Source organism: Pristis pectinata, chromosome 21 (assembly GCF_009764475.1).
Source record: "Pristis pectinata isolate sPriPec2 chromosome 21, sPriPec2.1.pri, whole genome shotgun sequence".
In the NCBI taxonomy this organism is placed as follows: Eukaryota; Metazoa; Chordata; class Chondrichthyes; order Rhinopristiformes; family Pristidae; genus Pristis; species Pristis pectinata.
The window spans coordinates 31133986-31422343 of record NC_067425.1 but is presented as its reverse complement, the minus strand read 5'-3'; the positions used below and the strand labels follow the sequence as shown (position 1 = coordinate 31422343).

Genomic DNA, 288358 nt, shown 5'->3' with positions numbered 1-288358 from the left:
TCCTTTAATCTCCAAGTATTTAGGGCACGCTATGCATTTCATTTTTGTTTATACTTACAATAAGTGGATTTTAAGATGAGTCATCATTCAAAATCTGTTTTTTAAGATGTTTCCCTGTGGAGTGATGTTCCATTTTTAACCAGTTTGCTGCCTGAATGACCAAGTCTGGTTCAGTCCTCACACTGCCACGCCTCTGGCTGCCCAGGCACTGCTTGAACACCCAGGTCCTTTGTAAGTCCAGGACACAGCCTGAAACCCTAGGGTCCGGTTTGGATCTTAGTACTGCCTGAAACTCCTAAAGTGCCAAGTTCCACCATCACTGATGATGGTGATATTAAGGTCTAAACCGAACCCTAGACCTTCAGTGTCCTGGGTCAAAGGACCTGGGTGTTCTTGGAGTTTTCTTCTCGAGTTAGTTATTTAATTATGCACCAGTGTAGAAGTATGCATGCTCTGACCTCTTCACCGCCAACAAAGATCACTGCATAATGTACAGACTCATACACAAGGAACACAAGGAGCTCCAAAATAAAGTTTGTGTGTTTATTCAGGGGTTCTAAACAGACCATCTCAGGATGTTGTTCCAACTCACATATCAACAACCCCCCAGATCCCCTTTAAAACTCCTTCCTCTCACCTTAAACTTATGCCCTCTTGTTTTTGACACTCCTAATGTGGGGAAAGGATTCTGGCCATCTACTTTTCTATGCCGCTAATAATTTTACATACCTCAGCCTCCTTCGCTCCAGAGATTATAGGAAGGATGTGGAGGCGTTGGAGAGGGTGCAGAGGAGATTTACCAGGATGCTACCTGGATTAGAGAGTATTGAATATGAGGAGAGGCTTAAGGTGCTAGGGCTTTATTCACTGGAAAGGAGGAGGATGAGAGTAACATGATAGAGGTATATAAAATATTGAGAGGAATAGATAGAGTAGACAGTCAGCGCCTCCTTCCCAGGGCACCAATGCTCAAGACGAGAGGGCATGGCTTTAAGGTTATGGGTGGGAGGTTCAGGGGAGATGTCAGGGGGAGGTTTTTCACCCAGAGAGTGGTTGGTGCATGGAATGCACTGCCTGAGGTGGTGGTGGAGGCAGATACATTGGACAGGTTCAAGAGCTTGTTGGATAGGCATCTGGAGGAATGTGATATGGAGGGATATGCGGGAGGAAGGGGTTAGGTAGTGTGAGGGTGGTTTGATGGACGGCACAACATGGTGGGCCGAAGGGCCTGTTTTGTGCTGTATAGTTCTATGGTTCTATAGTTCTATAACTAATGTCCTCCAATCCAGGCAACATCCTGGTGAACCTCCTCTGCACTTTCTCCAGGGCAACCACATCCTTCTTACAGTGCAGTGACCAGAACTGTACCTGATACTCGTAACCAGTATTTTGTAAGGTTACGACATAATGCCTTAGCTTTTATATTCTATGCTCTGACCTATGAAGACAAGCACGTCATATCCTTTCTTCACCATCCTATCTACCTGTGAGGCCACTTTTTGGGAACTGTGGATTTGAACCCCAATTTCATCAACATTCATTAGTGCTTGACCATTTACTGTATAATTTCTACCCCTATTTGACTTACCAAAATACATCACCTGGTACTTGTTGGGATCAAATTCCATCTGCCAATGCTATGCACAGCTTTCCATCCAATCTATATCCTGCTGTAGCTTTAGACAACCTTTCTCGCTATCCACCACACCACTGATTTTCATGTCATCTGCAAACTTATGAATCATACCTCTTACATTCACATGCAAGTCGTTAATATATATCACAAGCAACAAAGGTCCCAGCACTGATCCCTGTGGTAAACCACTGGTCACAGGCTTCCATTCAAAAAAATATCCTTCTACCACTACTCCCTGCCTCCTGTCACCAAGACAAGTTGGCCAGCTTTCCTTGGATCCCACATGCCTTAACCTTCTGGACCAGTCTATCATGTGGGACCTTGTCAAATGCCTTTCCTTTTCTGAGTTACCTCCTCAAAAAATTCTATTAAGCTAGTGAGACACAATTTCCCTCATGAGCTAATGTGAAAGAACAGGCACATTTAATTCATTTATTCATTCAACAGACATTATTTATTCATTTATCAGGACCTGAGTGTCACAGGCAGGGCCAGTATTTATTGTCCATTCCCATTTGCCCTCCAAGGTAGTGGTAAGCTGCCAACTCGAACTTTGAGTTGGAGGGAAATAATTCTGCCGTCCATCTCCAGTCTAACTCAAATCTCTCTCCAGTACCATATCAAGGTGTTAGCCACCTGGTGACATGTTCAGTTCAGAGCAGCTAGGGCCGGTCAAAAAATGCCCACCCTACATTGGTGTCTATATTTCATGTTTGAATTAAAAGAAATGCTTTGAACTATCTCTGCAAATAGTTTGGCTGCTAAGGTTTGTGACTTAAGAACGTGAGCTGACCCTTCCCAAGAAGGACCTTCAGTAAGTAACCCTTTCCCCCGGACTTCATCATGAGCATCACTATATCCCAGTCACTCCCATACATTTCTTAGCCTTCTTCCTTTTAAATCTGCCCTTGACATCTATAGCATTAGCCTCCCACTATCAATATCCTGGTGGTTACCCCTGACTCATAAATACTGCAGCTGCAAGAGCAGATAAGAGGTTGGGTATCCTGTGGTGAGTGATTCACCTCCTGACACCTCAAGGCCTTTCAGCCATTTACAAGAGCCATCAGGAGTGTGGTGGAACGCTCTCCATTTGCCTGGTAGAGTGCAGCTCCACCATCACTCCAGAATCTCTACACAGTCTAGGACAGTGACTTGATTGGTGCCCCATCCACCACCCTGAACATCCATTCCCTCCAGCACCAGTATACACTGGCCGCAGTTTGCACCATCTACAAAGATGCACTGTAGTTACTTGGCTGGGTCACTCCGATAACACTTCTCAATTCTGAAACTGCCAGCGCATTTCTCCCTTCACCTAAAGGGCTCCAAAGTTCGAGTTGGCAGCTTACCACCACCTTGGAGGGCAAATGGGAATGGACAATAAATACTAGCCCTGCCTGTGACACTCAGGTCCTGATAAATGAATAAATAATGTCTGTTGAATGAATAAATGAATTAAATGTGCCTGTTCTTTCACATTAGGTCTACAGGTGGGTGTTAAGAAAATGAGAAGAAATATTTGATTTTATTGAGAATAAATACTGTCCATCACTGATTTGGCGATTACATTGAGTTCAACTTACTCTCCATTTTGCTTTTATCTATTTATAGATCACATCAATTTCCTTACACAGTTCAGCAATTCAGTCAGTAGGATTTTCTTGCCATTTGTAGGAATGATTAACATCCTGACGTAGCTTTGAAGTAATTACCTACATTAAATCACTATGGCTGATTATCTGACTGCACTAACCTCTGACCTATTATCTCTGAGTATCCAGGAGATTTTGCTGTTGAAATCAAAATTGCAATTCATTTCTAAGCATCATCCACCTGAGAATTTCACGGAAATGCTTCCCCTCCAACTGTTGCCCCTTCTCTTTTGAAGAGCTTCTTGGGTCTGTGGGTGGATCCAGGTGTCAGTTGTCACCCTCTACTACCTCATTGAGTTGGATATCTCTGAATGGGAGGCCAGATAGTGACTGTTGAAAGCTACCAGCTCTGGAGAAGATATCCTAGCAGACAGAAACAGTATGAATGTTGGGATAGTGAGTGCCGATTCACATCTTAATTCTTCCCATCCACCTTGGTCCCACAACCATTAAAAAAGTTGCCCAATAATTTTTTTCAGTCCATTTTGAAATATTTAGTTGTTTCTCTCACCTCAGCATCTTTTTGGGAGATGGTTCAAGATTTTCATTACCCTTTGGGTGAAGCAGGAAGTCCTGACATCTCTCTTGAATTGTTCAGGTCTAATTTTAAGGTCAGACTCCATTCTAGCCTTTCCAGAATACCTCACCTCCCCCACTAACAATACCCCAGGAAAGGGTTTCTCCAGTAGTTACCCTACCTGAACGTAGAGGAACCTGAAGAGTGTGACATTGTGGGAGGAAACTGTTCTTTGAAAGAGCAGTACAGACTTCCAGATTTGTGATTGGCCCTTGATTCTCAGACACCTTATCGGTCCTTGATTTCCAGATATGTGACAGGTCCTTGATTTTCCGATACCGGATTGGTCCTCGATTTCCAGGTATGTGTGTGGTCCTTGATTTTCGGATACCTGATTGGTCCTTGATTTCCAGATTTGTGATTGGTCATTGATTTTCAGATACCTGACTGGTCCTTGATTTCCAGAGATGTGACAGGTCCTTGATTTTCCAGTAGGTGATTGGGAGGTGAAAGGCGGTGGCAAAGAAAGTGCAGATCTCCTTTGTGGAACCTAAAGCTGCACTCCTGCTCCCTCTAAACCACATAAACACCACAGATAATGTGTAAGAGCTTGCCTCTTGGGCTTCTGCTGGCTTGCAATCCCTGGCAGATTTGTCCTGACAGGGAAGAAGTGACCAAAAAGACCCCAGCTCATGTCCTGGGCCTACCCATATAAAAATGACCTTAGCAGTTTGAGCTAATGTCCTGCTCACCAGCTTCAAAGAGAACAAGAGCTGCTGGATTTGGGTCAACAGTAAGGAAAGGGGTAAGGTGAAGGCATTTTACGCGCACTAACTTTTCACAAAGTGAAAGGGGTGGGGGCAGGCAGGGGCAGGAGTCGGGGTTAATGTCAGGTTCACAATGCTGCCTTCATGTGCCTTTTGTTGTTTTTTCTATTGCAAGATGAAAACAGAAGATGCTGGAAACACTCAGCAGGTCAGGCAGCATCTGCGGGAAGAGAAACAAAGCTAACATTTCCGGTCAAGGACTCTTTGTCAGAATTCGTGGTGATTTATTTGCCCTCTGAGATGATTCCCCTTTAAAAGCTACCTTTGCGCTCAAAAGGTCGACCCTCTGGACACACTGCGAAGACAGAACCCTCAACTAAACTTATCTGATGTCTAAAATAAATTCTTGCTGAGCTCTAAGGCGATGTGAAGAAAAATGTAATACAGACAGGAAACATGTATAAAAGTGCAGGCAATTCGCTGAAATGAATAGCCAGGGTAATAAAACCACTCAAAACGTCTTCAGCAGTTACTCATCCACGTTATCTGAAGGTGAATGAGGAATGAAGTCACTGTTAAGCAGGAGAATTACTGCACAGCCATTACTGTGTGAAGTGTTACAGAGCCAGGAGGCAGGCAACTGCAGGGGATGCTATTAAATCTGCATTCACTGTTCTATTGCTCAGAGCGCACTTAACAAAATTCCTCAGAGGAATACTTCAGAACTATGTTGCTATTGTGCACATGCTGCGTATCCAATTATTGGATAAAGATATTCATTGTATGAAAGAGCAGCCAAATAAAGGAACTGCACTGAGCTATAAATCTCCCAGTAGGCTGAAAGTATTTTTGCCTGCTGATGAAATGTAACATTACCTATTTATTTCTCCTTGTAGTATACACTCATGGTCATCTCCAAATTTCCACACAAACATGTTGTTTTCTCTGAATTACGTTAACATAACGCTGAGTACAACAACCACCGCAGACACATCTAGCAGTGTCACTGGAGAAGCTTCCCCAGAGAGCAGAGGTTTAAAGGGAGGGTCAGTAGGAATGTTGAAAACAATGAAAGGTTTTAAAATGAAACGGGTTGCACAGGAGGGAGGGTTGGTAAAGACACATGTACTTTAGATATCAAAAGTTCTCAGGTAATGAGGTTTGTTACGATGTGGGGTGGAAAAGCCAGAATTAATGAGAAGTAATTGTATGAAACGTGCAAAGGATCAGAAAGATTTATAAAAGATTATATCCACCAACGGGGATGCTTGCACCTTGACACTAGAGCTGGGCTATTCAGGATTGATATCAGGAGGCAGTTGTTCACACAGAGAATAATGGAAATGTGGAACTCTCCACACACATCTGCAGAGGTCAACTGAAATTTCCAAAATTGAGCTTGGAGGATTTCTGAGATTGGAGCAGTTAGGGAGTTAGGCAGATAACTGGAGTTAAGAGAAAAAAACTGCAGATAGAGTCATTGTGTCATACAGCATGGAAACAGGCCCCTTGGCCTAACTGGCCCACCCCATCCCATCTAAGCTAGTCCATTTGCCCACGTTTGGCCCATATCCCTCTAAACCTTTCCTATCCACATATCTGTCCACATACCTTTTAAATGTTGTTAATGTACCTGCCTCAACCACTTCCTCTGGCAGCTCGTTCCACATATGAACCACCCTCTGGGTGAAAAAGTTGTCCCTCACTTTCCTATGCTGGAATGTTGGAAATCTAAAATAAAAACAGAAAATGCTGGAAATATTCAGCAAGTCAAGGCCACATTTGTGGGGAGGGAGACAGAGTTAACGTTTCAGGTCGAAGAGCCTTCATCAAAACATTATCTTTGTTTCTCTTCCCACAGATGCAGCCTGACCTGCTGAATATTTTCAGCATTTTCTGTTTCTGTAACTGTAGTTACGATATAGGTGAGCTATGATCTAACTGAAACAATGATTATATTCTCATATTTTCCTCTGATATACAAGTCCATTTGGCCCATCAAATCCATGCCAGCTCTCAGAGCTGTCCCACTTAGTTCCCTGTAACCTATTCTCTCTTAAATGCCCATCAACTGATAGTCCTTCCACCCACCTACACTAGGGTTAACAGAGTAACCTAGCAATCAGCACATCTTTAGATGTGGGTGGAAACCGGAGCACCCGGGAGAAATCACATGGTCACAGGGAGAGCGTGTAAACTCCACACAGGTAGCTCCCAAGGTCAGATTCGAACCCAGTAAGGCAGAAGCACTAACTGCTGCACCACTGTACTACCTCATACTTGAGAGCAAACTGACTGTTCAAAATACGTCTGTTCCATCTTCCCCATTACAGGGCTATGGGGAAGGAGTGGAATTCAGACTGGAATTCAGTTTGATTGACAGGCCTAGTTCCCCACCAGTGCAGAATGCCACTGGAGAGTCAGGAAGCAGGAAGGCTCCTGCTCAGGGTTAGAGAGAGGGCTGTGGATGGGAAAGGTGTGCCTTGAACGTTCAGGAGGATTGCAAGGAATCGCAGAGGAAACCCTTTCGTCTGGTTGATGTGCACAAAATGAACCCCTGGTACATTCATCAGAGACTGTGCCTGCAATCTTAAACAATGTAGAGTAACCTGGCACCAACCTGGCACAAGGCATGAGCAGAGATTAGTACCCATCCCGGTCAGCTGGGTTTGGAGTCAGTAATGCCGATGATCCACGTTGTAGCTTCTGTTCTAGCAGCCACCTCACAAGCACAGGTGGCTGCTGTGCCAGCTCAGACTATTGCCAGGAATGCCCACGGGCGAAGTGTTTGGCCGGCTCACACTCTGAACCCTGATGGGTTTCTGGGTTTGTGGTCGTGCCAGTCCAGTGTCCAGACAATGCAGGCATACTGTCCTGCTCCAAGTAGCCTTGCCACCCTGCCTACGGCTTGGAATTGCTGGTCAGCTGGCCCTTCCATACTACTGCCACCCACGCTGAGAAAGAGCAGTGTGTGGCTGGCACCACACAGGTCCAGTTGCAGCCTCTGACACTGAAAACCAGCAGCCTGTCACCACCTACCCTGCACTGTAGCAGTAGACCGCACAAAGACACACATGCAACAGGTATTAATGGGTTGAACAAGGGTGATTAGCTGAGTTTGGTACAGAACAATGAATGATTTGGTTTGGAGTGTCTACTTTGTGGTTCTTCTTGCATTGTGGACACTGTGAGGGTCAGTGTAGGTGTGCTGACAAATGGGGAACCGGAGCATTGTTGCTGAAGTAGTGTATAGAGAAATTCTTCACTGGCAGCCAGGCAATAAGAGACTGTTCACGTCACCTTCTGCATCTTGTGCCTTCTCCAACTGGTGACAAGACCATGTACTCATGATGGCGAGGTTGCACAGCATACAAAGGGCTCTCCATCAAGCATGGCAGGGTTCTCTCGAGCATCAAGAGCAGCAGAAGCATTTCCATAGGCTGGTGATCTAATCTATAACACTTCATGAAGAGCATGGCGACACTTGCGGGCTGCCCCCAGAACACTCTACAAAAAGACGCACTTCACTGTGTGTTTCGATGTACATGTGACTAATAAGGAAATCTTATCTCATCTAGCATTTCTTTTACTGCCATTCCCAACCACATACACTTGACCCCATATCCAAATCATTGATGTGGATTGTGAACAGCCATGCCCCTAGCAGCAATCCCTGTGGAACCTGTAGGGGAGGTGGTGGAAGCAACATTTAAGAGGCATTTACTCAGGCACATGAACAGACAGGGAAAGGAGTGTTGGAATCCCACAGTCACACTGTCCCAAGCTGAAAGTGAAGCATTTCTCCTTACTCTTTGTTGTCCACCCATTAACCAATCCTCAGCTCCTACTGGCATGTTATCCTAAATTCCACGGGCTCAATTTTATTTAATAATGTCTTTTGAGGCACCTCTGAAATTTCAAACACACATTTGCTGCTTTGTACTTATCTGCCAGTTACAACTTGAAAATATTCCAGTACATTTATCAAACATGATCTCCCTTTCAAAAATTCACATTGTCTCTGCCCAATCCTATTGTTATTTTCAAAGTACCCTTTGTTACCACTTTGTTAATGATACATACCTATTCTCACTACTGATGTGAAGCTAGCTGTTTATACTCTCTCTCTCCCTCCCTCCTTTCTTAAATAGTTGGGTTACATCCACTGCCTTCCAATCTGTGGGAACTGTCCTAGAATGGTATTTTGGAAAGTGACAACCAGTGCATCGAACATTGTCAGGCTTCCCATGAACAGAGCATGTTGGTGATTCTTATCATCCATCCCACAGACTGGTTAAGCATCAGCCTGACAAAATTCTCCTCACAGGATCATTCATTGCAGATAATGTACCAGATTCCTCCATCACTATCCCAGGGTAGTCTTTCCCCACTGGGAAGGCAGACCTACCAGAGGTGGCTGCATAGTGGTAGGTTGGTGGGAGGGAATAGACCTTGGAGTCCTCAACATTGACCCATACCCCATGAAGTCTCGTGGGATCAGGTCAAGCATAGGCAAGGAAACTTCCTCCTCGAGAGTGGAAAAACCTTGGGTGTCAGTAGATGAGTCAATCACCGGGGCTTTTCCACCGGCTACTCTCCCACTTGCCTGATAATTGCAGAGTCGACAGCTCAGAAGAAGTTTGACACTATCCCGGACAGCCTGCTTGACTGGTACCACACCAATCTCCCTAAACAAGCATTCTCTCCACCAACAGCACACAGTGGTTGCAGTGTTCACTATTTGCAAAATACGCCGCAGTTAATTGCCCGGGTTACTCTGACAGCATATCCCAAACCGCTGACCTCTAGTACCGAGAGGGGAAGGGCAGCAGATTCATGAGAATACCACCATCTGCATGTTCCCTCCAAGTCACACATCATCCTGGCTTGGAAATACATCACCGGTCCTTCACTGGGTCTAGATCCTGGAACTCCCTGCCCACAGCACTGTGGGAGCACCTTCACCAGAAGTGGTTCAAGAAGGCAGCTCACCACCACCTTCTCAAGGGCAGTTAGAAAAGGGCAATAAATGCTCGTCTTGCCAGTGAAACCCAGATCCTTAAATAGATCTTTAAATAAATGGCAATTAAGGAATACCAATCCTGTAACAATATGCAGATTTTATCCCAGCCTGAGATACCCAGTCCTGATCCAGAGTTTCAACCCAAAACGTTGACAGTTCCTTTCCTTCCACATATGCTGCTTGACCCGCTGAGTTCCTCCAGCGGGTTGTCTGCTGCTGCAGATTTTATCACCAATTTCTACTTCTGTCTTCCCTCATCAACCAGCATTAAATTTCATAGCAAATCTCAATGGCATTGTCTATGTAGACATGCGACATACAGTATATACACATGCACAGTGGGGTTAGAGAGCTAAATAAACCATGTTCTCCCACCTCTCTGTGTCTCATTGTAATTTCCCTGTATGCTCTACATAATTTGAGTTCAAAGCTAGGAATGGGTCCACATATCTGTTACAGATGGAGCCACAAGTCAGGTGGAGACAAAATGGAAAAAGACACAGAGGCCACCAAATGGAAGGAGATTTAGCCCTGCTCTCTAATTTTGTCAAGGAGCCTACAGCATATGTGCCAGCCTGCAGGCTACCATGGAATCTGCTTCCCATCATAATTTCAAGCACTGCATTCTAGATTGTTGCATATTTTATATCAATTTTCATAAACCTCTGCCCTTTGGTTTTGATTCTCCCAACAGTGAAATAGTTTCTCCTTATTTGCTCCATCAAAACCCATAGTCACTTCCATTACTTCTATTACATCTCCTGTTGATCTTCCCTGCTCTAATGACAAATATCCCCGCTCCTCCATTGCTGAAATCAATCACCCTGGTACTATTCCAGTCAATCTCCTCCTCTCCAAGCACTGATGTTCTTCTTTACATATGGTGCCTAGAACAGGTCATAAATTTCCTGCTGTTTCTTCCATAAATCTGCTTCCTCTGATTATGGACCCTCCTGCCAGTGGAAACAATTACCGACAATTTCAATTGCAAAATATTTTTCTGTCCTGGGTCATAGAGGGATACAGAATGGAAACAGGCCCTTCAGCCCATCAAGTCCCACGCTGACCATCCATTTATGCTAATCCTACATTAACCTCACATTCTCATCAACTCCCCTTGGATTCTACCACTCACCGACACACTAGGGGCAACTTACAGTGAACAATTAACCTACCAACCTGCACGTCTTCAGGATGTGGGATGAAACCAGAGCAGGAGAAAACCTGCGCGGTCACTCAGAGAATGTGCAAACTCCACTTTTCAGCACCCAAGATCAGGATTGAACCCAGGTCTCTGGTGTGGTGAGGCAGAGGCTCTACTAGCAGAGCCACTGTGCTGCCCAATTGAAAATTGGCTTTTACTGGAGTGAAATTCAATAACAACCCTTCCCAGATCTTTTACTGTCTTTCCGGAAATTCGAGGGGGGTACAAGTCATGTGATTTCTGCAGCAGGGGTGTAGGGGGTGGAGCCTCTCCTGTGCACTTGTAGCACAAAAAGCAGTGGTCACCCTTGTTGGGCACTCCTAGGGAAACCTGGTGTTCTGAGCACAGTGCCAGACTGCCAGCTAAGTCAATGACTTACCTTTAATGTTAGGCTCCCGCCTCTGGGATTTCCCTCCCTTCCCGCCATTCTAAGATTGCTGATCTCCAGATTGTCCCCCACTCCTCACCACCTCTAATTCCACCACAGCAGAGGCCTAATGAAGACTGGGGCCACCAACCATCCTGAACCCAGCCTTTAAACAGAGTACTGCATGGAACATTTCAGGGCCAATAATGTCCAACATTAGGGATAGTTAATAAATGCTGGCGAGGCCCAGATCCCCAAACAAAAGTGAATTAAAAAAACTCCCAGCCTTGGGCCTTTGGCACAGCTGAAGCCTTCAGCAGGGAGACAATGTCTGAAACCCATTAAGGTGTACTAGAATATCTAAAGCAAAATTCTCCTTATTTACTCTATCAAATCCTCTCCTTGTGTTTCCAATGAGGAAATGCTCCAAGCTATGTATTGTAAAAGTTGGAGACCACTCAGAGGAAAGCCAAGTTCATTGCTTTGTAAATCAATAAAACCCACTACCTTTCTCTACCACTGCCCTTATATTTCCCTCCCCTCCAATACAGCTTTGTTGGGCTTCTGACAAACGTCAACCAACTACGCCAAACAAGTTTGGGTGCCAAGCATCCCTAGAGATTGATCTTAGCTCACTACCTTCTGAAATGGATATCAAACGCTCAAAACAAGTGAGCCTTTGGCTAAATGGGCCTTCAGTGGCTTCTGAATGTTTGCTGTGGATACAAGTTAATTATATCTGTCTATCCTCAAGATCACTTGCCTTCGTTGTCTCTCCTCCGTCACGTGGGGCATTTTATTTTTCTGCCTTGCTGAGGTCACTTAACTCAATGACAAGAGCCGTATAAGAGGATTTAGTGAGGTTAAAGCTGGGGTTTCCCGTTGTGTGGTTAGTTAGAGCTATAAATTCAGAAGAATAGCTTGGCAACAGCAACCTTAACGTTGTCAGACCATGAACAAAGGCAGCTGTGAGAGAACGCCATGAATCATGAGAGATCAAAGGAACCTGGAGAAAGGCACCCTCATTTTAAGAGAGAACTGGGCAGCCACTTAGAAGAAAATAATTAAATCCTGCATAAATCATTTACTCAACAAGCCCATCAATTATTGTTGCAATTAGTTGACTAGTCTGATACCTTAAAGGGAATGTCAGTCTAATTGTACAGTTTGTAAAGGTGATCTGTAATAATTATTTGTTACTGTGTCTAACTTGAAGGTTTTGCCGCCCAGGTCGTGTAATATGTTGTTGAAAGATGTTTCAGTCTCGGTCTGGTGGTGTTTTGTTGTGAAGTACCGCAGTAAATGAGAGCTTGCTTAAGCTCCATGCCTCTTGATGGAAGGAGTGAATTAGCCCAGCTTCTTAATTCAATGCACTGATCTCTTCTACAATGTGCAGGTATGAGAACTTTAAGGTTGGATGGCATTGGGTTTAGTTGTGATGTCCGTCAACACTCATTCTTATGAGGAGACTAAGCCCATCAGGTCCACGTCAGCTCCCTGGGAGCAATCTCATTGGTCCCATTCTCTCTCCTGTATCTCTGCAACTTATTCTTTCTCTCATGTGTCCATCAACTCCGCTTTGGTTCTTTTTGCCACTAACCTACATCAAGCAGCAATTCACAGCAGCCAAATAATCTCTCAATACCTCTTTGGAATGTGGGAAGAAACTGGAGCATCCAGGGGAAAAACACTTGGTCACAGGGAGAACATGCAAACTCCACACAGACAGCACACAAGGTCAGCATCGAACACTAACTGCTGTGTCACTGTATCACTATTACTTATGCTGTTGAAGTAATGGGCCCAGAGTTATAACTGAAGTATAACGGAGAACTGGGAGCGCACCAGTGCTGTAAATGATTTTTGAAGACCAGTCTGTTCCCTAAGTGAACTGACTGTGTTAATTGTTCAGATGGTGCATTAAGTGACTTGGTACATTCTTTTGTTGGAAGCAATGAAAATGTCCATGGGTACAGCGATATAGTGGTTTGGAATAACAGCCAGTGTTCTGGATCACTGACCCAGAGGCACAAATTAGAATCCCACCACACCAGCTGGGAAATTCAAGTCCTAAATCTGGATTTAAAGCTGGTCTAAGTAATCGTCATGAAATTACTTGACAGTCACAAAATCCCACTGGCTCAGAAAAGTCCCCAGAAGGAAATCAGCCAAACTCTCCAAGGTCTGGCTGACTTGTGAACCCAGTCCCACCAATGTGATTGACCCTTAACTGCCTCCTCAGTTCAGGATCATTTAGGGATGGACAATAAATGCTGGTATTAGCAGAACCAGTGAAACATAAAAGAAATTTCATTGCAAGGGCCCAGGTTAAAATGGCAGCTGGGATTTTACTGATCTGGTTTCTTCTTTGCACTCTCGCAGTTCAGCAGTATCACTGCTGGCTGGTATGCACCAATCCCTAACTATCCCCACATTTTCCTTCTGTTTGGCCTTATCCTGCAGTATATTTTGTGGGAACTAAGGTGCCCGACATTTAAATTGTTGTACTGTGTGAGACAGGATGGAGACGGCCAGCTCAAAGAATAAGATGGTGGCTACACCCACATCCACAAGGGCAAACTGGAAGAGGAAGACTGTCTTCATGGCGTGGGCTTCTTGGTAAAGGGTGAGCTAGTCTGCAGTCTCAGACACTCCCCCTCAATGTCTCATGACTCGCACTAACATGGAACCAGCACACTACTGTCATCAGCGCGTACATCTTAACCCTGGGATTTACAGCTGAGGCCAAGAACTTCGACTCAAAGCTTCACAGAGGGAGAGAAGCCGATCCCGCTGGGTGATTTCAACAGCAGGGTGGAAACTCTCAGCAAGGGGGGAGCGGGGAAGGCCAACTCCAATGCAGTTGTCCTCCTAAGCAAATTCTAGGAGCCCAGACTTGTCACAGCCAACACCTGGCTCCCCGCTTCTTCAATGTTTCACTGTGTTTCAGTCTTTTGAACATCCTGCGTGGCTGCAGCAACAACATGGACCTGCAGCTTCCAGAATCTTCCAAAGGTATAACAGCAGAGAATGAGATAACAAATCTAGTCAGTCAGACTGACTATTATTTGTTATAAATTCACATACATTCTGTAACTGCGTTTATTCCATAATTTAACTGTTCCTCTTGGGCAAGTAAGCAAGCATTCTCACATCTGTTCAAATGCGTGTACAAGGATACACCCACACATACAGCTAGGGACCAATGTGGACCCCGAACCACAGACCCCTTTGGATGCCTGTCCATGAAAAAGTCTAGACTTGATCCAGACCAGTCGAACCCGAACAGTCTAGACCCCAGCCTCCAGACCAGTCGGACCCCAGCTCCAGGCCAGTCAAACCCCAGTCTCTAGACCAGTCAGACCCCCGTCTCCAGACCAGTTGGACCCTAGTCTCCACACCAGTCAGACCCCAGTCTCTAGACCAGTCAGATCCCAACTCCAGACCAGTCAGATCCCAGCTCCAGACCAGTCAGACCCCAGCTCCAGACCAGACTGGATTCCAATCCCTGGATGTCTGTTCCCTGGTCCCAGAATCCAGCTTGGGATGACAGACAGATGTAAGGAAGAATTGCCCCCCCTACACTCTGTGGCCTCCACCGTGTTCCTTCCAGTCTCCATGTGCTTCTGCTGGATGACACCACGGGCCTCTTCTTGCATGGATGTGGCTTCCTGGGATTTCCAGGGACTGTTGACAATGTTACGGGTGGGGCACATGAGCAGATGGGACGGGTGGACCTCTTGGATTCCTGGGACAGTGTGCATGCGGACTGCCTGGACACTCGCCCTCAGCCAGTTCTAGCCGTGGCCTTAAACACACACTCCCCACATTGACTAGACAGCAGCAACACAGGCAGCGGCTGCTATGGAGGAGAGGGTGGAAAATCGGCGATTCTCCGGAAGAGACGTCAATGTCCTAGTGAGTGATGTGCACAGCAGGAGGGAGATTATGTCTGCGGAGATACCAGGAGACCCTCAAGGGTCCCCCATAAGGTGAGGCTGGCAGGAGAAGGCAGTAATGTTCTGACCATGCACACAACTGAACAACAGAGGAAAGTGATTCTCAAACCCACTGGATGTCAACTCTAGCACTGCTCCGAACCACAGCACAACACCATGCACCAGTCTGGTGTAACTGTTCACATCCAAATCAAAATAAGATGAAATTAATAAGCTGCACACTTAACTCCATGCTGCCAGATTGTTCCAATGTCCTGCTATCAAGGGGAGACACAAGAGACTGCAGATGCTGGAATCTGGAGCAACACACAATCTGCTGGAGGAACTCAATGGGTTGAGCAGCAATTGTGGGGGAAAGGAATTGTCCAAGTTTCATCCTGAAACCACGCATCAGGGTGTTTCAACCCGAAACATCGACAATTCCTTTCCCCCCGCAGATGCTGCTCAAACCGCTGAGTTCCTCCAGCAGATTGTTTGTTAGTCCTGCTATTAAGTGGCAGGTGAGATCTTGCTCTGCTCCTAGAAGACTGCAAGATCATAGTCATACAGTCACCCAGCACGGAAACAGGCCCCTTAGCCCACTCCCACTGAGTCTGCACTGACCGTCATTGCTAACCTGCTACGACTAGTACACTACAGCCTCAAAGGTATCCTGCTGAGCTGGCTAAGGGTTGGAATCATGCAGTAACACTTCCAGTGGCCAAAAGAATATGTGATTCCAGGTGTAAAAGCTGCCCCAAAAAAAGCACATATCTGTAGAGCCCACATAGGAATTAGCTGGCTTCAACCTGCACAGAAGCCCATGGGGTACGCCTTATAGCATTTGATCAAGGTGCAGCAGGTGCAGCCTTCTCTTTCATAAATGGAAAATGAAAGAATCGCCTGCAGCTAATGTGGTGAAGGGCAATCTGTTCATCACAAGTCTAACCACTGTATGGTGTACCTGAGCTGTGCATCAAGCAACTCCTTTGAACTTCACAGTTGGTCACAACATTTCGCAAAACATTTTGTCATTGCATTTCAAATGGCATATGAATAAATAAAGGATTGGCATGGAAAACATTAGCATGGAAAACATTAGCATAGAAAGCATTTGTGTAGAAAGGTTCAGGATAAGAAAGGTATAGAAATCTTTAATGTGAACTAATTAATCTAGATGGCTTTAGTATGAAAACCTTTAGCATGGAAAGATGTTTTAGAAAGGTATATTATCCATTAGTTTAGGAAAACAGGAGCACAGGAAACTTTAGTTTTATTGTAGAAATCAGTTTGGAAAATTTCTTAAGGAAACTTCCCAGGTTGAAGACCCTTCATCAGACAGCAGCAACATATATCCTTCTGATGATCACCCTGAAACATTAACTGTTTCTCTCTCCACAGATACTGCTTGACCAGCTGAGTATCCCCAGCATTTTCTGTTTTGATTTAAGATTTCCAGAACCTGCAGTTTGTCATCTTTCTTTTGGAAACATTAGCTTATAAAGCATAGGGTAGAAACTTTAATTACAGGAAGCATTAATGTAGAAAGTCGTAATTTAGGATGTTCCGGTTTAGAATACATACCACAAGAAGCTTTAGTGGAGAAAACATTCATAATTAGCTCTGAATCGGTTACTTTATATATATATTTTCAGTCAATTTTCCAGGCTGTTCATTTTGTTGGGGTCCAGCAGTACAGGCAAGAGATTTGGATGATGCATTGCATAAGGTTTTGTGCCTGGACAACAAATCTATCTGTGCCACATTCTTCTGGGCTATTATCTTGAAGCTTCCTGACAAATAGTGCACGCACTTTTCTCACAGGGGTGAAATGGCGGAACTGACTATCTGAAGAAGCAATTACTGTTGTGTCAAACTTCTTCATAAAAGAGCTGGATGACTGAATAAGGATTGGATCTGAATTGATAAGAAAAAGCATATATCAATTCTGTACCAAAGCACAATATTCCCTGTGTGGCTGGAGTGATGAACGACTCATGGGAATATGACTGGCTCGAGTTGAATAGTGTTGGTTGTAAAACCAGATTAATATCCCAGAGATTTATTGGATTATCTTTGAGGGTCAGGACCGTGTCTGTTTGGGTTGCCTCTGGTTGTGCAGTGTCTATGGAATGAATAGATAAGGTTCCCTGAAGATCCAGTCAATTTATCCCATTCCCCAGCCCAGCATCACAGACCTACAATTTTTTGTTTAGTTTCTATATTTTCCAATTGCCCTCTGTAATTTATTATTGAATCTCTTCCCACTAACCTTCATGTACATCATAAGAATGTTGACTGAAATAAAAGTTTCCTCATCTAACCTCTCCCAATTACTGTAGCCTGTGGTTCTGGCTATCAGTCCAGTAGAAACAGTATCTCAGTCATTATGCTATCCAAATCTCTTCCACCATGCCACTCTATCAGGGTTATGTGAACTTCCAAATCTCTCTGTTGCTAAAGCCCCTTCAAAATGTCATTGTGTGATTTGCTTGATCACCTTTCAAAGTGAAGTACAGACTTCATGGGAAAGTTATAAATTAAATTTTTTTAAAAAATTTTATTTACAGCGTGGTAACAGGCCCTTTCGGCCCAACGAGTCCGCGCCGCCCATTTTAGACCCCAAATTAACCTACCCGTATGTCTTTAGACTGTGGGAGGAAACCGGAGCACCCAGAGGAAACCCACGCAGATACGGGAGAACGTACAAACTCCTTACAGACAGCGACGGGGATCGAACCCCGATCGTTGGCGCTGTAATAGCGTCGCGCTAACCACTATGCTACCGTGCCACCCGTACCATACCTTGTATGTGTCTGCCATTTCACTACTCTGTGTCCTCCCGTAGTCAGTTGCCTTTCTACAATTGCTAGTTTTATACCACCTTGAAATTATGCTTGCTGTAGCTAAGTTCAGCTCATTTATAAATATCAATGATTTAGGCCCATTGGCTGGCTTCATTAATGGCACTGACTACTGCTCAAGGTACTTCAGTCACTATAAACCACTCCAGGATGTCCTGAAGATGTGAAGGGCTCCATGTAAACTCCAAAATTGTGGTTCTTTCACAAGGAATGCATAGAAAATCACTTTAGTTGCAATAACTTTCATGCTTGATATTAGCTCTGGTTGCGTGAACTGGGAACAGTAAGTCATAAGACTGGGTACAGTATCAAACCTTGCTTGTAAAGATGAACTTCCTGCACAGGACGACTATTAAGTCCAGGAATGGTTACTGCCAAACTCCAGACGACTGATCCCGAATATTACTTAAATCTATCAATGGTCTACTACAACATTGACCACACCTTACAAGGATTTCATTCATTGCAAGGTACTTTGAGACATCCTCAAATTAATTGCTTACAGGGCCACATATCTCTCTCTCCACTCTCCAATCATTTACACCTTTTCCTATTGGTGGAAGATTCATTCCGTACATTTCCTGTCCAATCAGAAGCTGAGGAGTTGGAGGCTTTGAGCATGACTGGCACAAGAGGAGGCTAGTGCTTTCTGGGAGCAAATACCCACAAGTGCCACTTCTACGGTCAGAGATTGCCAACTAAGTCAATATCATACTACAATTCCAAGAACAGGGAAATGTTAACTTTGGGGCAATGGTGGTTCCCTTCCGAGGCTGAAGCCTACAGGTTCTACACCTTTCTTCTGAGTTCAGTCTGAACCCATTCCCCTTAATTGGGGAAATTAGTCAAGGCTTGTAGAGCAACACAACCCTGTTAAAACCCGACCAATAGCCACAAATAAAATAATTTAAATACAAACACAACAAACAATATAATGTAAGATGTAGCATGATATTACTGAAGGTATGATGTAGAATTCTACAAACCACTGTACTCTGGGAGGACTTCTGTATTCTGTACCCTACACAGATTTAACTGAACTTCCTGGCATCTCTCTCTCTCTCTCTGGTTAATTCTGTTTGCAGTTTCCTTTTAAGCTGCCCTTTAAATATTTCTTATTTTTTTCATTTCTGATAAATTTAAACTGAACTCTCCACAGTGACCACTCAGGATGTCCTATCTATAAGCTTCTTGCAAGCTCCTCTCCTCTCTCTGAACCCTCTTTACTTATAATCCAAAGGTCACACCCACGCTGATTTGATTGACACAATCATCCCTTTGATTGTACCATCTCCATCCTGTTCGTCCAATGTAGGAATGCTCAATGTCCAAATGTTAGCACAACAAAGATGCTTTGATGTAGAAAAGTTTGAGTTTATCAGTATTCTAAAAGACGTTAACAAGTTTTTCCCTGATGTTCAAATCCCTATTGAGCGCTGACGCAGCCACAATGGAGCCACCTTACTTGTATGTGATGACTTCTAACTTTGGTAACGTTGTCACACAGCAGGGATCTAGAAGAGAAGCTTGCTTTTTGTATAAACAAATTCTCTAGGATTTCTTTCTCAGTTTAAGGCTTGTATAAAATGTTCAACACTGACATTGGGTTCGCACTATATCTTGGGAAAGGAATTACAGTCAATTTTCGGTCAGCTTTACTTCACCATGTGTTATGCATTCTTGCTGAAGATGGGACTACAAGCTGAGGGAGATGTATACTGCCTTTGGGCATTGTTGTAGCAGGCTGCCAATGCTGAATGGAGAACAATGTTCTGTTCCCACACTGACATCTCCCATTGTGATAATACAAACGTTTTCTTTAAAAAATCAATATGTAAGTAACACGAAAAAAATGAAGATTGCATTCTCCAGCTGAAAGCAAGACTGAGATGAACCAATTCTGTACAGAGCTTTGAGGAAACGTGGGGCTTTCATGCTTCATTCAGTATCTTAATGACGATGAAGAGGGGTTTAAAAGAGAGAGATAAAAATGACATCAACTATTGCAATGGTTGATTATCTAATTTATGTATATTGAATCAGAAACAGAAATTCTTGCCGTCTTCCAATTGATGAATTATCACTGCGTGTCTCAACTGCGGTAAAAGAGCAAATCCCCAGTGTGGTTTGTCACTGGCTGATTAAATGGGTCTTCCTTGAAAGATTAATGCTATGCCTGGTGCAAACACACTCGTCTCCATCCCCTTCCAAAAATAAACCTTTCCATGATTAGACAATAAGATAAATCGGACACATTAGCTTTCTCGGTACCTTGCATATCCCTGGCCCCATGCTCTTGCCAGTTGGTCAGGCAGAAAGGGATTGTGCTAAAATAGCATGGACTCCATTAGCCTTGGATCTCTCTCCATGTATCCAGTATTCTGGCCATGACTTCCTCCCCTTGACCTTACCTCAGGCCCTACAGCTACCTCCTCCATTAATCCATCCACTTCTATCACACCATCAAATATCTCCAATACCCTCCATCTAATTACTCCCAGGTGTCCTACATCATCAAATCCCTCAATTATTTCCAGTCTTTAATCATTCCCAACTATCCTTTGCTCTATATATAAACCATCGAGCTTCTCAATTAGATTCCAGCCAGCAACTCATCCTAGCTATCTCCTTTTCTATATACTAACCATGTGAACCTCCTTATTCACTTCCAACCTTAAGCCATTTCTATGTACCCTTGCCATACCTTGAGTTTAATTCCTAGAACAATATAGCACTGGACAGACCATTCAGCCCACAATGTTGTGCCGATCTTGATGCCAATTTATACTAAATGTCTTCCTCCTGGGTATCATCCACATCCCTCCATTCCCTTCATATTCATGTGTCTATCTAAAAGCCTCTTAAGCTCCACCAAACAACCTGCTACTACCCTGGCAGCCCATTCCAGGCATCTACCCCTCTCTGCGTAAAAAACTTGCCCCTCACGTCGCCTTCAAACTTCTCCCCTAACCTTAAAAGCATGTCCGCTAGTGTTTTACATTTCTAGCCTGGGGAAAAGATTCTGACTGTCTACCTTATCTATGCCTCCCATAATTTTAAAAACCTCTGTCGTGTCTCCCCTCAGCCTCCGACACTTGAGGGAGAACAACCCAAGTTTGTCCAACCTTTCCTTATATCATGGTACAACCCTCCCCACCATCGAGGACATCTTCAAGAGGCGGTGCCTCAAGAAAGTGGCATCCATCACTAAGGACCCTCACCATCCAGGACATGCCCTCTTCTCATCACTATCATCAAAGGGAGGAGGTACAGGAGCCTGAAGACCCACACTCAACGATTTAGGAACAGCTTCTTCCCCTCCGCCATCAGATTTTGGAACAGTCCATGAATCCATGAACATTATCTCTTTATTCTTTTTTTGCACTATTTATTTATTTTGTAATTTATAGTAATTTTATGGCTTTGCACTGTACTGCTGCCTCAAAACAACAAATTTCATGACATGGAGACACAAGAAATTCTGCAGATGCTGGAATCTGGAGCAATACACGAGAAGTGCTGGAAGAACTCAACAGGTCAGGCAGCATCCATGGAGGGAAATAAACAGTCGACGTTTCGAGCCAAGACCCTTCATCAGGACTGGAAAGGAAGAGGGTAGAAGCCAGAATAAGAAGGTGGGGGGAGGGGGAGGAGCATGCGCAGGCAGGGGACAGGTGAGTTCAGGTGATAAGTGAGACCAGGTGAGAGGGGGAAGGTAGGTGGGTGGGGGAGGGGGAGAAGATGTCATAAACTGAGAGATGATAGGTAGGAGAGGCAAAGGGCTGAAGAAGAGGAATAAGGAAAGACAAAGGAGTTGGGGGGGGGGAAAGGAGGGGTAGAGTTACCGGAATTTAGAGATATCGATGTTGAGGCCTTCAGGTTGGGACTCCTAAGGCGAAATATGAGGTGTTGTTCCTCCAACCTGTGTCTGGCCTCAACGTGGCAGTAGAGGAGGCCATGGATAGACACGTCAGTATGGGAGTGGGATGTGGAATTGAAGTGGGTGGCCACCGGGAGGTCCTGGCTGTTGCGGCAGACGGAGTAAAGGTGCTCGACGAAGCGATCACCCAATCTGTGTCAGGTCTCACAGATGTACATGAGGCCGCACCAGGAGCACCGGATGCAATAAATAACACCCTCAGACTCATGACATTTCATGACATATAAGTCAGTGATAATAAACCTGATTCTGATTCTAATCCAGGCAGCATCCTGATAAACCTCTTCAACATTCTTTCCACAGTTTCCACATCCTTTCCGTGATGGGGTGACCAGAACTGCACACTCAGGACAGAGAAGTTTTAGATCTCTCCCGTGCGATGTAGGTCAATGTAAACAACAGCAAATTCCCATTCACCTGGGACCAGGGGACTCAGATCATCACTGTAACTGTTAATCTGCCTGGCCATCACCTCCCATTAATTTTGGAATGTGGACCTTCAAATGGACCACTCTCCAGGTGACCTCATTTTCAATAAGATCTCAAAGTTGGCAACAGAGTAGTGGGATGCCTGATCACCTGTGTGTTCTGCCAGTGACTTGTAAGAATAGTTAAATTCAGTGATCATCTCTCCTTTAAGAGGAGTAGACATGACATTGAGCAACACTGGTTGGTGCTACAGGACGTCAATTGTTTACAATCTATGCTAATGACTCAAGCGAGGGAACTGACTTTCTGTGGACAAATTTAACGATGGTATAAAGGTAGGTGAGAAAGTAAGTTGTGAAGAAGATGCAAAGTGTCTATAAAAGAATAGAGATAACTTGAGAGGGAAGAATATTTGCAGAAAGAGTATAGTGCAAGAAAATGTGAGATTATCCACTTTGGTGAAAAGAATGGATATTATTTAGATGGAGGGAGATGACAGACATTCACAGGATTTGGGTGTCGCTGCACAGGAATGCAGAAAATTAACATGCATGCACAGGAAGTAATTAGGAAGGTATGGTATCTAAAGCTAGAGGGCATGCATTTGGGGTAAGGTGTACAAGGTGTACAGGGGATCTGAGGAAGAACTTTACGGGAAGGCGGTTGGAATCTGGAACACACTGCATGAGTGGGTGGTGGAGGCAGGGAATATCATGGCATTTATGAGCACTTGGATCACCAATGCAGAGAAGGCTATGAACCAAGTGCTAGTAAATGAAATTAGTATAGATGGGTACCAGGTGGTTGGCATGAACATGGTGGGCCGAAGGGCCTGTTGCAGTGCTGCATTACTCTTTGAATCCATGACAGTTGGAGTGTTTGGATGGTGTATAAAAGTAGGGAAGTCTTGTTACAACTGTACAGGGCACAGGTGAGAACACACCTCATGCGGTTTTGGTCTTCTAACTTAAGGAGTGATGTACTTGCATTGGAGGCATTTCAAAGAAGGTTCACGAGGTTGATTCTTGAGATGAAGGGATTGACTTGTGAGAAAGGTTGAGCAGTTTGGGCCTAACTCATTGGAGATTAGAGGAAGGAAAGGTGATCTTATTTAAAGAAAAGATTCAGAGGGTGCTTGACAATGTAGATGCTGAGAAGATGTTCTCCCTTGTGGGGGAATCTAGAACTAGCGGGCATAGTTTCAGAAAGAGATTAATTAAGATGGAGATCATTTGCTGGGGGGAGGGTCATGAACATCTGGAATTTTCTTCTCCAGAGAGCTGGGGAGGCTGAAACTGAATATATTCAGCGCTGAGGTAGACAGATTTTTCGTCTGTAAGAAAACCATGAGTTATGGGCAATAGGTAGGAAAGTGGAGCTGAGGCCAAGTTCAGGTCAGTCATGATTGTATTGGATGAAGGAGCAGGATAAATGGGTTAATGACCAACTCCTGCTCTCACTTCTTGTCTCCTTGGGCCGGTGGCACTCCTGAGTTCTTGGAGTTAACACGCACTGAGTGGAAAGAACTGCAAATGGTCACTCTTAAAAGCATGTCCTCTCACCAAACACTCGCAGCTCCATGGAGATGCAAGAGTCTACAGATGCTGGAATCTGGAGCAGCAAACAATCTGCTGGAGGAACTCAGTGGGTCAAGCAGCATCTGTGGGGGGAAAGGAATTGTTGAGGTTGTGGGTCAAAACCCTGCATCAGGATCAGCATCATGACAGACCGATGTTCTTCCCCCATCCAGCATCAGTTTAACGTAGCTTCCATGAGCAAATTAATTTCTAAGCCTATATGTCTGGCTCCATGTATTCAGTGTTTCCGAATCTCAGATCATGTGCAATTTCACCCTCCTCTGGTCCATAATTCCCAAAGGCCTATTTCCTGTATGTTGTCTAGGTCAATTAACATCACTAAGTCAAGAAAGCAATGCATTGCGTGGCTTCTCTGACCAAAGAATGTCATATATTACATTTACAAACTGAAGCTCTCAACCGTTGCATCTTGAACTGTTTATGCACCCAGCTAATGGAGACAATGACAAATTATATAATCTTGTGCAGTCAGTTGAACCAGAGGAAATGGCTGTGCCTCAAAGTGCAGTGGGAAAAAAAAATCCAGTGAGCAAGTGGCTAATCAATGGAAGAGCCTGCCTAGGATCAGTGGAAGCAGATAGGGGGCTCCTTTAGTGAAAAGGTGAGAGCTGATGCTAACACGCACAGAGACAAATGCATCTGAAAATCTGGTATTTCATTTGGGTTCCAACCACTGATTATTGCAGTTTGAAATTGTCTGAACACCCACAAAATTGGACAGCATTGTGTCAGTTTCATCAACCCTAAGGGGTGCTAATTTGTTTTCAATTTCGCCTGCAAATTGTAAGTGCATATTTTTAGAGTAATTCATGCTGGCCGGAAAATTGGATAACTCTGTAGCATGTCCATGCTGGTTGTACGCTGGGTAAGTGACTGGTGGTGTAAATCCTTTTGGAGCATTGAATTAACCCCAGTCCTGCCAAACTGGACCGCAATGATGTAGTCAACACGTACTGAAAAATTTGTGTTTAGCATTAGGAGGAAACCTCACAACCTGTTCTCCTTGGACAGAGACACAGAAGACTCCAGGTACTGGAACCTGAAGCAAAATACAAACTGCTGGAGGAACTCATACACCCTACCCACCCACCACACTCCAGTCCCTTATCACCCAGATTCCTTACCCTCATCCACCCACTCCATCTGCCCATCACCCACACATTCCTCCCACCGGGTTCCCTCCCCCACCGGTCCCACATGCCCACCCCACCTCCTTCTCTTTATTCCATCCTCCATCTTACATTCCTATCAGATTCCATCATCTGCAGCTCTTTGTTGCCTCCACCTATCACCTCCTGGCCTCTGTCACTATTTATGTTCTTCCCTCCTCCATCTGCCTGTAACCCCTCCTCCTTCATCTGCTTGCCATCTCTTGCCCTACGCCTGCCCCTCACCTCTTTATACTGGCGATCTCCCCTCTACTCTTTCAGTCCAGATGAAGGGTCTTGACCTGAAACGCCCAACTGTCCATTTCCCTCCACAGATGTTGCCTGACCCGCTGAGTTCCTCCAGTGTTTTTTTTGCTGCTTGGAGAGAACCCCAGAGGTTTGCAGGTCGGTTAGTGTTCGGAGACTCTGAGTCATACAGCATGTAAAAGGTCTGTGCTGACAATCAAGCACCCACTTACACCAGTCGTCCACTAACCCATTTCATTCTCCCCTCATTCACTGGAGCACACTCAGGTTGTGCGTCACCGTGAGCAGTTGAAGTTCTGTCAACTCTACAGAGGGCAGTGCTGCAGTTGAGCTTATCATCGGTTATAACACGAGCTATTTAACCTGCTGCCAGCAATGGTTGCATTGGTGGCTGTTAATCTGCATTTCCAACATGATAGGATTGAGCAGGTCAATCAGTTAGTACAGGCAGGAGAAGAAGGAGGAGAAGGGCTCTGAACAGAGGGAAATATCTAAAAAGGATGTTTAGGAGCTGAAGTTGAGGACTCTTTGCATCTCCTCACAACTTGCTTTCGCATCTACCCTTATGCTGTCAGTGAATTTGGCTATGTGCAATCAGTGCCTTTGCTCGAGTCATTGGTGCAGATAATAAACAATTACACTCTGTGGCACCGACTGACTGAAACTAACCAGCGTTACTTAATGCTACCTTAAAGAAGGAGATGATCACTGAATCAGTTCCTGCAAATCATTCTGCAGCTTAGGAACAATGACAACCTCAATTAGAGAGATACCATCAGGCATCGCTCTGTATTGCTGCCAACTTTGAGATCTTATTGGAAAAGGGAACACCAGACTGAGGAAGAATGGCTGCAGACAGACAGTGACTGAGAGGAAGGAAGCAGCCCACCTCTGAGTTAGGTGGCTTTCTGCACAGGGAGAGGCAAATTAATGCCCTTCTCCTCGGCTAGAAAGCAGTTGTCAGCACCATGCAGGGTGTTCAGAATCAGAATCAGGTTTATTATCACTGACATATGTTGTGAAATTTGTTGTTTTGCGGCAGCAGTACAGTGCAAGACGTAAAGACATAAAAATTACTATAAGTTACAAAAAAAATTAGTTGCAAAAGAGGAATAATGAGGTGGTGTTCATGGATTCATGGACCATTCAGAAATCTGATGGCGGAGGGGAAGAAGCTGTTCCTGAAATGTTAAGTGTGGGTCTTCAGGCTCCTGTACCTCCTCCCCGATGGTAGTAACGTGAAGAGGGCATGTCCTGGGTGATGAGGATCCTTAGTGATGAGTACCAGCTTCTTGAGGCACTGCCTCTTGAAGATGTCCTCAGTGCCTGTGATGGAGCTGGCTGAACTACAACCCTCTGCAGCTTCTTTCGATCGTGTGCATGTGAGCCTCCATACCAGGTGGTGATGCAACCAGTCAGAATGCTCTCCACCATACATCTATAGAAATTTACAAGAATCTTTGGTGACAATCCAAATCTCCTCAAACTCCTAATGAAGTAGAGCTGCTGGTGTGCCTTCTTTGTGATTGCATCAATGTGTTGCAGACATGGAGGCTTCTCAGTGGGGAAGGGTGCTTGTGAAGATGTTTTCATTAACCTTGACTCTGAGCGTGAGGTCATTTAAGTTCTTGCATTGCTGAATCCTGTTCCTCTGGGCTTGACTCCTGGAACTGCCTGAGCAACCTGCTCCCACTGCCTGCACAGGGATAGGTTACTGCCCTCCTGCTAGTACGGGAGATCTCCACTCCCTCTGCCTGCTACACCAAGAACTCCTGTGCAGCTCCATTCATAGAATCATAGGGTTTTACAGCACAGGAAAAAACCCAACTCATCCATGCTGACCAAGTGCTGACTGAAGCCAGTCCCATTTGCCCGTGTTTGGCCCACATCCCTCTAAACCCTTCCTATCCATGTACTTGTCCATGTGTCTTTTAAACATTATCATTGTACCCACCTCTACCACTTCCTCTGCCAGCTCGTTCCATATACCCACCACCTTCTGTGTGAAAAACTTGCCCCTCAGGTCTTCTTTAAATCTTTCCCCCCTCACCTTCACCCTCAGCCTAGTTTTAGACTCCCTTACCCTGGGAAAAAAACTGTGACCATCCACCTTATCTATGCCCCTCATGATTTTATAAACCTCTATCAGGTCACCCCTTGGCCTCCTATGATCCAGGGAAAAATATCCCAGCCTGTCATGTCTCTCCTTTTAACTCAAGCTGTCCAGTCCTGGTAACATCCTTGGAATCTTTTCTGCACCTTTTCTAGCTTCCCGTGTGGAACTTGGCATCTGTGAACATCTCCCAGCTTTACATCTGCCAGTGCCCGCCGCGGGCACATTTCATGCCCCTTTATGTTCAGACTGGCTGATTCATGAATTTGCCCACCTGTTGAAGTGAAAAGCCAAAGAACAGCTGGTTTAGTACAGGATGTACACAATCATGCTGTGAATGGATAGGGTGTGGTTTGCATCAAGAGCAATGGGTGCAGGTTAATCACAATATCCACACCTGGTGTTGGAGGTAGGAGAGAGCATAGGATTTACCTCTAATGGTTCCCAAAGCTCTCCACCACTGGAGTTTTATCTCAGGTCAGGTCTCCTCCAACCTGATTAATTACCAGAAATTGATCACTTTGACTGGTCTCTCTTTCCTTTGATGTGAAAAGCGTCACACTGCAATGGCCAGTCCTGAGAAGTGGAGAAATGAAGGGCCTCCAGCAAGAAACCCTAATAGACAGGTTGATGTGATGCGTTCCATAATTGTCAACCAATCACATTTTGGATCATCTAGTACCTCCCATTTGAGGAGTAGGTCCCTTACATGACAGATGTCTGTGGACGATGCAGGTCCTATCATGCCAGGGATCTCTTCTGTGGGGTCAACAATAATGATATTATTGATTGATATAGCAGGCTAAATTGGTCAAAGGTAATTCCTTCATCTATCTGAAGAGATCTCAGCAACAGGGAAACCAGTGCTTTGACTTCATATTTAAGTTGCAGTTCATGTGAACTACATATTGAGCTGCTCTAAAAAGAGCGCCATTAATAAAGGTTCCCCTACTTGGCTAAGGTGTTGTGTTGGATCAGTATTGATTCTGTCAAGTGGCTTATGCACCATCCAGCTACAGGATGCTGAAGCTGCATCACTGCACTGAATGCTATCACTTCCCTTTTATTGATCAGGTTGCATGTGAGAATTCCATTAGTGTCTTTGCATCAGTATGAAAGGTATTATTTTAATTTCACAGAACAATGATCTGGATTTTGCTTTAGGAATATGGTCATATTCAACAGGGCTCACTACTCAGAGAGCAACTGGAATCTGCAGGGGCACAGCTAATTGGAGATATCCAGAAGTTGCTGCCCGACTTCCCCTGCCCCTGCCAGTCTGTGCTGTACAGTAACTCACCAAGAAACGTTCCCTGCTGTTCCATAGTCTGTGTTGTACAGTATCTCACAGAGACTTGCCATTGAAATTAACACAAGGAGACAGAATTACCAGTTATCCAGTAAATACGGTACAAAAAGTTAGGGTGCTACATTTGCAATTAACTAAACTTTTAATGGGGTAATTAGTCATAATTAATGGAAACCAACCTCTCAGACCATGGAAATTTAATTTTATGTACAGATTCTCATTCTTTCAATATTTAATGTTGGAGGTTTTCAAAATAATATTTTTTTATTTATTAAATCTATTTTATCTTTTTCGTAATCCCATCCTTTTTTGCTGAACCTTTTTATCTGTTTATGTTAAAGATTTGTCTGTAATTTATACATTGGTTTATTCCTCTCTGTTTAAACTCTCCAGTGGCAAAATTCAGCTCCATGGCACCTGTTATTTGGTTCCAATTGATAGGATTAGTAAGGGCATTAGCACATGCAGTGCTAAAGCCCAGCATAAAAACTCAGAGGAGGCAAATACTGATATCACTCTCCATCCAGCACAGATCCCATCCGATACCAAGATGGAAATCAACAACCTCTCTCTCAACCTTGCAACAGTTAAACATGCAGACAGCAGCAAGTAGGCTTTCCCCTGCTAAAGGGATCAATGACTATTTTCCGGGTTAGTTGCCACTTCAAATTCTACAATGACCTGGTACTTTTCTGAGTTCATTGAAGGTGCACAAGTCTACAGGTAGCAGTGTGCCAGGCGATTTAGGACTTGGGCTGTGGAATAGCACATAGGGAACAACAATCACATTTCTGTTAAACTTAGTACAGGTATGGAAAAGGACAAGGAAAGAGAAATTGCCTGAATACATTTCATTCCCTCTTGCCCAAGAGCAATAGGCATAGAAATAGCAGATGTCACAATGGTGCAGGATGTCCTTGGTTGCTCTTATGTCGATTGGCAGTCACCACATTATAGCCTGCAGGTGTCCTGAACTGGAAGTGTTCCTATTCCCTCAAAACATGTGACCATGCACAGTGCACCATGCAGGTCCAAGCAGCAATCCTCTGGTTCACATGTAAATGACTCAGCAGAGTGTTCAGAATGAAACAGCTAATGGCTGTCCACATTACACTTGATAACACTCTTACCAACCTGGTGGCCATGGAACTCTCACTACAAATGTAATTCTCTACTTGGTACCAATTCAGCGTCAAAAGCAAAGGTCTGAATGTTGCAGTCCCAACCTTAATACCACAATTCTTGGCACTCCTCAGATGGGCAAGCAGACACCAGTCTGACTAGTTCATCCATTGCCTGGCACCATGGCTTGCTGTTTTTCATCATGCTGCTCAAATTACCTCCAAGTCATCCTTAGATCCCGCTGTTGTAAAACTGTTGAACAGTCCCTGAGTTCGATAAACTGGACTCTCAACCTCACAATCTACCTCGTTATGGCCTTGCACCTTATTGTCTACCTGCACTGCACCTTCTCTGTAACTGTAACACTTTATTCTGCTTTCTGTTATTGTTTTCCCTTGTACTACCTCAATGTACTGATGTAATGAAATGATCTGTATGGATGGAATGCAAAACAAAGTTTTTCACTGTACCTCCGTACATATGACAATAATAAACCAATTTACCAATCAACATGACACCACTTTACTGGTATTACAAGCATCTCACTATCTGTTCTTGGTGTAAGTAGTCCACACACTTCCTTCAGTGCTGTTCCTGTCCAGGAGCAGTCAACACTGAGCTACAGCACTATTGTGCTCTTCTTTGATCCAGACTAAAACATGCAGATGCCCTTGCGTTGAAAGATCTAAGAAGCAAGATATTGGAAGATTATCCAGGTTTAATGAACTTTACACTTGTCTGCTCAGGCAGTGAATAAAGTAGAGAATGTTGGAATAAATAAGACAGCTTTACATTAGAGTATCTGTATTCACTTGATACCATTGAAAGCAAACATAGGGATGGCCCTCAAGGCAATAAATGCATAGAACTTCATATCCTAAAGAAAAAACTTGTACTTATCTAGCACCTTGCACGGTCAGACTGTCAAAAATTGTTTCATAGCCAATAAGTTTATAGAAGCAATATTTCATTGCATAAGTTGTCAATCTGTGAATCAATCTCCTCAGGCAAATTGTGGAAAGTGACACGGCTAATTTATTCAAATAAAAATAAAATAGATTTCTTGCTAAAAGGAGTATTTTTGGATACAATATCCAGTAATTTCAAACCACAACAACTTGTATTTACAAAGCACCTTTAATATAGCAAAGCTCCCCAAGGCACTTCACAGCAAGGTTAACAAATAACATTTGACATCAAGCCTCATTATAAGATATTAGGGCAGAATAGCAAAAATTTGGATTGTGATTTTGAAGAGTATCTTAAGAGAAGAAAGAATAGAAAGGCAGGGACACTTTGGAAGGAAGAGCAGAGATTAGGGCCTTGGCAGCTGAAACAGAACCATTAATGTTGGAACAATTAAATTTGGAGTCGATCAAGAAGACAGAGCTAGGGGGATACAAAGATCCCAGGAGTTATAAGGCTAATGAGATGAAAGAAATATGAGGGGCGGACCTGTAGAGGGAAGTGAAAGCAAGGGTGAGAACTTTAAAACCAAAGTGCTACTTAAATGGGAGTCAGTGTAAGTCAGGAAGTGCAGGGATGGTGGATCAACTGGGTTTACTGTGAGGTGGGACAAGGGCACAGAGAGCAAAATGAAGATGTCACACAGCATTTTAATTGTAAATTCCAGGGGAAAAAAAACCTTCAATTAAGTCTCTCCTCAGCTCCCTCAAATCTAAAAAAGCTCCTTTCTTGCCTTCTTATGGTTTAAGAAGCCACAACATACCATTCAAAGAAGCATGTCATATCAGAACAAGATCTAATAATGAAAAGTATAATTAAAAGCCAAGCAATTTGCAATCAAAATCCAGAAAGCTTGGGGTCTGTTGCAAGATTGAAATTCATCGGTTAAGATTAGGCGGGATCTTGTGTCACTTAAGTTCTTGTCTGTACAGTCACACCCATAGGGAGAATGTAAATGTGGAAGCTTCATATTCTCTGATCTTTTGCGTGGGACTGGAGCTATGTTAATAAATATTGTGTGGATCTAATGGATGTAACTCAGAGGAACACACACCTGAAGACTTTTGTGGGAAACAAGATCTGTCATACAACTGACATGATCCACAAATTTACTGAGAAGACAAGGAAAATATTGCAGTTATATTGTCATTGCACAACGTACCCAAGGAAAATCCAGGCAAAAAATAGGATCCGTTAACCTTAGGGTTCTGAGACCATGAAATACAAGAAATAGATGCTAATTCTTTCTTTGAACCTTGTGCAATAAAAGAGTGTGAAAAGGTAAGGGTACTTCCATGTCAAGTGTCTGAGGGTATCGCTGTTCACTGTACATTTTATTAGCACCATATAACTCACATTGGTATTTCCAGGCAGCAGTGAGGGAATACTGCACTATCATAAGAACACCGAGGCAATTGTGAGAGAGGAAGTGTCTAAAAATATGATTGACATTGATCTGAGCACAAGTACACACATTTGTTTCATAGCATGAAGGAATCCTTCACATATCCCTCCAAAAGTTGTCAAATTTAAATTCAAGCCCATATCTCTGTAGAAACCAAGAACTGTTGTAGATCATTTAGCCCTTGGAGCAAGTTTTCCCAACTCTATGGCATAACTATGCAGACCGAATTTTTCAACCACGCCCCTGGTCCCGGACCCTAACCAAAGGAATATTTTCCCCTTAAAAATTTCAGTCAAATTAACCTTTAACCTTCCAATAGTTTGTGGAAGAGCAGAAGAGTTATATCCACTGTCTTGGTTAATATTTATACTTCAGTTAATCCCTCTGAAACAAATGTTCAGCTCATTAACTCATTGCGTTGTTTGCACAACTTGGCATTTGCCTGGTTACATTCGTGACTAAACTTCAAAAGTACTTCATTACCCGTTCCTTGATTGTGAATGGCTGATAAAGGTGTCAGTTCTTCTCTACTCTTACATCTTCTTTGCCCCATTAGTTGCATCTCAGACAAAGATGGGATATTTCCCCCACTTCCCCCCATAGATTTAGGATAGGGTGACTGTATCATTTGATATACTACCTTCATCCATCCAAAGTATACCTCAGCTCCTGCATGGATTAACTTTCCTTTACTGTACTCATTTCAATTGGTAGTCCGTGCAAATGAGAACAGGAGGATTACTCCACACAGCTTCATTTTGTGCAGTCAATAGTTTGTTTAATGCTTATCGAAAGTTTTGATCTTAAACAGACCTTCAGTGATTCAGAACTTTTGTTTTCAGTAATCCACTGCACAGGTTCAAATGGAGAGCACGAATGGAAGAAATCAACACACTATTGTATCACCTGGTGGGATCTGCACTCCAACCTGCACTCAACTCTTTTAACAATTCCACATGCAACCTTGAACTGACTACAGAGACTTATAATAATCTAGGGAGTGTGCTTTCTCACGATTTGTGCCTCTTGCCTTTCTAGGAGACTATATGGCTCAATAGCATTAGCAACGGAAGCTGTAAAACCTGAAGGCAAATTGCAAAATATTATGAAAACTTCCGACACTTCACCCACTGTATCCCCTCCTCTATCTGGTTCCACTCTCCAGTTTAACGGCTCCCATTATCACCTTCCTTACTTATCAGATTCCAGCACTTGTAGCCTTGGTGTCCCAATTTATCACCCTCCAGCCTCTGCCTCCACTTCACCCTGCCCTCCCCCCACCTGGTTCCACCTGCCTTTTTCCTTGTCTGCTTCCACCTCTCACCCACCTGCCTCTGTCTCCCACCTCCCCACCTAGCTCCTTCCATCCATCATCCTTCAACCTGCCTCCGTCCACCTATCACCTACTGGCCCCTGTCTCACCCCTTCCCCTCTCCTCTTCACATCGACTATCTTCCCTCTCCACTCTCAGTCCTATTACACGGTCTCAACCCAAAACGCCGACAATTCCTTTCCCCCCACAGAAGCTGCTCGACCTCCAGCAGTTTGTTTTTTGCTCCAGACCCGGCATCTGTAGTCTCTTGTGCCTCCTCTCTTCAGATTACTTTTTGAATGTTGTGCAAAGGCTGTGCATCATATTGATGGACTAGTTTGGTGACCAATAGTGAGAGTGGGAGGCGGGGTTAAGGCACAGAATGATCATAGCCAAGGGGTTTTCCAATGAAACCTCCAGAAATTTATCCATCCAGAGCTGGCAACCAAGCAGGTGGGTTGAGCTTTCACTCAGCTCACAGAGCTAAGCAATCTGCCATAGCCAATCCCACACATTGCAGGAATTCTTAACTCTACTTTCTTTTGAATGAGAAAATGCAAAGTTTGCAGGTGTGATACACTTTAAATTTGAGTTCGTGACTTTACAGAGCAGCTGTACTAAGTTTCACTCAAAGGCAACAGTTTAACATCTGTGCTTTAATAAAATGGTGGGGTTTCAGCACCAAGGCACGGGGAAATATTGTAACATGACAAATATTTCTGGAAATAAACAACATCTAGCATCTGAAAAGAGAAAAGGACAGGTTATTCCTTCAGAAGTACACTACATGAAACTGTTGCAAAAGAAAAAGAAAATCATGAACATACAAAAAGCAAAGTACTGTCTCTCTCCTTTGCACTGAGACTTACAAGAGTCTACAAAGCTGGCATTGCCAGTGTTCATTCCCATAATAACCCCTAAATGATGACCTGATTATCTGCTTACATTCCCATAGTAACCAGCAGCCTGACTAAGCATGGGAATGGACAGAGACCCTTCCCCCTACAACCCCTGCAACAATAGAGGGTGGAACTCACTTCCTACACCTGCTGGTGTACACAATACTGAACAGCACCACTCAACAAGTAAAGATATAATCTCCCACCGTGGTCCATCCCTGCCCCTGCAGTCCCCTTCTGTTAGGTCATTAATGATAGCAATAAGATTCTTTGAAGACAATAATGGACACCAACCTCTTCAGATATTTTGTCCAGTTCCTGAGATGTAAAATCATTTGCTTTATTTCTTCCTGTGTGAAATGAACCACAAAAATAAAAGTAAACTAGTAAACCATTGATCTTTCAGGAACAGATTTTGCTGCTTTACTTTCCATTATTCTGACTTGCCCTTTGTTAATTCCAGACACAACCATTCAGAAGCTTGCCTGGCTGGGCTCCTGTCTTCCATGATCCATAAACTTGAATTTATCCAAAATTCTGCTGTCTTTATCCTCACTCGCACCAAGTATCCATCACTCTCCTTTGCTGAACCACACTGTCCCTCATTTCTATCATTCCACTGGTGGCTGCCATGCCATTAGTCACTAAGCACCCTTCTCTGGAGTTCTGTCTCTACACCTCTCCACTTCTCTCTTCAGTTAAGTTAATCCTCATAACATACATTTATGAGCAATATGTTTGGTGGCCTGTCCCTTGTACTTTGTCAATCATTGCCTGATTACACTCCTGTGAAAGTTCCTTGGGAGATGTAACTATGGTGTATGTGATGTAGAAATGCAAGGGCCTGGACATTCCTTTGCATAGTGTGCTTTTCTTTTCTGTACCACACCAAAGAATTTAACCAAAATCCTGCTCAGATTTAGCAATTGGGAATGTGTTGCCTGGTTCCGATGGGCCAGAAACTTGATATGAAGCTCCTAGGCACGAAGTTGCCCTGACATGTACGATGGTGTCAAATGGCATTCAACACACATTTTGACACAACTCACAAAAATGCAAATTGCTCTCCGCTTGATGTGTGATTGACGCAGAGTACTCTTGCAGAAGCAGGCCTGCACAAGACAAATTGAGAGGACAAGTCATAACCTGCTCTGTTGCTGTTGAGTCTGATGCACACATCCTCCTGCAGGTAGGTCCTCTTAAAGTTTTCTACTTGCTTCTAAGCCCACTTGATGCTGGTTTCCTTCAGTACCTCCACCACTGGACTGTCATTCTAATTATCTTCCCAATGTCCACCTCCTCTCCAAGCAGACAATCACAACCCTAATGTGCCCGCAAACCAATAAGGATAGATGGCCCAGGCCAACATTCCAGATCTCGAGCCTCCACCAACAAGATCCAAATCACACTTCACTCCTAACCTCTGTCAAAAAAACCTTCCCCTCACCCCTGCTAGCCTCCCAATTCTATATGCTGGAAGTGGTGATCCTAATCCATCCATGATGTCGGGTGGGTGTGTGGAGGAAAGCTTTTCTTTAGCCATGCAACACCTGTCTTATGTGCAAAAAAACAAGAAGCTGGAGGAACTCAGTGGGTCAGGCCAGCGGGTGGACTCCAGATAAAGGGTTTCAACCCAAAACATTGACTGTCCATTTCCCTCCATAGATGCTGCTCAACCCACTGAGTTCCTCTAGCATCTTGCTTTTTTGCTCCAGATTCCAGCATCTGCAGTCTCTTGTGTCTCCTGTTTTATGTGCCTCTCACCTTGTGCTTTTTGCATATTGGAATATTACAGTGGGAGGCCCACTTATAAACATGCATTGGCCTTCCTGCACGTAGCAGGTTTAACATGACAGTTGAGGTGAAGGACAATCTTTAGACTAAGTTGTGGTTATTTTGAGTGCTACTAACTATATAACCTTGACCTATTCCCAGCTGAGTAGATGCTGCTTTTATATGTGGTTTTAACCACCAGCACCTGATCATGGGGCACATGCTGGTTCCCTCTCTCAGCACATTGGGATGCAACACTGGGACATCACAATGCAGTAATTAATACTTGAGAATAAGCCACTTTGTCAGTCACCCAATAATTATCCTGATATTGAATCTTACAATATATGTGTGATGCTGTTTGTCAGACATCAGTATATTCTGTTTTGTTGGATCACCTGAAGCTGATGGACTTTAACATTTACAGTATAGTGAGATAGCAGAAGGGGATTGGTTTGTCACCATCCACCCTGACAGCCTCCATGGTCACCGTTGAGGATGTAAGATTAGTCTTCTGGAAAGTGAACCCGAGGAAAGCATCTGGCCCGGATGGTGTCCCTGGCCGTGTCCTCAGATACTGTGTTGATCAGCTGGTGGGGGTATTTGCAGACATATTTAACCTCTCCCTGCTTCAATCGGAGGTTCCCACCTGTTTTAAGAAGACCACTATCATCCCAGTACCTAAGAAAAACAAGGTAACGTGCCTTAATGACTGCCGACCAGTGGCTCTGACATCCACCACCATGAAGTGCTTCAAGAGGCTGGTCATGGCACGCATCAACTCCAGCCTCCCGGAAAACCTCAACCCACTGCAATTCGCCCACTGCCGAAACAGGTCTAAAGTGGACACCATCTCCCTGGTCCTACACTCATCTCTGGAGCATCTGGACAGTAAAGGCACCTATGTTAGACTATTAATTATTGACTACAGATCCACCTTCATTACTATAATTCCAAGCAAACTCATCACCAAACTCTGAAACCTGGGACTCAACACCTCCCTCTGCAAATGAATCCTCAATTTTCTGACCAACAGACCACAATCAGTGAGGATAGGCAGCAATACCTCCAGCACGATTATTCTCAACACTGGTGTTGAGAACACCAACACCTGAGGCTGCGTCCTCAGCCCTCTACTCTACTCCCTATATACTCATGACTGCGTGGCGAGATTCTGGTCTAACTCCATCTACAAGTTTGCAGATGATACCACCATAGTGGGCTGTATTTCAAATAACAATGAGTCGAAGTACAGGAAGGAGATAGAGAGCTTAGTGACATGGTGTCATGACAACAACCTTTCCCTCAGTGTCAGCAAAACAAAAGAGCTGGTCATTGACTTCAGGAAAGGGGGCGGTGTACATGCACCTGTCTACATCAGCAGTGCTGAGGTAGAGAGGGTTGAGAGCTTCAAGTTCCTGGGGGTGAACATCAGCAATAGCCTGTCCTGGTCCAACCACATAGATGCCATGGCCAAGAAAGCTCACCAGCGCATCTACTTTCTTAGGAGGCTAAAGAAATTTGGCATGTCCCCTTTGACACTCACCAACTTTTATCAATGCACCATAGAAAGTATCCTATCTGGGTGTATCACGGATTGGTATGGCAATTGCTCTGCCCGGGATAGCAAGAAACTCCAGCGAGTTGTGGACACAGCCCAGCACATCATGGAACCTAGCCTCCCCTCCATGGACTCTGTCTATAACTCTCACAGCCTTGGTGAAGCAGCCAACATAATCAAAGACCCCACCCACCTGTGTTATTCTCTCTTCTCCCCTCTCCCATCAGGCAGGATCCTGAGGGTACGTACCACCAGGCTCAAGGACAGCTTCTAAGCCACTGTGATAAGACTATTGAATGGTTCCCTTATACGATGAGATGGACTCTTGACCTTACAATCTACCTTGTTTTGACTTTGCCCCTCATTGTCTACTTGCAATGCACTTCCTCTTTAGCTGTGACACTTTACTCTGTATTCTGTTATTGTTTTTATCCTGTACTACCTCAATACACTGTGTAATGAATTGATCTGTATGGACGGTATGCAAGACAAGTTTTTCACTGTACCTTGGTACAAGTGACAATAATAAACCAATACCAATACCAATAGAGTTGGCTCCATTATTCACCCATCGATTTGGGGAATTTAAGCCCTGCTCCGGGAAAGTGGGCACAAAATCCAGGCTGGCATTCCAATCGGTTAATGTCAGAAATCACTTCTTTCAGATGAGGTGCTAAGTCAAGCCCCGCCCCTCCCCTCACATCCTCTCACCTCTGACATCCCACAACATTATTTCATCAGTACTGTTTGCTCCCGTATTCTGACCAATAGTTATCCCTCTATCTCTTTATTGGCTTGGAGGATTTAAGTCTTTGGAACTCTCTCCCTCAAAGGTCTGTGGAAGTGGAGTCTTTGAATATTTTTAAGGCAGAAATAGATAGGTTCCCATTAAGTGGAAGGAGAAAGGTTACCATGGTTAAGCATTGAGGTTACAATTGGGTAAGCCATGATCTCACTGAATGGCAGAACAGCCTCACTAAGTCTAGTGACCTACTCCTGTTCCTAATTTGTATGTATGTTCTGCCAAAATAATGAAAAACAAATTATCAGGTCATTATCACATTGCTGTTTGTAAGACTTTACTCTGCTTAAAATTGATTGCTGCATTTTTTATGTTACAAAGCAACCACACTTCAGAAGTTTTACATGGGCTGTAAAACACTCTAGGTATCCTGAGGTCATGGATATCGCAATTTCTTTGTTTTAATATGTGTGAATGTGACCTCCATTGTGACACACGATTATTCTACAAAACCAATACAACTGAGACAGGTGGCGGCTTCAAAAGCCTTCAAGGAATTTTAGTACTTTGTAAAAATGTAACTGGAATTCTTTTATTAAATTAAACCAATCAACGTAAAGCAGGTGGTGAAAAAGTACCTTTGAAAATTAATACTGAACCATTAGGCCCCCACATTGGAATTGGTTTGCCTGACGTCCTGTTGCATGTTACAGGATAAAGCAAGAGTAGAACATTGCATTTCCCACACCTCAAAGCATTTCACAGCCCAGTCATAACTTCTGGTTTGTGAGTAGACAGGACTAAACAAACAACAAGACAAATGACAAGATAATGTGTGGAGATTGACAGCACAGCAGAGAACTGCCCTCAGATTGACTTGGTCCATCTTCAACACCTCTGTCCCCTTTCTAGATCTCTCTGTCTCCATCTCTGGAGACAGATTAACCATAGACATCTTCCACAAACCCACTGACTCCCACAGTTACCTTGACTTCACCTCTTCCCACTCTGTCACTTGTAAGGACACCCTCCCCTTCTCCCAGTTCCTCTGCCTCCGCCGCATCTGTTCCCATGATGAGGCTTTTCAGTAACCAGGGTTTCCCCTCCATCACCATCAATGCTGCCCTCACCCATATCTCCTCCACCATGCATGCCTGCCCTCACCCCTCCCCCCACCGACATAACAGGGACAGGAATCTCCTTGTCCTCACCTACCACCCCACGAGCCTCTGCATCCAACACATCATTCTCCACAACTTCCGCCACCTCCAACGGGATCCTACCACCAGGCACATCTTCCCCTCACCCCCTCTCTCTGCTTTCCGCAGGGACCCCTCTCTCCGCGACTCCCTTGTCCATTCGTCCTTCCCCTGGCACTTATGCTTGCAGCCACACCAAGTGCTACACCTGTCCCTACACCTCCTCCCTCACCACCATTCAGGGTCCCAGACAATCATTCCAGGTGAGGCAGCGCTTCACCTGTGAGTCTGAGGGTGCCATTTATTGCATCCAGTGCTCATGGTGAGGCCTCCTCTACATCGATGACACCCGATACAGACTGAGTGACTGCTTCATCGAGCATCTTCGCTCCGTCCGCTGCAACAGCCAGGACCTCCCGGTGGCCACCCACTTCAATTCCACATCCCACTCCCACACTGACATGTCTATCCATGGCCTCCTCTACTGCCACGTTGAGGCCAGATACAGGTTGGAGGAACACCACCTCATATTCCGCCTTGGGAGTCTCCAAGCTGATGGCTTCAACATCGATTTCTCTAACTTCTGGTAACCTCATCCTTCCCTTTTTTCCCCTATTCCTGTGGCTCCCCTCCCCCACCTTGATGACCTGCCCATCTCCTGTCCTCCCTTCCCCCATCCTTTATTCCATGTTCCACTGCCCTCTCCTACCGGATTCCTCCTTCTTCAGCCCTTTGCTCTATCTACCTATCACCTCTCAGCTTATTACATCTTCTACCTCCCCCCCCCCCCCAACTCTCACCTGGACTCACCTATCCTTGCCTGCGTGTGCTCCTCCTCCTCCCCCTACCTTCTTATTCTGGCTTCTGCCCTCTTCCTTTCCAGTCCTGATGAAGGGTCTCAGCCCGAAACGTCGACATTTTATTTCCCTCCATAGGTGCTGCCTTACCTGCTGAGTTACTCCAGCACTTTTTGTGTATTGCTCCAGATTCCAGCATCCGCAGAATTTCTTGTGTCACAGTAGAGAACTCTTTGGACTGGTACCAGAGGATCCCTTGCACACTGGAATGGCAGAACGACCCTTGGAACATCCCATCTGAACGACGGCACCTCAGGTACTGCAGCACTTCTTTGCTTCTTCGATGAAATATATCTCTAGGTTATGTGGTCGTGGCACAGGTGGGATTTGAGACCACAGCCTTTAGAGGTGAAACACAAGTGGAGAACGTAGCGGCCTTGATTTAGTGGCAACACTCTCACTTCTGCTTCAGGTGGTTGTAGGTTCAAGATCCACTTCAGACATGACTGCATAATGCATTTTAATGCAGTGCAGTAAAATTCCGAAAACCCAGCATCTTTTGGACTTTGGTTGTGCCAGAACTATTAATACTCAAAAATACTTTTACTTTTTTCATATTACACAACAGTATGATAAATGTTCTTGTGAACCCAGTGAGTTTGAAGGGAATGGGAAATGGACAAGCACACTGGACTTTGGCTCCTGATGCAACCCTATCCATGTTCCTGAACTGTTGTTCTGGACCCTAACCTTGGCTCTGGCTAGACTCTGGGGTCTCAGCTCTGGCCGTGCATCCTGCTTGCACTCTGGATCTCTGACTCACGTTCCAGAGCCAGATGCCAGACAACCAGGATTTCTGAACAATCAGATGCTGGATTATCACAGTTTAGTGTGCTGAGAACATGTTGCACTCTTCAGGGGAGACCAACAGAATTGTCCCAGTGCTCTAGTCAATAACTATCCCTCAACCACTAACCTGGAACAGGTTACTGCAGTTAGTGAGATCTTGTATGTTAAGTGGGTGCAACCTTCCCTACAGAAGTACTTTAGTGTTGGTAAATTGTCAGGTTGTGAAAGAAGGTAAATGAACAACATTGATAGTTAACTGCAGGGAAACGGTGCAGCACGTATACTTGATTGAAAATCACCTAGCAAATACAGCACAGTGCAAATTCTTGAGGAAAAAAGAGTGTGAATCTACTTAGCATATTTATGAAACGGAGCTAAGGGACTTTGTCAGGATTGACTTCAGGTTTGTACACTCAATACTATTCCTCTCATGAAAATTAGTCTTTGTGTCGGAGTAGACAACTATTTTGGAGATCTTGATTTAGCCTGGGATTGGGTTTAGCTCTTTAATCATCCATTTTGTTGTAGGTGCAACTGGCAGGATTGGATATATCTGACAACTGCAATTATGACGAGCCTCGTCAGCTTTAGACTTATTAAATGGTTGGATTATACAGAAAAGAAAAATGTGATTCTACCTGTCTTGCCTTGCAAGAACTGACAAGCAAGCTGCTGAAGAAATGAAATTCTGTGTACATTCACTTCCTATATCTGAAAACAAGGCACAAAATTGGCCCCAAATGCTGTCAGCTATGAATCATTAAGGTGGGGGTAATTGCCACTTGTTAGCCTACAGAAAGAGTAACCACAACTCTTCAAGATTGAATACAATTGAGTGACATGCAGAAGGCAAGAATGTCAATTCATTTTTACTTGGTACTGTGTGGCAGAACTGGCCAGGTAACGTTAGAGCAGTATGTTTCTCTATTCAAATGACTCACCTTACATTAAAGTGGCACATTTAATGTAATACAACTCACATATGTGCAATATATTTACACAAACTGTTATGGCATTTTACAGTGTCACCTCCCACACTCCATGCTTACAGACTGTATCTGAACATATATTTTAAAAGTAACTGTTGGCAGAGGGACTACAGATTGCTGAAAGATTAATAGCAAGCTGAATTAGCCCTTGTGCTGAAGATGTGTTGGAAAGAGCGCCATGATAAAGTGCTACGGACTAAGCGAAATAGATAAAGTTATCTGAGTAAGATGTAGACTTTCCTCCATTTCCCGCACTTCTGCTCTCACCCCCTATCCTCCATCCCAGAGGAAGGAGAGTATTCCCCTTCCCCTCACCTTCCATCCCACCAGCTTCCAATGGATCATCCTCTGCCACTCCTGCCACATGACCAGACACTTCATCCCCTCCCCTTTCAGCATTCCAAGGGAATGTTCTCTCTGCAGCTCCCTGCTTCATTCATTTATCTCCACCAGCGCCCACTCATCGTCCCATACAACCGCGAAAGATGCAACATCTGCCCTCTCACCTCTTCCCCTCCCAGCATCCAGGAATCCAAACACTCCTTCCGGGTGACAACAGTCCACCTTGAAAAGAATAATAGGATCAAACAAAGACAACACGGACTTATGAAAGGAAGGTCATGTTTGACTAATCCGCTGCAGTTTTTTGAAGATGTGATTAGTAAACAGGATAAGGAGGAACCAATGGATGTGGTGCATTTGGCTTTTGATGAGATTCCACATGGAAAGTCAGTTAATAAGGTGAGAGCACATGGAACTGGAGACAGTATACTGATGCAGATTGACATCTGATTACTTGACAGGAAGAGAGGGAATAAACAGATTCTTCTTGGGTTGGCAGTCGGTGACTAGTGGGTGCCACATGGATGGGTGCTTGGGCCCCAGCTATTCACAATTTAAGCTAACAATTCAGCCGTGGGGACCAAGCGTCATATTTCCAAGTTTGTTGGTGATACAAAGCAAAACGGGGTATTTCTGAGTAAGGAGGAAGATGTAACGAGGGATGTAAACAAATTGAGTGAGTGGGCAGATGAAATACAATGCAAAAAAATGTGAAGTTATCTGGGTTGCTGCACAAACAGAAGAGCACAGTAATTGTTAAATGGTGAGACATTCAGTAATTTGATGTTCAAAGGGATCTAGATGTGCTTGTACTCAAGTCACTGAAAACCAACATGCAGGTGCAACAAAGAGTTAAGAAAGTAAATGGTTTGTTAACCTTTATTATGAGAGGGTTTGAGTGCAGGAGTAACAAAGTCTTACTACAATTACCAAGGGACATAGTGAGACCACACATGGAATATTGTGCACAGTTTTAGTCTCCTTACCTAAAAATGGGTGTACTTGCCATAAGGGAGTGCAGCACAAATTCAGTAGACTGGTTCCAGTGATGGCAGGTTTGTTGTATGAGGAGGGACTGAGTGCACTAGGCCTGTATTTTCTAGAGTTTAGATAAATGTGAGGTGATTTCATTAAAACTTACAACATTCTTACAGGGCTCAACAGGGTGGATGCAGGGAGGGAGGATGTGTCTCTTAGGGCCATTCCCCAGAGGGCTGTGGAGGCTCAGGCATTGACTTCATTCAAATGACAGGTCAATATCTTTCTGGGTATTAAAGGAATCAAGCCATATGGAGTGAGAACGTAAGAAAATAGTTACAGGAGTAGACCAATCAGCCCCTCAAATCTACAGCTCTTCAGCAGATGCAGCAGTCCATGGATGCAGCAAGACCTAGGCAACATTTACTCATGGGTTGACAAGTAGCAAGTAACATTCATGGCATAAAATTGACAGGCAATGGCCACTCCAACAACAGAAAGTCAAACCACCTACACTTGACATTCAATGGCATCGTTATCATTACTGAGTCTCCCGCCAGATATTCAACTGGTCCAGCCATATAAATACCATAGGTACAAAAGCAGGTCAGAGGTAGGGCACCATGCAGTGTTTGGCTCACTTCCTGACACTCCTAGACCTTCCACCCACCTACAAGGCACAAATCAGTAGTGTGAGCAGTGCAGCTCAAAGAACTCTCAAGAAGATTCACCCCTTCCAGAACAAAGCAGCAGATGACTCAGGAGTGATTTTATTGAAACATACATATCTTAAGAGACATGGCAAGGTAAAATTGAGATATTTCCAATTGTAGGAGACTCTTGAACAAGAGGACATAGTCACAAGATAAGAAGGCAATCATTTAAAATTGGGGTGCATAGGAATTTCTCAGATGGTGATGAATTTCTGAAATGCTCTATCTTTAAGGTTGTGAAGGCTACATTATTGCAGGTATTTAAAGAGGAAGATACATTTTTGAAAGAACAGGGAATTGAGGGGTATATGGAACTGGCAGAGAAGAGGAGTTGAGACCTGGAGAAGATTAGCCATAATCATATTGAATGGAGGAGCAGACTTGAGGGGCCAGGTGGCCCACTGTTGCTCCTGTTTTCTTATGTGTTCTTGTATAGATGGAGTGTTCTGGTAGAGCTAGATCCAAGATATAAGAACAAGGGAAGACACAAGAGACCACAGATGCTGGAATTTAGAGCAACAAATAAGATGCCGGAGGAACTCAGTGGGTCAGGCAGCATCTGTGGAGGGAAATTGACAGCTGACGTTTTGGGTTGAGACCCTTCACCTGGACTGCAGTCTGGGTGAAGCATCTTGATGTGAAACGCTGACTGTCCACTTCCCTCCACCGATGCTGTCTGACCCGCTGATCTCCTCCAGCATGTTACAAGAACAAGGGAGAGTAGTGGATGGATACATAGCTAAGGCCAAAAAGGGAAACAAATCAGGAAAGATGCACAGTTTAGGAACTAAACGAGAAGGAAAGTCAGGATCCAAGGCAGTGAGAGGAAAGCCATGAAGGTGGAAAGCGCTGAAAAGCAACCAATACAGAGACTAATACCACTGAGTCCGTGAGATTTTTAATAGCGTGCCAAGTATACTGTATAACTAGCACAGTTAGATAATTTTATGAAAGTTTATGTAAACTTTTGGCATACGTTTTGTTCAAAGTTATGGAGATAATTATGTTATTGCAACAATTACAGAGAAGGTTGCCAGACCAAATGAGAATGAGACCCAAATAAGGAGTGGTCTTCCGGGAGTATCAGAGCCTGAAGCAGGCATTTCAGAGATGTTCAGAGATGAAGTGAAGAAGTATATTGATGGAAACTAAGAAAATTTGTGTTTTGTTAAAATTTATCACTGTATAAATAATTAATTTACTCTGTATTTCATATATGTAAGCAGTTATCTGATGCAATTATTTATCATGTAGATAGTTAATGCTTACATGGGTTTATTATTTCTTTTTAAAAGGAAAGCTGTATTATGAGTGTGAGGGTGCCTCTAAGAACTGAGTGTACTAATGGTATGATCCTGATATGTTGTTGTGCCTGAAACTACTGTTTAATTTTTAAATGGCTGCCCTTAATAATGTTAGTACTAGTCACAAGTCTGAAGCCTGCAGAAGCAAATGTACAAAAGGCAAAGACAAAGGTGTGAAGCTTGCATGGACAAGCATCCAGCAACAGAGGCTAAAGTTTTACCAGACCTAACTACCCATACTAATGGAGGACTAAGGGAAAGGCTTCTTTCATCCCCATTAATATTATGTCCTTTATCAATTGTAACCTGCTCATTCTGGCTTTACAAACTGTTTCAATGCTCTTGGCTTCCTTCATATCAGCTGAAATATAGGATGGAGATAAAGCTGTATATTGTAAATAGTACTTTTGGAATTCGAACCCCCAAATATAACCATTGACCTGCAATCTTCCTTTTTTGGAGCCTGGCTTGAAACAGCATTTCTGTCCTGCTCTAATCAAATACCAAAACACTGCAGATGCTGGAAGTCTAAACGAAAAACAGAAAGTTGTGGGATTACTCAACAGTTCATGCAGCATCTGTGAAGAGAGTAACATGGACCTGAATCATGAATTCTGTTCATCTGTCCACATTTGCATCCTGATATGCTGAGCGATTCCAGAATTTTCTTTCTCGATTTCTGTTCCGCTCCGTTGGGAAGATTCAGTTGTAATAAACCCAACTTCATTTGCAATCATCTTTTCAAGAGAAGTTTTGTTCGCTTGCACTTTGTTGCTCTGTGTGGAGTACTTCATTGTTTTTACAGGAAATTTGTCAATCAGTGCTTCATACCGAAGAAGGAAATCCTGGTAGTACTTGTTTCCTTAGGTACCTTTGACAATTCTGACAAATCATTCAGTTATTCCATTGGATACCAGATGACAGAAGGATACTAAGGTATGTTTGATATTATGCCTTCTCACAAAATCATTCAACTGCCATGAATGACACCGTGGTGTGTTGTCAGAGACCATTTCTTCTGATAGACGTGACACACAAAAATTCTTCTTAGCTCATGTAAGGAATGCTCCGGGTACTTAGAATAGCTCAGAAAAGGTCCCAACGTTTTTCACAAAAATCAGCGTACACTCATTCAAAGGATTTCTTTGACCATACCCATATTTGTTTTCCTGGAATTTGTTCTGCACTGCTGACAGATAATACATTGATTTGTCAGCTCCACTAGATCTCAATCCAACCCCAGACACTACCTAAATCGCCAGCAATTGTCTTTGTTTCTTCAAGTCCAGTTTGTTCCACATATAAGTTGACCAATACAATTGGTCCTAAAATAGGAGGAATTACCACAAGAGGCCATATTTTAAACACCCTCGATCTACCAACAACTCACTTCAGCAGAAATAAAATGCCTCTAGTTCTGCATTTGCACACTCTTCTAACTCCATTCAGCCTCTGAGATTGTGTTTATAAACACGACTCACAACTCAGTTTTTCCATGTTTGTTTTCAACTTCTCAAGCTGTCACCTCACTTGAATTAGGTGTAAGTGGCATTTTCACATTCCATATTCAAGATCTCATTCTTGTATTATCTCTTGCAGTCATACTGACATAAGAGGATTGCCACTGTTGCATTTGTAATGCTGCCATTGGCTCTTTAACCAATTCTGGTCCCAAAATTAACTTTAAAAAAAGACTCCTTAAAACTTTATTTATACAGTGTGGTAACAGGCCCTTCCAGCCCAATGAGCCTGTGCCGCCCAATTAACCCGTATGTCTTTGGAATGTGGGATGGAAACAGAGCACCCGGAGGAAAGCCACACAGTCACGGGGAGAACATACAAACTCCTTACAGACAGAGGCAGGAATTGAACCCCTATCACTGGCCCTGTAATAGCGTCACGCTAACCACTACACTACAGTGCTGCCCTATAATGGTTTGGGGTAAGGGAAACAGAGCTAATGTCTCAGGTTGATGATCCTTAGTCAGAACTGGAGAAGAGAGAAAACAAGTCCTCTCTAAATCATTTACCCTTCACTTTAAACCTATGCCATCTACTTTTAGACACCTGGGCATTGGACAGTTTGGACACAATTTTGTTTGTTTTTTGTCAAAGTGCAGGAGGCAAAAGCAATTGTGTTTTTCCTGGCCATGGTCCATTACATGGCTGATTAATTCACAAACACATCTTTAAGGACAAATTCTTTACTTCCTGACTGTATCTAACACATGTTGTAAGCAGTTTGTTGCTTTTTGCGTGGGACATTCTTCAAAAAATGATGGGGCAAGAGTACTGTGCCAAATTCAATAGAAAGTCACGTGTAATACTGCATTGTTTACAACAACAATCTCAGTTCAGGTACGTACATTAACAGGTTTCAGAGTGTTTATAATGGCTTGTACATTTTCCTTTATAGACTGCAAATTATTTGCATCCATTCATAAGCAAGATGAACCACTTCCCAATGCAGCAAAGTACACTTGCTTCTCTTTAATTTCACATTATGCCTGTGTAATTGCTTCACTATCTTTGCTGGTCTTTGAATATGTTCTTCTTCAGTGCACAGTGATCAGAACATCTTGTTGATTACACAAACAGTGATTTATTCTTTGCAAAATTGTGTCCATAGTGGTCTCAGTTAACAATGATTTAATACCATATGGGATTCTTGTTCCAACAGTTGTCACTTGTGTGGAATGGTTCAATATTGTTATCTATCCTGATTCACACTTAGCTGTATATATGCAATCGACAAATCTAATTTTGTAAATACATTGCTTCAACCAGCTCAGCATTAAGTTCTTGTGATATAGGTCATGGGTAGAGTACATTATCAACCATTTGATTGGGTGAGACTTTCTAGTCACTAAAGAGCCTGACTGTTTAATGTGCAATCAGCATGAACCTATCACTATTGATCAAGTCAAGTTTATTGTCATATGCACAAGTACATGTGTGCACAGGTGCAATGAAAAACTTATTTGCAGCAGCATCACAGGCACATAGCATCATATAAGCAGCAGTCACAAGAAAAACATAAATTAAAAATAAATTATACACAAATTTTACAAGAAAGAACACAATTAGAACAAAGAAATGTCCATAAGTGATCAAAGTGGTCAGTGCTTATTAAAACTCCTGCTTCTACAATTAATCAAATTCCTGTTCAACATGGCCTTTCCATGTGTAAGCATATGGCCACAGCTTGCAATAAACAGGTTTCATACCTGGTCGAATGTGGATGTGCACTTTATGGCCTTTAATACCATCACCATTAAACAAGACTTCATACTTGTTCAGTCGGGTGACCAGAAAGGATCTTGCCATGTCCAAACTGTAAACCTCATTTGGACTGTGCTTTTCCTTAAAGGGATATTGCTGGAATTTTATAAATGAGCATCCCAGCTCATAACTGAGCAGCCTTAGAGGTGCCAACCTTCAAATCAACATACAAAAAACCAACTGCTGGAGGGACTTAGCTGGTCGGGCAGCATTTGTAGAGGGAAATGGACACTTGTTGTTTTGAGTCGATCATCTGGACTGAAAGAGTTGAGGGAAGATAGCCAGTATAAAGAGGTGAGAGGAAGGGGTGAGGCAAGAGCTGGCAAACAATAGGTGGATCCAGGTGAGGAAGGGTGATAGGCAGATGGAGGAGGAAAAGGTGGAAATGGAGACAGAGGCTGGAGAGTCAAAGGTGGAGGAAACAATTAGACACAAAAGACTGCATCTACAGTCTCTTGTGTTTTCAAATCAATATGCTTGTTATTGATCAAAACTGATATCTCAAAATCTTGATTCACCTAGTTTCCATTTTGCCGACTCATATCATTTACACTATGTAGTCTGATTCTTCATCAGTCTTGTCAATTTCCACACATGAAGTTTAACGTGATCATTCGAACAGTTGGAGTATTTGGGCACACTTGAAGTATTGTGTGCACTTCTGGTTGCCACACTATAGGAAGGATGTGATTGTGCTGGAGACAGTGCAGAGGAGATTCACTAGGATGTTGCTTGGATTGGAGGACTTTAGTTATTGGGAAAGATTGGATAGGCTGGGCTTGTTTTCCCAGAAAGGAGGAGGAGGCTGAGGGGTGACCAGATAGAAGTATATAAGATTATGAGAGGCAGAGAAAGAGTAGATAGTCAAAATCTTTCTCCCATGATGGGGTATCAGAAACAAGAGGGCATAAGCGAGAGGAAAGAGTTTTAAAGGATTTACGGAGAAATTTATTTTACACAGAGACTGGTAGATATCTGGAAAGTACTACGAGAGCAGCTGGTAGAATCAGATACATTTACTATATTTAAGAGGCATTCAGACAGACACTTAAATAGCCAAAGCATAGAAGGATATGGACCTAATGCAGGCAAATGGCATTAGTGTAGACAGGCAAAAAGGTTGGCATGGACATTGTGGGTTGAAGGACCTGTTTCTGTGCTATGTGGCTCTCTGATTCTGAGCCTAACTTTGTCTTCAATTTGGGCTGTAAGCAGCAAACTGCTGCAATATAATACTTATGCTGGGATCTACAACAGTTGGCTGTTTTGAATTTGCATCACTGTTCTGGGTTATTGCCATAGCATCTCCCACTAATAGATCATCGTCTAGGCATACTCGTTTCTCTACGGCTCTGATTAAATCCAGTTGTCTGGCTCTATAGCATTATGACTACATGCAGCTTGAGCCATTTGGGATACATGAAGAGTGGAAACAATCAATCAGTGCCTTCAAAAGGGAATTGGATAAGTACTGGAGGTGCCTAATTTGTAGTGCTATTGGGAAAGAGCAGGGGAATGGGACTTATGGGATTGATCTACCAGGAGTTGGCATAGACGGTGATGGGCTGAACAGCCTCCTTTTGTGTTAGTACAATGCTGTGACTCTATTCCATGAAATATTGAGCTGGTACTGACAACTTATCAGGCAAACTTTATAATTGAAGCCAAGTTTCCTTCACAAAGTAATAGATATCAGAATGGTTCACAATTATCTTGGATCAACATAACATGAAGTGTATTAGTTGCTCATGGTAGAATTGGTAAATAGCTATGAAACCTGACTTAAGCAATCAATGTAAATTGATTTAAAGGAAGGGGTTACAATTAATTGTCTATTTGATTTTCTCAGTTTCTCTCCACTTTCCCTAAAGGCAGTGATTTATTCTTGGTTTGATTTCATGGACACTGGCTATCCTCCAATATTTCTCATATGGAGCAGACATTGGCAGGCTATTTCATCATTCGTTGAATCTATCCCATCTTCCCCTAACATTCCGACATTTACAATCAGGAATGCTAACTTACAATTATCACTGAGGACTGGGATTAATATTTTTCCCTTTATCCCCAGGCCACTGAAGTCGACCAGAGCTTACTTGCAAATCTAACCTGGGATGACTGTAAACTCACTTATTTTCATTTTAGACCAATAGCGATGATCACTTCTTCAATTTATTTCCCTTTCATGCAGAGACACTACTATGAATTGCTTGTTCAGAAGGTTTGAAGGATGTTTATCACAGTAAATTAAAAACCTGACTTTTCTAAAGTTGAGACACAAGAGACTGCAGATGCTGGAATGTGGGGCAATAAACAATCTGCTGGAGAAACTCAGCAGTCGAGCAGCATCTGTGGTCAAAAAGGAATTATCGAGGTTTCGGGTCAAAACTCTGCATCAGGACTTTCTAAAGTTGTCTGATGTGATTCCACTGGAGAGAGTGCAAAGGAGATTCACCAGGATGTTGCTTGAATTGGAGGACTTTCGTTATGGGGAGAGATTGAGTAGGCTGGGTTTGTTTTCCCTGGAGCAAAGAAGACTGAGAGGGGTGACCTGATAGAAGTATATAATATGAGAGGCATAGATAGAATGAATCATCAAAATCTTTTTCCCATGGTAGGGGTATCAAAAACAGAGGGCATGTGTTTAAGGTGAGAGTTTTAAAGGGGAATTGAGGGGAAAGTTTTTTTTTTACAGAGTGGTCGATACCTCGAATGTGCTGCCAGAGGAAGTAGTGGAATCAGATACAATTACAATTCAAGGGACATTTAGACACCTAAATAGGCTAGGAAGGATATGGATTTTGTGCAGACAAATGAGCAAAAAGGTTGGCATGGTCACAGAATCATACATGATATGCAAAGAGCTAGACTCCTCCATCACTACCCCTGAATACAGGCCAGCCCATCATCAGGACAGACCCAACAGAGGGAGTGGCATGTATACAGGCCAGAGGGAGTAGCCTCATGAATCTTCGACATTGCTTGCAGACCAAATAAAGTCTGTGGCATCTAGGCCAATAAGGGCAAGGATAACCACCTTCCCTCAACTGATGAATCAGTGCTCCTCCATGTTGAAGAACACTTGGAGGAAGTACTGAAAGCAGCAAGGTCACAGAATGGGGGACTTCAATGTCCATCACCAACAGTGGTTGGTAGTGCCACCACTGTCTGAGCTGCCTGAGTCCTGAAGGTCATATCTCCCAGACTGGTTCTGCAACATTATTGAGTGGACCATCACAAAGATTAGTTGACACAGATTCAATGGGCCAAAATGAACTCTTCTACACTGTAACGATTTCATGATTTTACATGAGTTAACCAGATCTCTGATAGATTGTTTACCCACTCCAACTCAAGGTTGCTGAAGGCTATAGAACAATGCCTTGAGATTTTTTGGATGAATGTGCTGAATAAAGGATCTGAATATGCAGATGACACAGAACTTGGAGGTGTCCTAAACTGTGAGGGGATAGCAATGGAGTGAAGAAAGATATAGAAAGCCTGTCAGATTGGGCAGACAAATAGCTGACGAAATTCAGTGCAGAGAAGTGTGAACAAGTGAACAAGATGTATTAGTAAAGCACATGGGAATTTGGGCTTTCTAAATAGTGGCATGGAAGATAAAAGCAGCAAGGTTACAAAACAATAATGATGCTTTGACTGGAGTATTGTTTCAATTCTGTTCACTTCACTTTAGGAAGATACGAAGGCCCTAAGAGGTTGCAGAAGATTCATTGAAATATTTCCTGTGACAATGGATTTCAGTACAATATTGGTTTGGATAAGATGAGACTGCTCTCCTTGAATCAAAGAACGTTGAGGAGAGATTTGCTGGAACTTTACAAGATCATGACAGGCTTGGAGAGGATAATGGAGAGAAGCCTTTCCCATTGGTGACTAGAGAAAACATCAGAGGACACAGATTCAAAGTGATGTGAAGAAAATATTTTACACCAAGTGATTGTGATCTGGAACTCACTACTGGTAAGGATGGTATGAGCAATCAAGAAGAGTTTTCAAAATAGAACTGGATGGGCACTGGAGAGCTATGGAGAAGGCATAGTAGAGAGACTGACCAATTTGTTCTACAGATAGTCGGCACAAATTTAATGGGCCAAATGGATTTCTTCTACACTGTAACAATTCTATGACTCTACATGAATTAACTGGGTAGAAATTTGGAGCCAGATCATAGATAGGTTGTTTACCCTCTCCAGCCCAGGGTTGCTGAAGCCTATTGAACACCTATGAGCTCACTGAAATTTAATTGCAAGACTTTGTCTCTGCTACTGTAATCTGATAGTTCGCCAAATGTTCAATTTTTGGATGTGGTGTGACAGCTGTTATCACTCGGATAAAACGATATACAGACAGATGGGTGAAGCCATTGGGATAATGAGTCATTCCTGGCCTCACAAATTAAAAAAAGATAGAAATTTATTATAGAGCATTTCATTCACACTCCAGCAAGGCACAGCTTTGGCTGAAAAGGTCACCTAGAAAGAAACCAAATAAAGTCCTTAATAGGGGATCATAAAGGGAAGAGGAATGAGACAATTGTGATGCACTGTCTCGTTCAGTAAGGGAAGTGAACAAAGGTTATGAAAAGAGCACAGTTAATTAGTGCAATTCATGTGTTGAGGGATAATTGGTTCTGCGAATGTTTCCTCCAGGATTGGTTGCTTGATTTAAAATGGGATCCTTTGATAGCCTTGATGGGGCTCAGTATCCCTTTGAATTGCTGGTTGTTAAACTGTAATACAATTTGAATGTCAACATAAGAGTGTTCTCTGATGTAGCTGAATGTTTTAACATTACATTACTTAATGCTTTGTGTTGCCAAATATCACAGATAATTAGGATTTAACAAAAGGTAGCAGCTTGCATTGATATTTTCCTATTCTACCACTAGTTTAAGACGAAGTTGTCTGCTTTTGGTTTGTCAGGTGTTATGCTCTTTTGGGCATTGAATAAAGGATTATGGGGTGGTTTGTAGGAGCTGCATCAGTGTTGTTAGGGGTTTCCCTCACTTCACCTGCAGACCACCCAGGTGGTATGGTATACCTCAGCTCAGAACAGGTACAGTGTGAGATGCTTTGACAGGTGAAGGACCTTCCTATTGTTTGGCAGAGACCAGATTCCAATCTGGTCTCTTGGCTAGTCACAGGACAATGAAAGTATAAATTTGTGAAAAGCAACTCACCCTTTAAGATGATATCAATCTCAACAATAATAATATCTCGGTCACAGATAATAAAATAACTCAAAACACTTTACAGGACCGCTACAAACAAAATTTCTCACTAAGCCGCATAAAGAAATGTGGGAACAGGTGAAATATATTTTACGTGTCATTATAAGGGGGGGAGGAAGAGGGAGGATTAGTGAGGTGTCAGCTTCTGAGTTGGCAACCTTTGAGTCTTGATTCAAATCTGACTCCAGATTTCAGCACTTATCTGGACTAGAATTTCAGTGCAGTGCCAAGAGAATGCTGCCCTGTTAGAGTTGCCATTTTTCAGTTAAACCAAACTCTCTCAGATGAACATAAAAGATTTCAAGGTGCTATTTCCCAGTAAAACAGATGTGTTATCCCAGCTGTCCTTACTGATGCATATCCTCCAACCAACTTGCAAAAAAAAAGGATTATTTGATCTTTATTACAATGCTGTTTGTAAGAAACTGTTTTATTTAAATTGACTGCTGCATCTCCTATATTACAGCAGTGACTGCACTTCAAAAGTACTTCAGTGATTGGGGACTGAAACTCTTTACTTTAGGGAGACTCCTCACTTTAGGAGACTGTGTAAAGCATTTAGATGCAAGACTTATTTTCTCTTTTTACTTAGTGCCTAATTTGCTGAAGCCACAAGTGGCAGTGGCTCAAACAAAATAGGGGGAGCATGTGGCCAGCAGTGGAGAAATGCAGTGTTGTTGAAGGTGCAGAGAGTGGGAGGTACGGGGCCACAGAGGGCTTTCAAGGCAAAGGTGAATACTTAAAACTCAGCCATTGCTGGGCTGGGAGACAGATGTCCAGTGAGTACAGATGTAATGGGGGATATTTATAGAATCTTGTCACTCACAGCTTCATAATCGCAGGATCATTCCAAGATGCTACTGCTGACCTCTGCCACATCTCACAGTGAGGCCACCCAAACAAGAGAGGGAACTCATCTACTTTCCCTGCAGCTCACAGGAGCAGGCAAACAAGCACTGCTGGCTTCCCCACATTTCAGGCATTTATGGACTGTATTCCTGTCCTTACAGAGCAACCACTTTCTGGGAGGAACTGGCTATTGTCCTGAACAGTCCCCATGGGTACCCATGTGCTAAGAACATGTCTCCTATAGGCATTGTTCTTCTCCAGCCTTTCCATGTGTCTCTGTCCCTTTGGGAATAGTCTAGTGAGACTTGTATTGCAAGGTAGACAAAACCACATAGTCTGATTTCCCCCTGTCAGCTTCAGAGTGGTGTTCCCTTTAGGTGTGTTGCAACTCCACCAGCAGTCAGGATATAGCTCTTAAAGGGACACTCCATAACTTTCCAGCTCTAGCATTCAGGTGTCCTGTTATTCTGCCACATTCCAAAGACAAAAAGAAAACACGGTGATTCATGATAAATTTAGAAGCTAAAATAAATTGAAGGAGTTCCTTGTTCAATCGTGGGTGTATCTTAAAGTTTCCTAAACACCTGGGAAAGTAGAAACACTTTGCGGGTAATAGCGATCACTAGAAAATTTAGAGTGTTCCCCAGAAAGGGACGAAAGGTGCGCTAGTAGAGGTACAAAATTCATGAAGATGTTTGAAAGGGTAGAGGAAGAGAATTATAACCATGGGGTGTTATTAACTAATCTAACAAGGAATTCAGGAGAAATTCCTTTACCCATTCGCTATCATAATTGCCTTTAAGGGGAAACTAAATAAACACATGGGAGAGAAAAAATTCGAAGCACTCTTGCTTTAGTGAATAAAAAAAATAGTAAGTTTAATATTTTTTAAACTTCTAATAATGGGGCATATGTTTGGAAACCTGTCTTAGTCGATCTTTGAATCAAATTCTTGAATATGCAATTTATTGATGTAATCAGCTAAGTCATTAGATTGTATTGTGTAAAATGAGCAAAATATTTCTTCTTAATCAGGAAGAGAAGCTGAGGCGACCACATGATAATACCTTCACTTAATCCATTCTGGCAGAACACCATCATGGTTGGGGAGACATCTGTTGCCCAGATGGCCAAACTATCTCATTCTTCAAGGTTAAGGAGATGGTATAAATAGCTTAAAGAAATGAAAATTCTCTGACTAAAAATTTATCTTTAGGAGATCTATGTTATCAGCATTTTAAATAGAAATAAAATGATGAAGGAAATCTGTCTAAAATTTAATCTACTAGATTCTGACGATTGAAATAAAATTACTTCTAATAGTGTATTGTTTAGTATTAAGTGATAATTAACTAACTTTGTATAAGCTTGACCTCATTCCTGCTTAGGTAAAACTAAAGGGCAAACTTGCTAACAGTGCATTGTGGGAATTGAGAAATAAAATTAAAAGGAAACTATTTATAAGGCTAATGTCTGATTTATATATCAAGTCAGTGTCGATGGATATGGATGGGGGAGGGTGAGTGGAAGGGCTGGGTGGCAGTTCTGGAGAAATTAAGGTAGTGGGGATGGGGGATGGGTTGCATTAAACACTGGCCTTTCATTGTTGGGTCCTTTCAAATCCAGGCTAGGCTGCAAAGATCAAACTCTCTTTTGTGTATCTATACTATAAGGGTCCTATGTTACAAGTAATCTTAACCAGGTTCCTGCTAGGTAGGGAGCCCATAACTGCAAAACACGACCTGTATTACAGTAGGATGCATCAATTTATCGGTTATGTGTTGGAATAATAATCAGCAGCTGTCATATTGCTACAAACACTCAATATTCAATAATAACATTATAAATAGACCCTGGCATCCTTACCCTTTCTGGTCCATACCCGACTAAAGTATCAAACCTATGTAGTTGACCATTGAGTGAATTCAGTTGTAAGGGCTGCCAAAGATGGGGAATAAATGCTGGACTTTCTGGTGACAGTCAAAACCTGAGAATGAATAAAAAACATTAACTGGTACTTTCACTGGAGAGGTTATGAAAAAAGGCAGACAGCTATAGCGATAATGGCACATGATTAAGGACAAGTACACAGGAGCATACTGGAGATCTCTGCATTGAAACATACTGGATTGGGACTAAGATGTTCATTCATTTCTCAGAATCTAGGTGTCACTGACAAAGTCAGCATTTTATTGTCCTTCCCTAATTGCCCCTGAGCTTGAACTGAGTGGGCGGCACGGTAGCGTAGCGGTTAGCGCAATGCTATTACAGCGCCAGCGATCGGGGTTCGATTCCCGACGCTGTCTGTAAGGAGTCTGTGCGTTCTCCCGTGTCTGCGTGGGTTTCCTCCGGGAGCTCCAGTTTCCTCCCACATTCTAAAGACGTACGGGTAGGTTAATTTGGGGGTTTAAAATGGGCGGCGTGGACTCGTTGGGCCAGAAGGGCCTGTTACCACACTGTAAATAAAATTTTAAAAAATTTTAAAAAAGAGATGGATGTTGCATGCTCTCCAGCAATTTTCTCTTTGTTAGCCTGATAACAAGGTCCCTCCAAGCTTTGAGTTTATATATGCTGCATTCCCCAAAAAGCAAACTTTCAAGTCACAGCCAAATTCTGAATTTGAACAAAACAACTTGTGAACTTATAGAGGTAGGGATTTCCATCAGGAAAGGTGCCCCTCAAACAGTAAGAACCACACCGTATCCAATATCAACCCATCTTTCATCAACAATAACACCTGTCCAGCTACAGCATCTCTTCCAACACCAATGCTCTAAGAGTAACCTTTCTTCCAATAGCTTCTGCAATATCAACAACTCTTCCAACAATCACCTCCTCCAACAGCAATGTCTTTGAGAACACTAAAAATCTCCAAGAACAACAACATCAATATTCCCTCCTTTAGTAACATAAACCAGAAGTGCTGAAAATCATCACTAAACTCCAATGGGCACAGAAACTGATAAATATATTCCTATTCTGTGTTCCTTTGTTGTTTGTTTCCACATATTTGTCCAATCGATGTGTCATAGAGAAAATGTTAAAAAGCAAAAAAAAACTGCAGACGATGGAAATCTAAAGTTAAAAAAAAGGACAGTGATAGTAAAACTTAACAGGACAGTGGAGAGAGAAACAGAGTCAACATTTCAGGTTTATGACCCTTCAGCAGAACCAGAGAAGAGAGAAAACAAGTGTGTTCTAAATTGGGGAGAAGAGGATAATGGAGAAAACAGAGGAAGCGTCTGTGGTGAGGTGACAGGATACAGACCAAGACTGTCCAGGTGACTATGCTTCTGGTCCAATGCATGAACGGGGGCCGTTGGAAAAAGAGAGAGCCAAAAACAGAAGAACATGCTGAAACTGTGAGAGGCAGACACTACAGTTGTGGGAATCTGAAACAAAAGATAATATTAGAAATGCCCAGTAGATCAGGCAGCAAGGTGAGGGAAAAACTGAGTTAGTATTCTAGATGGATGGGTTTCACTAGAACAGTGTAGGAGACCAAAGACAGAGAGGTCAGAGTGGGAGTGGGATGGAGAGTGAAAGTGACAGATGATTGAAAGATTGTGGACTGAAGAAAGAAAATCTTTCTATTTGAACATGAAGCCGGTATCATGGGAGCTGTTGGTGTCGTGTGGCTTTTATCCTGCTAACATTGCTGAATTAGCACGCTATTTACAAGGGAGGGTATTATCTACACTAGAGAGCAGGGATCTCACATGATCTACCATTAATTTTTTTGACAATTATGAATTTATTGTTGATTCTGGGCACATTAACTTCTTTAAGCACCAAGAAAGTAGATGTTAGGAGATTCAGTCTGCTTATGGAAACCACTTTATTTTAATCACAATATTGCAGAGGGAAAACCAAACCAATCAGAGATGGCTCTCCAATACTACTTAACAAGTAGCTATTCCATCATATAAAGTAGGAGTAAGCTTCTTAATGGCTAACAGAAAATAGGGTGTCAGGATAAATGGGTCATTTTCAGATCAGCAAGCAGAGGAGGAATTTCGTCTCTCAAAAGGCTGTGAATCTTTTGGAATTCTCCACCCAGAGAGCTGTGGAGTCTCAGTCATTACATATATTCCAGGTGGAGATTGACAGAGACTTAAAATACAAGGAGGTCAATGGGGAGAGATTGAGAAAGTGCTGTTGAGGCCAAGACTAGATCATCTTCAATCTTATTGAATGGCAGAGCTGGCTCAAGGGGCCCATAACGTGCATGACATCTGAGTCCATTCCTTCCTCAGCTGAACCCTGTATGTGGGTCCCAGCAAGAGTCATTGGTTAGTGTACAGGAACACAAACCCTGATTGATATTGTTCCCACTTCTTATTTCCAGAATGCTGGGACCAATTGCAGTGCCAGTAATGCTGTGCTGGATGAACCCAGTTAACTCAGCACAGATGAGACCCAGATGCAGACTCAGTATTAAAATATTTGGGCCTTTTTCCTGTTAAGCTGATTGGACCACAGAGTCGTGTGCCAACCCATTAATGACAAGTGATATCAGAATTATGTCAGAACAATGCTTATTGTTGAGATTGTATTATGCTGTGATTCTATCCTAATATGAAACAAATCCTGACTTAGATTTCTTTATCCAGGGCATTGGTATTGCAGTATCCATTACTCATAGCTAGAGGATAGATTAAGGCTAGATAACAGGTACATGTTGCCTTCTAATTTGCTGTTGTGCCCTGTTTGGACAAACTGGTGAAGCTCTGACTTTTCAAACCTACATTGTGAAGTGGACATACTGACACATGTGCATTCTCTGATCTGTAGGCTCTGACACATCACTGGACCTTCATAATAATTAAGGAAAACTTCAGTCCAGCTACCAGGGACAACTGTGATTGCCCCACCAATAATAGTCCTTACACTTAGAAAAATCCAAAAGCTGAACATGCAACCTGAAATTACTGGTTTTCAGAACTGACCACAGTTCTGGCAACTAACATTTGATCAACCAACATTATTGAATGGGAAATGACCAAGTGCAGTGGGACTAATTCTATTATTAATTGTATTAATTTTGCATTGAGTTAGCACGGGTATGATGGATCAAATCTTATATTGTATGATTTTCTACTCTTTGTAATGGCTTCTGGCAAAGACGTATATATACAAAAAGGCAATTATGATGCAGTTATCTGCTACAGAAACTCAGATCATATATGATAAATAGATACTAATAAATAGATACAGAAGTAATTGAATTGAAGAACTTGTGTTTTGAATGTTGAGAATTATTTTTAATGTCATCAGAAACCTGAGATTCAATTACTGTCTGTGCCACTTTTTATGTGTTCTGCAATCAATATACTGTAGTGTTCACATTCACAGCTAAAGAGTTGCTGTCAGCCATCTTTCACAGGGTTATTACTCTTCAGTTTTAAGGAATGACATTTGTGAATTAGCCAGTGATAGAATGATAAAATAAACAGTGATCTGTCATCAGTGCCTTTCTATCACTGGGAAGTACCCACACAGTAAGGTTGACTTTCCAAGTTTGCAATGTTAATGGTAGAAGAATGTGGGGAAGTATGGAATGCGAGGGAGTGGAGGAGGGCTCATCTATCAGCCATGCATATTAAGAAATCCCAGTGGCACTGCCCACAGTACCCCAAGAGGTGGAGCCCACAAGCAGGGCAATGCACTGGCAGTTCAAACTCTGAGAACTATTTCATTGATTTTATCAGGAAACCTCTTCCTTTTTCATGTTGTCAGTGAAGTGATGCATGACAGCAATCTTATCAGAGATTCATTTGTAATAAATTCTAGGAAATTATATCACTGATACCCCAATATTAATTTCAATTCAATTTCTAAAATTATACATACATGATAGTTTACAATACATTCACCCAGCATCAGTACCCTAACTTTAATCCAAACATCCTGATCCATAACCATACACATTAAGTCAGTGCAATGGAGAACTTATGAATTACACTATATAGTTACTATTCTGCTACAAGCATCTTATGCTGCAGCTTGATTGAGGGGTTGTGTCAGACATTAACAAGTGAAATAATTGTTATAATATTTTTCAAAGTAGGTACAAAGTATTATTTGTATATCAAAATATATTAAAATTATATGTAATATAAGCAACTAGTGTTAGATCAGCAAGGGGTCATTCAAAACTATTTTGACAATATTTCAAAAGAAGTTTTTTGATGATGAGCTTTAGTCATGATTTTCCAGATTTTTCTTGAATCAGGAATTGTCTTTGGTTGGAAAGACCACATTTACCTAGCCTTGACCAGCTAGGAAAATGAGCTAAAAAATGGCTGATGGAATTTAATGCAGACAAGTATGAGGTGTTGCACTTTGGGAGGACAAATCAAGGTAGGACTTGCACAGTGAATGGCAGGGATTTGAGGTGTGCGGTAGAACAGAGGGACCTGGGAATACAGGTCCATAGTTCCTTGAAAGTGGTGTCACAGGCAGATAGGGTCATAAAGAGAGCTTTTGGCACTTAGGCCTTCATAAATCAGGGCACTGAGTACAGGAGTTGGGATGTTATGTTGAAGTTGTACAAGACATTGGTGAGGCTGAATTTAGAGTTTTGTGTGCAATTCTGGTCACCTACCTACACGAAATATATCAATAATCTTGAAAGAATGCAGATAAAATTTACAAGGATGTTGCTGGGACTTGAAGACCTGAGTTATAGGGAAAGGTTGACTAGGTTAGGTCTTTATTCCCTGGAGTGCAGGAGAACGAGGGGAGATCTTATAGAGGTATACAAAATTATGAGGGGTATCGATAGGGTGAATGCATGCAGGCTTTTTCCCTTAATGTTGGGTGAGACTAGAACTAGAGGACATAGGTTTAGTGTGAAAGGTGAAATATATAAGGGGAATCTGAGGGGAAACTTCTTCACTCAGAGGGTGGTGCGAGGGTGAAACAAGCTGCCAGCGGAAGTGGTAGATGCAGGTTCAGTTGTAACACTTAAGAGAAGTTTGGATAGGTACATGGATGGGAGGGGTTTGGAGGGATATGGTCCGGGTGCAGGTAGATGGTACTAGGCAGAAGATGAGGTCGGCATGGACTGGATGGGCCGAAGGGCCTGTTTCTGTGCTGTAGTGCTCTATGACTCTATGGAAGTTTCCAATGTTATTTCATTACTTTATCAGGTTGGGAGAGAAAATTATTGACTTATTGGAGTAACATGTTGTGGGAAAATGGAATCTGCAACTAGACACCGAGTAAAACTAAGCACTTGGACAAATATGAATCAAAGGGGGATAGCGTGGATTTGTAAAGGATAAGTAGATCATGTCCAACTAAGCTAGCTGAATTTAATGAGAAGGCTGTTACTGTAAAAACAGAAAATGCTGGAAACATTCAGCAGGTCAGGCAGCATCTGTGGAAAGACAAACAGTTAATGTTTCAGGGTTGGAAACCTTCATCAGGACCAAGAAAGAGAGAAACAAGTTAGTCTAGGTAGATGACACGATGGGGAAGGGTGAAGGGTGGAACAAAGGGAATTTTTCCTGATAGACTGAAATAATGGAGCAGTTAATATCAGATTAAACTTCTTTGACTGCATAATGTGTTGCTGGTGTTATATAGTCTGTGTAATGTTGTATAGTCTAATTATACAAAAAAGGAAAAGAAAACATGAAAAGAAAAAATAAAATTAAAAGAAAAAGGAAAAGAAATGATACCATGGAACAGCAGGGGAAAAGAATCCGATTTTCTTCTTAAATTAGCACATTATCCTGGATTTAGTCCTGGAAGAGGGTTTATGAAAGGAAAAAAACTGCAAGTCACATGAATCTTCACCACCACCTCTCCTCCTCCCTCCTTGTTCATACATTTCTCCACAAAGTTCAAGAATACCTACATTCAGATAAAATTTTCAGTTCAAGCCCCAAGCTTGAAAGAGAAAGACAAGCCAATGCAAAAGATTGCAAATGTTGAAAATCTGAAATTAAAATAGAAAACGCTGGAAATACTAAAGGGTCAGGCAGCATCTGTGCAGATAGAAAAACAGTGTAATGTTTCAGGTCAATGCCGTTTCCAGAACTGGATAAGGTTACAAATATAACATGTTTTATGTTGTAAGGAAATTGGGGAGGTGTGAACAAAAGAGAGGGTCTATAATAAGGTGGGGACAAAGAGAGACTGAATGACATCGGTGGCGATTCCAGCTGCAAAAAGATGTTTAGTAGAGAGGAAAACTGGAATATGAGATACTGAAAAGGCTGATTATCTGAAATCAATGAATTCAATGCTGAGTCAGAGTGAGAGTGGGATGGAGGATTAAAGTGACAGGCAACTGGAAGCTCAGGTCACCCATGTGGATTGAACACAGATGCTCCACAAAATATTCCACTAAGCAGATCATGAGCAGTGAGTGCAGTACATTAAATTGGAAGAAGTACAGGTGAACAGTTGCTTCATGTGAAAGGACTGCTTGGGTTCCTGGACAATGGGAGAGAGGTGGTAAAAGTATAGGTGGTGCATCTCCTGTAGTAGCATGGAAAGCTTCCACTAAAAGCGAAGTGGGTATTGGTGAAGATCAAACAGCAGAACTGGCTTTGGGGTGGTACCGGTCCCTGTGAAATGCTGAAAATGGAGGGCAGGGAAAGACATGCCTTGTGGTGAAAGCATGTCAGAGGTGTTGTAAATAATGGAGGATGAACTGTTGATCATCCAGTTTGGATAGATTCTTAAAATGTTTTCAAAATTGTGCAATTTTTTTTGTAATTAATGTTATTCTTAGCTACATGCACAATCCTGAGAAAAGAAGGAAGTTAATGGCTGAAAAATCCATGTATATGAGTTATCTGATTGGTCTCTTCTGCAGTATTATTGAAAGTTTATTGTTAGCTCTGAAAAAGAGAAGTTTAATCAGTTCACTTTCTGTTTCTCATTGGAGAGTTATGACTTTTTCATAGTTCACCAATCCAATGTTTGATTGTCAGTGATGCTGAAGCCTACTTACGTCTTACTTCAGGAGGTGTGTGCCAATTTACCTGCTCTGAATGAAAAACTGGAAAGGGTAACAGGTTATAAAATATATGGGAGTCACCAAAACAGAAGACTTAATGTCTGATAAGGAAATCAAGATCAGAGTAACCATTGCCATTATCTAACCAAAAAAACTAACGGAAATCTGTTTAAGCAGAAAAATATACACCAAAGATAATGTGACATCTGCTACATGTGATTATTTCCATAATGCTTTATGACCGTGGCATGAACCCTAACAAAAAGCTAGAGAAGTGAAAGATCTGATGTGCACTACTTTAGGAAATTAGTCACATGAGTTAAGAGCAGGAGTTGACCACTCGGCCCTTCAAGCCTGAAAACTTAACTCCATGTCCTGTCAATCCGGGGTACCCTTTCACTCCTTTGCATCTCAACCTATCTCAGCCTTAAAATATTCAAAGACTCTGTTTCCATTGCCCTTTGAGGAAGGAAGTTCCAAAGATTCACAAGCCTCTGAGAGAAAATAAAAGTTGCCACATCTCTGACTTAAAGGTACAACCCCTTATTTTTTAAATAGTGATCCCTAGTTCTGTATTCTCCTATAAGAGGAAAGATGCCCTCCCCACCTAAACTTTCACAATCTGTTGGGATCTTTTATGGTTCAATCAGTTCCCCTCTCACCATTCTAAATTCCAACACATACAAGCCTAGATACAATCTGCCAGTTCCAGGTATTTAGTAATTTTTTTCTGAACTACTTCCAATATATCAATCTCCTTTAATAAGGAGAACAATATTGTGCACAACATGCCAGACGTGGTCTCATCAATGCCCTATGCAACCGAAGCATGAGCTCCCTTTTGTATTTAATTTCCCTAGCGATGAACACTAACATTCTGTTAGCTTTGCTAATTACTTGCTGGACCTTACTTGCACTCAGAGACCCAGATCCCCCTGCATTTCAGAGTACTTCAATTTCTCACCATTTAGATTATGTTTTTTTATTTTTTCTACCAAAATGGACAACTTTACATTTTCCCACACTATACTCCATTCAGCAGATCTTTGCCCACTAATCTAAGCCAGGTTTTTCTCTTTCAGCCTCTTTATTTTCTATTCACAGCTTACCTTCCTACTTATCATTATAACATTAGCAAACTTAGCTGCTGCCGTTATCCTAGTCATTTATACTCCATTCATTACATCTTACAACCAGAAAAAGACCCATTTCTGCTAATCTCTATTTCCTGTTAGCCAGGCAACATTCCATCCATGCCAATACGTTACCTCCTGGACCATGAGCTTTTATATTCTACAATGACCTTAGATCTGGCACCTTATTAAATCTAAATACATCCACCAGTTCCCTTTATCTACCGCATATGTTACATCTTCAAAGAACTTCAATAAATTGGTCAAACATGATTTCCCTTTCACAAAACCATGCAGACTTTGCCTAATTATCATGAATTTTCCGAGTGCTCCACAATAATATCTTTAATAATAACTTGTAATATTTCCTTATGATGGCTTTTAAGATAACTGGCCTGTAGTTTCCTGCCATCTGTTTCCTTCTCTTTTTGATTAAAGGAGTGCATTTGCTATTTTTCAATCTAATTCAATCTTCCCCAAATCTAGGGAACTTTGGATAAATTAAAACCAACACATGAACTATTCTAATAGCCAGGTTTTTAAGATCCTACTTTGAAGTCCATCAGAAATTGCTGAATGTCTCATTTTCTGAACACTAAACCAATACCAATGTGTCAGTCAAGCAACAAATCATTCACCTGGAACCTAGGAGTCATTCTTAGAGGCTGTGTGGTGAAGGAAATGGCAATGGTTTAGAAAGATTACAAGAAGCCCAGATACTTTTAGCAATATCGCAGTATAAAGTACAATGGAGGGAAAGAGAAAATGAGTTAGATCAGAGGAGAGGTAGGAACCCAGCTTCAAGCATTGGACAGGAATTCAACTGACAGTGTGGACAAAGCCAGTCAAGAGGGGCCATTGCAACATTATGAAGCCCAATGGTTTCAGCAGCCTGTGTGTAAGATGTATCATTAAATTCAGCCATTCACCTATCTTTGCCTGTAGCATTTTGTGATTTGCTCAAATACATATCATCTAGCATGATGAGATGCAATGCCTCTGATGGACATTAAACGCAAGAATTTTAGTTCCAGTGTTGACAGTAATATTTTTAACAAGTTGATAAACATTCTATTTGACTTTGAAAGGAACTATTAGTTATAAACATGCATATCTCTGCTACATTTATGGGGGGGGGGAGGGGGGAGAGTTGGATATTGTATAGAAATCTACACCCATTAACCTATAATTCAATACTACTACCAAGTTTAAGCTGACATTGCTTTGCTTTGAATTGTATTTATTACACTTAAAACTATCAAGAACAATTTATTATTTAGTCTGAATTGTCTATTGGTATGGTGCTTTCTATCAAACAATGTAAAGAATACAATGAGCAAAAATACTATGTCTACTACAAATCCCAGTGGCTGAGCTAAGCTGGGGTTGTCCCTTTGACCTTTCTCTCTTGTCTCTGAGCTGGTGGTCTATGTACTTTGTCAGAATTCTTTATTTCAAAATAGAACCCAATGCCTAGTTTTCCATCTACTATTTTCTTCCCTTTCCTCAGCTGTCCCAAGCAATTCTTTCTCTTTAATACTTTTCCATTAATTGACTGAGACAATGTGGTATATTAAGAAGTACTCCACAAGAAGCTCTCTCTCAAAGTTTGCTCATTCAACCCTTCCTCTCTCATCCTTTCTCTGATGCCACCAGTATAATTGTTCATCTTTTATTTCCCTGAAGTAGAGAATGAGCCCAAATTCCTGACAGGATGTCTTCTCCATTGATGCTGATAAACATTCATTCCCTCCACCAATGGCACAGTAACCATAGTGCATACCATGATCAAAATGGACTGCAGTTACTTGCCCAGGCCACTCCAACAGCACCTTCCAAACTTGTGATGTCTACCACCAAGAAGGACAAGGGCAGAATATGCATAGGAACATCACCACATGCTGGTTCCCCTCTAAATCACATACCCTCCTGACATGGAAATACATTACTGTTTTTTCATTGTCGATGGATCTAAATCCTAAAGCTCTTTGCCAAAATGACTGCAGAATGGCGGGAATGTAGATCACACTCACTCTCTGGAGGGCAGTTGGGATGGGTAATTTATCCTGGAATTGGCAGCGACACCCTCAAAGATAGACAAGTAAGAAAAATAAATCTATGGAGCTCACATATAGAGACGTATGACACAGAAACTGGCCCCTTGACCCAATGAGTCCATGCTGACCATCAAGCATCTATTTAGACCAACTCCTCATTATTCTCCCCACGTTCCCTTCAACTCTCCCCCCTCATTTTCTACCACTCACCTATATATTAGAAGCAATATACAGTGTCCTATCAACTTGCATAACTTTAAGGGTTCTTTGGGAAACCGGAGCATCGATAGGAAACTTACACAGCTACAGAATGTGCAAATTCCATACAGACAGCACTGAAGGTCAGGATGGAATCCAGTCCCTGGAGCTGTGAACAGCAGCCTTAACTGTACGACTGTGCTACCCTCTCTCTTTTATATTGTGCTAGACAGCCTGGTGGAAAACAAGGGCGATCTCTTTACTTCAGGCTGTTCATTCCAATTAGAACCACAAGAATAACAGCAAAATCTCTCACAATGAGGAAATTTGCAGCCACATGGAACTTAGTGGGGACTACATAGGGTTACTGAAGCATTGGCCCAGACCTTCTTGATTAATCACACCTGTATTTGCCCTTAGTGTCTGTCTTCTATACTTTTTTGCCAGTCCTACTGCTCCTACGTGATAGAGGAAATAAATGCTTAGGGTGGTTGACATTGCACTCAAGCTTCTTGAGAGTTGTTGATACAGTACTCATCCAAGCAAGTGGAGAGTATTCCATTATGATTTATGTCTTGTAGAAGGTGGGGAAGGCTTTGGGATGTCAGCAGGTAGTCACTCATGTGATTAATACAGATTATCATTAGTTTAGTGACAGGCTGCATTACATAGAGCAGTGTGTGAGGATGGTATTGCTGTTTGTAGAAGCTGGGATTTGCCTTTAGTGAGCTTGACCATGTATGTGAGGTGATAAGAACTTTTTACAGATCTATATCTAGTTCCTTGCTGCATTGCTCCTAGTATTCACTTTAAGGAAGAATTCTCCCATTACCACTTCAGTGCAGACCGGAAAGGCTTTTATATCTCTTCAAATACGGGGCCCATTTCTTCTCCTCCAGCTTTTTCATCAAGGCATTCACATTCAAACTGGAAAATCAAGGTGCATGCTCTCACCTGTGCTCCATTGTGGCTTCTCAGATGTGTGAAGTGATTTCTAAAGTACTTACATATAAAGAGCATGCCCTCTCTCTGAGATTTGGGCATGGTTTGGTTATCAGTATTTTATTTCATATGGTAGCCTGTCACACAATTGGATCGCATGCATAAGCAACAGGAGTTGTTAATGTATGTTGGATACTCCAGGCATGATAATGTAACGGGAGCATGAATATGTCAAATGAATGCAAATTAGTCATGCATCATGATCACAACACACATTTCCCAATGCTATCCAATTTCTTCCCAAGACCCGATCCAACAAAGAAAATTTCTATCCATCCTAGCAATTCCACTTGAAAATTTTGATGAAATCACTGAATATCCTTCAAAATTCCAGTGTGTTATACAGCTATCATTCTAATAAATCCATGCTCCATTCTTTCCATGCACAACACCCAGAACTGTACAAAACAGAGTTACTCCAGGTGTGGCTGAAACAGGGCTTCATATAACTGTGGTATAAAATCTACTTCCCAGAAACCAGTGTATAGGACCACCATTCTTTGATTATTTTCTGTATCTGTCCTTGACACCTAAACAATCTGTGCATATAAATTCTCAAATGTCTTTGGACTAACTGTTTCTAGCTCATTTTTCTAGGATCATTTTGGTCCTATGTACTGGGTTTCATGTTTGGTGACATTCAACTCCATTTTCTATTGGATTGCCTTCTAACAACCTATTAATACCAATGTAATTTAATGCTTCCATCTACAGTATGTCTATCTGTGAATCAGTGGAAAACTTGAACATATGGACTTCTATTTCTTTGTCTAAGTTGTTAATAAATACAGTAAATAATAAAGGCCCAACACAGGTCTTTGAACGACATCATGAGTCACACCCTGCCAATTTGAATAGCTGTCTGTTATTCCTATTTTCCGCCTTGTCGTTTGGTGGATTTCCAGGCCAAGTCAATGATTTGCCTTCAATTTCATTAGCTTCAACTTTAGCTATATTTGTTTTGAAGGCTTCTGTAAGTCCATATGAATTCTATGTCTACTACTTTGATCATCTCTTCAGAACATTCAGTTTGTTAGATAAGATCTATCCTTTGCAAATCCACACTGAATCTCTCTAATCAGATGAACATTTTCAGCCTGTTCAGTCACTCTCTCCTGACAATAGATGTTGGGCTCAATGGTCGAATGGCATGCATGATGCACTTATCTGAAGGATTCCTGACTCTCACCTGTCTAATTACAAGTATTCACCCAACTCTTGACCATGGCTAAAGCAAAACCTACTCACCTAAAGAGAAACAATGTCATTTTTAAGCAGTCGTTGGATGTTTTGTGGCACAATAGGCTTCTCCTTCTTCCCCAGGATTTACATGAATTGGTACAGTACAGAAGCTTCTGGGAAAACAGGAGACCTACCACCAATGTGTAAGAATTTTAAAAAGGAAGCCTTCCAGGTATGTAACACTTTTCACTATTTCAGTTTATTTCAAAGGACTTTATAGTCAAATATTTTTGAAATGTAATCAGAGTTGTTATATAGGAACCATTCTTTCACTACTGCACTGAAATATTAGGTTAGATTCTATGCTTAATTCTCTGGAATGGGACTTGAACTTACAACCTCCTGGTACTGCACAAAGGACTCAATTAGTAGTTGAAGCACCCAGTGTGCAAACAGAATCACAGATGTCAGCATCAAGGTAAGGCTCACCCTTATTCATTTATGATTTCTTTGAAGAAGCTTAAAATAAATACTTCGCAACAGTCATGAACAAATGTTTCTTTACAGTTAGGGCAAATTTGTTCACTGTGGTTTTGCTTGTATCTAATCACCACAGGAATGACAGAAAATAGGAGGAAAGCAGTATTTTTGTTTGTTCAAAATTCTTGAGTTTTGTCATGCTGGCTCCTGTCTCCTGTCATGTTCTTGCTGTGATGCTCAAACTGCGGGAGTACGTCAAAGGTAATAGTTATAAGCTGACTCAGAGTAGCTAAAAATGTGTGGTACTGATACATTACTCCCACATACCTTCAACCTTCAGTATCTACAATTAAAATTAAACCAGTTGATCTCTCATTGCATTGTTCATGGACAAATATATACTCTAAATGCACCATTGTCTGTCTGTCTCCCACTCTCTTTCTGTGTTGTTCTAGTTGCCTTCCCACTTATCCTTTCTCTTTGTTTCATTTAGATATAATGGAGATGTTGTCAGAGCATCAGAAGGATCATTACACCATAGTTTGCCTATGATATTATGAGAGCCTTTCTTTTATTTTTCAGTGACTGGGCATCACTGGCAAAGTGAACATTTATTGCCAAACCCTAATTGCCCTTGAGAAGCTGGTGCTGAGCTGCCTTCTTGAACAGCTACAGTCTTTCCAGTGAAGACATTCCCACAGTGCTGTTAGGGAGTTCCAGGACTTTGATCCAGTGATAATCAGGGAATGATGACCATTCCAAGTCAGGATGGTGTGCCACATGGAGAGGAACATGCTTGTGGTAGTGTTCCCATGCTTCTGAAGCCCTTGAACTTCATGGGTTGGGGGCTACTGTTCAAGTAGCCTAGGCAAGTAACAGCAGTGCATTTTAATACAGTGCAGCCACTATGCACCAAGGGTGCTTTGGGTGGTGAATTAGGTGCCATTCCAGTGGGCTGCTTTCTCCTGGATAGTATTGTGAATCTTGGATGTTGTTGGAGCTGCACTCATCCTAGCAAGTATCCTATCACACTGCTTGTAGGTGGTAGAAAGGCTCTGTGGTGGCAGGAGGTGAAACACTTGCCACAAAATGCCTAACCTCTAATTGTACTTATAGCCGCAGTAGTTATGTGGCTGGTCCAGGAGGTTCTGGACAATGGTGAGCTTCTGGGTAATGTGGGACTTGGTGATGTGTGAAAAACTTGCTCCTCAGATCCCCTTTAAATTTTTCCCCCTCACCTTAAACCTATGCCCTCTAGTTTTAGACCCCCCCCCCCGTAAAAAAGACTGTGACTTTCTACTCTATCCATGCTCCTCATAATTTTATAAACCTCTATAAGGTCACCCCTTAACCTCCTTCACTCCAGGGAAAACAGTGCCAGCCTATCCAATCTCTTCTTATAATTCAAGCCCTCCAGTCCAGGCAACATTCCTGTGAATCTTATTTGTATCCTCTCTAGTTTAATCACATCCTTCCTATAATGTGGTGACAAGAACTGCGCACAATACTCCAAGTGCAGTCTAACCAATGTACAGATTTGTACAGTTGTAACATGACGTCCCAACTCCCATGCTCAGTGCCTCGGCTGATGAAGGCAAGCATACCACATGCCTAATTCACCACTCTGCCTACCCGTGTCACCACTTTCAGGGAACTATGTACAACTATAAACTGTGTAACTAGCAGCAGGAGGAGGCCATTCAGCCCTCTGAGCCTGCCCCACCATTCAAAAATTCAACAAGGTCATGGCTGATCTGTTGTATGTATCAAGCCTCCCCTTAAGTGCCACTATGCTACTTGCTACCGATCAGCCCATGCCTGAACATTGCTGCATGCAGGTAATGGATTGCTTTATTATCTGAGGAGTTAAAAATGGAAGCAAACTCATGAAGAAAGGACTTAAGTAGACCAAAATTACAGGAGATTGCAGTTAATAAATATTAAGTATCATGGTACCCACAACTGACAGGTCGAATGGACTGAGACAGCCAATAAAATTTCTTGGGCCAAGGCCTTTTAAATTCTGTTATACAAATGTTATAGCAGTATACAAGGATTAACAGCTAAAACTAAATGTTGCCACTGATGAAATGCTTACTGTACAGTCAAAAACAGAGCCAGTAGCCTACAGCAAAGGAAATTCCTTATTTTATTGAGGGATGTGCAGAAGTGAGAAAGTAAGCAGCCGCACAAACATAATCATGTACCTTCATTAAATCAATGAACCTGTCGGTTGTGGGTACCATGATACTTAATATTTATTAACGGCAATCTCCTGTAATTTTGGTCTACTTAAGTCCTTTCTTCATGAGTTTGCTTCCATTTTTAACTCCTCAGATAATAAAGCAATCCATTACCTGCATGCAGCAATGTTCAGGCATGGGCTGATCGGTAGCAAGTACCATAGTGGCACTTAAGGGGAGGCTTGATACATACAACAGATCAGCCATAACCTTGTTGAAGTTTTGAATGGTGGGGCAGGCTCGGAGGGCTGAATGGCTTCCTCCTGCTGCTAGTTACAGCTGAAGTAAACTGAAGTCTGCAATGGACCTTGAGAAAGCAAATGTCCTGCTCGGACATTAGAAAAGATAAATGACATTATTGCTTATTTCACAGAAAAGCAACAGATCCCGAGGCATGGCTTATGGAAAGCAAGTTTGAAATCACCACTCTCCATTACTAGCATGATTTGAAGCAGGCACCAACTCAGGTGCATGTTTCAAATGGTCAGACCAGTGCATATTGCCCTTCCCTGGTTGCTTTGAGTTTGGATCCACTGGTTGCTGGGTTACTTCAACCATAAACATGTGACTAAAGTCACATTTTGGCCAGATCAACCATGGTCAACAGACTTTCCTCTAAAGAAAGTACTCAATGAGTTGAGCTGGTAAGAGAACCCAGCAGTTTCATGATTAATTTTACTATTAAGTGTGTTTTATTACAAGACTTTCAAAACCATTGCATGAGATCTTAACTCACAGTCTCTAGATTATTAGTCCAGATCTCTATAAAACTTTGGTTAAAGGGATATGTTTTAAAGGACTGTCTTAGTCTTAGAGCAAAGTTAGGGACAGAGAGGTTCGAAGAGGGAAATTCAAGGCATTAAGCTTTAGATAGCTGAAGGCACCTGAGACACTGGAAGATAGAATTGGAGGAATGGGGAGATTTTAAAGGTTATGTGAAGCATACAGATGATGGGTTTAAGCCAAAGAAAAATAGGAAAATTAGTAATGATACTGAATCCACATAACCCAATACTTAATATCAAGTTTAATTGCTTTGTTTATAAACACCATTGACATCCTGCAGGGTTAACCTGCTAGATATACCAAATTCTCTCATGGAATGTGGGCAATGCTGACAAGAGACTGGAACCTTATGTATATTCATGATCAATTTAGGATATAAACAGCAGTTCAATTTATGAAGAATACAAAAGAGGCAGGAGGGCATTAGAATAGGGTGCAGGTGTCAAAAGTATGAATGGGCTGAGACAGGGGCAAAGATGGGACTCCAATATGTTAATCAAATTGAGACTTGTTTCTTCAGTGCCAATGATGCTATGTGACCTGAAATGGGCTAGTCACCATGTTCTTGCACTCTGTGTTGACCCCTAATGGTTCTTGCCATGGCTAGAATGCAACATTTAAATGGGCACCATGGCATGATGTACACATGAAATGAAGCAATTTTGAGTGAATTTGGTTAACTGTGGCTTAGTAATGGCACAAGATTAATTCCAGGTCTGTATATTAATGTCTAGGATGAATGCTTTCAGAGACGTTCAAGAAGGTCATGTAAAATACATTGTAAATCCTGGTCCAATGTCCATCATACAGTTACACATATTTTTGGTAACCCACAGATAGACTTTAACCCTGTCTGGTTCTCTATGTGGGCGTAATCAGAGAGAAAAAAAAGAGAAAATTCTTCCAAAGTAAAATGAGATCAGAAATTCCTCTTACAAAATACACAATGGTAAGTCATGGACCTGTAATAATGAAATCGGAATCCTGAAGAGACTAAAGTTATATCTGAGTGTTGACTTTGGATTGCATACTTCTTGGTTTAGTAGTTAATTCTCTTATGTATCAGCCCTGTGCTTGATAACCTGCATTGGCCATTCCATGCTTTTAAAATTCTCACCCTAGTTTAAAAAAGAACAGAAGGAACAGGGGTGGCCAGACAGCCCTTGAGTCTGTATTGCTATTTAATAAGATCATGCTTGATCTGGGTCATTGGTTCCAATACCTCTTTCCTAATCCCCATAATCCTTCATTCTCCTATACCCCAAAAAAGTGACTGATCTCAGCTTTGAACTTACTTCCATACCTAGGCTGTCACCAGGATTGAGGATTATTTGTTTTTACTCTCTTTCTGCAGGATCCCAGTTAACCAGTGAGGCCAAAACAAGAACTGTAGACTCTTCCACAGATGGGCAAGGAAGTGCCTGAGGGTATGGGCAACTAGGTAATTTGTGAGGAGGCGTACGCCTTCTGCTATTTGCTCTGAGTTTCTGTGCATTCCCAATGCTTGGACATGAGGTTCTCAGTGCCATTCCAAACAATCTTCTCCACTTTGAGCAGGTTTGGGCCAATGATTCCTAGGAGTTGATGGGAAATGTGCAATTTTTCTTTGAGAATATTCACAAATGTTTTTTTTTGTCCCCCTGTTAATCTCTTCCCATGATGATTCTTGGGATAAAGTGTTAAGGGAATCGGGTGTTGGGCATGTGAAAGACATGGCCTGCCCATGAAGATAAATAAGTATAATTAGGGCCTCAGTGCAGGTCTGGGAGAGGATGCTGACACTGGTTGACTTAGTTTGTTTTTTATTCCGTTTTTGGTGCATGGCCATCACTGACAGGCCAGTATTTATTGCCCATCTTAATTGTCTTTGTGAAGGTGGTGGTAATGTACCTTCATAAACCACCGCAGCTTCTGGTGAAGGTAATCCCACAGCGCTCCAGGACTTAGACCTAGTGATGATAAAGGACCATGATATGTTTCCAAATCAATATAGTGTGCGACTTGGAAGTGAACCAGTGAATGGTGATGTTCCCCTGCACTTGCTGCCTCATTCTTTTTGGTGGTAGAGGTTATGGGTTTGAGAGGTGCTTTCAGCGTAGCCTAGGTGATTAACTGTGCATTTTGTAGATGGTAAAACACTGCAGCCACTGTGTGCCGGTGGTGAAGAAAAGTAATATTTAGGGTTTTTGATGGAGTGGAAATCAAGGCAGTTGCCTTGTCCTGGATGTTGTCAAATTTCTCATGAGTTGCTGTTTAAATAAATGAGTTGCACATTTATAACCTGATCCATTTGTTCTGATATTGCTTAACTCTAGAGTACATTTTGAGCTCTTGCTACTTTCAGTGCATCTTCCAAGTGGAGTAGTGATTCATCATCTGAGGGACGACAGTAACTACTAATCAGGAGGTGGTTTCCTTGCTTTTGTTTGATCTGATGCCATGAGATTTCATGAGGTCTGGAGTCAAGGGCTACTTCTTCTCATTGTGTACTACTGTGCTGCCCTTTCCGGTAGGTCTGTCCTGCCAGTGTGACAGGACATAACCAAGAACTATGAAGGAGGACTCTGCCGCATTGTCTGTAGGATATGATACTGTGAGTACACTTATGTTAGGCTGCTGCTTGACTACTTTGTGCACACCTCCCCCAGTCTGGGCATCAGTTCCAAGATATTCGTGAGGAAGCTTTACAAGGTCAACTATGCTTGGAGTAACTCTGCCGTGTTGAATGTAGGGCCCAGGTTGATGCCAGATGGTTCACATGGTTTTATTCTTTCTCTGAATGCAGCAATAGTGGTAAACTGAGTGGTTTACTAAGCTTTCTCACAGGGTATTTAAGAGTTAACAACATTGACCAAGTTTGGAGACAGATATAGCTCAGACGAGGTAGGATAGCAGATTTCTTCCCATGTAAGACATTAGTCGACCAGATGGGTTTTTACAGCAATCGGTAATTTTGTGGTCACCATTCCTCTTGCCTGTGGATTGGAGGAGTTTACAGATACAGCTTTGGCATCTTTCCATTGCCTTACGGTGCCTGCTGTAGGTGGTTGAGCTGCTGTATGTTGGTGATATATGCATTTGCACCTGTTCAGTGGCTGAGCTCCAAACATCTTCAACTTATTCACTGAAGTAGGCAAGAGGATGGGCCTCTACTAGCTCCCGTTAAACAACACCAGCCACTGATGATTAAGTTTCATAGAAAGGCCCTGGAAAATATAGATCCTTTCCTGTGCAACCTCTCAGCAAAAGACATTCATGAAGAAATGTACCATTGCTTTCAGTGCAGCAGCACAGCCTTTGGCTGACTGAGGAAAAGGGCTTTTGAAGATCAAGGCTTCAAACCTGAGCAGAAACTCATGGTCTACTGAGTAGCAGTGACCCCTATGCTTCTGAAATGTTATCATTGGAGGGGGATGTTGTTCACTGAAGACCGCTAGAGGCCCATCCTCTTGTATGCTTGAATGAACAAATCAATGACGTTTGGGGCCCAGCCTCTTATTTCCATTTGTTTTAATTGGTCTGCACCACAATTTTGGCCTTTGAGCTTTGTCATGACTCTGTCTGGTCTGAATTTCAGTCCTTGTACCTACCCCTAAGATCTATGGGTTTCTTTTTGGTGTTTTTTTCCCCTATTTTTTTCATTTCATTCTGTGAATCAACTTTTGCCTTAATTTAGAAATCATTTTTAATCTAACAGTTCACCTGCTGAGGTTATGATGGCCTTGGTTCTGGCATATAGGCATTATAGGTTGCACAATCCCCTGAAAGTCCTGTAGATTAGCTTCCTGCAGTAGGAAGCTTGTTGGAAGTGAGCTCCAGCATTGTGGTGAGAAAGACTGGATAAAGCATTGAGGAAATAATGCAGCCTTATTTGGTACCAGTCTTCACTGAGATTGCCTGTTGTGGGCACATTTGATATGATCATGGCTTGCATGCCATCATAAAACAAACATAAGATGGAGATCATTTTCTACAGGCAGCTAAACTTGAGGAGGGTGCTCTATTGTGCCTCCTGCTTGATGAAGCCAAAGGTTGAATGAGGTCAATAAAGGCCATTTAAAATGGTTGATGCTGCTTTCTGCATTTTTCTTTAAGCTGGTTTACAGTGAATACTCTTAATGACTCAGCATCCACAGCTCTCTGGGATAGAGAATCCTCTGAAACACAAATTTTTTTTTTAATTTTTAAATTTTATTTACAGTGTGGTAACAGGCCCTTCCGGCCCAACGAGTCCGCGCTGCCCATTTTAAACCCCCAAATTAACCTACCCGTACGTCTTCAGAATGTGGGAGGAAACCAGAGCACCCGGAGGAAACCCACGCAGACACGAGAGAACACACAAACTCCTTACAGACAGCGACGGGAATCGAACCCCGATCGCTGGTGCTGTCATAGTGTTGCGCTAACCACTACACTACCGTGCCATCTTTAATCTTACATGGGCGACCCCTTGGCCTAAGATTATGTCCCGGGTTTAGATTCCCAAGCAGGAGAAACAGTCTCAACAGCATCTACCCAGTAAAGCTATTCAGAATCATACATGTTTCAATAAAACGGTATATAACCGATCTAATCAATCTTTCTTCAGAAGATAATCCCTTCACCTGAACATTCAGTCTGGTGACTGCAGATGCCGGAAATCTAAAATAAAAACTTAAAAAATGTCAGAAATACATGCTTGTTTTCTAATGTCCTAGTTCCTATACCATGAAAAATTATCTCTATTTTTCTCTCCAAAGATGCTGCCTGACCTGCTAAGCTGTTTAAGCATTTTCTGCTTTTTTATTTCAATCTACTAAATCTTTTTTGGGATCCCTCCAAATAAGGAGCCAAAAGTATTTGGAGTGTTCCAGAGCTGGACTCAACAGTTGCAGTAAGGCTTTAGCAACACACACCAAAGGCTGGAGGAACTCAGCAGGTCAGGCAGCATTTATGGAGGGAAATGAACAGTCGAAGTTTCAGGCCGAGACCCTTCCTCAGGACTGGAGTAAGGCTTTCTTACTTTTATACTCAGTCCCTCTTGCAACAACATCTTTCCATGACCTCTCACTCCCAATCTTTGTGATCTTTTATAATCTTTTAAATCTCCAAGATATCTGTACTAGTCGAATTTAATCAACATGTGTAATCACACGACCACTGCGGGCTGTGCCTTCATCTGAAAGTGCAACATTTGGAAATTCGCTCCCTGCCTCATCAACTTGGTTTCTTCCTTAAGACACTATTTGAAACCTGCAGTTGAAGGGAAGCTACACTTCCTGAAAAAGGCCATTTCAGATGCCCTGGAATGGAAAGCCTCATCTTGAGAGCAGATGTGGTGGAGACGGAGAAAATGGGAGAAAGGGATGGCATCCTTACAAGAGACAGGGTGGCAAGAGGTGTAGTGTAGGTAGCTGTGGGAGTCAGTGGGTTTATAATAAATGTCAGTGGATAGTTTGTCTCCTGATATGGAGAGAGATTGAGAAAGGGGAGAGTTGGTGGAGAGGGGGGGGGGGGGGGATGTAGGAAATCAATGTCTCATCATGAAAAGCAAGGGGCATATGTCAGGTTTAGGCAGCTGCGATCAAGCGAGTCCCTTGAAGAGATGTAGTACACATAAACAGGAAAATAGGGATGTAGTACACATAAGAAGGAAAATGGGAAGGTGAAAAGTGGCCATGAAATATCCCTGGCAGATAAGATAAAGGAGAACTTGGAAGATTCCCTAAGTATATTAAGAATGCTAGCCTTTTACTTGATATCTTCTCCATCTTGCATCCTCATGTGCAATCATGATAGGCAAAAAAAAAGACACGGGGCCAATTAAAAAAAAACTCACTCAGGTGATTACATTAGTCCAGGAGATCAATATGAACATGACCACATGGGATAAGGATTGCCAATTAATCTATTTTTCATCAGTAAAATGTGATAAGCAGTTCAGTCAAGAATCATTCCAGCTACCTCCAGAAGAGAGTCAAAATCTGCCATGCCTATTGGCAAGGCATTTCAGAGACTCACAACTATATGGGAAAGAAGAGTAGCCTAACCTTGTCTATTCCTACTTTTGCACTATTTAAATTGATGTCTGTTAGTGTTCCCCAACTGGTAAACTAGGATAATCTATCAGATTATAATTTTACTGAAGTAATCCATATTCATGTTGTTAACATGCCTTTACTTTATCAAAACGTAAACCATTCAATGCATGTTATTACCAAAACAAAACTATCCACATACAAGAAGAATCCAGTTCAATGTAGCAGTAAAATCAATGAGAATTTCTTTTTAATTTTGAGCACATCAAAAAATATTCTCAGAGTTTACTCTCTTGTCTGTGACTGTGGGCTTCAGTCAACAGCAAAAGTCAACACCCTTTCTAATCTTTGTCACTGATCAGGGTTAGTTATCATATAGCTAAACTGATGTGCTATCCACTTCACTTACTTGCTGAACTGCAACTGAAATACAGGAAGCAATCTGTTTTCCAAAGTTAGGAGATATCATCAAAACAGACATCAACATGTTCAGGTGCAAGGTATGCAAGTCCTTATTACTAATTCTAAAATGAATTTATGTAACCTTTACTTGACCATCTTTAATGTACTGTGGGTCACTACAGGTTAATTGAGTATTGCTTAAAAGCCTTCCATAAACACTGGGTTCAGCAAAGAGGTTAAGCAGTTTGTCTGGGGTCAAGAACTCTTCTGTGAGCTATGCTCAGTTGTTGAGTTGAGAATGAAGTTACTGAAGGAAGTTGTCAAAACCCAGTCATTATGCAAAGATTTGGCTCTATTTTTTGGTTTAGCACACCATATGTACACTGACTTGCTCTTGTATTTATAGTTTGATTTTGTCATTGAAAGAAAACAGTGCAAGGTAGATTTACAAATGTATTGTGGCACATTGCACCTTATCTTTATTTCTGTACTCTTATAGGCTTCTATACTCTGTGCTACTGCTTCAGAACTCCTTATACATACAATCCAAGTGGATACTTCAGTGTAACACAAAAGTGAGGGAGTGCTGCACTGGCAGAGATACTATCTTTCGGGTAAGATGTTAAACTGAGTACCCATATGCCTGTTCAAGTGATTACAAAATAAATATCTCATGGCACTATTTTAAAAGAGACCTGAATGGTTCCTGGGCACTATTTATCTCAAAGACCAGAAGGAACCAAACGGATAATTATAATTATCTAATATTTTTAGCCTTGTTGTGACTCCTTATATTGCATTAGCAACCATGCTTTAAAAGTATTTGAAAATCAAAAAACAATTGCAGATGCTGGAAAGCTGAAACAAAAAAACCCAGAAAATGTTAGAAATACTCAGCAGGTCAGGCCATATCTATGGGGAGAGAAACAGAGGCAGCGTTTCAGGTTGGAGACCCTTTGTTATAACAGTTCGTCTCAGAACTGAAACATTGACTCTGTGGGAAGTTGTGGTCTGACCTACTGAGAATTTCCAACATTTTCTTTAAAAGTACTTAATTGGTTGCAAACTACTTTGGGGTATCCTTAGGATAGGAACACCACAATTCTTCCTTTATGAATAATACAAAATAAATTTGTTAGTGACAAGCAATTTACTAAATCATTCACAAAAACATTTACAAAAGTTTATTAAGCAAATACTTTGAAATCACTGAATGCTTGGTTAGGAGCACGTAAATAAGGAAGAACAATAATGATTGTGCTGGAAAATTATTGAGACAATGGTGATGCTGGGAGAAGGACTAATCAAGTAACAACATCTAAAAACATTGAATTACAAAGATTGCCTGATGATACTATCAACCAGTCAGCTGGTTCTCAAGTGAAATTTTACAATCTGGTTAGAGCAATAAAATGAAATAATTTTATTAATTAACAAGAAATTCTACCTCAATGCTAAGTGTGAATTCAGGTTTAAAAGTTGAAATAGCTTATTTACCCAAGGCTCTCAATATGAGTGGTTCCAGTAGATTTCTAGGGAAAGTTGAGCTGGTATTTTTGTACTAGCACTTGGTGTCTGTCTAACAGGGTACAGGGATTAAGCTTCCATCTTCTTCTGGGGCAAGTACCAGTAAGTTCAGGATGGAGAGGAGGTGGAGATCCAAACTGTCATTTATTTCAAACACAAAATTCCAGTATTATAAATGGAATCCTTCCTAGTCTTTGAGTTACAATTTTCACTTTCAATCATAAAGCAGGCGTTTTTAAATTAAATACCAGGTATATATTACACAAAGCTCTATAAACTGTCTTCCATACCTAACATGTTGCTTTTCAGTAATGGTGGGGCCCACTGAGGGTAGAAATGTAATGTACATTGCAAGTGATCTGATGTTAAATGAAGCAGCCATGTAACAATATACTGAACATCTGGTCTTAGTTTCCTTGGTAGTGGTTATAAGTATTCAAGAGGATGAGGAGGTGTCCTGGCTTAAGTTGAACGATATATTCTTACAAAAAGGGTCAAAGATTAGAAAGGAAATACATCAAGTAAAGAAGTAAAGAAATATAACCAAAGAGAGATAAAGGGAGTAATTTTAATCCCAATGTGTGGTCTGCTTGGGAGTAGATGGTGGGGGGTGGTGGTGGGGAATGGTGCTTGCTTAAATCTTCAGAAGTTGATCAGAAAACCACTCGAGAGAGGCAACTTGGTATTCAACCGTACACTTTACAGGTCTAAGAAAGTCTGTCCACTGGCTGCTGGGGGTGTTCCCTGGCATGGAACGATTGTACGGCATTGTCAACATAGAGCAGCTCACTGATGTGGACCCGATGCACTGCTGTCTTGGCTTTCACGCACGCAAGACTTAATAACTTTCCACTGGTTCTGCTGTGTAAGCGGACCCCTCTGTGGATGAGCAGAAAGAAAAATGTCTGGTGCAGCAGCAAAGAAATCTGCTAAATGCTGTTAAAAAATCCCAGTTGTACTGGGCACCCTTGCAGGGATGGTGGAAAAGTCCTTCTCGATCCAGAGAGTCACCATGCTGCAGGTCTTCATGATGATTTTTTTGCTCATGGAAAGGGCAGCTATTTGCTTGGGCACTAAATACAGCATACATACACAGGCCCAACCAAGGGCTTGCACAGTGTGAACACCACCTTCAATAGGATGATGGTGAAAGTCACCCTGGATTATCAGCACTCCACTTACCTACAGCAGAGTGCTGAGCAGCTCAGTGAATAAAGACTTCAGCAGCTGTCACAAACTTGCAGGTGGCCAGGGGGAATGGTATATCTGGGAGAATTTGAACAGACTCTCTAAGTTCAGGTTTATGTCAAAGTTTGCTCTGGGTTAAACATATCTAATGATCTGGCCTCCACCATATTCGGGGACAGAGAATTTCAGAGGTCATCCAGGATCGGGCCTCATTTTCCCTGCTCTGCACTCCAACAGTCTGCTTCTGCAGCCCCATGTGTCTAATGTCCAGCACAGATATCAGCACTCCCTGATAGATTCTGGTAACAATGCAACTATTGCTAGCAGTGAGGTGCTACAGAGCCATGAGAGGAAAGCTGCTGCCTGGGGTCATGGGGCTCTAAGCAAAGCACATTCCCTTCTCAATGGCTGTTCCCCACCTGTCATTACTCCACAGGCGGATTAGTGTGCTGATTCTCAATGGTCAAGTCTGCCTCTACACAAGTGCAGGTGAAGCAGTCCATAGCAGAGCTCTCCAGGGCTTTGTTGATGTCAGGCTGGAGCATCTTAGCTATCATAGCATAGTTCTGAGCAGTCTGTCTCTACCTCTGCTGAAGCCAAAGGGGTTGCACCAAGTGTAGAAAGGAGACAGTCAAGATATGCAATTGCAGAAGAACATAAACATTACAGCTCCAGGATTCTACTGAGATGAACAATTTCATATAATCTGTAATTCTAAACCTGGTGTCTAATATTTCCAGCATTCATTGTTTTTCCTCTTGATGCCGAAAATCTCATTAAACTATTAATAATCTCCCATTCACACCTCCTCCTGACCTATTTTCTATTATTCCCTATTGCCTCTACCCCTCTATATTTCACCCTGAGCTATCGTCACTTTGTCATTTAACCTCTCCTGCTTTCCACCCTTTCAGAGACCTTTCTTTGTGTTCTAACTGTCCCTTCCCCATTTCCTTCCAACTCAAAACTTGTTTGATCTCAGACTACTCCCATTTCTGATGAAAGGTCCACGCTTTCTGTTTATATTACAATACTAAAGTTCCATTCTTGAGTCTCACACAAAAATTGCTTCTTGATGCTATTATTTTGTTTGAAATATTTATGGTAATTGAATGGCAAATGGCTTCTCAGTTTATGTGGCATGGGAAGATATTAGATTGATCCCATGCAAAGGAGGTGGTGAAGGTACATGGGATTAGTTTGTGTTGTGGAAAGGTTTGAGCCAAACAGGCACTGTCAGCTGGATACAGCTGGTAGAATCCAACTGAGGAAGAACAACAAGTTGTACCAACCTCCTTACTCTAGTAACTGAAGTCAGAAGTCCTTCATCCCAGCCTTCTGCACTACGTGGAATGATGACACAAAGAAAGAGGATGGTGAAGACCTCACAGACTGAATTTCCCTGAAAGGCCTGTGCCTGTTCAATCCCAGACGGTAAACAACTTCCAATCGGCTTGCTGGCAACATGACTACAACTCTGATCTCATCATAGGCTCTGAAGAGCTAAGTGGAAGCATGCTTCCCCAAAGCAAAACACCTCACCAAAGTTCTTCAACAATCTTCAACAACTCTTTATACATAAATGTGGATATGCAGATGACCCTGTCTTGGTAATGCAAGCAACCAACTTTAGTCATGTCAAGGCCTCCATAAACAGAGACCTAAACATCATGAAGGATTATTTTTGGAAATGGAGACTCAATCCAGACTCCAGAAGACAGAGTCGTTGCTTTCCAACTTAATAACAGAAGCACAAAAAGCATTCCAGAAATGAACTTCTGCTGCAACAACTTGAGGTAGCAACCCCACACTAACCCATGTAGTGTTCAACCTCAAACTGCCTTCAAGGGCATTCAAATCAAATAGTTGGGAAAATGAAAACAAGGGTAAACCTTATCCATAAGGTAGCAAGCATAAGATGGGGAGCATCTGCATTAGTGTGATACACATCAGTGATAGCCCTTGTGTATCTAGTTGCTGAGTACTGTACAAGCCACATTTAACTTGATGATGTTCAAACTGTCACCTGTAATCAACTCTAATACCCTGGCTGCCTGTGCTCTTTCCATACACTGCAACAGCTAGTCAAGGCTTCCAAAACTGCAGATATAGATGAATGGCCATTTTCCCAAGTGGCTGCAGGGAGAGATGTGCTGGAGTTAAGTGGGCAGAATGAGTGGATAGGGGCAACCGCCACATCAGGATGCAGGTGAATGTCGCATCATGGTAATTCTTCCTAACCTGGTGATAATTAAGGTGCTTCCAGCATTGTGTCCAGAAATGGGAGCTTAACTCCTGCTGCTTGGTCCTGCTTCTTATCTCTAGCCTTGCCTTGCCTTCTTGGTGTCACCTACAGGCTTCTTTCTAACACTAAAGATAAAAATCACAGTCCTGCAGCTCTGATGCCCCCAGGTATGGCATTAAACAATGAATCTTAGAGCAAGTTTTCAATGCATTCTAGGCCTATTCTTTTCTTCTCCTCTGTTGTTTAATGTTTGCATGTTGCTCTTAATTGTTGATCTGAAACAGAAGCATGTGCGCCATCTTGTACTTGGACAGCTTGAACAGTTCTTACAAATCCACTGCAGACAATATTGTATCCCCCCGCTTGGAGATGGTCTCATCCACTCCCAGCACTTTGTGAGGTTAGTCCAGCCCAAAACATCTGCAAACGAAAAAGCAAGTAAGCAAATGGGAAAAGGTAAAAGACTGTAAAAAAAAATGCTGGAATAAATTCTGGAAGTAAATTGGTGAAAAAAGCAGATGACTAAGACGGATCAGTGAGATGGTGGATTTGCAAAGCCTAGGAAGGAAAGGTAAAAAACCGTGCCTTCATTGTACCAAGCAACTTTTTCACACCTATTACTGGTGCAATTGTGTATCTGCATTAATCATTTTACTCATCTTCCTCCTCAAGGTAGAGTTATTTTTCAGTTCATCTCCTTGGCCTTGACACACAAGAGGCTGCAGATGTTGAAATCTGGAGCAACACAAGATGCTGGATGAACTCAGCGGGTCAGGCAGCATCTATGGAGGGAAATGGACAGTCGATGTTGCGGGTCGAGACCCTTCATCTGGACAGCATTATATCTAAAAGCAATTATCTCAATGAATTTGTCTGAAGTTATATTCTCAAATAACTATGAGTCGGAGTACAGGAAGGATATAGAGAGCCTAGTGTCATGGTGTCATGACAACAACCTTTCCGTCAATGTCAGCAATACAAGAGAGCTGGTAATTGACTTCAGGAAGCAGGGCAGTGCGCACGCTCCTGTTTACATCAATGGTGCTGAGGTCAAGAAAGTTGAGAGCTTCAAGTTCCTAGGTGAAAACATCATCAATCGCCTGTCCTGGTCCAGCCACATAGATGCCATGGCCAGAAAGTGCACTACTTCCTCAGGAGAAATTCAGCATGTCCCCATGGACCCCCACCAATTTTTACAGATGCACCGTAGAAAGCATCCTATCCGGATGCATCACGGCTTGGTATGGCAACTGCTCTGCCCAGGACCGCAAGAAACTGCAGAGAGTTGTGGACACATTTCAGCAGATCACGAAAAACAGCCTCCCCTCCACGGACTCACTTCTTGTTGCCTCAGTAAAGCAGCCAACATAAGCAAAGACCCGTCCCACCCCGGACATTCTCTCTTCTACCCTCTCCCATCAGGCAGAAATTACAAAAGCCTGAAAGCACGTACCACCAGGCTCAGGGACAGCTTCTATCCCGCTGTTATAAGACTATTCAACGGACCTCGTGTACGATAAGATTGATCTTGATCTCACAATCTACCTCATCATGGCCTTGCACCTTATTGTCTTCCTGCACTGTACTTTCTCTGTAACTGTAACACTATATTCTGCATTCTATTATTGCCTTTCCCTTGTACTACCTCAATGTACTGATGTAAAGAAATGATCTATATGGATGGCATACAAAGCAAAGTTTTTCACTGTACCTTGGTACATGTGACAATAATAAACCAATTTACCAATTTAATATTTGCTTTAAGCAGATCGACATTCCACATAAAAGAGAGAAATTTACTTAATGCTGTATAGTACTATATATTTATAATTTTGCAGTTTTGCATTTAAAAAATCCAATAACCCAGCATATCAGAAATTTAATAACTGTATTCAAATATCAGATAATTCAAATTAAGCTCACCTTAATTAAAAGGTGTAGACAGTAACCCTCTGTATCTGTCAAGAGAGAAATTGAGTTAACATTTCAGGTCAAGTTGAACAGGGTTTAGAAATAAAATATGTTTTAAATTGCAGAGAAAGAGCAGGGGTGGAGAAAACAAAGGGAATGCCTGTGATAGAACATAAGAAATAGGAGCAGGAGGAGGCCATCTGGCCTGTCAAGCCTGCTCCGCCATTCAATAAGATCACAGCTGATCTGGCCGTGGACTCAGATACACCTACCTGCCTTTTCCCCATAACCCTTCATTCCCCTACTATGCAAAAATCTATCTAACTGTGTCTTAAATATATTTAATGAGGTAGCCTCCACTGCTCCCTGGGCAGTGAATTTTACAGATTCGCTACTGTCTGGGAAAAGCAGTTTCTCCTAATCTCCGTCCTAAATCTATTCCCCCGAATCTTGAGGCTATGTCCCCTAGTTCTAGTCTCACCTACCAGTGGAAACAACCTTCCTGCCTCTATCTTATCTATCCTTTTCATAATTTTATATGATTCTATAACACCACCTCTTATTCTCCTGAATTCCAACAAGTATAGTCCTAGGCAATTCAATCTCTCCTCATAGGCCAACCCCCTCAACTCTGGAATCAACCTGGTGAATCTCCTCTGCACTGCCTCCAAAGCCAGTATATCCTTCCATAGGATGGAGACAAAGTGATAAGGTGGCAGCATATAGTTTTGATCTGCACTATTAATCCAGAGCATGGACTAATGATCTGGAGATAAAGGTTCAATTATCTACCATGCCAACTAAAAGAATTCAATTAATTAAATAAATCAGTAATGAAAAGTTAGTATTGATAAAGAGATGAAATGTATCGAATTGTTATTAAAAGAGCCATCTAGTTCATACTTATTGCAAACCTGGTCTGGCCTTTGTTTGATTCTATTCCCACATCCAAGCAGCAGACTTTTAATTGCTCTCTGGGATGGTTAAGCAAACCTTTCAGTTTACGAGCAATCAGGATGAGAAATAAACTTTGGCTTTGCCAGTGACAGTAAGATCTCAGGAATGAACAAATAAAAACAATCCCTGGTAAAATGGAAACAAGAAAGGGAAAATTGAGATGGGGGTGGGGGAAGTGTGGCTTCAAAGGAAGATTTGAAAATTCAGACGGAAATTGACAGAAAGCCTAGACAGATTAGCGGTAACACACACAAAATGCTGGAGGAATTCAGCAGGTTAAGTAGCATCAGTGGAGGGAAATAAACAGTTGGCGTTTCAGGCCGAGACCCTTCATCTGTCCTGATGAAGGGTCTCGACCAAAAGCGTTGACTGTTCATTTCCCTCCAATAGATGTTGCCTGACCTGCTGAGTTCCTCCAGCATTTTGCGTGTGTTGCTCCAGATTTCCAACATTTGCAGTCTCTCTTGTGTCAACAGATTAGTAGTGAATTCTTGCTCCTACAAGCCCCAAAACAATGATGAAAAAGCAGTTACCTGCCATCTCCTCACCTCATTTTAATTGCTGGGTTTCCTGAGGTTGGAAAATGTGAACAGCTATTAATGCTGAAACAGAGAAAAATATCTGAAGCATATCACCTCATCAACTTAGCTAAATGTGAAACTCACCCCCCCTGTGCAAATTGATTGCCCATTCTCAGTACTTTATGTTAAAATTGGAAGTGGATGGAAAAAATAAGGGAGGAAAGTGTAGAAACTCTGACCCTCACTTTTCAATCTCCCCTGGCTACAACGGGGTAGTGTCCTAAAATCCCCATCCCACCTCCTGCACTCTCCCCACTTCAATCCTTAAAAACATACCGCCTAAAACAGGGAGGAAATGCGTCAGGCCAAAGGCTCCAGTCAGGCCTATGGATAGCCTCAAAATCAGGGGCTCTTGGATCACTCTGGTGGTGGTGGGGAAGGAAGGACATGTTCCAGACATGTCTGCCTGTGATGAAGGCCTGACTAACATGGCATCAGTCATTGCTGATACCAACAGCTCGTCCATAAACCTGCCCAGTCATTAGGGGTGCATTTCATGTTCAAGGGACACTGTCGGGGGGGGGGGGGGGAGAACAGTCTCCCATGAAGCACACATGATAACCCCTAGGTTTGGGCCACTGCACCCAGGGCGACTGAACATGGTCAAACAATTGGCCTGACGTTGAAATGTCGACGCATTCAATGCATGAGTGTTGGTAATTCAGTAGGCGTGGGGCTGCAGATGATGTCATTGCCCAATCCTCTCATGTATGCAGGTTGTAATATGCCTTTAAAATATCCGAGCACACAAAAGGAAAACTAAACCTCACGTACTGCAGGCCAGAATTTTCCTCCAACCCTGGACCCAGACCAACCTCCACAACAATCGTCACCGCGCCGGGGCGCGTCTTTCCAGCGGACGAAAGGCGTTGGTGATTGACGTCTAGGACAGCCAATACTGGCCGCGGATTCCCGACGTTGACGTCACGCGCACGGGATGGAAGGCGGGGTTTCGGTCCCCCCCACCAACCACCTCCGGCAGTTACGGTTGGAGTTGGGAGGGGAGCCGCTGGACGGGGAATGTTTGTCCGTCACCGCGTGCACCCCTCCGCGCGTGCTCACTTTTGAATAATTAACGCACCGCCCACGCGCAGTGATTGACGCCGCGAAAACACCGCCTCGGTCGAGTGGTGCAACGCAGGTTCCGCCCATCTCTCCTCGTGATTGGCGGTCGTGAGCACGGAGGGCGGGCAATCCTGTGAGATCTGAGTGCTGATTAGACAATACCCGTGTCAATTAGTCAGATCCGGAGGCTTTTTTCATTGTGAAGTTAGGTTGAGCAGCAGTTAGATGGAGGAAGCTTCTTAGTGAATGTTGAGTGTATTCTGTTAGAGTCTGCTAATAGAGCCATGACTGGATTTCTTTGGCTGGGCAGTATGAATTGTGAAAGGTCATGGCACTGAGTCCTGATGATGAAGACTATGACACCTCTCAGGTCAGCCTTTAAGAATCATTTTGCTACTTTGCTTAAAGGCTTGATGTGCCTGCGTGTGTTGTGTGGTAATATGAGGAGAAAGTCTCAGTTAGTAGTGTCTGCTGTTGCTACTGGGCAAGGCCTTTTCATACCACTCTTACAAAACACACAGCACTGGGAAATAATGGTATCCTTTTCATAGACAAGTGAAAGGTTCAGGCAAGTGGGATAGTTTGTAGCTCAAGGTGTCAATCTCTCCATTTGGGGGGGGGGTGGGTGGGTGGGTGGGTGGGGGGGGGGGGGGAAAGTGACCTAATTGATTGTTCAAGCTAACCGTGTAGGAATTTGCTTTAATGAGTCATAAATCTTTACAGAGATTACATGAGATAGCAGGATATCGCCTTGTTGTGCATCATCTGTACATAAAGATGGTGTACATATAGATTGAGTGTAACTGATCTTTCTTTTATGGTGCTATTAAAAAAAATAGTTGTAACTCTAGATGGGTTCCCATGTGCTTCAGTATCATTTTGAATGTATTTTGTAAGATGATGAAATTTGGTGTTTAAACCTATAAATATTTGTAGTGCAAACCAATGTTAGATCTTGTTGGAGAACCTCCTTTTCACATTACCAATTAACCAGTCATTATTTTAGTTAATTTTATGGTTTGTTATATAATCAATATATTAAATATCCACATCAGCAGTGTCCCTATGATAGAATTAATTTTTAAAGCATTACTGTCTAAATATGTCATGTTCATTGCAAATTTTTAATGACTGTTTTTAATATGTCTGTTATGTTTTTTTCCTGATTTGGTTATTGGAGTAATTTCATTAGCAAGGGAATTTCATTATTATCCTGACAACATAAAGGAAATAAAATAATCTTTGAGCCTACAAAATTAACCTTTAGATTTAATGAGCTAATGTTTTACCAAAAGTCCATTGTTCTGCAATGCAATAACTTAAGGGGCTAAGGGTTACAGGGTTTTTGTATGTTTCTAACTTTACTGAAGGATCAATATATAGATGTTGAGATGCATTTTTGTAAGCTAATAATTATCTTGCACAAGTATTCTGAAGTGTTAAGATGGCTCTTGTGGAAGTTTTGTTGTATTGACTTGTTTGCTATATTGTGTGGATGGTGAAGGACAGTCTGTTCTCTGTATTTTTACAGAAAAGGTCAGTTTCATTTTCTTGCTATTATTATGAAGTATTCTCACTTCCTTTTAAATTTTAAAGAAACTTGATTGTATAAGTCTGACTTCTGAAATGCATGTTCTTGGGTTAAAGCTTGCACTGGAAAATCCAGTTTAATTTGTGATCTGTTGTTGTCCCCTGGACAAATTGTTCTCTCAAGTTGGCAGCCATTAAGCCCTCCGAAGCTAATTTTGTAACCTGTCCCAAGTTCTGAATGTTTTTAGTTTAATCTTCAAATGCTAAAATGTGGATCTCAATATCAAACACATCCAAGCTATCCCATGTCAATGTTAAATGGAAATGACAGCATAGAAATAGGTAATTTAACTGAAATAGAAATGTGTAACAGCTATTATGTAAGGAAAAATTAAAAATACTGAGTTTTAAGCTACAGTTTTTGTGGCTATTGATATTGAACCCTCAAGTACCATCTTGTTTGTCCTGGAGCATCACAATGATGTACAATACTATCACTTACCATATTGATAATTAATACAATCTTGTCTAGAAGTGGGGCCCATCGATAAAGTCAAATATTTTTATGTTGTGAAAACAAGAGCCTTAATTGGATAATTATACAGTACATACTTCAAGCTGTTCTTTTTTTCAATGTTTTGTTGTGTTTTTTGTTGTATTTCATTTACTTTAAGTGAGGTACTTGTTTACTTTGGTTTTAGTATGGCTACGCACTAAAGTGAAGGCTTCTCTTCGCCAGTGTAGTTAACTCAATAAGTTTCTTTGTGGCCAGCTGACAGTATTTTTGGTCAGTAAATGTTTTGATTGCTTTCCTATGGTTTAGTTTATCATGCTAAGATTTGAGAAGTAGCTCGAGCACATTTTATGTGCCTAAGCTACCATACTGTGTTGTCCAGCTGCAATGCTCCAATCTTAGCTGCTATCTTGTCAGTGCCTGCAGAATTTCTGTGGTTGTTATATTGGTGAGTGTTTTCTTTGTCAGCTTGGTACTGTAACTGAGGAAATAGTTCACAATTTATAGTGGGAGTTGGACAATAAATTCTTCTTTGCATGTCACTTATTCAAGTTTCTGCACTTTAATGTTTCCAATTTTAACATGGAGATTGTTTTATAGAGCAAGTTGTTTTAATCTGGCTTTCTGCCTGAAAGGAAGATGGAGGCAGATTTGATAATATTCAAGAAGGAAATTTGATAATTTCAAATTTCTGGGGCTATGGGAAAGAGCTGATAAATTAAACCAGTTCATCTCTTGTCTCCCCTCCAAGGTGTCAGATAAGAGTTGCACTGTGCTACCTCACTGAAATGATAGTAGGTCATTTGTTAGCTTTTGATGTAATAAACCTGATTGTCTGGATACTAAATATACATCCATGCATTTGTGTCACGGATTCCTGCATTGTATCCCATCCTATTCAGAAAAATGACACTTGGATTTAGGATTTTCTTTGCTGTATGACTTGCCTTTATGTCTACGGAGTAGAAAACCATTTCTTTTAGTGTGTTCATTGCCAGAGGAGTTATTGCATCTGTGTTTTTTGACTTGCAATGGCAGGAAATATTAATATTCTAGCTGACTGTCAAAGATTAGTAACTTCTAGTTTACAACAAAAAAATTTATTGTGAAGTTGCTTGTGGGTCACAGTGCTTCAAAACAATATGTGATGGACAAAACAGGAAAATAGAAATTAAAGGATATGGAGTTAATGCAAGAAGGTGATGTTGAGGTGAAAGATAAGCCACGATCTTACTAAATGGCAGAGCAGGCACAAGGAGCCAAATGGCCTACTCCTGTTTTTCTTTTTTTCCCCTGTTGAAAAGACAGGTTTAAATTGCAGGGAGCAAGGCAGGAAAATGTGAGGTGAACACTGTCAGTGGTTGAAGGAGAAGTAAGGAGTGGATATGGGAGAGTGGGACTTGAAGCATATTTCAGGGTATAAAGAGTACATCAACAGTGCAAGGAGAATACTAAGTTAGGCAGGGCGAGGCTAAGGAGTTTTGTATTGAGTACAAGAATTTTGAAATCAACTGTCTGCAGTGTGGGAAGACACCGCAATTTATGTAGCTGTGAGGGTTGTTCCTTTTTGAAATGCAATTCTATGGAACTGCAGTGCTATATGATTGTTATAATGTTAACATTTAAAAGTGACAAACTCTAATTCTGAACAATTTCAGTTACTTTTTGGCAGACTTAAAAAAAATTTAAAGCAAATGCTTTCTTCATTCCTCTAGAACTTTGTATCAATTTTGGTTTCTTCCTCTTTGAGTACATGTTGAGCCTTGCCTTTGCAACACCAAAGTTTTGTTTGTGAGAATGTTGCTATACTTGAAATTACAGTCTTTGCACTTCAGTGATGTTTCTTTTACAGTATCTGTCAGTATTATAGTATTTTTAAAAAAAGACGAGTCTCTTTCCAGCTGCACCTTTGTGGTCCCCAAATGTTTAAGTTTGCAGAATATTGAAAGTAATTACATTCAGAAATGGAGTAGTTTGGGTTTTGACATTTATACTCTGGTATCAATTACAGTAAAACTCCTCCAATAATTTCACATCTGATTGTTCAGAAATCTTGATTGTCTGGCTTCAGACTTGCTCATTTGTCCAGAGTGTGATCTGGGGGTCCAGAGTGCAAGCAGGATGTACAGCCAAAGCCAGGGGTCTGGAGTGCAATTGGCATTGAAGTTGCAGTCCAGAACAAGTGTCCAAAGGCCAGGAGCATAGGTAGGTTTGTGGCAGAAGTACTTGTATACTTTCCGCTCCCTCTAAACTCACTGGGTTCATGGAAAGTTTATTATACTACCATGTAACAAGTTTTTCAAAGAAAAAGTATGTTTGGATATTAATTCTATTTTAAACTTTATTTATACAGCACGGTAACAGGCCCTTCTATTCCCAACAAGCCCGTGCCACCCAATTACACCCATGTTAACCTACTAACATGTACTACTTTGGAATGTGGGAGGAAACCAGCACACTCAGAGGAAATCCATGCAGTCGCAGGGAGAACGTACAAACTCCTTACAGATAGCGGCAAGAATTGAACCCTGATCACTGGCACTATAATAGCGTTATGCTAACCGCTACATTACCATGCTGCCAATTATTGGACGAAATTCGTATTACTAGGAGTATCATCCAATAATTCAGAAAATCTGTTAGTCCAGCACTATCAAAGTCCCAAGGGTGCTGGATTAACGGAGTTTTACCGTAAATAGATTTCAAATGATCTGAGCTGAGTTGGGACTTAATTCAGTGTTGATCAACCTAGTGTGAATGATTTTTACTTTTTTTTGGAGCTTTTATCTTAAGGGAACATAGGAGTGGCAACCTGTTTTATAACTGAGTTGCTGTTTAGAGTAGTTTGTTATTAACTGATGCTTATCCTAAAAGATTAGTGACTTGTGACTGAAGAATTTGATTGTGATGAACTGTCAGTTAAGGGAAATAAAGTAATTCATTTGTATATCTCATTAAATTTGTAGAGCGTTAGCCCTGCAAAACCTGCAGCTTTCTCAGTAAAACTGAGTTGATGAACTTTATCTAATTGCCAATACAGAATCTGTGCTATTCCATAAACTAGATTTTTGTCTAGCTGGGAAATTTGTGCATTTTGATAGTTTGGTCTTGTATGTTTTTCAACTCTCTGGGGGGGGGGGGGGGAATGTTGAGAAACTTGCTGGGTTTAAGGTTCTGTAACTCCTTAATCTCCTTTCTTTTAATCATCCAAGGTCATGTTTGTTCAGTCTTCAAGACAGAACTACTTTCCAGCACTTCCTTGATCATACTTTTCTCTTTGCTTATCCTTTCCAAGGAGATGTTTATCTCTGCTACTTGCATTGCATGTAATGAGATAAGAAATCCAGCACGTGGGATTCCTCATCAAATTGCCTCTGCCTCCGTGTATTCATGGGACCAGAGCCCTTTGTTATCTTGCATTATGCTTGTTTGTAACTCTATGACCAAGAGAAATTCCTCCAGTATAATGCTCAGAAAATTCTTTGATTATTTCAATATTGCAGGAATAAATGCCTTTTAAATAAGCTTCAAATTATTATTAATATTCTCCCAATGCCTTCAATACCATAATTCCAAACAAATTCATCTCAACTCTTAGACCTAGGATTCAACACCTCCCTCTGCAACTGGATCCTTGACTTCCTGACCAACAGACTGTAATCAGCAAGGGTCAGCAACATTGATGCCCCATAAGGCCTCGTACTCAGCCCCTTACTTTACTCCTTATACACTCACGACTGTGTGTCCAGTTTCTGGTCTAACTCCATCTACAAGTTTGCAAATGACACCACCATAGTGGGCCAGATTTCAAACAACGACGAGACAGAGTACAGGAAGGAGATAGAGGGTTTAGTGGCATGGTGACCTTTCCCTTAATGTCAGCAAAACAAAAGAGCTGGTCTGTGACATGTATTTATCAATGGTGTTGAGGTGGAGATGGAACTTGAAGTTCTCAACCTAGGTGTAAATACCACCAATAGCTTGTCCTAGTCCAACCTTAGCTATGGTTAAGAAAGCACACCAATGCCTCTTCATCCTCAGAAGGCTAAGGAAATTCAGCATGTCCCCAATGACCCTCACCAACTTTTATGTGTGTATCATCGAGAGCCTTCTATCCAGATGCATCACAGCTTGGTATGGCAACTGCTTTGCCCAAGACCGCAAGAAATTGCAGAGAGTTGTGAACACAGCCCAGTCTATCATGGAAACCAGCCTCCCCTCCATTGATTCTGTCTATACTTCCCTCTTCCTTGGGGAGAGCAGCCAACATGATCAAAGACCCCTCCCATCCAGGTCATTCTTTTCTCCTCTCCCCTTTCTCCCCCTCTTTCCACCACCCCCCAATCCTTTCCATCAGGCAGAAGATAGAAAAGCTTGAAAATGTGCCCCACCAGGCTCAAGGACAGCTTCTATGCCATTTTTATAAGACTCTTGAATGGACCTCTTGTATGATAAAGATGAACTCTTGATCTCTCAATCTACCTCATCGTGGCCCTTGCATCTTCTTTGTCTTCCTGCACGGTACTTTCTTTGTAACTGTAACACTTTCCCTTTGGCGAAGTTTCCCTTTGTACTACCTTGATGTACTTGTGTTTGGAATGATCTGTCTGGATCAGAATCAGATTATTATCACTGACTTGTATATCATGAAATTTGTTGTTTTGTGGCAGCAGTACAGTGCAAAGGCACAAAACTCTATAAATTACAAAAATAATTAGTGCCAAAAAAAGAATAATGAGGTAGTGTTCGTGGATTGTTCAGAAATCTGTTGGCTGAGGGGAAGAAGCTGTTCCTGAATTGTTCAGTGTGGGTCTTCAGGCTCCTGTAAAAAAAAGTTTTTCACTGTATCTCTGTGCACGTGACAATAATAAATCAATTACTAATTAAGGGATGAGGGGACTACTGGAAAGGCCTTCATTTATTGTCTATCCTTAATTGTTGTTTCAAAGATGGTGCTGATCCAACATCTTGAAGCACTGCAGTCCATAAGATGTTGGTACAGTGGTGTTATTGAGAAAAAGGTTACTTGATTTTGATTCGGACACAATGAAAGGATGTTATATTTCCAAATGTGACCGAGGGAAACTTATAGAAGATGGGGTTCCCATTCCCCTGCTGCACTAGGCTTTCTAAGAGGTGAAGGTTAGAGATTTGGGAGATGCTGCTGCTGAAGTCTTGCCAAATAATTGCACTGTAGTCATAGTGTTGATGACGGAGAGCGTGAATGTTTAGGGTGCTTGATGTGCTTCTTTGTTGTGGATGTAGTTAGTTTCTTAACGTTTTCATCCAAGCAAGTGGAATTTATTCAGTCATACTCCTGATTTGTGTCTTGCAGATGGTGGAAGGGCTTTTGGTATTTGGAGAGCAATGTGGAATGTGCAGCAACTGACTTGTTCTTATTAGGCTCAGTACTCGCGTGACTTGTTTGGAAATTTCTGGTCAGTAGTGACCCTGGTGATGTTAATCTCACTGACTATCATAGTTGGGTGGTTTGCCTGTTATGTGGAAGATGTCCATTGCCACATTTTTGTGGCTCAAATGTTACTTCATTTCCTACAAATGGGATTCAACATTGTCCAATCATCATTGAATATTCCTCCTTTGTCATCATGCAAAGCTGAAGAAGATTGGGGCTTGAGCACTACTCTGAAGGATTCCTGGAATTGTGATTACTGACCTACAGCAATCATGACCAGCTGCTTTTGTGCAAAGTATGATACTGCCAATGGAAAATGTTCTCCCCTGATTCCTATTAACCAATTTTACCAGGAATCCTAGATGCCTCAATTGACCTATTGCAGCCTGATGTCGAGGATGGTCATTTCCACTTCACCTTTGGAATTTAGCTATCTTTTTCAATACTTGGAGCAAGGTTGTAAGGTCTGGAGCCAAATAATCCTGGACTAATACAAGCTGAGCTTTAGAGTAGTCATTTGGAGAGTAAGTGTTGCTTGATTGCACTGTCGATAACACCACGCATCATTTTGCTGATGATTGAGAGGAATTTAATTTTACTGCGAACTGGATATAGGGAAGTTTTAAATGTTAAGTACCTGTTGTTACGCCTGCTGTAGTAATCAAGTATTTTTGAACCCAGTATGAAATAGTTGTTACAAAAAAACACAATGCTAAAAATAGCAAGACAGGCAGCATTTGTGGAGAGTAAAGAGTTAACATTTCAGGTCGATGACCTTTCATCAGCACAATTATTGCTTTTCAATGAAATGGTTGCATTGCATTTGTGTTTCAGTGACATTGATCCATGCAGATTGTTTCATATTCCATTGGATACAGCTCTTTTTTTTTTCTAAACTCCTTTTTATAAATTACATAAATACCCAGAAATTGTGTTTCAATGTTTCAGCAGTTAAATTACTGAACTAGTAATCCAGAGGCCTGAAATCCTACCGCAGTCATTGTGGAATTTAAATTCTGTTACTAATTTGGAACTTAAAAGAAAATTACTATTAATTAAACTACAGATTGTTGTAAAATCCTACATGGTTCTCATATTTGTCCCCTTCTTCGTGACTCTCCCACTAGTGAAAATATCTCCAACATCTATCCTGTCAAGCCCTCTTAGGATCTTTGTATGTTTGAATGAGATCATTCCTAAACTCTAATGAATACACACTCAAACTCCCTACCTTCTCTTGGTAGGAGACCCCCCTTATCCAGGAATTAGTCTGGAAAATCTCCTTTGGATTGCCTCCAATGCTACAATATCCTTTTAGATAAGGGGACCAGAGCTGTGCATGGAATTCCAGGTGTCGTCTCACCAACACCCTGTACAACTGTATATTTAAAAAAAACACCCTATTCTTAAACTCCAACCCCTTTGCAGTAAAGGCCAAAATGCCATTTACCACCCTAACTACTTTTTGGAACAGCCTGCTAGCATTTTGTGATTCATGCACAAGAGCACCTCAATCCCTCTAAACTTCACTCATTTACAGTCTCTCTACATTTAGACAATCTGCCTTTTGATTCATCGCACTGAAGTGCGTGACCTCACACTTCACATTAAACTCCGTTTGCCAAGTTTTTGCCCAATCACTCGATCTATCCATATCCTGTTGCAGAATCACAATGTCCTCATTACATCATGCCCTTCCACCTATTTTCCTATCATCAGCAAAGTTTGAAATCTTGCATTTTGTTCCCTCCTCCGTGTCATCTGATATAAATAAACAATTGAGGGCCAAGAAGCAATCCCTGGAGTACTCCACTAGTTACATCCTTCCAGTCTGATGAAGACCCATTTATTCCAACCCTTTTGTGTTTGTTTTCTATGTGATAGCCAGTTTTCAATCTGAGCCAATTCACTACCTTGGGCACTTAGTTTGTGCACCAGCCTCTTGTGTGGCAACTTGTCAAATGCCTTTTGGAAATCTGAATACACTACATCTACCAGTTTCCCTCTATCAACTCTCCCCATCATGTTCATTTGTTTACCTACCTTCAGTGCAGGAAAGCTGCCGTCCTTGTCCATTTTGGCCCATGTGTGACTCTAGACCCACCAGTGTTGTCTGGAAATGGCCTAGCAAGCTATCTGTTCAACATCAATTAGGGATGGGCAATACATGACTCTGGTCATTTTACCAGTCAAGATTTTGTAGCAGGCAATCCATTGGCAGACCCAATGAATCTTTCTGTTAATGTAGATTATGGTTTGTGAGGGCAGAAACTAACCATTTCCTTTGGAATTGCCTTGATACCTGTAAGGTAATGCATGTGAATTGTACAAATAATTATGTCTTATTGCTTAACTTAATCTTATCCTGCCAGTTTCTTCAGTTTTTGAGTTATTCAAAATGAAACTCAATTTTCTCTGAATCCAGGCTGGCTTCGGGCTCCAGTTCCTCTGAACTGATTTATTTTCTTGTTTTTTTTTAAATTGCTAAAAATAAAAGCCGCAAAACAACCAGAGGGAAAATGTTTTTAAAAGTCAGTAATGAAAATTGATTTAAAAGATTCTAAGCTATACCAAAACACTATAAAGATGAAGATATTTCCTCCAGTTTCTTTAATATTTTTAAGACATAAAAATACATAATTACTAAATTACAGTTGTGGTATTCAGACATTTCTTTTGGGGCTAAAGAATTAAGGATTACTTTGTAGATTTTCTTTGATTTGGGTAGTCATTACTCAGTGAAGGACTATTTATCTTCGACAATATATATGACTACTTGTGTATAACATGCTGGTTCTGCTGTTCTTCTTGGGTAGAGACTTGCTCTGGAAAGTATATCTATACATCTATGGATGTTGAGTGACAACAGAATTGAGCTGACTCACCAGTAATTAGCACTTTAAGTGTTAGGGTGCTAAGTGGGTTGTGTGGGGTGGAATTAACATGGAAAGGGAAGAATATACGGAGTAAATTTTGGTTCAATTTATTTAAATTCAACTTCTGTTAGGAGGATCATATTTGCTTATGTCTACTGCAGGGTTAAGTTATTTCAAAATGTCATAAAGCTGAGTGAACAGTGCTGTCCTTTTGAGCTAGAGACAAGAGTGATAAAATTGCAATAATTAGTGCCCCAAAGGGAACTTGAATTGCTATTTAAGGCAATATGCTGAAAGAAAATTGCTTTGGAATCCATCTGCCTTTTCCATCCAGAATTTTTTTGTATTTGGGAATAATTGCATCTGTTGTTTCATTTTAATGAATGCAAGATCCGTCACTCTGCAAAAAATATTAAACTGCATCACTTAAAATTGTGAATTGACCCAAAGTTATGAACAATTTGTATGTCCACAATATTTTAGGATTTTTTAAATAAAATGTTTCTATTTTGTATTATTCATTGACACTTTTTTGGATTTTGTATGATTAGCTAGCTTATGTCATTATCATTTCTATCTTTCACTGCAGTCAAATGCTTTGGCCGTGACCTGTACTTGCATCATCAAGGAAATAATATGCATGAGAAAAGAGGGGGAAGGAATTGATTGGTTGCATTTGGTATGCTGTTTAAAGAAGGAGGATAGGTGTTCAATTGTACAGTTCACAAATTTCAGACCTCTATATAGTTTAGCACCATGAAACAGGGCATTGCAATGCATATTTAAACTACCCCCACTATGCCTAATACAACAGTTTAGAACTGCATGAACAGCACTGCCATCTTTTGATATTATGATCAACTTGCTGCTCCACATGAGTTGGAATGTGTGCATTCTTCCAAACGAGTTTCTGAATTGTAATCCAAACATTACAGTTAGTCAGTGTTTTTCAAAGCAGAGCTCATTGGATTTTACTCACTTTTTTCTGCTTTATACCATCAAGAATCTTTGACATTTCAAACCTTTTATTTGGGGGGAAACATAAAATTTCTTTTTTGTGCAAGCTATTTCATTTATACTTTTGAAATCATTTGACATTTGGTTATGTGCCAAAACTAGCAAAAGAAGTATTTGGAACCATGTTTTTTGCATTCTTTGTTCTCTGGCGTGTAGAAAATTAAGCAGACTATTTTTGGATAGCCAAGTTCGACAAAAGCAATGAAATACATTTTCTTAGTGTTAGTTAAGGGATAAATATTGGACAGGAAGAATGGCCTTAGTCTTTAATTCGTCTGAGATAGAAGGGGCTTTCTTAACATCTCCTTCAGCAGTGCAGTTATACTTTGGGAGTGACGCAGTTCAAACCTAGATTGTTTCTTCTTGACCTTGATCCCAAGGGACTGCTGAACTTGTGTTCACTGTAGTTCTGGGTGGCTGTTAAGCCCAAAATAGGATCCACTGGTAGGGTGGCAGGTGGGTGGGCAGTTTGGGAAGTGCTGTCACATTTTTTGTTGGTGCTTTGTCTGTTCCCAAAGAAGAGATCTTGAGGTTCCTGTGCCTTTCTGGATGTCACTCATCCATTTTGAGTTGTAGGCAGGGGATTCTTACAAGTGACTGAGGATGTTACTTTTTTCCCCAAAGATGCTTTAAATGCATGTCCTTCTGGTAATCTCTCACCTTGAAGGAACTCTGAGTAGAATGGTTGTTTCAGGAGTCTGGTGTCGGGCGTGTGAGGAGTGTAGCACACACACTAAAGCTGATTGAATGTATTCAGAACCTCAGTGCTGAGAGCATTGGTTTCAGAAAGGAGGCTATTTTGCTTGTTCTGCCAGTGAATTTGGTGGATTTTGTGGATGCAGTGTTAGTAGTACCTATCCAATATGCACAGATATCCTATCTACCTGCTGTAGATAGTCCACTTCCCTCTGATGCATATAGGAAAATGGTAATCCCTACTGCCCAATGAATCATGAGCTTGGTGCCATGTTTAAGGTCAAGATCTTCAGATATTCTTTTCCTTGGACCTCTGAAGGTCATGCTGGCATTACTGGAGGTGATGGTGAATTTCATCATTTGATGTCTGTCTTTGCTGAGATGGCTCGTATATGGAATGTGTTCAATGTTTTCTATAGTCTCATCAACCTTTTTCTTTCAAAATATCTAGTGTAAGACTTGTATTCAGTGAGCTTGATCCATGAATGTGCACAAAAGCAAGTGGCCTTTGTCTTAAGTTGGAATGACTTTGGTTCTGAAGTCAAGGTGATAAATATTGAATAGTTTGCTACTTGTCCTGAATATTAGCTGCACTCCAGTGGGCAGCTTGTTAGTTGTGAGGTGCAATATTGTGGCAAAAAAGGTTTGCATTAAAGTATGTGTAGGTTCGGGTTGATGGAGAGGGGAATCAGTAGGTTTTTTAAGCACGTCTTTTCCAATACTTCTGGCCTGAAGTAATTCTGAATTTGCACCGTGGGTAGGTCTATGCAACAAATTGAGCAATAAAACCCAAACCAACTGAGTTATTGAATAATTCTAAGCCTTGTCTCTGACCTCACCCTTGGTCTATTACACCAATTACTATTTCACTTATAGTGTCTGAAAATAATTTTGTGTGATGGATTATGATAAGTGAAATGACTGCTATAATTAAAAGACTATCTTTTGTATATTATCTTTTTGATGAAGCGTCCTTCAACCGAAATGTCAACTTTTCTATCTGCTGATCCTGTGTAACTTGCTGAGTGATTCCAACATTCTCCATTTGTGTGTTGTATGTCTTGCATCTGCATTTCTTTTTGCTCCAACTCTTGTTGGGCATTGTTAGCCCTATAAACCTTTTAAAGAAACCTGATACACATTTTTACTCAAATGTTAAGACTTGGGTTGCTTTCTCTCTCTCACTTGGATTTTGGGAGAATGTTAACTTGTACAGTGGATTTAAAGGACACATTGTAAAGAGAAATTTTAATTGAAGTGGCTTTTGCAGTTAGCTCTGCTTAGTTCAGTTTGGTTGAATAGCTTTGGATATCTGAAGTATGGGATTTTGCATGAAACTTGAAATAAAACCTGAAGAACGCAATAAGGATAAGGAACTTCTATTTGTGTCACATATCAGAAATGCATCAGTAAGAGGATCTGTTGTAGTTTACTGCTGTATTTGGGAGTTTCAGCCATCCCTGGCCATGGGGATGTTGCTGGGGAGACTGGGGGAAGTTAATGGTGTACCATTGTTTAAAAAAAGGAGAGAGAAACCAAGTAATTGTAGAGCAGTTAGTTTTTCTTATGGGGTGGGCAAAATATTGGAATCAGTTAAGAGGGGTAATATAAATCTTCATTTAGAAAAACACAGGTTAATCAAAGACAGTCGACATGGATATAACATGTTTGACTAACTTGATTTTTGTTTTGACAAAGTAACAAGGAGTGTCAAGGAAGGTGGTGTATGTGATGTGGTCCACATAGATTTCACCAAGGCTTTTGGCATGGCTGATCAGTGGATGGGATGGAAAGGAGGGTGACAAATTAGATCCAAAATTGGCTCAGCAGCAGGCAGCAGAAGTTAATGATTGATGGGTGTTTTTTGTGGCTGGAAGGCTGTTACCAATTCCATTCCATTAGGCTCATGACCTGGTCAGTTTGGTTGCATTTTTGATATAGACTGGGTGGGGGGGGGGGGGGGGGAGGGGGAAATCATTTACATTTGATAGAAAATTGGCCACATGGTTGATACAGAGGTCCAGCTACAGGAGGATATAGGTGGTCTGGTCATTTGGATGGAAACAGAATTTATTCCAGAGCAGCATAAGATGATGCATTTTGGAGGTTTAACAAGGCAAAAGAATATGCAATAAGTAGGAGGATATTTCAGAAGTGTGGTAGTTGTGGGATTAGGTTAAGTAGCTCTCTTGACTGGTACAGACATGGGATGAATGGCCTTCTGTGTCATAAATTTTCATGATTCAATGATAATACAGCAGGCTTCAAATTTCTGTGACAAGAATGCTGCATTAACCAGCAGCTTTCAAGAGTCCAAAAATGTACTTCCAACTGAAGGGGTAAGGCTATTAAAAATGCATTGTTCTAGTCTAAAGAAAAGAAATTTTACTCCTGAATTATCTTGTGACCAGTTACTTGCCAGCTTCAAGTACTATAGCACAGTGATCAAAGCCAATGGAATGCTGTATCCCATAGCTGTATAAATAGATCAGGTTGTGTAATGGTTCAGAGAAGCATTCTAGCTGAAAACAAAGTGCTGAAGATATTCACAAAGTCAGGTAGCACTTATGGAGAGAGAAACAGTTGATTTTTAAAAAAAATTATTTTTGAGTGTTAAGGGCAGCAATGAACCCAGATGGAAGACAAGCTACCCCTTTTTTGAGCTTACATTGGGCTTCTTGGAAACTCTATCTTGGCCTTCTTCGGTGAGATTGGAGCAGGATGGGAGAATTACAGTCCCAAACAATTGAAAGGCCAGAGTCACCCTTGCATTCTGAGCAGAGGTGTTCTGGAGAGCAGCCACCCATTCTAGGTTGTTTTTTTTTCCCCCCAATGTAGAGGAGACCACCTTGTGAGCACAGATGCAGTATACTAAATTGGAAGAAGTGAAAATGAATCGCTGCATCATCTGGAAGGATTGTTTGAACTTTGATTGGAAGGATGGAAAGAGGTGAAAGGGCAGGTATTGAACTATCTGCAGTTCCATTGGAACCACAGGAGATACATTCTGGATGCTTGTGACATAATTCATGAGTCTGGCAACATTATTAACAACCACATATTAATATAGTTAAAGTCTGAAATTCTTGGGCTCCTTTAATTCCTTTTATTTTCACTCCAGACTCTACTTTGCCTCTCCTCTTCTTCACAATTTTGGCTGTTCCTTTTCACCTTCACCACCACTCCCTTCCTTCCTGGTTTGTCTCCTTTTTTTCACTGGACCACGTGTGCAAAGGATTTCTAGATAGGGTAGTTCTTAACAATGTGTTATAATGAAATGATCTGTATGGATGACATACTGTACCTCGGTACATGTGACAATAATAAACCAACTTACCAATGCTGATGGAGGCCATTTAGCCCAGCAGCACCATGCCAGTTTGCAGGGGAACAATCTCATTAACCCTATTTTCCCCTCTCCTTTCCCTGTACCCCAGATCACTTACTACAGCTGATTGCAGTGAATAAGCTAACATTTTCTGGATGGATGCACTAAAACGAGATAGATGAACTGCCTCATTTGTTTAGTGCTTTGCAAAGTACACAGCAGCTATCAAGTATATTGAATTACTACTGATTTTAAGAAAAACATGTGTTTGCATTATCATTTTAAGAGAAGAGACTGTATCAAATATTTATAAAATAGGATTCTGTACTGTGCTAATCATGGATTGAACATAAATTGAGACAGCATTTTAAGATCTGCGAATTCTTTTCTTGAAATTATCGAATAGTTTAGCATTAGCACCATTGAAGTTAGCACTATTATCCAATTTATCTCCTTGCACACCAAAACCTTGATGATTTTATACATTTGACACTGACCACTGTTCTGAGAGATTGTTTATGCATAAATATCATTCCATTAGCCTTTTGATGATCTATAGGTGACAATGTAAGTGGCCTTTGGTAATAGATGCCCAGAAATTCTTTAACAGTCAAAAAAAACTACAGGTGGTGGAAATCTGAAATAGAGGCAGAAAATGCTAGAAATCTTCAGATCAAGCAGCATCTGTTGGGATAGAAACAGTTTGTTTCAGGTTAATAACTATTCTGATCGACCTAAAACATTTTTTCTTTCTATAGATGCTACCTGAGCTGAGTCTTTGAAACATTTTCCCTATTTTAACCCAAAATCTTTAACTAGTATCCCACATTTAAAAGAAAATTACTGTCCTCCATTGCACTTTGTGTAAGTAGTATTTCATTCTTTCTAACCTAATGTCATCTACGGTCTTGAATGTACATTCTAGTATTTCTTCCAAGTCATTGATTTTTGTATGAAGAGCGGAGACCCCATTATTTTAACTTCGAAAATTTGAACAAAGTAAGCCAGTGCCTCTTTCCCAGGGTACCAATGCTTAATACAAGAGGGCATGGCTTTAAAGTAATGGGTGGGAAGTTCAAGGGAGATATCAGAGGAAGGTTTTTTTTTACCCAGAGAGTGGTTGGGGCATGGAATGCACTGCCTAGGGAGGTGGTGGAGGCAGGTACATTGGACAAATTCAAGAGATTGCTAGATAAGCATATGGAGGAATTTAAAATAGAGGGATACGTGGGAGGAAGGGGTTAGATGGTCTTAGGCGGGGTTTAAAGGTCAGCACAACATGGTGGGCCGAAGGGCCTGTATTGTGCTGTACTGTTCTATGATTCTATGAACCCTTGGCTTTGAATGCGAAAGTTGCACATTGAAGATCATATTAAGTGCATAGTATTTTCCTGTGGGCATTATTATGTTTAAATTTAAATGTTTTGACGGTTCTGAAAATTGGTTTACGGGGGGAGGTGTTAATGAAAGAAATATTTAATATGATTTTTAGACCATGGCCAAGAAATTCTATTGCATCTAAACTAATATACAATGTTGGTGAGGCAGAGTGCTATTGACCATTTTGGAAAATGTCAGTTGATCAGATGTGCTGCAGGAAACTGTGGCTGGTTGTGGGGTGGAGATGGAATGGTGATTGGAAGATGAGGATCATGACCTGAGACCAGGTCACTGAGGAAAGTGACTACTGGAGCAGAGGAGTATGCGTAGGTAAAAATTCCAGAAGCCTAAGGGCATAAAGAGAGGGGTGGGAGTTGGGTGAGAACTGGGATTGCCGGATTGAGAGTGTGGGCCAATCAGAAGGTTGATTGAGAAGAGATGTGGCTTTGGACTGGAGAGTTTGGCTGAGAACTCAACGTCTTGGGAGGATAGATTAGAGTGGCCTTGGATCAAAGGTTTGAGCCATCAATGGATTGAAACAGTTGATGGGAGGAGTGATGGCTGGATTGTGTGCACAGTTAGGGAGAGAGATCCGTTGCAGTAGGATCAAAGATATGTGAGGGACTTGCTATGCAGGGGTTCCAAACTATCATCATAATAATACAAACATTGTTGTCCCATGAATGATTTACGACTGGGACAGCTTGGCCCAAGTACCTTGATGCTCCAACAGACTGTTACATGGGAATGATATGATCTCTGCTATGACTGTCATGGAAATTGACGGACAAAGGTGGCTAAAATTGGGAAGTATTTGGAGTGATGTGAGGCATCTTGGAAATAATTGTTAAAATGTTTTATTCCAGGTAAGGTTGGAGATGTTTTTTCTCCCCCTGCCCTCTTTTTGTTTTAAATTTCTCAACCTAAATGACAATTCCTCCAGAGTTGAGGATCTTCCCTATTCAATCAAGATGGATCACCATATAACTGCTCTGACAGTATTTCAATAAAGATAAGCACATCCATTCTTGAACTTGAATCCAGATATATTGCATGGATAAAGGAGAAGTGTACCGTTTCCAATCTTGAAGGACGAGCACTGCAAAATTAGTTTCAGGGAAAATGCTTTTGAGGAAATGAAGAACTGAAGCTTTTACCAAGTTGTCATCTTTTATGATTTGGAATGAATATTTTGTGTGGAATTCCCCTCCCCTCCAATATCTCCTAGCCCAATTTTAGCTAAAATTGCTCCAGGGAATTTTGGGGCTATTGATTGACTCTTTTGCTTAAGTACTACCCGCTACTTGAATAAACAGGAAATGTTTATGGTCTGTAACATTAAAGGTTTAAACCAGCTGCAATTCTTGTGGTGAGTGAAATAGTCATAGAATAAAACAAAATTCTCGTACTGTAGGCAGCTGTTTTGAAGTTGGATGTCAAAAGTAAGTGTAGTTGTCATAGTAAGACCAGCAATTGTCCACCTCTTGCTGAGGAGGCAGTGAAAAGTCACAATGAAAGTCTGATGTTTTCAATAGGCTTGACAGAGTAAGGATGGCATTTTGCCTCCGAGGATTGTTGATGAACCAGATGGTTCGACACATGACAATCTGTAGTTTCATGACCATTACTAATGCCCACTTTTCATTCCAGATTTATTTAATTATATGAAGTTAAATTCCCCAGTTACTGTATTGGGATTCAGACTGTGCATTGAATCAGTAGTCTTGGTCTCTGGATATTATTAGTACAATAATTTAAGCTCCCTGTTACTGTATCCTGTTCTCCTGTATGGCCAAACTTTCAGTGATATTACAACAGACAGTTATTTTAATGCATTCAGCATTAGTTACAAATGAAAAATATTTGACTTTTGGGAAGTGTTTTGACCAGACATAAAAGATAGGGGTTTTAAATATGTTTTTATTGATTAGCTTGTCTGCTGTATGTGAATTTAAAAGTGAACTTCCCAGCTTTGGCTTTGCTCGCTCAGCATTTCCTGACCGTCTGCTAAACCTGATTGCTGTTGGGGGAGAAAAAGTGTAGCAATTTAATTTTTGTGGAATCTGAAGAAATTGTGCACAAATTAAATGGCTTGCATTAGTAATGACATTTAACATTTAGGCAGCTATTAAAATCTAACAAGATTTAATATTTGGAAAAACAATATTTTATATTCCATGAAATGTTAGGTGTCCCTAATTAAAATCTCTTTGTACATGCAGTTTTTCTGACAGTGAGCCAGGCAAAATCACAGGCAGTCCATTAATATGTTTGCTGCAGAGTATCCCAGAGCTCTCTGTTGTGCTTTTGCCTGTAGTTGTAATGAACCCAGAAAACAAAATACTGCTTTATTTTTAGTTTCCCCAAGTGCAATGCTCTTCATTTTAAAGTAAACTAGGAACCATTGCACTAAATTTAAAAATATATTTTGGAATTGAATAGTCTTAATGCTGTCAATGCTCTCCTCTGTACCTGCTATCCCTCCATCTTTATTCTGTTTATCACAGAAAGATTTTTTAATGTGGAATTTTGTTTGCAGTGAATGGTTAAATTTCAGTATGATAATATAACCCATCAATGCCATTTTCACTGAGATTTTGACACATCTGTACAGGGTGAAATTTTGCATTCAATATCTGGTTCTAGCCAGTGTCCAGTTACTGGTTTAGGAATTGAGATTCCTTATAACAACAGTAGCACAGACACCATGTTATGATGCCACTGGAGGAAGTATCTGCCCTTAACAGGATCTTTGGTCAACACTGACATTTGGCTGTTAAAACTTTTGACAATGCTGAGCCAGTTGTACAGGCAGTATTATGCTTCCACTATTGCAACTCTGTGTGGGCTACCTTCTGTTACTGGGTCAAGTCCTTGCAATCACTTCCTTTAAAGTGGCTTTTATCTGTTTTGATGCAAGCAAATGGTATTCCACACTTTCCCCCATCCTTTTATTCTACTTTGGCAACTCCTGCCCAATTTCCAACTGATGTACTTGGTCAACTATGTAACAGCAGTATAAGGGGGGGAAGAAAAACCTGTAATTTCTTCAGGGTCTTTTAAAGGCTTGATTCATCCCAACGTTATTTCAAGTCAATGTATTTTAAAATTTAGATGCTGTTTACAGTGTGGAAAGTGCAGCTGCTGATTTGTTCACAGTAAACTCCCTTAAAGTGATAACGTACCAAGGGTAACTCCCGTGGTCTTTATGGAGATAATAAATTGGGGTCCTTTATGTGTATTTAAGGACAAAAAAAAAGCCTTTGGTTTAAAAAAAAGTCATCTTTTCCAGCACAGCCCTTCTGCAATACTGTGCTGTACTGACAGCCTAGATTTTTGTCCTTGTATCTGGGTCTTGGGAATTTCTGGCCTATGAGCACTCTGAATTGTGCCACGTGTCACCACTGACACGTTTAAATATTTGTAGATAGTAGTGGAAATAACAGGCTATTTAATTCTATAGAAAAGCAAATTGGATTATAACTTGGGACCAATCATGACTCCAATTTGATATTTTGATCTCTGCATCTGCTTTCAAAGTATACACAGTTGTATAGAAATCATCTAGTTCATTTATTGCTTCTATTTTAACCAGACTGCATAATGTTTTAGTTACAAGAGATTTATTGCTTGATCCCTTTAGTGAATCAGATATTGTGGAAAGCTTATTGGAAGTGTGGTACAACACTTCCAACAAACTCTGCATATACAAGAAAGATTGAAAAAGGGATAATGATGCAGTCTTGTCTGGCACCAGTATTCAATGACATTGGTGAGGTTATGGCTCACATGTCATCACAAAGCAAATATAAATTGGAGTCACATTTCTGTGGGCCACTGAGTTTAAGGAGGGCGCTCCACAGTCAAAGATTTTAACAATGTCAAAAAGGCCACTTGTAATAGCTGCCTCTGCTCCCCAATTTCTCTTTGAATTTGTCACATGGTGCTGGTCATGTCCTCTGTGCCTCCTAGATGGCTGAAGAGCACACTGCATTTCGGGGAGAAGCTATTTGACCACTGAGGAGACATTTGAGAAGGACCCTGGCAATAACTTTTTCCAATGGCCAACAGCAGGGAGAACTCTCTAATTACCACAGTTGGACTTATTTCTTGACGATAATCTCAACTATGGAATTTCTGGGGTACTGATTATACCTTCTCTTCTCGGGGCACATGATAAGGTTGTAGAATTGTGACTTGAAGCTCTTCACCGCCAGGTTTTAGAACTTCTGTAGGTATACTATCTATTCCCAAGGCTGTATTGTATTATTTTATTTAGTTGGGATATGGCCTGTTCAACCACTTGTCAGTCCAAGATGTCTGCATCGCCTATTCCGCTTTGTTATCTTCATCAAAACATCAGCATCAACAGAAGTATTGTTGCAAGAAAATCAAAGGTAGCTCTTCTCAATAGCGCCTCAGAGGCAACCTGTTGTGTCCCAGCCAGCATGAGCTGCATTTTGTACACAGCTAGTGGGATGCCATGAAAGCCACCATAATTGTTATGTGGGCATAGATTCTTGGCTTTTCCAGCAAGAAGAACCAGAACTGACTTGATGAGAGTGACTGAGACATCAAGGAACTAATTGCCTCCAAAATGTTGATGGATGTAGCATTAATACCAGCATTTCCTTTTGACATTTGAACATTCTAAGAAAGTTGGGTTTATTTTAATAAGTTTCTATGTACCTGTCTTTGGTTACCCAGAAAGCTTTGCAGGATTTGGCCAATATTGTACAAAGGATGTTTGATCTCCTGCATGCCACCACACCTCAGCGATTAATGCACAAAAGCAAGCTGGGTTGTATACTGGAGTGTATTTTGAGCAGATTTATTTGACACTGATTAAGTGCACTTTACCCAGGATAATAGAATTTTGTTTCTATAGCATTCTATCAATATTTCTTACTAGTGATTTTTTTTTTGAAAGATTCTCCAAACTGAATTTGCCTTGCCCAGTGAGGGGGGGGGGGGGAACCTTGAAACCAACAGCTTCCTCTTCCTGGAACTTGTAATATTTATACTTCAATGTTGGCCCTGATTACTTGTCAGGAGCTTTGCTAACACAGTAGCCTGAAATTTCTGCAAAAAAAAAAGTCCCACATGGAACAGCCAGCATTTATCTCGGTGGCTGAATGAACATTCATGCAGCTGATTTGCTGCTGACAAGTCTACAGCATTGCTAATCTGGACTCCTCGTGGAGTGCAGCAACTGTGCATGAACTTTCTGCAGTTTTCTTAATTTATGCTGGGAAATCTGTTTGCTAATCTTAGTTCAATTCCATTTCATTTCAGTGGAGCAGCACAGTTAAGAGATATTTTGCATGTCTTATGTTTTTAATTGTATTTTAGTGTGCTTGTTTTGTTTTTAATTTAATTTACAATGTATCGTAATCATTTTTGAATGTCAGAGACATTTAATAAACAGGCGAGTTGTTTGAGATCTTTGATAGCCAGTACAGCCTAGGGGTGGCTTGGCTCTCAAAGTTTTACTGTGGGATATACATCTACCATTTGGCTTGAAACCAGCTCCCTTGAGGAAGTTCTTGCCAGGCAATGTGGTCTAGCTGAGTAGGTTAATGGTTGGGATCTGATGATGTGCAGGTGGGGAGTCACTACCAGGAAATTCAAGTTGTTGTTAGTTTGTCACAGGATCTGTAAGACTTGCTCTTCATAAGTTGATGTGGGTGAGCTATGCACCAAGACAGTGGAATTTAAAGACAATGCCAAGATTGCAGATGCATTTGTTATTTTCTGCTCTAACAAATACTGAACATCACTCAAATGAGAGTGCCAAAGAAACAGACTTTTTTTTTTGCAATGGGAGGGGTAAGGACAAGTTGTGATGTGAAATGGAAAAGAAAAATGTAACTCAACTATATGGGATGAAATCTGTTTATTGTTGTCGATCTCCTCTTGCTAAAATTTTGGTCACAAGGCCTGTTTCTGTTCCAAGTCTGCACCCAACCATCAAGTACCCATTTACACTAATATTTAATTTCCCATTTTCATCAATGCCCTCCCAGATTCTACCACTTATCTGCACACTTGGGCAATTTGCACTAGCCAGTTAACCGACCAATCTGCATGTCTTTGGGATGTGGGAGGAAATTGGAGCACCCAGGGTTAGGGTGGGGGGAGGGGTGTGGTGGAGAACCCACATGGTCAAAAGGAGAACATGTGAACCCCATACAGGCTGCACTGCAGTTCAGCATTAAACACCTGTTGCTGATTTTTGATAGCCCTAATTGAGGATTGTTGATTTGGGTTAGAGAAAAAAAAATGAATCTGAAGAATTGTGGTATGTATAAGATTTTTGTTTACCAAGAATCAATGTAGCAATGAAAATCCTTAAACATAAGTGGGCCTTGTGTTTTAAGATTTTTGTATTTCTAAGAGGTATATTTGGAAATGTGTAATTGCCCAGGCCTGAGAGTCCTGCAGTGGGAATCCAGTTCTCTAACTTTCAGTTGCTCATTTGTGGAGTATTGACACTAAAGAATTATTTTGTTTGGGTGGGAAGCAAGCCAAATGAGTAACTTTTCCCTGCATTACAAGTAAATTCTATGATAGAGACTTTACCATGGGAACATTTTAAACCAACCACAGCTACACAGTTCCATTACTGTTGAATTTTGCACTTTCTGAATCTGTTGAGATACTTCACTACACAGGGGTTGCATGAACCATCAGCAATCTACACCTACCTATATAATGAGATATCCCGGAGCTTCCAAACTTTCAATTCTTGCCCCTATTTCAACACTGATGAATGAAATAAAACCAATACCAAAAACTCTCTTTTGAACAAGGAAATTATTCAAATCCATTTGCAAGTTAACTGGGTTTTACCAACCTTGAAGTGGTTCTAAACAGGATTTGAATGGGACTTTTGAAGCATTGTGGTCCCAATGCCAGTGGAGTCAAAATCTCTCCAACCCTCTGTAGTAATTCAATGGCAATATCTTTGAGATAACCCCTTTTTTTTACAGAAAGGCCATCCAGTGGCTTATAAACCATGAACTCAATTTATAAACTTGCTCCAGCCATATGCAAGTAGGTACTGACTGTACTTTAGAAGTAGTTCATTGACTATAACATGTTTTGAGACATCCTGAAAGAGGTGTGAAAAATGCTGTTTAAATGCAAGTTTGCTTTTCCTTTGTGAATGAAAAATACTATAGTTGTAGGAGTCCACTTGTGCAATAAAATCTATTCTGCATTAGAAACTAGACAGGTAGTGAAAAGCGTTGAAGTTACTTTACAGCAGAACTTTGAATTTGATAAATGAATGATATTTTGCACCCATTCCATACTTAATCCAGATAGAGTGTGCTGCTTTGATGCAGATTGTTAATACAATCTTTGGTTGGGTATGAAGTTTACCAATTTAAAGAGCAGTATGAGGAAGAGCTGTGGATAACTGCTGGTGTTGTTTTCGCCAACAGTTAACATTCAGTCAACATCACCATAGTCATTTATTTCATCATTGTTTGAAGGATTTTGTGTGTGTACATTGGCTTCCATGTGTTCATACATTTAGTAATTGAAGATTAAACCACATATTCCAGGCAACAACCATCTCTTGTTAGAGAGTTGAACAAACACTCCTTGACATTTCCATTGTTGAATTCCTTAACAACTTGGGACTGCCATTGACCAGAAATCTAAATGTTCTACTCACAGAAGCACAGAGACTAGGAAGAGTAGGTTGAAAGCTGAGCATTCTGCAGTGAGTGACATGCCTTTTTGACTTTCCGAAGCATTTTCACTCTACAAAGTACAAGTCGGGAGTGTGATAGAATTCCTTCTACTTAACTGGAGAGAGTGACTGTCCAACATGAAGCTTAATACGATCCAGGACACAGTATTTTGCTTTGCAACCCACCATCATTCCTTTCTCCATGGACATAATGTGGATAATCTACAAAGTAAAGTACAGCACAGCAACTCTACAAAACTCAATGTTACCCCAAAAAGGACAAGCAGGAGGATTGGTGACCTGCAGTTTCATTTCAAATTGTATAATTTGCTGTTTAGAAAATATATTTACATTCCTTTCTGTTGCTGATTCAAAATGTTGGAACTCCATACCAAACAGCATTTAGCAGTGCCATCACTACACAATTACGATAGTTAAAAACACATTTCGCCACCACTACCTTGTCGAGGGGAAATAAGGACGGGCATTAAATGCTGGATTTTCTGTTGATGCCCATATTCAGTACATGAATTATAAAGTCAGCATTTCTGAAGATTTTTTTTAGTATTATTCATGTACTGCTGTATTCATTGCACATGTCAAGGAATGCACTCTGGAGACTCTCTGTACTGCACCTTCATTATTCATTGGCTTTTCTTTTTCTTGGAAAGGTGTGCTATCGTTTGAATAATGGAAGCAAAATGGGAGTCTGGTTACATCAGTGCCTTTTGAAATGTGTGTGCTTGGGCCTCTGACTCTAATATCTTTTTCCTCCAGAGCCATTTATTTCTGTCTTCAAATCTCCCTGAAACATGCCAAAGCTACTGTTGCAGTGCACCATGTTGACAATAGATTGTTTTTGAATTAGTCGATGGACCTGTTTATTTTCCAATATGCATTTTGTGGTTATATTCGTGGCAACAGGGTGTGTGAGATCTATATACGATGATTGGTGGTCTGCTCATTTGCTTTGTCTCTTTGTTGATAACTGCAAATTGCATAGTTAAATGGGGGTATAATCATGTGGGCAGTGTTGTCCTTAATGGTGTCGAATTTCTTGAGTTTCTAGAATGCATTTGTTCAGCCAAGTTGAGAGTATTCCGTCAACTCCTACCTTGTACCTTGTAGATGGTGGAAAGACTTTGAAGTATCAGGAGGTAAATCACTCACTGTAGGATACCTAGCCTCTGACCTGTTCTTGTAGCCCTGTTATTTATGTTTCTGGTCAATGGAGAACACTGCCCCCACCACCTGCTGCAGCATTCTCTGTTGTTACTGGTCATTGTCTAGCATTTGGTTGGAAGACCTGCTTGGTTCCTGATGTGAGTTGTCTCCTAGCTTGTAAGCAAGATCATCACTCCCACTTTCCTGGGGCTGGAGTGCATTGTGTGCTGACTGCAGTACTTCAGTTTCCTGTAGTAAGTTGCTTTGCAACTCTGCTCCCAGTTTCCTGGAAGCACCTTGGTTCTTGTCTTGGCATTATTGGCAGTATTATTTCTTCCCCACCACTATGCTTTGCTATTTCTTTTGCCAGTTTCCTTGATCCTCAGCAGGCAAGATCTCACTAATATCTGAAGGGGAGTTTGGGCATCTTCTTCTCCTTGAACTTTGGCACTGCGAGCTTTTCTCTTTCCATGGATGATTGCAGCCTTCCCCAGCTGCTGGGTTACTTTGCATCTCTTCTGTAGCCTCTGGTCTAGGCTCTCTATTAGTTGTCAGGAATTCATTACATTCCCCCTCAATGCTGTCCTGTTCCTATGTTCTCCTCTTACTGTATGCCACATGGGATGTGTCATCGAATCCTGCTCTTTAATTTATTTTTGCCCAGCCATTCCAAGTCTGTCACAGCACACCCACAAACAATTTACTTTCCACAGACAAAGCTGAAAGTAACTTTTTTTTTCTTACAGCCATGTGATCAGTTATGTTCTTGGGCAAACCTTAGTATGTGCTTAAAAGCACTTGCATATGAAATCTAGGTTAATAATTTTAATATTTATACATGACTAAACAGAATAAAATTGAGGCCCTAACATTTGTTTTCCACAAAAAATTGTAATGGCATTTTAAAGACTCCTGGGTGTATATTTAAGTAAAACTGATGCTATTTGCTGCCTGTACTTCTGTACTTTTCTGACTTCCTGACCTTAGACTCAAAACTGACATAAACATACAAGCTTTCATGCATTTGTGGCCTGGCTTTGAGGTTTTAGTAACCGGAAGATGAGGTTATAAAATATGAAGGCTGTTCAAAGGCAAATGCAGCATAAATGATAAGTAAAGAGTGAAAATCTATCTATTCTCATGATTAGGAATGCACCCAGTAATTAATTCATAAAAGTATCTGAATCTTGCACTGCAGATTTGAAGAAATTTCAGTCATGCTTTAGAGATGAGTTTTTCTCTCACCTTGTGCAGTTGCTATAATCCTGATTTCTTTATTAATTGCAACATAGCTTTGATGAAAAATTGACCAATCATGTGTAAAGTAACCCACAGTACTGTTCAAAATTAGCTAAATAGAGTATTTAGAATGTGCAAAAAGGCAAAACTATGCAATTCATTTTAATTAAATTGTTGATGATATCAAAAAAAATGCCCACAGGCAATAAAACAAGTAGTTTGTGTGATCTAATTAGACTGTTACCACAGGTACATTAGGACTGAACAGTTACTAGCTGGACTAATATTATCCTGAGCATAATATTCAAAATCAGGATTAGTATTCCTTCAAGCACAATTTTGCCATTTGGGTCACTTACTTTTTGGTATGCTTTAGTATACTGGATTACTCCTCACAGCCAAGATGTTATGAATAATAAAAAAAACAAGAATAAATCTTTTTGTTTTTAAATAGTTAAGTGCTTGATTCTGTCACACATCTCTGACATTGTGGCTGGATCTTGTTAGACCTTGCCAGCCGTATGGGACTTGTTGCCTGCAGTCCCCTGTGCTCTTCCCACCTCCACTCTTTTCACCCCACTCCCCCCCACCCCAACCACCCCTCTACAACTCACCAGGGCTAGATGCACAGGTGTAATTTCACTTGGTCTCCATAGCGTTAAGTTGGCAGCAATGACGAGCCCTCAGACCATGTATACAAAGTCAAAGTTGAGTTTATTGTCATATGCACAAGTACAATGAAAGACTCTCTTGCAGCAGCATCTCGAGGGCACCTAACATCAGATAAGCAGCATTCACAAGAAAAACATAATTTGCATATAAATTATACACTTTTTTTAACAGGAAAAAACACAATCAGAACAAGAAGAAACAGTCCATTTTAGTGCAAAGTAGGCATAGTGTTTGGGTTGCGCAGGTTGGTTCAAGAACCAAATGGTTGAAGAGATATAGCTGTTCTTGAAGCTGGTGGCCTGGGACTTCACACTTCTGTACCTCCTGCCCAATGGTAGCTGCAAGAAGATGGCATGGCCTGGATGGTGGGGATCTTTGATAGATGTTGCCGCCTCAAGGCAGCGCCTCATGTAGATACTAACGATGGTGGGGAGGGATGTACTTGTGATGTATTGGGCAGAGTCCATTACTCTCTGCAGCTTCTTGTGGTTCTGTGCATTAGAATTGCTGTACCAGACCATGATGCAACCAGTCAGGATACTTTCAATAGTATATTTGTAGAAGTTTGTATAGAAAGCAAAGCTGGAGCTTTTGTTTCTGTCAAAGTGATCCAAGGGTTTAACTGTCTCCAAAAACCAAACAAAATTGAAGTTAATGGTTAAAATGTTAATTAAATGACTTAAATTATTTCAGTTTTTGTTTAATTTTTTTAAAAAGAACTTGCATTGCCTTTGCTTTTAACCAGCAGTCCTAAAATCCCCATTTGAAATCTGTAGGATTTGAGCTACACCAGGTTTGACCTGGTATTGAATCTCTGTAGTTTCCCCTGCACAGCGATTTGGGATCCACGAGATTAGACTCCTTGTGGAGTTCAGTGATAAAGTGTAGTGATTGATGCGGCCCTCTCTCTAAATAAATCTAGGGAAAGTTGATGGGAATGTGGGGAAAATAAAGGATTAATGTAGGGTTAGGTAATTGGATGATAGCATAGATATGATGGGCTGAAGGGCATATTTCAATGCTGTATGTTGGACTTATTGTTCACCAGCACATGCACTGAAGTCCACGATTCGCTGATATTTCAATGACTAAAGCAGGCATTTCTGATCAGACAAGAGCCTTACTGGGCAAAGGAAACTAGTTAGTTTTGAGTGATTTGGTTCTAGAGAAGAAAATGGCGCTATTCCAGTGTCACAAAACCCTTGATGGTAGATTGCTGCTGCATCAACAGTCTGTCTTTTGTAAAGCATTTGATAATGTCACAGATGATCCAACTAGGGTTTTGATATTTTTTTTCCCCTTGTACTTGGGGCAAATCTGATAATGGACCTAGCCATTTGACTTGATTTTGCTCTTGAAGGTTACTTATTACCATTCTAGCTGAATTACGTGAAAGGAATAGGTAATGCATTTCTTTGTGTCTTGTACCATTGGCAATCTGAAATAGGATGGGCTAAATTTCAGCATTTTTTTATTTCCCCACCTTTTTAAAGTGGTAACTTTTGCAGGTAGCAGTAGTACATTAAAGTTGAGGGTAGGAGGAGAACTTGCCTTGGAAATGTGAACAGTTTCATTTGGCAGATTTTAGATAATTTTAATTTTGCTTCTATTGCAGATCCTGGAGATTGAGGATGAATTGCTTCCACTCTGGCTTTGTGGGTTCTGAGATGGTTAAGGCCAATGTGGGAACTGCAGACACTTCTACAGAAGGGGGCCATGAGAGAGTACACTTCTTCCGTCATTTGCTCTAGACCTCTGTGCTCCAATTCATGGCCTTGTTTCTCAATACTGTTCCAAATGATGTTCTGTTCCTGTGTAGTCATGAGCCAAAAATTCCCATGAGTCGGTGAAGATGTTGTATTTCTTCAAGGTGGCTTTGAGCAAATCCTTGAATCTTTCCCTCTGTCCAAGAGGAATCTCTCCATAATAGAGTTTGGAATAGTGCTTATTTTGAGTGGTGTCAAGCAGTGAGGGTGAAAGACTGTAACAAGGGCCTCAAAATGGATGATTAAAGAGATATCACCAATGCTGAAACATAGGAGGGCAAAGATCACTAACTGTTGCCCAGTAGATCATGAATTTTGTGCCAAGTATGACATCTTGATTTTTTTTTCCAAATAGCGTTTGGTCAATTGAGGAAAAGGCTATGCTGACGCATTGAAGGTGGTGGTCAATTTTATCATTGAATGCTTTCACTGAGTAGTGACTCTTGAGGAAAAGGCTATTTGCAAAAAATCAAGATGTCATGCTTGGTGCAAAATTCATGATCTGTCGGGCAACATTTAGTGATCTTTGCAGGATTTTGGCATGAACCTTTATTGTTGGAGGGCAGTGTGGCACAGCAGAAGGAGGTTAGTAGAAGATCTTTGTCTTATGGCTGTTGAGTGTGAGGCCCATCTTCTTGGGTTTGGGTAACCTTGGTTCTGGAATATAATTGATGTAGGTTGAACAACTCCCCATTTGTTCTAAAGATTAGATCAAATCCTATGGGAAGTTTGTTGGAGGTGAGGTGCAAGTTTGCAGTAAGGAAAATTTGGGAACAGGCAGCAGTGAAGCAGCCTTGTTTGACATCAATCTTCGCCTGGGAATGGTTCCATTGTAGACCCGTTCGTTAATGTCACAGCTTCCATGCGATGATGGAGCAAATGTAAGATGGAGGCAAAATTCTGTCAACAGCTGAACTTCTGAACAGTGCTCAATTATCCCTTCTGACTAATAGAGTCAAAGTCTTTGTGCAATCAAGAAATGGTGGCTGGTGCTGCTCTGCAGTTTTTGAGTTGTCATTAGGTGACCATCTTGTCCATTGTGCCTCTGGATGGATAGAATCCACACTGCATTTGGGACCAGTTATTTGACCATTGGGAGGAGAATATTGAGGACCCTGATGATGATGATGATGATAGTCACGATCTCTGTAACATTTCTGAGGTCCCTTGGGATATCCTCCTATTCTTAGATATGGATAACGAGGTTGTAGATTTGTGACTGAAGTGTTTATTTTGGTAGGCATGTCTGTTCCTGAGGCCTTGTTACCTTTTGAGTTGAGATATGATATTTTCAACTTTTTGTTGGTTAGCAGTGGTGGCAAGGCTGGCCTGGATAGGCTGCTTGGGGATGAAATCAAATATTCTTACATAAAAAACAGAGTCTCAGTTAAGGAGGCCTTCAAAGTGCTCCTTCCGGTGATGATTGACTGCCTCTGTCCCTAATGAATTCATCCCTGTTCTTGATTCTGTCGGGTCAGTATTGGAACATAGATCCTGCGGATGTCATGGCTGTTGGTGACTTGCTGAGCCTCCTTCGCTCTCTCTCCTTGCATCCTTTGTTCTTTAAGTGCTGGACATCTATGAAGAGACTTTTGGCTTCTCTAACAAGAGGAACCAGGTATGGTTTGATGAGAATGATCAGGAAATTGAGAAGCTAATTAACTGCAAATGTAAGGTATTCCTGGATTCCACATTTCCTCATGAAAAAGAAACAAGTTTTTACAGGCACCCAGGCAGAGGTCCAGCAGAAATCTTTATTAGTATATGTCACTGGTAAAACTGATTTTTATTTTCCCCCTCATCCCCAATATGAATGACTTGGTAATTAATAGAACCAGTGTGGAGACCACCTAAGAATAGTGGAAGAGGAGTAGCTAGTTGATTTTTTTTTAATGACAATTGATAGCTTTATAGTTTTCTTTAATTGCCAGCTTTCTTAATCCAGGTTTCAAATTATCAAAGCGCCATGAAGCATGATGCTTCCTAATCTAGCAACGGCATTGTTTTTTTTTGATGTTATTCTGTCTGAAATCAGAAACATTCAATATAGTGCTCAAGTTTTTTGGATCAGTATAATTTGAGTGGGCATAAGGTTGAAACTATCATTTGAAAAATCGAAGAACTCATTTATTGATCATGAGAAAGAATAATAATTGGGTTCCTATTCGAGATTTAACCTGACTGTTCTTGGGATTTAATATTCATAATTGTTCAGATTTATGTACTAGTTAATGCTGGCTAATGACAAAGGAATTAAAATCTTTCAAATTACTTAAATTATGAAGGTGTCAAATTCTCAGAGTTGTGCAGAAATGAACTGTCACATTTACATCGTGTGGCTTGTGAAACTAGACCAATGCTTTATAGCTAAGTGTAGTAACAAATAACTTTCCAACCCAATGATACATTCTAAATTTCTGCACCGTGAGAACAATAATCTGAGCATGTGTAGAAGCTGAAACACCTCACATCGTGCTTGGAGGGTTTGCAGTAATTATGATCATCGAATGGCCTCTAGTAATTTTACTTCTTTCTTCAAACCCTCACAGAAGCCACAGAATCAGTATTTGGTTAGATATGTGTTCTTTGAATTTTGAAGCATTGTGTGCTATTTTCCCTTTTCCTTCACCATCGATGGTGATTGTATTTTCAGCCTTGGATAAAAGACAACAAAAGGTATATCTGATATCTGCTTAGGCTGTTTGAGTCGTACTGTTGGATCAGTTTCAAAGATCACAGGATGTCCTGCACATAAAAAGGAAAAGTTCTGTGCCATTGTTTCTATAATTTATTTCTTGGTGGAATCCTCCTACAGTTTTTTTTAACATGTTGCTTAATTAAAATCTTTTATCAGTTAATGGTTTATGCCATTTAATTTTGCATTTTTGATCATTGCCTCATGTAGTAAGGCATTGAACAATGTCTGCTGTGCCACATTTTTTTTTAAATGTCTGCTTCCAGTGATGTCAAAGTCATTGGTTTGCATGTGGTAGCGTTTCATTCACCATGAACAGCCACAGCAAAAACTGCATGTCTGTCCTTCAAAATCATGGCAGCATTATCAACTCTGCCCTTGTTTTGAAACTTTCCTTCTGGGTTTATCTGAAAATGTAGAATAATGTGGGGAAATAAAAGGATGAAAGGTCTTGCTGTTTCCATTATTTCATTAACTTGACAGGTATCATTGTCTGAAATTGTCAGCATTGATACCTGCCTAGAAACTGGTTCAGACCACGTTTGGCACATAGGAGTAAAATATTTCAGCTGGCTGAGTAGTGTCGCAGCAACAGCCTCGCACTCAACATCAGCAAGACCAAGGAATTGAGTGTGGGCTTCAGGAAGGGGAAGTTGGGAGAACACACACCAGTCCTCATTGAGGGGTTAGCGACGAAAAGGGTGAGCAGCTTCAAGTTCCTGGGCGTCAATATCTCTGAGGATCTATCCTGGGTCCAGGACATTGGTGCAATCACGAAGAAGGCATGCCAGCGGCTTTACCTCATTAGGAGTTTGAGGAGGTTTGGTATGTCACCAAAGATTCTTGCAAATTTCTATAGATGTACGGTGGAGAGCATTCTGACTGGTTGCATCACAGCCCGGTATGGAGACTCCAATGCACAGGATCGCAAGAGGCTGCAGAGGGTTGTAGACTCGACCAGCACAACCCTCCCCACCATAGAGGACCTCTTCAAGAGGCAGTGCTTCAAGAAGGTGGCATCCATCCCTAGGGTCCTTCACCTGTCCGGGACATGCCCACTTCTCATTACTACCACCAGGGGGACAGGAGCCTGAAGACCCACACTCAATGATTTAGGAACAGCTTCTTCCCCTCCGCCATCAGATTTCTGAATGGTCTATGAACACTATGTCATTACTCTTTTTTTTTGGCACCATCTATTTACTTTGTAATTTATAGTAATTTTTGTGTCTTTGCACTGTATTGCTGCCATCAAACAATGTTTCACATCATATAAATCTCTAATAAAATCCTTGATTCTGGTGTGCCCAAACATGGCTGTGCTTAATGCAAATGCCCAAATCAGTATCCTTGCAAAAGATCATGAAATTGGCCAAAATCAGTTTGAAATGACATTAAGCTGGTTTACTTCTGAAAACAAGCACAGAAACAGGACCTACATCTTTTCCCACGGGACCTTGCCTAATTTAGCATATATCCCTACACTGTTGTGCAATATTCAGAAAAGCATTCCCTTGAAGGCCATTTTTTCATGGCAGCTGCACAAGAGCAATGCATAACTCTGACTAACACAGAGTAAACTGAGATCAGAGGAAAAGGAGGCAGCTCCTACAATCACTCAATGGGACACGGAAGTCTGGATCAATGAGAACCATGATGGGAGGCAGGTCCTTAGTGTTGGGGAGGCTAGGAAACTTACTGAGCCTACTAAAGGAGAAGTCTGGCAGGATGTGGCTATAGTAGTCTGCCTGAGTGAGAATCTCTCCAGAAAGGAGCAATACTGAGAGAATCTTCATGTCATCTTCTACGCTGAGGTAATCACTGTTTACACATGCAGGGCAGAGATCCTCATTGAAGATGTATTTTGTGCAGAGATCTGAGTTCTCTAAGTGAGGAGTCACTAATCAAGAAATGTTGGTAATTGAAGCCAGGGTTTATTTATTCATAAGTTATAATTAATGCTTGGCATAAACTTTAGGGTGCCACGGACAGATTGGCAACAATCTTTTTCTGCTGCTATTGTGGTTCTTATGTTGCTCCAGTTCTATTTGCATGAAATTGCCTTGATTGGAGCATGCACTGTTGTGAAGAGTTCAGGAAGAAGAGGGGTCCATCCCTCTGGGCAGTATTGGCTGTTGAAAATGCTAACTCTGCAGAATCAGGGTGAAGGAGTTGTGTTTATTCCCAGAAACCTTGCATTCATTATGAAGAAATTCTGCTCGTGTTTCATAAAGAGCTGCACCTTGAAGGAGTGAAAATCTTTCCTGTTCCTTATAAGGTCTGGTTATGTTGGCAAATCCTAATGCCTGAGATGCCTCCTGTTCCTCACTGAAATCAAAGTAGCTGAAGTCCATGTTTTTGCAAATGCAGTGCCTGGATGACCTCTCTAATGCAGTGGTGAGCAGCAAATTGAAGGAGCCATCAGAGATCTGTGTACACTTTGATAGATCCTATTAAGTTTGAGGGTTGATCTTCATGGACAGAGTTATCTTGCAATAAGAGCATGACTGAAGGTCTTTCTGCAAATATCACGTTTTAGTAGTGACAGTCTTAAAATCTATGAATACAGTGTTTGTCGGAGATCCCTATGTGGGATATTGTGATTCTGAAGACTCCATGGGTGTCAGCACTTTGCTGATGGGCATGCCTTTTGCCTCCTGCTGCAATGTCCCTGACCAGCCATGTATGTAACAGCAGCCCCAGCATTTGTGTTGCCAGTGGTGTCACCGCTGAGGCATTCATTGAATATGCATCTCAACAGTCAAATGCAGCAAATTGCTCTCTGTTCTTCAAAGGTGTTTGAATAGCTTTCATTAAGTTCCCTGAATCAGGATACTCAACATCTGTCAAGTGTAGATTAGATTTAGATTTCTTTATTATTCACATACACCGCAACACACAGTGAAATGCATCTTTGCGTAGAATGTTCTGGGGCCAGCCTGCAAGTGTCGCCAAGCTTCCGGCACCAACATAGCATACCCACAACTTCCTAACCCATACGTCTTTGGAATGTGGGAGGAAATTCACGCAGACATGGAGAGAACATACAAACTCCTGACAGACAGTGGCCGGAATTGAACCTGGGTCACTGGTGCTGTAATAGTGTTATGCTAACCACTACACTACCGTGCCTGCCCTTTTTAATTAGTCTTTTTAATTAGTGAGAAAAGTAACAAACTAGTACAATAAGTTCCTAGTTGTTCTGAGTTTGTTCTGTGGTCATAATTATGGAGCTTCCTGCACCAATTTAAGATGTGGATGGAAATAGGAATTTTGCAAATGATATATAATTTGCTGTGTGCCTGATGATGAGAGAATGTCGTGTGATTAATAGAATAGTAGGTGGAAATACCTTGTCCAGTTTTGCACTTGGCTCAATTTTTTTTTCACCTGGAAACTATCACCTACTCTGACTAAAGTTGAAATTGGGCAATATAGTGCAGAAAAAAAAGGGTGCTGTGTGATCCAATTTTCAGGCTTCTGACTCTGTTGCCAGGTTGGACTCTTTAGAGCTCTGCCACAATGATGACTTTCATGCTTTAGACATTATTAAGCTATGACAATGTATGTTGACTTTAACCATAATTCTGCATAACAATGCATAGAACTGATCTAGTCTATGATAGCACAATTTATTTTTCCCAATTACTTGCATTTGCTCTGCTACTTTCCCTACAAGTATGTAGTCTATGAAAGAAGCCTTGCAAGCATTAGCTCAGAATGCTTGAGGTCTACTTAGATGAGTGTTCTTCCACTATGGTGCTCATGTGGATAGTTCAAGAAGGTAGCTCACTACCATCTTTTATTGGCAGTTAAAGGTGGGCAATAAATACTAGCTCTGTTAATGATATGCACATTCAAAAAGGTAAATAGTAAATAATGAGTTTTGACATTTCATTTTAACTTGGTTTTTATCTGCAGGCAGACCATTACCCCCTCACATCTGACCTTTGTATCAAGAAACTATTTCTCAACTCTCTGGCACCATGTGGGGTTGTACTTTCAACCACGTAGCCTGTTGGGAGAAGATCTTGGAAAAAGCTGGAGTCTTGTCGACCTTCAGCATGGTGAAGCAGTGGTTAGCATTTCTGCCTTTCAACTCCATGCTCTTGAGTTTGATCTTGACCTTGAAGTGTCTGTTTAGAGTTTGCATGTTCTTAACATGACCACATGGGTTTCTGCCAGGTGTTCTTGTTTCCTCCCACATCCTAAAAACCCAGTGGTAGATTAATTGGCTGCTGTAAATTTGCCCTCAGTGGATGTAAGTGGCAAGAATCAAGGGTTTGATAGAAAATTCATGTTGTAGGGCCACAAGGAAAATAAGAGAGGATGTTGGGAGCTGGCATGGACCCTATTAGAGGATTAGCCTCCTGTGTCAAACACTATGGATGCTATTTAGTTTCGGAAAGAACTTCTGTTTTGCAAAGTAATCTAACAAGGATAATTGAGTATTTTTAGCTGGTGAATGTATTAGGCAAACGTGACTTTCTTTTAAAATGTCATATACAAGTGAATTTATTTATCTCCAGAAACGCACATTTGTTTGAACTACTTTGTGGCTGCAAACAATTCAGGAAGGTAATTTCCTCTAGAGGACCTGTTCAAATACCTGTTGGATTGTCCTGGATGAAGGTGTAGCTTGGTTCGGGGTTGGCAGTACCATTGTTGCTTTCAGGTAGTTGTGCTTCTAAAGGGATTCCTAGACTACCCACTATGTAGGATCTTTGCTCAAAACTTTTGACATCTGTAAAAGTTGTTGTCTTGTATATTTTTATCTGGTAATTGTGCTTTAGTCAAAGTGCATTAGTAATTAGTAACAAACTTTCCTTATTATTGTGAGGACTTGTCAAAAGCTTGGTGGATTTTGAGCTAAAATAGTGGCAATTCGGAAGCTGGCTCCTTACTAAAACATAATGGAAATAATCTCATTAGCAGCTGTTTATTGGGATTGACTGTTGGTTATTTGTTTGCCAGAAAAAGCTTCACTATTGTTTTTAATCTTTGTTCACTGCCAGTCTTCATGTAACACTTTTATTAGGTGTTTAGGTCACCCAAAAGCAATTCCAAATCAATGGATTATTGTGAATTATTATGTTATACAGACAAATATCATAGTGCATTTGCATACACCTAAGAAAGTAGGGTGAAAAGCAAGGTTACAGTTCTGCTTGAGGGTAGTGATTGAATAACTATGGCAACAGAATCTCAGCTGACCATATTGTCTGAAAGGATATAATTTGAACAATAGTGTGTTCCTGCTGTCATGCATAGGGGTGCTCATTATTTGCCAAGACATGGAGCAGTACTTGAATGTGTAATGTTTTGATACTGTGTGCCAAACTGATTCATCTAAGATTAAGTCACAAGTAGAAAGGCACTGTGAGCAATACAGTTTTGAAAGTAATGAAGGAATCTATCCCCAGTGGGCCAAAATATCATCTTTCTTGGACAATCTGCATGGGGCTTAGAGAAAATATTTCTTCAAGGATTATGTAATGCAATGTTTACATGATGAATAAGAGGATATTCCTATCCACCACAAGAACCAAGCATCAACTCGGAATGAAACTGAACTAAGTTTGAGGAACAAAGCAACTTTTTTTTTCATCAAACAAAGCCTATCATGTTCTTTGCAATAAGAGGTATTTTTCTCTCAAACATATCCTTTTTAAGCAGCCATTCAAGGAACTAGCTTGCCTATTTTTGCCTGTCTTCAGATATGCATCAAAGAAATTTTTTATCGTGCTTTGAATGGCACTAACAGGAAAGACAAGCAGCCTATTTTTTTTTAAAAAAGAATGAATCGGCATAGTTTTATGAATTGGCCACTTCCTGATGGAAGTAGCTGAAGAGTTCACCTTTACCCTTTCAATTGACAAGACAATACAACAGAACTCATAATTTTCATGAAATGTGTAGTCATTAGTCAAGTGCAAATCCATGTTTTCTGGCTCCTAATTAGCCCCTATAGTTGGCAGTGATGACACCATTCAACATTGTAATTTTTTTGTTCATTACGATTCAATTATCTATTGTTACCTGTCTTGTGCATCCCCATTTGGTTTTGAGCAGGTATATAGTATTTGTTGTCCTTCATTTCTTTGTATTTTTCCAGAACATTTTGTAACATTGTTAGTACTTCATTCAGTATTCTGATTGTGAGTTATTAAACTTTAAGTTCGTATATCCACTTCCATAACAGATTTTATTTCAACTGAATATCTGAGGTTGCTTCCGTTATCATCCCATTTACTAATCCTGCAGTCCTTTCTTCACTTTATTTGTGAATAATTACTACCAAACATGAAACCTCCTGTTAATACTGGCAGTTTAGGATCCAACTACCCTGCCCAATTTTAAAATAGAAAATAATCCAAACAGTGGATTACAACCTTTTGTAATTAAATACATTTCACTATCCTGAAAATGTTTCTATTAGAAAAGCAGCTAATTTCATGTTGAGTGAAATTGATTTTAACTGTCTCAAGCTCTTTTCAAATATAAATTTGTTCTTGTGGATGGTATCTGTAGATCCGTTTTAAGGAAATGATGACATCCTGGTGCTTTTAATGGCTAACAGCTGGCCCAGTGGTAAAGCAATTTCAGTCTTCCCACTCAAGAAAATATCATCGAATTATATAATCATTGTAGCTCAGAAGGAGGCCATTTAGCCCATCAAATTTTTATGCTGGCTTCTGGTAGAGCAGTCCTGTCATCTCAGACTCCTACATGGCCTGCAAATTATTCTCTCATGTCTTTGCAATTTACTTGGAAAGCACTAATTTGATTGTCTTTCAACCAGCCTTGTATGCAGTGAATTTTTGCATGAAAGGGATTTTTCACACTCCCCTGTATCTTTTGCCCAAAGTTTTAAATAAGTGTCCCTGGTCCTTTAACTGTTTGTTTGCTAATGGGAATATCTTCCTGCTGTTTGCCCTATCCATATTAGTCATCATTTTATATAGCTCTATTAAATCTCCTCTCCACCTCGTGTGTCCAAGGAGAACAGTCCTAAGCATCTTCATTCTAACCTGGTAGCTGAAGTCCCTCATCTCTGGAAATAATCTGGTAAATTTCATGTACTCTCTCCAGGATATTCATATCCTTCCTAAAGTTAAGTGACCAAAAATGGATGCAGTACTTTTATTTGTGACTGAACCGATTTGTTTATATATGTTCAGCATTACGTCCCTACTTTTGAACTTTATGCCTATGTATATGAATCCCAGGATCTTAGCTGCTTTACTAACTGCTCCCTGCTAATAGCTGCCACTTTCAAGTATTTATACACACATACACCCAAGTTTCTCTGTTCCTGCATAACCTTAAAAACTTTGCCATCCATCTTTATTGTTTGTTTTATTCCTTTTTACCAAGGTGCATCATCTATTACATTTCATCTGTCACATCTGCTATTCAGCCAGCCTCTGTGTCTTAGTTTGCTTACCATACTTGGGAGCTTCATATCATTCACAAATGTGGAACTGCTAAAGTGTGAGTATTTCTGTCTCTACCACCCTTTTCAGACAGCGAGTTCTGGACCTTAACCATACCCTATCTTCTTTTTCCTCATTTTACTTCTAATTGTTCTACCAATTACTTCAACTCTGTGCCTCCTGGGTTTTTGACCTCTGCTAAGGGAAATGGATCCTTCATACTTTCTTGCTCCAAGCTCATTATTTTATTCACTTGAATTAATTCTCCCCTCGTACTCATCTTTTCCAAAGTAAACAATGTTAGCTTATTCAATTTTTCATCACAGCTACAGTATTGCAGCCTTGATAACATTGCTGTAAATCACCTCTGCACCCTCTCCAGTGCAATCACATTTTCTGTAATAGAGTCACAGCATCATACAGCACCAAAACAGGCCCTTTGGCCCACCATGTCCATACAGACTATCAATTATGTATCTTTACTCTCCCTGTTTATCAGTACTTGGCCTGTAGCCTCCTAAGCCTCGGTGATTCAGGTGCTCATTTAGATACTTAAACATCATGAGAGTATCTTTCCCCGTCACCTGCTTGGACAGTGTGTTCCAGATTCCAACTGCCGGCTGGGTGGAAAAAATCTTCATTGGATACTGTAAACCTCTTGTCTCTTACCCTTGAACTATGTCTAGCTTTGGACACCTCTGCTATGGGGAAAAGTTCTTACTATGTACCCTATCTGTGTTCCTCATACTTTTGTGAACCTCTATCAGGAACAGTCCCTCAATTTTGTTTGCTCCAAGGAAAGCAACCCATCCTATCCAGTCTCTGCTCACAGCTTAAGTGCTCTATCTCAGGCTGTACTGCACGAGTTCTACCCCTATTAGTTCTCCCAAACTGCATCACCTCTTATCAGGATTAAATTCATCTGCCTTGCTCAACTCCTAACTTATCAATTGATCAATGTCATCCTGTGGCCCAAGACTATCCTCCTCACTATCAACAACACCACCAATTTTCATGTCATCTGCAAATGTACTAATACCTCCAGCGTTCACGTCCAATGTGGTGACTAGAATTGGACACAGTACCCGAACTCTGTCCAATAATAAACCCAATCAGAATCTGGTTTATTATCACTATCTTATGATGTAAAATTTGTTGTTTTATGGCAGCAGTACAGTGCAAAGACACAATTACCGTAAATTACAAAATAATGCAAAAAAAGGAACAATGAGGTAGTGTTCATGGACCGGTCAGAAATGTGATGATAGAGGGGAAGCTGCTCCTGTACCCCCTCCCTAACAGTAGTAATGAGAAGAGGGCATGTCCTGGATGGTGAGGGTCTTGTATTGTAACTATATCAGTTCAAACTTTGTGTCAATTAATATTTTTCTGATTTTTGTTTTGGTTTTCTAAAGCTTCCCCCACAAAATGTTAAATTTATTGGCCTATAGTTGCCAAACAAGTCCTTGTCCTTGTATCTCATTTTGTTTTTTTAAAAACGTGTTACATTTGCTCATTTCTACTTGTCTGTGTCCCCACCTGTATCTGGGGAGGATTATGTTAAGGTTGGCCTAGACATGGTGGACCAAAGGATTGGTTTCTCTGCTATACTGTTCTATGTCTGTCCCTTCCTAACCACCACTCCCACCTCTAGTTCCTGTAGGATGCAGGTACAAGTGACAATAATAAACCAATACCAATATACTTTGACTGCTCTGAGAGCTAGCGGAGACTCATTGGCTGTTCAGCTACCTCCCATTTTATTGATTTTTTTTTTAATCCCATGCATTATTTCTGCTGCTGCCCCTTCAACTAGAATTTTTGGCAACACCCATTTCCTTAGTAAAGACCACTTCAAAGTATTGAATTAGCACTCCAGGTATGCCGCCTTATGCATAGATTGAATACTTTATCATTTAAATCACCCTTTTACTACCTGCTTTGTATTATGACAAGTGACAATGACGTTTAAGAGCAACTTGCATTTTATTTCTCATTTTCTTGCAATGAAGGAGGAGGCCATTAAGCCAAATTGAGTCTATACCTGTTCTCAGAACAATCCCCTTGATCCTATCCCCTATTTATTTCCCTGCAGCCCATTTTCTTACACATGGTCATCAACTTCCACCCAGATTCTTCTGCCATCCACCTACACTAAGTGTAATTTGCATTTGCTAATTAACCAGCTTGATTTTAGGATGCAAGGGAGAACTCTCACGGTCACAAGGAGAATGTACAAATTCCATGTAGACAGCATCAGGGGTCAGGATCGAACTAAGTTGCTGGAGTTGAGAGGCATCAGCAATGCCTGCTGTACCACTACACTAAAAAGCTGTTGCATAAAAATGCCGGAAACCTTTGGAGCATTAACGCACAAAAACTGTAATATTAAATATTGCAAATGTTGAAAGGTTTGATTGGAGGTAGGTTTAAGGAAGAGTAAAATGGAGAAGCAGAAATTCTGGGAATGTATTCCAGAGCTTGGGGTTTTGGCAGCTGAAAACATGCAGGCAATGGAGGTGTAATTTAAGGATATTTTACAGCAAAATTGGAGGAATGCCGGATAGTTATGGACTGGAGGATGTTGAGGATAGTAATGGGGTTGACCGTAGAGGGATTTAAAATGGATGTTTTTTTTTTACTTGTTGCTTGATCGCAAGTCAATGGACATTTGGGATGATGGGACATAGTCATACAGCATGGAAACAGGCCCTGCGACCCATCTTGTCCATGCTGACTCTGTTGCCCAGCGAGCTAGTCCCTGACGTCCCTTTGTAAATCTCTTGCCTCTGATCTTAAACCTATGGCCTCTTGTTTTTAGCAATCTTTCCCTGGGGGAGCAAAAACCTATGCGCTTTCACCCTGTCTATGCCCCTTATGATCTTGTATACCTCTATCAAGTCACCCCTCAAATCTCCTACATTCCAAGGAATAAAGTCTGAGTCTATGCAAGCTCTCCTTGTAACTCAAACCAACTCCACCCACACCCCCCTCCCCACACCAAAGTCCAGGCAATGTCCTGATAAATCTTTTCTGCACTCTTTCTAGTTTAATAACACGTTTCCAATAACCAGGTGACCAAAACTATGCACAATACTCCGTGCAGTCTCACCAGTGTCTTGTATAACTGCAACATAATTTACCAACTCCTATATTCAATGCCCTGACTGAAGGCCGGCTTGCCAAATATCGCCTTCACCACCTTGTCTACCTGTGAAACCGCTTTCAGCGAGCTATGCACTTGCACTCCTAGGTTCCTCTGTTCCATAACACTCTGCAGAGCCCTACATTCACTGTACAAGTCCTACCTTGTGAATGAAGGTGTGAAGATGCTGGCAACAAGAGTTTTTGTCTTTAGGTTTACAGAGACCAGCTAGCAGACCCTCAATAGTTGGATCAGAAGAGTTACAAAGATGTGGATGAAGGTTTCAGCTGCAGATAAGCTGAGTAAATTGTCTGTAATGACACTGTTATTTGGACTGAGCCTTGGCTCTGATTAAATCAATAAATATATACTGCCCCTTGAGCTTGCTCCACCAATAAATAAAATCTGTGCCTCAAATCCACTCCCCACCAGATCCCCATAATCATCTGATTCCCTTGGGGTTTAAAAGAGCTCAACTTTGGGTTTTAATTTTCAACCAATACATAAAATGCCTCTGAAAGCCTGCTTGAAACAACAACAACTGTTCTGTTCACAGCTAAAACTCACTGCTAGCATAAATTTTGCATAGTTTACATTTGCATCCTTTTTGCTTTAAAAGTGCTGCCTATAACTTTTAAAATGTGAGTATACACCACTGGCCAATCTCATTTCTTTGTGGGGTGTTGTGGTCAGAAGTGTGACAATGGTGGAAAAAATGAAGACTAAAAACAAAAAGTATAAATAAAATGAGAAATTTAAAGTATGTAAAAGAAAATGATCTTGTTGTGGAAATAATTATGAAAAATTCTGGACATGCCTGAAATTACTAAAGTATTGTCATTTTTATGGCTAACAGTGGTTGTCATTGATGTGAAAAGAAAGCATAATGAAGGGGAGGATATCAATCATGAATTTATTTGGACAGTGAGGCAATAAGGGACCACATTGAATTAAGCGCATGAACTACACTGAGCTCTTTCCCTCGAGCTCCTGCAGTGAAACTTTTGTCACGTATGCCAGCTTACCAGCAAATGTTTGCCAGAAATTTATGAAAATGATTTGCACCATGTTACATGTCTACTGGGTAAACTAATACTTGAGGAAAACTAAGATTTCACAATGATGGAGTTGTAAAAGTACTATTTGTATATAAAGATGACTAGCTTAAAAATGGAAGGAACACAGTATGACTGATATGAAATTTGTGCAAAAATTCATTTGCTTTTCTCTAGTAACGTTTCTTGGAAATGTTTTCCAGATATTCAAAATCATAGGCTAGTAATAATAAGTTTGTGCACTGATTCTGCAAGCTATGTGAAACTGTTCCATGTCATGAAACTTGCTTACCCTGATTTTAGAGGGACCATTGCCACCTGTTAGACACGATAAACAGGCTTTTTAAGGAGAGAATGGATTTTGCCATTCATTGCTTTATTCAAATATGCAAGGTAGTTGAAGCAAGCATACATTGCAATATGCAAGGAAATGGGCTTAACATAGAAAGTGATTCTAACACTTGCAATATCTTGGTTTTCTTTTGCAGCAGCTGGCTTCTGCATAATTGTATGCTGAAGACTTAACATTTCTGCTAGGTGACATCCTCTATAGTAAAATCCCTCAAACTGAAGAACCTGATAAATTCTGAGGGAAAAAATGCATAGTTGTTTTTATACCTTGCTAATTTAGGTCTATCCACAGGGATTTGAATTATTTGGTAATGATTGCTAGGTCAGGTAGAGTAAATGGCAGGGACGTTAGGAGTGTTGAAGTACAGAGAGACCTTGAGGTACAAGTCCATAGCTCCCTGAAACTGATGACACGATGGATAGGGTAGTGAAAAGGGCACTTGATATGTTTGTCCTCATAGGCTGAGGCATTGAGTATATACAGTTGTTCAAAATGTGGGTTAGATTGCAGTTAAAGTGTTGTGTACGGTTCTGATCACCATACTACAGGAAGGATGTGGTAGTAACAGATTCACCAGAATGTTGCCTGGAATGGAGTGCTGTAATCATAATGGGGAGATTGGATGAGCTGCTTTTGTCCTCACTGGAACATAGTAGGCTAAGAGGTGACCTTAAGGTTTTTATAAAATTTTACAAGGGGCATAGATAAGATAAATAGTCGGGATCTTTTTTCCCAGTGCAGGGGAGTCCAGAACTAGAGGGCATGTTTTAAGATGAGAGGGGAGAAATTTAAAGAAGATCTGTGGGAAAGGTTTACAAGGAGATGCTGTATTTAAGGAAGGATATACTAGCATTGGAGGCATTCCAGAAGAGATTCACTAGACTAATTCCTAGGATGAAATGATTATGACACATGGCTGAAAGAGTTTGGGTTTGCATTCTTTGGCAGAATGAGAGGTGATCTTATTGAAACATATAAAATTTTTAAGTGGGTGTGACAGGGTAGAAATTGAGTTGTCTCCACTAGTGGAAGAGTCTCAGATGAGGGAAATAGCTTAAAGAGGAGTTTAAAACTGAGTTGTGTAGGAATTTCCTCTCAGAGGCTGGAGGATCACTGGAATTCTCTACCCCAGTGGGATGTGGAGGTCAGATGACTGGAGATTTTTAAAGATGAGATAATAAAATCTTTGAAAAATCAGGGAATTGAGGGCTGTGGAATGGACACAGAAGAGGAGTTGAGGCCTTGGAGAGATTAGCTATAATTGTATTGAATGGTGAGGTAGGCTTGAGGGGCCATGTGACTCACTCCTCCTATTTTTCTTGTGTTGCAGTAATATGCTGATCAAAGGTGTATGCAGCACTCACCATGGACTAACTAGGATTGTATACAGTTCCAACATAACTTCCTGCGTTAACATTCTATGTCTTGGCTAATAAAGGAAAGCATCCTAAACATCACTATGTCCTTATTGGCCTGTCCTGATGCCTTTTTAAAGTTCTGTGTTCAGTCTAAAAGGTCACTTTCTTCCTCTGTATTGCTCTAAGAAACCAAGTTCGAACCCCGTGCGACATCATTTGAAACTGTCTTTAATTTCCAAAATAATGACCAAGCATTACCCTTGGCGTCCTGCTACTGACCTAGTTTTGGATCTAATTTGCCATTCTCCCTTGGACCTTGAGTCTTGTTTTGACCAGCTACCACGTGGCACCTTGCATATAGACTACATCCAATGCACTGAACTTATTGATGTCAAACAATTGAGTCATTAGTCAGATATAACCTTCCCTCCCCTAGCTGATCCACGCTGAGTCATTGATTCATCTGTGCCTTTCTCAATTCTCTCGTTTCCTCCCTTTCCTCCACCACAACCCATGATGATTCTACTTTCTCTTCTTTTGGCAAGATTAGGCTTTGCTACTGTCCTTCTGTTCTTCAATATTAGGATATCACCCATCTCCAACTTCCTTTTCTATTTTGTTTGCTCCTCCTAAACATCAAGTCCCCTGGAAAGTTTAATTCCTAACCGAGGTCTCTGAGGTATCTATAGGTCAAAACCTTCTCAATTTTTTTTTTACCACTTAATTCATCTTTTGTTTAGCTCCTTTGCCGAGGTTGCGTACAGTTGGAGACACAGGAGTGACGTAGGGTTTTGAGCTGGAACCTCGACAATTCCGCGGGCACACACGGAGGCACGCACACCTGCTGAGTTTGCCTGCAGATTGTTTGTTGCTGCATACGCGTGGGTTGCATGCAATGGCCAGGGAGAGAAAGATGAAGATAGAAAGCATTAGCTTTGATCTTCCTGATTTTGACTTGGAGAAGATTTCTGCCCATACAGTCCTGACTGTCAGACAGACTTTTGAGGGATTCTGAGAGGTGGTGTTGGTGAGATAAAGTTGGGTGTCATCAGTCCTTACGAAGCCATATTTTTATTTTGGATTGATGTTGCCAAGGGACAGGATGTAATTGGTTGTGAGAAGGGGGCCAGGGATTGACTCTTGTGCTCCAAAGAATCTATGGTGTGGGCACAGAGTGAGATTATTGCTGATTCTCTGGTTACAGCTGGATAGGTGAGTCAAAGCATTCTAGCAATCTCTTTGGCAAGAACTTGCTATTCCCTGCTCTCGATCCTCTTGTTTAGTTATTTCCTGGTGTCTAGAAACTGTGATGTCGTCAGGCTGGCTGAGCTAAGCACGTTAAATAATTGGCAGACTAATGAAACTAGAGGGAAAAGAACAAAAGGGGGAAAAATTATGCTGGAACTGTAACGTTCACACTGGATAAAAATGTTTGTAATTAACTTTTCAAATAACATACTGTGATTAAATAAAGAACAGAACACAAATGAAACTGAAATACCACAAGTAGACTGCAAAATTTTACAAAAACAAGATGTATCACTGGTGGGTAATTTGAAATAAAAACTAAATGCTGAGAGAGGAACAGTTCTGCTTGCCGCCTGCAATGCCTGCACTCACTTAGTCTGGGTGTGAAGAGCTGGCCTTCTACATTCTTTGAGTTATCTAGCAGAGCCCTCCTTCCACCCCCTCTGCCAGGAATAATACCCCTTGCAGTTTATGATGAGGCATATCTGGAGGAGGAGCTTCTTAAAGCTGTTAAGAATTTTAACTTTTTTAAAAATATTACTGATATCCAGAGTACTTAAAATTTAAAAATCAAATGAAAAATGATTATTAAATACTTAGAGATTTACATTAAATTAATTAAAATTATTTGCTTTCCTTTTACCTCCTAATCAGCAGGCCTGGAGATGTGCAAGCTGGCATTGGAATGCATGCATATTTTTTTAAGGCCAGATGGTTTGCTGAGAAGCAATTAAGGCTTAGCATATCATTAAAAACTCAATCCGACTTTATGTAGTCAAACTTGAAATTGGAGAAATAATTTGTAAAAACCTAAATTCATGCCATTTTTAGCTTGATCACATGATCCTAAAAAATGGAAGAGGAGTAGGCCATTCAGCCCTTTGTTCCTGTTCTGCCATTTAATAAATTCATGCCTGATCTTTTACCACAGTGTCACTCTCTTGCAGTAATCCTTTATCTCTTTCCTTCATTTCCAAAAGTCTGTTGTTCCATCTTGTGTATATTGAAGGACAGAGTCTTCATGTGGCTCTTGGGTAGAGAATTCCAAAGGTTTATAAGTTTTGGTTGGAAAAACTTCTTCTCATCTCATTTCTAAATGGCTCCTCTCTTTGAGACTGTGACCCTTAACTTTAGAGATCTCAGTTGGGGGGGGGGGGGGTGGTGGTGGGTGGGTGGGAAATAATTGAAATAATTCCTGCATCTACTCTGTCATTCCTTGTAAGAATTCTGTATGTTTCAATGAGATCCTCTCAGTAAATTCATGAGAATAGACCCGGTCTGCTTAATGTCTCCTTGTACAACAAACCAGAAATCAATGAGAATAGACTGGCAAGAAACTTTAAAATAGAATGTAAGAGCTTGTGTAGATATGTAAAGAGTAAAAGACCGGCAAGGGCAAATGTGGGTTCCTCACAAACAGACGGGAGCATTTGTAATGGAGAATAAGGACATGGTAGGGCAATTAAACAACAATTTTGTGTCTGAATTGATAAAAGAAAACAAATTTGCCAGAAAGCCAAGTTTCTACCGAGAATGAGGAACTGCAGGAAATGAGTATTAGTCAAAAAGTAGTACATGATAAATTGATGAGACTAAGAGCTAATAAATTGCAAGGACCCAATGATCTACTTGCCAGAGTTTTGAAAGAGGCGATTGTGTTTGCTCCGGCTAACATCTTCCCTATTTGTATAGATTATGGAATTGTTTCTGTGGATTGGAGGGTAACAAGTGTGACTGCACTATTTAAGAATGGAGGGAGAAAGGAAATGGGTAACTACTGGCTGTTAGCCTAACATTATTAGGCTAACGGGAATTAAGAATTTAAGTTAGAGGGATATGTGGGAGGAAGGGGTTAGATGGTCTTTGGTGTGGTTTGAAGGGCGGCACAACATGGGCTGAAGGGCCTGTATTGTGCTGTGTTGTTCTATGGTTCTATTAGTGAAAGCAATAAGGTAGTAACAGAATGCCTTGAAAAGAATCATGATTGAGCAGAATTGACGTGGATTTACGAAAAGAATTAGACTTTGATTAAGATACTGCAGTTGTTTTGAGGATGTGATCAATAGAACAGGTAAGGGAGAACAAGTAAATGTGGTATGTCTGGATTTTTAGGTTTTTGATAAGGTCCTGCACGGGTTAGTCAACAAGGTTTAAACACACAAATGGTGGGAAGATACTGACATGGATTGAAAATTGATTATTGAATAGAAAGCAAAGAGCTGTGAATAAACAGATCTTTCACAAGTTGGTGAGTTGTGATTAGTGGAGTACCACAAAGATTGGTGCTTGGGACCCTGGTTATTCATAAATTGTATCAACAATTTGGTTGAAAGGACCAAATGTTGTATATCCAAGTTTGCCAATGGTACAAACTAAGTGGGATATAGATGTTGAGTGAATGAGCAAGAATGTGTCAGATGCTATATAATGTGGTGAAAAGGAGAAGTTATTCACTTGGTGCACCTAACTGTAACTGTAGAGCATTGTTTTAAATTGTGAGAAATTGAGTAACGTTCATGTTCAAAAGAACCTAAGTGGCCTTGTACTCAAGTCACTGAAATACAGCATGTCATAAGGAAAGCAAATGTATGTTAGCCTTTATTACAAGAGGAATTGAGTATAGGAGTTAAGATGTCTTACTGCGATAGTACGGAGTGTTGGAGAGACCATACCTGGAATATTGTGTATAAGTTTTGGTTCCTTCCTTAAATGATATACTTGGTATGGAGGGAGTGCATTGAAGATTTGCTGGACTGGTTTCAGGATGTTTCATACGAGGAGAGATTTGAGTAGACTAGGCCAGTGTTCTCTGGAGTTTGTAAGAATGAGAGGAGATAAAAATTATGAAATTCTTGCAGGATTTTTCTGAATAAATGCAGAAAGGATGTTTCCCCTACCTGAGGAATTGGGATCCAGGGACCACATTCTTGGAATAAAGGGTAGGCTTATTATATAGGACTGAGATCAAGAGAAATATCTTCACACTACCCACCTGGGGCATTCTCTCTCTTTCCCCTCTCCCATCAGGCAGAAGATACAAAAGCCTGAAAGCATGTACCACCAGGCTCAAGGACAGCTTCTACCCCACTGTTATAAGACTATTGAATGGTTTCCTAATATGATAAAATGGACTCTTGACCTTGCAATCTACCTCGTTATGATCTTGCACCTTATTGTCTGCCTGCACTGCACTCTCTCTGTAGCTGTGACACTTTGCATTCTGCATTGTTTTACTTTGTACTACCTCAATGCACTGTATAATGAATTGATCTGTATGAACAGTATGCAAGACAAGTTTTTTCTTACTGTACCTCGGAACAAGTGACAATAATAAACCAATTCCAAAAAAAACCACTAATACTGGGGATAGTGCAGGAAAATGACATACTGATAGAAGATGAGCCATTATCTTGATGAATGGCTGGGCATGCTGGAAGGCCCCCTCCTGCTATTTCTTATGTTTTTGATTTGGTGAAGCTTCTCTGTACTCCCTCTATTGCAAATATGTCCTTAAATTAGCATACCAGACCTGTACATAATATTCCAGGTGCAGTTATACTAAGGCCCTATGTAATTACAGTAAGATGCCTTTACTCAATATACCTTAGTTAACTTGTGCCTCATACTTTATTGTAGTTTACTTTCATTTAGGACCCTGATTGTAGATTGAACTAAAATAGTTTTTTATCATATCAAATATATTATGATTACTCTTCCCAGTTAGATTATTAATTAACTGTAAATTAGCCAAAGCAGACTGGGGAATAGGCTCTGGCTCAAGAAGGATGTGTTCAGGAGAAGGCTAATGGGGAGCACAGTGAAATGCTTGGTGCCTTGTCCAGCTGAATGTACAAAATGATGAAGCATGGAGGAGTCTGCCTGAAGTTAATGCCCTAAGGAAGAGCTCTCACATGATGAACCTGAGAGTGCTCCACCTTTATGCGTTGATATGCAGCAAATGTGCAAAACCTCAGCCTGTAATGTGGAGGCAAGTTAGTGAGTTAGACATTAATGAATATGGTTCCCTTAAGTGTTTTACATGTTTAAGTGTAGGATTAAGGGTGCTGGTGGGTTGTGGGGTAGAACGAGGGGCTATGTCCCAATGTCTAGCTTTCAGTAAATATGAATGGGGAGGGAGAGCATGGCTGAGTGGTTATTGTGCTGTGGCAAAAAGCAGTACTGTTGTAGGATACAGAGATTTCACCTTCACATAGCTAATGAGATCATAATACTACTTCCTAAACTGCTGTATTTTTGCTGAGGTGTCACTGTAGAGCTGGGCTCCACTGCCACCTCTTGTCAGGCTTGATGACCATTCACTCGGCAACCTCCCCCATCTAGCCAGTGCAAAAGATGCCCTTCGTATTTTTCACAGCCAATGATTACACATTGCAACGTGTCTGTTTCTTTGCAGGACATTTACTGTATAATGCAATATTTGTAAAAGAAAAAGCAGCATGCACTGTTGCATGAGGATGGTGACTGAAAATGGTACAGAAAAGCTCTGATAATCCAGCAACCTTGGGATTTTGGTGCTGGACAGGCAGGTACTCCAGACTGTTGGGTCTTCCTCCTGTTAATGCCGAAACGTACCTTTGTTTCACTTTCTTTTGCATGTTACACAGCAGTATGCAGTCATCCCTGGGTAATAAATGGGTTCAGTTTTTACAGACATCCATGCTGATTTTTGTCCACAAGTCAGAAAATACAAAATAATTACTTGAAAATATTGGTAACCATACCTCCATAATATTGTAATATCAGACTGATGATTAAAGAGCAATTACTAACAGTGGAGAGAGAGGAAACTAGTTCTGCCGTTTGTAGGAACAAATGTGTACATAAGTCAAACTTCTGAATTTAATAATATGGGAGCTTGTGGATATATAGGGGTCATCCATAAATTGGGCATTCTTAACCAGGGGTGGCCTGTAATGAACTTTCCAGTGAACCCAATAAGTTTAAAGGGTGCGAGAAATACATAAAGCACTCCAAACTCAAGACTCCAGCTGCAAACCTACCCATGTTCCTGAACCCCGGTGTTCCTGACCCTCGAGCCCAGCGCTGGCTGCACACCCGGACCATACTTCAGACCTCTGCCCAGCTGCATTCTGAATCCCTGGCTCTATTCGCACACTGTATGCTCACTGAACCCCCGGCTCACACTCTGGACTATTAGTGAGCACAATGCCAAACCATCAGGATTTCCAAGCAATTGGATGCAGAATTATCAGAGTTTTATTATAATCCTTTGGCAACTTTTTAAAACTAGTAGTAGTGGTAAACTTAATGCTGGAATAATTTTGTGGTTTCCCAGTTGTTTTTTTGTTATTGTTCACTCTTCAGCAACGTAGGATGTGTCTGTGCTTGTCACAAATCCACAACTGCACATTTTGCATCTGTAATTTGACTTGTGGAAAATCTTGATTCCAAGTTTGCAAATTAGCCCGGAATGTCATAGTACATTGAAGCACTAGTTTGGTCAATCACTCAAATAATTTAAATCCTTTTTCGAAAGATTTTGATTATCTTGTGTTTGGAAGGTGTCACCCAATTTGTTTTATCTGACAGAGTAATCCATTGAACAACTCTAATGTATCCACTGAGTCTATCCCTTAAAACGCTCTCCATTTGTAAAACTCTTCCGTTGTTTTTCACCAGAATAACTAGTCAGATGAGGCTTGGGAACTTTACATATCAAGTCATCAAGTTCTGAATGGACTAAACAAAACCATAGTACTTGTGGGTGGTTTAACTCTGACAAAGTTTGTTTTCTGGTTGGATTACTTGTTAAAATGGTTTACAAGTTTCTTATTTATGTCATCTGCTAAATTTTAATTAACTGAAGCTTGTTGGGAAATTGTATACTGCACTTGATGTAGAGAATGGCCAACTTGTTTTCTTTTAAAAACAGCGCACTCTTTTTATATGAACTAATGATTAAGGTTTCTGTCTGTGAATAGATGGGAAAATGTGACAATTTTATAGTCTTAATTGTTTCTTTTGAATGTTGGATGTTTTTGTAAAGATTTTATTACTTTCTTACAGTCCAGGGCCTCAGCAAGACTAAAACCTCGGCCAGCCCCTTCATCAGGACCCAAAATCCTTCCTCACAAGTCAACCAGTGGTGCGCGCAGACGCAGAACACGATGTCGCAAATGCGAAGCCTGCTTGCGGACGGAGTGTGGAGAATGCCACTTCTGCAAAGACATGAAGAAGTTTGGAGGCCCTGGCAGAATGAAGCAGTCCTGTATCAAGAGGCAATGTATTGCTGTAAGTGCAAAGACACAATGGTTTGATTATTCTGGCTAGTATCAACATGGAAACCAATCTCAGTGGGGATGAGGATATTCAGTGCTTAATTTTGAGATTGCTGTAACCAATCAGAATTTCTCAAGATTAATCTAAGGAGTAAAAATCATAGTACCATGCACAATTGCAAATATGTTAGTTGAAATCATACACAAATTTCTTTGAAAATACAATTAGAGAATGCACTATTACATGCATGTGTATGTGCATGCACATTCACTTTTTTTTGCACCCAGTTTCTTTCTCATAACTGCTATTTTAAGCAGTTTTATTTACTGTGGATTTTGTTCTTGTAATCTAATAACAAATCCCAACGATAATACTCGTCTGAATGCCAGTCATTTTTTTTTAAGAGGATATATTTGGGAAGACAATTATTTAGTCAGAGGATGCTTTTTTTTTGAAGTTTTATAAAATGGAGGAGCAAGTTGGTGCTTTTGCAAAATGAAAGAGATGGAGAAAGGCAAATTTGTGTTTGTAAAATTGAACAATAATTCAAAAACAATACTGCAGTTGCTGAAAATGTCCCAGAGTTCTTCACAGCCAAATACTTTTAAGTGTAATTTAACTCTTGTAATTTTGGAGGATGCATTGGAGATGAACTATAAACCTGAATAAGTGGTGGGGGTAGATGTGCACCTTTTGAATCACCGATAATAAGGCTGATGGTGTTTATCCTTGCATTGGTGCAGGTGCTAACTAAAGTCATGACATGAATGAATAGTTGCTTTCTAATCGGTTTACAACAGACACAATAAACAAGCTAACTTGTATGATTTAATCCGTGAGCTACGTACGCAAGTTCAAGATGAACTGAGATGCTGGATCTCAGATATACTCTCCTTAACTAGAGACCTTACTCGTATCTCCCAGTTGTAGTCCTCAAAGATTAGTTATCATTTAAATAGAATTATCAAGTGCTGTGATGCCACGTTATTTCTACCAGCAGGAACTTTCCAAGAGACTAAGGCTGCTGAAACTTGTTAAATCATAAGCTCATTTGACTTGAGTAAGTTTGTCTGTATTTCACACAAGTAATATAATGAGCCTTTTCAACATCAATTTTACATTTCTTCAAAGAGATGCTTAAGGAATTTGTTTGTATAACTTTAAATATGAGATTGTCCAGTTATTTTAACCGCTTTTATAAGATCTCTTGTGGACAGTTTTTTTAATTTGGCACCATATTTGCCGAATGAAGTTTTGAATCTTTGCCAGTAATTCTAAAAATAATTACACAAAATCTAATTTAAACAACTAATCAGAATGGAATCTGCTTGTTAACCTCCACAAATGTTCTGCAAGCAGCTCCCAGTGGGTGTATGAAAACAATTTAGGAATGAGTACTTCAGGTTTTTATTCTGCTTAATACAAAGGCACTAGGGAAATTGATAATGTCTCACTTTTTTTTTGAGGCAGAGATTGAGTTCGCCCCTTCGGTACAGCACCAAATGTGTAATGTGGGCCAGTGTATGAAAATATGGAGGTATTGCTGCACTGTCAGAAGTGCAGTCTATCTAGTTGTGAGATATTTAAACCAAGATCCTATCCATTTTGGTGAATGTAATAGAATTTAAAGAAATGCAGTGCTATTCAACCAAAAGTACAGTTATTCTCCTGTTCCAGCCAGCATTTTGCACTCAAACAATATGATCAAAAACAAACAACTGGCCATTCTTTTCACTTAGTGTTGGTAGGCCTTGCTGAAGGCAATCTCCATTTCTTCAAAATGACAATAGTCACAATTCGGTAGTAATTCCATTCATTGTGAAGTGCTTTAGGAGGCTCTTAATACGTGAGAGGCATTTTTCATGCAAGCTTTTTTTTCTTTAATTATTGTCATGAAATCTTATTTTGCAGCTGGACATTAATGAGAGTTATTTTTTGCTTTTGGAGGTGGGTAAATATTGTTGAATATTAACATGATTAAATAGCTAGTTATGTAGCTTTCAAAAGAAGACAAAGTGATAATAAATTCTGTCAATGCTCTGTGTGCTTTAGGATGTTCTGTAATATGGGGCTTGTTTTATGCTGAGCAATTATAGATCATCCTGGAGTCAGTCTTAGTCATTCCAGCATTGGAGAAGGACATTCAACCCATTGATTCCATGCCAGCTCTCTATAGGCCAATCTAATTCTCCTATTGCTCAATCTATCCTAGTAGTCCTGCAAGTTTATTTTCCTTGAGTACCTGTCCAATTTCCTTTTAAAATCATTGATTTATCTTTAGGCAGCAACTTCCAGGCTCTCTTCAACAGATGTTCCTTCTCTCTAGGTTTAGTAATTCCATGTGGAATCTTGTAACAATCAAATGAAATTTCAGAAGACAGTACTCTAGTGTACCCTGACATGGAGACTCAATCCAGTTTTCTTCCCTCTCTGTGGAGGTTTGTGGCCCCTGTTCAATAGGTAACCAAGCTTGTGTTTTCTGAGATTGGAACTCCGTGGGTATCAAACTTGAACATTGCAGCACAGTATTGATGTTGCCACAAGCACTGCCATCACCAAATTTACCATTTCCAAAATATAGTAAGCAAAGACTATGAACGGTGGTTTTATGAATATTTTATGCAGAGTTTTATTTTGGACCAGACTATGTTGACCTCTGTTACTTTATTGCAGCCTGTGCTACCACACACTGCAGTATGCAAGATCTGCGGTGAGGCAGGAAAGGAAGACAATGTGGTGGATGAAGCGGAGAAATTTAATGCTAGCTTAATGGAATGCTCCATCTGCAATGAAATAATACACCCAGGTTGTTTAAAGGTATGCTTGACCTAATTGACCTGATGGATTATAACTTGGAAAAATTCTGGTCTTGCATCTTTCTTATTTGATATAATTTTATCGAATTCAAACAATAAAGGATCGACAGAATATTTTTTTGTGAATAATTGAATGTCAGGTGAAAACATTAATATGCATTGCATATACAACAGTTGATAAAATAAGGAAACTGATGATTTGCAAGAAAGTGCTGATCATTCTGGCTTTATTGACTAAAGCTCTGCAAAATAACTTCTATTACTAAAATTAACATCTGATTTGTATAATTCCATAAATAGAACACTTGGACTTTCATGCTAATTTTTATTGTCAGTGTCTTTGTCACAATTTCAATCAAACAATTGTCATGCATCTTGCGCTACCACCGAAATTGTGAAAGTGTGCCATATAGACATAAGGATGTCAATCATTGTGTAAATCCATATAGTTAATGCAGCATATAAGTTATGAACTGAAAGCTGGGTCCTACCAACAGGAAGAATACCCTACCCCTACCACCTGGTCTATTTAATGGGATCTTCAGTTACTTGTAAGCTTGTTGTCAAAGCAGAGGTTTGTTGGAATCGTGCTCTAAGATTTTAGTGTGACGATAAACGTGGAAAGATACCTTTCCTGTCCCCAAAAATGGGAGCTTTGCTGTGCTAGTGAGGGTAGAAATAGAAAGGTAGCTCAGATGAATGCGTGGCTGAGGAGCTGGGGCAGGGATTCAAGTTCTCGGATCATTGGGATCTCTTCTGGAGTATAGGTGACCTGTACAAGAGAGAGGTTGCCCCTGAACTGGAAGGGGACCAATATACTGGCTGGGAGATTTGCTAGTGCTACTCTGAAGGGTTTAAACTAGAGTGGCAGGGGGTTGGGGCCCTGAGCAGTAAAGTGGCTGATGAGAAATTAAAGAATACTACGGTAGCCAATGAGTGCAAATTTAGTCATTGGGATAGACAGGAGCAGAGAGGAAAGACCATTGGTTTAAACTGCATTTATTTCAGTGCAAGAGGCTTGACAGCTAAGGTGGATGAACTCGGTGTGGATTGGCTCTGGGAACTGGAATATCATTGCCATGACAGAAACGTGGCTGAGGGAAGGGCAGGACTAGCAGCTCAATGTTCAAGGATACAGATGCTACAGGCATGATAGCTGCAGCTAAGAGAAGAGAAGGAGTTGCCCTCTTGATGAAAGAGGACATAATGGTCATTAGAGAGGATATTCTTGAGGGATCATCCAGTGAGGCCACGTGGGTAGAATCTGCAAACAAGAAGGGATTAGTCACTCTGATGCGATTGTATTATAGGCCCCTCAGTAGTCTACGGGAATTGGAGGAGCAGATATGCAGAGAGATTGCAGCTAGTTATAAACATGATAGGGTAGAATTAGTGGGAGATTTTAACTTCCCTAATATTGATTGGGCAACCATAGTGTAAGAGGTTTGGACAGAGTGGAATTTGTGAAATGTGTCTGAGGAAGCTTCCTTTATCAATATATGGAGGGAACTACTGGAGAGGGTGCAACACTGGACCTCCTCCTGGGAAATGAGGTAGGGCAAGTGGCAGAAGTGTCTGTTGGTGAGCACTTTGGGTCCAGTGACCATAATTCTATCAGTTTTAAAATGGTTATGGTGAAGGATTGGCTCAGTGGTAGGAAGCAGAGGGTGATGGTTGAGAGTTGTTTCTCAAACTGGAGGCCTGTGTCTAGTGGTGTGCCATAGGGGTCAGTGCTGGGACCTTTGTTTGTAATTTACATAAACCATTCGGATGTGAATGTACAAGGCATGGTTAATAAGTTTGCAGATGATACTAAAATAGGTGGTGTTGTAGACTGTAGAAGATCATGAAAATTTACAGCTAGGTATGTGGGCTGAGGATTGGCAAATAGCCTTTAATCCAGAGAAATGTGAGGGATTGCATTTTGGGAAATCAAACCAGGGTAGGACTTGTACAGTGAATGGTAGGGCCCTCGGGAGGGTTATGGAACAGAGACTGAGGAGTGCAAGTGCATAGTTCGCTGAAAGCGGCATCATGGATAGATAGGGTGGTGAAGAAGGTGTTTGGCACACTGGGCTTCATCAGTCAGGGCATTGAATATAGGAATTGAGACATTATGTTGCAGTTATACAATTTGTTGGTGAGGCCGCACTTGGAATACTGTGTTCCGTTATGGTCACCCTGTTATAGGAGAGATGATATTAAACTAGAAAGAATGCAGAAAAGATTTACCAGGATGTTGCCTGGACTTGGGCATCTGAGTTGCAGGGAGAGGTTGCGTAGACTAGGATTTTATTCCCTGGAATATAGGAGTGACCTGATAGAGGTACACAAGATCACGAGGAGCATGGACAGGGTGAAAGCACATCGTCTTTTCCCCAGGGAGAAGTTTCTAAAAACAAGAAGATATAGGTTTGAGATCAGAGGCGAGAGATTGTAAATGGACATCAGGGACGGCAGCTTCACGCAAAGGGTGATGTGTATTTGGAATGAGCTGCCAGAAATGGTGGTTGAGGCAGGTGCATTAGCAGCATTTAAAAGCCATCTAGAGAAGTACATTGATAGCAGATCTAACGGCCAAATGCTGGCAGATGGGACTAGCTCGCTGGGCATAGACAAGCTGGGCCAAAGGGCCTGTTTCCATTGCTGTATGACTCTGACTCTATACACTGGGCTTCCAGACTAGACCAGAGGGGGCTGACCAAGAGTCTGATCCAACATGTCTTTTCGGGTCACTGGTCACATGACCATCTCGTGAAGGAGCAGTGAAACCAGAGACGAAGATTCTCCGAGGAGTGGTAAATAAGGTCTGCCACGTATTGCAAGCAGAGCTTGCACCACAGATCTGTCATTCAGCAGCCTTGCTCGTTGCAGTGAAGTCATGATGGTCTGCAACCTCTTGGCCACCCAAGTTTCAGTGGACATCTGTCATGCCAGTTTGCAGACTAGTTTAGCATTTGGAACTTCCTGGAGCTGCTCTACTCATGGGGGGGGGGGGGAATTTCTTGTAGAGAGCAGCAGCAGTACAATCGTGCAGACTTGCAGTGAGAGCCAGCTTTCCCCGTGGTTCAGGAAGTATTACATTGCCCCACAAGGACAACCCAACCTGTTTAGGATCCAAGGGCCTTTTCCACCCTACACTACAAATAGCCTGGTAGAAATTAATGAATGTGGTGCCCTCTGAGTATCACACATGGCTCATTATTCTCAGGTATTCTCTGCCATCATCCCTGATTCCTTGTCTCCATACCACCTTGCCCAGCTCAAGTAGAGCTGATCATTAAGTGCTGGCCTGTAATCAACTTCCATGTTCTCCTACTGAATAAAAATAAAGAAGCATAGCCTCCATTGCATCATAATTGTCATTGCCCCCAGTCAACAATCTTTAAATTCTGCCCTTTTATTACAAGAGGATCTGAATATAGGAATAGAGATGTCTTGCTGCATTTATACAAGCCTTGGTGAGAACCCACCAGGAGTATTGTGTACAAAGAATGTATTTGCCATAAAGAGTGCAATGAAGATTTATTAGACTGGTTCTAGATTGCCATTTGAGATGGGAGGGGAATAAGTAGAAGAGGCCTGTGATCTCTAGAGTTTGGAAGAATGAGAGGAGATCTCATTGAAACAATTCTTACAGGCCTCAACATGTTGGATGCAGGGAGGATGTTTCCCCAGATTAAGGAGGCTAGAAATAGGGTTATGGTCTTAGAATTAGGGGTAGGCCATTTAAGACTGAGTTATGTTAAATTTTCTACTCCCCCCCCCCCCCCCCCCCCCCCCCCCCCAGGGCCATGAAAGCTGATTGAGTTCAAAGTGGAGAGCAGTAGATTTCTGGATATTAAGGATATGAGGTTTGTGCAGGAAACCATTCCTATCCATGTACCTATCCAAATGTTTTTCAGTCATTGTAATTGTACCTGCCTTTATCACTTCCTCTGGCAGCTCTTTCTATATGCCCACCACCCTCTGTGTGAAAACTTTTCCCTCAGGTCCCCTTTGACTTTCCCCTCTCACCTTAAACCTGTAACCTCTAGTTTTAGACTCCCCTACCCTGTAACCATCCACCTATTCTATGCTCCTCATGATTTTATAAACCTCCTACAAGGCCACCCCTCAGTCTCCTTCACTTCAGGGGAAAAAAACCCTTGTCTATCCAGTATCTCCTTGTATCTCAAGCCCTCCAGTCCTGGCAACATCCTTGTGAATCTTTTTTCTGTATCCTCTCTAACTTAATCACATCCTTCCTTAGAATGGCAACCAGAGCTGCGCACACTTTTCTTGGTGCAGTCTCACCAACATCTAGTACAGCTGCAGCATGATGTCCCAACACTTGTACTCAATGTCCCATCTGATAAAAGGTGATGACATATTTGTGGATGATCTTGCCTCCTTGGGATCTGTTACCTGAACTTCTTTTTCCCTGGACAGAGTCCAGTCATGCTTGCTGACTTGCCACATGTAAATTTTCTATCCAACCTAACCTTTATGCAGAGTGCCATTTTCGAGCCACTGTCTGTGAGTGTCAGATCTTGTAATCTGCAATTTCTTTTGGCTTAGTAGCTGGTGACTGCACTGACAGGAGTTTCTGGCTGTCCAAAAGCAGAAAGGCACAACGGTCATGGGAAAGGGAAGAGGCCAGTAAGGAGTACGTGATCATGCCATCCACATCTTGTAAACCGGGATAAATTCCAGGATGTTTGAGTATTAGGTGGCATCTTGATAGCTTCAATAATCAGTGTCCATCGGCTGGACACAGTATCTGACATGGTTTTTCCACTAAAGGCCACACACCCTCTCCTCCAGACCACTTGATCTGATGGACTTGGTATTGGCTGCTGCCAGCCTGTTGGTCATTGGTAGTAGTTGTGTGGCATCTTATCCTCCAAGAGAAGGAAACATTTGTGTTGCAATGTTGAATACCTGGTAAATGACTCAATTTCAAAAGTTGTTATTAAGTAAGTGAAAGGGGTGTTTAGCATTGAACATTTGTTGGAATTGATGTATTCAACAGATTGACCATACATTTGAGGTTATTAACCTTCTGACACAGTTTCAGGGTTCCGGCTATGACATTCCTTAATTGCCGGTCGTGTGAGATTAGTGTTGTTCTGGTTAACAACCTTCTCTTATTGGCTTCCACCAGGAAAATCTTGAGTTTCCACCTCTTTAAGGAAAAGTGGTGTCTGCTTTCACTGCAACTTTATACATTCTATGCTGTAGAATATTTTCCAAACGTGAATGGAGACAGTGAACATCTCCCCTTTTGAGGTGCTGTCATTTCTTCAATTGGATCCCCAGCTAGAATTGTAACCCATGAAGTTGCACTTAATGATAGTGTTGATGCTATTTGTTTGCTGCAATCATTATAATGAGTTGGGTGAATGCATTTCAGGTATAACTAGCACTGAAACAGACTAGCAAGGGTTGTTTGCACAGTACATTTCCAGTACAATGTTGCTAAACCTCAGTTGTTGATGATGCTTTGGTTTACTTAAGGCTTTGATATGTAACTTGAAGCTGTCAAATATTATATAGCTACAATTAGACATTTTACACATGAAAGTAGTATTCACAGACCTTTTATGCTGATTTGTTTCCCAAGGCATTTCCATAAAACCATAAGACTAGAAGACACGGGAGCAGAAGTCGGCCATTCGGCCCATCGAGTTTGCTCTGCCATTCTATCATGAGCTGATCCATTCTCCCATTTCATTGCAACTTCTTTAAAAGAACAAAGGGAAGTAGAGAGATGGCAAGTTTTGAGAGTGAATTCTGGAGCGTAGGTCCTTTTGCAGGTGAAGCCACAACTGATAACAGGAGAGTGCCTAAAATTGTAAATGGTGAAGTGAATTTCCTTTTCTTGCAATTATGGTTTTGGAGTTGAGGACATGTTTTGTGATACCACCTTGTGGCTTGATGGCATAAGATGCAGGAAAGTTTTGTTTAGAACCTCTTGCTGCCGCACAGCTGCAGTGCTGCAAATTCACTCCAGACCTTCAGTGCCATCTGTGTGGAGATTGCACATTCTCCCTTTGACCGCATGGGTTTTCCCCAGGTGCTCCGGTTTCCTACCACGTCCCAAAACCTTGCAGGTTGGTAGGTTAATTAGCAATTGTTGATGAGCTTGTGTGAAAGAATAATTTACTGGATATGTAATTCCATCAATCCTTATGTGAGCTGGCATAGACCTAATGGGCTGACTGTCCTTCTATGTCATAAGGAAATATGAGAATTTAAAGCAGTCAAAAACAATGAAAATGCAGCGTGCATACATTGTGAAAGGACTTGCTTTTTTTTTATATTCTTTTTGACGTGTTTTGTTTCTTCTATAAATCCTCTCATTTCCTTGTACTGACTCAAATTAAAAGCTGTTTTTGAACTTGTAGAATTGCCTTATCTATTGAAATGCCATTGGCACCCTAAAACCAGAGGATGAAAAATTCCAAAGATTACAAATAAGTAGGACTGTCTACATCTGTGGTGTACATCAAGGAGATCTACAGATGCTCCTAGAGCTACACAGGAGATGGGGGATGAGTGAAAGAGAAGAGAGGAGCAGTGGGTGGAGATGTCCTTCATCAGCAGAGAGTCCTGGAACTTTGCCATTTCCCGTGTCCAGCTTATGATAAGTCATTCTACTCTAAACATGTGCAGCTGTCCCTTTATCCCTTTTGCAATGCACTGATGTGAACCTAACCTCGCATGTTTTGCTAATATCTGGATATATTTTGATTTCTGCCATGTGTCCCTTACCTTAAGATATTACCAAAAGCTTAGATTTCTGAATGTTTCACCTGATCTAGAAAGATCAGAGTTCTTTGTGACAATCGTAATCTTCCCACTTGATGAAAGTAAAATTACCAAGCTGTATAAATTGAAAAGCATGCCGCAGATCATGTCAAGCTTTGTAGCAGCCGAGCTATTACTTTGTGTATTATTAAAGTAGAATATTTTGTATTCTACTTTAAAATTGATCTGATTTATTGTTGCTGTTCAGCAGCTTCCTTCAAACCACACTTTTCCTTTTAAAATCATTAATGTGGCCAATTAACTTTTCAGTGCTTTACATCCCTAAACTATCATTTAATACTATTAATGTAGATATTTTTGATTTGCATTTGAACTGCTATTATTGCAGGTATATCAAGTATGGAGTAATATACATTTTTGTTTTAATCAGGTGGAAGATTCTGAAGGGCTTATAAATGATGAGTTACCTAATTGTTGGGAATGTCCAAAGTGTAACCAGGAGGGAAAAACTGGCAAAGTAAGTACTGATGGAATTTTAAATATAATGTGCACACCTACATCCAGAACTTTTTTGATCAGATATCACTTGAAGCTAAACCTAAAGGTAAAATAAGTTCTACTTGTATAATATGACACGGATATATTTATAAGTTAACGGTATTGCATAATTCCCAATATTTCCCTCAATCAAAATCTTCCATTTTCCACCACCCTCTTTATTTCTTTCTCCTCGCTTTATAAATATTAGAAAGAGCAAAATATATTCTTATTTGCCATACCTCAAAGGGATTTGAGTATATATGCACACAAATAATTAGTGCACGGGTACAAAATGTAGTCAAAAGGTTAATAGAAGATTCGCCTTTATCTCAAGGTGGGGCAGGGAAAAATGTTTGGAGGACACGTGAGGAAGTGGTGCTTCAGAGTTGTTTTTTGTGTTCTTTGACTGCAAGTGCTACTTCCGAACACACACACACTTGTAGTTGATTTGGTGACTTGTCTCTTGATAGAAATTTCTATCAAAAATATTTGTACCCACTGTCAAGTCTACCCACTGAAAGATTATGGCAAGCTAATGCCCAAATTGAACAAGTTTACAAAATTCCATGACACAAATGATTGATGAACAAGGTTAGAACCTAAAAGGATAGCCTCCTTCATGAAGGTGAGATTTTTTTCTCTCACTGGTCTATGGGTAACCCTAAATTGAATAACGTGACGAAGACATGACTAGCTTTGAGTAGTCAGTTTTATTGTTTTATTGTAGCTTTTTATATATTTGGGAGAAAGATTAGAAAGTGTGCAGGCATTATTAGGCTAAAATAAATTCTGCTGGTATTTCAGTAGGTTCAGTTGGGTGATCATCAATGTCAAGATCGATGTATATGCATGTCAATTGTCTGACTGATGCACATCTTCCCACTTTTTTTTTGCACAACCCAAGCTAATTAAAATAAGCAAGTGTTCTAATTTGAAGCATAAAAGAGAGCAAACAAGAGTTTGAGACCCATATTAAATGTTATATACTTGTGATCAGTGAATATATGAGACTGCTCACGTACTAGATTTCAGCAGCACTAATATTGGATGCACATAATTAATCTTTCTGTTGGCATGATAATATTTATAGATCTGTTTGTGGATCATTACAGAAATACTTTGAAAAGTGGAAGCAATGTAAAGCTGTACAGAACAGTTGCAGTACACTTTTTAAGATTAGTTTTGGGGAAGTAAGATTATTGTTCAGTACTAATTTTTTTAATCTTCTGGATGAAGTCAAATCCATGTATAGTGTATGCTAATATGGGACTTTTTCTCTAGAATGTATCACCTTGATTTAAATGTAATTACTACATATATGGCTTTGTAGTTATAAACAAAACACAGGGAAAATGGATTAAAGTAAAATACATGTAGACCACATACCACACCAGGCAGCGCAGCGCAAGCTTCTCTGCAACAGCGGGTGGTAATGTGCGTTTATTCCCATTTCCGATCTTCATGCAGAAGAGAGGCCCTGGGTTTAAATTCGCCTCCAATCTTCCTGGGTCTCTCTTAAAGGAGTTTAAAGAAGGTGAAGATGGAGGGAGACGGAAATCTGAAGATCTTGGACGTCCAAGAATGGAGGAATATCATTCCAACAGGCGGAAATCTGATGATGGACTAGGACTCAAACGAAGAAAAGACAAAGATCTTCCAACAGATTTGGGTCCAAGGAAAAAGGTATTACATTTCTAAAAGAAGTTTGTGTTTAAAGCCATGTGGGTTAAAATGGTTTTGGCAGCTTTTAAAGATTTCATCCAGATTCAAACTTAAACACTACCCATATGCGAATCTCTTTAACAAAAAATATTTGCACATCCGCAATCTCTTTCAAAGACTGTGTGAAGTTTTCGGGGGAAGAGAGGTATTTAGTGGCAGTAGTGACTTGTAATGACCTTGGATCATTTGATGTATTGGAGTATTTGAAATTCATTAGTTGACACAGGAAATGAGCAACAGAAATATCTGATTTGTCTTCATTAATGTCCAGATCAAAGAATAACTTAATTTTGTGAGCTGCAGTTACTAACTACCAATTTGATGAATATGAAGAGTTGTGGTTATTAGAATGTGCAAGACCCTGTATGAAATAAAAGCCCCAGTGTTGATAAAGGAACATGGGAATAGCATGAGGCCATTTTGCCTTTTGTAGCTTGTGCCACCATTTAAAGAGATATGACTGAAACATAATCTAACTCTGTATACCTACCTTTTTATCCCCAATCCTCTCACCCCAACAATATTTGTTAATGCCTTTGGTTATCAAAAATATAGCAATCTCAATCTTAAACATTAGCTGCTATTTGTAGAAGAGTTTCAAAGTTCTACCATCCTACAAATGAAATGCTTTTTAACTGAAAGATTTAAGCTGAAAGATCTAGGGATACAGTTTAAAAATTAATAATTCAACCAAGAGAAATAGTTTTTCCTTCCCTGAATAGCTTGGTAATTCTTATTTATTAATTTTCAAGTATAGATGTTATCAATAAGACCAGCATTTGTAGCCCATACACAATTGCCTTGAGAAATTCAGTGATGAGCCACCTTTTTTGCATTACTGCAATCGTTCTGGTAAAGATACTCTGATAGGGAATTTGGGTATTTAAACCCAGCAACTACAAAGAGATGACGATGGTAATGTATTTTCAAGTTAAGATAATACATGATTTTGAAGGAAACTTGCAGATAATGGTTTCCCTTTTGCTTGCTGCCCTTGACTTTCCTGATGGTAAAAAAAAAGTGAATTTGGGAGGTGCCACTGAAGTAGTGTAGGTGAGTAATTGCAGTGCATTTTGCATATATTGCAGCCACAGATCTGTAGTGGGAGAGGGAGTGAATGATTATGCACGAAGTGCTAGTCAGGTGGGCAGCCTTGTCCTAGATGGTGTTGAGCTTATTGAATGTTTTTGAAACTGCATTTATCAGAAAAGTAGAGAGCATTCCATGTCACTCCTGGTGTCAGCAGGTAAGTGACTTGCCACAGGGTACCCAGCATCCGACCTGCCCTTGTAGCCACAAAATTTACATGGCTTGTCCATTAGAGTTGCTAGTCAGTGTTGCCCCTTGAACCTCTCAGAATCATATTGGTGAGGTCACAGTGATGGTAATGTCAAGGGTGGGTGGTTTGATTCTCTTCTTAGATATGGTCATTGCCTGGCACTTCTGTGGCATGGATGTTACTTGCTACCTGTCATCCCAAGCCGGAATGTTGTCTAGCTTTTTCTGGATGCAGGTGTAGATCTCTTTATACTTATATTGAGTAGTAAATGGAATTGAGCATTGCATCATTATCAGTGAACATCCCCACTTCTGATGGAATGACGTTTAATGAAGCAATTGGAAATGCTTACGTGTAGATCACTGCCCTGAGGAACTCCTGCACTGATCTCCTAGAGCTGAGGTGAATGACCTCCAACAACCACAATTACCTTTCTTTGAGTGAGGTACGACTCTAGTCATTGAAGTAGTTTCCCATTTCCCTTTGTCCACTGAGATCAATTGTGTTAGGAACTCTTCAAGTGCTGCCTTCATGTCAAAGGCATCAATAAAATTTGTTAAAGAAACTTAATTCCTGAGAATACAAACCCTGGTTTCTGTCATCTTTCCTTGTAATTTAATCCTTCTCTGGGTAAATTTCATTAAAATATGCTAAAAGTATAGTGCACAGAATGGTGCTCTGGCTATTGCCTATACACGACTTTGTAGAGCTAAGAGATTAAGATTTCTTTATTAGTCACATGTACATCGAAACACACAGTGAAATGCATCTTTTGCGTAGTGTTCTGGGGGCAGGCCGCAATGTTGCCACGCTTCTGGCTCCAACATAGCATGCCCACAACTTCCTAACCCGTACGTCTTTGGAATGTGGGAGGAAACACGGAGACAGACAGACTGTCCAGAATTGAACCCGGATCGCTGGCGCTGTAATAGCATTACGCTAACTGCTACACTACCGTGCCTGCCCACGTAACCTATCTCGCCTCTCCTTGTTTCATACTCCTCAGATATGTAAGTCAATAATCCATTAACCATTTTGATTATCTGTTCCTGAACATAACACTAAAATGTTTCTTGTACATTTAACCCCAACTCTGTTTCAAACTCCAACACCTCGTATTCTGACTAGGTGGTCTACAACCCAATGGTATTGAATATTCCAACTTCAGGTAACTTGTACTCCTGGTGCTCCTTTCCTTTCTCTCTCCTGATCCACCCAGATTCTCCCCTTCCCCACTTGATCCCATCTGCTTTTCACCCACACACCATACCTACTGGGTTTCCTATCCCCTCCCCCAACTCGTACCTTCTGCCCATCATCCCTCCCTTTTCTGGTTCTACTAATCAAGATTCCAGCATCTGCAGCCTCGTGTCTCCACATCACCTTACAGCCTCTGCCTCTACTTCCATCCTCCCCACTCCCCACCTGTCTCCATCTGCCACCTTGATTTTTCTCTCTTATCTGCCCCTACCTCTCCCACCAGCTGCCAACTCTACCTGGCTCCATCTGCCCATCATCCTCCACCTCAACTCATTCTACCTGTTGCCTGCCAGCCCCTGCCTTGCTCTTCCATCTCATCTCTTTATACTGGCCATCTCCCCTCTACACTCTGGGTCTCGATCCAAAACATTGACTACCCTTTTGATTTCACAGATGCTGCTCAACCCCTTGAGTTCTGCCAGCAGTTTGGTTTTTTTTGGCTCTTTCCAGCTCCTTTGTTCTAACCTTTAATCATTTAATAAGTACTCTTTTTAAATTCAAAGCGGATGACCTCACATTTGCTTACATCGATATTCATTTGCCAGTGTTTTGGTTATTTCCTTAATTTTTGTAATTTAATTCTGCCATCTATACTGCTTACAATGTGACTTACCTTTGTCATCAGCGAATCTTTATGCGTGTGCCAAGAAACTGGATCATTTAGCATTCGGGATTTTTTTAAAACACATTTTCCAATGTCTGTGAGAGATACTTTAAATAAAGAACTTCAGATAGGAACTCCTTAGTGTTTGTTCTGGGGCCTCAGTGTCTTATGCACTAGAGTACACAGGACTATGCAGTCACGTTCAAAAGCATTCAATGATGTTTGATCCTCATCTGGATGTCAATTCAGTGACACTTTTTTTCCTTTTTTCCTCTTTTCCCCCTCCCCCCATGGTGGCATGCCCTATGCTGTCCATGGGTAACTTGTGTAGAAGCAGGCTTCACAGTCTTTTGCAAAGCTGCCTTCAACGTGACTTAAGAGGAAGCCGCAGGCTGTCTCCTATATGTTCCTGGCTGTCGCTGTAACCCAGACTCAAGTATGTCCCCTTCGTCTGCTTGGCTAGCTCTCCTCTTGGGACACTCCAGATTGCATGAATCACAGCAACCACCCCCATTTCTGAATCTCTCAACCCTCACCAAACTCCATCCCCACCTGCCCTTTCATGACCAGATACTTTTCTCCCTGACCAAATACCACCCTCTATGGCCCTCTCTACTGATTCTCCAACCAGTTCTCCCTCCCAACTCTCAATCCTCTGCAGCAGACCCTTGCTCCCTCAGAATATTAAGTCAAAAAGCAAATGCCGGAACTCTGAAATACAAACAGAAAATGCTTGAAGCAATCAGCAGGTCAGCCTGCATCTGTGGAAGGAGAAACGGAGTTAATGTTTCAGGTCCCAGACCCTTTGATAGAAATGGGCAAAAGAGAAAATGTTTACAGCAGTTGTGAAGTTGGGGGAGGGAAGAGCAGAACAAACAATATCTTTGATAGGCTGAGACCTAATAACTTGATGTGGCAGTTAGAAACCTGTTCTGCTGCTTTGTCTGTGTTATGTGTTGCTAATAGCAAGTCCAGACTAATAGAGAGGAAAAAAACAAGTTCAGGAAGAGGCTCCAAGGTAATTGATGTACCAGAAGAGTTGAGGCCTAAGTAGGACTGCAACAAAGACTGTTCCACATATCCCACCAGTAGACAGGTATGGCTTGGGCCCATGTGAATGCCCAGAGCTATAACTTTGGTCTAGACAAAGTGAGTGGGGTTGAAGGAGAAGTTTGTTTTTCTTTTTAAAAAAAAGCTTGAGGAGCATCCCCCATTTGAGCACATTCCAGACTTGATATTGAGTCTCCCAGCTTTAAGTAACTTGATCTTTCTTTATTTATTTATTTCTGTCAGCATTGGAACTGGCCATTTCTGCCTGTCATTATTTGGCTCAGTTTTTCTCACTCTCTTAGTACAGTCTGCCCTGCTGGACTTTTTCCACAGCCTGGTTATTAGCAACACACAATAGACAAATGAGCATAATGGGCTTCACTGCCACATTGTCATTGGTCTTGCCCTATCAGAAATGTTCTCTTTGTTCTACTCATCCCTACCTTGCCTTCGCAGCTAACTTGTTTTCTGCCTTTTCTAGTTCTGATAAAGGATATAGAATCTGCTGAGTGTCCCCTCAGAATCTTGTATGTGTCACAAGGATCACCCCTTACTCTTCAGAATTCCAGTGAGCATAGGTACAATCTTCATTCCAGGAATCAAGCTAGTAAACCAACTATGAATTGTCTTCAGTGCAAATATGTCCCCTGACTTAGGTCACCAAAAATTTTTTGCGATGCTGTGTCTCACCATCTAAACTCTGAACAATTATAGCAACATTTCCCTACTTTTATGTTCCATCACCTTTTACAATAAAGATTAACATTTCATTTCACCTCCAAATTATTTGCTGTAGTAATTTGATGCATATTAACTTTCTATCCTTCATTCATGAGGATACTCAGATATCACAACACAGCAGCATTCTGTAGTCTCTCCATTCAAAAATAAATATTCTGCTGTTCACTTGCTGCCAATTTGCTTCTCATTATTCATACACTCTATATATAATAGTGCACCTAAAAGAACCTATGAACACTACCTCATTATTTCTCTTTTGAACTATTTATTTATTTATTTTGTGATTTATAGTAATTTTTTGTCCTGCACTGTACTGCTCCCTCAAAACAACAAATTTCACGACATAATACAATGATAATAAACCTGATTCTGAACGTATTAGAATAAATTGAAGCTAAAGCTATTTTAGCAAATTAGGCATTCCTATTATTTTTGCTTATGCATTTCTGTAGCTAATCCTTTAATTACTGCTTATTTTAATTTGGATGTTGTATACATTGTACAAAGGTGGGTCAAATCTAACTTAAAAAAATTTAAGCATTGAATCAGTGAATTCAATCTGGTGAAATTAAGTCTTAGGAAAATTTAAGGGTCTGTCATATTTTGCGGTTCAGAATAATACACAGAATTTGGTCTCGGGTTTCAAAAAGATTTGTTGCGTTAATAATGATCTTCATTGTTGCTAACATTCCTTTTTGCAAAGATGTTTGTTGTCTTGTGCTCCTTCTGACAAACTTGGAAAATGCACATCTCCTGGCGTCTTGCAGTGTTGATGTTACTTCTGTCATCGCTTGCGTCTTGCAATTCTCTTTGTGGAGACAAAATTTTAAAGGGAGAAGTCTCCTAAACAACCTTTCCAAAAGAAAGTGCTCGCAAACTACCAGAGCATAGTCCATTTGGTTGTTGGCTGTTTTGATGCATAAACATCTTTTGTATTTTTATTGCCATGCATACTATATATGAACGTATTGATATTAAGGGCTCCAGCTCTAAGAGGTATTAATAAGGAGCAGAACATTTCTGTTCCTTAATATGAGGCAGAACATGTTCTATTCTGCTTGCTAGTGGTTAAAATAATTCAGTGGAAAAATTAATGCATAGCTTAATACCAGTGGATTGTTTGATTTAGGTGAGGAGGAGTGGCCAGAAGTGTCTATCCAGGGATTTACCCTTGTGTACTGTTGTGAATTTTAATCTTCATACATTAGAATAAAGCTTGGGGAGATGTTGTGCTTTCTCTTTTTCTTAAATAAGGCCAGTCCCCAAAATGTATTAATACACACTTGGATGCCACTTACATTCTATTCTGTCTGTTCAATCCAGTATTCTTTAGTGTGCTGGCAGAATGAGATTTATTTTTAGGTGCTGTGGTTGCAGACTGTTTTGTATCTGAGCCTGTTTTTTTTGTTAAACCTTGAATCACATCAATTTTATCTGATTTGTCAGCCAAACAGTATTAAACATTTAGCAATTTGTAAGGTGAAATGGAATTTAAAAGCAAAAAGTGATCCAACATCAAGAAAATAATACTAAAGTGCAGTTAAAAGGATGAAATGAAAGCAAGGCAGTGTAGATTTCAGAAGACCACTTGGAAGTGTGCCTCTTTTTGTAAAAGACTGTTGAACTGTTTTTGTTTTAGAATCATAGAACAATGTAGCACAGAAGGAGGTGTTTGCTAGTATTTTCACCATTTCTGTTTTCTATTCCTAACCCAGCTTTGTATCCACACTGCCACTTTTTTAAAAATTCCATAAACCCACTTTATTATGTGGTAATTTATTAAAGAACTTCCCAAGTCCCTATTTAACATCCACCACACTATCCTCATTCTCACCATTACATCGTCAAAACAGTCAACCAAGTTAAACTGCTAGCTTGCAAGGAAAATTATTAACCCATAATATACCAAATGCCAATTAACTTCTCCCCAAATGCTTTCTGTAGACTGACTTTGAATTGACGTGTCTGAAATTGCCTGCTCTGACCTTCTCTTGTATTTAAAAATAGTGTAACGTTTATTGCTTAACTGTATTTTAGCTCTTCCAGTACCTCAAATTCAAACAAGATTAAAGATAATATGGCCAAAGTCTCAGCTTTATTTCTTTCACAAGTTTCAACCTTTTCGTTATTGTCTGTTCTGTTACTACATTGTCAGTGTCCCCTACTACTGAAGACATGCCAAGCACATTTAATATTCAATTCCTGCCCTTTTATCTCCATAAGATCTCCTTCCTTTGACTCCACCTATCCCCGTCAAAAGATCTTTGGGTTCTGTATTTTCAGCAGCTTTTCTATTTTCATGCCATTTTTTGCCCATTTCTCATATTTATTGCATTCAACTTGGTTACCTTATTGTCTACGGTATTGGCAACCTTAAAATTGTAATAAGCTTTTTCTAGTCATTGAAGCATTCTTGCTTTGAAAGTCCTTTTTTAACTGTGAGAATGTCTACTCAACCTCAAATATTGCCTATTTAAAAGCTTTCTAATATTCAGTTGCAATTTTGGCTAAACAATTTTTAAGTACCATTCATCTGGGTCATATCTAATTTCAATGAGTTGTAAAGATGCCTTTTTAGTTGAGTATTTTTACACTTGATTGGTCTTGAAATTCAGTTGCATATTTTCTGCAGGGAAATGTGATAATGAGCATTTCTGGACCATTTAAAGTCACAGTGGCAATTCAACCAGGTGCTTTTTGGGCATGGCTGCTCCTGGTATACTGAAGTAATTTTGCTTAGATTATCATGCACGTGATTGCTGTTGATAGGCAGAATGTATATCTGTAGTTTGAAATATTGATTACATGGCTTAGCTGGATGTCAAAGAATCTCTATTGGCATGGCTTGCCACTTACTGCCAGAAGACCCTGCATTGTGCAGGGTTTTGTTGCCCACTTTAGATGTTTTTTTTTCAGAACATTGCTCCTAGATAATTTGTCAGAAATGCAAACCCAGAGTGAATGGCTCACTGCGGATGTTGAATTCTGTTTCCTTTTGTTAGCCTTTGTCAGAGTTTTATCCAATGCCTCTGCTTAAAATAAATTTTGAATCAAACAAAATCGCCATTTAAATTAGAATAGGTGATTGGGGGGGAGAAAAAGAAATGTATTAAGTGGTAGCATCCACTGATTAATTATGCAATCAAGTTTGAAGTACTACTTTAAAACAAATTGTAACAATCAATGCCCTGCAGATTTAACACAAGTGGATGTGGGTAACTGAGGTGGAATGTTAAACCATCTTGGTAAGTGAGTGCTAAAGCTATTGATGCTATAATTAGAAATAGCAACTTGGTGTAAATTCAAATCAATTCCTTGCAAATTACCAAAATTTGTGTTTGTCTTTAAGTTAAGTGTTTAAACAAATTAGTACATGTTCTTATTCACTTATGAAGGAATTGGTTTATTTGTTTCAAAAAATAACTTCTCTCCATTTTTATATACCATTGCCGACATCTGACTTAATTTTATCACCACCACAATTTTAAAGATATAAATTATTATTTGGCATAGATTTATATCATGTGTAGCCTGCTAGATCTACAAAATTACATATGTAGTGGGGAAGTGCAATATTTTTTAATAAAATTCTGTGTCATATAAATGAGAAATTAGTTATGCAATCTATTTAAGATGCAGTCCAGAATTGTTTTGTTCAGTTTTCTGTTGTCCTGAATTTATATACGTATCCAGAAAATGTATTTTTTAAAACTATAGTGGGATTTCCGTAGCCAGAATTGCATATTATTTGAAAAACATACAAAAATATTAATTACAAAGCCTGCCCTTGATTTTTAATATTTTGATCTGTTTGAATACTTGTCAATATATATCCAACTCGATAGTTCACATATTACCACGTGATCTTTTTGATGCACTTGGGCAAGTAGACCCCTGACAGTTTAACAACTGAACCAAAAGTGATGTCTCCTATAATTTAAAAAAAACAGATGGTGTAAATAGTCAGCAGACCAGGCAGCATTTGTGACAAAAGAAACAATTGCAAATGTTTTCAGGTTGATGACTTTTCATCAGGGAATCTGGCATAATAGTCATTTCTGAATAATATCCTGACCTGCCAAATGCTCAATTCAAGGAGTGGCCTTAATCCAGTCACTGTGTGAAGCAGATGTATGAAAACTCAGGATGTAATTTGATTTAAACATTGCTAGGTAAATACATTCAATTTTCTATTATTGGTCATTCATAAACATGTCATACCAACCAAATATGGAAACTTAACATATATGTAACTGGTATTTTTTTAAGCCAGTTCAGATTGCATACTAGTGTCTCAATATTTTCCAGGCAAAGCATATGTAGAATAATCCCGCATTCAAGCAGCAACTGCTGTGATAATTCCAGCACTACTTCTCCCCTTGTTCTCCATTCTTTCTTTTTTTAAATACACTCATCATTTTACCCTTCTCATCACCTTCCCTAAACCCTTACTTGCCAGAAACTTTGCCACTGCTTTTGGGATAGGAGTGAGAGCTCTGAAGCTTGGCCAAAACCTGGTATCTCGTTCATTGAAGGTAGATGAGTTTGACATTCATGAATGTGGGTCCTTAAAATGTATCCACAGAGGCAAAAAGGCTAGTATAATAATAGACCTTTAGCTTACAGAATTAGAATACAAAAGGTACAAACTTTGATGCAGCTGTACTGTGAATGGTTCTGCATATCATATCCAATGAAGGAAAGAATGTCTTCGGAAGAGTTCGGCGGGAATTTATTAGAATGAAAACTGGTATTGAATGGTTGAATTATGAATGTTGCACAAGCTTGAGCTGTATTCCCTGGAATTAAAAAAAAATCAAAGGTGATTAGATCAAACTGATGAGGGTGGTAGAACTTTAAAACTGACAAACTCAGCATTCACTGATAATGGTTCCAAAGTTAAGTTTGATAGATTTTTATGAATACATTCAATTAAGCAAAGGCACTTTTATTGAGTAAGGTCACAAACCAGTCATGATCTTGCTGAATGGCAAAAAAAGTTCAAGGGATGAAATGCCTTCTATGTTCCCAGATTCCATTATTTAGCATCAAGAATGAAATTCATAATGCATCTGATTCGGTTTTAACTTTCTGAAGCTTTCAGTCTACTATCCAAAATTTTCTAATTACTGATCTCTGACTAATCGTGTGATGTGTAATTTATTTTAGTGAAAGCACTGATGCATAATTTAGCAAAGTGAAAAGTTGCAAGAAAATTTCTAATTAGTACTTTCATGGATGTGCTTTTTTTAGCTGAGAGGAGGAAAAGATGACAAACTTCAAAAGAGGAAGGTAGGCAATGTTGTTGTCTTTAAAATAAAATAATACATGCATGTTGTTTTATTGCCTCCGTTTAAACTAACAAACATCTTTGTGAAACATTTATGTACCAGTGGAAAATTGCCATTAAAATAGACGGGTAACCTTTTAGAACCATTTTTATTTCCACATTGGGAAACTTCTTCAGTTTTCAAGGAGTTTGGATTACTTTTTCAGTTTTTGTTTAAACAACTGTGGCCAGTTGCTGAACTAATTCCAGATTGAACAACTGTTTATGCCAGTTACTCTTCAAGCTCCTTGTACTAGTGACTGTTTAATACAGCTAGTGTTCAGGTGGTCAAATAACTTAATAATCTATATCAACACACACATCTTGTTTGATACTTCGTAAAATCCCAAGGCACAGAGCTTCGGGCCTTTTGTGCAGTGATTGGTTTAGCAATTCCCCAAATTGTCTGATAACTTGGAATGCTAAATTATATCATCATCATCATCATCCTTGTGGTAGAGGGGATTATCTGAAAATATTTCTGGGTGCCATTTATTAATGTTTATCTTTCCTCCTATTTCGTGCCCTCCCCTCCTTTAATTATATTATTGTAACTGTGTTACTAGAATAGGATTTATTGAGGAGCTATGAAGATCACAAAATAGCCAATTATCTTGCGTGCATTTGATCAGATGCTGATGTGCAGACAGGTGTTCTGTTTGTTGGTGTTTATAGGAGCAGGTCAGTTTCTTTGTTCATGAACCTTAAACCTTGTCACTAGTTTTGGGTGCATTGGTTAATTGATGCTTGTGCTAAACATAATATTCCTTTTGCTATCCTGTTTGGATCCATCTGCCATTACTTGAGCATGAAATTTGTATTAGATATAGTGACTATGGTTTATACCTCCTTTTTGTTTTGGATCACTTACCTGAGTTGCTAGAAAGAATTTTTGCTTCATAGAATTTGCAAATTCCATGGGATATTAACAAAACCGGTTGGATTGAAATCAGGAGAAGTTTAGTGATTGATCTATCAGTGCAGATAGGTCAAACTGTTCCATCACGCTAATCTTTTAGATTATTTAAAATCCTTCACAAACGTGTATATTTCAGGTTAGTGCCATGCTGGGATATTTTAACAGCTTAGCAGCTGCTAGGATCTTGCTCACTCTCTTATCTGTGCAAAGTTGCAATAAAGTAAAATTTCTTAATGCACAGACAAATCAGCCTTCTAGAAGATGAGGGAGTAGTTTCTGATGTTGTTAACTGTACCTAAATTGGGTCACCATGTCCACAGGAAAAGTACAAATACTTCTGGATTAAATATAATGGATTAGACTTGTAGGTCCTAATAGATCCCTGTGGATCACAGCATGCAACTTAGTTCCATGTATGTTTTGATTTTTTTTAATGGAACATAACACAGATTGCAGCAGTGTGCTCCAGGGACACGTAGCCAGTGAACTGTAGGTTGACTAACTAATCTAACAATAGAATGTTCTTCCGGAATTGTAATTTTTTTGTACAGTGTTTCTAGCAAATACAGTTCCATCTTTTTTAGATTCCTATATCTTATTTCTGGCAACTTTATTATGTATTTGGAGAAGGACCTTGACGAAGCTACTCTAACCATAACAATTTCAACAGGACATTGGGAGTTTTTAAATGAGACTTTCTACTTTATTTTCATCCAACAGCAAGGCACTCCAACGTGTGATATCACATTCTATAATGCTATTATGTTCCATTCTTGCATGACTTATTCACGTATTATACATAAATGCACTATACCACTGACCCAAATAAATGTTTCCACAGCCTATATAGTGATAATGGTAGCATGATGTACTAACATTCAAACCTTTTTCTGAACTATGCAGTATGCAATTGTGTTAATATTTATGTCTGAATCTTAAGCAACAATTAAAGTGATGCCACAATTTTTCCATTGTTGGCTTAGTTCTTGAGTTCAGATGCATATTTCGAGAATGGGTATCTACCGTGCCTCACTCTGAATTGTTTATAGACAGTTTTGTTATTTTGTGGTGTCCACAAATTGTAGAGGTAACCAATCTTTTTATCAATTTGGAAATAATCCAAGGAAGAGGAAGTTTATGGCTAGAGAATCCAAATATCACTAAGTAGAACTGTACAAAATCCACAGTGGTAAATGTCGTTATCGGCACAGGTAGATAAGGTGGGAATAAAGGATGCTTGCCCTCGTAAATTGGGGCATAGAATATAAGACGATAGAAGTCATGGTACAACTAGATAAAACTGCTTCAGCTGCAGATATTATGTGCAGTTCTGGTTGCAACACTAGGAGGAGGATGTAATGGCTCTAGAGAGGGTGCGGAGGAGATTTACCAGGTTGTCTGAGATGGAATGTTTCAGTTATGAAGTGAGACTGGATATATTGGGTTTGATGTCCTTGAAGCTGAGGAGGCTGAGGGGCATTTCTGATAGAGGTAGAAAGTACAAAACTTTTGCCCATAGCAGAGGGATAGGTTTAGGTTAAGGAGTAAGGAATTAGAAGGGATCGGAGGAAGAATTTTTTTTCGACTAAAGGGTGGGTGGAATTTGGAACACACTGCTTAAGTGGGTGATGGAGGCAGATGTGTCTCACAATTTAAATATCTGGGCAAGCTTTTGAATTGCCAAGGCATAGAAGGCTGTGGACCAAAAGCTGGTCAATGAAATTAGTATAGATGAGTACTTGATAGTTGGCATGGACCTGGTAGGACAAAGGGCATGTTTCTATGGAAAAATCATTAGTTTATTAATCTATGGCTGCTATTAATTAGCTGAATAATGATTGTTAAGCTTTTTCTCTATACTGCTCTACTTTTAAATAATATGTATATCATGATGCCTTTTTTATAAAACATTCTTAATGGCACCTAATGAGGAAAAAAAGATATCTTTTAAATGTCATCTATTTTGAAGTAATCTAAGAGCAACTTCCAATTGAGATTCAGCCTAGTTTATTGTCAGATTCCTTGCTTGTGTGAAGCTCACAGAGTAAACAGTATACATGGTAATAATAAATTATAGATTGAAATCTGTGCATTTTCTATAGTGTATGGAACATTTGATGTCTGACTAATCATTCTAAAGATGTTCAAAAGTATTTTAAATAATCTATAGGTCACGTATTGTTCTTCATGCCCTTGTATTCTTGAGGTAAACATTACATTTATAAATATAACCCTGCACTGAGTCATAAATGCTGTCCTTTGCTTTATTTGCATTTTGTTTTGTATTAATTATTCTTATTTCATTTTTGTTTGCACACTATAAGCAGGCTCTACTTCCTTTGCAAAAGATGAACTTTAATCAATGGTAGTTTTTTTTTTCCTATTCTTATGATAGCTAAATTTAAAATAATTTGTGAGGAAAGCGGTAAGTATTTCATAAAGGCATAAGAAATGGTGGACAGGTTAAACTATTAGTTGACACTTCAGTTTGATGTCCTACCATGAGAAAAATAGACTTGCATTCATATACCAACAACCTCAGCCTCAGAACTTCACAGATGTGGCATATGATGTTCTTCTGTTGTTATTGTAGGAAATGTGATTGCTAATTTGGGCATGACCTTGAAATTGCAAACATCAGTGTGCTAATGACTGGATAATCGTTTTCTATTGGAAGTTGAGAGATAAATATTAACAAAGACATCATGGCGAACTCTCCTATTCTTTGAAATGATGCCATGAGATCATTCATAAACCATCTGAAAGGTTAGATGAGGCTTTGATTTAATATTTCATCCAAAAGATGGCACTGGCAATAGTGCAACTATTCCACTGTGCAAAACCTCCATGTTATTCCTACTGCACTGAAGTTGGCTGAGATTTCTGCTGAAACCCTTTGAATGGAAATTGTAACCTTGACACACAGCCAAGAATGTCACTACTGAGCCTCCATTATCCCAAGTTAATTGATCTGAAACAGTAATCTGACCACCTCTTCGTGCTGCTGCCTGAGCCACGGAATGATTACTGTTTTTTTTTCTGGTTTTATTTCATATTTCCCTAATCTGCAGTATTTTTAATTAATTATGTATTAATATCACTTTGGTTAAAGTGTCACTTTATTCTGCTGATAATAATCAGTTGAGCAAAATATTAATACTGCAATCTGACGATCATACTTTTGAATGAAAAAGCAAAGTATCTTGGCTCTTATTTTTGTTTCATATTCATTATGCTATTCTTTGATGTCTGTGGGCTAATATTGTTGAATAGAATCCCAATTGATTTGTATCTCAGGCTACTATTATGTTGATGCCTTAATTAAGTAGATTCTACTTGATTATCCTATAAACCCAGGGTAAAGTGGTTTGTAAATTGTTTTCCAACTCTCTACCACATTCCCACCCACCTTCATCTAATCTCCAAGCCTGAATTTTAGGCTTATCTGTTTTTATCATATTAACTGCAATTGGTAAAACTATACTAATTTGTAAAAAAAAAAGAGCAATAGTTTTACCAATATAAAGCAGGAGATCATGGTCTTTTTATTTCTATCATGCTTGGACTTGCTTACAGAATGAGAGAGTACATAAACTACTTTATTCATTTTCACTTTCTTTGTCAAGGGGCCAATGTAAACAAGATCCTATTGAAACTGCCTCAGTTGGCTCCATTGCTGTAATTCAAGGTTAATGTCAAAACAAATGTTCCAGTCCTATAAACTGATACTGTAATGTGCTGTATTAGTGATCACCACATTGTTGTAAGGCCTGTACTTCGGGTGAGATGTTAACAATTGCATGGCTTCCTCGTCACTATTCATTCCTCAATGGGCACAACCAAAAATATAGCATTGGTGATTGCAAAATGGCCACTGTATATAGTATGAAGTAAAAAAAATTTTGAGACACATTATAACTGTAATACACTCTATTTCACTGAAATAACATAAGGAAGGAAGTAATATCTTTGGCTCGCATGTTGATTGACATTTGTCAGCATTTACTTTGGCAGGAATTTCACATTTTTAAAATGCACGTTTTAAAAAAAACACTATGAACTTCTATTGGGTTGGAAGTGGGACTTGCATCCTCAAGCCTACCTTTTATTGAGTACAGTAAAGAAAAATTAAGTGGAAGATTTTTGTACATGTTGTCATTTAGAGAACTATTACATTTTTGACAGGATTATGAAGTTTTGAATTTGAAAGTTGTGTTTTACTTTTAACTGTGTGGTTTTTTTTATTCAATAGAAAAGGAAAGTGACTCCAGACTCTGAAGAATCCAACAAAGTAAACCACCTGGAAAGATCAGAGCATGCAGACAGGATAGAACGGATACGACAAATGATGAAACGTGTCAACCGAAATGAAGCCAGCAGCTCCAGCTCTAGTTCGGATTCTGACTCCGATTCTAGCTCTGGTTCAGAATCGAGCCTCCAGAGATCAGAAGGAAGCAGTGGAGAATCTAGTCCAAGGTCTATTGCAAAGACAGATAGCCAAAGGTCAAAGCTCAGAAGATTTTCCAATGACATTTTTAGTGAGGAGGATGATGAAGAGGAGGAGGATGAAGATGAAGAGAATGCAAGGAATACAAAATCCAGTTTGCTTTCTTTGGCTTCAAAAGTTGCGGAAAATAACTATTATTCCTTAAGAGGGGAAAATATTCAAAAAAACTCCTTCAGGACAGTGGAGGTTTCATTGAAGAAGAAAAATGGACCATCCAGTCAGCTTTGTCACAAGGTTCTAGGAAATATATCTCGACCTCGGATACTAAGCAAACTCCCAGTGCAGTCTCCTCCCAAGCCATTTCAAATGGAGAGACATGTGGTTCGTCCTCCACCTGATAGCCCTGAACCTGATTCTCTACCACTTACTAGTGGATCGGAACATGTGGTGCAAAGAGAAGTGTGGCTGGCAATATTCAGTTACCTGAGCCATAGGGACCTATGCATCTGTATGAGAGTATGCAAGACATGGAATAAATGGTAAGTGTCAGTAATGCCAGAAGTGTATTGTAATTCATGTGATTGTGAATGCTAAAGTTTTAAGAGGCAAATGTGAATTTATCCAGATTTGGCCATTTGGATTTGCCGAAAATTGGCAATTATATTTTTCCTCCAGCTATATAGTCTAAGAAATCATGGTTTTTAAAATAGAAAATGATCTGTTAGTATGATTTTAGGAATTTATTGCAATAACAATTTCCATATTTGTAGCTTGCAGTAAAACCTGATTTGTACCATTTATGATAAACTGAACATTGAAATTAGGTTAGAGACACTGCAGATTCTGGGAACTGGAGTAAAATGCAAATCATTGTATCAGGACTGAGAATGCAGAAGGGAGATGGCCAGTAAAAATGGGCGAGAGGGAAGGGCAAGGCAGAGGTTGGAAATTAAGATAACTTGTAATGGTTTATTTAATCTATAAGCTCACTGTTCATAAATGCACTCACTGTACTTAAACTTTCAGTTGTAATACTGACTTTTGTGATGCAGAAATAGATATAATTTACATATTGCCAATCAAAACCGTGTTTAAAAGTAAGATACAAGCAGAAAATACTGGAAATAGACAACAGCTCTGTGGAAGGAGAGAAAAGGAATAAGCATGACCTTTCCATCAGAACTGGCTAATTGAAACTGGAAAACCTGGTTATTGGAAACTGTCGAACTCAGTGAGTTCAAAGAGCTGTAGCATGCCTAGCTGCTAGGTCGTTTGCTGTCCTTTGAGCTTGCACTGGAGTTTATTGAAACATTGTAAGAGGCTAAAGCCGGAGAGGTCAGAATAGGAATGGGATGGAGAATTAAAATAACAAGTAGCTGGAAGTTCAGGGTAACCCTTTGGGACTAAATGGAGGTAAACTATAAAATGGTGACTCAATCTACATTTAGTTTCCAGTGTGGAGGAGACCACACCATGAGTGCTGAATGCAGTACACTAAATTGCAAGAAGTACAATTGAATGCTGCTTTATCTAAAAGGAGTATTTGGGCTGCTGGATAAAGGGAAGAGTAGAAAGGACAAGTGGGCTATTACAATATAGTTCACACAGTTATCTCTGTCAACTTTTTATGTAGGTCATCTATGAATTAGGCCACCACCAGCAAGATGTTAGACAAGGAATGGAAATGTTTTTTTTAAAAGAATTAAAATAACAAAAAGAAGGCACTAAAACAGAGAGCCACCCACCAGAGGCACTGAGCCAGGAAAGGCCATCCTAATTAGTTATTTTAGTGTGTGCTGATGTTAAAAGAAGATACTAAGTATGAGGAAACTGTAATACAAGGTTTAAAACATTATAAAAGCAGAAAAATTGCATGCAAACAGCCACCACAACCACTGAATCAAACAGTGAAAAATGTGCTTCATTTCCATTTTAAAAACAATGTAAAATTTCAGTTGTCCCAGCAGGTGCCACCCTTGAAACTTGGAAGGAGATGCCCTTAAATTTTTTGATCCTGATGAAGCTCAGTAAAGAGTCATTCTCAAGGGACTGTTTACCCTGGCACCAATGACAAAACCATAAAAGCCAACAAACTCTGCTGAGCAATGCTCCATAATCAAATCTTCTAAATGTTTATAGGTGTGTGTCTGCTCATGAAGGCCTTGCCCAAAGAGTTGTTGTTACCTTCAAACTGAGCTGTAACATCAATAACCACAGTAGTATGGTGCCAGAAATCAATCCTTTTCCATCTGCATCAACATAGAGGTTCTTTTAAAAACAACCCATCCATTTTAGATAATCTTACTGCACAACAACTCTAAAGTTCTGGGGCATTTTTACTGCCTGGCAGGATCCAGAAATGTAGCCCAAGGTTTTGTTTGCCAACCGACAGTAACAAGACTATTTCATTGGGTTTGTTAGTCCTAATTAAAAATGCTTTAAAATTTGACTGGCTGAAAGAATTAATCTCCTTGATCCATTCATTAAAATTATAGTCATTTATAAAACACTTTTTATCTCAACCCTTTGAGTTATACTTGCCCAAAAATCAAACTTTTTACCTCTCTAGTTAAAGTCCCTATGATTAGAAACACAAACAATAGGACCTCCAGCTAAAACGCTTACTGAATTCATAATATTTCTAATCCCATATACTTCCTAATTTTATCCAATAAATCAGTTGCAGCACACGTAAACCATATTGGGACCAGTTTATCGGTAGCTTTGTTTAAAAAAAATCTTCAAGTTCCCTTTAATGGAGGTGGAAATCCGTGTTTCCAATTTTGAAATTCCCAGGCCTGCATCACGGACTCTTGAATACAACAGCCCATTGTTAACACAGAATGGTAAGTTAAAATGATTTCTTGACAGAACGTCAAATAACTTCATCCACTCTAATCAGTGTGTTTTGTGATGCCTCATTTAAAATTAACAAATGATATAAACAAGGGATCATGTATATTAAAAAAAATCCCCATCCTCTGAGTGGGCTTGAGCCTAGCTTTATCTAAACTGGCCAACCACTTAACTAATTTACAAATTAAAATCTGCACTAAAACCTCCAATCCATGGGTCAAACCTTATTCCCAGGCTTTTCTCGTATGACCTCGGAGCAATAATATTAAGCTGTATGTTGTTAATCTTCCATTTCCTGATATTAGAAATAAAAATCTTATTTTTGACCATCATGGAAGCCAGTTGCCATAGGATTAATTTCTAAAAGACATTTGGATATGTAAATGAATAGGAGAGGCTTAGAGGGATATGGACCAAACGCAGGCAAATGGAACTAGCTTAGTGGGCACCATGGTCAGCATGAATGAGCAGTGCCAAAGGACTCGTTTCCATGCTGTATTACTTTGTGACTCTACTACAAAATTTCTCCACAATTTTAAGGTTTCTAGCCATGCTGTCATGAGACTCACTAATTCAACATCAAGTGCTGAACATGATGTGTCAAAACCATCGAGATAAAAACCATTCCCGTTTTGCTCTAATGAACATAATATGCAGATAGGGGAAGGAAAATGCTGTCTGGTGGTGGCAGAACAATGAAGATAGTGAAACGTATGCAGGATAATCTGTTGAACACAAGTTGGTGGGAAATGAGGACATAAGGAACTCCTATCCTTGCTATGGATGGGAGAGCAAAAGTGCAGGAAATGGAACATTTGCAACTGAGGTAGAAGGAAAACCATAGCTAAAAAGGAAGGTGGCTTAGGAGCGATGAAGTGAAAGGTGTCATCAATGGAACAGATAGCTAGAGAAACTGAGATTGGAATGGAATCCTTGTAGGAAGCAGGAGGTGTTGAAATAATCATGGGTTTATAATGGTCACTAATAAGTCAGAGGTGAAGCAGGTGAAAGTCAGAACAGGGTAAAGCTTGGCAGCAATGGCAGCAAAAAATAACACATTATTTTGAAGGAGCTTTAAGTGCCATTAAATTTTCCTCCATAAACCGAGCAAAAAGTGTTCTCATCTGCTGATATATCACATAATGGCATTTAAGCAGGACAGGCATATTACTTCTGAACATTGCCTGTGCTCTGGCTACACTGTGCCAAAGGATCACAGACTTCTCTTTAGTATTGCTTAAGCTCAAAGTTATAGAAAAATGCTATTGGAATCGAGATTCTCACTGATTCTTTGATTCAATTAGCAGCATACATGAATATTGAACTTTTAATCACTTGTCTTTCTGGAGTTAAAAGCTTCAAAGCTTTCAAATTTAGTCAGAACTTGCTGCTTGCCAGTTCTTAACTAATGAAATCAGTTGTGCCCATAAATGGAAGATAATACTGTGCAGATAGTCCTAGTTCCCTGGTACCTTCCTGTGAGTGAGTAGGACATTCAAATCTAGAAGGATGGGTGATTGTTTAAAAAGTTATTTGAGTACACTGGTGGGCACTCTCACAGCCGTGGATATAGAGAGGTTTAAAGGAAGCCAGGTACACACTGTTCCTGGACAATGGGTTCCATTTTTACAGATTTCCTCCATGTCGGAAAATACACAAAAATCACTCAACATGGTAACCACACGCATAAAGTCGAAGTTGATGTTACGTACCAGCAACAAAAGAAACACACCAAGTCATGTATAAATGTTAGAAACTATTTTATTAATAACTACTTATGATAATAAGAAAAATACAAATGTTAGAATGTTAAAAGTAAAACTGTTAGATATTAAACATTAACCCCCAAAACTAAACTCAAAGTGTGTGTGTATGTGTGTGGTAAATTCCCAAACTCCAAGTCCAGGAACAGTTCTCAAAGTTCAGTTCAGCAAGCCATAAGGTGAAACGTGAGCAAAGGCTTTTGCAAAACCGCCGTTGACTGAAGAGAAAATGTAGAGAGAGAATAGAGACATTACAAAATCTAAATGTTCCGCGATGGAACCTATATGACACCTCAGTCACTGATGATCTCCACTGCTTTGTTCCGAAGTATCTGACACCCCAAAAGGCATTCGAGATGTGGCTGTCCACACAAATACCTGTTTCCTTCTACAGGTTAACGACAAAGTGGACTCCACTGGACTATTCCAAATTAGTTCTGGAATTTGATAAACAGGGCATGCACTAGCTCTACACCGCCATCAAACCCAAGGATGCAGGCCATCTGGTCCTGGGGATTTATCACCTTTCAGTCCCATTAGTCTAATGCACATTGCAGAAATTAATTTTAATTTCCATAGAACCATACAGGCCCTTCGGCCTGCCATGTTGAGCCAACCTTCAAACCACTCCTAAGACTATCTAACCCCTTCCTCCCACATATCCCTCTATCTTAAACTTCTCCATATGCTTATCTAACAATCTCTCTTGAACTTGACCAATGTACCTGCCTCCACCACTGCCCCAGGCAGTGCATTCCATGCCCCAACCACTCTCTGGGTGAAAAACCTCCCTCTGATATCTCCCTTGAACTTCCCACCCATTACCTTAAAGCCATGCCCTCTTGTATTGACCATTGGTGCCCTGGGAAAGAGGCGCTGGCTGTCTATCTATTCCTCTTAATATTTTGTATATCTCTATCATGTCTCCCCTCATCCTCCTCTCTAAAGAGTAAAGCCCTAGCTCCCTTAGTCTCTCCTCATAATGCATACTCTCTAAACCTGGTAAATCTCCTCTGCACCTTTTCCAACACTTCCACATCCTTCCTATAATGAGGTGAGCAGAACGGGACACAGAACTCTAAGTGTGGTCTAACCAGAGTTTTGTAGAGCTGCATCATTACCTCGTGGCTCTTAAACTCGATCCCACGACTTATGAAAGCTAACATCCCATAAGCTTTCTTAACTACCCTACCGACCTGTGAGGCAACTTTCAGTGATCTGTGGATATGAACCCCCAGATCCCTCTGCTCCTCCACACTACCCAGAATCCTGCCACTAACTTTGTACTCCGCTTTGGAGTTTATCCTTCCAAAGTGTACCACCTCACACTTCTCCAGATTGAACTCCATCTGCCACTTCTCAGCCCAGCTCTGCACCCTATCAATGTCTCTCTGCAAACCTTCAACAATCCTCCACACTATCCACAACACCACCAACCTTTGTGTCATCTGCAAACTTACCAACCCACCCTTCTACCCCCTCATCCAAGTCATTAATAAAAATCACAAAGTAGAGGTCCCAGAACCGATCCTTGTGGGACACCACTAGTCACAGCCCTCCAATCTGAATGCACTCCCTCCACCACAACCCTCTGCTTTCTATAGGCAAGCCAATTCTGAATCCACACAGCCAAGCCTCCCTGGATCCCTTGCTCTCTTACCTTCTGAAGAAGCCTACCATGTGAAACCTTGTCAAATGCCTTATTAAAATCCATGTAGACCACATCTACTGCACTACCCTCATCAATCTACCTGGTCACCTCCTCAAAGAACCCTATCTCACTGGTCTGTAATTCCCTGGACTATCCCTACTACCTTTTTTGAATAAGGGGACAACATTTGCCACTCTGCAATCCTCCGGTACCATTCCCGTGGACAACAAGGACTCAGATCCTAGCCAACGGTTCAGCAATCTCCTCCCTCGCCTCGTGGAGCAGCTTGGGGAACATTTCATCAGACCCTAGGGACTTATCTGTCCTAATGTTTTTTAACAGCTCCAACACATCCTCCCTCTTGATATCTACATGCTCCAGAACATTAACCTTACCAACACTGTCCTCAGCGTCATCAAGGCCCCTCTCCTTGGTGTATACTGAAGAGAAGTATTCATTGAGGATCTCACCCACTTCCACAGCTTCCAGGCACATCTTCCCACCTTTGTCTCTAATCGGTCCTACCTTTGCTCTTGTCATCCTTCTGCACTTCACATAAGTGGGAAAAAAGCCTCGATTTTCCTTAACCCTACTCGCCAAGGCCTTTTCATGTCCCCTTCTTGCTCTCCTCAGCCCCTTCTTAAGTTCCTTCCTTGCTACCCTATATTCCTCAAGAGACCTATCTGATCCTTGCTTCCTAAACCTATGTATGCTGCCGCCTTCCTCCTAACTCCTCCTGGGGTGGTGGTGGAGGCAGGTACATTGGTCGAATTCAAGAGATTGCGAGATAAGCATATGGAGGAATTTAAAATAGAGGGATATGGGGAAGTAGAGGTTAGATAGTCTAAGGTGAGGTTTAAAGGTCGGCACAACATTGGGCCAAAGGGCCTGTATTGTGCTGTACTGTTCTATGATTCTATGAGATTGAAAAGCAAACTAATAATATATTGCTCAGTAGCAGTAGATTCAGCTAGGTTCAACTGTTTATTTGCTAATCAATGGCATTAGCAGTACTCAGACAACCCTTTATTTAATGAGGAAACACCTGATTATCTGAGACCTCATCTTAAAAGATATGGAGAAATAAAGGACTGCAGATGCTGGAATCTAGATGAAAAACACGATGCTGGAGGAACTCAGCAGGCCAGGCAGCATCCGTGGAAAAGCAGGCGGTCAATTTTTCGGGTCAGAACTGAACATAGGAAAAGGGGAAGCCCAATATATCGGAGGAAAAAGCAGAGCAGTGATAGGTGGACAAAAGAGTGGAGGCGGGGTGGGCACAAGGGTGGTGATAGGTGATGCAGGTAAGAGATAGTGATAGGCAGGTGCGGGGGAGGAGGGGAGAGCAGATCCACTGGGGAATGGGTCAAAGGTAAGGAGAGAAAGGGAAGAAGAGAAGAAGCATGGTGGGGGCAGGGGGGGATGTTGTGGGGAAGGGAGGTGGGGATTACCTAAAGTGGGAGAATTTAATATTCATGCTGCTTAAACTGCAAGGTTCCAAAACACAAAATGAGGTGCTGTTCCTCCAGTTTGCGCTTGGAATTCTCCTGTCAGTGGAGGAGGCCAAGGACCAACATAAGTGATCGTGTGGGAGGGGGTGTTGAAGTGACTGGCAACGGGGAGATGCAGATATCTTAAAAGATATGTTAGATAGCAGGGAGCAATGGAAAATAACTCAAGTATCAATTCCTTTGTTAATAATCACGAGGTTTTGTAGGCTAAGGAATTAGCACAGAGCACAGGTTGGCTAGAGCAGGCATGAATTGAAGAGTGGGGCCTCTTCATGGTAAATATCACTATCCAGCTGTCTATTGTTTAAGTTGATTGCACTCGTGCATCTCCTTGGGGCACTTGGACTAGAATGTAACATTTACTATGAAGGGGATGAAAGTTACTACAAGACTCATACACCTGTGTAATTGGTTGCACTTTCCTGTTTGATGACTTAAAATTACTCATCCATCATTTTTCTGTCTCTAAAGGGCCTGAAATGTACTCCTCTCCCTAATTCAAATGCATTTGAGACCCTGTGACTTTAATGGAAGTATAAAAATATATAACTGATGGAACAGGATTATTGAGCTTTTTTTTAATGTTTAGTTCTCAGCATTCAAAATAGATTTGATCTAAAGGACAATCTCGCTGTTTAACATCACAAAGTTGTAAGATCTGCTACAGGGCATTAGACTAATAATCATGAAGATTAAAAGAAAAAGATCAAGGATGGAGTGCTGAAATTACTTTCAGTATTTCCTATCCCCAAATGTCCATCAAGTCCACATCAGCTCCCAGCAGAGCAATCCCATCAGTCCTGTTTTCCCTCACCGCCCCCCCCCCCCCCAACTCTGTAGCCAAGTAATTTATTCTATCTCCCATACCCATGAACTACTTTGACTCTTTTTGCCACTTACTAGAGGTTAATTTATAGTAGCCAATAAACCTTTCAGCACATGTTTGGGAGGTGAGAGGAAACCTGAGTACCCAATGGAAAGCTGCACAGTCATGGGGAAAACACACAGATTTCACCAAAGTCCCTGTAGCTATGAGACAGCAGTGCCAACTGCTACATCACCATGCTGCCCATGCCCAGCAGAAATAGGGGTAAAAAGAGTCACACAGCATGGGAGACACAGTCTGGAATTAGGAGAGATCAATCCAGCATGGGGAAAAAGGACTAGGTTCATAGATTGTAGAAAACCTACAACTCAGGGATGCCATTCGGCCTGTTGCGTCTGTGCATACTACATAACCCAATCCTGCCTTCAAGCACTAGATCCATAGCCCTGCAAATCACAGCTTTTCAAGTTCCCATCCAAGTACTGTTTAAGTGCAGCAAGGGTTTCTGCCCCGCCACGCTTTCACAAATGACTTCCAGACTCCCACCACTTCCAGCTGTAAAAGCTTCTCTCCTCCTGAATTCCTTAATTTTAACCTCCTGTGTTTTGACCCCTTTGTTCAGGGAAATGGGTCTTTCCTACTTACTCGCTCCAGACCCCTCAATTTTGTCCACCTCAGTTAAATTGCACCTTGGTCTCTTCTGTTCCAAAGAAAATAATTTTAGCTTATCGGATCTTTCCTACAATTGTCCAATTCTGGCAACATCCTTGTAAATCTGTTCTGCACCATCTCCAGTGCAATTATATCTTTCTTGCAATGTGGTAAGAAGAACAGTACACTCCGGTGGTCTAACCAGTGTTGTAGATATTTCTAGCATAACCTCCCTGCTCATCTAATCTGTGCTTCAGCTGAGTAATGGAAGGATTCTGCATGCTGTTTTAACCATCTGATTCATCTGTTTCCTTTATATTCCTTAAATATCATGTCATTTATTGTATAGCCCCTTGCCTTGTTGCACCTTCCCAAATGTGTTACCTCACACTTCTCTGGGTTAAATTCCATTTGCCATATTTTTGACTAACTAACCAGATATCTATATCTTCTTGCTGTCTAATGTTTTCAACCACTTGTCATCTGCAAACTGCTTTATTACACTTTCTACATTTGGGTCTAAATGTTGAGTGTGATAGTGTATTACAAAATGCAAGGGGTTGAGCACTGAGCTCTAAAATGACTGGTAACAGCCTTCCATTGCAAAAACGCATATCAAACATTACCCTTGCTTCCTGCCACCAGGCCAATCTTGGATCCAATTTGCCACACACCCTCCATTCCCATGGACCATTTTTTGACCAGCCTGCTATCTGGGACCTTGTCAAAAGCCATGATAAAGTGCATGCCGTCCAATTCAAAAGCATTGTCCCCACAGACTGTCCTTGTTACCTCTTCAAAGAATTCAGTCATTAGTCGGACATGATCTTAACAAATCCATGCTACAGTTCTGATGTAAGCTCTCTTTTATTTATGTTTTATCCTACACTCTCTGCACCTTGTCATCATAGGGCTTTGGATTTGGATTTGGCTGTCCTACCTTTTTTCTTTGTGGAGACTTGTTTACACTGAACACTTTGAATTTACTTCTTAAATGTCTCCCATTGCTTCAAGACTGATTTATCTTCAAGTAGCTTTTTCTAGTTCACTTTTGCTAAATTTACTAAATTATGACTGGGCAATAGGAATGAAGGGCTTGTTCAGGCAGTTCAGGACGTGCAGTCCAGCATGCAAGAGTGAAATCTGAAATAAAAGCAGAAAATGCAGAAAGTTGAATGAAGTTCAGTCTAGAAGAATGTAATGTGCCTGGTTGGAAGATGTGCTGCTTATTGATCTTGATTGGAACAGTCCAGAAGGACAGTGGCAGAGAGGTTGTGGAGGAGTGCACAAGTAGTTTAAGCTGGAAGCTCAGCATTGTCCTTGGGAACTAAATAGTTTCAAGTTTAAGTTTATCGTCATAGGTATATATACCCAGGGTTTAAATGCCATGAAAGTTAGCATTTTGCAGCAGCACAGTGTATTACAAGACGAAGACAAACACAAGTTAACAGAGACTTTAACATAAATTACACATACCTTGCACGTCAAAATAAGCTAAGCGTAATGACATTAGTGCAAGTTGAGAGAACAAAGAAATATAGTCTGAGCTAGAATTGGGGTTTTTCAGATCGGTTCAAGAATCTGATGGCAGTGGGGAAGAAGCTGTTGTTGAACCTTGAGGTGTGGAGTCTTCAGGCTCCTGTACCTCCTGCCTGATGGCAGCATTGAGAAGAGGGCATGGCCCAGATGGTGGGGGTCCTTAATGATAGATGTTGCCTTCCTGAGACATCGCCTCTTATGGATGCCCTCAGTGGGAGAAAAGCTGTACCTGTGATGGAACTGGCTGAGTCCACCACTCTCTGTACCCTCTTGCATTCCTGCACATTGGAGTTTCCATACCAGGCCATGTTGCAACCAGTCAGAACGCTTTCCACTGTACATCTGTAAAAGTTTATCAGTCTTAGATTGTGAATGTGCAGCAACTATGATGGAAGGGAATCTTTGAAAAAAACGATGCACCAGAAGCACAGAATGGTCAGAACGAATGCAACGGAGACAGCAACAGGAATGGAATGTAGTCCTTGCAGGAATCTGGGTTCAATGAGGTATTAATAACTGGATGTCCCTGGCCACGAAATGGGTACTGGATGCTGGATAGAGAGGTTAAGAGAAGGGAAGAGTCCGAGATGGGATATGGAAACTGGCAGCCTCGTTGTTGAAATTTTCTTATGTAGAAAGAGGAGGAAATGGGATTGATCAAAGTTATTGGTGAACTAGTATAAGGGGAAAAGAGAAGGCCAAGTAGGCCTGAATCAAAGGACGTTTCATATATTCTACAAAGAGTCACATAAAGATTAAACTACCTCAAGGTGCTTCTGTTGCAATAAATTTTATTTATTGAAATGATTTAAAAGGTACTTGCTTCAATAAAGATCTCTTCACTTTAGCACTTCATGCTTGTTGCAGTGCTGAAAATGATCTTGTGAACAGTTTTCTGTGTGTCATAAATTATTGGACTCCTTGCATATACTTAGCCTATTTATAGCCTATTTAATATTTGCCGAAACGTATTACCATCCCAAAGACTTGCTAGTTGGTCAGTTGGCTGCTGTTTATTTTAAAGTCATCCCTGGCCATGTGAGAAAGAATAGGTTATGGAGAAATGGTTGAAGGAATAGGACTGATGGGAACGTTCTCTGAACTGACAGACTCTATGGACTGAATGGTCCCCTATCACATAAGAAAATATGATGTGTTCGACCCAGACTTGATTGTGTTCATAAGCCTCTGTGTATTGAGGCAAGATTGTGAGTCATCCAAAGGTCACATCCTGCCCTATTATGAGAATGATCCCAACATACTCTTAAACATTTATTGGCTGCTAGAAGGAAATTCTGGAAAGGCTTCGCAGTTGATTTTATCACCAGGGTACTGAAGAGTTCTTTTTCTAAAAAAAAATGCAATGTGGTTTCATCAAATCAATCTTGCAAATAATACAAAGGTTTGTAGGAACTATATCAAAGTATTCTGCAGATTAGATGATTTTGAAGCATGTCGACAATACTGAACAAAGTAATTTTTCTACTGGTCCAACTGAATTTGGAAAAATTGCTGATCTTCTGCCTTGGTAAAAAATAATACTGCTGTCCTTGAGAGTTTAAATCTTTGTTACAACCGAGGCAGCAGATTCCATGGATACAGTCATGATGTAGTGGAATTTACTATGGACAAGATGTGCTACAATTTTGTTCAAAGTATCATTTTTCATTCTGGCTGTGTACCATGTCCAATTATTGTAAGTTCAAATGAAATGTGATCTGATTGCATTTCCTGCAATAATTCCAGATATTGAAGCCTGCTCTTAGTAACCAAAGGCTCAACATCATTATGGTTGCTGACAGATGGTAATAGATAGGGGGGAAAAAAAAATCTCCTCAATTCAGAATTAACTTCATCCAGACTAGTACAAGTGACAAAGCAGCCCTCAAATTAAGGGATTCCAGAATAAGATGTATAAAATCTTCATTTTACTTCCATACTTGGATGTGTTTTACATTTAGTTGAACAACTAGTATTCTGTTTGTTCTGAGCAACAACTACAAAGGTGATTTTTCAATAAACATGGGATATAATTTAACAATGTAGCAATCATGCAATTTTATTTTTATTACTTTGATCAAAGGATTTGCGATCTGGAGGGACTTTTCTCTTCAGTTGAATTTAACTATCTCAAATTTCAAGTGCAACTTTATAAATCAGTTGTAAACACTTTGAACCAGCATATTTATCTGTAAATTAGATCTGTAGTTCCATGATTAATAGACTGGGGATAATTTTCCATTTCACTGCCTGCGTGGTAACCTCCAGAGGTAACCTGAGAGAACTGGTCTTTGCATTGTAGAAAATGCAATGTTGTTTTCAATTGTGGCAAAGTCTGTTTCCCCCAACACACTTCCTCCCCTTTCCCCTTTTGTATGCAAGTTTTTAAAAAAAAGTACAAATGCAAGTTGGAATTCTAAATTTATTTTTAAGCAATAGAGATCAAATGTATACTTGTTTCCAATGAAATCCTTTTGATTTTATACTTTTTGTGGTAATAATCCTAAAACCACAACACCACCACCAATAACTTGTATTTATAAGCGCATATTAAAATACCGAAGTTGTTTCACAGGATCATTATCAAAGAAGGTTTGACACTGAAACAAAATAGGAGATGAGGGACTGATGACCAAAAATTTGGATTGACCTTAAGGAGGAGAGGTTAGAGAATGAGTTCCAAAGCTTTAGGGCTTTAGTCACTTAACAATGACTAGCAAAGGTGGAGTGATTCAACTTGACAATGGTTAAGAGCTCAGAGTTGAAAGACCCGAGATACCAAAAGGTTTTGGGGCGAGAGGAGATTATAGCAATGGATTGTGGAAAGACAATAGAAGGATTTAAAAATGAAGATGAGAATTTAAAAATTTGTCATTATTTAATAGTGTGATGAATGAACAGAACTGTGTAGAAATGAACACGGCAGCAGAGTTTTAGATGACTTTAAACCTAGCCAGGAGTCTTTAGCTAGGGAAGACCTAAGTAAGCTGTGGCAGGAGGATGAGTCTGATAATGTCATGGAGATGGGTAGCCTTGGAGTTTTGGATGTGTGGTCCAGTGCTCATCTTGGGAGTAAATATCATAACAAGATTGTAAACAAGTTTGCATAATTAGTCAGGGAAAGAGGAAAGTTGGTGGCTAAAGAATGGCGTTGGTTGTGAGGACTGAAGATGGTGGCTTGGGTCATCCAAGCATTGATGTGGAGGATATTTCTGCTCATCTAGTACTGGATATCAGAAAAGCAAGTCTCAATCCAAATAATTTCTAGAGAAAAATTCTAAAATGGGTTGTAATTATTTAAGATGTAGGCCATTTGGATTTTTAAGAATTCATTTATCTATTAACTTTGCCGCAATTAAAATGAACTTTTACAAGGTTCTCATTTAATGTGTATTCAGTTTTTCAGCATTGCTACACAGGCCATTGAAAATAATGGTTGAGGCTAACAGCAGAACTTCTATTGTGAAGTAATTCAGATAGCAAGTGAGGAAATCTGAAACTTGTGATCAGAGTTGCCATACTATGAAGGTAACTTGGCAATGAAATCAGTTTAAGGACGTTGTTGTGGTGCTTGACCATTAGTTGCCATTACAGGTCCTCCCCAGGTTATGACACTGTTCCATTCCTGAGAACTGTTCGTAACCGGAATAGTTCATAAGTCCGAAGTGCGGCTGCCTAGCAAAATATTTAAATAAAAACATTGGCCAACATATAGTTAACCCAAGACATTTAACTTAACCATTCAGATATCTGCAAGATGCAATGATACTGCTGTGAACTGAGGTACCACAGGGCAGAAGATGCCTGCAGCAGCCGGCAAATCTGTCCCACTGATCTCCCAATTGCTTGCTCGTAGGCATGGCTTGTGCATTTGTAATCTGGGGAGGACCTGTAGTTAGCAATAAACATAGCAGAAAATGTTAGGATTGGTGCATACAGGTTTAGGTTTAAAATTGTGTAATCAGCCATAAATATGCTCAGTTTCTATATTACATTTTAAGAAACATTGTAATTGTGGAATCTTTTTCCTTCAAAGTTTACTTAGTCATAATGTAGTAATAAAACACCTCTGCCCCTCTGTCATCTTTCTTTCTAAATCACTATTACACTTTCTGTATATAATTTGTCCAATTTAGATTTCCTCTCAGTGAAGGTTCTTCATTCTTATAGTTTGAAAGGGTACACCGTCACTTTGCAGCTCACAAATGTCAGAACTCCACTGTGAAAGGGACAATGCTAGATAATCTGTTGGGCTGTAACCAGCTGATTATTGCGGAGGATTCTGAATGGAACTGCTGATGTACAGAGGCACCCTGGGTAATGAATGACCTGACTTATTGAAATCCACCTTGGCACAAATTCTCCATACTTTTTTAAACCATTTTTCAAGCTAGTAGTAATAATGAAATATTTCATTGTATCCAGTCGTTAATGAATGGAACCCTTGCGTAACCTGGGGACTGCCTGTTCAGCTTTTTAAACTGAAGTCCAGAACCTCTAGGAATGCACTGCAAGCTATTGGAAGTTTGGGACTTTCTGACAGATTTGAAGTCTAGTCTTGCTGGGATTTTCCATCCTTCTGGGTAATCACCTCTCGGTTTCTGTTTTTAATTATTCGTAGTTTTTTTTGTTTTTATGTTATGTTTTAATTATTTACTTCAAATTTAATATTTTTAAATGCCTGAATTTCAGAATCATTTTAAAAAAGACTATTGAAGTCAATGGTAGCTTTTCCAGTGACAAAGCCTGCTGCCAGCTTTGAAACTGTCAAAGCCTGTTAAGAATGTCACAAGGGTAGGGCCTTCTCATCGCACCACTGGGTGCTCTGTTACTGCTGAAAGTACACAGCAGAACCCAACAAGATGGGCCCTCCATATCGTTTGGGTAGATTCTTGAGCAGGAAATCTGGATGATCCATCCAATGTTGATGATGTCTCCACTCAAATATCCCTAGAAGCTCAGTGTGCAGATATTAGAGTTGTGAATGTCAAGTGCCAATCTTTTGCTGCTGACTGCAAATTTCATTGTTATAAACCTTTGTTTTGGGTGGATCCACATTTTATGGAATGAGAGCAACATGGGTAAATATAATGTTCCTTTGGATACTTTGATGATAATTTCATTGTTGATGAGCAAAAAGTTCATTTTGTAATGATTTGTGCAAAACCATTGCTGAATAAGAAGCAATTTGCTATAATCAGATGCTGAAAGAGCACTCCATAATTGTGGGGAGTGGCTAACCATTAATCTGCATGCTGCCTAAGTTTTGAAGCTCCTCTGAAACTTTAGGTTAACTTCAAATTCATGGAAATAATGTTTGGAGATTAGAGGAAGGGAAGACAAACTATCATGAAAATGCTGCTACGTCAGCAAGGAATCATTTCAATTGGATGAATGGTTTCCTTTATTTTCCAAACCAATTCACTATGGTTTCAAAGTTGGCTAAGATCCACTTCTGGAAATGAAATTTATCCGTGCAGATTTGTTGCCATGGTCTGAAAAATTAGTTTAGTGGGGTCAACTAATTAAATCCAAGTTGGTTTGGTTCTTGAATTCCACAATCATTACATAATGCACGAAGTCATTCCGTGGCTTGATAAAGTTTTGATTATATTGGGAAGAATTTTTGTGACATTACCATAATAAGCCCAAATAACTGAAATTTTCTTGTCTTGGAGACAATAACAAATGAGAAATTAAATGGACTCTAGCCAAGGTAACTGGCTGCTCACCTGTTGGTGCAATTGTGACATTAACTATAGAAGTGCTATGGAAAGTGAAATAAGGCAACATGTAATGTTGATCATTACATTTCTGTATGCATTTACTCAATGAACAAAGCTACCTATGTTTTTTTGTATTTCATTTTGTTGTATTTCAGTAGGCCATATTTTTTTGTTCATTTTTGCAGTGACTTTATGTTGACAACTTTAGTATGAAATTTCATTTTTGACATCCACAGTGCATCATATTTTGTAAAAGGATGTTGAACTCCACAGGCAACGCTGTAAATCTTTGAGTTAATCTTGCCATCTGCTTGAAGTGATAGTTTCCAGTGTTATCTTACCTGTGGTTACATGCCAAATGAGAGTTCATGACTTCTGATTGAGACAAATGTTTATGTTTGGGGCAAAAGATCTTGGGGTTGGGGGAGGACAGTAGGAATGATTCTTTGTATTGAATAGGCTTGGAATGTAGTTTTCAACAATTAGAATAGTCTCTCTAGTTTCCAGACTTCTGATATTTTTTTTTCCCTGTGTGTACTTTAGTTGTACTGTAATTCTACATGCTGATTCAAAATGAAGCAATAATCATTAATAATATGGCCATTGGCAATTATCCCAATGACCTTATTTGGAATGTATTGCATTTCTTCAGATAGTTGTGTAGTTATGGCAAGGCAAAATGGCCATCTGTATGAAAATATATAAAAGGAGGGTGTACCTCCGCACCCCCCCCCCCCCCGAAAGGAAACCATAGCATTACATCAAAACCACATTGTGCAAACTCAGCTCATTAAGCTCATTAAAACAATATTTCGAATTTGACCTTAATTTGTAGTGCTTTGGCATCAGCACTTGTCTCCATGAGAGCAATTGAAAGAGTCTTCCAAACAAGATAAAACTTAATGAAAATGCATTGTATCATGTAGTTAGGATGTTGAATTGTCGACAGAATACATTCCTTTTTGTGTTTAAAAATGAAAAATTTATCTTTAGTTCCTATTTCAGCTGTCAATTTTCCATGTGTTTGTGTTTCCTCAGAACGTAAAATACTAAAAGTAATAGATTATTTTGTCCACTCATTGTTAAAAATATTGCATTTAACTGCCCACTCAGCTCAATGTAAATGACTTCCTTGGAACTCATGTCGCTTTTTTAAAAGTGAAAGCAATGAAGATTCTGTTCAACTTGGCATTATGCAAAACTGGTGTGCAATTGGTAGGTCAGTTAGGTTACTGTATGGCAGGGGAAGAAAAATCACAAAATATCTTGACTGAATGCAGATTCTTTTATCAACATGCATATGAATTGTTGATAGCCAGATTACATGCAAGAAGTGCAGATAATCACAGTATATCGAGCATAAGGGACATCAAGGATGAATTGTTGAACAGTGCTGAATAAATATCCTTTTTATTTAGAATTGAATTATTATGTCATTTTTAAAATGTAAAGATCAATGAATTCTCTCTTCCAAAACACTTATTGGTTTGTGGGAACAACATAACAGGGTAAATCTCTTCCGTTGAATATTTGTTCACAGTTTATTTGTGTTGTTTTCTTTTAACTGGTATAGTTGAACTGGCTTTTGCAATTGCTTGATGGATTGAACAATTTGGTGTTTGTATTTAATTTCATTGATCCACTGACTCAGTAATGTTTTTCTGTTGCTTTGTATCATTTTAACTGTGATGCTCAGATTTTCTAATCGTGATAGTTCCTTCATTTTTACAAAATAATCTCCTTAGTTTGATCTCCTATTTTATTCTTGGTCTGAAGTGCAGGTACTTTCAGTCAAATGACTGCAATGGAGCTGCTTTATAATACTTCCCAACACTAGAACGGCTCAATAACGAGGGGAACCCAATTCAAGCTTCTGTCATATTATCAAGAAAAGTGATGTTTTGGGAGAAAAATCTTTTTAATAAAGAGTCTTAATTTTAAAAGGAGAGTGGCTGAACAATATGGTGAGGGAGCACCCAGCTGGGTCAAGTGTGTAACTGCTAACTGCTTAGTAATTGTGGTGCCAGACATCAACCAATAGTAAATGAGAGGACAGTTAAAGCAATTTTTACCTATTGCACGTAATTAATACTGGTCTCAATTAAATTATACTTTCAGTAGTTCTTGACAGTTCCTATGCTATCTTAGATGTTACTTTGTATTTATATCTACAACACATTATGAAGTTTCCAGCGTCACACCTTGAAGGCATTTAATCTACTCTATGCTTATAATTTGTACTAATGAGTATTTTAGCAAAAATAACAATATGTACAAAAGTTAAGAGAAATCTAAGTTAATTAAATGCAAAGCAGAAACTAATGAACCTGAAGGAAAGAGCAAAAGACAAATAAAGCTACTGAGCAAAATAGCTTCAAATGGAGAAAAAAAGTCAAGTGAAATAAAACGTACTAATAACTAAATTGAAGAACTTCACTAAATGCCTGCTAAAGTTATCACTTTTCTCCACAATCAGCATCTCGGGAGATCAATTAGTTGGATTAAAATGTCTGCATTCAAAAAGATCCCTTCATAAATTCCATTTTAATGAGCAAAATGCACTTTAAGTAATTGGCTAAGTGTCACGTTATGTTTAATTTGGTAAATAGTTGACTTGCTGATCCCAGCTAGTGAAACAATAGCTGCCCAAGCTATAATTGTAACTGTAGCAGAAAATGTTTCTTAAACCCACATTTATATGAAAATAAGGCATGTTAAGTTGTATAGCTCTACCAATGTATCGGAATGACAGAGCATTGCCAGTAATGAATGCTTTAGAAACCACCATAGGTCTAGCTCACAGGTATTCATCTAAAAAAGGTTCTCTAATGATAAAACAAGAATTAGTAGGCTAATCTCAATCAGGAGCAGATTTTATTTTCCTGATATTAATAATAATTGCAAAAAAATTCTGGTGCACTCGGAAGGGAGACAGGCTTGTGGAGGTCAGGAGAGTCAACAGATGTGAGCCTAATCAGGGTCTGTGCTGATAGTGGGTTTGGTGGTAGGGGAGTGGCTGGCGGTAAAGGAATTACCAGGGACTGTTCTGGGAGTGGAGGAGAGTAAAACAATCTGAAGTGATGGGGGATATCAGGTGAGTGACAGGGGACTGGAGGGTCTCTGGTGATCTGGAGTATTGGTGCAGTGTGGACTGAAGGATAAAAGATAGGTAACTTAATGGATCAAATTTCAGTCCTGAGCAATGGGAAAAGTAGTTGGCTCTATTCTACCTTCACTGAAGACTGCATTGTTTCTTGTTACTTAGCTGATTTTCTACCAATGAGGCTACAGCACCTTTTATTCAGTCTTGATGACACATTTATGTGGTGCTTCATCAGATCTCGTTTGAATGTCTACATTAACAGATTAACACATTTCCCTCATCAATATTCTGTTACTTCATCAGAATACCCTATCCTTAGATGCAAATCCAATTCTGGCTTTCTCTAATTGACCCACACTAGTCCAAGTGACTTGAATCTGTCCATGGTTATTGCTTTGAGAATTCTCCCCATTGCAGAGGCTAAGCTGACTGTGTTTGCTAGATTTATGCCTCGAGTCTTTTTATTTTTATTTGGAACAAGGGTAAAGCATTTGAAATTTTGCAGGCTTCAACTTCATCCCTGAATTTATGGAGGTTTGCAAGCTTATGTCCAGGGTCTCGATAATTTCTTCCCTTAGCAGTTTTAGGTGCATCCCATCTGGACCTGGTGATTTATTCACCTTAAGAGCCATTTGCCTTTCTAGTCCCTTCTCTTTATCAATTTCTAGCCCACCTGGAATCTAAGCTACCTCATCCTTTGGGACTGCAACTGCAATGTACTCCTGTGTAAAGATTGACGTAAATTTCTCATTTGGTGTCTCAGCCATGCACTCTGCCTCCATGAACAGATGACCTTTATGGTCTGCTTGTTAACTTATATCCTCCTTCCTTAGCAGAGCTTCTTAATTCTTATGTCATTGGTTCCTATGTGGACCACAGTAACTGCATCCTTCCCTTCCCATTCCACATCCCTCTCAAGCCCCGTGGAAATTTCCCTAATCCTGGCATAGGGCAGGCAACTCGATCTTTGGGACTCCCACTTGTGGCTGCAGAACATGGTTTCTGATCACCTTAATTTGTGAGAACCTGTTCTGATTTGCTTATAGGGGTGACACAGTGACAGTTACTGCTGCCTCACAGTTCCAATGACCTGGATTTGATCATGACCTCTGTCACTACCCACGTGGAGTTTGCGTATTTCTCCTTGTGACTCCATGGGTTTCTCCTAGCTCCTCTGGTTTCTTCCCACATCAAAGAATTGCTGGTAGGTTGATTGGCTATTGTAAAATTGGCCTTGGAGTTGGTGGGTGGAAGAGGAATTGGGCAGAGTTAATGAGCATGTGAGGAAACAATAGGATACAGGGAGATAAGTGAGAATGGGTCTAATGGGAAAGCATGGATGAAATGGGTCAAATGACCTACTGTGTCATAAGGAAATATAAAAATGAAATATTATTCAAAGAATAGGCTAATTGTAAATAATAAGGAAGATTATACTGTATGAACTTAAGGATCTAGAATTGGGCAATGTTTTGCCATTATTTTCTGTCTCCATCTAGCCTATCTGTTGCCCCAGCATGTCAGTTTGTGGGAGATGGCGGTGGGGCAAGAGTGTGCTTTTTGGTTATCAAGCTTGTTCTGCCATTTTAAAATCTACATGCAATTCCTGTTTGCAATATGGAACTTCTCATCAAATTGTGTGATAATTTGTGTTATCACACCCTGCTACCAATAATCCTGTTTTGTTGCTGTTTTTATCCTGCTAGCTGAATGGCAGCAAATCTTATTTGTCTCAAGTGAATTTATTCTGTGCTTTTCAATGTGTTTTAAATATTCCCGTGTAATAAGTCATGATGTCAGGCTGAGTCCTTTTTTTTCCTACTCGTATGTACCAATGCAACTATTCCATGGTAGTGTAACAGTGACTAGACTAACACCTCACCCAGGTTAACTTTGGTGAGAGGTTTGTGCTAGCATCTGTTAAAGGACAGGGTAGAGGTGTACAAGATCATGAGTGGCATAGACAGGGTGAAATCACGTAGTCTTTTTCCTGGGGTGGGGGTTGCTGAAAACAGGTTAAAGATCAGAGGCAAGAGATTTAAAAAGGGACATCAGGGGCAGTTTCTTCATGCAAAGGATAGTGTGCATTAGGAATGAGCTGCCAGAAATAGTGGTTGAGGCGAGCACATTAGCAACAGTTAAAAGCCAGCTGGCTAAGTACATGGATAGGAGAGGTTTAGAGGGCTATGGGCCAAACGCGGGTAGATGGGACTAGCTTGCTGGGCAACAGTCGGCAGGGACAAGTTGGGCCAAAGGGCCTGTTTCCATGCTGTATGACAGATGAACTGTCCATACCTAGAAATATAAGATGGGTATTACCATGTTACATTTCTGGAAAAATCATCATCGATCCAAGCACAGGGTGGATTGGAGGTGGATGTTTACAGCATCTAACATGACACGACTGTTGCAGTGGCCATAGGGCTGTGTTGACAGTACAACTCAACACCATTATATAAACAGTTAATGCTTGCCCACCTCCCTCCCATTTAATCTGGAGACTGATATTTTTCCCCATGTCCAATGTCACAGGGAACTAATGGGTATCTCACAATAATTCACCTTTTTAAGCATCCTCAGAGTGGAAGTTGTCCTTGATTGAATGAGCTAAATGCACAGTATTTTAGAATATGTGTGTTGAATTCCATGGCCAGTTTGATTTCATTAACTTCATTTTTACCTCCTCCAGTTTAATCAAAATCCATAGCTCGGCTCTGGTTGGTTAGTTGTACAAGGCTTAATAATTGCAAAACCATACTAATCCGTAATGTAAGTGCATGCTCTATTAATTGGGGAGCTGCATCAGGAGTAACTTGCACTGAACTTGCTGACCTACCTTGGTTAATTGTTCACTATCTTCCAATCGTTAGTTTGTTCTGGATTGAAATAGCTTTAGAAAATTATAATTTAATTTCCTTTATTTTTACTTGGTAGACACTTGTAGATTTTTGCCTGGCACCAATCCCATTAATTTATCAATACATATTTTCTGCTTGTATCCAGTGCCCATTAACTTCTCCATTTCATTACTCCTCATCTTTCCAATATGTCTAATATTAGAGGACTCTTCCATTGACTGAAGTAACCTATCCAGTTGTGCCATGATATCCTCTGCTTATTATACCTAAACCTGTTTTTTTGTGTGCCTGTCTGCATGCATACTTTTGACATGCCAATATCTGGCAGCTGATTTTCTAAGGCTCATGTGACCAGAATCTGGCTTCTGTTTAAAGTATGATTTTTGACATTGTGATATTCATGAGAAACATCAGTTCAATTTTTCTTGCACAATTCGCTGGGATTTACTGAAAATATTTGTCCTGTTTTGAGTAAATTACTGGATAAATAATTGCTCAACAAATATGGTGTAAACTAGCAATTTTAGGAATTGTTTATATACTTAGCAAGTTGTATTTGAGAATTCATCTGTGTATATACTGAATTTGGCATGAGAACCATTGAACACTTATTTAAAGTGAAGAGGCAGCCAAAGTAATTGACAAGGTAAGGTTTGCCGTATGGACAATGTTTGTTGAAAAATGGTTGCATTGGTTGAACTGTTGAACAGCTGCATTCTGTGTATCTTAGCGAGGTCTCACCTGTTCAATCCACCTTGGCAGATTTATTTATTAATGTGTGTCAAATGAATTTGTAATTTTCATACCAGAGATGTTGGAAAATCTTGTAATGTCATTTTAATAAATGACTGAACTAACTACAAGTTTTAGAGCATGAAAAGCACCTGCAGAAAACTACCCAAGGCTGGAAGTTAATGGCTTGTAGTTATCAGGGAATCTAAGTGATAATGTTGTTATACCTATTGTTTTTTGGTCATAGAGTTGTAGAATGGTAGAGTCACAGAAATGGGTATTTTGGCCCATCTAGTCCATGCTGACCTGATCTTCTGCCTAGTCCCTCCTACCTGCACCCAGACATTATCCCTCCAAACCCCTCCCATCCATATACCGATCCAAACTTCTCTTAATCTTCTATATGGTCTAGATATGGTATAGCAAATCTTCTATATGGTCTAAATCCTAAACAAAATACATTTTAAGGTGGGGTTTAACAAAAGGAGACTTGTGCCCAACTTCATTTCACAGAATGAGGATGTTGCAGGCAAGGCCAGCATATTGCCCCTGGTCTGTGAAAAGACACCACCACAATGCCATGGGCCAGGAGTCACACAGCCTGAACAGGCTAATAATGATAAATTTTCTGCACCCAGCTTTAGTTTGCTTAGACAAGCTGGGTGACATTGTTTTCAATGAACTGATTACAAAAGTGATGATTAACTCTTTTTAAAACTAGGACATATTCTTTTGAAAGATTATAGACCAATGCCAAAGACCACCTGATTAAAGTCATATTGACAAGTATCTGAGGCTGGCTTTGTGTGCTGATCTCAACCAAGGAAACTACTGGGATAATACTACTTTACTGTTTTATTTCCTGCTGCCACACTGACCTCTGGCTAGAGGAAATCGGCTTGGATTTGTGAGCTTGTTCAGTGACAAGCTAGAGAAAGAGCCATTGTGGATAGGACTGGGTTTGGCAGTGATACTTCTATTATTCAGTAAACTTCCACAGAGATTCCCACTTGATAAAAGGGCTACTTTAGTTGCTGCAAGAAAAATCCATTTTGACAGAAGATGACATCTTTAGAAATGCACACGATGTATTAATGAATGAACAATACTCATCTTCTTATTCCAACAGTTTCAAAGCATCCTTGATCCATTGGTAATACCCATAAACTCTCTGATCATTTTCTAGCTCTTATAGCCAATTATTCAGTAGTTGCATTTTATATCCCTGTAACATGAGCTTTGTCATTGATTATCAAAATTGGTGCATCACTGACAATTTATTCTATAAAAATCAAAACTTGTGCTCTGAAGAGCCTTGAAAGACATCATTGGATGATTACCAGCCTTCATTAACTGATTTGCATTGATGTGTGCTTGGAGACATAACAACATCTAGGTTCATAAAATACTGATATTCCAGCTTAGTAGCTGGGAGGTGCTCTATTCATTTTTAACCTGAATACTGAGTGCTGCTTTGATGCTCAAAGATGTTATTCCTTTCGGAAATAGTTACACTGATGGACTTGTATACTGATATATGAGCAGTCAGGAATTCAGATATACCGGTTCGATTAACTTAAACATTTTTCAAGATGAGATTATAACTAATATTTGAGTCACTTCATTGTTAAACACTTGTTTTTCTTAGCCCGTGTGAAATATTCCAAATCATCAATTTGTAATGATCAACCTAATTGCCTTCAAGGAGTACATTCTAATAAGTTGTAAATCATGGACCAATTAAAGTACCTACTTCCAGACTCTGTTTTACAGCAGCTGTGCTGAACAATCCATAAGAATTTTAGGCTGGACAGGAAGATTCCCACAGCTCTGTCTGATGAATAGTATATTCACAGGCTTGGATTTTCTGAGTGTCTTCACTGAGATATGTGATGTTCTGTGGAAAGATCTTTGGTTACACTCATACCTGGACTGCCCCCTCCATGGAAGTCAAGGTCACATTGACTCTCAACTTGCTCACAGCAGTATCTTTCCAAGTGGCCACAGATCTTTCCCATGTTTCGCAATTGCCTGCTACAAGCTTTCTGTAACTCCTCATCACTCTGAGCTCCATTCTTCGGGTGTAACTGTGGTGTGTTGCTCACCGACATACCACAAGAACATGAAAATTCTTTCTACGTTGCTCCATTGTAAGAGGGAGGGAACTTTTAAGCTCTTCTGATGAGCCTCCTGGCCCTCAGTGCATAAGACCTCCCTCTTACCATGCATTTCTGACTTGGACTGTGAATTTTGAACTGCCTCGTTCTTCCCTATACAGGGTCTGTCTTTCCATGCAGCTATACTATGTGTGTCTAGCTGTCGTGGGGAGAGTGTCTTGCCTTTATTTTTTTTTCATTGCACATTTTCTGGCATCTGGATTTTGCTTGCAATGCCAGCATTAATTGTCCTTTAGAATGAGGTGGTGAGCTGCCGGCTCAAACCTCTGAAGTTTTTTTGGTGAAAGTGCTCCTACAGTGCTGTTGGAGAGGGTGTTCCAGGATATAGACCCAGCAATAAGCTCCTGACTTGTGCCTTGTGGATAGTGGAAAGGCTTTGGGATGACAGGAAGTCAGTTACTCAATGCAGGATACCCAGCCTCCAGACCCGCTCTTGCAGCCATGGTTTTTGAATTTGTGGTCAATGGAAATCCCCATGATTTTGACTGTGGAAGACTTGGCAATGGTAATGCTATTGAGTGCCAGTGATAGGTGGTTAGATTCCGTCTTATTGGAACTGGTCATTGCCTGCCACTTTTGAGGCAAAATGTTACTGGACATTTGCCTTTAGCTCATATTGTCTAGCTCTTGCTGCCTTCGATTAAGGACTGCCTCATTTATTTAGGAGTGAGTATAGAATTGTACGATCATCCACAAACAATGGCACTTCTGATATGATGGCAGGAAGGAAAGTCATTGAAGCAACTGAATATGTTAAGCCTTGGACCTTGCCCAAGAAACTCCTGTGGTGATGATCTGCAGATGTGGGGGGGGGGGTGGGTGGAATTGACTTTTGACAACCAGAACCATTTTTCCTTTCTGTGAATTGACTCCAATCACTGAAGTATTTTCCCTTGGATGCCCATTAACTTGGATGCCCAGTAAAATGCCACACTTGGTCAAATGTAGACTCGATATTAAAGACAAATACTTTTATCTAACCTTTTGAAATTCAGGTCTTTGGTCCATGTTTGGACTGAGGTTGGGATGAGATCTGGACTGGGGAGGTACTGTGGAGCTCAAAGTAGGTATCGGTGAGTAGGTTATTGATGAGTAAGGACACCTTAATAGTACCATTGATGACAGTTACCATCACTTTGCTGATGATTGAAAGTAGATTGGGTGGTAGTTAGCCAGATTAGATTTGTCTTTTTGGGGAACAGGACATACTTGGACAATTTTCCATGTTGTCGGGTAAATTCCAGTGTTACTTCACTTATGTGGCTATTGCTGGATTGTTGATCTTCCCATGTTGCCTCATCCCATAACCTTTGTTGCATCTGGTGCACTCAGCCATTTCTGCATGTTAAAGTTCAGAATGTTTTGAAATTGGGTCCTGTATGGAATACACAGGTCCAATTTTAGCACTTTTTTTGTGCAACTTGCCCCAATGCCATTTCACACTGGATTTTGGCCAATTTCTCTTGTTTATGGGGAAACTCAATTTGCGAGGAACAATGTGCACAACCATGTTTTACTGCACCAAAAATGGGCAAAGATCCAATTTCTTGGGAGCCTTTATTTTCATGTGTGCACAATATGTTGTGTTTCGTGCATAAACAATTAGCTCAAATCAAAGTATTGCGTGGATCTTCAGTGATCTGCATCCAAAGTATCTTACACATGTGCTGCAAATAATCCATTTTTATACACATCTGTAAGGATTATTCATTTTGTTCTATTTGATATTGTTTGACAATGTAATGAATGCAATTCACATTGTCCTTTGGAGATCATGTTGGAAAAGTTCCTAGCCTGCTGATGCTTAAGGACGAATGTTCCTTTCGGAAAGTTTAACAACGGTAGTTCAATATTTTAATTTTTGTAATCTCCAGAAAGATCACTCCGAGATCACTAAAAGTTGACATGTGGTGGTGCAAGCAATTGGAAAAGCAAACACTTGCAAGAGGATTTAAATAAAGAAGAATGATTTCTTACTGCAATTATTCGATGAAGGAACTCGTGGATGTCTTGTTTTTGGACTTGAGACAGGCAAGATTGAAAAGTCTGTCATCTGTTCTGTAGACAATTTCGATTCCTAGGGGTAGATCGTCCTTGATGTGGACGATTGTCACAATGAAGATGGTGAACAAAGTTGGAGCAATCACGCACCCCTGTTTTACTCCTGATTTGACTTGAAAAGGCTCACAGTTACTGTTGCTGACCATGACTGTGGCAAGCATGCCATCGTGTAGGAGTCTCAGGATTTGAATGTACTTTTCAGGGCATCCATAGGTGGATAGGACATCCCATAGGAGTTCCCTTGATACCAAGTCAAAGGTTTTGGTGAGGTCGATGAATGCCATATACAAAGGTTGAAGTTGTTCACGACATTTTTCTTGTAGTTCTTGTAACATCGACATCAACATCAACACTTGGGAAACCAATGCCAAGGACAGGAAACTCTGGCAAACCATCATCCGAGAAGGAACAGCAACCTTCGAAGCCAACAGATGTGCAGAATTAGAGGAAAAGAGAAGAAAACGGAAAGAGGCAGCAACAACCAAAGCCCGATCTGCCATCTGGAACTACCTGTCCTGAATGCGGAAGAACTTTCAGAGCCGAGATTGGACTCGTGAGCTACTTGAGAGCCCATAAATCGATCAACGGAACGAAGACCATCATCCTCGACCTCGAGGGATAGCCATGACGATGACTGCAATTATATGGGATTTTGATGTGGCTGTACGTATGGAGTATTGTGTAGAAGTCTGGTCTCCCTGCTTCAGGAAGGATATACTTGCAATGGAGAGAGTGCACCAAGTATTTACCAGATTGATGGCTGGGATGGGGAGATTATCCTATGCGAAAAGATTAAACAGCCTAAACGGTATTCTTTAAGAATTCAGCAGAGTGAAAGGTGATCTCATTGAGATGCATGAAATTCTTATGGGGCGCTCTAGGGTAGATCAGAATTGACAGTTGTCATGACTGAGGTGCCTAGAACCAGGATCACAAAATAAGGGATCAGCTATTCAAGACTAGGATGAGGACAAAATCTTTTCCCCTAGAATGCACTGAATCTTTGGAATTCTCTTTTCTAGAGAGCTGTGGAGACTTGGACACTGCGTATATTGAAGACAACAGATGCTTTGAATATTTAAAGAACCAACAATATAGGGGTTAATGCAAGAAGGTGGTGTTGTGATAAAAGATAAGTGGCAACAGAATAGCAGAGCAGGCATGAGGGGCTGAATGGCTAAATTGTGCTGCTACTTGCACTCTGGCCCTTGAGAGTGCACTGTCTTTTATTTGTAATACATGGTGTCTGTTACTGTAAGTAATATCACTAAGTGAACTTATTAGGTTGAAGCTTTAGTTGATGTAGGTTGAAAGGAAGCTTTTTTTAATTTTTGATTTGGTGAACAGCATTCAAGTGCGTAGCATCTGTGCTTCCATAAAATTGATTTTACAAAACTGAAATCATTGTGAATTGAATGGTTTCTAAATTGAAGTGACGGAACTGAGTTAACACAAACATACAAAAAAAGCTAATGCCATATTTACCATGGCCTTCTGGTTTACTTCGTGGACCACTTCTGCTTCTGAAGGTTTGTTGTGCTCTCGAGATTTCTTGAATTCAATAGCATGAGGAAGTAAAGCTCCCAAGCATAACAATTTAAAGCCATGGGTAATGTCTTTTTGATCTGAAAGCATTAGGTGTTGGGCAGTTAGCTTCTGGAGTCTGATTTGTGATTATGTTAACTATGGTGAGAGTAAGGAATTTTGTAATTTGTGTGCTACACCTGGTGAGTGTTTCATGTAGTGAAACTCACTGATTTATTAGTGAGTTAACATTGGACATCTATTGTTTTTATAAAGCAAGAAGAGAAGATGTATGCCAATTTAGAATGTTAAAATGAGGAACAAGTTCATTCATTCAGAAGAATTAGATACCATTATTGTCTGCCAGGCTCTATTCAATACTTTTTTTAAAAAAAAGACACTCCTACATCAATATACTAATTGAATGAATGGTTGGTACCCACTGTGCCACAGGACAAATGCTGTAATGAGATGAAAGGCATTCCACACAAAAACTAACCTCTTGTCTTGTGATGGAGTGGGTTGCAATATTGTTAAAGTAGAAGTTAACACAAATTGCAATGATTCTGGATTCATATTCTGTTTTGTTCAAATTAGTCATAAATTTACACAGCATGGAAACAGGCCCTCTGGCCCAAGTTGTCCATAATGACCAAGGTGCCTGCCTGCCTTAGCTAGTCCTGTTTGCCTGCATTGGGCTCATATCCCTCTAAACCTTTCCTATCCATGAAACTGTCCAAATGTCTTTTAAACATTTAATATACCCACCTCTACCACTCCTTCTGGCAGCTCGTTCCATATACCCATACTCTGTGGGGGGGGGGGGGGGGGGCGAATCCTGCCCCTCAGGTCCTCTTTCCCCTCTCTCCTTAAAACCTTTGCCCTCCAGTTTTAGACTGCCCTACCCTTAGAAAAACATTGAGACCATCCACCTTATCTATGCCACTCATGATTTTATAAACCTCCTATAAGGTCACCCTTCAGCCTCCTTCACTCCAGGGAAACAGTCCCAGTCTATCCAGTCTCTCTTCATAATTCAAGCCCTCCATCCTGGCAACACCCTTGCATTTTTTTTTGCACTCTCGCTACCTTAACCGCATCCTTCCTATAGTATGGCGACCAGAACTGCGTACAATATTCCAGGTCTGGTGTCACCGATGCCTTGTATGGCTGTAACGTGATGTCACAACTCTTGTACTCAAATGCCCCATCCAGCGAAGCATGCCATATGCCGCTTTCACCTTGTTTACCTGTGTTGCCGCTTTCAGGGAACTATGTATTGTACCCCTAGGTCTCTCTTTTCAACAGCACTCCCCAGGGCCTGGTCATTCATAGTGTATGTCCTGCCCTGGTTCAACTTCCCAAAATGCATCACTTCACATCTGCCATTCCTTTGCCCACTTTCCCAGTTGATCTAGATCCTGTTGTAACCTTGGACAACCTTCTTCACTGTCCACTGCATCACCAATGTTAGTGCCTTTGCAAACTTTCTAATCATGCCACCTACATTCTCATCCATTAATATATATGACAAACAACAGAGGACCCAGCACTAATCCCTGAAGCACACCACTGGTTACAAGCCTCCAATCCGGGAAAACTACTGTTCACTACCACCCTCTGACTCCTTCCACCAAGCCAATTTTCTATCCAATTAGTTGGCTCACCGTATGCGATCTTGCCTTCTGGACCTGCCTACCATGCAGGATCTAGTTAAAAGCCTTGCTAAAGTCTACGTAAACAATGTCCACTGCCCTGCCCTTGTTAAGCCATTGCTGACTATCCCTAATCAGTCCTTGCCTTTTAAAATGCATATAGATCCTGTCTCTCAGAATCCCCTCCAGTAATTTTCTCACCACTGATATTAGGCTCACTGACTTGTAGTTACCTAGCTCATCCTTGCAGTCCTTAAATAAAGACACAATGTTAGCCACCCTCCAGTCTTCTGTAACCTCACCTGTGACTAGGAAAAACACAAAAATCTCTGCCAGAACTCCAATAATTTCTTCCCTTTCCAGAACATCCTAGGGTACACTCAGTCAGGCCCTAGGGATTTATCCATCTTTATGCACCTAAAGACGACTAGCACCTCCTTTTCTAATATCGACATGCTTCAAGACAACACTGTTCTCTTCCCTGATTTTTTTTTCCCCTAGCTTCCATGACCTTCTCCACTTCAGACCTCAATCATCTCCCAGAGCTCCTTAAGGGGACCCTAGTTACCCTTTTGCTCTGTGTTGAATTGCATTCTAGTGTAGTCTTGATGGTGATTGTGCTGAAAACTGCAAGAAAATAATGGAGTTGCAGTGTGTGAATACACGCTGTACAGATTCAGTATATCTGCAGGTAGGCCACAGAATCTCATACATGCCTTGCAACTTTGCTTACATAACTGCCTGAACAGCTTAAATTATTTCTCAGGCTAGTGCCTTATCACTGCTGCAATCTTCATTTGAGATAGAAAAGCTAATTTGAAGTTAAGTAAAATTTACAAAGCGAAATTTAGAAATAGGAAATTTGGAAATAGGAAAAATCTACAAAAAGATAAATCAGGATGTTCTTCAGTTCTAGTAAGTCAACATTACTTCATTTTAAAGGTGTCACAATTATTTCCGTTCTGTGGGGTAGAAAATGTTATTCACAAGATTACATTTTAAATCAATTGCTGAAGAATAACAATTCTGAATTTGAAGGTTCTGTTTGAACAATTCTCAACATCTGTGACTCATTACTGTGCCCCATACAGTGGTACCTGATCAGAAGGTGGAGGGAGAACAGAGTAGTCCATTTAGGGGATTAACTTGACAATTCAACAACCCCGAAATGTATTATTTTCTCTTCAGAACAAAGGAAACGAAGAATAGTGTAGTTTTTATGCCAATCATAACTGAGTTTGAAAACTTGAAGCAAATATATATGCTAATTTCTGCTGACTGCAGGGGCAGTGCCATTAATCACTGAATGTATTGTTGAGTTGTGAGGATAAGGCATTGGTATTTTGAGGGACTCCGTTATATCGGAGTGACAAAAATTAAAATATGCTTGGTATATAACAGTTCCAGATGGAGCCCTTGCCTTTCATTGATTCAAACTGAAGTTGCAGTATTAACCTGTGCATAAGTTGAAAGCCTGGGACTTGCTGACAGATTCAGCAGTCAACAAGCACTAAAAAGATGACACTGAAATTCCCAATTCTTGATGCTGAGCTCTGCAATATTATTAATAAAATAAATCTTGAGATACACTTTGTAAATTTTCATCTTTTCCTCAAGGCTTAATTGTACCTCCAGTGATTCTGAACAAGATCTGCTCATACTAATGATTTTATTTTTAGTATATCAATGGACTTTGGCATTAATATCCATAGATCCTTAAATGCAGCAGTTCAGGTCAATGAGGTATATAGGCCACTTCCCATTTATCAGCTGAAGCATAGAATTTAACAGCAGGGAGGTTATAGTAGAATATAATACAAAACTAGTTGGACCACAGCTTGAGTACTACCTTTAGTTCTAGTCACCATATTACTGATAAATATGTGATTGTAGAAGAGATTAACAAAGATACTGCCAGGGATGGAAAATTATAAATACAAGATTGGATAAATTGGGGCTGTTTCCCCTAGCTGAGGAGGCTAGGGGGAGACTTGGTGTCAAAAATTATAAGGGGCCTAAATAGTGCAAATAGGAAAGACCGATTTCCCAAAGCAGAGGAGTTGAGAATCAGGAGGGAATGTACTTATAAAAATGATTAGTAGGTAGGGAGAAAAAGAGGATGGGAGGAATGCACTGCCTGACACGGTGGTGGTGGCAGAAAACCTAATCTCATTTAAAAACCCCAGTGAGGGAATTTGGGATTAAGGTTGGCTCTCATTTTTGACTGCCATAGACATGACTAAATGGTCTCCTACTCTTCTACTTTTATGGTTCTTTGGTGGATAGGTCTCCTGTAATGTTGTGCATCATATTAGATGATATTTTGCTTTATTATGACAAGTAGTTGACCATGTCATGTATTATTCTGCTGCTCAGTTTTAGCATTGTCTTTTAAGATTACAAAATAGAATTTCTGACTACAGTCTTTCATTGTTTACTGGTCAGAATTCTGTTTTTTGCCTTTTCAAGTCTGAATTCAAATGTCAGGTAAGAATCTATGGCCATTTTGAGTCCAGTGTTTTCATTTGCTGCTGAGTTTATCCTACATATTGTTCCTTTTGTTTTGAAGGATGGCACACAATTTATGTGCATGTTGAAAGCATGATAGATAGGAAATGCAAGCTATATGTAACATATTTTATGTTACAGAATGTGCTTTAATGACATCACAGTTCTCCATCAGTGTAGGGTTCTTGTTTCATTGCAAGGTCTGAAGGGAGCACGGAGCTTCAGTGATGCACCACTGTCAGATATACTGCTGGAGAAGTGAGCTGCAATGCCTTGATAGCTATTCCTGAACCATTATTCTAAGGTTATTTTGAGCTGCAGTGGCTGCTCATGTTATAGTTAGAAACAGTTAAGAAGCCCAGCATTGAGGGTAGATGGTGCAGAGTTGTTGCACAGCACCTGGATTTGAGGTCTAATTTTTTCTGGATAGTTGCTAGTTTCAGTGCAGGAACTCCAGCCTTTCTGCTCCTCTGAGTATTCATGATGTGGGTATTTGGGGGAAGGGAATTTTGAAACACATAACATAATTGGGTTGTAGTTCTGATGTTTGTGAGCTCCTCTAGTTCCATTTCCTTGTGTGAATAAATAACTGTTTTACAACCTAATAATTCCACTCTGCACTTGAGCAACTGTGAACTGCTTGCATTTTAGTATTATTTTTTGAAGAAGTCAGAAATACTTGAGTGTGTTAAAACTCTCAAAACCAAGGTTTAATTCATTTGAAGATCTTTCATTTTAATTTTTTAAAAAAGCCTAGACATAGTAGTTCTCATGTCCTGGTCAAGGCCAGTGCTTGAAATGCTCTTAGAACTTCTGCATAATTTTTAACTTGAACTAAAACAATGCTGAACATTGCATATAATTTGTCATATTATTGATAAAAAATCAACCAACCCTATCTTTGTACTCATTTGTGTAAAAGAAAAATAGTGAACATCATTGAGATTTGAATGCATCATCTCAGCTTGGGGTTACTTTGAAAGATCAAAACTCTGTCCTATATAATTTTATAAAAAGTATTTGAGGAGGTTTGTAGTAATGCCAGTATTGTAACCTCTTTGATGTACTTGTGCTTTCCCTTCTAAGTAGTGTATGCATTATTGAGGCTAGTACTCTAGCAAACAATGGATCAACCTATCTGTATAAATAAGAAGACTTTGGATACGTTTTGTGAATGGCTTTATTTGTATTTGAGGGAATACATGAGACAGACCAGTTGATGGGAAGATGTCTTAAGTTGGTGAGTGAAAAGCCATAGCCCATTTAAGAAATGTTATTTTCAAATTCATTTGTTTTTGTATTTGGGGTTTTCAGAGTGGAGTTCCAACATGCATCTGAACCCGGTGTTTTGTTGACATGATTGGAGTTCTACTCAATCATGGAAATGAATGGCTGGAATCTGATTTGAGGCAGGGCAAGTGCTCGTACTATTGTCATTTCTATTTCAATTGATGCTTCTCGTCTCTTCAAAGCCACCAAAATTGGGGTTAACTATGGCAGGTTTCTAATTACCCAGCATATGCTGTTAAGCTGCTAAAACTGTGCAGTACTCTGTTAAGACTTCATTTGGAGTACCGTGTACAGGTTTAGTCTCTTTATTTAAGGAAAAATATACTTGATTTGGAGGCAGTACAGAGAAGGTTCACCAGATTGATTGCAGGGGTAAATGTGTTATGAGGAAAGGTTGAATAGGTTTGACCAGCAGTCGCTGGAATGTAAAAGAATGAGAAGTGAACGTATTGAAGCACGCAACGTTCTGAGTGGCTTGACTAGGTAAACACCTGTGAAAATGTTTTCCCTGGTGGGGAATCTGGAACAGTGGAGATTAGATTCAAGATAAAGGGTTGCTACTGGCTGTTAACTGAGGAGGAATTTCTTCACCCTGAAGGATGTGAATATTTTAGTTCTTTATCCCCAAAGAGCTATGGATGCTCTATGGGTTGCTCCTTTGTTATATTCTCGTGGTTATCAAAGGATTCCACAAGTTCAATCTGGCATTAAGCAGGGGACTAGTTTTGATCAAGAACTACTGGACATTTATTCGGCTGGAATATGTGGTTTTAATGATGCCAGAACTGTTGAGTTTTGCCACTGTTTTGTGAGAAACTAATACAACTTTTGATGCCTTTTGATGTATGCAGTTAAATACTGCATTCCAGAATTTGCTGTCAATAATTCCCACCCCTCCTCCCTGCGCCCCCCCCCCCCCCCATGGCAGACCAGCACATGTTTACTGCTCAAAATGTCTCTAGACCTGGAAATATTATTGTATGTATGAAGTTTTCCCTCCATTCTATGATAATTCCACAAATTTTTAATTTTTTTATTTATAGGTTGATGTGTCCAGATCCTTTAATTTGTTCTCTAAAATGTTTAAAAACTTACTCAAAATTAGTGCCTGTCAGAATTCTTCAGAGTGATTTGCTGCTAAACCAGCTTGGCAATGTTATTAGTGCGAATGATTACATTGCTCTACAGTAGTCTGCACCTGACATGGGAGAAGAGCAAGTCCAAGTCAAGTGGTTCAGTGCAGCTTTGATGATTAGGTTCGGAGTAGGTTCATATTCCCTTCACCCCAATCAGAAAATCCAAACCATTGTTTTAGGTGAGACGTGATGAATTAAAGATGCATGTCCCACAGCTCAGAGACAAACCACTAGTGTTAGCAAGTCTATTTTAGTATTTTATTTTCACATAAGCAGCATGATCTAATTGTAGTCTCTTTTGCAAATCTAATTTTTTTTTGTTATTATAATCCAGATTTTGTTATGAGCTACGAGGTCTTAGTTTCATTGGCCTTTTTATGGGCTTTTGCATCTTATTTTTCTCTGACTAATGTCCAAACACCACCATGCCCTTAAGAAAGCATCCAGGACTTGTGTGAATAGGGCAAGCAATAAGGGTAATCTTAAATTACATTACAGAATGTTTTCAAAAACATCCATTTACTTTATATCAACAGTATTAAAAACAGAAGAGACTACTGTTTCAGTGCCAGAGAGGTTGTTTAATGAACTGATAAATTTGTGTAGGGACATCAGAGGAGCTTGTTAATTTAGAGTTCTGTTGTGAAATAAAGAGCAAAAACACCTTTTATTTATGGAGCTCCTTTCATCACTGCAGGACATGTCAAAGCTATAATGTACATATTTAGTATGATTTCAGATGGAGAAACAGCCCATCTGGTGATGCCTTCTCCTTGTTCCATGTTGCACAGAAATCTCATCAGTACTATTTCCCTTCCTCCTTTCCCTTTGGCCCTGCAACTTGCTTTCTTTCTTGTGTCCTTCAACTAACTAAAGGGTAATTTATAGTGGCCATTTAACCTATTAGTACTACTTTGGAATGTGGGAAGAAACCAATTGAACCTGGTTTAAAAAAAACCACAAGGTCACAGAACATGAAACTCTACACTGATGGCCCCTAAAGTCAGAAATAAACCTGGGTTCATGGAGCTGAGAGGCAGTAGTCGTAACTTTTGTACCACTGTGCCGAAACAATTGAAAATTGCAATAATGTGCGATATATGACCGGCACTTTGCAGTTAGTAAGGTTTCAAAGACACAGTAATCATGAGCAGATAATCTGTTCTGGCAATTTTTGGCTGACATCAGTAATGTGCAGGATACTAAGCGAACTCTGCCCTTCAAAAAAAAAAGTGCATTTTGGATGTAATAATAAACCTCAAAGTGCTACATCCTTCAATAACACTGAATTACATTGGCTTTCAAGTAGTCCTCAACAATACTGACAGTTTACACTTACATCTCACTACAAAAAGGAAGCTTTAAGGAGTGTTGCAAGAGACGTAAGCAAGGAAGAACTTTAGGGAAAATATTATAAGAGTTAGAAACATGAAAACGTTGTCAATGATTGGTAGAATTAAAATTTGTAATGTACAGTAGATCGGGAGTACCGAGATCATGGAAACACTGAGGTTATAAATAGGGGGATTGTCATCTTCTCATGTACTTCCAGCATTGATTGGTAGAGTGCAAAGCTTGTGAGGTCCTGAACCGTACTTGAGCTGTCCTTGAACTGTTGGCCCACCAGAAGGTCTTGCACGGTCTGCCTCTTAACACAGTCATGGGTCTCTGGTATTGTAGCCAACCCCTTTTCACCAGGTCAGCTCGAGCCCAGCCGACTTCTATGTGGGTGTGTGTAGGGCCTTCCAGGTGATCCACTTCTCTTCTGCCCACATAAGAAGCTGTTCAGTCACCCTAATGTTCATGCGGAGTCCAGTGACAAGGTCTGCGAGTTGCACCCGCTATAACTCCTTGCTGGAAGCCACATCAGGAAGTTTAGCTACCTGTGTTGTTCTGAGGAAACCCCTGTATGACCTGATGTGTTTTCTGCAGTGTTGTGAGCACGCAGAGGTGTCTGGCATTCTCTGTTTGCTATTTCATTTCTCCTTGAATGACTGCAGCTCTCTGCATATTCGGTGATGCTATTCCAGTGAGGATGTACAACATGGAGACATGAGGGACTGCAGATGATGGAATCTGCTGGAGGAGCACAGTGGGTTGAGCAGCATCTGTGGGGTGGGGCAGGGCGGGGCGGGGCTGGGGGCAGGGGAAAGGAATTGTTGACATTCAGGTCGAAACCTTGCATCAGCCCTGATGCAGGGTTTGACCTGAAATGTCGTCAATTCCTTTCCTCCTACAGAAGCTGCTTGACCTGCTGAGTTCCTCTAGCAGACAGGATGTACATCATGATGCTGTTCATTGGCGAGACAGCCTGTAGTGATTCTGCAGCTGCTTCTATGCACTAGAGTGATTTATTTTTGTGTGGGCACAGCATTCCCACACTGGGCATGCGCACACAGCACTGGGGTTAGTGTGAACGATCTGATCGTGGGTGGGTGTGCCCTCCATTTTGAACTTGCAAGGTCTGGAAGATGTTTTGGCCACTGACTTCACTTTTCATTTTCTCAGTGTGGTTGTTGTAAGAGAGTGTGTGGTCTAAAGCTGTTCAGAGGCGAATTGAGTTTATCCTGGCAGTGAAATGGATGCCAGTCTAATTGATGGTTGGCTTTTCATTTCATGTGGAAAAGGCTGGCCTGTGATTTGTTTACCTTACAGTAGCAGTAGACAACAAACCTTGCACACAAATCAGAGTGGTTTGTAAATGAAGTGAAGTACACTGCCAAGAAACCAATTCCACAGGGTTGTCAAGCAAACTCAATGCTGAGACTCGCACTGGGCCTGGCCACTAATACAACAACTACAGTCAAACGTGCAAAACCCATACTTTAGCAGAAGAAATCATTGGAAAGAGGAAAAAGCAACTTGTTCTTCTGTCAGTCCAATTGCATAAATCATTGTAGAACAGTACACCACAGGAACAGGCCCTTCAGCCCACCATGTCTGTACTGACCAGGATGCCAACTTAAACTAATTCCATTTGCCTGCGCGTGGTCTATATCCCTCCATTCCCTGTCGGTTCGCGTATCTGTCTCAATGCCTCTTAAATGTTGCTATTGTATCTGCTTCCACTACCTCCCCTGGCAGCGTGTTCCAGGCACCTGTGTGTGTGTGTGTGTGTGTGTGTATATTTTGTTTTAAAAATTGCCTTGCGCATCTCCTTTTGAACTGTTCCCCTCCCACCTTAAAGCTATGCCCTCTAGTATTTGACAAACTGAAAAAAAAACTCAGACATTTCATAACAGGAACAAAGCTTGTTTGACAGTTAGAAAGCTGAGCAATGAGTCCTAGAAAGCTTATGAATGCTACATTGCAAAAGCTAAAGAACTACTTAAAAATGGCAAAACCCCAAACAGACTGCAGGAAAGAAAACTGCAATGAGGACATAAAGTAAACAATTTCGATAACCACTTCATACCAGCTGAAATGGGGGAAAAATGCATTGATAGTAACAACTCACACTGAACAGACCAAAGAAATTGGGATCAGTAGTGAGTGATCGGCTGCTAAGGGTGTTCAACGCCTGCTCAAGCTCTGTCTGTTTGAGGTCTGGTGATGAATTTGCATTCCTGCACTGCTGAAACTGAGCGAAGATCCTTCCGATCTAAAGAGCTTTCGAACAGTTTCAATGCTTTAACATTTCCACAAACTTGAGCAAATCAACACACACTCATTCTAGAAAAGTAGCTCATCCAGAAAGGCAACTTGTGCACCAGCCAAGCACTGAATCTCCCCCAATTCAACAAGCACTTCTGGTCGACTGTAGAGCCCTGATGAAGGGTCTCAACCTGAAACGTCGACTGTTTATTTCCCTCCATAGATGCTGCCTGACTTGCTGAGTTGCATTTTGTGTGTATTGCTCCAGATTCCAGCATCTGCAGAATCTCTTGTAATGGGGTTACTTTTATCAGCCTCTTGGTAACATGCGACTCTGCCACTCATCAAATACTGCTTTGGAAGATCTTTGAGATGACGAAGGACAGTCATCTGGTCCAGTTGATCTACATGCTTGTGGAAAATTACTCCTTTTATGTCAGACTTAGAAGAAAATCTTGCAATGTGTTAGCCTACCTGAAGGAAGTGTATTGAAAACACTGCTCCAATGAACAACTGATCCATCCAAACACAGAGCTTTATCCACATCCATGACCTGATAGTAGCAGTGCAGACCGGGGACCTTGCCTAGGTGGAGCATACTCCAACAACTAGGTTCACTGTGCTGCTATCAACTACAACGAAACCCAAACAACTCAAAGGGCCATGGAGGGATAAGAATTTGTAAAATTTGAAACACTGGTCCAGTATTCGGCATAAATCTGTGATGGGCAAATGGACTTTATGCAGGATAAGGTATGGGGAACAAGTTTGGAAGAGCTCCTATCTATGGAGGGTGCAAGATGGGAGTGGTTAAGAAAACATTGGAATAGTTGAGTCTAAAGGTAATAAAGAAACAAGGGCAGGGGCAGAGCCACTCTCTTTGCCCATCAACTGTCCAGTTTGTCTCCTAACTTCCAGTTTATCTACAGTTAATGTAAAAATACATATTTAAATCTTTGGTATTAAATGGCACACTGTTTTTAATTTTTACCATTTGACTGTTGGAGAGGGTGTGTCAGTATAGGTTTCATCCAGCCAATAGAAATTGAGAAATAAACTTTTGGGGAAAAGATTCCAATTACCCAGTTAATTTAATGTTAATATAGCTCATAAAAATATAAAATAAACCAAGATGTATCAGATTTTCAAAGTATGAACCACTTTCATACATATAAAATTAAACTCAAACATATTAATATTCACTTTTGAAATATCCCACCTTTAAAATGCTGATTTGTGAATCATGGTAGTGACAGCCATTTGCACATGCAGAATAGAAGTGTCTGTAAGAGAGTATGTTGTTGATATTGAATCTGGGGCATAATTTGTCGGTTAACTTGCTGCATAAATTACTGCTACTATATAACTGCTGCCACTTGCTGGTGAACTGTGGATTGCATTCCAGTTTTGCCATTACATGCTAGAGAAACCAGAAATTATTGTCGGTGATAAGAAATATCAAGCACATTTTTGTGATATTGCTCCTTAAATATGGGTGTCACCTCATTTATTGGCCAGAAATCAAGATGGCTTTTGTTTCTGTGTATTTATTACAGAATCATAAAGCTGAAAATGCGCAGAAATAGCGTCAGTTCCCTGTTAGTTGCTTTGTACTGAAAACCTAGCTGCCGCTGCACCATTATGGTTCTGGTGAGCAGAGGTAAAACACCGGCAGAAGTGGAACAGAAATTTGATGATGCAGCTGAACAAGTTGACCCCTCAGCAAAATTTGTGAATGAGCAGTTTTAAAGTGCAACTGACCTAACCTTTTTGCTTTTTGGTATTCACACACCTAAACAAACTAAACCTAAAATGTATACTGGTTCACATGATTTTATAAGTCTTTAAGAATTAAGTGTTGTACTTAAAATGAGTAATACCAAAAAATGATGGATCTTAAGTTCTTGGCTTAGTTTTTAAATACTATTAATATGGAAGATATGCTGAACTGAATTTCTGTAGTTAACTCTGTCATCTCAGATTATTATTTTTAGATGGAGATTGGATGGCTATTTGCTTATAACAGTACAATATAAACATTGAGCTCTTTGTCATGTTTTGATTTTAACTTGCATAGTAATATGCTTTCTAAAAATCATCATACATTGTAACAAAGGATGTGTTATATATTTTGGAAAAGTTATTGTAATATTATGTGCTAATTGTAATAATATTAAAGCTTCATGGACACTTTCCAATCCCAAGATGCATGAGTTTCTATTATATGTTCCAGATTTCTTTGGACTCGTGTGCAGTTAATCAAGTGTAGATTATTTTCTTTTAGCTACATACCATATGCAATAAGACACCCAGATGTGAACACCTACACTATGTTATAGTTTAGCTTTTCTGCTTTAATGTAACCGCTGGTCAGTGCTACAAATTACTGTTGGAAGGTCTGCTGGTGTAATAAGAATTAGCATCCTTTTAAGGACAGAATTTATGTTCCTTTTTGTTTGTTGAAACTACATGTAATGGTGCTATTTTGTAAAAGTAACGTATTTGGTAACTTTTAACGAGCCCACTGCTTGTTTTCACTGGCTTCATTTAATGTTTGCAGGTGTTGTGACAAGCGGCTGTGGACCACCATTAACTTGAGCCGCTGCAAATCGATCACTCCAACAATGCTGAGTGGGATCATCAGGAGACAGCCCATCATACTAGACCTTAGCTGGACAAACGTCTCAAAAAAACAACTCAGTTGGCTCATAAACAAGTTGCAAAGTAAGGATGGATTTGCTTCATTTATCTATGTGAATTTGAAGGGGTGAACTGGCTCTTGTGTATTTATAAATCTCTGTTTAGAATGAGATTGTTGTCAAATTTAAAATATAGTATTGAAATATTGCAAGTGTTGAATAACTTGACAACATACTAATTTAAATTTGTGAATTTTAAGATTGTTCTCTTTATTCAGAAGTTCATTTAAAATTGTACTGTGGAGATTCTGCATATATAGATTATCTTGAAATTTGCTTTTTTGCCACTGTACGGTCTGCAGGCCCTGTTGCTATTGTACTGGCCTCATTATGGACTTGCACAAATTCAGAAAATTCTAATTTGTTTAACGCCTTTCAAAGCTGAAGGATTTTTTTTAAAGAAATCTTTATTAGTCACATGTACATCGAAACACACAGTGAAATGCATCTTTTTTGCATAGTGTTCTGGGGGCAGCCCATAAGTGTCGCCACGTTTTTGGCGCCAACATAGCATGCCCACAACTTCCTAACCTGTAAGTCTTTTGGAATGTGGGAGGAAACCGGAGCACCCGGAGGAAACCCACGCAGACACGGGGAGAATGTACAAACTCCTTACAGACAGTGGCTGGAATTGAAGTGTTACGCTAACCGCTACACTACCGTGCCTGCCAAGGATTTCACATCCACTAAAGCTTTTTTTAATAATCACTGTCGTAAGGTTGGGAACTGTGGCAACCAATTTACTTAAGGCAAGGTCTCACAAACCACAGAAGGTAAATGACTAGGTGTTTGGTCTTTGTTATGGTTGAATATTGCCAGATCAACCATAAAGACCCTGTGCTTTATTCTGCCTTGGGAGCTGCCCACCTGAGAAGGGCAGACACTTCCACAGTTTAATATCTCATCTGAAAAAGACTTCACCGCTGATAATTCAATACTCTGCTTAAAATTGCCAGTCTGCATTGTGTTATCTAATCTCTAGAGTGGGGACACAAGATTCTGAGTCAGCTGAGTCTGGCACCTTAGTTCTGAAGTAATTATTTTTGGTCAGAAATTTGAATTTGCTATTTTTGGCCTATTCTTAAAAGCACATTTGATTTAGAAGCAAGTATAGTTAATTGGAAGCAAAGAGTTGTGAACTGCACGACAGCAACAGCAACTTCGCATGTTTTAGCTTAATGAAGCCTGGAGTCGCAGCAAGGGTCTGAAGAGCAAAAAGCATTCCTTAGTTCTCTTTTGAAACCCTGAGTTTAATATGCATGTTTTGCACTGACACTCAGCATGTGAATGGGAATTCAGTAGAGTCTGCTTATGTATCAACTTGAAACCTGACCAAGCCACAGCCATTCCAAACAAAAATACTTGTAATTATTTTCCACACCTGACCTGGAGGTTATTGGCAGAATATTGTGACTGGGCAAAGGCATCCAGCTGACATTGTAGGTACATTGTTGGAGGGCTTGAGTTATAAGGAGAGATTGGGTAGGCATGGTCTGATTCCCTGGAGCAAAGGAGGCCGTGAGGTGACATGCTGGAGGTATGTAAAATTATGAGAGGCACAGAAAGGGTAAATAGCTAAAGTCTGTTTCCCATGGTAGGGATGCTTGAAACTGGAGGGCAAAGTTTAAGGTGAGAGGGAGGAGGTTTACATGAGGTCTGAGGGGTAAATTTTTCAGAGTAATTAGTATCTGGAACGAGTTTCCAGAGGAGATGGCGGGAACAGGAACATTATACTTGAAAAAAACAACTAAGAGGCATGTGGACAGGCAGCTGAATAAGCAAGGCATAGAAGGATATAGAATTAATGCAGGCAAGTGAGATTAGTATAGATAGGCATAGATGCAGTGGGGTTGAAGGGTGTGTTTCTCTGCTGTATAATGCTCTCTAGAGAGATTTTGATGTAACTACATGAACAACTGATAATTATGTTCCTTGGAATGCAAGGAGGATTAAATGCAACTTGCGGAGTTGATTTATACACTGTATATATAGAAGTACATTATTTGTTCAGCATATGGTTCTCTTTTTTTTTGGTCTGAATCTGGTACACTTCCATTTCAGATGCTGTACTTGCACGCAACAAGGACTTGTAGTGCACTCCAAATTAGTCTATGGTATAAATTTAAAACCAGCTCAGAAACTGACCAAAATCAGATTGGTATTAAGTGTTTTAGCTTAAGCCTTTCTCCTTACTGTATGAAGTGGATTGGTTCCTCCATTTCAAAGTGCTGATTGCCTTTGATGTCTGCATTCTACCAATTAGTCCTATACAGTGCATGTCTCTAGTGCTACACACCAGCTGTAACACGGTGGAAAAATGGAAGCTCAGCACTGCCTCACACCCTTAGGAAATGGTAGTTTGGCAGAGTTAATGTTTTTTTTGAGTAAATGCTTATAAATAACTCTAATTCCCAATGCTCCAAATAATGTAGTTGCAGCAAGACAAATTAGATGTAACCCAAATTATTGGCTTGTGTCCATTGGCCAAGAAACTAATGAGTACACATCTTAGATGTGTTTATTTTAACTTCAGAATTTGACTTGCATTTGAATACAATAATCATTGCTTAATCTGAATAATGCAAATTAGAATCAATTAGAAAACCCAAGCCTTGAGCACTATTTTGTCCTAGAAATTTAATTCTGAAGGAACAGCTTGTTCCACTGCTTTTCATTCTTGTCCTACTGCCAAAAATAGATTTGTGCATTTTGTCTGCAAAACAGTTTAAAAAAGAGGAATAGATGGGCAATAAAGAGGAATGGAGGTAGCCCCTTTCCCTCAGAACTAGAAGGGTTTAGATCTGTCTTCAAATTGTTTTATAATACACTTGTATTACAGAAGTACTTTCACTATGTAATATGAGTATTTGATTATATTAAGAATACCTTTTATTAAATGCAGCTAAAGTTTTGAAGCTGATCTAGATGTTTGTTTTTGCTAATGATAAGGTGACTGACTGTCCTTCGGGAAGGTGGCAGAGTGGTTTGGAGAATAAATTAATTCCTTTATGGGGGAATAAAAGAAACTTATTAGAAGTGGTCAGTAATTGCTTCTGCCTGCAATTCATAACATTGCAAAAAGCTTGAAGAACAGACATGAATGATTTAAGTGGGAAAACTGAATTGTAAAGCAAAAGTAGAACAAAATGCTGTGATAACATTTGAAATATACAGCACCATCCAATGGGTCAGCAGCTTAATGTTTTTTTTAAAAACAAAGCAGTTAATTGCACTGGTTTGTATCTACCTGAGGTTCATGGGTACAACATCCACAGATGGACACATTCAAAATAAAGGAGATACTGCAATTTGTAGTTTAGTCCAGGGCCAATTTTAATCTCAAAAATTGGCATTGGCATTTTCCATAACTGACTCTCTACCAATGCATGTGAAAGCTCATGCTGTATTTCCTTCGTTCATGGTTATTATTTCATGTGGGTATTGCAAAAATTAACTCATTTTTAATGATCTTATTTTCATTTGTAGTTGTAGAAGTGGTAGATGATCACAGTGGTGACAGATAGTTGCTGCATGGTGTACCTTGCAGTACCGTTCAAGCAGTGCCTTTATAGTAGAGACCAGTTCATTCAAGTGGACAAATCTCCTTGTGATGGTTGAAAACACTGTATTGTCACACAGGTTAATTAGTATCAGGTTCTGAACCTGTGCAGTCCATTATTATGTTGTAAATACTCTTCTGTTAGCATTGGCTGCTCAATTGCAACCAAACGTATTTGTTGGCTCCTCAACTTTAACTGATCCTGTTTCTTGTGTTCTAAAACTGAGAAATAAGGTACTGAACAAAGCACGTTACACTTGAGTACAGTGGCATTTGCTCGCAGATAAGGTAGTAATGTTATAGTTTATTCTATGATCATTGAGTCCATTTTATTTTCCTATAAATATAGGATTTGAGAATGCAGTGTATTTAGCTGCTAAAATTGCATCTTACACTAATGATACATGGAAAAAGAGCCAGAGTAGGCCATTTAACCCCTCGTGCTTACTCCACCACTCAGTAATAACATAGCTGATCTTTTATGCTGATGCCACTTTTCCACACTAACCTCATGTCCCTTGATTTCCTTAATAGCAATAACTATTTACTTTTGTCTTGATTATACTTGGTAATGGAGCTTCTGTAGCCCTCTTTGCTAACATTCCATAGTCTCTTGGTGAAGAAACTTTACATCACTGTACAGAGAGGCCAATTCCTTATTTTGAAGATGCCGGGGGAAACATCACACCCACATCTACTTGAAGATCACCTCTCATTCTTGTAAAGTCTCTTTGGTACAGGCCTAGCCTGTCTAATCTCTCCTTGTATATCAAACTCTCCATTCCAGAAATCAATCTTGTGAACCTTTGCTGTACTCCCTGTGTTGCAAGTATATCCTTCCTTGGATAGAGAGTCTAAACCTATGTGTAATGTTCCAAAATACTTTCCTGATTTGCTTGCTGAACCTGTGTATTAACTTTTGGTGATCTGTGTACAAGGACATCCAGGTCCCTTCAATCATAAATATCCTTTAATCTATCACCATTGGTGGTGGGGGGGGGGGGGCAGAATATATTTTTGCCAAATTAGATGACTTCATATTTTCCACGTTGTATTCCATCTGCCATGCCCTTGCCCTTTCACTTAGCCTTTCTAATCCCCCTATTTCTCCCTCCACCCCCCCCACCCCAAAGTGTCTCTGCAACCTTCTCACAGCCCACACTGTCACCTAGCTTTGTATCATCAGCAAATTGGATGTATTACACTTGATCCCACCCCCACCATTGCAAATTATTGATATAGATTGTGAACAACTAGCACTGCAGCACCCCACTAAACACAGCCTTCCAGTGTTTTTATTTTGCTGACAATACAAAATACCAACAATGTTAAATGAAAAATCAACTGCATCATAGAAGTGTTATGAACTGTCAGTTACATCATAAAATTTAATTTTGTTGTCCTATGTGGGACTTTAATGGATGTGGATACTACTCAACTATATACTTGGTGCAATTTAGTATCTTTTTGTTATAGTACTGATACAAAGTTCAATTGGTTTTACAGTAAATATCCATTGAGATATCAATAGTGTGCTTCTAATTTTTTGCCAATAAACAAAATGTTCTTCATGTCTGAAAGTCAAAATGGTCTTTCTATACTTTTCCCTTATAAGGCAGAATGAGAAGGAATTCTGTTCTGGTCAGCCCCACCTCAGCACGTTGTTTCTACCTAGTATAGTGTTTTGGTGTGTGAATGGTACTGTATATGTTGACAAGTAATCACAAAATATATATAGCCATTTGAAAGTTTGTTACCTCTGAAAATATCGTTGGTAGTGAGCAGTTTGTTTATATGTTTCATGTTTTCTTTAAATAATATTAAATGTAATTTTTTGTAACAGATTTGAAAATTCTGGCACTAGCAGGATGTATTTGGAGTGCAATCTCTGCACTTTGTACATCAAGTTGTCCTCTTCTACGCATGCTCGATCTTCGCTGGGTGGAGGATCTCAAAGACTCGCAGATGAGGGAGTTGCTGTCACCACCTACAGATTGCAGAGTAGGTCAGTTGACAGAGTTAGTAAACACCACCTGTCATAGTTCCATCTATGCAATGCTTTCTTAAATATGTTCCTGGTGTGCCACTTAGCGCTTCAACAACTTACTGGCAATAAAGATAGAATGGTTTTCATCACTTCTGGATAGCTGCCTGATTATGGAGAAAGATTGCCCGTGTATTTTGAATGTTCAGCCTTTTCGGTGTTCTGTCATCAATCTGTTTAGCCCTAAATTGAGTCTTAGTAAATCTTTTCTAGCAAATGCAACACAATCCACTCACCTTTTTGTTCTCTTCCATGCTTCCCCAGAACAACTTAGGCCTATCTCCAGTTAGTGAAATAAACTAAAAAATGAGAAGCTTGCTTCAGAAGGAAAGTGAATATGATTCAAATTAGGAACTACATGCTCAGGATTAGACATTGTCTGTATCCAAGTCTCCATTAACTATTGATATTTCAGGAAGGTGAAAGGATTACGGTCGTGCAAGGTTGAAGGGTTGGATTGTGCTGATCTGTCATTTGGATTCATTTAATGCACTAAAAAATGCATTACGTTCAACTGAAGCAGAGTATCATCGTGTTTTGTTCCTATTTGGACTCTATGAATCCACCATTGATTTTTGAATAAAATGACTCTCAGCCTCTGGTACCACTTAGCTGTGCAGATTTTAAAAGAAAGAAGTGAAACGACATCAAATGTGAAAGGAATGATGAGAATGGTAAAAACTTTTTAAAATATCAAACTTGAGAGATCTAGAGAATGGTAACCAGGAAGCTTATGGAGGAAAACTGGCCTGCAATCTAGTAGGACCCACACTGGTAAGATATTTGTTGCATGATAGTTCAACGGGATTTCCAAAGTTTAACCCTAATGTAGTTACTTTAATTAAACATTCTTTTTTCCATATTTAAGTCTTTGTGAAATCTCCACGGGGCATTGTTGAAGTAAATCTCATTTAGTACGTGCAAAAAAATGAATGAGCAATGGAGAGTTTGTACAGGTTAGTGGAGTGCCAGAGTTAAGTTTTTGTGTCATGATTTTAATGCCAATTGACGGGGACACCCGAGAGTAGTTCTCTTTGGAAAGGCAACTTTCTGTAGGAGCATTCCATGGATAGTAGTTAAAATATTGGACAAAGTACCGTTTAATGCTCTGTTGCTACTTGTGAGCGCCATCCTCCCTCCTTCCTTTTCCCTCTCAGACCTCCCACCCATTCTCAAGTTTGTTTTTGCGAATGCCTTTCTTGTACATTTGCTATACTCTCTAACTAATTTTAGCATGACCTTTTGAAAGATGCTCCTTTGTTTCTGGTAGGTCATAACCAGAGCAAACTGTGCAACCTGACAGAATTTCACTTAGCGGGTTTGGATATTACTGACTGCTCGTTGGCACTGATGATACGCTACATGCCAATGCTGAACAAGCTGGACCTGAGTCAGTGTAACCACGTGACTGATCAATCCATTGCCCTCTTGACAGCTGCTGGATCTTCCACACGAGAAACACTGACTGAAATTAACCTTTCAGGTAAAAGACCCATGACATCTCACCAATATCTTTTTATTTCCTATGGTCTCTGAAAGCAGGAATATGATCCTGTAGGTAAGGCCAACATAGCCAGTGGTGTCACTGCTATTGTTACATAATTCACTCATTATTAGGTTATGGTAGAATAATCCACACAATGTATTCTAATAAAGGTTCCCCAATTAATAACTCAGACATGTCTTTCTTTCTGGATGCCTATTATCTGAAAGTACTAATGATGTGGGTGTTTCCAAGCCTATTAATGTGATGGGAAGGTATTGAGCTAAATACTATCCCTATATGAATGTGGAATAAAATTTGCAGTTCCTTGGCTGGTATAATAAAAATAACACACTAAAGGTATTTGCACAAAATAACATCGTGGCCAAGCTCTTAAAAGAACTGGGGAAGAAATAACAGACTATTATTTTCCAACGTTCTTTAGGTACAGAGGTGGTGCTCGACACTGGAAGATGCAAAATTGATTCTGTTTTTTAAAAAAAAGGAAAAGGGGATAGACCAAGTAACTACAGGCCAGACAACCTAACATTGGGGCTGAACAAATTTTAGGAACTAGTTCTGAGTGACAGCAAAAAATCAGCATTAGAGAAGGCACAAATTAGTCGAGTATAATCAGTGTGGATTTGTAAGGAGAAGGCAGTGCCTGACTGATTTGAGTTCTTTGAGGTGGTGACAAGGAACTTTCTACCTAAAACCAACGCAGAAAGCTTCCTCATATTTAAAATGAGTACTTGAAGAGCACTACAAGATTATGGACCAAGAACTGGGAAGTGGGAGTAACCTAAAGAGGATAATTTTTGATCATTATGGACATAATGTACCTTGTGGTCTGCTCCTCGCTGTAAATTCCTGTGACCTGCTTAACAAAGTAACAAACTGGTAAGGGGCAGATAACCTACAATAATTACAAGGTGTCAATCTCTAAACAGCTTTGAATAGCAATGCCACAGATGGTGAGAGTAAGGATGAGTAGCTTAAGCCTAAAATGAGATTTCTGGTTTGGGTCAGTTTTCTGGTATGCTACTTGCAAGGTAATGAGGTCCTTACTTTGAAATTAGTTTTTAGGATGAGGTCTGGGCAGTTCTGTGATGATCATGGGATTGACACATGTATAAAGTTGGTCTGTGTTTCAAAAGAGAGTTGTATCACTAGGCTATTTAAAGAGGACAATTTGGAAAATGGGGAAATTGGACCAATACATGCATGCAGATCATCCCTTTTGTTAATAGTCTACCAGAGATCCTTTCAGAGATCAAATAATGTGTTAAAGCAAGAGACCAGAGAACATTCCTCTCTAAAAACAATTAAACAGCTTTAATTTGCTTAAAAATTGCAATATTAGTGGTATTTGTCAACAGATGTTAATACTTCACCTTTAACCTGCACCTTTCAGGTTGCCATCGAATAACAGACCAGTGCCTGTTGCTGCTTCAACACTGCCCAAACCTTAATCGAATTGATCTTCGGAATTGCAAACTGATTTCTTCCCAGGCTTGTCAGCAGCTTGTGGAAGGGCTAACAGGTGTCACCCCCTTTGAACTCGTGGAAGACAAACTGTTAAAGAGAAGCAGTTTACAATTGACAAAGTAGCCTCATGGACGCCGATAAGCCTTGCCAGAATGTTCCTCCAAGTCCTGACTGAGACAGCACAATTCAACCTATTGGGGAACTGTCTCCATTCTTCTAGCCGATTGCTTTCTGTGTATCTGTATGGACCATGCTGTGACATTCTGGAGTTGTCATGGCAATCATGTCTTTCACTGCTGGTAAAGTCAGTGATCCAGTGACAGCTGTATAGTTTTGGAGGAAAATTACTGGTGTAATTATCTTGGCCTAGAAAATGAAGCATGATTTTTGGACAAAAATGTTTTTATATTGCAAATACAGGGTTTTAAGCATTACGCTCTGGTAATAATTCCCTCCTCCCTTTCCCTTGCCCCCAAAAGAGAGAAGTGTAGATTTAGAAAATATTTAAAAGTATACAGAACTTGGAGGTATACATAAATTTTCTGATATAATGCTTATTTGGAAATAAGAACACATGGGCTTAAAGATGGACTGTAATTTAGTTTTGGAAAAGACAATAACTGGTCTGCCTGTCTAAATTTGATTGCAGTCCAAAATAATACTCAGTACTTCTAATACAGTACATTTTTAATTACATTTCTTTTATTCCACTGGAATGTACACTGTTTCAGTAGACATTCAGTTACCACACTGCATTTCTAAATTTTGATGAATAGGTGGTGCATGAATTAGCACATTAATACTGAAATGAGGTCAGTCAGTCAGTTTGCAAAACCTCATTGGTGAAATAATTCCTGTAATTAATAGATTTGATTCATTCCTTCAATGGATTTTTCTCAGTGACTTCCTATTCCTTGGTCAAAACGGTCAGCTCATTTATTTAGGTTACATCGGTTGTTATGAGATTTGAGTCCTTTTCAAATTTGTGGAGAAAGGATGCGCTTTCAAACTGAAAGTCCTCATGGCCCATATTGTTTTATGTTTCATCACAACATTATGTTATCGGATGTGTTTTAATAGTGATCTACAATAACATTGTAGTTTTTAAAATGCTTCATGGCAACCCAAATTACCTAATTAAGTGAGTACATAGTGCTTTAATGGGAAAAATGTGAAATGTGCAGTGATTACATTTAGTAAATATGAATACTCTGAAGGAATATCTTTGTTTTGTCCACTAAACGTGACAAAAAAATAAAAGCATGTTAAGTTTTAGACCAATAGCTAAACAAATATGTAAGATTTTTGAGAGTCCTATTGTACCAGCTTGTTATATTCCATCACTACAGTTCTAGCCAAGGAACAGAAATATTGGGAATTTTAGCCAGGTTCATTGTCTTATTTTGTTTTTGCACTGGCAATGTCTTTTTAAAAAAGGAATGTGTGTTGGGTAAGGCACTGGATTTTATAATAATTGAGTTTAATTATAAATAACCATTCCCACCCTAACACACCCCTTGCCAAAAATGTGGGCAGTTGTTCCATTGTACTGTAAACATTACTGGTTCACTAACAATAGATTTTAAATGGAATCTGTAACATCAGCCTGTAAATAGCAGCAGAAATTATTTTTTATCTTGTGTATGCTGCCAAACACTTAACTAAATGGAAATGTTATGAGTATTTTCAGTTATTACCATAGAAAGAACACTGGAGAAATCAAATTTAAAAAAAAAGATAAAACTTCTAAAGGTATGAGTGAATTAGTTTGTCAGTGAGAAGCCTCCATGTTGACAGGACCAGCTCTGAACCCCAATTCCCTATGACCTAGCCTGCTCCAGTGGTCAAACTCAACATCCCTCCAGTTGTTCCTTCCCACAGTGACCTCGACCCTGCTAGCCTCGTCCCTACCTACATCATCAGTATAACTTGTAGCATTAAGACATCTCAATTCTCTATACCTTTCTATTACCTGGTCTACATCGATACCAGCAAGCTGGAAACTCAGACCCACCATGCCATCAGATGACTTCTTAAAATCAATATATTTTCTAATAGTGAACAAGGGGATCTGAGTCTCCAGCTTGGGGATGGAAAGACCACCATTCCTAATTTCTGCAGCTCTAATGGAGCTTTTAGTGTTGAGCCAGTGCAAAATGACTCCAGTGGTTTGCTGCACTCATTTTGGTTTACTCATTTAAAACTGTCTCCTTCCTAAGAACAAAGATTCTTGGGTCCTGTATTTTAGTGGCTTGATTTTCCACCAAGTAAACCCATGCCAATACATTGCACCCATCCTTGAGCTTCAGTCATTAATCTGCTCCCTGCTGGGAGTGGGAGTTGATGGAGAACTTAGAAACTAAGTTATCAATGTCAGGCTTCAAAAGCAATGCAGATGTGCTGCTTGTCTCCCTTCTCCACTAGATGTATTAGCAGTACATAATTGCAAGTACTGGCTACAGCATGCCACCTGCGGATAATACCTGATCTGAGTATGTCACGTAAACAAAAATATGAAAAGGAATTGAACCTCTTTCACAATTGCCCTTAAGATGGTAGATGGTTCATTGCACTTGGACCAAGTCAAGATAGTGGCAGTTATAAAGATGCTTGCATTACATTGAAGCACTTGTTGCTTTGTACAAACACCGAGGGATTATTCCAGTGGGGTTGGAAATGGATTATAATAGAAAAAGGATGTGTAATAAATGTATGGCTAACCGCAAGACTTTGTTTGATCCAAAGGTAGAATGATCAGGATTAAAAATGCTGATAAAGGTATGATATTCTGAAGAAATTTGATCCCCCTTTCAATGTAGTACAGGCTTGTAACTTTATTGATCAGTAGGTTAAGTTCCACATGTGAATATCTAAACATCTCAGCTGAGCAATCAACTGTTGACGCTGTATCAACACCTGATACAAATGGTCCCTAAATGTCTGTGGAGGATTTTTTTTTCTCTTTTGACATAGGCTTTTCCTGCAGTTCTGATCACCAACCTGTGTCTTTTGATTTAGGTGGCACTGTACTATATACCAGGTTTCGTGGTAGCAACTTGGCTCAATGGATGGTGCTATTTACATATGTGCACTATGAAATCAAGCTGTGTGTATAAATACATTTTATATGCATAATGAGCATTGGTACATTTGTTCATCCACTTATCTAAAGGTGCAAGGATCTTAGCATGTAAGTTGGTAACCATAGTATAATAGCACTTTGACACAAATTTCATGGAATGTTTTGCATTCAATAGAATTATATAGTACTCTGAACATTTCCTGTGGTCTGCAACTCTAATAACCAATATAGAATTGACTATTCTAAATTTTCCACAAGTTTTCTTCCGAATGTATTGTTGATACATTAAACACACACTGCAGAAAGATGCAGCTGACAGGAACAGCCCCCTCCTCTTTGTGCTAAATTGAAAGTTATAAATGTTGATTTTCTTTTTTTCAAAAAAAAATGCAAACCAGGACCTAGAAAACATTTCAAAACACTTTAATTGGAAATGTAACATCTCTTTAAATTTACCTCTTTTAAGATTCACAATTTTTTTTGATTTTGCTAATTCCTGTGCATTTTATTTAAATTCTGTGTATTTCTTTTTTCACAAGGATAAAATGAAAATTGATTGTGATAAATTCAATAAAATCCCCCTAAATGGTGATGGCAATTAATTAGCTTGATAAGGGGGATATAGGTGATACTGGATTTGATGTCTATTGAGAGGAATCACCTGTGCTGGTTGTCTCAGCTGAAGCAAGTGTTATGTTGTTCGGCCAGAGGAGCAACTCTTAGCTATTGATGGATAGTCAGACAGGAGCTTTGCTTCACTCAATGAACACACAAATTTCTGGGTCATTTTATTAGTTTGAGAGAACAAAGCAGAGTTACAAAACATGCACCTGAATGTAGAAATTCCCAAGTTTACTGCCAATACTTAACTCCTTTGTAGGACATTGTTCTGCCTGTTGTTGTAGCATTCTCTTAACCCACTGTTTTTTAAATGACAACAGCACAATATCTTCCAGATGAGTCTACTAATATCACTAGTTCTCTTACTAGGTCTCAGATATATTTCATTTCAAATGAAAGCAGATTACAGTTTGCCAAGATGAATGTTGGCAATGCAAAAATATTTCCACCCAAAAAAGTTGCACAGTTCTTAAGCCACCTCAGAATGAAATTTGTCAGAGTTGCTTTGTGAATATTTTTCTATAAAATATTTAAATGAATACAGCCTGTGGTAAAAAAATTATGAAATTTAACCAGTGAACTATAGAAACATGACGGAAGCCAATGTTAATTTATGTTCTTTTGTGATTTGTGCCGTGGAAGCCTAATTTGTACAGTTCAATATGATCTGATTCTTTGTGTATCTTGGTGCTCTATGATTTCCCCTTAAGGACCCTAAAAATGATCCAATGCCACCTGCCAATGTGATTTGTTCAGAGGTGGGCTTCTTAATAAAACTGAAGGTCAAATCAAGTGAGCACCTTTATATTGTATATCTGCAGTTGATCTCCTCAGATTGGATGAGTGTGTAGCTAAATTGATTGAAGGGCTTCATGCACTCATATGTAAGCTTTTATCCTCATCTCTTTGTAGATATTCAACTACTGTTGGGCTTGTATTCTGCAGCTAGGAGGATCTTGATGTTTCAAAACAGAACAATTTGATTGGTTTTAAAATTCCTGGTTCAGTTTGACCTCCCGAATGTACATGTTCATATTATTTTTAGAAAAAAACCTACTGTCATTCTAGTCTTCTACCTCTGGATGTCACTCAGTGCTTTAAAATTTACTGTAGAGTGTCTGGCTGTTAGTGATGTCTGCAAGGAAGTAGGACATTGTTAACCTTCAGTACCTGTGCCACTCTGTCTACTGTTATTTGATTGTATAATCATTTTCCTGCCATAAAGCTCACCATAGACATTAGCAGTTATAAACCTGTGAAGTTTATGGGTGATGTGTTAATCTCTCCTGCCAAACATCTCGCTCACAGGTCTTGCAAGATTGCTGCTGTCTAGCCTGCCTTTCCCCTAGTGAAGCAACCTAGACTCCAGAATATTAATCTGACCTTCTATCACTGATAGCTTTCATCCTTGTGGCATTTCTAATGTGCCAGCAGATCAAGAGCTCTTGTGTTCCACCAAACAATCTTTTCCTACGTCACTTCAACAATAACCGGATTCTCAGCTAAATCTCTAGTTGTCTCGGTGCCCTGTGTCGACACTTTAACCTCCATCTCAGCATTAGAATGCAAGCCTAGAGAAATGTGACATTTGGCTCCTGTAACCCAAGCACTAAATGAAACAACCAATTGGTGTTGATTAATATAGCATTAGGAAATGTTTCTGCATGCTTCTCTGAAGTGAGGGTGGAAGCAGTGATCACTTGCATGTATATCCTCTAATTCTGTCCCAGCACTCCACTCTAAATATTCTGCTCTGTTCTGTGTTATTCATTAGCCTCAGCATTTTGAAGAAATTTTGTAATTCATCACATCTTTGTACTGAGCCGTATTGTAAAGGGTGACACCTTGGATAACTTGCAGGCCGTTCTTACAGTTAGGAAGGAGATAAAATGGCCACAATGGTGAAACAGCACAATTGTCACCTAAGTCTCACTCCCAAATCCGTATCTAATTGAAGACCTTTTTTTTTCTCTCCCATGACTCCAAAGTTGTCCCTGCTTGAATTTTTTCTTGCTGTTCATCATTATTCATAACAGGAAAAGTGCATAAAGCAGAGTAACTGTGGTAAAGATTAAGCAGGTAACAATGGTGTTGATAACAAGGCAGACAAGCAAGATCTTCCCCTCTCAACCCACAAAGCCCACTTCCATTCATTGGTTCTTTGGTAAATGATGACCATCTCTGGACAGGTGGCTTGGAGTGTTTATTTACTTGCCTGATTTACATGGTTATTCACTTAGTTGTCAATTAATTTTACTAATTTCCACTATTAATTTTGTATGCAGAAAAATGTCTCTAAGAAACTGTCAGTGTGTTCAGAAACTTGCCACAAGTTTCATTTCAATGTTCTTAATCTTTTGCAGTTAAGTTAGCATGGTCAAAATATTAATTTTTTAAAAATAATTTCACATGACCCTCTTTCTCCTCCTCCTTCCCTGCCATTGCTCACTGCCTTTAGAATTTCCAGACTTATGGCAGCATTGGCGGTGGTGTCCACTGCAGGGTATCGTAGCTTCAAGGTGTTTTCGCAGGACAGGAGGGTCACCTGAAAGCAGAGCTAGCCAATGGCTAACTAGCCATTTCAGAGCTGAGAATGCTCTGCTTGCTAACTTAGTTTTTCACCAGAATTCAGTGCTATTGCCTGCAGTTTGCTTTCAATGTCTTGGTGTAACAAAGAATTAAACCCTGTGCGACCACCCATATTTAGTAGATTTCAGTGGTGTTTCTTGAATCATATTTATGTGTGTATTAAAGATTTGCTTGCTTGAGGCTCGTTCATATAAAGTGCTATAAAGAAATTGGAAACATTTCGTGTGGGGAATGGGGTTTCTTCATAAAGTTGGAATTCTAGCCTTGAGAAGATAGCCTCTTAAAACTTATGAATATTCTGCCCTTTAGTTTTGAGTTTATAATGGCCTTTGACCTGTCACTAATGAGGAGCTATCTTTGCCTGATGCCAGACTGTCCAGTAATAATTTGAATCCTTGTGACCATCCTAATTTTTCCATGTTTGATTTCCTATGTCCATCGGGCACTAATGTTTGCAAATGGCTATTCCACACTGTAGCAATCCTGCAGTATCATCCTGCGACTATTGACAAGTGTTAATAAATTAATGTCACTTGGAGAAACTTTACACCCGACTCAAGTAACTTCCGAACCTGACTGGGATCATTTGAAGCACAGTTCCCATCAGCAAAATACTTTTGTTAAGTGGTGTGTAAATACAAGCTACAGCATCCTGTTTTATTAAAGTTATTTTAAGTATTGTATTTGGTAAACTAAGGATGATTATGACAAGTCACAAGAATTATCTGTATCTTGTGAACCCACCCCGTTTGTGAAGGATGCTTCTTCATCAGTTTGGATTTGCTGCTATTTGCATTTCATAATATTGAAATCATTACCCATGATAATTTACAGCTTGTATGGTAGAAACCTAAAAGTATGACAAAAGTGGACAAACACTTCAAATTGATCTAAAGTTCTCTGCTTATTTTAGCAGGGATGTTAACCATTTAATATAGGCAGGTTAACACCAGTGTTAAACATAAAGTAAGCAGAGGAATGTCATTGGAATGCAGTAAACAGTCTTGTGGATCTGCTAAACTGGTGCCTGTTAAAGTGATTTGAATGTCAATACTGCTCAAGATAAATGGTTGCAGTTTATCTAAAAGCATTCCTGTTCTCAGGACAGTTGTATTGACAGCTCTGATTTGAGAAATAGTCATACTGTTCTAAATTTGACATTTACACCTTAAGCCAGTGCTTTTGCCTTGCCCATAGGGTCTACTGCATATGTGCACATCTCTGCTGCTCCTAGGACTGTTGGGGGCTTACATTATTCTCTGCCCTAATAGCTAGTGAGATTGTCAACAGACTTTAAATTATCATGCCATGCTGGGCTCAAAGCACAAAAGCTTTCTGCATTGAAACAGGAAATCATGTTGCTTATAAATTCACACGCTTCCATTCCTGTGGTGTTTACCTCTGACCTCTTCTCTTTCTTTCCATTCCCTTTTTTCCCCCAACCCCAAATGGAGGTCGAGTACATTGAGAAGCCTTGGTGGTGACAGTGATTTTCACAGTAGTTCCATTGCATTTGCTTAAAACTGATGTGCCACTTATTTCCTTTAAAATGTCATTTTAACTTTTTTTGTTTTAAACAAAATGTTATTGCAATTGTTAAAGCAACACAAATGGTGGCTTTGGAAGATATCAAAATAGCAACATCAAATTTATTAAGTCTTTATCAGTTTCCTTGGGGAGTTGTCACAAATAGCACATGGAGTAATTGTACAGGGAACCTGTAAGCCAAGTCCTATAAGAATCTTGGAGGCAAGTAAACAAGAACCATCCCAACCGTATTTCCCTTCCATCTCACCTTCCTTTCCCACCTACCTGTGCTTTTGTATATATTCAGTACTTCACTGAAGAACAATCAAAATGAAATAATTTCAAGAAAAAAGTACGAAGAGGGGCCTCCCTGCTGTGAGCCACTCTCCTGTTATACGGGTGTAGGATATTTCTAAAGTTCTAACTGGGTGGAATATTTATTAGGAGATGTTGAAATATCATATTCTCTGTTTTGCAGAATAACCACTTAGTGTTTTTATGTTGCTTACCTAAACCTCCATGGTCTAAATCCTAATAGTATCTTAACATGGTTCGAATTTTAAATTAGCTATTTGGGGTCTTTTTTTTAAGGTGCCATATCAAGATAATCTCCTCAATTCATTGGAATGACCCAAGGTGCATATTCTGATTTTTATCCTGCGCCCTTCCACAGAGTTTCCTTACTTGGGATTCCTGCTTCTGACACAATGTACTGTGGACTATTTAAAAGGGTTACAACTTAAATTGCTGGTTTACGTACACAAGGGGAACTATGGTCTTAGCCTGTGTGTTGTGGTGCAATTCTGTTTAAATTTAGTCCTCCTTTAAAGAATTTCCCTGTTTGCAGTATTTGAACCAAATCAGACACTATCAACTAGACTTGTTAAATGATTAATTTATATCTTATTAACCTGCTTACCTTGTATCCTCGTATGAAACATGATAGACTAGAACATGAGTGAGCATTCCTACTTGATCGCCCATGTATATTTTATCACTGATATTGTGAGGGGAATATTGAGATTTTTTTTGTTGTTCATACCTGTTTTGCCTTTGTTCATCCATATTTTGGCAGCACTGCTTGAACTGGTCTAATGGTCAACAAATTGGTCAGTTGGGCTAATTTTAGAGTCCAGCATTAATATTCAGGATCATCCAAGTGGGAACAAAAGTAGAGGGCTGCTGAAGGGACACTCCACCTCCCAAGACTTGAGTTTATTGTTGGGTATGTGTGTCATATACATTTAGTGACCAAAATATTTAGCAAAGCCACACAAATTTGTGTAGGATGCCTAATAATTCAGGTTATGATTTTTGTTCCTGGTGTTCTTGTTAATAGAAAATAAATGCAGAATTTTGTAAAGATTTGAGTAATTTCTCAGTTGATGTTTTATAGGATTATACCACTTGTAAATAACATTTTGCTGGTTGGTTCTTAATCCTTGTACAGCTGATTCTTATTTTGAATTTGTAGCTGCACAAAACATGCTGTACTTCAGAAATCTCAATTATACTTGAATAAAGTTTTACTTTAAATTTAAAGTTATTCCACCTGTTCTAATTTTGCAGAGACCTGAAGTCTCACTTTGAAATTTACCTTTTTTATTAGAGTAATTTACCTAGATTAGAGTAATGGAACACCAACCTCACTACCACCTTCTTGTACTCTGTTTTCCTGAGAAGGTTCCACTGGGTGCATGCCTGACATTGGATGATGTCAAGTGCACTAGCAACCAGATGTCCTGACCAAAGTGATTCACTCTGGCCGAAATTGATTTTGATTATGTAGCATTGGAAGAAATGTGCAGTGAGATCCAATTCCCTGTGAATTGTTCCACTCCTATCTCTGCTGTCCACTGCACGGATGCTAACTCAATTGTTGTCCTGATACCAATAGATAAGGACAGGTAGGAGATGCAATCTGAGCAAAGGCACAAGGAATCATTGGATCAGCTTTACCCACCAGTCTCCCAGGGTTGTGTTAAAGACAGAAGTCTGAAAATGGTACGAAGTAGTTTTATTGTTACTGCATTTGAATGTCCTAGGGCTTTACATTTGTGAATTTACACCTGATGATTTTAAAAAATTAACTCAGCCAGAAAATGTGCAAGTGATTTCTCTGCCTGTGAATAGTGTAACTTTCACTTACGGTATATCCATAGTGTAACCATTAATAGTTGCCTCACTTTCTTTATATTATACACTTTGGATTGTACTAGAACTTCCAATATTAAAACAAAACTGAAATGACCCGCAAGGTCCCTGCTATTAGAAATACTGAAAGTCACTCTAACCACACAAAGCCAGAGAAGCAAGATTAAAAACTACATTTTATTAAAACCAACATTTCATTCACAATTACATGTAGATCCCCTGATCTGAGCACACATTCAGTTCCAACAGATACAATGTGTGTCAGAGGTCAAAAGAGGCAGAATTTGGGAAATGTCATATTTATGAATGAACAGGACTTGATGGGAAAGGATAAGATTTGTGAATCTAAAAAGATCACAATGATGCCAGGCAGAGAACTAAAGAAATGCTGGCTTAAACTCCTGCAGATTTTACTGTTACAATTTATATTTGAATGGACAGTGCTTTTAATCTATTTACCTTTAGATTGTTTGAAAGGATTTTTCTCTTTTCATTTGAGTTATTATAATCCAGTGGTTTGTTTTTTGTCTTTTTCTGACCCAGGTAAAGGTACATTGATCAAGGCCACAACGTTACATTTGTATAGCACCATAGACTTGCTTCCAGTATAAGTGACAATTTGCTGATAATTAATTCACTAATTCAATACCACAGATGCAATGGCAGTTGCTGTTCATGGATAAATCTCTGCATGAATAACAGTCTTCAACACAATTCTTGAGCTAAAATGGTAAATAGTAAAATTTGTGTTGAAAGCAAGTAATTAAAATATTTTGTGTAAAGCAGTCTAGTGTGCAAGCTATTGCTTTCTGAGCATTAAATACAATTTAAAATAAGCAAGAATTTGCTGTTTTAATTTGAGTAAAATAAACATCGTCCAATACTAGAGGGTTAATCTCAAAAAAAAATCCAATTCTGATCCAATTAAAATACATTTCCTGTCTCAGAAGAAATGATCTTTTCAAATCTTCATTCTTTGTATTTGTCATCATCCTTCCACAATCTCCTCAGCAAACATAAAAATGACCAGAACTATTCCTCTTTATTAAAGTGGGCAAAGGGTGAGAATTCACTGATCTTGTGGTTACACCCATATGTTTAGGGGCTTTCGGTGATGTTAAAGCTCCCTATGCATCAGCTAAAGGCCTTGCATTGTAAAGGGGTGCTTGCTACTGTGCCAAGTCATAGAGAACACGAGGAAACAGCAAATTCAGGGAACTACCTTCTTGAATCAGTGAGCACAGCTTGACACAGCTTGATGAAAGGAACTGGAACAAAAGGCAAAGTGGGCCATAATTAGCTGATGTAAGGCAGCTTTAACTGAAGGACCCAGTTAAAGTGGAAACTTAATGCAGCAGCTTGTGAGGTTTAAAAAGTAAATATACACCTCATGAACCTGTTTACTGTTACGCTACAATTAAGTCTGCCTTAAACTCCTGACTTCAAATTAGTTATTTCCTTTATAACTAGCACAGAGCTGCTTCTTAGATAACTAAAAATCCCATTGTTCTCATTAATGTGTACTGTAACTTTAAGTAGATAGCACCAGCATTGAGTAATATCACAAATCCAACTTAAAACTAACAAAATAAATGCTCCTAATGAAAGGTCATTGACCCAAGATGTTAATTCTGTTTCTCTTCACGGCTGCTGCCTGACCTGCTGAGAGTTTTCAGCATTGGTAAGTGACATTTTTTTATTATTTGGAATGAAAACTGTAATTCCTCTTGGATGTGTATTAACTTAGGTCTCTGGAATGCAGCACAGACTGAAGCTTCAGTTAGAAAAAATAGCAGGCAGTCTCTGATTGTCAAACCCAGGAACCATTACCAACATCACCTCTTCAAAAAGTGCCAAGTATTCTGCATAAAATGTGTAAAGGTTTAGCTTTTCAGTCTGAAGTTTCAAAACAATGAACTACTTTGTCTGTCACTGCAGGCAGGGACCAGTAGAGGACTCTGCTGCCTGACCAATAATGCTGGTATCTTTAGTATCAGTCCAGTCAATGAAAATCCACTCGACTCAAAAACCATTCAAACTGAATAGATGTTAATCCTATAAATGTTTGCTGGTCCTTCCTCAGAGGTCTGAAAATCTCCAATATTCAAGTGATGCTAACTATAGGAGTTCTCATTTTGAATAACAAAGGTCACAAAGTTTTCTGGAAATATTTCCATTTATACCTCAGTTACAGCAGGCATGATTCATTTGGAACCTAGGATTATTGTACAGCCAATCATACCAGCTTAAATGCGAAAGCTTTCTTCCCTTCCATCAATGTGCTTTAACCGCAAATAAACATCTGTTCCGATGCCTTGCATGGATTGAATGGAGAGCGATCCTCCCAGGTACTCTGCATAAGCACGAGAAGTGGGCAAACCAAATCCAAACCTAGACAAAAAGGGCATCTTTATTACTGCAGCCTGTTCACAGAATCCACTTCAATCGATTTCTGCTCAGCTTGAATTACACTAAGCCTCACATCTGCTGACTTACTACTTGCAGATGTGCACACTCACAAGGTCAACCGTGTGTTACTGGGACTGCAGTAAACATCATAGGTTCCTCCAGAGGTCTCTCCTGTGGTGTTCAATGAATCCTGTTTGCCTTGATGTTTTAGGCTTGCGAGCAGTGAAACATCACTATTCAGTGTGTGGCCAGAGCTGGGGTCAGGGTTGGGAACACCAGGGATCAGGACCATGGGCAGGTTTGTGACTGGAGAGAAGGTCCAGAGAGCTTGTATGTTTGAGATTGTGGATAGAGCAGTTTCTGCTGAAGTTACACAGAGGAGCAAACCACTGTCATCACTGCAGTCAATGACCTTAGTGGTATTGTACCCACAGGAAGTCCACGTCCCAAGCTCTCACACATAACAGGGACTTGCAGAGAGTCAACCTACTTTCATTACTTCAAGATATACCTGTGATAATCTCTGTACTTTAATGAAGCTGGCAGAAGGTCCAGAATGGAAGACAACATAATATTAGCATTCAGCACTCAGCACTATTGATGTACCCCAGGGATTATGATCCACGTAAGCCTCTTCCATCATCATGCCTTTCTCCTTCAAGTACTTCTCTTGAATGCCTCGACACTACTTACCTAAAGTACTTCCAATGACAGCAAGTTATACAGTCTGACCATTGTAAAGCTGTTGCTCCTGCATACACTGAATTTATCAGAGACAGTCTTGTATAAATGGTTCCAGCTTTAGTCATATATCCCAGAAGTGGCTACATCTTTTCTACTCAATCAAACTCTTCAGAATCATAAAATCCCCCTTTAACTCCACTCATCATTTATAGAGAGTCATTTACTGCTCACAGTGGCCCCAAGGTGTTTAACGATGGCACAACCAATTGATTAAATTACATGTTTGGTTACTGTTGTCACAGTAAGCTCCAATAAACAGTAAGAACCAGATCATCGCTTCTGCGAGATAACTAACAGCCAGGATACGGTGGGAGAAACAAAGGACTGCAGACACTGGAATCTAGATGAAAAACACGATGATGCTGGAGGAACTCAGCAGGCCAGGCAGCATCTGTGGAGAAAAGCAGGCGGTCAATGTTTCGGGTCAGGAACCTTCTTCAGGACTGAAGATAGGAAAAGGGGAAGCCCAATATATGGGAGGGAAAAGCAGAGCAGTGATAGGTGGACAAAAGAGGGGAGGCGGGGTGGGCACAGGGTGGTGATAGGGTGCGGGGGGAGGAGGGGAGAGCAGATCCACGGGGGGAATAGGTCAAAGATAAGGGGGTAAAAAATGGGTAGAAAGGTTAGGAAAAGGAAGAAGAGGCATGGGTGGGAGGACTGAACTAGGGAGTCACTGAGAGCGCGGTCCCTGCGAAAGGCAGTGAGGGGTGGGGAGGGGAAGATGTGCTTGGTGGGGGGGTCCCGTTGGAGGTGGCAGAAGTGGCGGAGAATGATGTGTTGGACACGTAGGCTGGTGGGATGAACTGTGAGGACAAGAGGGACCCTATTCCTATTGGGTCTGGGAGGGGTGGGGGTGAGAGCAGAGGTGCAGGTGCGAGCTCTCTTGACCACAGTTAGTAAAGAAGTTGGATATCTCAGATGTCCTGGAGTGTAAAGCCTCATCAGGGAGCGGATGCAGCTGAGAAATTAAGAAAAAAAGGATAGCGTCTTTGCAAGAGACGGTGGGAGGAGCTGTAATCGAGGTAGCTGTCAGTGGGTTTGCAGATGTCTGTGGATAAGGAAGCTCCTGAGATGGGGAAATCCCACTGCTGTTCTTTAAACAGTGCTAGGGATTTTGAAGCCCGAGTTTCACCTCGCACTAATTAACAACATTTAAAAGGTACTTGGACAGGCACGTGGATAGGAGAACATATGGGCCAAATGAGACTAGCTTAGACAAGAATCTTGGTTGGTATAGACCAGCTGGGCCAAAGGGCCTGTTTCCATGCTGTATGACTCTGACCTGAAACAACGCGTCTCCAAGAGTGCAACTCTCTCCCAGCACAGCACAGTGTAACTAAAGACCCATTTAGCAATATTACCAATGTAATACCAACACCAATATCATCACAGCGTGACCATTACTCTGCCTGTCCACTCACTATCTGGCTAGCACTCGGGTGGGAGATCACATGAGGATGGGGTGCATTAGGCTTCACCTGCAGAGGAGATGGGGAACACCAGACCCCACTGCCTGCGAACCACCCACAGTCCAAAGGCAAGTTGCACCAGTTAACGTGCTCCAGCTGTCAGTGACCTCGGGCTGACCCCAACATCTGTAAAAAAAAATCATCATTAACCTGCCAGCGATTTTTCCATGCTCCATACTGGAACGCATCACTCGCACAAGACCTAGCACTTTCTCTCTCCTTCCTTACCCATGCATGGGGCCCGAGTGCGGGCCGCTGTTCACCATGTGACCATAAAACGTGTTCATCCGGGAATCCTGACCGTTCTCCTCGGCCGTGGTGAAGTGGTAGTTCATCACTTTGCCGATGTTGTTGTGCGGAATCCCGCCTCCGCGGTCCGATATCCTGCAGCAAGAGAACAGAAAATGTGGCCTCCGCATCACTGAACCTCTCTGCACAGTAGTGATATTCAAACTGTCAATGTTTTCAAAGTACGTGTTTCTAGTGTGGGAACTCTCCTTGGATGGAGAGATTTAGGCAGATATGAAAATGGCTCTTGGCTCTCAATAACTTGGGGGGGGGGCATGGAAATTCAGATACTGTATCATCTGATGGACTGTTCAACAGAGACACCCATCACTTGTACTCCTAAATTTCAGTAGTTTGGGAATATGTTATTTTGTTAGTTAATAGCAGAAAGCCAAGAGTTTGAAATGCAATCAGTTTTGATGCATTTTGTTGAAAATGGGTGGAATTTCAGATAATTCTATTATAACCACTCTTCAGTGCACTCATCAATTTGACAGAATTAGGGGTTGAGAGCATAAGAAATGGAACAGTCGGCCACTAGGTCCCTCGTGTCTGCTCCATGCTTCAACACCTCAGCAACACTGTCCAACATTAACCCCATCTCCACTGCTTACATTTACATCCCAAGATCCATGGATGTGTCTCAGATGTACTCTGCAGCCCTCGAGCAGAGAATTTCACTTGTCATCTCAGTGCTGAATGGCTGACCCCTTTGAGCTCCCAGTTCTACTCACCCCAGCCAGGGCAAACATCTTCCCTGCTTTTACCCTTTCAAGTACTGGAATGTTGTATGCTGCAGAGAGATTGATCACCCTTCATTCTCCTAAACTCCACAGGAGATAGACCTAGTCTGCTTAAACTCTCTCCTCATTCCACAACCAGCCATCCCAATCGGGCGAACCTTTGTTGCATTCTCCTATCCCATGTATACCCTTCCTTAGATGGGGAAATCAGATTGCAAGAAAAAGTGCAAAGCACTTACAAAAAAAGGACACACTGCTCTGTTAACTGCCTCCCTAATACATTTCATCCTCTCTATCAGTAACATATTAAAGGATCCATCAACAACCCCTTACACCCATTCACTAATCACTTATTTACTGATGCTCCATTCAGGTCAGTCAACTGCAAACTAACCTCTGGCTTGGACACAAGAGCCCAATGCTGTAGAAGAAATGGAGGCGTTTACTCTCTTTTCATGGGGCAGTGTGCAAGCAAGCAAGTTTGACAGCAAGAAGCTCTTGCACAACTTGGATCAATGGTTGAAAAGCGAAAGCCTGCGATGGTTACTGATACACAGGGAGATGTCAGCACAACCCTTGAACATTCCTGCAGATAATCCTCTACCTTCCCAGGGTATTTCCACCAATTCCCTCATTCTTGCATCAGAATCGAATTCAATCCTGACCTCTGGTGCTGTCTGTGTTGAGTTTGCACATTCTCCCTGTGACCATGTGGGTTTCCCCCAGGTGCTCCAGTTTCCTCCCACATCCCAAAGCAGTGTTGATAGGATAATTGGCCGTGAGTGGAGGTGAATGGCAAAAAGAAGCAAAGGGACATGGGAAAGTGTGACAGAGAGTCACTAATGAGATTGCTCCCAGTCACTATGTTGTCACAAGGTTTCACAGGACAAAGACTGAGCAAACTTGATGCATCACCTAAAAGGTGGAGATATTGGCCCCAACTGTCTACATCTGTCAATGACCACCTGCCCTCAACCCTGCTTTACCTGGAGAACATCCCTGGGGGCTGCTCCCGGCTGAGCAGTGAAGCCCCACACACTGCAGACGTTTCCCATCAGAAATAACAAGGCCCACACCCAGAACTGCTTTCACAGCCGGTTAAACCCCACCCTTCAACACTGACCTTGCCTCCTTGCATGATCTGACAAGCCCCTGGCTAGAACGGTCACAAGTGGTAATCAGGAGAGATGACAGACACCACACAGCACCCTGAGCCCTGCTGTAGCAGCAGCAAGCCTGTTATCAGGGTGAGTTTCAATGACGCAAGATTTGGTCACACGCACTGATTGGCTTCAATCACCTCCACACATGCAGTTCCACTGAAATCAAGCAAACCAAATGTGCAGCACTGAGCACCGCGCGCGTTTAGTCACCGAGCAGAGAAACAAGACCTTTGGTGGTCCTGTCCATACTGTGTGTCGGTGGCTGAAGACTCCTCCCCCAGTCACTGAAAATCAAAAACTGCTGGAAATCGGAAATAAAAACACAAAAACACTCGGCAAGTCAGGCAGCATCTGTGGAGAGACAAACAGAGTTTAGAGAGAGGAAGAGAGTTAAAGTTTCAGGTCAAAGATCCTTCTTCGAATGAAAGGTCAATTTTTCAGATTGAAGACCATTTTCTCCACCACAGATGGATGACCTGCTGAGTGTTTCCAGCATTTTCTGTCTTTATTTCAGAATACATATATGCCTGCACACACACATTCTCTCCCTCCCTCCCTCCCTGCACTAAGCTGTGTAGCAGACTGCACTGTACCATGTCGGATGTGTGTACTGTCCTGTGACCTGTGGTGTGTGCATTGTGTTGTGCAGCTGTTGCTGGAATTCCCTGTATGTCTCTGACACTAAGCGTGATACTAAAGTTTGGAAGCACAATCCCACTTACCTCTTACTGAGGAGTGCAGGCATGGTAGAAATCAATGTTTGCCTTTCAACTCTCCAACACTGCACTTTGTACTGCTTTTTTCTGCTAAAGAGCTTTGGCCTTGTGATGTTTGCCTTTATGAGTAGGGGTGTTGTTATGTACTTGTACTTTGATGCATCAGTGAGACAGCTGCCCACCTCATTAACCACAGAATGTGCCACTGACTGCTCACACTGCCTTACTGTTTCCCAAATGCAGGACACGGACATGACGAGCCAGCAATCCAACTGGGAAAAACATTGTGTGAACCACTTAATCTGCTCTGTCAGTTGAGCTGAGTAGCAATCGTGGCAATCCACACATAACCTCGTTCACAGCCGAGGTTTCCTAATGAAAACCCTTTAAACAGAAATAGTATGTGCAATAAAAGCAGAAAGTGGTGGGAACACTGAACAGGACAGGCAGCATCCGTGGAGAGAGAAATGGCGAGAACCTTGGAATCTCTGACACGGATGTTAGCTTTGTTTCTCTTTGACCTGAAATGGCACCAGTTTCCCTCTCCATAGATGCTGCCTGACCTGCTGGGTGTTTCTATCAGTTTCTGCTTTTATTTCAGATTTCTTTTCAATATAAAACAGAGGCAACTTTCAAATGCTATCTATTCTAACTGGCTAAAATCCCAGACGTATACAGATTGCACTGTGCCATGTAGGATGTGTGTATGGTGCTGTGATGTATGGTAGCCCTAGCTACACTGACAGCAGAAACCCTCCACTGTAAATCTTTACAGCTGGATTGATAAATTTATCTAAAGGCAAAAGGGTTTGTTTCAACGTGATTCTGTTCCCTGCAATCATCTCCTGCAGATCCAGGGCTACACCGCGGTGGGACTGCAGACACCCTCTGGGCCATCACCTTGCCACTCATCCTTTGTATGTGGGCCAGTCTGTTGGTGCTACCGCTGATAGAATGAGGAGCTCATTCCACCGTCACCTGAAGTGTACGCAGACAACTTCTCTTCACGGCTGCTGCTCCTTCAGCCTTGCTGAGTTTGAAACCTGGAACTGCCCTCACAGTGTCACTGTGCAGGGGTCTCTTTATCAGAAGGTCTCTGGCAGTTTAAGAAGGTAGCTCACCAACACTTTCCCCAAGGGTAGTCAGAACCATAGAACAATACAGCACAATACAGGCCCTTCGGCCCACCATGTTGTGCTGACCTTCAAACCATGCCTAATACTATCTAACCCCTTCCTCCCATATATCCCTTTATTTTAAGTTCCTCCATATGCTTATCTAACAATCTCTTGAACTTGACCAATGTATCAGCCTCCACCACCACCCCAGGCAGCGCATTCCATGCACCAACCACTCTCTGGGTGAAAAACCTCGCTCTGACATCTCCCTTGAACTTCCCACCCATTACCTTAAAGCCATGCCCTCTTGTATTGAGCATCAGTGCCCTGGGAAAGAGGCGCTGGCTGTCCACTCTATCTATTCCTCTTAATATTTTGTATTTTGTATACCTCTATCACGTCTCCCCTCATCCTCCTTCTCTCCAATGAGAAACAGCCCTAGCTCCTTTAGTCTCTCCTCATAATCCATACTCTCTAATCCAGGCAGCATCCTGGTAAATCTCCTCTGCACTCTTTCCAACGCCTCCACATCCTTCCTATAATGAGGCGACCAGAATTGGACACAGTACTCTAAGTGTGGTCTAACCAGAGTTTTGTAAAGCTGCATCATTACTTTGCGGCTCTTAAACTCGATCCCACGACTTATGAAAGCTAACATCCCATAAGCTTTCTTAACTACCCTATCCACCTGTGAGGCAACTTTCAGTGATCTGTGGATACGAACCCCCAGATCCCTCTGCTCCTGCACTCTGCCCAGAATCCTGCCATTAACCTTGTACTCAGCCTTGGAGTTTGTCCTTCCAAAGTGTACCACCTCACACTTCACCAGATTGAACTCCATCTGCCACTTCTCAGCCCAGGTCTGCATCCTATCAATATCCCTCTGTAAGCTTCAACAGCCCTCCACACTATCCACAACACCACTGATCTTTGTGTCGTCTGCAAACCTGCTACCGCACCCTTCCATCCCCTCATCCAAGTAATTAATAAATATCACGAAAAGTAGAGGTCCCAGAACCGATCCCTGTGGGACATCACTGGTCACAGTCCTCCAATCCAAATGTATTCCCTCCAACACAACCCTCTGCTTTCTACAGGCAAGCCAATTCTGAATCCACACGGCCAACCCTCCCTGGATCCCTTGGCCTCTGACCTTCTGAAGAAGCCTACCATGTGGAACCTTGTCAAATGCCTTACTAAAATCCATCTAGACCACATCCACCGCACTACCCTCATCAATCTTCCTGGTCACCTCCTCAAAGAACCCTATCAGGCTTGAGAGATATGATCTTCCCTTCACAAAGCCATGCTGGCTGTCCCTAATCAGTCCATGATTTTCTAAATGCTCATAGATTCTATCTCTTATAATCCTTTCTAACAGTTTGCCCACCACAGACGTAAGGCTCACTGGTCTGTAATTCCCTAGACTATCCCTACTACCTTTTTTGAATAAGGAGACAACATTTGCCACCCTCCAATCCTCCGGTACCATTCCCATGGACAACGAGGACTCAAAGATCCTAGCCAATGGTTCAGCAATCTCCTCCCTCACCTCGTCAGGGTGGGCAATAAACACCAACTTACCCAACGGCACCCACATCTGGAAAGATGCATTAGAAAAGGTAACCAAATCACAAATACAAACCACGACTCTCTCGCTCCCATTACAGTAGCTCTACACCCAACCAGCCTCAGATCAGCTAAATAGGACACAATATTGTCCAATTCCAGGCTGCACAGTGATTGATCCACCAGCAGAGCTCTCTTGAAGGATTTCATTTGGCGTTTACTCCAGGTTCCGTGAATGGGGTTTCATTTATCAGCATAGAAGGTTTTGCTAACTTTAAGAAGATATTTTTGTTTCCATGGATTGTGCACATTATCCAGTCTAACACTCCAACACAGCCCTCGGGGAGTGATGCCACCTCTGCGGGTGATCACACCGTCCCCTTTCAAATGAAAGGAAAAAGATCTAACGACACTATTCAGTGGTATCTGGCCTATCTACTAAACCAACAGATTCATGGGATCTCTGACTTATTGTAGTTGATGGTATCTTGCTACGTTCACATTAACAGCTGCAATTCCCAGCGTTACAACAGTTTACTGGACAACTTTTGGTCCGGACACAGTGAGATTGGTCACAAATTACCCAAGCTTGCAACAGAATACAGCAAGTGCTTGACCTCCTTCGCTCTGTGCAAACCCTCAGGGTTCTGTAGGATCCAACAAAGTGCCGGCTGGAACTGGCTGCTCCCTTCTTCAGCACAATTTCTTGATCCATTCCTAGGACTTTGCTTTGATCTGTGGCCATACAGCTAGACAGTCAAAGTGACATTTATTTACCTGGTGGAGCTAAAACGTTTGGCTGGATTTATAGGTTAGCAAGAAATTACAACAGAAACAGGAATGAAAATGAGCGAACAAAAGGAGGAGGAAACAGCAAGTTGATTTTTTATAATATTGTTAACTTGTTTCCTGCTTCAATCTCTATTATTACGCAGCACTGAAGCTCGATAAACGACCCGCCCCCGATGAAAAGCTCGATACAGTGCCAACTAAGATGCTCTTCACCTGGACACAACCCTCCTCTCTGCAAGGATCGATATTCAAAGCCAGCAAGCACTGATGTTAATCTAGAGTTTTTCTCTGATGTGCCTGGTCACAGTTGAACCTTTACAGTCAGCTGATTTTAATCTTATAGATTTCAAACTTTTATCCACAGCCCAACAACCCTTACATTGTTGAGGGTTGACAATATAATAATTAAAGGTTGGCAACAGTGAATAACAATGCTTTCAACACTGATCATCATGACATATTGAAACAGAAGCAGTATAATCTCACCACTGAATGCCACACTGGCATTTCAGTGCAGTAGTTGGCTCACACACATATTGTCAATTCTGACTACAGCAAATCACAACCATTAACTCAACATGACCTCACACTTTCCACACAGCCTGTCTACATTCCCTTGAAGTCTCTCTGCATCGTTCTCACAACTCATCCTGTTGCCCAGATTCATAACATCAGCATACCCAGGTATATTCCACATGGTCCCCTCATCCAAATCACTGCTATAGATTGTGAACAGCTCGGGCTACAGCACAAGACAATTACAGCCTCGCATCCGAGAAATGATCCATTTGTTCCTGTTCTCTGTCCGTTAACTATTTTTCACTCTGTGGTGGTACATAACATGTACTCTATTTTTGTTTAATAACTTCGAGTAACACCTATGTTAAGACCTGTTAGTCCAAATACATACCTTCACTGGTTTCCCCTCATCCATTTGGCCATTACAACCCCAAACAAAACTCTTAACAGATTTGTCAAATATGATTTCTCTTTCATAAATCCCTGTTGGCTCTGCCAAATCTTATTACTTCCTCTGTGCCCTGTTACCAGTTCCTTACCAATGGCGCACGTAGACAATGTGGTTAAAGGCAGCAAATGAGACAGTGGCCCTTCATTAGTCGGGCACTGAGGAGGTTGTGCTGCAACCTTATAAAACACTGGTCAGACCTCAGCTGGAGCACTGCCTGCAGTTCTGGTCACTACACGATAGGAATGATGTGATACTGCTGAAGAGGGTACAGCAGAGATTAGGATGTTGCCTGGGATGGAGCCTAGAGAGGCTGGGTCTGTCCTCCCTGTAGTGGAGGTTAAGAAGAAACATAATTGAGGTGTATAAAATTATGAACAGTATAAATAGGGTAGACTGCAGGAAACTTTTTCCCATATCAGAGGTAGATAAAACTTGAGGACAAAAATTTAGGGTAAGGGGGAAGAGATTGAGAGGGGCTCCGAGGGGGATGGTTTTCACCCAGAGAGCGGTGAGTAGCTGGAACACACTGCCGGAGACAATGGTGGAAGCAGAGTCACTGACAGTATTGAAGAGGTGTCTAGGTGAGCACTTAAATCACCTCAGCATAGAATGCTACAGGCCAAGTGCTGGGAGATGGGATTAACATGGATAGGTGCCCATTGGTTGGTGTGTACATGATGGGCCGAATGGCCTGTTTCCATGCCGTACGACTCTATGTCTCTGTTTCTACTTAAGTCAGTACCTTTTTATCCCAGACCTAAGGCAGAATTGCTTTCAGTTAACAGAAGAAATGCCAAACCATATTAAACTAACCAAGAAGCAACTTCCACCAGCAGAAATTTGAAAGCTGAAAGCTTGGTGAAATGCTGCAGATTGGGCAGCAAGTGAAAAGGAACATCAATCAGTTGCTGGTTTACAACACTTCCTCCCCACTGAAGACCACGGACAGCACACTGTCATCCTCAACAGATGCTCAACCATCCCACAGGCCATCCAGTGGCTTCAAGGCTGAAGCAGCTGATTCTTAACTTGGCTTCCTAAATAGCAGAGCTGCTGGGTTTTCTTTGGGTGGAGCGTGTGACAGGATGAGGGCCACCCTGCCATTCATCACTAAAGGAGCAGCACTAACAGGTATAGATGGGCTGTCAAATGAACTGCACAGTAAGAGCAGGGGGAAGGTTGGCAGTAAACCCTGCCGCTCAGCATTTCCCTGCTCCTCTCCAATCTTAGTTTCCGTAGGTAAATAAAGATCTTGCCAAAAGCACAGTTGACACAAAGGTGATCTTCAAACAGGTGAGATCAACGTGTAAGGGGAGAGGCTGTCAATGCCAAAACAAAGGCACAAGTTGAATAACCCATCTTATCTGTGTAGCATGTGATGTTAAATTATTTACCTGATAACGAAATCAATATCGTTGTTGGCGATAGTGATCACAATGTCAGGGACATTGTGCGGAGTCTCCAGGTGACTCTCCATCGTTGCTCTGCGAGAGGAGACAGGCAATTAATAAGACATAAAGAAGTGCGGTGTCCATCATTTATACACTTGACCACTGTTGTATTTCCATTACCAAAAAAAAATGATGGCAAGGAATAAGGAATAAAATCCACTGCAAGGCTGAGGGGTATCTGGTGTCACTAGAAGCAGCTCCAACACCATAAACCACAGTAAGACAAATAAGTTATTCACAAATATCAACAGTATTGTAAATAAAGAACATGGGGAAAAGCTTTCAGGAGACACTGAACAAGCTAGGGTCCTCCTATCTAATAAAAGACTTAGGTGACCTATTAGATAATGAGGGGGTTCAATGCAGGAGAAACAGAGAAGGCATTTTGAAGGGTAGTTCAAAACTACAGGCCATAAATATGTCAATAATCAATCCAATAAGGAATTTAACAACACACTGCATTTACGTAGCATGTTAGCATTGTAAGATATCCCAAGGTGCTTCACAGGAATTTTATTAAACAAAACTTTGGCTGCAAGCAAAATCCTGGTCAAAGAGCATGATGCTGAAAATCCGAAATAGGAACAAAAAAAAATTGCTGGAAACATTCAGCAGGTCAGGTAGCATCTGTGGAGGGCGAGAGTTAGTGTTTCAGGTTGATGAGCTTTCATCAGAATTGTGAAAAGATAAAAATAAAACACATTTTAAACTGCAGGAGGAGAGGGGGGAGGATGCAGAGAATGAAAGGGGCGGTTTGATAGGGCAGAGACCAGGAAAGATTCAACGACACGAGTGGTGGTGCTAGCTGAGAGAGGGGCTGAACGTACATCTGTAAATAGGGGGAGCTGAATGAAATCCGGAATACCGGGGGGGGGTAAAAGATACACGCCTTATTATTTAAGTTGTTGACTCTGGAAAACTGTAACGCACCTGGTTGGAAGATGGGGTGTTTTTCCTTGAACTTGCATTGAATTTTATTGGAACATTTCAGAGGCCAGAAATAGAGTTGCCAGAATGAGAGAGAGAGAGAGATGATTAGATTATAATCAGCTTGTTGACATTAACACCAGCGTGCAATGAAATTCTTCGCTCGATAATTCAGGTGCCAGACAACCGGACACTTGGGGTCAACAGGTACTCATCTTTTGCAACTTCCAGCGCTGCCAAAGCGACATCACCACCAGGCCTGTCGTCCTCTGCCCCTTCGGCATTCCAAAGGGGCAGGATCCTCCAGGGAGCTCTGGTTGACACTCCCATCTCTCCACTTCTCAGATAAGAAGAAGAAACAAGAACAGAAGCAGCCCACATGGCCCCGAAGCCCACTCTGCCACTCAGTATCATTGATCTGATCTCGGTTTCAGCTCCACTTTCCTGTTCTTGATAATGCTTTATTGCCCATAGGACAAAACTCTGTCCATCTCAATTCTGGATATATTCAGTGATCAATTTCCAAAACTCCTTGGGGTAGAGAATTCTAAATATCCAAGAAAAAATGCTTGCTCATCTCCATCTTAGGCAGCTCCTGATAATAAAACTGTCCCCGAACTCCAGGTTCCCAGACATGGAGAAATGTCCTCTCAGCACCTACAAGCCACATCAGACTCATGTGGTTCAATGGGATCATCTCTCACTCTTCTGAACATCAAAGAGCGTAGGTCCATCCTGCTCAACCTTTCTTCATAGGTCAAGATCTTCGTCCCAGGAATCAACATAGTCAATCTTCTCTGAACTGCCTCCAATGAAAGTGTATCCCTCCTTAAATAAGACCAAAGCAGTACGCTGGCTGCAGTCTCACCAATACCCTGTAGAGTTGTAGCAAGACCTTTAAACTTCATCTCTTTGCAATAATAGCCAACTTTTCATTTGTCTTCCTAATTACTTGCAGTCCCAACTTTCTGTACTTCATGAAGAAAGGTACCCAGACCCTATCTGCAGCTGCTTTCTGTAGCCTCTCTCCATTTAATCAATAATATGCCTTTCTAATCTTCAGAATAGAGAATTTGCCTCAGAGCTCCAGCAACCCTTGTTTAATCGTGACCTTGGGTGCTGTCAGTGTGCAGTCTACATGGTCCCCCTGTGACCACGTGGGTTTCCTCCAGTGTGTTGTTTGGTGGGTTAACTGGCTACAGTAAATTGTCCCTAGTTTGTAGGTAGAAGAATCCAGGGTGGTTGATGATAATGAGAGAGAAAATAGATTACAAGTTAGTTAGTGGGGAATTGGACTGATGGGTGCACTCTGACAGCTAGTGTAGACTTGATGGGCCAAATGGCCTTATTCTGCTTTGTGTGGAAATACAAGTAGTGAAGTATGAGAAATCATGTGGATAACCTCACATGGCCCCACGTTACCCTTCATCTGCCAGATTTTGGCCACTTACTCAACCTATTTCCCTTTGCTGATTCTTTAGGTGCTCCCCATAACTGATTCTCAGCAGGTCTGGCTATCTTCACCTAGTCTTTAATGTTGATTGTAAACATTATGACTCCAGCATTGATAGGGTGACATTCTGCTAGCTTCAGATCCATTTATCCTGACTGTGTTTTCTGATAGTTAACCAACCTTCTCTCCATGCTAATCTGTTACCCTCTGAGCCATCAGCTCTATGGAGTCACCTTTTCATGACAACTTATCCAATATCTTTTGGAAATCCACATACACCATATCTACTGGTTCACCTTTATCGACCCTGCTTGTTACATCTTCAAAGAAATCCTATAAGTTTGTCAAACACCATTTCCCTTCCATTAAGGAATGATGACTTTGACTATGATTTTCTTCATCATAGATTCCAGCTTTTCCACAGTGACAGATGTTAGGCTAACTGTCCTTATAGTTTCCCCGTTTTCTGTCTTCTTTCCTGAATAGAAGTGTTACAGATGCAATTTCAAATCTAGGGAATGTTAGAAGATCATATCAAACCCCCACTGACCCCAGGATGCAGGGCATCAAGACCAGGGGACCTCCCATCAACCTGCCTGCTACCTCTTCTCAAGTCCCAGTGACTGTTTTCAGCTTCTCCGTCCCTTTCACCCCAACTTTGGAATGCTTTAAGCATCTTCTACCGTGAAGGGAAATACAAATTCTCAGCCACTTCTTACTCTCATTATTCAGCCCTCAGTCTCATCCTCAAAGGGAGCAACATTTACCTGAGCTGCTCTCTTCCTGCTGATAAATTAAGAGAAGCTCTCACTGTCTGTTGTCTCCTTCTCCCTGATTCTTATTGTCCATTTCTTCTCTTTATTTTTTTTAAGACAACCTCTGCTGGTTTCAAAACTATTCCGTCTTCTGATCTAACTACGCTGCTTTACAAGGTCGTGTCTTTTTGTGAAACGTATTCATTTTTCAGGATCTGGCTGTTGCGGACGAGTCCAACATTCACTGTCCATCTCTGATTGCCTTTGCAAAGGAGGTGAGCTGCCTTCTTGAGTTTCCACAGTCCTTCTGGCAAAGGTGCTCGCAGAATGCAGTGGGGGAAGGAGTTCCAACGATGAAGGAACGGTGATGTGCTTCCAAGTCAGAACAGCGTGTGCCTTGGAGGGGAATGAAGGGTTGGTGGTGTTCTCATGCACCAGAAAGCCGTCTTCTTGGTGGAAGAGACTGCAGGTTTGGGAAGAGCTGTGAGAAGGTAGATGGTACACATTCCACCCACTGTGTGCCAGTGGCAGAGGAAATGAATGCATAGATTAGCGGATGGGCTGCCAATCAAGACCCTGCTTTGTCCAGGATGGTGTTGAACTTCTTAAACGTTGTTGAAGCTGCACTCATCCAAGGAAGTGGAGAGTATTCAATCACACTCCTTACTCGTCTCTCATGGATGATGCAAAGGCTTCGGAAGTTGAGCCACCACTTGCAGAGTAGCCAGCCTCTGTAGCCCTCTATAGCCACTGTATTGATGTGACTGGTCCAGTTGGGTTTCTGGTCAATGGTGACTCTCAGGGGTGTTAATGGTGGGGGACTCAGTGCCATCGAATGTGAAGATGAGGCACTTGTTGGAGATGGTCATTGCCTGACATTTCTGTAGCATGAATGCTACTTACCACCCCCTTGAACGTTGTCTCGGTCTTGCCAAATGCAGGCATGGGTAACAACTTGCTGGGGAGTTGCGAATGGAAATGAACAGTGTGCAGCCATCAGTGAACATCCCCACTCCAGACCTGATGGTGGAAGGAAGGTCACTGAAGAAGCAGTGGAAGATGGTTGAGCTTGGGACTCTGTCCCGAGGAACTCCTGCACACTTGTCCTAGGACTAGCCTTGAACAATATCAACCATCTACCTTCGTATGAGGGATGGCTCCAACTATGGGAGTGTTTACTTCCTGATGCCCACTGGCTTCAGCATTACCAGTGGGTCTAAATCCAGGAACTCCCAAACCACAGCACTCTGAGAGCATCTTCAGCACAGTGGTTCAAGAAGGGAGCTCACCGCCATCTTCTCAAGGGAGATTTGGAATGGGCAATAAATGCTTGTCTTATCAGCAAAGCCAGGGATCACAAACAATGAATAAGAGGAAAAAGCCAAAAAGATCTGAGAATAAAGCTAGGTTGCAAAGTAGGTTCAATGATCAAAGTAAGTAGGCTGAATCTTTCTGCCACAAGCAACAGTAGTCTGGACCAGCAGACAGATCACATTAGGAGCAGAGGCAAAGGCCCAGTGGTGGAAGGAGAAGAGATTTACGCCTCAAGCAAGTGAGGGAAATAGGATCCTGGTGAATTTAAGGGGATGTGGCCCCAGTGAGTGAGAAAGCCCCGATGCGTTTGAGGGTGCATGGGAACTATTATCAGAGTTTTACTGTACTATCTGTTGGTTTTATTTCAGAATTCCATCATTTGTACTATGGTCTTGTGAAATGACAGGCAACCACCTTCAATGGTTTCCTCCCGAGATCCCCATCGTCACCAATACCGTCTGCTACCAACGTAACCTTCCCTTTGTCTGGAGCCCAGATCTGTACACAATACAGCAGAAGTTACCTAACCAGGACTACCGCAGTCACAGAATTTTCTCTTTATATTCTAGTCCTGGTTATAAAAGTCAAACACAGTATTGGCCATTTTGCCTTTCTTTGTACCCAACTGATACATTTTAGACATCTACATGCATGAAGCACCAAAATCTCTGTTGCCAGCACTTTAGCATTTAAAAATTACTTTTTGTTTTTATATAATCTCTCAATTACCGGTGTTGAAATCTATCTGGCAGTTTTGATGTGGTTTGTGGACCTGATCTTTTAAGGTCTCCAAGTAACAGCTTGTGACAGGCTCTATAACTGAGAAGTTTGATCGCAACGTGTGCGCGATCTCAGCCTCCTACAGACCAGTGGAACGGTTCTAGTAGAAGGCACAGCTAGATAACCTGGAGCTCTGCACCATGACGGGTTAAAGCTTTGTGTCACGTGGGTTTGTCCTGCAGGTTCCACAGCCCCGATATCTATTGTGCAAGATCACCATCTGCACTTTTGCCACTTGGAGAGACAGAACTCACCTCATTGCATTCTTCAGCAATTCAGGCAGGATGTAGTCCAACGGCAAGGGGATGTAAGGAAACCTTGCTGCCACGTGGCCATTTATCCGCACCCGAGGGGAGCTTCCGTACTGATGCTCACACAGGCGCCTGGGAAAAGGGGAAACCAATAAAACCACAACTCATTTTTACACTGAACTCACGCTACACACACACTTTTTGTAGGTGGGTGCGAGGAAAGCTCCACTTTCACTGGATTTATCACGTTGCTAAACTCCAGTGTTGATGTACAGAGGGATCTTGGGGTCCGAGTCCATTCCTCCCAGGAAGTGGCAACGCAAGTAGACAGAGTGGTAAAGAAGGCATATGTCATGCTTGCCTTCATCCCGAAGGACACAGAGTACAAGTCAGGATGTTGTGATGCAGCTGTATAAGCTTTTGGTTAGGCCGCACGTGGAGTATTGTGTACAGGTCTGGTCGCCTCCATTACAGGAAGGATGTGAAGGCCCTGGAGTGGATTCAGAAGAGGTTTACCAGGATGCTGTCAGGATTAAAGGGTATGAGCTGTAAGGAGAGGTTGGACAAACTTAGGTTGTTTTCTCTGGAACTCAAGAGGCTGAGGGGAGACTTGATAGAAGTTTATAAAATTATGAGACGCTTAGATAGGGTAGACAGTCAGCACCTTTTTCCAAGGGTAGAAATGTCAAATACTAAAAGGCATAGCTTTAAGGTGAGAGGGGATGTGCGAAGCAAGTCTTCTTTTTAAAACCACACAGTAGTAGGTGCCTGGAACAAGCTGCCAGGGGTGGTAATGGAAGCAGATATGATAGTGATGCTTAAGAGGCTTTTACCTAGACACATGAATGTGCTGGGAGTGGAGGGATATGGATCATGTGCAGGCAGAAGGGATTAGTTTAATATGGTATCACGCTCGGCACAGACGGTGTGGATCAAAGGGCCTGTTACTGTGCTGCACTGTTCTATGTATGTAGTTTAGAAATTAATTTCTAAGCATAAATTCCTGGATTTTTTTTATTAGTTGGTGCTTCAGTGAAAGCTTTACTCGCAATTTTGAGCATAATCCAGCCAATTACCTATTAATTTTAAATCTGAAATTCATTAACTTTTACTGACCATTTATGGGATTATGGAGCACAGATACGTGCTCATATCTCAACCATGATCTTGTTGACCAGAGGAAGAGGCTCCAGATGTTAAATAGCCAAATCAAATTTCTAGGTTGCCATGGTCTGCGCATGTGGATGGGATGTATTAAGGCCATTAAAGGTGATTTTTGTTTTCAGCTTTTAATTGTGAAGAAAATGATCACAACATTCACTATCGATTTGATGGTGAACTTTAACCGTAAATGGTGTAAATAATTATAAGTATCACTTAATGTATAATGGACTTAAGTTCATTGTTTTCAATAAAAAAAAGTGAATCTTTACTAATTTTGCCCAGATTTAACATTTCTGGGGCCAATATTACCCCCACTGATAAGTCTCCATTGTTTTAATACTATAGACAAAACTCAGAGAAGGCAATAAAACCCAGGTTTTTAGAAAACAGTAGCAGAACATGATTTCTGAAGTCTATTGTCACAGAGAACTGCTGCAGAGGTCTGTACTAGGACCCTTGTAATTTTGAGATCAATGAGTGGCTTTCATGGGCTCCACTCCCAACCCAAGCACGAGCCCAAGAATGGTAAAGATGGAAGAGCACAAATCACCGCATTGGTTTCCTAGTGCGATCGGTGCTTCTAGTCAAACAGCCTCTCTCCCACAGTTAAGTAGAACTTCATACTGCTTATCACGCCAAAATAGGAGGGAACTAGCTGACTTTTTGGACTACATGCACAACAGAGTATCTGAGCCTGGGACCCCCCACAAAGCAGACTGGACCCTGTGCACGGAATCCCATTAACACATGGAACTGTTTCCTCGTGACTTTGGGTGACTGATAAATGTCCCCGGGGCCTTTCTGCTCTTCTGTGGAATGGAATCCTGATGGTGCCTTGGTTTAACACCTCGCCTTAAAAGAAAGTGCAATAAAACCAAAGTTTCTCTCTCTCTTTTTTCCCACCCCATTTCTTTTTCCCTTTTCCTTGGAGCAGACTCGATGGGCCGAATGGCCTGCTTCTGCTCCCTTATCTTGTGATCTTGTGATCTTGTAAATGTAAAAAGTAAGATATGAGGAAAGAACATACAGTAGAATCTCCAGCAGTATGACAGGGAGGCTACATCTAGAGTACGGCCATGTCTTTGTACATTGTGTACTGATCCACAAGTCTTTCCACATCAAGTTCAATGAGTTGAAATGGTATTTGCCATCTGGCAGCTGTCAACTTTGGCCAGGATAGAATCAGGAAGAACAATGTCTGGATTTTTCTGTGCTCTGGTAAAGTGCTGAAAAATAATACAAGCTGCGACAGAAAGGGCAAGTGCCTTGTTCCTCAATGGACCAATTTTTTTTTCCCCAGGCCCGTTCTTCCCCTCACCACCGCAACCCCAGGAGGAGAGGTTGCTGATTGCTCCTGTGTGTGTCAATGTGCTTTGGAATCAGCACTATTTCCCACAGCTGCCTCTGCACTCAAACCACACTGCCTTCACATCATTGTCACACAAGTCATTGAATGTCTGCCTTCTAATTAAAATTGTTTTAAAAATATTCAATGGGCACTTGAACTCTTTTAATTCGAACTGCAAAATGTCTCAACCTTGTGTGGATGATGGGTGGTGAACCTCTGGAACTCTAACCTGGAGGGTGTGGAGGCTGGATCACTGGAGGTAGATACATTTATGGGAAAAAAAACGAGGAATTGAGGGCTTGGGGAACTGGCAGAGAAAAGGAGACGAAGCCTGGGGCAGGTCAACCATGATCCTATTGAATGATAGGACAGACTTGAGGGGCCGAGTGGTCTATTCCTGCTCCTCATTTCTTGTGTTCACAGAATCAAGGAAACAGCATCAGAGGTTACTTAGTCCATAGAGGTTGTGCATCAAAACAACCTTCTCCAACCTCTTTTTCTCTCTCTCCTTCAATATTTATATTGAAGCATTTACCGGATTTTATATCAATTAACAATAATCCATTGTTTGATTGTGATGCCAATCATTGAAGATTCCACAGCACCATCCAAAGAGGGAGGGATTTTCCTGATGTCTTGATGAATATTTCACCCAGTATCACCAGTTACATTCATTTCCCGTCACTGGGACATTGCCATGTGCCATCATCAGCTTGCTTTATAATTAACAACAGCAGCTGCAGTTCGAAAAAAGTCATCACATAGAACACTGCAGCGCAGTACAGGCCCTTCAGCCCACAATGTTGTGCTGATATTTTATCCTGCTCTAAGATCTATCTAACCCTTCCTTCCCACACAGCAACACCCCCCCCCCCTCCGCCCCCATGTAAAGCATTGGAGGGTGTCTGAGATGTAATAGAACTGGAAACCTGTGCAGAAAGCACAAATGTTTGGAAAAAAACTCACAGCAAAAGCCAGAAGAGATTAACAGGCTCCCTAACCTCTGACAATTGGATGGTGCTGTCTGGTGTGTGGTGGGGGAGAGTTGTCCTTCCTATCGCTGAGTACATATTTAATCCTTTGAGATTAAGAGTGGGAGTTTGGCTGGAATTCCAAAAAGGACTGGCTTCAATTCAATGTTCCACACTGCCTGATGTCACAATCTGCCTAATCTTTGCGTTTTCAGCAAACATCTACTATGTGCCTGCTAATGCCTCATCAACAGCATAACCGGGTATGATTCACCACACCTTTCTGTGCTGTTTTGAAGCTCTATAGCACTACACAACCCCAGAATGGGTGCTAGTTATTGTAATTTGTCACTGCAGATGTTTTAAGTACTTTCTGGCAGCAAGCCAGAACATAAGGCAGTTACGATAGCATCAGAGTGGTTACAACATGAAGGAGGCCTTTCAGCCCATTAGGTCTGCACCAACTCCATGCAAGAACAATCCAGTTAGTTCCACTCCCCACAGCCCTACAAACTCTTTCCTTTCAGTTCCTTATCTAGCTTCCTTTTAAATGGAAGGACTGAACCCACCTCCACTGCCACCTCATCTGTGCCTCCTCCAACTCATCAGTTCGAGCTTCCACTGACGTTCCCCACCTACCCCAGCCCGAGTTCCTAAACTTCCCTAACTTTCCTCCACTCACTCTTCATGGTATCTCTGGCCTCATCCTATCCACATCCACCTACAGCTCCATCATTCCTATTTCTGCCAAACTGTTGAAGTCCACACCCCTTCTCCCACCTCTTTGTGGCCCCAGTGTTATCTGCTATTAATAGCTCCCAGTCATCACGTATTGACCTCTCCCCTTCAGATCTGCCGTCCCCTTGTTTGACTCGCTCAAGGCACCTCTCTGGAGTGTCAACCTAACCCGGGGCAGGTCCTACAGTCATCGATTGAGCCAATGCAGCCTCCAGTTGGGCCATGATCCAAATCCAAGGAAAGAACGACAACAGTGTTCTCATTTACTGTCATTTGTTTTACTGCTCAAGTTTCCAACCTACTGCTATACATTCACTACAATGGGAGACACAGAGCAATTCCCACACCAGTCAGTGTGTAAATGGTAGAAGTGCCTCTGATTTCTGTCTCATATCGACTCCTGCGCTGCCTCAGTGGCTGGTGTTCACACAGAAACCTTGGCAGATTTAAGATTGGCTGCTCACAGTAAATGGATTGCCACTGATGATATGTATTTCTATGTTCTAGTACAACTATTCTATTTATATACTGAAAGCAGTCTCACCACTGTGTGAACCCAAGAGTGTAACACCATAGCTTAGGAACATTCTATGTTTCACAGCATCAACAGGTTCCTGACTGTAAAGGGGTCTGGTCAGCTACCGCTCAGCTTCCACACATGACCCAACCAGAAATAAAAACAGAATATACTGGAAACATTCCACAGGTCTGGCAGCATCTGCGGGAAGAGAAGAAACAGTTTCCTGGTCTGTGGCCATTGATCGGAACTGGAAATATTTTAGAAATAAAACAAGATTTACGATGCAGAGAACAAGTGGAGGGAAGAATAAAATGTTCCAGTGCACCAGCCAACCTTCGTCACTCAACCAGTACACATTAATTACCAATTACTTACTATGGCAGAGGAGGTCACTCGTGCCATTGGGTTGCTGCCAGCTCCCAGAATTCCAATCCCATCAGTCCAATTCCCACACTCCTTATAATTACTTCAGTGCCATTTGTAATGCTATGAGAAGTTTGGCCTATCAAAGCAACTTCACTTCAGCTCTCAAACAATTTGAGATGCGTTAAGACATGAAATGACCTACAGATGTTCCTCAAACTACAAATATTCACTTTCACGTTATTGATTCTTTGGGGTACGTGTCTTCAATTTACGACTATTTTTCACTGTAACAAATAGTGTATCGCTCTCTGCCCATGGAATATATTATAACAAAATCCCGATTATGAATTTCACCTACACTTTTTGATTTATGAAATTCCACTCAATGTACATTTTTCAGGGACGCATCTCTCCTGTAAATAGAGGATTGGCTGGGTACACGAGGAGCAGGAAGGTCCTGGGCTCAAATCACGAAGCATGCTGAGCTAATGGAAAACGACACCAACGTTTCTACAACAGGGAAGGAGAGGATCAGCCTGGTTTGCTCCTTCTAAATACTGTCCAGCAACGTCTTCCAAGGCAAAGACTGCTGTGACTAATAGACACAGCTCACATACAACTAGTTAAGGATAGTTAGGATGTGGTACTCATGAATCCAAAACCTGTATGAGTTAATGCTTTCAGGAGAAGGGATAACTGGGGCCAAAGAGGACTTTTGTCACTTTCTTAATCTCCTACCTCATCTTTCAGGTTGCCACTTACCAGTTTTAGACCTGGAACATTGACTTGCTCTGAAGTTATTATAATTTAACATAAAAAAAAATTTAAGAGTCTAATTTTCTCTCTACACCCTTCCCCGGGTTCTGTTCAATTCCTCCCAGTGTTAACAAGTTCAGGAGCTTTTCACTTTGGCAGTTGCAGGTGGCTTGACAGTATTCTAGAATTCATTAGTCACAAGAATGATAGATGGAGGTACAGCAAAGATAATGAAATGAGACAAAGACAAAAAAAAATTAAATTTCCATGCATCAAATTCTGTGGCTGGGCTAAAAAGCCAAGGAAAATGCAATGCAGCAATTTTGGGAATAACTTCCACAAAGTGCAGCTCATCTTATTGCCCAGGCTTGAATGTTCAATTTCAGCGCTGAGGGTTTGTAACATTGTGTAGGAATGGAGGAAGCCTGTTTATTTCAACATGCCCTGGATTACCGACCTTTAATGCTGCCCTTGGCCTGTTACAAACTGCTGGGTGATTGACAAACACACATCAGACCTTCAGATGGTAACTGTGACCTATCCAATTCTAGATACCAAAGTACCATGCAGCCAGAACTTCTGATTAAGGGCTGTACATCTACAGCATCTTAAAACTTGCAAGACAACCTCTGTCTCAATAAGATCTGAAGCAGTGATTATGTCTTCATGGTTCCAGGCCAGTTCCAAAACATCCTATTGGATGAAGTACGCAGGAAAAGGTTTCCAAAAATTTGAACCAGCTACAAGCCCACATAATTAATGGGTTACTCTTGTATTATCCATTTCCAGTGAACATTAGTTTGCACGTGTAAACATGCTCAAATGTCATCAGTTCCAATTGCACATGGATCACCAGCAAACATACCGCTGCTCTGTGCATTAGCCTGCCACATTTCGAAGAGGGCAAGTGCGTAACAGAGAAAGGCAGATCTATAATAAGGTACACACGAGTAGTCCCACAACTTAATTTTTACTGGAACACAGAAACTGCTCTGAAGTTCCCAGCAGCTTAGAAAACACTAGGCAATGCTAACACCCTGCCTACACAACAGGAAGGGCCAGGTTTTGATTGCCGCTAGGGTATCCTAAAGAAGTGGGTGCACATTACAAAGAAGCAAATTAATCATCTGCAATTTAGTAACAATCCCTCACCCAAAGTAAAACAGATCAACAACTTACTCAACAATATTGCAGATGCTGGAAATCTGAAATAAAAACAGACAATGCTAAAATTGCAGAGCTTGTGGAAAGTCATGGAGTTAATATTTCAGGTCTTTCACCAAAACTGATTCAAGGTCTTTGACCTGAAATGCTGACACAAGACACTGCAGATGCTGGACTCTGGAGCAAAAATCAAACTGCTGGAGGAATTCAGCGGGTCAGCCGGCATCTGTGGAGACTTCTCCTATGCATCCACAGATGCCGCCTGACCTGCTGGGTTCCTCTAGCAGTTTATTTTCTGACCGGAAATACTAATTCTGTTCCCCGTTCCACAGATTCTGCCTGCCATGTTGAGTATTTCCAGCAATTTCTGTTTTCATTTTAGGTAATTTACTCCCATGTCCTAACCAATGTCATCTTGAGGAGTATGCTAAAAGGTAATTCGTCTGTTCCAATTCCCTGTTCAATGTGGTGGCACTCTCAACTTGGAGGGAGAAAGTGTTGCTTCACCTTCAGGGAGAATGAGCACAGTAACCAGGCTGACGTAACTGTGCAGTCCGGACTGTTTGACATAATACAGAGGTGCTCTTTGAATGAGATATTAAACTGAGATCATCTGTTCTCTCAGATGGACATTAAATATCCAACTGCATGATTCTAACGAGAGGAGAGTTTATACAGTGACCCTTCAACCAATGTCACTAAAGGAGATTAGCTGACATGCAGTCTATGGATCACAAATGAGATGCCATATTTCCCTGCTGCCTTTCAAACATTGTGGACCCCCTCAGGTTGTAGAACATATTCTAAATGTAATTTTTTTTTCCAAACGTATCAGATAATCTGGCTATGGTACGCTTCTTTACACCAATTTAGAAATTGGTCTAAAACAAAAATACAAAGAGTGATTTCTTAATAAAAAGCAACAAACAGCAGATGACTAAGATCTAAAGAAGCAAAAAACATTTGGAAACACTCGGTGAGGCGCTTTCAATGGGAGGTGTGTACAATCTAATTCAGAGGGTAAAATACTTAACTGATCTGTTGTCCCACAGTAAGCTGATAGGCTTAAGTATCTCCAGCAGGTTCTGGTTTCGTCGAAGATAACCACATCCCACCTCATAATTATCATTTAGATACACTGCTCATATTAAACTAACAGTCCAATCTTCATACATTAGCAAAATAAAACCAATCTTCAGAATGCAAAAATTGGGTCAGTGAATCACCAGCATTTTATGTGCAAATATTATTTTACCAATAGACACACAGCAATGGATGTGGAAAATAGTGCAGCGAAGAGATAAGAGGCAATCAATGCTTTTACCCATACGAGATAAGCAGTGATGATAAAGACTGATGAACATATATCTGTGACTGGTTGAAGGAGGACATTTGTGACAACTTGGGCCATTGTTTCAAGTGCAGCTCGGTGGAAAGGATCCACATCCCAAAGACTATGAACTCTGGACAAGCACAAGCCCCAATCTTTTGTCACCCAACTTCCCAGTCAGGAGCCCAGCAATCCACGAGGTGTCACACCAGCAGCCTTTCCCCTAACGATCCCTCCCAGCATCGTCTGAAGAAACACTCACCGAGCAAAGTCTACCCACTTCTCAATGATCCTCTTTGGAGATAGTCGTGTGCAGATAATTCCCACGAAGTCAGGCTGCAGAAAGAAAACAGAGGAGCATTCTTCAGCAAAGGACTTGAAGAAAGAGATTACTTTGAGTTTACAGCACAGAGGCATTTAGCCCAAATGGTCTATGCCACTGTTAATGCCAAACAAGGGCATCCTCCCACCAAAGTTCATCTCACTCTATCGAGAGATCTCTTCACATATGCAGTAGCATTTCCTAGTTCAGTTATCTGTATATCATTTATTCAGGCTGTAATGAATACAAGTGACCTCTATAGTGGAACAGAGGACAGAATTAATTTTAGTAATTTTGAGGCAACCAAATATTTTGAGATAACCTTTGCCTCCCACATTTAGTTTTACTGGATATGAAAATGTATTTAATTTATTCTTGACAAAGTAATTAATTATAACCATTCATGGAAAGCATAAACCTCAGGGCCCAACAATGTCAGCCGCTGTATTCTCATCTTTGAATAAGAAAGCCCCAGGACAAAAACATAAGCACAAACCCCAGGCCACCTGATGTGTTGGTCCAGAAATTCTAGCCCAAGATTTTTGCATCAAGTTTACAATTCAAGTCAACTGCACTTACCTTAGTATGTGGGTCACATAAGTGATTATTTTTGGCCCAGACCTTCTGTGCATGTGACCATATGACACACAAAGGCACATGGAGATGCCCAGTAGCATCCATCATTCATTGTATGTTTGAAAATCACTTAAAATTAATTTGCAAGTGTGTTACGTCTGGAAACAGTACAGACTTCTCACATAGAGACAGATTCTCACAATGTGTGAGAGACCCACTTCCAGGCAAATCAGAATTACTTGGCTCATCGCTATGGAATTTGACACCCCAATCCTCTCAGAATTAGGTCCACTTCAGACCTTAGCTGCAGTCAAATTTGAGTACTTACCACTTCACTCAACACTGTTTGCAACTCCGATGTCCCACATACCAAATGATTACAACTTCTCTCAGCAGCCCTTCTTCCTCCCAGCACCTTCATCCACCAATGTCCCAGTCCATTCTCTGTCAATTGAAGCTCTCTCCTCTAACCATCCACACACCTCTTCTTGCCACAGTGACCTCCATTCCTCAAATTACACATGTTCCTCCATGAAAACAAAGTGTACACACCTATTCCACCTCACACAATGCCTTAGCAACAGAATATTGAGACTGGGGACTATGCAGGCAACTTAGTTGGTCCACTGCATGTTGCTAGTTTAACTTGACTTTCAAGGCACAATCATCTTTTAGATGCAGCATTAAGTTTTGCCCTACCTGCCCTATAAGGGGGCTATTTCCAAATTTCCAAACCAATGTTCATACTGAAATAGCTCGTCGTTGAACTTGCCTCTCATTATCAACTTACCTCCTATTCTGGTGCCACAGGAAATTTTCAATGCTCTGGGTATTTGTTGCCATGCCCTGAATGCTGAGAGTTGCGATGTAATTGTTACGCAGATGGAGTCACTTGGAGATATCGACTTAGCAACAGTCACAGTGCATAGGATTCATCCCACAGGATATCCACACACATTTTCTAAACTTTTTCCCTCCTATATATTGGGTTTCCCCTTTTCCTATCTTCAGTCCTGAAGAAGGGTCCTGACCCGAAACGTTGACCGCCTGCTTTTCTCCACAGATGCTGCCTGGCCTGCTGAGTTCCTCCAGCATCGTTGTGTTTTTCATCTAGATTCCAGCATCTGCAGTCCTCTATTTCTCTTTTCTAAACTAACATTTAAGTAATTCTCTCTCCTATTCTCCACCAAGTTCCTTTTCCTAATTGAAGAGTGGTCAAGTACCCGTTTCAGGACATACAGTAAAACTCCAATAATCCTGCATCTGATGGTCTAGAACGCCTGATGGTCCACATCCGGCTCACTCATTAGTCCAGATATGACCTAAAGGTCCCGAGTCTAAGCAAGATGTGCGGCCAGAGCTGCAAGTCCAAAGTGCAAGTGCGACTGGGGTCTGCACTGTGGACAGGGTGTGTGGCAGGGTTTGGGGTCCAGAACACACTCAGGAAGGCGGGTAGGTTTACAGCCAGAGTCAGGGTCCAGGTGCTTCTACATGCCCCACGTCCTTTAAACTCCGCGAGTTCACCGGAAGATTTATGATACTGTGTAACAAGTAACAAAATGTCTGGGAAATCTGCAAGACAGGCACTACCAAAGTCCCAAGGGTGCCAGATTATCAGAGTATTACCGTAACCGCACACTGCCTCAGACTGTTTCCATGAATGCTGGGTGACAGCTGGCCATGAATCAGCAAGTGGCTTTGCGAGTAAACTTCTCCTAGAAGCCAGTGACACAAAGAAGCTGGACATAGCTGTGTAAACAATACCAGTCTAACTAAACTTGTACAAAAGCAGTATTAGAGTGGTAGGAACTACAGTGGAGCAGAACATTGGTGGGTTGCCTGTTGACTGCTGTTTCACCTCTTAGAGAGATATCTAGCCTGGCTCATTATAAACTGTCCAGTTGCAAATGAAAATGAACACTACCATGCAACTCACTACTTTCCTGAACAGGCTGCTTAAGATCTTTATCATGCACTTACATTATCCTCGTATAGGGTCAGGTGATGTGTTGCCAACATACGGATTCCCAACCGTGAGGTCAAGGTGTTGTCCAGGAAGGAGCGGATTAATGACTCATCCTGCAAAACAAAGCAATCCTGTGGCTCAGTGCAAAAGTTACAGGGGAATGGGGCCAGGCATAGTGTTACATCAGCCCCACAGCGATGCCGACCACTTTACAAGCAGTCGTACCACTTGCAGCAGAAGGGAACAGAGAGCCATTTGAGAGATAAACCTCTGGTTCCCCTGCTCAGTCTATTTCACCTCCTGCAGCCCTGGGTTCACAGGCACATCAGTGACTTGCAATTACATAATAAGAACAAAAAGATGCTGGAAAAACTCAGCAGGTCAGGCAGCATCTATGGGAAAAGAAACAGTCAATGCTTCAAGTCTGCGACCCTTTGTCAGAACAGGTCACAGACAAGAACTCCTTTTGACAAAGGGTGTCAGAACCAAAACATTGGCCGTTTCTCTTCCCACAGATGCTGCCCAGAGTCATACAGCATGGAAACAGGCCCTTCGGCCCAAATGGTCCACGCCAGCCTAGATTCCCATCTAAGCTAGTCCATTTGCCCATGTTTGGCCCATATCCCTCTAAACCTTTCCTGTCCACGTACTTGTCTGAGTACATTTTAAATGTTAATGTACCTGCCTCAACCACTTCCTCCAGCAGCTCATTCCATATACAGACCACCCTTTGGGTGAAAAAGTTGCTTCTCAGGTTCCTATTAAATCTCTCCCCTCTCACCTTAAACCTATGCCCTCTAGTTCTTGATTCCCCAACCCTGGGAAAAAGACTGTGGACATTGACCGTATCTATGCCCCTCCTGATTTTATACACCTCTATAAGATCACCCCTCATTCTCCTACACTGCAATGAATAAAGTCCCAAACTGCTCAACCTCTCTCCATAACTCAGTCCCTCAAATCCCAGCATCATCCTCGTAAAGCTGAGGTTTTTTTCTAGCATTTTCTGTCCTTGTGTCAGATTTCCATTCATCTGCAATTAGATTTTGCAGCTGCCTTTAAGCCGACAAAGGTCGTACACAGCCTTGTACGTTGTGAACCTTCAAGGGTTCATCCAGGTGTTGTAGATTTCCAGAGTGAGTTCCAGATCTCGTGTGTTTATATCCCCTCAACTTCCCTCCCAACCCTTCTACCAAATAACTTAAATCCATCTTCTCCTCATTATCAACCTCTCCCCAAAGGAAGCTAGTCCTTACTATTCATCCTGTCTATGCCTTTCACAATTTTGAACACTGTGGTCTCCAAAAACAACAACCACTGCCAAATCAGTCTCTCTTCACAACCATAATATTCCAGTACAGGTGACATCCTCATAAATCACCTCTGCACCTTCTCACATCCTTCCTGTAACAAGGTGTCTAGAACTTACACAGGACTCTACCCATCACCTGATTATGTTTTATACATTGAGCATGACTTTCCTGCTGTTATATTTTATGCCTTGGCCTATAAAAGGCAAGCATCCCAAACACCACCTTAACCATTTTAACTACCTCTCCTGCTACCTTCAGGGATCTGTGGAGTGTCCTCCAGAAAGAATTCCTCTTTCCACTTCTGTGGCCACACACCCAGTTCACTGACACCTTTGCGCAGCTCAGAAGGACATTCATCACTGTAAACCAAACAGCCAGTTTGGTACCCTCAGCAAACAAGTTAATCAAGACTCCTACACTTAAGTCCAAATGTCAAAGATAAAAAATGGAAATTAAAATTCAGGATGAAAATAGGGAGGCCTGGTGTAATCTTATTCAGAAAACAGCTCCTGTTAAATTGTTGATCTAATTTCTCAGATGCTAATTAACCTATGTTTACTCTTTGGAGAGAAGGAGGATGAGAGGAGACTTGATAGAGGTGTACAAAATATTAAGAGGAATAGATAGAGTAGACAGCCAGCGCCTCTTTTCCTAGGGCACCAATGCTCAATACAAGAGGGCATAGCTTTAAAGTAATGGGTGGGAAGTTCAAGGGAGATATCAGAGGAAGGTTTTTCACCCACAGAGTGGTTGGGGCATCGAATGTGCTGCCTGGGGTGGTGGTGGAGGCTGATAGGTTGGTCAAGTTCAAGAGCTTGTTAGATAAGCATATGGAGGAATTTAAAATAGGGGGATATGTGGGAGGAAGGGGTTAGATAGTCTTAGGCGTGGTTTAAAGGTCGGCACAACATGGTGGGCCGAAGGGCCTGTACTGTGCTGTATTTTTCTACGGTTTCTATGGTTTATAGTGCTTTTTTTTGAAGTGACATCACTGGGCCATGCACCAGTTGGTATTTAGGACATGAACACTATTTATGGTTTTCCTCACAGAAAATGTTCACAAAGCAAGTTACAAGACGGTTTCAGATTTTTTTCCCCCCCTGGGAGGACAACCTACAAGTACTTTCTACCACTTTGGTGTTTGCATCTGTGGTGGTTTAGCTGGAGTTTGAAGGTAGTTTGGAGGTTATTTAACTTAGCCTCAGAACGCTGCTAATGAGAGTTCCTCGGGGCAGTGTCCTAGGCTCAGCCATCTTAACCTGCTACTTCATTGATCCTTCCTCAATTGCAACATTATAAGTGGGGATGTTCACTGATGAAAGACTACGTTCAATTCCATTCACAGTTCCTCAGATAATGTGCAATCTGTGCCAAGATACAGAAAGACCAGCATAGCATTCAGGCTTAGGTTGCTAAGTGGCAAATATAATTCACATCACACAAGTGCCAGGCAATCAATGTCCACCTCCAACAAGTCAGAGAAAAGGCACCTCCCCTGTCACTGAACAGCGTTACTAACAACATTCAGGCAGAGGTGGGAGAGGGGTGTTAGTCACCATCAACAGTCATATAAATAACCCGACTATATGAGCAAGTGAGAGGTTGGTATTCCACAACGTGTAACTCAGGTGATTCCCTACCCTCTACAAGGCATGTCAGCATTATACCAGAATACACTCCACTGGGTTAGAGTTGAGCTCTGCCAACTGACATATACATGAACTTTTCCAATGTGTTGACATCTCTGAAGCTGCAGCCTCCCATTGGTATACATGCAGCTCGATGTCTTGTGTGCACACAGCATTTGGAACCTGAAGTGTGAAAGGCTGGTTTTGGCTGTAGATGAGGGCTCTGGATGGCACGCCTTCTAAAATCTATGGAGCCTCAATAATTTTCATAAATTACCAAAGGTCCCAGGTCGAATCTAGAGAGTTTGCTGATGTACCAATTGACACAGCAGCACTAAACCGGCCCTGCTCACGATGGCTGTGTTACAGCATTCCAATAGCTTTGAATCACTGATAAGAACTTACTTTGGCAGGGATGGGACATGAGAGAGTTAAATGCTTTATTGAAAATATACCTGGATATGTTTACGGCATTCTTTGAAACCTTCAGCCAGCATTGTGACAACATCCTTGTGATCATCAAGAAGCTGTCGAATCATCTTTCCGTACTGAGCCTCTGTCTTCCCATTGGTGATCTGTGGGAACAATTGCAAAGGAGAATCACCATTTTACTGCCAGATGTGCAATGTTAGTCTTAAACAGCAGGAAGGCCTATCTCCATGGAATAATGAAGATTATAAAAGGGACTGGTGAGAAAATGGACACGGTTATACTCACAGGTGGGAAGTCTGACAGCATCTGAAAGGCCCTGATGTATAATTCATGCTGAAAAAAGACAAGCATTCACATCAACAAATCTTATTCTACAATAAACAAATATCAGTTTATATTCATCACCTGCCAGTCAGAAGTAACAAGACTGAAAGTATAGGCACAGCAGGGTAACACTCCATTGTAGTTAAGTGCACAAAGAAATTAGTGACAGGCAAAAATGAAGAGGTATTGGAAGTACAACGGTGAACTGATAAAGTGTTCCCCACTGGCACAACTTCTTACCCCTGACCCTATGCCCTCTGGATTTGAGTACCTCTTGTTATGGGGGCACAAGAGGCAAGAAATTCTGCAGATGCTGGAATCTGGAGCAATACACAAAAAGTGCTGGAGGAACTCAGCAGGTCAGGCAGCATCCATGGAGGGAAATAAACAGTTGATGTTTCGGGCCTTTTTGTGTCTGTTTATTTCCCCCTCATGGATGCTGCCTGACCTGAGTTCCTCCAGCACTTTGTGTATTGCTCTTGTTTATGGGGGAATGTTTCCTACAATTGACCTGACCTACACCCCTCATAATTTTGCATACCTCTATCAGGTCACTCCTCAGCCTCCTCCCCTCCAAGTAAAACAAACCCAATCAATGCAGTTAAATATCCTGTTATGAACACTCGATGTTATGAATCTTAATGGAGTATTTTTTTTCTTTTTGCTTGCTAGGAGTACCTCCAAATAGCAAATTGCAGCTTTTTAAATGCTAAAAGAGATTTCTAAGCAGTAGTCATGTCCAGAGGATAAACAGGTGGCAAAGCAACATAGCAAGTTGAGCTCACAGCACTAGAGTCCCGGGTTCAATCCCGACCTCAGGTCTGTGTGGAGTCTGCAAGCTCTTTCTGTTATTGCATGGGTTTCCTCCGCATGCTCCGGTTTCCTCCCACATCCCAGGGATGTGCAGGTTGGTAGGTTAATTATCCACTGTAAGTTGCCTCTAGCGTGTGTGGGTGAGGGGTAGAATCTGGGAGAGTTGAGAATATGGGAAGAATAAAAGATGAGATTAACACAGGATGAGTGTGAATGGGTGTTTAATAGCTGGCGTGGACTTGATGGGCCAAAGGGTCTGTTTCTGTGCTGTATCTACAACAGACAAAAAAGTGGGCTCTCTTGTACCTGCGCACCGTGCTATGGAACTATGGTGGCAGCAAGGAAGTGCTAGGGTTCCAGAAGATTGCTCACCATCAATACCTTTCTAAGGGCAATAAAAACTTTTCTTTCTGTCGCCCTTTCTCCAAAACTCTTAGCTTGCGTCTCTTTGTATGGAGCAGAAGCACTTCTTCTCAGTGACCCCTCAGCATATTTCTAAATCTCTCTCCCATCCTGCAAGCATCTCCTTCAATGGCTTCTGTCGTTTCCACCTGCCTGCTTAAATTTTTCAATCGGTTTTATTTACCCTTTTAATGTAAACTAGATTGAATCCTTTCTGTTTATTTTTAGCATGTAAAATTTTATTTTAAAGTCATGTGAAAAAGATGAACTTTGTAGAAGTTTTGAATTCTAGCCACATACTTTTCAAACACACAGCCAGATTCTCCTTCAGTGCACAACAGTCAGAAAGTTCATTTCAAAACTTCCCTCCATTCACATCGGGTTTAGCCTTGGCACTAAAATGATTCACTCTTTAGTGCATGGTACTTACCACTTGCAGAATTGTGGGATTGCACCCAATGATGAAAGGAAGGCTCCGAAATCCCTTAATCCGATGGGCGATGCGTACGGGCAATTCTTTGTACAGGTACTTGGCACTCTTCTGGGTAATCAAAGAGAAATGCAATCCTTAAATCATGATCGCCTCTAACGTGGATGACCACGTGTTACTTATGCACCCATGCTCAGAATCAGTATGGGGGGGATCTGTTTGGTTCATGCCAGGAGTCAGGATTTAAGATTTCTGAGGCAAAGTTCAATAAACTTTTCAGATTTCTGCAGGGTCTGTTTGCCACTACTTGCCTTGCCTTACTGAAGATGTCCCACATCTAAAGATTTTCTAATGATGCACAATGTATTATTTCTGTGCTAGGACATGCATCCTTACATTTGTTAAAATAAATTGCACCTTCATTCATGGAAAAGATGGCAAAGTGATCACAATGAACCATAATAATGTATCATAATCAACCAATTATTAATAATGCATCCGTAGGTCCTTCAGGACACTTGATCTCACGGATGATATTATTGGGCTAACAGCCAATGGCTTGACACGTCCCTCTGCTTTGACCCTTGCTTCCCTGGTCAATGAATTTGAAAATTCAAACAACTTACCAGGATATGGCTCCCATCTGGTGATTTCCCTGAATACAACATGGTAGTAGGTGTCAGTCGCACAGATGCCTGGAAAAATAGGAAAGCAAATATCACTCATTCCTGTGTCACTGAAAATGTTTATAAGGATTCCTATTTTCCCTTCCTTAAGATCCCAAGTCTGGTAAATTTCCCCTGCTGATAAAAGTGTCCAATAAAAGCTGCAACTCAGTAGTAGCACTGAGTTAGAAATGATATTTACAAAGCTACGAGTTAGTTATTTCCTTTATAGTGCTATTACAAGTAGTTGGAGAACATCATTTAAATCAACACTACTGAGGGAGGGCTGCACTGTCAGGAGGGCTCCCTTTCACATGAGACCAACTCAAGATCCTTATGTGCCTTCCATAAAAGATTGCGTGATTCAATTCAAAGAGCTGGCCAGTTCCTTTATGTCTTGGCTAATATACAGTCCTAAACTATTATTATTAATACGCAAATTCTGTTCATGGGGTTTTGCTATGTGCAATTTACCTACCATGTTTTTAATAAAAAGGCTGTGCCTAGAATTCAAAATTAATCCTTCCACTGAGATGCACTTGGAAACATCCTGATAACATGAAAACCGCTGTGCAAGTTAAAGCTTTGTCATGCTCGGAGCATCTTCGTCTCCAGTAGCAGGCTTTCTATCGCATCTCAGACACATTTATAACCGTTAAAAGCAGTGACAACTTTTCAGCCCACACATAGGCCATGACTACCAAGGGCCTTTGGGGTAGAGTCTCCTCAGTGTACTACCCGAGGTAACCCAGGCCATGCTGCTGGACTCCAGAATGTGAAGTCTGCACAGCTGGCCCAGGTAAGTGTGGGTGTGAGTAGACCACAGTCAGCAATTCCACTTGGAGGAACAGAGCCAGCACCATTTGGTTCTTTCAACCCATCTTCCAACATTCCACCTTTTCTCTCCAATCCGCTATTTTTCCAATGGTTTTTCTGACAACTTTTTTTGCACTGCGATTTTTAATGTCCGACGCTCCCAGTCATTGCGCTTACTTTATCAAGTGATCAGCAGATTCACTGCTGATATGTTACTGGATGAACATGCTTTCCTCTCACCATCATGTCAGAAACTCTAGCCAATCTTCCTTGCCTTGTACCTAAGAGCTCAGCATCTTCCCCCTTCTTCCTTGAGGTGACATGTGTCATTCCACACCTTCTCCCCACTTCACTGCCTTTTGTTCTACAACTTTCCAATTCTGAGCAGTTAAGATACACGTAATTCCACCATTTTCTTTCATTTCAAAAGTTACACTTTGAACAAACTTGCACAAATTGCAAGTTAAAGTCAACTAGGTTGCATTGAATAAATGCACTCTGTAACACACCTCAGACATAAATGTGATCAGACTCAGCCAGCTCCATCACAGGCACAACCCTCCCCACTATTGAGGACATCAAGAGGCGGTGCCTCAAGAAGGCGGCATCCATCACTAAGGATCCTCACCATACAGGACATGCCCTTTTCTCGTTACTACCATCGGGGAGGAGGTACAGGAGCCTGAAGACCCACACTCAACCATTCAGAAACAGCTTCTTTCCCTCCGCCATCAGATTTCTGAACAGTCCATGAACCCACAAAGAGTACCTCCTTATTTCTTTTTTTTGCACTATTTACTTTTGTAATTTATAGTAACTTTTAGGTCTTTGCACTGTACTGCTGCTGCAAAACAACAAATTTCACGACATACAAGTCAGTGATAATAAATCTGATTCTAAATTATGGAGCTGAGCAAAAACTGCTGGAGGAACTCAGTGGTTGGAGGCAAAGGGGTAGTTGATGTTTTGAGTGGAGACCAGAACTGCACGCAGTACTCCAGGTGCGGCCTCACTAGTACCCTGCACTGTTGCAGCATAACCTCCCTGCTCTTAAATTCAATCCCTCCAGCAATGAAGGCCAGCGTTCCATTTGCCTTCTTGATAACCTGTTGCACCAGCAAACCAACCTTTGCGATTCATGCACAAGCACTCCCAAGTCCCTCTGCACAACAGCATAGTGCAACCTTTCACCATTTAAATAATAATAATAAGGGTTGACCAATCAGGAAAGATGAGAAGAAACTCCTTCTCCAAGTGAACCTTTGGAATACTCCTCCCGAGAGGTTTTGTTGAGTATGTCAATGGGATGTATCAATAGATTTCTGATTGGTAAGGGAATCAAGGGATATAGAAATATTGCAGAAAAGTACCGTTGAGGTAAAAGGCCAGCTATTCAATGGAGGAGCAGGTTCAAGAAGCCCATTGATGTACTCCTTTTATTTCAGATGCTCATGTATCCATGTGATCCGAGTCAGGTCAGAGGGCTCAAAAGCCTACAGTTGGACTGGATCCAGTCAGTCACCGACAGCTGAGCAGTCAGGGGGCAATTAAAACTAGCATTTGTAAAGGGCAAGGGGAGAAAATCCCAGCTCATGCGTCAGGGTCATACAGCACAGAAACAGGTCCTTCGGCCCAAATGGTCCGTGCCAACCAAGATGCCCATCTAAGCTAGTCCCATTTGCCTGCGTTTGTCCAATATCCCTCTAAACCCTTCCTATCCATATGGGTAGTCCGGAGATCAGGAGAAGGTGGGGTGCTGCTGGTGATGGTAGTAGGTACACTGTTTGGCCTTAAGGACCAAGTAGTTCACATACCTGGCAGATATCCTAGCCTGGTACTAGGGTAGGAAGACCATGTTAGACAGGTAGTGCCCAACTTCAAGCTCCGCTAGGACAACGTGGTCAAAGTCATTCTGCACTGCTGCAGAAGGCGCGCTGCATTGGAAATACTATCATCCTACACATCTCCAACGTAGAAATCATGTCAGGATTGCTTGGTTATTCACATCAAGGACAGTCTGGTCAAATTTATGGAGAAATGTGAAGCAACTCAGGGAAGATGGTCATCAAATGCATGCCAAAAAAAGATTTTCAGCTGCCTAACACCAGAAAGCCATAATATGAAAAATAATTTCTAGGCAGTTATGATGCGTAAGCAATACTGGTTTGGAGGGGATAAATGTGTGGCATATTGCCTTCCTCTGGCAAGGAACATGGTTTCTATATCATATGGTAATCGAGGGAACTCACCTCACGTACAATTACTTGCTGCCAATGTTCTTTCACAATGTACCACAATAAGCTGCCACAACCTGTTCTCAGAAAAAGTTGGCTCACTTCTCTGCCTTTCTGTTCCCTAGCATGCCTTGGAACTACACATCTGCTGCCATAATTAAATTTAATTTCTCTCTTATCTTTCTAATTGGCCCAAGTCTATGGGATGTTGTACCGATCCAGAGCGCTGCACCCTGCCTCGGTGTGTTGCACTACAGCCCGAGTTTCTCACACTCCACGAATACTTTGTAATAATCCCTCAGAGCGTTCCATGCTCCTTGGTGAGTTACTGACTTCTAGTGTTCACTACAGGTCATCCCCAGGGTTACAACAGGGTTCCATTCCTGTGAACTGTCTGTAGCCCGAACAGTTAGCAGGTCGGAAACGCAGCCACAATCCGAGTTCCCACACGGCAGTGGATGGCGACAGTCCCGCAGCAGCTGGCAAATCCATCCCGCCAACCTCCCAAACCCTTGTTCACATGTACGCAAGTCAGGTTTCCTAAGCTGGGGAGGACCTGTACCAATCCTTGAATGTGATAGACAAATTTCAAATGTACCACATATTGACTGATTTGTACTAATCTCCAAGAATGCAGTACCCTGTGTAAAACTTTACACGCAACTTTCTGAAATTACACTTACCCCAACTGTGCTGCACTAGGCTGCATATAGTAACACAGCTATTCTGGATAGAACGTTTTGACTGGGTAATCTACATGGCCTGGAGACCGCTATCAATGATTGGAGTTGATTCTGCACACAATGTTCAACTGGAGATATTCCTATGCTTTATTTGGAAGGTGTTACTGCAATTTTGGTCATGAGTTCTGCTTAATATATTAAGTAGACTCTTTCTAAGACAGGTTAACTGAGCAAACAGCTTTCATTAGCATGTAACAGACACTGTTTACCACAGACCTGTTATACATACTGGTCACACACAGCTCATTGGGAGACACAGTGGTGTCAGCAGAAAGCACTTCAGCCTTTGACAGTACAGCACTACACTAATCCCCTGAATGTATCATAATCAAACTGGTGTAACATATTTTGGGAACGTACAACACAATCTTAATTTACACTGCCCGAATCTGTATCACTAATCCTTGAAAATGTCGCAATACTCCTCCAAGACAACCTGCACCCCCTGAACGCATTACAACCATAGCACGACATCGCACAGGAGATGACCATCTTGCCCTTTGTACTTGTGCCAACTCTTCTGCAGTACAATTAATCACTCTGCTTTTACCTCACTGCTCTGCATTTCCTTCCTGTTTTCCTATTCTCAAATGTTATTACTGAACTTACCATCAATCCCGTTAGTCTGTGCATTCCAGATCGCTATAACCTGCTTTGTGAAAAGATATCTTCCGCCATGTCACATTCGGTTCTGCTGCCCACCACTTTAAACCTCTAAGAAAAGCAAAAAGCGCTAGAAATACTCAGCCGGCCAGGCAGGATCTGTGGTAGAGAAGCAGAATTATTGTGCCAGGCCCTTCATCAGAACGGGAAGAGTGAGCAAGTGTTTGCGGGGAGGGGAAGGAGGGAAAGAACAGAGGGAGAGGTGTGTGATGGGGGGGGGGGGGGGGTTGGGGTGGAGGCCAAGGTTGTCAGGTGACGCACTGCTTTCAGAGCTGTTGACAGATGAATGAGGGCAGGTAGGGAGAGAGAATACAAAAGGTGCTGAAACTAGTGAGATGCAGAACAGTACAGGTGCCATGGTGGAGAACTTAATGCTGAGCTTGCTGCTGCCCATCACTTTAATTCTCCACCCCACTCTGACCTGTGGCCTTCCGCACTGTTACAACAAGGCCCAATGTAGGCTTGCAGAACAGCACCTCATCCCCCAACTGGGCACTTTGCAACCTTCCAGACTCCGTATCGAATTCTCCAACTTTAGGTAACTCGTTCTTTCAATCTGTCTGTATCAGAACTGGCCGTTTCTGCCAATCATCCACCTGTCACTTTGGCTCAGATTTTCTCTCTCCATCAGTACAGCCTGACCTCTAAGGACATCTCACAGCCCTGCTATTAGTAACACAAAGCAGCATCATCTGCTTCTAACTGCCATATTAACCCATTTGGTCTTACCCTATCGGAGTTATGCCCTTTGTTCTACCCATCCCTCCCTCACCTTCTCTGCAACTTCAAACTAACTTGTTTTCTTCCTTTCCCAGTTCCGACTGAGGGTCTCGGAACTGAAACATTAAAACTGGTTTTCTTTTTCTGATCTGCCGAGTATTCCTGAAATTTTCTATTTTATTTCAGATTTCCAGCATCTACAGGGTTCTTGTTTTGATTTTCATGTCATGATCACACTGCGCTATCAAATTACATCTGCCTTGTTTGGGCCTATCTGGCAGTTCCACTGGTGCTAAAACATGAATCACTTCTGAATACGAGTTTTTAACCAGATATTGATACCCTTGGTTATGTACAAGAGACAGAAGTGCAAAGTTTTATTCACACCCTTGTTTCTGTTCAGATGAACCAGGCAAGAAGCCAATAATGGCTTCCTTCTTTAAAATGTTTTTATGTAATTTTGATGTTTGACAGCACAACTATCTTGAAGTGATAAAATATTAAGAGCCTTTTAAGAAATTCAGTAACAATCTGGGTTTTTGATGCTAACATTGATTTTAAAATATCTACTGCCTTACAATTAAGCTGAATTTTATTTTTTAAAACAATACAAGCTTATAATACAAATTAATTTAATATGCAATTCACATGGCTTTTTCCCCAGGGATCCGTAGAGATTGATTACAATGAAAGCAATCAAAATGATTTGTGTCAAAAAGATCCTACAAGTTAAGAGCTGTTGCAGGATTTAGGCACAGTTGAGATTGGCTGATTTAATTCCTGCCAGCACACTTTCCCTCCACCCCATCTCTCCACCATCTAGGCTTGGTTCAGGGCTACAAAGGCCAATTCTGGCAGTTATAACTGTCCTTGCTCAGGAGAGCAAACCTGGGATTTTGCTGAACTGAAGCCTCACACCGAGGTTTCCATTATACAACGACTAAGCCACCATGTTTCAGATTCCATTCAGCCACAGGTAGAGGCCAAAGTCTTTGTGCCTCAATCAAAACTGCACAGAAGTTCTTCTAACTGCAACCCCAGAGCAGGTTGCTATCTGGAGAGAAGTGAGACATGGCACCTGCCAGTAGTTTTGTCATTCTCCAGGAACTCGAGGATGCCACCAGGGACGGACTCATCTCCTTTGGGAGGAGACTGCTGTTCTGCCAGAGGAGTACACCGACTCCCAAGTGAACACTGAAGGACTCAGGGACCGGACAGCTGGTACGTGGGCTGTGTTCACTGGATTTGGCACACGGCTGGAAGTTACCCATTTACACCAATCCAACATTAATCCCATTTTCTTATCCTCCCCACATTCTCATCAGCTCCCCCAAGGCTCTACCACTCACCCACACAAGAGGGGCCAATTTACAGTGGCCAATGACCCACCAACCTGCATATCTTTGAGATGTAGGAGCAAACCAGAGCAGCTAGAAGAAACCCACAAGGTCATAGGAATACGTCAAACTCCACACAGACAGCGCACCCGAGGTCAGAATTGAACCCAGGTCTCTGGCGACGTGAGGCAGTGGCTCTACTAGCTGCACTTGTCTACTGGAACCCTGAGAGTTCTGTTGGCATTGGGGAGCATGATAGTGCCATCCTCCCTCAGGATCTCTCTTCCTCCCCCACCCAAGACAATATGCTCTCCATTGCTCCAGCAATCCCAAACTGCTAGCATGCATGGCAGCACACTGCAGTCAGATGCTAGCACCCCTAGGAATGCACCCATTGTGAGACCCCATCCCAGATATCTACTGTCTCTCTGTGTAAAAGGGTACAGCCTGGCCCTAGTCACTGTGGGGGCACTGTCAGAGTTAGGCCATCCAAATCTAGTGGGCTGGCACTCACATTGCAAGGGTATATATTATTAAACAATATACAAGTTTCATTTTGATATTGTTTTTCTTATTTCGTGAATTATATTTTCACTGATTTGATACTGTCTCATCAATCATTCATTTTAACTAGGCCACGGAGTTAATGTGCAGGGTACTTAGAAAATAACAAATGCACTGTATAATTATACTCAAGTTGCAGTTAGTATTCATGCTGGAAATTTTAGCACAATGAAGGACTTGAGAGCACTAAGAACTCACTTAGATTATTTAGACACGGCAACCAGTCTAAGCCCTAGCTAACCGTAATAAAGGAGCTCTCCATTGCAGTGTTGCATAAACTCTTGTACAATAAATATCTTGAATGTCAGTATACGATAATAATAACAGCAAGTGTTACTAATACTCAGTGGTCAGGCAGCATTCCGAGAGAAGAGAAACAAGGCTAACGTTTCAGGTCTAAGAGCCTTCATCAGAACTGGAGAAGTGAGGAAACAAATGTGTTTTCCACATCAGAGATGAGGATCGAGTGCAGAGCAAGATCAGCCAGGTGACTCAATGCTTTCGGAGCTGTCCAGTTAATAGGTGAACGAGGGCAGTTGGAGAGGGACAATAATAAGATAAAACAGAAGGACATGCTGGAACTTGGAACAAAGTACTGGAAACACCTAGCAGATCCAGCAGCATCTGTGGAGTTGGAAGAACCGCAATGTTACAGATGGATGACCTTACATCAGATTTGGTCAGTTCCTTCAAAGAAGGGCTGGTTACCTGAAATTATTGAATTAGATATTGAATCCCAAGGCTCGGCACACCTAACTAGAAGGATGAGGTGCTGTTTCTTGACCTTACGTTGACCTTTGTTGAAACCATGTAGGGTTCTCTATCCTTCTGAGTGGGTACAAAATTGAACTTACAATCATCTGGAAGCTCAAGATCATCCTTGTGGACAAGTGGACATTATACTACTGCCTGTCATCATCTCCTGATCACATGACATTCTGGTAAATGAATGGTTTGAAAAGCTCGTATGGCTCTGAAATGCGGAAGTGTAACGTCGTTCCTTCATTGGTACGAAGGATCGCCAGGTGTAGAGGAACAAGTAAATCACAGCCAAAGTGAACTGTGGATTAGTCAACGATCTGGTCATCCAGCTGTGGCTTGGTCACAACCTGGTACATTCTCCGGTCAAAAGCACATCCCGTAACCACTCCACAAAGGTTCACCTCAGACTCAGCCACCAGAGCAGTTTGTGATAAAGCTGTGATCCTCAAAACAAAGTAATGGCTTTGAGTTCACAAGGTTGTGAGCAGAGATACATTCTGCTGTGGCAGAGGCTTGATGACCATTAATTCTATCCAGTCTCTGTACTTCTGAAATGGACCTCAGTATCCAAGCGGTAGCCGACCAAAGAACAGCACAGGGCCGTGGGAATCCATTTCCCTGGTCTTTTCAGTTCTCAGCATTGCATCTGAATGTTTTGAAAACTATGCATTGCAAAGACAGGACCTTAAATGTGGAATCAAATATTGCCCATAATGCATTAACTTAAACACTTAATTCCAATGAGTCTCACAATCCATCTTGTAATGACTCTTTGCTACAAGTTACACATCTATGAGGGTGCTTCAAGAGCTAATCAGTGAATTAAATTGATTTAAATGTCAAGAATTTTTGAATCCAAAAAACTGTCCTCTAGAGGTGGGTGGGTCCTTGATGACTGGTACCAATAACTACAGTTGCCATGTGTCATGATGTGGCCTTGTAAAAATTCCATCTCTCAACCTTTTGTTTTGCAGGAAAGAGAATCAGTAACCACCCTAATGCTGTGATGAGCAGCAAACTGAGCTATTTCCATAATCATCTGGATCTAGAGCCATCAAATCCAGTGTGACAATTCAGACACCAGTGCAAAGCAGGGAGAGCTGCCTGTTAAATGACACATCTCTGTGACAATTGACTTGGAAAACTGGAGCCCATTGGTGCTGGGAACGTTGAGGTGGGAGTGTGTGTCCCCGTAGGCTCTGGTGACAGGGTCTACAAACGTGTGGACTTCTATATGTCTTGTCTTGGGGTCCCCAGCCTTGCCTGGAGCTCCCACTTAACACATGCATCCAGCAATACAGAAGCTGCCATCATAAGGAGCTTCCGAGTGCTCGAATGAGAGCTCACGGGCATCAGCGATAACTTGGAGCAATTTTCCGTTGAACAATTTCCCTGCACAGAATCCTGAAGCAAACTGTCAGTGAGTCTGAAGTGTCAGTGTGAGTGGCCCTTTCAGTGCCACTAACAGAGAGCATGGAAACCTGCCTGGTTTGTTTTTTTATTCATCCACATCTCCTGCATGGCTGACAAGGACAACATTCATTGCCCATCTTGAACCGTCCCCAAGTATGTGTTGAGCTGTCTTCTTGCACTTCCTCTGTAGCTCTAAACACTATATTCTGCATTCTTTTTCCTCTTGCATAACCTCAATGTACTTGGAAAGAGCTGTCAAGGTGGCACGCAAACAGAATATACTCACATAAAGCAGTTGGGGAGGGAGTTTCAGGATACAAACTACATGAAGGAACAGTGATACATTTTCAGGTCAGGACTGGTAATCAGTTTATTATTGTCAAATGTACTGAAATACAGTAAAAAAAAACTTTGTTTTGCAAGCCATCCATACAGATCATTCCAAATACAAGCACATGGAGGTAGTACAAAGGGAAAAGCAATAACAGAATGTAGACTATAGTGTTACAGTTACAGAGCAAGTGCAGTACAGGTAGACAAATGTGCAAGGGCCACAGACGACATGGTAGATTGAGAGATCAAGAGTTCACCTTTAATCATACAAGAAATCTGTTCAAGAGTCTTAAGTCCTTGAGCCTGGTGGTATGTGTTTTCAAGCTTTTGTATCTTCTGCCTGACCTTTTTTTTGGCAGGAAGAAGCAAGGATAACTGGGGTGGGAGGGGTCTTCGATTACATTGGCTGCTTTCCCCAAGACGGCAGGAAATGTAGACAGAGTCAATGGAGGGGAGATTGGTTTTCATGGACTGAGCCGTGCCCACAATTCTCTACCATCCTAAGCAGAGCAGTTGTAATCCCAAGCTGCAATGCCCTCTGTGGTGCATCTATAAAAATTGGTGGATGATGTGTGTGACTTGGAGGGGGATGAGTTTCTATATACCTTCTCCATCACCCTTGACAATAGAGATTGGGAAGATGCTGTTAAGTAGCTGAGACAAGTAAATGGAACACAATTTGTAGCTGGCACCACAGCCACTGTGTTGGTGGTGGAGCAGATGAATGCTTGGAGTGATTCATAGGGTGCCAACCAAGGCTCTTTAAGATGTGTTGAGCTTCTTAAGCATTGTTGGTGCCACACTCATCCAAACAAACGGAGAGCCATCACTCTCCTGATTTGTGCCTTGCAGATGGCAGAAAGACTTAGTATACAGGAGGTGGCAGGTCAGTTACTGCAGGACAAGAGTCTGTCCTGCTCTCAAAACCACAGGATGTGTGGCTGGTCTTAGGTTTTTGTTCTGGTGAAATTATGATCTCTATACCCAAGTCCAAGTCTCCCTCCTCAGTTATCCATGGAACTGATGTCAACATTTTGGTTGATGTATCCTCCCCTGCCCCTACCCCCCATCCCCATACCCCAAATCCAACTACCACCTCTATAACCACCACTTCATTACTACTACTTGCCAACCTGACTGTCCTTTATCTAGAGCAGCTCCCTCTTCAATTTCCTAAAATTAGCCCTCCACTAGTTAAGCACTGTCTTGCCTTATGATTACTATTCTTGAGGTGCTTGGCTATTCTGACATTCTCCATTTGACCCACTTCATTTGGCAATGTCTTCTCTCTCATTGAACAGGAAACACATTCTTACAAAAAGAAAAATTCCTCATCATGGCCCCCTCTGCTCTCACCACAATCACTATTATGATTGGTTATAAACTATCCCATTATCACCACACTATAGCTTGTGCACCCCTCAGCAATTTCCTGGCACATCTGCCCTTCTACCTTTGTCTTTTTTTTTTGACAGCCCACTGTAGCAAAACACTGCCTTGTTCCTCAATTCCAATCAAATACAGGCAGAGCCAGGTTATACAAGAGTTCTGTTCCTGAAAACCATCAGTAATCCAATTTCTCCATAAGTCAGAAATGTCTGTTTTCTATAGTAACCCACATCACTCTGCATACACCCAACTCTCTCATTTCATTGAATAATCACCCTAACACTATCCATGAATTTATATATACACACACACACGCATCCAGTCATTAATGAATACCATGAAACATTTCATTATTACTAGCTTGAAAAAGGTTTTAAAAAAAATGTATAGGAGAATTTGCACAAAGTTAGAATTTTATGTCAGGTCATTCATAACCTAGGGGGCCCCCTCTACATTCTGCCTTTGACTGCCCTGAACCTGCTCTCCCGATTCGTGTTCTTTCTATCACCGTAACATCTACAAAATTGTTGGCTCTTTCTTCACTTCCCCACTGTTCCTAAATACCTTGTGCCAAAGACTCCAAAATGAGATAATAATTGGAGCCAAAACCAGAAGGTGCTCAAAATCAGAGTCACAAACAAAATGCTGAAAGCATTCAGCAGCTTCAGTGGGAAGAGAAAGTCATTATTTTTGGGTCAGGGCTTTTCATCAGAACTAGAAAAGAGACAAATGTGCCAAGAGAAACAGCCGACATCTGTGGAAAAATATAGTTTATCTGAAATTATTAAACTCCATATTAAGTCCTAAGGATGGTACTGTGCCAGTTGGAAGATGAAGTGCTGTTCCTTGAGATTAAGCTGCAGATCACTGGAAGAATGAGAGGTTCAGAGATCAGCATGGATCTGGGTCAGAAGAGTAAACTGGCAAGTGACTGAAAGCTCAGGGTTACCCCTGCAAACCAGCCAGGGATCAGTTTCTCCAGCACAGTAGGCCACATTGTGAACAGCAAATGCATTACACTAACTTGGAAGAAGTACAAGTGGCTGCATCACCTGTTTGGATCCCCGGATTGTGAGAAAATGGTAAAGGACGGGTGTTGTATTCCCCAAGATTACATTGCAATGTGCTAAGAGAAGGCGAGTGGCTGGAATGTACGATTTCTCCCCCTCCCCCCTCATTTGTCTCTTAATTTGTTCCAAGTTTTATTAATGACCAATGACACGCATGCATTGTCCATCCTCAACAGTATTTGAGAAGACGGTGGTGAACCACCTTCTCAAATCACTTAAGCCTTCCTGTAAAAGTAGTTCCATTGTTTTTAAAACAAGTTCCAAGATTTGGACCTAGCACCATGGGAGGAACAGTAAGTCTGGATGGCGTGTGCCTTGGGAGGGGAAACCTGCAGGTTGTGGCATTCCCACATGTCTCAAGTCCTCGCTGGTGACAGAGGTTGAAAGCTCAGGAGGTGCTGTTATAGTAACCAATGTGTAACTGCAGTATATTTTATACCAATTTTTTTTTGGGGGGGGGGGGAGAAGAGTATATTCAAGGTGGTGGATGGGGGTCCAGTAAACTTACACTTTCTACAAAATTTAGTACATATGGCTAAAATAGAATCCTTCTTACTGAATAGCACACAAAAAGGGTATCAATAAAAGTGTCAGAAACAGGTCAGATATCAACTGCAGAGAGAAAAACCATTAAATTTTTGGGTCAATGACCCTTCATTACAACAGTTTTGACAAAAGATCATTGACCCAAAATGTTAACAATTTTCTCTCCACAGACACTACCTGACCCACTGAGTATTTCCAGCACTGTTACATCAGATTTTCAAAACCAGTGTTTTTTATTGCTTTTCAATTACAAACATACTGAGAGAAGTGAAACTCTGTACTGAAAACTTAAGTCTTGTTTAAAAAAAATCAAAACAAATCAGAATTTAAAGTATTGAATCCTGTGGTTCTAAAATTCTTGTAAAACCAGACTTAAGTTGGTGAAGCCAATTAACTTCTTTTCCAGAGCTAAAACGTTATGTTCAGTTCTGGAGAGAAGCTGGAAGGCACCCTGGATAACCAATACTGCTTGTGCCTAATACAGACAGTGACTAGTGTACAGAGCAAACACCAAAAAGGGAGAGAAGATATGTTAGGAAGGTAGCAATACACCAGTGACCCACCACCTCCCAGATCTGAATGGGGTTTCTTTTTAAATCTGCACAACGAGGAGGAAATTTTCCCTCAGTCAGATTCAACGTGTACTGTACAAGACCGAACAGCGATCATATGGGTGAACATTGAAGTAAACAACTCTCCGGAAGACTTTGCCACCAGATATTTCAACCAATTAGAACAACTTAAAAACACCTCTTTATTAGAGCAGACCGCTTAGTTAGTTTCTCGCTTCTCAACAGCAGCAATTGAAAGAAAAGCGTTAAAGAACAAACAAAGCCTGAATATAGAAAACAGGTCGGGGGGAGGGAACTGTCACAACAACCGAGTCCATACACCGATTTAGAACTCTCTGCTGCAACACAGAGCAGAACCTCAAAACACAAGGTCTAGTTTACATTAAAAAAAAGCTAATTTTACGATGTTCACCTAATTGAACCCCTATTCGAGTTTAAACAATGGGGTTTTTAAATTACGAACCAGAAGGTTTGAAATTATGGGAGGTTAATTTAGTAATTAGTTCGAAAATCCCCCCCCCCCCCCCGTTGGGGAAGACAAAAGATGTATTATCTTGACCTTTTCAGCTGCTGCATCTATCGCAGATTGATTGTAGAAGGAGGTGACAGTTTTAGATCTTTCCCTGGTTAGCTCGGAGTAGCCGGTCATGGAGGAGGTGGATCGCCACCTCTTCACGCCGGCAGCACTCGCTGGTGTTGTAGCGAAGCGGAGAAGTGGAGGGCCGGGGAATGGATACACAGTGAGCGGATACAGTCCGGATCCTCCACCACTGGCATGCAGCACAAAGACAACGGCTCGACCTCTCCACACGTTGGCCATCATTTCCACCTTGTTTTAAGCCCACTGGCCGTGCACAGACTTTTTTTTGTCAATTTCACCCTTCCAACTTCGCCTATCCCCCTTCCTATGATTTTAGTCCATGAATTTTGCTTTCCAGACAATATTTCCTACTGCGTGCAGCACAACAGCCCTGGAGATCCATATCCATCTCGCAACTGAGATCAAGGCACCACTTAAACTAACTGCCTTCACGATTCCGTCATGCAACAAACACATTTCTGCTGTCGTCTTCAAGGACAAACAACTACCCAGTCTTATTCATTGGTCGGCTCCAGCCTCCCATTTAATTATTAATAACCTCGGCACCAATCGTTTGAAAGGATCTTTCCCACAGCCGTTGGATACTACAGACGTCACGATAAATCAATTTTGTGTTTCACTGAGATTAAATTTCCAAGACAACATTAAAACATCGATTCGTTTTTTTAACCAGTTGATTTTTTTTTGCACTTTTTCAAATAAAAGTAACGCCACCTTTTTCCTGATTTAACAAACGCTGTCAATGAATACAGCATTGTCGACCGCTTCACTGACCTAATCTTGTACCAGGTGTGTAAACAGAGGCAAATATCATGACATCACTGCATTATTATTGGTATAAATTTAAACTTTAGTCATAAAAATAAAATGAATTATGCAATTCTGCATTTAACCAACTATATATTTATATTCTGTATTTAACCAAAGCATTGATATTTTAAAATTTAAACTTCAAACATAACAATAAAATGAACCATGCAATTCTGCATTTAACCAACAGTATTGATTTAAAGTAGCGATCCCCCCCCCCCCCAAAAAAAAACTCACATTAATTGGGTATTTTAAATCATCCAATGATACTGCTTTGGCAAACTTAGGGTTGAAGTGCTTTCTCTTTTTCGTCTTCAACTGTCCCTTAGGATTAAGGATGACTTTACTTCACTACAGTTTTGTGGGTCCAAAGGTGACTGATGAGGTCATTGTGGGAACCACAGCCTCTCTTAGTGTTGGTACAGGAGGTGGCTGGTGGTGTAGGTAGGGAGTTCTGTGTGCTCCCAATCTGTGGCCTCAACATCATCCCAAATGCTCCTTCTCACTTTGAGCAGTCATGGACCAGGAAGTCCCAGGTGTCAGTGGAGATACTACAAATCCTCAAGGAAACTTTGAGAATATCCTTGAATCTTTTCCTCTATCTGCCTGGTAATCTCTTCCTATAAAAAAACCTCAGAGTTGAGTGTCTGTTTCCAGAAGTCTTGGTAGTGGTCATGTGAACAACATGGCCTCCCGATGTAACCAACTGGGGCCTCATTGCTGGGGATGTTGGCCTGGGAGAAGACATTGATGTTGGTTCGCTTATCCTTTCAGTGAATTTGGAGAACTTCATGGAGGCAGCCTCGGGAGTATCTTCCCAGCACCTGGTAGATAGTCCAGGCCTCATATACACAAAGAGGTGCAGAGACCATTGCTACCTGGTAGACTATGAGTTTTGTCCCAGGTCTAATGTCCTGATCTTCAGTTTCCCTTTTCTTCACTCAACCAATGGCTGAGAAAAGTTCCCGATTCATCGATGTCTGACTTTTCCAAGAGCTGGCTCCTAAGATGTGAGTACAGGAACTGGAATGCCACATTACAACTGTACAAGACATGGGTCAGGCTACATTTGGGATATTGTGCAGTTCAGGTCAGCCTGTGATGGGAAAGAATTCATTAAACTGCAAAAAAGATTAATGAGGATGTTACCAGGATTGGAGGGCTTGGGTTATAAGGAGAAACTGGATAGGCTGGGACTTTTTTCCCTGGAGCATAGGAGACTGAGGGGTGACCTTACAGAGGTTTATAAAATCATGAGGAGGATAGATAAGGAGAACAGCCAAAGTCTTTTCCCCAGGGTAGGGGAATCTAGGAGAGAGCATAGGTTTAAGGTGAGAGGGGAAATACTTAAAAGGGACCTGGGGGGCAACTTGTTCACACAGAGCGTGGTGGGTATATGGAATGAGCTGCCGGAGGTAGTGGTAAAGGTGGGTACAATTATGAAATTCAAAAGGCATTTGGACATGGATAGGAAAGGTTTAAAGGGATATGAGCCAAATGGGACTAATTCAGTTAGACCACTTGGTTGGTGTGGACAAGATGGGCTGAAGGGCCTGTTTCTGTGCTGTTTAGCTCTATGGCTCAATGACTAAGTGGTCCAGCTTTTGCAGGGTCTTGTCACTAACCTATATTGTCGGAGGACTTTGTGGTGCGGCAGGGGCAGGTTAATAGAGGACCTCTCGTATGCTTTGGTGAACAAGCTGATGATATTGTGGGTGTAAACGGACACATCGGCTGCATACTGCAGCTGGGTAGTGAGGTCTGGGTGACCTTGGATTTGGAGTGAAGTCGCTATATAGTTCTGAAGATTAGCTCCAGAAGTTGAAGTGCAACACTGAGGCAAGAAAAATTGATAAAAATGTCAGGGTAGTAACACAGCCTGGTTTGACACTGGTCTTCTCTGAGATTGGTCCTGCTATAGACCTGGTCAGCAGTATCATGACCTGCAGGATGTTATGGAGCATATGTAAGATGGTGGGCAGCCGAAAATGAGAAAGGGGGCTCCACTGACTCCATGATCCAGGAGGCACTAAGGTTTACTGACGTCAAAGAACGCCAGCTGGTGCTGCCCTCTGCCATCTTCTTGGAGTTGTCGTGTGGTGAATGTCATGCTCAATATGCCTCTAAATGGATGGGAGGCAGCTCTTCAGCCACTGGGTGGGTGTGGTTGAAGAGGACTCTCGGCCACTTTCTCCATGGCAGATAGCAGGGAGACCTTCTATAGTTACCACATTTAGACTTGTCTCGTCTCTTGAAAATGGTCATGGTTGTAACACCTCAAGGTACACCTGGTGTATCCTCCTCTTCCTTGACATGCAAAATGAGATTAAGGTGCCAGCATTGCAAAGTCCATTGTAAACATGGTGACTTTACTAATCCAAGTGGGCAAAATGAACAGCAAATTCAGGAAATTTGAAAACAAAATTAAATCACAGCAAATTCAGAGCAAGTCAGTCAGCATCTGTGGGGGAAAAATTCTGCATAAAGGTTTCACTGCAAACATTAACGCCTGTGAAGAGGAAAAGGAATGTGAACCTTCACCCGTTTCTCAGTATGTTATTCTGTTCTTATAACTTTAAACATTGTGAAAGAGACTGCAAAATAGTCAACAGTTAACCAAAAATACCCATTGGCCAACAAATGGATTATAATTCTTTGCCCAAACAGGGTATCATATTACATGCAGACAGCCAAATGACTTCTTGTAACTTGGATGTGACTCAAACATTATGATACAAACTTCTGATTGTAATCTCTTCTTGAGATATGGCATAGATAGATATAAATCCAGAGGCACAGACTTATTTACAAGATATCACCCACAAAATTATTCAGATATTGCATCTCTAAGTTGTTGGTGCAGACTAAACGTTCTGTACCATTGGTTTTCAAAGTGGGGGCTTTAACCCTCGGGTCGCAAGATGTTAAATATAGTCTCTATTCTCTGATCCTTTAAATAAATGCTGGTCTACAGACGGAGAACTTGTTATTCGATTGCGTGGGTGAACCATTTAGTTAAAGTGGGTCATTTGAAAATGGTTCTAGACGGTGACCATATTATATTGTTGCAAAGCAGGCGTACCACGTGACTCTCCTGTCCAATAGTCAAAAAATGGTTACAGAGAACAGCATGTTCCCTGCTTAAGGATACTTTATGCTCTGCTTCCCCTCTTTTCAAGTAAGTGAGATATAAACACTTTGTGAACAACAACTATAAATGGAATCAAATTGTTTGAAACCATAAAGGGTTCTGTTTCTTTGTGAACTTTGCAGGGATTTAGTACTTCCTGAAGTCTGCACAGGATCCAACTCAGATGTAACTTTGCCAATGGAGTTACTCAGCATCCAGACCTGGTTCACCTTTAGCAGAAATAATTTCATCTTCACGAACACCATGGGGTTTGTCATCAATTTAAGTTAAATACCTTTTGATTGTCTACACCTCCAGCGTGTGAGCTCAACTTGCTTGGGAGGCTATAAACACAAGTTTTACTTGATGTGACATTCCTTGCAGTAACAGTCACAGCTACTTTTTTTTGACTCAGCTGCTTCCATTCAGCTCTGGAAGCCAAATTTGGTTGAACAAGGCTTCAGCTGTGTGCTCAGTTTTCACTTCATTTCAGAATTCTACACATGCAAAGCCTGTGGTAGTTTTAAAAATTTTTTTGGGGGGGTCAGCAATTATTGCCCATCCCTAATTGCTCTTAAGATGGTGGTGGTGAGCTGCCTTCTTGAACCACTGCATTCTTCAGGCGGAGGTACTTCCACAGTGGGAAGGGAATTCCGGGATTTAGACCCAGTGATGATGAAGGTGCAGAGATATGTGTAGCCTGCAGGTGTTGCTCTTCCCATATATCTGCTGCCCCCATCCTTGTTGGCAGAGATTGTGGGTTAGGAAGGAGTTGTTGGTTTAGTCTAAACAAGCACCTGTCGTGCATTTATAGATGATATGCATTGCAGCTGCTGTGCAGTGGCGGTGGATGTGTCGGTTGGAGGGAATACCAATCAAGTAAGCTTCTTTGTCTTGGATAGTGTCAAGCTTCCCGAGAATTGGTGGAGCTGTGCTCATCCACGGTCTTAACTTGTGTCTTGTAGGTGGTGAAAAGGCTTTGGTGAATCAAGAAATAGCTTGCAGTAGGGTACTCAGTCTCTGACTGCTTTTTTTAGCGGTGTTATTATGTGGGTAGTTGAACTGAGGTTTTGGTGAGGGTGACTCCCAGGGAAGTACAAGACTTGGGCGGTGTTATTACCCTTGAAATTTGAGGGTAGGTGGCTAGAATCTTGTTGGAAATGGTTATTGTGGTACAAATGTTACTTGCCATTTATTAGTCCACGCCTGAATGTTGTTTGGGTCTGGCTGCACGCAAGTGTGGACTGCATAGCTTTATGTGAAGTTGTGAATAGAATTGACCATTATGCAATCATTAGCGAACATCCCCCACTTCTAACCTTATGATGGAAGGAAGGTCATTGATGAAGCAGCTAAAGATGTTTGGACATGGAGCACTGGCCTGAGGAACTCCTGCAGTGATGTCCTAAGGCTGGGATGATGGGCCTCCAACAACCACAACCAGTTTCCTTTGTGTGAGGTACGATTCCAATCTTGGTCCCCAATCTTCAGTTTTATCAGGGCTCTTTGATGCAACACTCCATCAAGCACTGCCGCGATGTCAAGGGCAGTCACTTTCTATTCATCTCTGGAATTCAGTTCTGGTCCATTTTGGACCAAGACTGTGATGAGGTCTGGAGATGAGTGCTTTTGCAAAACCAAAACCGGGCATTGGTAAGCAGGTTATTGGTAAGCGTGGCTTGATAGCACTGCAGAAGACACCTTCCATCACAATGCTGATGGTTGAGAGTAGACCAACTGAATGGTAGTTATCAAGATTGGATTTGTCCTGCTTTTTCTGAACAGGTTATCCTTGAACAGTTTTCCACGTGATCAGGTCAATGCCAGTATTGTAACTGTGCTGGAACAGCTCAGCTAGAGGCACAACTAATTCTAGAGTTTATGTTGAGTACTACTATTGGGATGTTGTCTGGGTCCATGGCCTTGTCTGTATCTAATGTTGTTCTGTAGTATCTGCAACATAGTGACAAAGTTATGGCTATCCCCGTAACACCTGATTCTTGAGAGCTTCCTTGACTATATCAGCTGACCTTACTGGGGCAGCATTTGAAACCAGATATGAAGGAACAAGAGTACAATCAATACCATTGCATTATGAACAGAGTTTTATGAAACTGAGGCCCATTGTCAGAAACAAACTTTATTGGGATGCTATGACAAGCACCCATAGATCTCAACTCATGTATACTACGTGAGTAGAGGAAGATCAAACCATGTCTTTCACTGCAATCCACTATTCTACTCTCTGAATAGGAAAAACATGGTCATGTCCTTCAAGACTTGGCCTGCTCTCATGTGACGCTACCAAGTCATTCTTGATGATGGACATTGAAGTCCCACATCCAGAGTACATTATGTGCTATTGCTACTGCAGTGCCTATTCCAAGTGCTGCCCAACATGGAGAACCACTGAAATCCTTTCCCCTTCAGCTTCCCTCCAACTCTTCTACCTGTTAACATCAAATCTCTGGCTCTTGATTTATTGACCTCTCTGGCAAGGGAAGTAAGTCCTTACCATTCATCTTGCTGAGGCTTCTCATAATTTTGTACAAGTCTATTAAATCTGTCTTCATTCTCCTTCGTTCCAAAGAACACCAGCCTAGTCAGTATCTCCTCCTAATTCTGCAGCCTACTGCATTCTCTCTCGTGCTATTATTCTTCCTATCACGTAGTGACCAGAAATGCAGAGTACTCAGGCTGTGGCCTAACAGATTGCAGTTCTGCGTGACGTCCCTGCCCTTGTGTTCCATTCCCTGGCTGAAGGCAAATATTCTGTAAGCTTTCCTAAAAATGTTATCCACAGACTTGCTATCTTCTGTGATCTGTGGATGTGCACTCTATCCTTTTTAATGTCCTATTACAGGCTGTCCCCAGGTAATGAACAGATTCCATTTTTACAGACACCATTGTTGATTTTATCTGTAAGTTGGAAAATACACAAAAATCACTCCACAGTATTGTGAAGAGCACACAAGACTGATAAGAAAGAACAATTACTAAAAGTGGAGAGAGGAAACTGGCTCTGCCATTTGTACATGTGTCAAATTTTTGAATTGAATAATATTGTGGGAGCTCATTTGCACACAAGTGTGCCCATAAGTGGGGTGTTCGTAACCCAGGGACAGCCTGTATTTATTAATGTATTCCCTTACTCTGCCTTTCCCAAGAGCAGCACAATGGCACTGCTCATGAAGCTGCTGGCTCATAGCTCCAGCAACCTGGGTCAACCCTGACCTCCAGTGCAATCTGTGCACAATTTGCAGGTCCTCCCTGTGACCATGTTTCCTCTGGGTGCTCCAGTTTGCTCCCATATCCTAAAGATGTGCGAGTGCTTCTCCAGAGTGAATCCCATTTCCTACCTACATGCCCTCATTTGCAGTCCATTAACATCTATTTGTAGTTTGGAACTTGCTTCCTCGCACTGGACCCCACTGCCAGTTTAGGCATCATCAGCAAACTTAATCATGGCCTCTACATTCAAGTCTACATGAAAAATTAGAAACTTGGTATTGCAGCCTGCAGAAGTCCAGTAACTAAAACTCCTGTTATTACTCTTTTTTTGCCCTAACTAAAACAATTTTTAATCCAACACCACATCCCTAGCATCCCATGGGCTTTCTTGATCAATCTGCCACATGGAATTTTAATTGAGGACCTTTCTAGATACCTCAAAAAATTCCCACCACGCAGATTTATGCTGTCTCTCAGATATTTTTTCCAATAATTGTTCACCACAAGTAGGATGACTGGTAAGTACTCACTTGCTCTCTCCTTTTTTAAAAGCAATGGAACCACCTTGCATTTTCCAGTCATCTGGCATTATGCCTGTAACAACGGAGGACTGGAAAATGATAGTCAGAGCCTTTACCACTTTCTCTCTTACTTCTTTTAAGAGTTTTGAATACACTTTATTAGGGGCTGGTAATTTGAAAATGTTAGACTCCTTACCATGTCCTGTTTCTCTCTTGTTTATTATTTGCAATACCTCCCATTCTTCATTCTCAATACAACAACCGGTGTTACGGCCATTTTGGCTAGAGAAACTTACCCTTACAGAATTCACAAGACTACCCAAAAATTTAAGATACGGAATAAAATTAATTCTCACGGAATGTATGTGGGGGAAAAAAATTCAACACATTTTTTTCGACTTGTTTCTTGACGCACGCACAATGAAACTTTGTGACGGAAAATTGTGGTATGGCCTGTATTCTAGGAACACTACCCCACCTCCCACGACACATCCTCAAATGCCTCATCCTCCAGTCCCAACTCACTTCCAAATAGCCATTTCCAATCTACATTTGATAAATTACACCTCAGCCTGTAAATCTGGCTTTACCCCAATTTATAACTTTTACTCCTTATCTGTCTTTGTCATTTCCCATTACTACGATCAATCTCACTGAATTATCATCACTCCCTCCCAAATGCTCTCCCACTGTCACCCTTTCCAGTTCAGCACACTCTTCTTGGTGGGCCTGATTTAAAATGGCCCTTGAATGAATTTCATGATTCTAAACTTTCTTTTTCTTTTACTCTGCTACTGTACCAGTTAATGCTGGGGTAGTTAAAATCCACAATCAATGCTGACTTAATTTTGTATCTGCCTATACTTGTTCTTCCATTTCCCTTGGACTTTTGTGGTTCTATAACACTCTCTGTGATTGGCCCTTTTTCATTTCTCAATTCAACCAATAAGATCTCATCTGTTGATCTATGGTATACCATTTTTC

The 288358-nt window shown here is 41.0% G+C and overlaps 2 protein-coding genes and 1 long non-coding RNA gene across 10 annotated transcripts; 1 reads left to right on the top strand and 2 right to left on the bottom strand.

Annotated features, from left to right (window-relative positions):
- Positions 1–80822: 80822 nt before the first annotated feature.
- On the bottom strand, positions 80823–89043 carry LOC127581188 (uncharacterized). The gene is made up of 4 exons (XR_007957926.1): positions 88772–89043; positions 87965–88018; positions 86472–86506; positions 80823–84968 (listed from the first exon to the last, which is right to left on the bottom strand). It is a non-coding gene; the product is annotated as an uncharacterized LOC127581188 (long non-coding RNA).
- A 181-nt stretch (positions 89044–89224) lies between these two features.
- Positions 89225–229167, top strand: LOC127581186 (lysine-specific demethylase 2B-like). Of its 5 annotated transcripts, none has more exons than XM_052035285.1 (12): positions 89225–89432; positions 141700–141924; positions 143824–143859; positions 144586–144729; positions 151912–151998; positions 153543–153704; positions 163931–163969; positions 169178–169911; positions 211094–211257; positions 216635–216796; positions 218106–218318; positions 219733–229167. In XM_052035285.1, the coding sequence occupies exons 1-12, from the start codon at positions 89391–89393 to the stop codon at positions 219927–219929; spliced, it is 2205 nt and encodes a 734-aa protein (XP_051891245.1). In that variant the 5' UTR covers positions 89225–89390; the 3' UTR covers positions 219930–229167. The 5 variants fall into 5 exon arrangements, with proteins under 5 accessions (XP_051891245.1, XP_051891242.1, XP_051891246.1 ...); XM_052035282.1 differs by having other exon boundaries at positions 153489–153704; XM_052035286.1 differs by lacking the exon at positions 143824–143859.
- A 770-nt stretch (positions 229168–229937) lies between these two features.
- On the bottom strand, positions 229938–280158 carry bckdk (branched chain ketoacid dehydrogenase kinase). 4 transcript variants are annotated; one of them, XM_052035752.1, is made up of 13 exons: positions 279641–280158; positions 265881–265949; positions 265255–265365; positions 263571–263618; positions 263309–263428; positions 259927–260025; positions 257311–257384; positions 248695–248823; positions 243155–243244; positions 234630–234785; positions 234411–234527; positions 232022–232170; positions 229938–230501 (listed from the first exon to the last, which is right to left on the bottom strand). In XM_052035752.1, exons 1-12 carry the CDS (start codon positions 279902–279904, stop codon positions 232026–232028), a joined length of 1422 nt encoding a protein of 473 aa, XP_051891712.1. In that variant the 5' UTR covers positions 279905–280158; the 3' UTR covers positions 229938–230501; positions 232022–232025. The 4 variants fall into 4 exon arrangements, with proteins under 4 accessions (XP_051891712.1, XP_051891711.1, XP_051891713.1 ...); XM_052035751.1 differs by having other exon boundaries at positions 229938–232170; XM_052035754.1 differs by lacking the exons at positions 229938–230501; positions 232022–232170 and adding an exon at positions 232433–233323.
- Between the last annotated feature and the right edge of the window lie 8200 nt (positions 280159–288358).

Excerpts from the sequence above, each read along its gene's own strand:
- LOC127581186 (XM_052035282.1), top strand. The coding sequence starts at position 89,391 with ATGGCACTGAGTCCTGATGATGAAGACTATGACACCTCTCAG. Across the intron at positions 153,705-163,930 it reads ATTTGGGTCCAAGGAAAAAG|CTGAGAGGAGGAAAAGATGA; the intron begins GTATTACATTTC and ends TGCTTTTTTTAG. Across the intron at positions 216,797-218,105 it reads ACCTACAGATTGCAGAGTAG|GTCATAACCAGAGCAAACTG; the intron begins GTCAGTTGACAG and ends TGTTTCTGGTAG.
- bckdk (XM_052035751.1), bottom strand. The coding sequence starts at position 279,904 with ATGATGGCCAACGTGTGGAGAGGTCGAGCCGTTGTCTTTGTGCTGCAT. Across the intron at positions 260,026-263,308 it reads AATGCCGTAAACATATCCAG|GATGAGTCATTAATCCGCTC; the intron begins GTATATTTTCAA and ends TTTGTTTTGCAG. Across the intron at positions 243,245-248,694 it reads TTGCTGAAGAATGCAATGAG|AGCAACGATGGAGAGTCACC; the intron begins GTGAGTTCTGTC and ends CTCCTCTCGCAG.